This window comes from Pristis pectinata, chromosome 11 (assembly GCF_009764475.1).
Source record: "Pristis pectinata isolate sPriPec2 chromosome 11, sPriPec2.1.pri, whole genome shotgun sequence".
Taxonomy (NCBI): Eukaryota; Metazoa; Chordata; class Chondrichthyes; order Rhinopristiformes; family Pristidae; genus Pristis; species Pristis pectinata.
Window position 1 is genome coordinate 30,090,102 of NC_067415.1, and position 243,793 is coordinate 30,333,894.

Genomic DNA, 243,793 nt, shown 5'->3' on the forward strand with positions numbered 1-243,793 from the left:
GAGAGTGTTTCCTAAATGAGCCAAAGCTGAGTATGGCAATCAAACTAGCAGGACTAGAAATGTGAGTAATTAATGCTGGAAAGTGCTCTCTTCTCTCTTGAAATATAATTAATATGGAAAAAGATTTTTGCTTTGTGACAAAAAACACCATTTTGTTTCTCTTCTCCCAGTTCTTGCAGAATTGGGCTCCACAAAATACCAAGCAGAATTCATGACTGAGCGATTAAGGATATTGATTGGAAAAGCAAAGAGCTTTTCATACATAAGTTCATATATTGTGTACTTTACAGTGTAACTTATTTTATGATGGAGGAGACAGAACATGGACACAGTAGTCATTGCATTTCTGATACTTTAGAGATACTATTTTTGATTCAAATCAATACTGTAATTTTGACAGAGACTTAAAAAAATGGTTTAAAAAAATCCCAAATTGTATCAATCTTTTGCCTTAAATGAAGATTTCATAGAACAAAGCAGGTTGAGATGCTGCTTTGTAATTTTCTGCTACATTTTGGAACTTTTCTAGCATCATACATTGCCATATGCAGAATATTTGGCCTGGGTTTACTCTTTTATGGAGGGAAATGCAGGTGGGAGCCAATCAGCTCCCTGATTGACCATCCTATTGAAATCCATTATTTTCCTATACTCCCAAATTCCATCAGCAGCAGAATCAGAGGGCCCACAAAAATTTGGGACCATGAAATTGAGTCAAGGATCACTATTTGTAAAAGTTATCAAACAATCACATAACAATTTTCTCTCTGTACTACTTAATATATTTATCAGACATGTCGAAACCTACATGTCATGTAAGCTTTATCAGAATACAAAAACAGAGTGTTACAATCAAAGCCCATCTGAGTGTATAGTATATATACAGATTTACGCCTAGCACTGGAGGGTGCAGCTTTCGTAAATGTGATGACAGTTTAGCTGAACAATTACTTTTTCATGCACAGCTCTAAAGAACAAAGCTTTCATATTTGACAAGGTTGATATCAGTTCCATTTCTGTCTGATTATATCCTAGTGGTATTTGCACTCCAAGCTTCACAGCTGTCACCAGCCACAATCCTGCTATTCCTAGTAGTCATATTTACTCTGTCTCAACATGTCATTAGCAACAATTTTTTCCAGTCACTGGCACCTGCTTCTCTGCTGTCAATTTGCAATTGGGGTAGGGGCTACTTTTAATCAACCAAGCTGTCTTTTTAATATCCACAATCCAGAACCCATGCACCCCAGAAGTTTACACCATTTTACTGACAGTGTCCAAAATAAGCTGACCCAGGAAGCTCTGCACAAATAACTTCCTTGACCACCAGCAGACTCAGATCTTTCTCCAGTTATATTACAATGCAAGAAGTCTCTTTCATTCTTTTATTGAGAAACTTTCTTCCACTGCAAAAGCCCAGTGAAATAGATATACCTAATTAACAGGCTTTTTTGATTCATTACTTCTACAACAAGAGGCCTGATCTTGCTTGCACCCCAAACAAAATAGATTTAGGAGGTATGATTCCCCTTTAAAGCAAAATATGATTTTTATAATAACAACCATTAAACTTTATATACTATGTTAACAAAGTAAAATGTCTCAAGAAATTTCACATAAGCATTTACAGAGTAGGATTCATTATCAAATGTAAGTGTGGTTACAAAGCATTTTATATTCTTATTAATATAAATCTGAAAGCAGATTTTATTATTTTTCTTCAGGCGTACAAAACTGAATCTTCAATGCTGATTGATTCCGAACAATTTTTTAAAATACAAAAACTATTAAATTAATATAATTCATTCTGTATTTTTCAATGTTTGATGTAAAAGCAAAGAGATTTACCCCAAAAAATGTGGCATAATGTTATCTCAAGGAAAAACTCAAAGAAAAATAAAAGTAATGCAGAAATGTAGGATTGTGGTTTTTAACGACCATTCACCGATGTTTTCAAAGGATGGAACAAAGCCAATTCAAGGAAAATGAATGCAACTTTTCACTTCTAGCTGTTCTGCCCCAGGACCTCCTGACAGAATGTTCTGCGGTAGCAGGAAAGCTACAAGCTGGGGCAATGCCACGATAATCGTGCTGTTTTAGTCAACAGGTTATGAATAGTTTTTCTGTAAAACTGTTTTGATGCCCTTGTTTGGCAGTGAAAGATGAACAGTCAGCTAATCCTGTGATCTCTATGAGAGCATTGTTCCATCTGTAATAATACTCTACACCCAGAGTGTAGGTAAGTTTACATGGCAAAAATGTTTGACGTTCTAATTACTACCTTGGTGTTGTTTGAAATGGGAGTACACTGCCACTATCCACATTTTCTTACCTCACACTGATAAAACTGGAGTGTGCAACTGGAAGAATTTAAGTGCTTTTGTCAATACAGATATAGAAGAGAGAGTATGAATAATACATAAATGTCTTAACATAAAAATGAAGCATTGCAGAGGGAAAAATGAAAAAGTGCTGGAAACTTGGTGCAGAATTAATCCTTGTCTGTTTGACCTAATGCAGGTAGCATGTCACTGTAGTGTCCAGCAAACCATTATGTTTATTACCACAGTACCCATACATGAGGTGTAATTTTTGTATCGAGTTCAGTTGATGCTTGCAAGTATTGATAGAAGTCACAACTTCACCACTTAAAGAAGATAAGATGAAAATGCTGGAAATACTCCACAGGTCAGGCAGCATCCATGGTGAAACATAGAACTTCCATCACTTAAAGGGAAGGTGCTCACTGTGTCACAAACCAGCAACAAAAGAAACACACTGAGCATGATTCAGTGTTAAAAACTATTTTATTAATCACTACTTATGATAATACGTAAAATAAAAGTAAAAATGTTAGTATGTTAGAATTCAAGAATGTTAAACCTCGAACGTTAACCCCAAAACTAAACTCTTCGTGTGTGTGTGTGACAAAGTCCAAAACTTCCAGTTCCGGAATGGTTCTTAAAGTTCAGTTCCGCAAGCCATAAGGTGAAACATGAGCAAGGGCTTCTTCAACAACCACCGTTGTCTGAAGATAAGATGTAGATGTAGAAAAACATAGAGAGAGTACATACGAAATCCAAATGTTCCACGATGGAACCCAAACGACACTTCAGTGTTTACTCGGTAGTGACTTGCTCACCCTGAAAAGCATCCGAACCGTGGTCGTCCACACACAAATACCTGTTTCCTTCTACAGGTCAGCAACAAAGTGAACTCCACCGGATTACTTCCAACTTCCATACATGGATTTCAGTGGCAAACACAGTTATTGTTTCTCATCCATCGATAGAGAAAAACAAGCAGGCTGGTGTCTCTCTCCCTTCTCTCTCTCTCTTCTTCTTCTTCTTCAACAACGTCATTACGTCCTTTATCTTCTATTGACGTAAGCACGCCCCACACACACATACACACACACTCTCTATCTTAAAGGGACTTTCACTGAGTCCGTAACACCTCCCACCTAAAAAAAAAATTTTCCCAAGAAAATTTTAACCGCGCATAGTTAGTAATGTTAATAATTATCATGCTACACAACTACAGACTATCAGATTAGTACAGATACATGTTTCCCATTTAACATCGGGAAAGACAAGCAGCAATCACATTATCTTTGCCTTTAATGTGAGTTATCATGAGATCAAACTCTTGCAAAATTAAACTCCAGTTTAACAGCCTTCTGTTCTTGTTTTTGACTCGGCTCAGAAACACCAATGGGTTATGATCTGTATACACAGTCAATGGTTTCTGAGCGGTGCAAACATATACACTGAAATGTTGCAAGGCTAAAACAAGCGACAGTAATTCTTTCTCTATGGTGGAATAATTCTTTTGATGCTCATTAAATTTCTTTGAAAAGTAAGCTACAGGATGGTCAATATCATCAAGGTCACCCTTCTGCAACAACACAGCTCCTGCAGCTTCATCACTGGCATCTACTGCTAATGAAAATGGCTTTTCAAAGTCAGGTGTTCTGAGCACAGGATGGTAGCATAAAATGGCTTTCAGCTTCTCAAATGCTTCTTGACAAGAATCTGTCCAAACAAACTTTACTCCCTTCTTCTGAAGATTAGTTAGGGGAAGAGCAATATCAGCAAAATTTTTACAAAATTTTCGATAATATCCAACCATTCCCAAAAATCTTCTAACAGTCCTCGTACCTGTGGGAATAGGGAACTCAGATATTGCTTGAACTTTTGCCTGAACAGGAGCTTGCTTGCCTTGACCTACAACATAACCAAGATACGTCACAGTGGCATGGCCAAATTCACTTTTAGCCAAGTTAACTGTAAGGTTAGCCTTGGAAAGTCTTTCAAACAACCTTTCTAACGCAGAGATGTGATCTTCCCAAGTATCATTCCCAGTCACTAAGTCGTCAATGTAGGCATCTGTATGTTTTAACCCATGAATCACTGAATCACCCTATGTCCAAACACAAGCTCAAACGGACTAAATCCGATTGACTCCTGGATCGATTCTCTAACGGCAAACAAAAGTAAATGGATACCTTCGTCCCAATCCTTGGTGTTTTCAAAGCAATAAGTCTTCAGCATATTTTTGAGAGTAGAATGAAATCTCTCCAGAGCTCCTTGAGATTCTGGGTGATATGCAGATGATACAATCTGCTTTGCTCCCAGCTCATAGACTATTTGTTGAAAAATTTTTGACATAAAATTACTACCTTGATCAGATTGGATTTCTTTTGGCAAACCAAACAAGGTAAAAAATTTTACAAGAGCCTTTGACACCGTCTTGGCCTTAATATTTCTAAGGGGTATTGCCTCTGGAAATCTAGAAGTGGCACACATGATGGTTAACAAATACTGATTTCCAGTCTTAGACTTTGGTAAGGGGCCAACACAGTCCACAATCACCTTCGAAAAGGGTTCACCAAAAGCAGGAATTGGTTTCAAAGGAGCCACAGGGGGTTTTTGATTTGGTTTACCTACCATCTGACATTTTTAGCCAGGCACCATCGTTCAAAACATATTCTCTTTCCATTGGCAAATTCCATATAAGTCTGATCTGCAGATTTCCTCAAGTCTCTGAATTTTTGTCTATAAGCCTCAGGGACCAATTCATAGGCCTTCAAAATAGCTTGTTTTACCTTGGTATAATCAGCTGCATCCTCAACAGACAAAGCAGAATAAGCTTTTTGAGCTTTACCTTTAATCACACTCTGTACCATAAGAGCCCATCCTTTCCTTGGCCAGTTTGAACTCACAGCAACCTTTTCAAAATGTTGGAAATACTGATCAACCTGATCTTCTTCAAACGGAGGGACTAATCGAACCTCCCTGCTGGCTGAAAAACCATCATCAGAATCAGATTCCGAACTCCTACGCTTCATTTGTAACTCATGCTGCCTCTGTTTTTCCTTCTCCTCACTATCCAGCTCCATCCTCTTCAATTCCATCTGCTTCATTGCTAGATCAGCCTCTATCTTCATCTGAGTTAGCTTTTGTTCAGTCTCTAATTTCTTTTGTTCGGCCTCTAATCTCTTTTCCTCTCGTTCAGCTTCTATCTTTAACTGGGTTTGCTCGCGTTCAGCTTCTATCTTTAACTGGGTTTGTTCTCGTTCAGCCTCTATCTTTGCCAGCTGCACCTGTGCCTCAGAAATTGCTATTTCACTGCCAGGAAACTGTTTTAACACTTCCTTTTCAAACACCTTCTTTTCCACATAATGGCCAGCTATCAGTCTCTGAATATCTGCCTTTCTCATAGACTGCTTTACTTCTGTAAGGTTTAGCCTTGTAGCAATCTTTATCAGATCATCCTTTTTCGCCACCTCCAATCCCTTTTGGGTTGGTGACTCCAAAAATGCCTTAATATCCATTGCTGCTGGTTTCCACACACACAAGCCAATTAAAAAGAATTTATCAGACCTCCCTCAAAAATCTTTGGATTGAATCTCGAACAAATCTCGTCAATCTGGGGTACAATCCCAGACGACACTCGTTAACCTTGGAAAATATCCCGGACGAGCCCCCAATTTTGTCACAAACCAGCAACAAAAGAAACACACTGAGCATGATTCAGTGTTAAAAACTATTTTATTAATCACTACTTATGATAATACGTAAAATAAAAGTAAAAATGTTAGTATGTTAGAATTCAAGAATGTTAAACCTCGAACGTTAACCCCAAAACTAAACTCTTCGTGTGTGTGTGTGACAAAGTCCAAAACTTCCAGTTCCGGAATGGTTCTTAAAGTTCAGTTCCGCAAGCCATAAGGTGAAACATGAGCAAGGGCTTCTTCAACAACCACCGTTGTCTGAAGATAAGATGTAGATGTAGAAAAACATAGAGAGAGTACATACGAAATCCAAATGTTCCACGATGGAACCCAAACGACACTTCAGTGTTTACTCGGTAGTGACTTGCTCACCCTGAAAAGCATCCGAACCGTGGTCGTCCACACACAAATACCTGTTTCCTTCTACAGGTCAGCAACAAAGTGAACTCCACCGGATTACTTCCAACTTCCATACATGGATTTCAGTGGCAAACACAGTTATTGTTTCTCATCCATCGATAGAGAAAAACAAGCAGGCTGGTGTCTCTCTCCCTTCTCTCTCTCTCTTCTTCTTCTTCTTCAACAACGTCATTACGTCCTTTATCTTCTATTGACGTAAGCACGCCCCACACACACATACACACACACTCTCTATCTTAAAGGGACTTTCACTGAGTCCGTAACAACTGTCTGCAACCAGAGACAGAAATCATTTCAAATGTTTGGAAAGCTTACTGGAAGCCATGAGAAGAAACCATGAGAGAAAGTGTCTTCACCTACAAGGAGCCTGGAAGCCATCCAGGTCAATAAGCTGCCATGGAAAGAGACCGCAATTAAGGTCAATGTGAGAAATGAAGCAACCAGAACAGTAGGTCAGTACCACATAAAGTTCAGTGACCTTACATGTGTAACCATGGTCAGTTATGACATCAATAAACTTCGTCTCTCAAAACCTGTACCAATACCACTCTCACGTACTGCCCAGTGTAATATGTTTCGATCAGTCACAACTTATTCTTAACAATGATCGTATCTCATAGCTTGTACGCACCGCCAGCCCTTCATTCACATTGCCCAGAAATATGCTGGATACATTAACATATTCCTCTTCCTCTTTCAGAAGAAGGTGGTACACAGTTGACACTCTTGCTGTAGACTGACAGGGCGGTCATGGTGGTGTAACCCCCTATCTATTGGTTTAGTAATCTAAAGGAGAGAGTGCTGATGATTACTGCAGCAGCTCCCATAAAGTCGGTGGCCATAGACAGCACAGAACAATCGAAAATGATGATATGGTCATCTCTATGAGTGTGACTCTGTCGGACTCTTTTTTGACCAGTTGGAGGAACAGCGATCCCAATTTAGATACCAGCGTGTTTGTGAAGAAGACTTTGCAAAGTCATCTGGGCTGGGATCAGTCTTATCATGCCTGAATGTAATGCCTAGTCAATGCCAGCTGGTCAATTCAGTTTGTACTTACTATAATTTTTAAGATAATTTGGAGGATTCATGGTCATCATTACAAACACAACCTTTTTTCAAAATCATTATTTATTTAACTCAGCTTAAGTTTCAGAGCTGCATGGTGGATTTGAATTTATATCATACACCTAAGCCTCTGGATTATTATTCTAATAAATTAACCAATATGCCACTAATCTTCACAGGCAATAACTCTACAACTTTATCTGCTCAGATAGCCAATAACTCCCACCTGGCCGGGCTCAGTTGCTGAGCACTAGGAAAACAATGAAGGTGGGATCCAAACATTCAATAGAAACATAGAAAGATAAAGCACAGAAACAAGACCCTCAGCCCACCGACTCCACACTGACCTTTTTAAGCAGGAGAGTCGTGTGGTGCGTCTGCTTTGCAGCAATGTAAAAATTGTCACAGATACTCTTGAACATTCAGTCTGTAAAGTGAACCGAAGATGTCAAAATGCAAACAGTTTAAGTGTGTACCTTACTAATAACATTACTAACTCTTGTTCATACAGCTTCATTGCTCATTGCCAGAGATGAGGGAAGGCTGGCAAAACATCCGATCATGAAGTTGTAACCAAGTTGAATCTAGTGAAGGAACAAATCCCAGCATGTCTGACAAAGAAATAGAACCTTCTCTGAGTTCAAATCCAAAATTAACAGTCTGAAGATCAGGAAACTCTGAAAGCCAATTACGACACTAGATTTATGGATGTTGTTTATTAAGTACGTGTTGAAAAGTTGGTTGAACCTTACATTGCTTTAAAACATAAATCTTCAAGCATGGATATGCTGTTATGTCTGTATTTATGTGTGTCTTCATGCTTGATCCTGATTGGACAGGAAAATCATGTGATGATCTTACTTTGCTGCAATGTGGCACAGAATGGAGCAGTCTGCAATAGGAGCCTAAAGTCTAACATGGAAATAGTTTGAATGTGTAACCTTCCAAGTAAAACCCTACCCCTTTGGACGTACTATGTCAATAGCTTTGTGAAAGTGTTTCACCCGACGTTTTACAAAATCCTTCAGTAATTTATGAAAATTACCCTGTTTCTGGGTATTTGGTCACAGACACCAGGCCTACTGGTGTGCACCTGAATTATATGTCTACAATCTCAAGCCTTGCCTGCAGGCCCCATGAACACCTAATATCAGGAATATAAATGCACCAACTACAGTCTTTAATCTGAGCTGAAAGTTCTCATGGTGAGCACCCGGCAGTGTATTGAGAGGTGGCCTGTCTACAATTGTAGAGCAGGTGATGCTGCATTAAGTACATGAAAATCACTAAAAAATTGCAGATGCTGTGAATCTGAAATTAAAAACAGAAAATGCTGGAAACACTTAGCAATTCAGGAAGCTTTTGTGGGAAGAGTAACAGAATTAATGTTTCAAGTCAAAGACTCTTCATTAGAATGGCCTGCTGAGCATTTTCAGCATTTTTTTGGTTTTACTGCATTAAATAAATTCTAGGAAACACCGTAAGAACAAGTGCTAGTTCTTTTTTGAGAATGATAGCAACTAAGACGTGTTCTTAATCATATGTACCATTACACCATTATGTTACAATCACACATGACTCATTTACATATTTACAAGCAGATATACAACGCACACTTGAAATATTCGGAGGTGTGGTGGGCATGAGTGGCTCAGCTAGAATGTAAGAAAGCTAAGGTGTCACTCCCCAGGGGCAAGGTCCCACATGAACTTTGCAACAGAGGACACGGGGGTGGGGGGGGCGGGGTGGTTTGATGGGACAGCCTAGAGACAAGAATAATGAGCAAGCACCGATTTTTATTTACAGCGGTTTCACCACTCAGGGCCCTGCCGTTAAAAATTGGGACAGTAATTCACAAGGATGTTGACACCAGCAGATCTCAAAAAAGGCAAATTGAGAAATATATTACTGATGAGCAGTGAGTGCAAGGGAGCCAGCGATGGCAATGGTTCAAGATAAAAGTTCCCTGAGGATAATAATGAAAATACAGCAATATCAGCTTCCTCTAATCCCAGGAATCTTGGCTTGGATTTCCCAGAAAAATGTCAGCATTCACCCATGTAACTGTTGATAGTTTCCCTTGAGCTGTTGGCAACTTTGGGATTTCCATGCAAACATGGAAGTCCTGAAGTTGAGGTCAGCTACTTGGAGTTGTTTTTGCAAATTCTGTCCAATGCTGAACTTTCACGGAGCTATGGAAGAAACTGGAAACTGTAACATTACCCCAGCTCATAGTGCAGAATCACATGGACATCTGCAGCAGGTTGGACCAGCTGCAGGCACTGCTCCTTGATTGATTTCAATGGAGGAAACAACTGCAAGGGATTAAGGTATATATCAATTAATTGTTTTAATTATTTGAACATATTAAAATATTTACAAGTTTCTTTAAGTCTTTTAGTTTTTAATTTTTACAGAAATTCTTATTATTTAATAGTCTTTACTCAGTGAGATTGTTTCCATCAGAATCACTTTTGTGCCTTGACAGTGAGCTAAGCTTGGGGTTCATGGCTCAGCTGTCAGTCAAGATTTCTTCCAGCTACTTTGTGAGTAGAGCTTGCTCTCCTACCCTCAATGGATCCAGTCACATTGCAGAGGGCTCTGTTGACTCATGTGACTTTGCTGGGCAGGATTCAGGACCACAAATTCCTACAAGGGGACTGCATTTGGTGCCCAAATTTTGTTCAGAGCAGGGATCTCACTGTAATTTTGGGCCAATATTTACTGAAAATTGATCGTAGACCAGTCTTTATTTTTATGCACATCCTATATCCAATGTGTCTGCCAGGTTTGTTGCTAATGATTGGGATAATGAATTCTGGATAATTTTTCCCATTGCAGGAATACCAACACCAATTGTAGAACACCCACCATCCCTGCTAGAACACCAGTGACTGATTTGGACCTTCCTGTACTTAATGTTGAAAAGGTGCACCAAGTGCTTCATTTATTGGGAGGCAAGTGTATTGTGGAGGGTCGTGGCTGTCACGTGACAGCACTGCCCATTACCTGATTGAAAGATACACCACTGCCGATTGAGGTTTGGCTCCACCCCACCCATCAGCGCACACCTGACCATTGGTCCCTTTAAGCACTTTTGTACTTGGCCTTGGGCCATTGGCCTTCGTGATCGATTAGTCCTTGCTGGCACCGGGCCATTGGCCTTTGTAAATTACCTGGGCTGGACCCTCCAGCCTTCCAGCACTATAAAGAGTGCCACATGTGCTCAGCTCTTTCTCTTTGCGACCTTTGAGGGATCACCCTGTTTCACTCCAGGCTGAGGACTGTGGGACAGCGCTGGAGAAATCATTGGTGAGGTGTGCACTGTTAAAGGGTTAGAAGCATTTTAGTTAGTGTCCCTGGCAGCATAGAGCCGTGCCTGCACTGAGTCAAGGGGTGGCGGGTATCATATTGTTTTTCCTTAACTGTCTGTACCTAGTTCGTTGTGTGTGTATGTATTTTACCCCGTTGCAATTTTCCCATGCTCGCTATAAACTGTGCACGCGTGTGTTATCCCCGTTACCATTTTCCCACGTTCGTCTTTTGTAAATAAATCATTCATCTCCAGACTGTGTTCAGAGTCCTTGCCTTCTGAGACCCCGAATCTGTTTTGCAACAGCAAGTGATTATATATTATTAATATTTCTAATCCTCCAGTAACTCTGGTCATGGTTACAACATGAAAAAGAATCTCAAAACTCCACAAATGAGCAAAGACTTTGGATTCCTTTTATGTTTCACTGAAGTTTTAGCAAATAATAAAATAACAGAAATAAATGCTAATGGGTGTAAATAAAGTACAGCTCTTCATCTCAACATTCTGCAGCTGTAATTGCTCTTTTTGCTGAGAAACCCAGAATTAAAGTAAGACAAATTATGGACCTTAGTTCTGACGTTTATATCTATAAAAGTCCTTTGCAGTGTGATCCTGAAAATAAACTCCAAACACTTGGCAAGCAGGGTAAACTTTGAAGATTTCCTCTTCAACTCCTTTCTTGTACAAATCTTAAAATATTGGATCAACATCTTAAAGATATTTCAAGATATCCTCCTTACAGAAAACATATAAATCAGCTTCAGGTCAGATTCATTGCATGCAAGAGTCTAAACCACATGCAATAAGTGAAATTTTATTGAATTATGGTCAAAGAAATAAAGAAGCAGTAGAGTGTAAAGTGTTCACTCAAGATAGAACGGAAGTTATTTTAGCTTGAGGATATAAAGAGCCACCAAATAGGTATAACGCTAATAAAGTTTTCCTGCCTAGATTTAGGACACCGTTTTGGCCCAACTTGATATTAAACACACATCTGGAAAAGGGTAGAAAGATTAATTCTTCTGTGGAGAACTCCGCTAAGGAGCTTGATGGGAAATCCCACAGAAAATGGTTACTGGGTGTGCACAATGAAATGTTTAGTGCATCAACAGACCCACCAAAAAAACCTGACAGCAACTTCAAGGAGTATGAAAGTGTCCAGCACCAATTTTGCACAGGGCTTTGTGTAGAACTAGCAGCTCATTCTTTTCAGCATCCATTGGCAGGTGTGAAAGACTCCTTGGCAACTAAAGCCAAAGCTGTCCAACATCTGGGTGCTGCCTTTGAAGCTGCAGCCTTCCACTAACTATGGGACAACCTTGCACTAACCATGGCAAAATCTTCCTATAAATGTGGCTCAACCTTCCACTAACCATGCAATATCTTGCCAATAACCATGCCACAGCCTATCACTAACCAAGGCACAGCCTGCCACTAATCATGGTAGAGCCTACCATTAACCAACTTGCAAACAATGGGATAACGCTACAGAGGAGCACTAGGATGGACAAAGGCAGAATGAAGACAAACTCTAAGGTAATCTAAGAATTCAACAAAAAACATTCAGCATCCATAGAGGGAGAAACAAGGTTAATATTTCAAATCAATGAAACTTCAATAGAACTGGGAAGATTAGAAATAAACAGCCTTTAAGATAGAGAATTTTGGGAAACAGAAATGAACAAATGAGGAGGCCTGTGATAGGGTAGATTGCAGGAGAGACTAAGTAACATTAGGGATGATGGTGCTAGTGGCAAGAGAGTGGTAATGGGCCAAGTACATAAACCAAAGGTCACCCCAGAGTGCTGTTAATGCAGGAAGTGGAATCATTATCCAAAATTATGAAAAGAAGTTACTGCACTCCTGGAAACCTGAAGCAAAAACGGAATATGTTAGAAATGCTAGAAATCTGAAATTGTTGAACTCAGTGTTGACTTCAGAAGGCTGTACTGTAGCTGGTCAAAAAAACAGTGTTGGTAATTCAGCTGACCTTGAACTTCATTAGAAACAGTGAGAGGCTGAGGTCAGTGATCATATTGTAGTGGAATGGAGAATTAAAGTAATAGGAGAACTGGAGGCTCTGGGACATACTTGCTGTCTGAACAGGTGTGATCCACCATGTGTCACCCTGTCTATGTTTGGTTCTTCAATGTACAGGAGAAATCATTCTAAGCAATAGAGATAGTACATACTAATTTAGAAAAACATCAGTAAGTTGCAGTTTTACCAGTGGGGGCTATTTGGTGACCTGAACAGTGGGGAGAGAGGAGATAAAGGGCAGGTGAGTCATCTCTTGCAGTTGCACTGAAAGGTGCCTTTGGAAGGGGAATGGGTGTTAGTGATGATGAGGGGGTAAGCCAGAGTGTCCTAGGGGAAAATTGCCTGTGGAATATGGAAAGAGTATTTCATTGCAAATGTGTAGGTATGGCAGGTGCCGTCTTGGAACAAGTATAACAACCATATCACCCAAAATATCCTTGCTGCAGAGGTGAATGTTGTGATCCTGCTGTTTAGCATTCATGTGCTGATTGGACAATGTTCAAGTTGGTAGCTATGGGTTCTTTGTACTCTTACTGTGGGAGTTGAGTGCTGTAGTTGACACACAGAGGCAAGTTACAGAATGCCTCAAGACGCAAGGGAGAGACATATCTTCTCAGACATTGCACTGGAAATCCTGTGAAGGACAAAGACAGCACCGCATCCTCCCGCCCCACCTTTGTACCAACTATTGCTGCTCTCCCTGGCTTCACATCATCCCTTCATTTCTTGTAAAGGCCAACATAAGATGCCTATGACCACCCATTCTCTTTTGCCTGATTACTTTAGTTAGGTGGGGCAGCACAGAACTCATTTTCCAGACAGTCCTCAGAAAATTTTTGAAATGGATCTTACTTGAGCATAGCTGAAGCCTTGACAGTGTTGCAGAATGTCTCTCAATGTACTTCAGGCGTCCACTTCACAACAGCAGCACCAATGATCATGAAAAAGTGAGTATCCCTTTGAAAGGAGCACCCCTTTAAGGGATGGGTATGCCTTGAAATGGCAGTTGAACTTCATATCAACACTGTTTTTGCACCAATCAACTGACTGATGATTGGACGTGGAAGTGATCAAACGCCAGTCACCAAAAATGCCTATGAGTTCTTAAGTGTGCAGTAGCAGATATTTTAAGGGGAATGGGGTGGTGGTAAACTACTGGGCAGTCGTTCCCAGAGTTGGCTTCATTTCTTGATGTCATCTTCCATTACGTGCTATCCAAAGTGGACTTTCAGCCGAAGACCCTCACCTTGCCCATGTCATCATGTCTTTAATGCCTAAGATATTCACTAAAGTATATCATCTTAAGGTGCTAGCCCTTAGTGTGTATTGCTCCCTATTTTATTTCAGTGAATAAATTAAAGACATCTGCAATTTTTTCAGTAGCACTGACTTAAGAAGCATTTATAGCCCTACTTTGAAAGCTTAATATATATTGCTTCATAATTGCCTTATAATTATTTTGTCCCCCCAACGTATAGCTGGCAGCTGAATAAGTCAATGATAGCAAGATAGTTGATTTCTGCAGCAATCTGAGGGGCAGGCAGTTTGTGCAGAACTGTCAAAGAACTCCCTTGAGTTTAGCAGGCAAGTGGGGTGCAGAATTGATGTTACTGGAATAAAATTACTTTGACAAAAATAGTAACTTTGCATTTGTTAGATTTTTCATTTGGTTTCAGTTTCATTGATTGTAATGCAGGAGAGATTTAAAAAAAATGATTCCCCTGCAAAGACTGGCAAATCCATTCGATCACAACATCTCCGAATCTAAACCTGTTATCTGCCAGAGCTCCAATAGAAACATAATTTGCAATTTCTGAAGCATTTGTATCAAAACATGGTTCCTAAAAATTAATAAACCTCAGGTGAAAGGTAGAGCACAACTGATTCAATGTAAGGATCAAAATCCTGTGCATCTTCTTTTAAAATGTAGTTTAAATAATCGATCCAACTTTGTCGGAGAGCTGCATTTAATTAGTGTTTTTTGTCCTTCATATTCATGGGTGAGGGGATAATTTTGTCTTTCAACACTTGGTTATGAAGCTGTCAAAGATACAAAATCACCTTAGAAAAGCCCTGGTTATGATTTCCAGACAGGTATGAAATATGGGTCATGAAGGCCATGCAATGTGTAGACTATCTGCTCCACCAGTTTACCACTGAATTGTTGGCTGTAAGTTATTTCCAGGATCTTCAATGATTCATCATTATCAGGGACATGTTTTAACATCCTGGAGTTGTAATTGTTGATTGGCGTCTGTCCACTTGCTGCCAATCCTTCAGTTATCCTTGAGATGCTGGTGGTGATCCACTTGCTGTTATTCAGTAGAGAGATCAAGGGCTTAGGCCCAGTCAGGATGAAGAAAGGACACATTTCCAAGTCAGGATAACATGTGACATGGAGAAGTAATTGCAGTTTGTGGTGCCCCTATGCATCCGCTACCCTTGAACTTCAAGGTGGTAGAAGTCGTGGCTTTGCCAGATACTATCAAAGAAGCTTTAACACGATGCAGTTTATGGATTGTATACGTTGTAGCACAGTGCATCCTCATGGAGGTTATGAATATTTAAGGTTGATGTTTGGGTGCTAATCAAGTGGGATGCTTTGTTGTAGATAGAACTGAAGCTGTAGTCATCCAAGCAAATGGAGAATATACCATCTCATTCCTGACTTATGCCAGCTAATTGCCCTTTCACATACCTATCTATATCCCTTTGCAGACTCTTTGTGTCCTCCTCAGAACATATTAACCTACCTATCTTTGTAACTTCAGCAAATTAGTTCAAAGTACACTTGGTTCTTTCATCCAAGTTATCAATATAGATTATAAATAATTGCTTCCCCAACGCTGACCCCTGTGGCACCCCACTAGTTATTGATTGCCATTCAGTAATGATTCATTTTTCCGACTTTCTGATTTCTGTTCATTAGCCACTCCCCCCCCATGTCAATATATGACCCCTCTGAGGAGAAATGATTGTTTTCATTATTCCTAACTTGCCTAAGAAAAATTGATATTGCTTTTGTATTTGGAGATTCCACTGTTAGGTGAACAGTCCACTATGAAGACCATTAGCTTGTGAACACAAGAACTTAAGATTTATTAGAATTTAGTTTGACTGTCAGCTCTCGATTTATTAATTTTCTGGAATTTACATTAGGGGAAAAATTTGATTCACATGGAACAGCAGCTGAGAATTGCTAATAAATCTGACCACCAATGGATTACCATGGTGGACAACAGTGTTTTTTCCTTTATTTGATTTAGATTGTTGAGGTCAGAAATACTTGCGCTTATTTGGTGGCAGTTCACTGAGGGGGTAGGTTGGAGGGTGAGGCCATGCATGAGGACCAATCAACAATAAAGCCATTTAAAGGCAACTTACAGCTCTTAAAGGGAATGTTCATTTTGGCATGCCTTAAACTGAATTACTGTTGTACTATAAGATAAGACAAGATTTCTTTATTAGTCACATGTACATTGAAACACACAGTGGAAACGCATCTTTTGCATAGAGTGTTCTGGGGTCAGCCTGCAAGTGTCACCACACTTCCAGTGCCAACATGGCATGTCCACAACTTCCTAACCCATACGTCTTTGTAATGTGGGAAACTGGACCACCCGGAGGAAACCCACACAGACACAGGGAGAAGGTACAAACTCCTTACAGACAGCAGCCTGAATTGAACCCGGGTCACTGGCACTGTAATAGCGTTATGCTAACCACTACGCTACCATGCCGCACATCTTGTCTTATTTTATCTACTATGGCAGAAGTGACAGAGAAAGGTTTCCTTTCACTGCTCTGGATACCTTGCTGATGTGAGTGAGCAAGAGAAAGGAACTCCTGAGGGTAGAAAGATGTCCAGCAAACCAGGTAAATGTCCAACATGTGTCAGCTATCTTTAGTGACAAAAAAAGGCTTATTGATCTGACCAGAATTTCTATGGCAACACTCCCACTCATGTGTCTTCCTCTCGATCCCAGGACCAAAAGTTTTATGTACCCACTTCTCATCACTTCTCATTGAATCATAGCCACACTTTTCATTAAACCTCCCACTGCTGCTACTTACATTCTGAACAAATACCAATTTCCTCACAATTACTTTGTTCACTTCTTTATATTTCTGATACCAGCAACACTACTCTACCCTCAGACACACATTCATACCCATTCATAAGGTTATGTACTAACAAGAACCAAAGAAGGAAATTCACCTCTTCCCCCAACCCTCCCGAATGCACATTGCCAGTCAGCCTCAGATGTCTGTTGACGATAATCAAACCCAAGAAGGGGCACACCTCAAGACCGTTCTTCTGGTGAGTAGAAAGACTGAGTCCAATGGAAATCTCGGTAAGCGTAAGGCATTCATCTATTATTTGTTGTTGAAGACCTAAAGGTCTGGCAGCACTGCCGCCCCTTGCTCTTCCTCTTCATCCTCAGCATCCGACTCTTGTATCAGCACTTCCTCCTGCTCAGCCAAGTCACTAAGCCTTCCACTTTGTAGGACAACTTGTGACCAAATCATCTGGGACTGTACCGAAGAACACCTCCAGACACCCGCCCCTCAGCTCTGTTAATTGCTTAAAAAGGACAAACCAAACTTAATGTAAATACTGTTGAGGATCCCTTTCACTAAAAAAAAATCTGAATGCAGTTGGGGATCCCTTTAATCAGAGACTTAATATGAACGCAGTACTTCTGAGAGGGTCAGCCACAGAAAATCACAGCATTGATTTTACAACAAAATAGCAGGGAGTTATATTTGAATTTCACCCCTTTTGTAAATCCTTGTTTAAATATTTTAGTAAATGAAGATTGATAAGAAATAGAAAAGGGACATTTCAATGTCATAATAAAATAAATCCACATTTCACCTGCAAGATTAAGTGTCATCTAATCTTAGAAATGGCAAAAAAGAGAGCTAAGATTCGAAAGCAATCCTTTTTGTACGCTGTACAAGGAAATTGGCTGTGATTTATATTGATTCCCCTCAAGGGCAAATTGTAATTAAAATGCTGACTTTGCCAACATTGATGCATCTGGATAAAAGAGTCACAGAACCATTGAACTGAGAGCAGAGAATTCAAATTGCTTCCCAAGCACTGGTTTATAATAACTAATATTTTTTCTCTTACATTTGTTCTTGTGTTTTTTCCTTTTCACATTTGCCAGAATTTCACGATAGACAACAGATGTTGCTACTGCTAATAATTAGAAGCCTTTATGATTTATGTAGAATTCAGGGGCAGAACTGGACAATTGTTCACCACAAGAAGGCCCCCGACATGGGCTCAAAAGTATTTAAAACTGATCCTTAGGCAACAGAATTAATTCAGTTTCTCACAACACTGATGGTTTGTCATTAGCTACAGTGTACTCAGAGGTAATTGATGTCAGTCCCTTTACTAATAGGTGATCATTGAGCAGTCATGTCAATTTAATTCTTGATAGCTGAGCTAAGCCCCAGGGCAACTTCAGGACCAAGTCACTTAAGTGTTCATTTTTTTTTATATCTATCAGCTTTAATTTTACCAAGGTTAGTGGTCAGATGTAATAATCCAATCCACTCATTAAATACTTTTAACATGAGTCAACAGTCAGACAAATTTTTATACAGATTTTTAACAAATATCTTAATTGTTTTTGAAGTTTCGTATTAAAATATAGATATAAATTACATTTTCACGTAAGACTAATTTCATTTTAAAGCATTAAATAATTGCTAACTGAGAAATTGAATCAATAAGTTTGAAATGAATATTTGCCTCTGTGCACAAAATCCTAATTTTTCTCACACATACAATGATAACAACTCCATTTCACAACACTGAGTGACAATTTATTTCTGTATTCAATTATGTGCTTACTTATTTATCAATCTTAGATCAACTGCTATGGTATCAATGGTAAGCTAGCAAAAGGAATAAAGAATTTTTAAAAAAGTTGGAAACCCAACAAAATGGGGCTATATCAAAACAGCCTTGTTTCTGAGTGTTTAGCCTGAGTAAACAAGTACTAACACAAGCTATGGATGAGTAGGAGCTACAACATTCCTACAGTCATGTTAGAGAAAGAAAGCATAAGTTCCATGAAAATATAAAGAAGCAAATCTAAATGTTGAAGGTATAAAATCAATGACATATTTGTCAAGAAATAAGTATATCAAAACTAATGCATTATGATTAATTATCTGATTGATTTCTCATCTAACATAAAGGCCCTGAATCACCTTGAACTTCCTGCCATTGCACTATTGCATCTTTGGGTGGCAGAGGAACAAAGAGAAAATGGGCCTAGAAAAGTAAACAGCGAGTGACTTCAGCAAACGCTGATGGTCACTCAAATTTCTGGCTGTTCACACAAAATGCTGAGGATTGACTTGGATGGTATTGATCTGCAACTAGCCAGTAACCAGATCTTGTGGTAAAGAGAGAGGTTTGTCAGTTTACTCGAGCCCTGGAGCTCCTTGACAGCTGGTGAGTTTTAAATATATCAAAAGCGTCGTTGAGGTAACCACACTCTCAAGACATACAAATAACTTTCACTTAATTTGAATAGAGTGTAAAAATGGAGTTGAAAATATTTGGGGAAAAAAAAAGTAGCTGTTACAGTGAAGTAACTGTGCAACATCATATTCAAGGTTTGATACCAAATGGTACAGCTGGAGCTTACTTCAAGTACTCTTATCTGCAAACCTACACCCTGAACACTAATGTTGGTTATCTACTTTACTTCCTCATTACAATTCAGAGGAGGCCATTCAGCCCATCAAGACCATGCCAGCTCCCAGCAGAGAAATCCCATAAGTCTTATTCCCTCTTAATATTGCCCAGTAGACCTACACTTCTCGTTCACATGCCCATCAACTCTCCTTGGATTTTTTTTTTGCCATTTATCTATATTAAGGGGTAATTTACAGAAACCAATTAACCTACCAGCATATTTTTGGGATGTGGGAGGAAACCAGAGTACCAGTAGAAACCCACACAGTCACAGGAAAAATGGGCAAAACTCCACACAGACAGCACTCGAGGTCAGGATTGAACCTGGGTCACTTGAGCAGTGAAGCAGTAGCACTACTGAACCATCTGTGTCTGCTGGGCACTCCTCCTAACAGTGCCTTGTCCTCACCATTACCACACTTTTTTTATCACTGCAGAGTTACATGGAGGTTCCATCCACTCAACCAAATTTCCCCACTCCTCCACTACATGTCCCCCATACAAGAACATAAGGAGAGAAACCAAGGACTGCAGATGCTGGAATCTAGATGAAAAACACGATGACGCTGAGGAACTCAGCAGGCCAGGCAGCATCTGAGGAGAAAAGCAGGCAGTCAACATTTCAGGTCAGGATCCTTCTTCAGGACTGAAGAAGAACATAAGGAGTTTGATGCATACACATACTGATGCTCTTGCCTCATTATCGAAACTGCCTGAGATTCTGCATGGGAGATAGTGATGGGAAAATCTTTCTCCAACTTCTCATAGGACCCCCAGCAGGGCCAGACCACATCCTTGCCAGCCATGAAGTGGACGGCACCTTATTCCCAACAAGGGAATGATGCTCCAACCCAGTATTGATAGTTGGAGCAGATTTCTGCTTGCACAGGCAGAAGCCAGCCAATGTTTGTACACTTCAGTGGAATCTCAAACACTCCCGTCAGGTCTCTGCTTGCTATTGCTCAATAGCAGCCAACTGTTAACCAGGAACGGGTTGCTCCCTCCCACGAGCAGAGAACTGCCTTCCCAGAGCAGGCAGCCACCTTCAGAGGGTTGATCTTGTGTGGTAAAGTGGGTCTGGAGGCACACTGAGCAGCAGTGCAGTCTGTCTTTGACAGGATCATTCAGATGCACACTCACGTTTAGTGTTTGTGCTGCATAAAATGTAACTCCACAAGGACTTCTGTTATTGAGAGTAATATTCTAGTAGAATAGAGGATTGGTTAATAGATATTAAACAGAGCCAGTTTTGGTTTGGCAAGTATTAAGCATTGGGGTTCCACAGGGATCAGTGATAACCTCACATTTCTCACATTGTACATCTGTTATTTTGCCCACTCATTTAATTACCTACAGACTTTGTGTCTGCCTGACAACTTATTTTCCCACTTCTCAGTCGTGGGCTCTCAGTTATTTACAACTTATATTGATAGCTTAAGTGAAGGGACCAAGTATATTGTATAAAAACTTGCTGATCTTACACAATTAGGTGAGAGAAAAAATTGTTAAGTGGACACAAAAATTCTGCAAATATTTTAATCAGCAAAACAGCAGATGAAGAACAACAGATGACGTTTATTGTGAAATTATCACTTTGGCAGGAAGAATAGGAAAGAAATTGCGTGACACTAATGAAAACTGAGTTCAAGGGGATTTGGGTGTCCTCATACAATGAACACAAGCAATTATCATCCAGCTGTCAAGTAATTAGGGAAACAAATAGAATATTGCCTTTTATTGCCAGAGGATGGATAACAAAAGAAGGAATGTTTGGTTAAGCCTGAATAGTGTTTCGTGAGACACATCTGTAGCAGTACATTACACTTTGGTCTCTTTATTTAGGGAAGGATGTACTTGTCTATAAGGTGGTACAGAGGAAGTCCACAACATTGATTCCTGGAATGAGAAGATTAGCTTGAGAAGAAAGGTTGGGTAGATTGTGCCTTGGCTTTCTGGAATTTAGAAGAATAAGAAGAGATCTTACCAAAACATTTGATTCTAAAAGTGCATGACCAGGTAGATGCTGAATGTTTCCCTGCTGATGGAATGTAGAGTTAGGGACCATGATTTCAGGACTCTGTCTTGGGCTTAGTTGAGGAGGAATTTCTTCTCTCAGATGATTGTGGATCTTTGTAATTCTCTAGCCCAGAGAGCTGGATTGGTTGAGTCATTAAATATACTCAGAGTGGAGAGATATTTAGATTACAGGGAAATTCAAGGGTCGTGGAGATTGGAGCAACACACACATAATACTGGAGGAATTCAGCAGGTCAGGCAGCATCTATGGAGAGAAATAAACAGTCAATGTTTCGGGTCAAGACCCTTCATCAGGACTGGAAAGGAAGAGGGCAGGAGCCAGAATAGAAGGTGGGGAGGGGAAGGAGTACATGCAGGCAGGTGATAGGTGAGTTCAGGTGATAGGTGAGTCCAGGTGAGGGGGGGGGAGGTAGGAGAGTGGGAGCGGCACCCAGACTCACTTCCACAGCCACATATCCTTCCTGGACACTTGTCTCCCTGCCATCTTGTGACACATGGCTTCCTGCTCCGTTTCCAGGCTTCCCAGTTTGGCCCCAACATGGATCCCAGATACGTGCATTCCATTGACTGCTACTCCCTCTGCCTCCTCTACATCAGTGAGACCCGATGCAGATTGGGTGACCACTTCGTCGAGCACCTTCATTCCATCTGCCACAAAAGCAAGGATCTCCTGGTGGCCATCCACTTCAATTCCATATCCCACTCCCATACCGACTGCCTCCTCTACTGCCAAGTTGAGACCAGACTTAGGTGGAGGAACAGCACCTCATATTTTGCCTTTGTCTTTCCTCATCCTGAAGCCCTTTTCCCCCCTTCTTTTTCTCCTTCCTCCACCCTCATGACCTGCCTATTCCCCACCTCCTTCCTTTTATTCCACAGTCCTCTGCCCTCTCCTACTGGATTCCTTCTTCAGGCCTTTCCTTCTTCTATCACCTCTCAGCTTCTTAATTCTTCCCCTTGCCCCATCCCCACTCTCCTACCTTCCCCCTCTCACCTGAACTCGCCTATCACCTGCCTGCATTACTCCTCCCCCTCCCCCCACGTTCTTATTCTGGCTTCTGCCCTCTTCCTTCCCAGTCCTGATTAAGGATCTCGAACCAAAACGTCAACGGTTTATTTCTCTCCATAGATGCTGCCTGACCTACTGAGTTCCTCCAGCATTTGGTGTGTGTTGCTCCAGATTCCAGCATCTGCAGAATCTCTTGTGTTGTGGAGACTGGGCAGGAATGTGGAGTTATGCCCAATGATTGGTTCAGCTATGGTTTTATTGAATAGCCAGCTCAAAAAGCCAAATGCCATTCTACTGCTCCTACTTCTTATTTTCTTATGTTTCACAGAACCAGGGAAGGGATCAACAGAGATGGTGTTGAAGTAGAACAGACGACAGCAGACATTACTGGGATTCCTGGGGTTTTCAGCCACAATCCCTATCAGGGGACATTTTAGATAGCCACATGAATCATAGAGAAATGGAGGGCTATGTGGGAGGGAAGGGTTAGATAGATCTTAGAGCAGGATAAAATGTTGGTATAACATTGTGGACCAAAGGTCCTGTACTTTGCTGTAATGTTCTATGTTCTATAATTTATGAATATTACCTTTACACTGGGGTTTGTTGATGAATCTTCACTCTTCCTTGTCTTTTCTCATTTCACTACAGTTGCAGGCAGGAAGATCCCAGAGTGTTGGTGTGCTGCCTGCTGGGTAGTGCAAAAGGCGCCATGAATAAGTGTGGAGGAGGAGCTGAGGAGATCTCCTGCTCCCAAATCATTCTAACTCTTATAAGTCTTATATTTGGTACAATATTTAAGAATACTTAGGACAGAAAATGCATTGATTTTAATGGAACCAAATGTGCAAAGATGGGTACAACTGGTAACCAACATTGTCAAATGTCTGGCATTTGCAACCAAGTTCCTTGCCCATTAACTCTTGGCTGAAAAGTTTCCAACACAGCAGGGTTTATCATGAGAAAATGCAGAGGTCACCAGTTTTTGTGGTGATGGGTGAAATCAGAGGAAATTCAAACCTACTATTTGTGAGCTCTTTCAAGCCTCACCATAAGCATACCTGGGAAATCCCCAGATTTGCTCGAGTCACTCGAGATACAACATCAATCAACGTTTGCTGTTGTTGTTGTAGTTGATTGATTCAGGCTGATGGGTTACAGAGTCAGCTAAATGCAACAATTCCAGGAGATGGCTTCTAGAACCTGATTATTTTTGGATGATGTCATCAAGGAGTAACATGTAGATGAGAAAAAGGAGAAGTTCCAGAATAGATCCTTGGGGTTGACCAGAAAGTTCTGTGATAATTCATAAAAGCCATATCTCAAATTAAATTAAGTTTCATTGTTTGATTTGTTATGGATGTGAGCTCATACTGAAATCTATTGCACATTTTTTAAAAGGATCTCTGGTAAGTTGCATGAATAAGAGAAATCTGGATTCTGCATGGATGGTGGAAGTTCTGGTGAGTTTGAGTATTTTCAGTAAATGGCTCAGATGTTACTGCCTGCAGTGCTGAAGGTGATTCCTGTCCTCCTGAGCCAAATAGCCAGTGGAATAGTTATAATGTGGCTTATGTTACGATTGTTAATTCTTTCCTTTCATTTGTTAATGAATTACACTGGACAATGTAAACCATCTTTAAGCCACATTTTTCTTTGTTGGTGCACTGTTTCATTGTACTCAAACACACAAAAAAAAGTGAAATAAAACTTTAATTTCCTGGTCTAACATTGAATAACACAATCAAGAGTGATATCCTGGAATTTGGTTGTGCTTTAATTTTTTTTTACAAGATATGCAGAAATATTTTGGTAACTGATGGACCAAAAGCCTTGCTGAAATTGTCCACAACTTATAAATATTTAAAGGAGCCAATCCATATTTAGGGCAACCTTCCTTCAACTCTGCATAGATACTGTAGCATAACCAATTCTAAGACAACCCAGCCTATTGCAGCACTATAGTATTTCTGGTTATGATTTAAAGTTGAGATAACTCCAAGTGCCTTTGTGCATTGTATATTGGGAATTCTTTTTTGCTGGAAAACTAACAAATCAATAAATTGAGGAGATACCCATCTTTCTACACTTCTACAGGATTATTTTGTGTAAATTGGGATATGATGATACACTATTTATATAATTAACAAAACTGGACCAAGTTCTGGACACAATCATTTTCTAATTAAGAAATGTCTATCTCAAGCTAAAAGTGCCAGGATAGCTCACCAAAATCACAATAGGTTAAGAATGGAAAGTTATATTCTTTACAGGAAATGACAATTTGATAAAGTCTTCTGATATTTTTATTCTGGCAGAAACAAGCAAGAAAATTTAACAGAACAGGTGATTGCGGAGCCAATGTTTTTCAAAATAGCCTCATTTGTATGGATTCTTATTGCTTCCGTCTCTTGGCCAAAAGCCAGACGGGTGTCATCCACAGCACCTGAACACTGAGGAACTGCTCCAGATGCCTATGAGGGGAAACATAAACGACACTTGAAACTGCAAACCATTCTTATTCATGAGATTGCAGTTCCTTATGTATTAGGTTACCTACTCAGTGTCACTAAGGATTTTTACACTCCCATGTCCCGATTACTATGGTAGACAAAGACTGCCTCACTGATATTTACCATGAACCTCATCATCATACAACAATTATTTTCATTCAATCTGCCTTCTGCCATATTAAGGACCAGATCATCCGTGAATGGCCTCATCTGTGAATATTGCTGGTCATTAATTATTGATTCATTTAGCATTCTATTTGAAATCATCTTGTGACAGTGATGCATCTCTCATAACCAAAACAGTGGGAGCAGTTAACTGGAACGCAGTTAAGAGGGGTTTCATTATAAAGAACATTTGTTCAGGTTCTAGGGGAAAGAGTCCAGACGTGTCCTTTCTGATGGCTCTGGGGCCAAAGTAAACAACTAGTCATGGCCCTGAAGCACAGCAAGAGAGGAAGTTCCATGTTTGTAATGTGGCGATGCATTTGAAAATAAAGGTAGCAAGCACAGCAAAAATAAGGTTCAGACAACCTGAATCTGGAATAATCATGTAGAAAGAAAGCTTATTTTCTGCTTCTAACCTACAGAAGGAACATCCTTTCCACCTCCATGATTTTTAAACCTGTTGTGTTCCAGGATGTTGGTCCCAGTCAGTTTATTATTTTGCTTGCTATCACTTGGGGCAGTATTTCAAAGTTAATATTTCAATGCTTCAAAGAGACAATTTTCTGTCACCCTAACACTAAAATAAAACAGTTGCCAGACTATTTAATATTACCTACTCAGAGGTCTACTTGGATCTATAGCCATCTTTCAGTACACTGTTCATCTTCCAAACAATTCAAATAAACAATTTTTTTCATTCTTTCATACTCCCAGCTTGTTTAAATTGGTCAGGTTAAGAGAGGAATTGTATTTAACAATAGAACTTACCTATAACAAAATACCAATATCAAAATCACCCACTTCATATTTCTGCATATTGAGGCCTGATTGAACCGAATCTGCAAAGCAAGTATGAAACTATGCTTTCCCCATTGTGCAGACAAAGATTTATCATCTGTCTAAACATAAATTACATTCACAGATGAAACAAACCTAAAAATTCAAGTAACATTTTGCACCATCTTTATATGTGAAAAGGTTACAATTCTGAGTTTATTTATAGCCTGCTAACATTCAGGATTAAAGTTCTTTTGTTTTCCTATTGCCTTTTTGTTAATACTGGAAAATGTTAATTTCCTATGCATGACTTTGCTATGTCTACAATGTAGCCACAGAGTAGCCTGCCATCTCCTTCAGTGGAAGCTCACTCTGCTATTTAGTTTTTGTGATGATTTCTTTCACTGTGCAAAGGTAAAGCAAGAACTTGCCTCTGCATTGCATCTTTCAAAAGCTCCAAATATCCCAAGGTATTTCACAGACAATTAAGTAGTTAGGAAATGTAATCATTTTGCTACATTACAATCTGCCTTTTCTCAGGTCCCACAAGCAGCAAGGAGATTAATGTGATGAGAATTGTAGAGTTTTGATTTCTTGCTCCTTTATATGAACACCTAGTGCTCTGGTCAGCTCTGAAAAAAGGTAATAATACTAAAGGTATCCACCACTTTGCTCACACTCAAAGCTTTCTGTTTCACTTCTTGTTTTAACCAAAACTTGCTTCTACAGCCACATTCTTTCCATAGCAAGTGTCTCTAGCTCTAATTTACTCCTCAAGGAGTCATGCTGAATCACCCATGATCATAAGAATGTTCAAGCTATCCTACATTTCTTGAATCACTATTATCATTCAACCTGAGATCTAGGCTTAATCCATATGTCAGCACAAGCATCCTCATGACCTCTCTCTACAACAACACCGATTCACTCTATCTCAAAGTGGTCTGCAGTTCCACTTTATCCTTCACCACATTTGGTGCTGCAACAAAAGACTTTTTTTCCCCTCATTTCAGACATCAAAGTTCACAAACATCAACAGCTCTGACTGGAAGGCCACTTTCAGGTCAGAGCAGAAGGCCACAGACCACTGCTGGAGGCCTGAAGAAGAAACCCACCTGGTGGAAAGTAGACTCATCATACTTTCCAACAACAGTCAGGGTAAATTTGATTCCCTTTAGCTAATGTCAAGGTGAGCCTCAGCCCTCCAGGGAACCCAACAACACTCTTCAGTCAACCTCACAAATGAGGAACTTAATCTTTATGCTTCTTTCCTAAGCTGTTGAAAGGCAGTTAAGCAATTTCTAGCCCATCTGGAGTTTCCTTTCTTTGAAGTTAATGGAAAGAGAAATGACCCATACGGAAAGCAAAATAAAAGATCTCCTCCCCACTTTTACACTCCACTGAAGTTAAAAGTTCCATCTAATAAGTTTTGCAATTCACAAAAAAGAAATATCTAGCTCTATCAGTGGGTGCATACCAATGGATCAGGTCCATATGTCAGCATGTACACTGTCTCAATGTTGCATATTCATCACACTGTACTGTATATGATGAGGTGTATTGGTACACTGTGAACAGTCTCACTGTTTAGTGCACATAATGTTATGGATCAGTATATCAGTACACAGTCTCGAAGTTTCACATTCATATTTCAACAGATCATATACTTTGTTACAACATGCACGGTCTCAGTGTTTTTAAACACATATTGTAATTGATCAGTATGTGACAGCCTGCTCAATCTCAATGTTAGTAGGATGGTTTACCCATGGAAATTGATGTTAACCTGGAACTTGACAATTCCCGACAGGACCTGATTCAATTCAGTGCAGACCCCCAACACTCTGCTGTACAGGCAACCCCTGCATTATGGGATTGGGGCTGGGGGTTGGGTTCCTCGAAAATCTGTTTTCTGTAATCCAAAGCCACACCTTCAGTCCATTTGTTTCACATAAATTCTGTGAGAGCAAAGTTTATTCCATATCTCAAATTTTTGGGTGGCGTTTTGTGAATTTTGTTAGAGTGAATTTCTGTTACCCAAACAACCACAACATGGGGGGAGGGGGTGCCTGTACAGAAACCAGTGGAGGCTCATTCCCTATGGCAGTCACACACCAGCAAAACACACTGGTTCCCATGGAGGAGACAGAGGCTGCAGGAAAGAGGGAGATATTGCCCATATTCACTTAAAGGGACATGCAAATCCTAGACATCGGGAAATATTGGAAGTATCTCTCTTTCAAGAAATCCCTCACAGCCCTTCGTTTTCTGGTCAGTTGTGAGATGAAGCCATGGATGCCAAGCATGGACATTCCTGATGTCTCCTTCTACCTCCTGCTGCTCTTGCTCCTGTTGTTCTGCAGGCTCCACCTCACGGACCTCAGTCTTTGGGTCTCCTTATTGCTCTTCCTCGGGCACCAGCTGCTGACTTTGGTCCGCAAGACTCTGCAGCATGCAGCAGAAGATGATGAAGTCACATCAGCTTGGAGTCTACTGCAGGGGTCTCAAGGAATGATTCAATGAAATCTCATCCTAGGGAAACCAATGGCATTTCCACTACCATCCTGGAACTGGTACACAGTTTATATTCGTATTCCAGCAGATCATATGCTTGTATCTGCTCCCAGGTGCAGTGGTTGGAGATCACACAGGTGTGAGGAACAATGGAATTTGAGCATCACCCTTGACCCTCAGTATCCTTCCCTCAGTTGGTGCACATGCAGCATCTGTGGAGCGAAATGAACATTCAACATAAATAGGTCTGGGTTACAGGGTGGGGGGGAAAGGGGAGGGAGGTGGCCAGGGGCCAGGGTCACATGGGTGCAGTCAGTGGCTGTCTGCACTCATGAGAAGCCACAGTGCTCCAAGGTGATCCTGCAAATTTTCACCTATGAGAGAAAATCCAAGTCTATGTATATGTTGTTCATCGGAAAGGCCCAGTAGGATGTGTGTCTCTAAAGACTGTAGAAATGGGCTCGTCATTGTGTGACCTGCCAGAACTGTAACAATTCCTGCAGTAATGGAATGTGCCAGCGGTGTCACTGCTGAAGCACCGGTGGGCATCTCAGCTGGTAAGTGCTGGAAAAAATGCACCTTATTAGCTTAGGCACATTGTGTGGACTTTGGAAGAACTCTGAGCAGCCTGAAGTTAGGTCTGAAGCTACCCAGTCAGGTCAACCAATGTCAGCAGTGGCTCCCTTTAATAAAGCAAGAAAATCAGGAAACTATAATAATGTGCCAACAAACAAGATGCTGAAGGAACTCAACGGGTCAGGCAGCATTTGTGAAGGGAAATGGACAGTCGACGTTTCAGATCAAGACCCTCAACTGGACCAGATGAAGACCTGAAACATCAACTGTCCATTTCTCTCCACAGATGCTGCCTGAGCCGCTGAGTTTCTCCAGCATCTTGTTTATTGCTCTAGATTCCAGCAAGTACAGTGTCTTGTCTCTCTATAATAATGTGCCCTTAGTTTCAGTGAGACAGTTCTACAGCAGTTATAGTCTGGTGCTTTGAGCTCCAATTTATGTCAGTATTGTTGGAAATATGCAGTGCACAATTGGTGATGTCATTAGACATGGGCCTGATGCTTGGAAAATATCGAGCACGTTAATGTGGGTTTTGCGCAGAAGTAGCAGGACAATTACACTTAGTGCAATTTAACATGGAAATGATTGCTCACACAATCTACTGCAGTTGAAATCAAAATTTTGCACAGTTAAAGCCGAAAAAGCAGGTATTGCATGTCCAACTTATTGGCCAGGGTTTTAAATATGTATTACAATGGATCAGGTACATTGGTATACAGCACACAATCTCAAATTCCAATAGTTGCAATGCATCGATATGCTACACAATCTCTGTGTTTTATACGTTTATTTTAGTAATCATATGAAATCATACAATGTTCACAGTCTCAGTGTTTGATACATATTGTGATGCTTTGTTGATACATCATGCACTTTCTCAATGTTGTATACACATATTCCACTGGATCAGGTGCGTTAGTACACCATTCACAGCCTCAAGTTACTCACATATTGTAGTAATTCAGGTGCACTGATACACCGTGCATAGTCTCATTGTTTTATATCTGCTGAATCATTGGTGTTCATTCCTTACCTAACATTGCTTTGAAGGACTGAAACTGCACCAGGAGAATGTGCCTAGACAAGCAGAGGATTTAAATTTTCCCCAATGGCTCAGCAAATTTACATAGAGGCTGAATGGACACCTCCCACCTTTGATTCTGCACTGAGTTGTCTGTTCTCAAAAATAAATGCACTTGAATGCAAGAGTAGGACATTACATATCCCACCCGTTGACCCATAGCCACCATTTTGTCACTTATGACAGGTCAACCTTGCGAATCCTATTAACCTGTCTTTGCTTTTGAGGAGTGATTCTGCAGCCTGGCATTCCCAGTGGGAAGCACCATTTTCAGCAAGTGCATCTCGCAAAAGTCATTGAAGCACAGGCCGTGATTTTCCATCCATTAATTTTAATGAATGGAAAATCACTGTCTGCATCACTGCGATTTCTCAAGATGTGTTCTCAACAAGCCCTGCCTTCCAACTGCGAGTGCTGAATCACAAAATGAACCCTCAAATGTTTAAATAAACTCACTTCTTAATGAGTTTCCATGTCCCTTTGCATATCTAAAATTATTTTACATCCATGGGTTTCTAGGTTCACAAGGGAGGAGCCATGCCCTATTTTGTATGTAAAGTCCATTCATTATCGTAAACACCTCAACCAAATCATTCCTTAACCTCTGCCTCCAAGAAAAACAATCAAAATTTACCCACTCACTTTCAACTAAGTCTGTTCATTCCGAGAATCATCCCAGTTAATCACCAATACAATGCTCCTAAAGTAAGAATCTCCCAACTGAATATTTTATTCGAACTAATTCCATACAATCTCAGAACATCAGAAGTAGAGAATACTTGGGTGAGGCTCCTGATCACTCGCACTGAACTGAGAAAAAAGCCTAAATCTAGTGAACGTAGGCAAAAGCAAACAAAAGGGTCTGAAAAATATCACTATATACAGATCATTGTGATATTACCACTCATCATTCTCACCTCATCTGTAAATCTTGCCTTAATCTAGGAACAGATGTTGCTGACAGTTGGTTCCTGTGTCTGGCCAGTTGAATGAAGCCAATACCAGTGGTTTCAAGAAAATACTGACTTCATTCTGCCAAAATGTGTAAAAGACCTGACTCTAAATTCTGGACATGACTGGTTGGTATTCCACCTTGTGGATTAACTGGTATTACATTTTCACTAAATGACGCAACCAGAATATGCAGGCCAAGTCAATAGAACACCAAAAATATTCTAAAGTCACTGTCTAAGAAATTGTTACACATCAAACAAAGAACAATCCAAGTAAATTCAATAGTATTCTTCTTTTCAGGCATTCCCTCAGTCGAGGATGACTTGCTTTCACCCTGGTGCTTGTGGATTTGAGGAGGCTGATGAGGCCAATGTAGAACCCACAATCTATGCCATGGAAGGGGCAGGAGATGCTTGATGAGAGGGGCCGAGGGATAGGCTGGCAAGTGGTGTGATCCTTCCACCATTTACACTGGATTTTTGTGCTCCTGACACAAAGGTTTGAGGCTCTCAATACCACCTAAGATGCTTTTCTATTTTGAGTGGTCATGAACCAAGCATTCCCACACATCAGTGAAGATATTACATCTTTCCAAAGTTACTTTGAGAAAAACCCTGTTCTCCTGGTAATCTATTGTTGTGGCATAGCTCGGAGTAGAATGCTTATTTTAGAAATTAGGTAATCTGCTCATCCAAGTGGCTGAGAGTATTTGGAGTCACGATGGTGGGGATGTTGGGTGGGAAGAGAATTTGTTTATCCTACCAATGGATTTGGTGGATTTTGCAGGTGCAGCATTAGTGGCACCTCAGCTGTGCTTCGAGATGCCTATTGTAGGTAATCCACGTCTCCCAAGTATACAGAAGGTCTGTTGGTTTCCTCTTTAATGTGTTACTCATGCAACATAATTCTTCATTTTACTTTATAAACTGTAAATGTGTACAAATCAATGAGGAATCAAGTTTTCTTGGGTTCATTTGTTCCCTACTTGTTCTGATTCAGATTCCATCTCAGTTCATTGATCACGCTTCACTATCCATCTTTAAAATGGAATCTTTAGCTTTTATTCCTTCGTATTGTGACTGAAAATGCAGTTGTATTTTTGGTGAGATGATTAACAAACCTTTTGATTCCCATAAGAATATTCACCATCTGCAAGGCATACGTATGATTGAATACTCTTCAGTTAGCTGGGTAAGCACTACACAAGAAATCTCATGAGATGTGCATGCCGTTGGCAAGAACAGCATTTAGCACTTATCCATTAATTACCCTCGAGAAGATAGTGATGAACCAACTTCTTGACCCAAGTGCAGACACTGTATTGAAGCTACATTCACCATGCTGTTAGGTAAGGAGTTCCCAGATCGTGACCAGTGATGACAAATGTTCTATGATATATTTCCAAGTCAGGATGGTGGGCATGGAGGTAAACTTCCAGGTGGTGACATTCCCATATGCCTGTTCTTCCAACAGGGGCAGATCCCTAAGTCACCCTAGTGAGTTGCTGAGGTGTGTTTTGCAGAAGGTACATTCAACACTGCCATGCACAGGAATGGAGGGACTGAGTATTCAAGGTGGTGGTCGTTCAAGCTTTTTGAGTATTGTTAGGCCTGCAGTTCTCCAGCCAGGTGGAGAGTATTCTATTATAAAGGGTGTTTTTTAAGCCTTCCCTTTTCAGAAATGGTTATTGACTGGCCTTGATGTAGTTTACCCCTTATCAGCCCCAGTCTATAAGTAGCCTCAGTTCTACCACAGATGGTCACAAACCGTCCGATGAGTTGCATTTGTTACCAAAGTTCCCCATTTCTGACCTTCTGATGGAAGAAAGGTGGCTGGGTCTAGGTAAGTGCCACAAGGGGCCCCCATGGCAAAGCCTTTCACCACTCCCCAAGACTTCAGCTCTTTTGTCCATGTCTAACCAAGGCAGTAGTGAAATTTAAAGCTGAACGTGAACGTCAGTGAACAGATTATTGATGAGGAGGTGTCAGATTTTTGATGGTGGATCACTGATGGGACTTTAAGTGGGTGGATTCAATTTGTCCTAAGCGTTGTGGACAAGACATACCCAAACAATTTTCCACTTTTCCAGTTAGATGCCAAGTATTGTAGTTGTTCCAGAGGCACAGCTGGTTCTGAAACACAAGTCCACAGTATTATAGCTGGGATGTTATCTGTTCCCACTGCCTGTGCTATAACCAGTGCACTTAATAGTTCCTTAAAATCATGTGGAGCAAATCAAAATACCGAGAAACTGGCTTCTAAGATGGGTGGAACCTTATGAAAAGGCATAGATCGATCATCCATTTGGTATTTCTGCTGGAAAATGATTGAAAACACTTCATTCTTGCCTTTAGCACTCATGTTCCAGGCCACATCATGGATAAGGATGGAGATGTTTGTGGAACATCCTCTTACCATTAATTCCTTAATTACTCACCACCAGTCTTGACTGGACAGACAGACCTGCAGAGCTTTAATTAACTCTATTAGTTGAGAGATAAGTTTGCAATGTATACAACATGAAGCATTTGATGTTTGGCATATATGTGTTTTTTGTAGCTTCACAACCTTTTCTGATTACTTTTGGGTCTGGTAATGCCTTAACATGCACTCCCACTTCTCTCATTGAATCAGAATGGTCCTTGCCTTGATGGTAATGATGGAGTGAGGGATATGTGGGGCCATGAGACCTAATGATTGTGGTGGAATATCAGACTGAAGACCCAAAGCGCTGCATGGGTGCTCAGCTGTTCTGAATCCACTCCTTTTGGCACGGTGGCAATATCACAGCATAATGGAGCAGACCCCTTGTGTAAAGACAGCTTTGTCGTCACAAGCTCTATAGCATGAAAAACAACTTCCATGAGTCAGTTCAGTTACAGGAGGTATGCTTTCCCCAACTTGAGGTGAGTTCTCTTTTTCACTTTTCTCTTGATAGAACTTACCACCATCAAACAATGTCTGTTATTGTAAAACAATAATAGACACCTACCTCAAAGGTGTGAATTTTCCATTTCTCTCACAATCCACCTGGCAAACCACTGGAAATTCCATTAGGAACTCACTAAATGCAACATCTTTACAATCCAATGGATATTCTACATCTTATTTAGAATGCATACACGTGGTTCAGTTAAGGTTACTTTAGACTAAACCATCTCATTAGTTAAACAATTTTTGAAATTACTTACTAGTACTGTGCGCTAGAGGTAACCAATTCTTGGCATTGTGTGGACAGAGTTAGTATATTCACCTTCTGCTGTCAATTCCAGCAGGATCATACACTTTGAGATTGTTGGGATAATCCCGACTAATAAAGGAACACACATCTGTACTGTAAATTTGCCATGAGGGAATGCTACTTTGTTCTGCAGTATTCACATGCAGGCACTTGGGATTGCAATCAAATTTGGTTAGGAACTAACTGCTGTATTTAGCTTTCCAATGCCAAATTTGAAAGAAAATCTAATTTTCACTTTGAATAACAACCTGTAATGACTTCACCATGAGCCACCATAGGGGAATATAGTGCATTTTGGGGACCCAATCTGCTATTCAAGAGTCCCTACTGTGATCTAATTTGCTGATACTGTTCAACTGTAGAGTCAGTTCCTGGCCTGAGTCCTTGTAACATGATGGTTGGTGCATTTGTTTCCTACTAATCCAGTTCTTGCTTTCAGTCACTGCAATGGGTTTGACAGCCAGACATATAATGAATTCTGTCAGTTCCTCTGCAGGGATTCAGGAAAGATGTTTTGCAGAATCTTGTTCTGCATTTTAGAAGTTAATAACATTCAAAATCATTCAGGTTAAATGTAAGAAACAAATCCCAAGGGTTAATGTACATGTTATATATTTACACTAGACATGCATTTCTAAATCTGAATATAATTAAAGCTGGTGGGCTTCTCCATGGTGGTCTCCTCATATTCATTTCGTTCAGTGAATCAGTGGAGTGGACAAACTGGAATGACATCAACCAAGGGGAGAGCATCTGCTTCCTTGCATTGGCGTTGGTGTGTTCAGCATGTTCAGAGATTCTTTAACAAAAATAGCAATATTCTCCAGGGTTACTGCAACATTACTTCAATATGTATTGAGGCTTATGGAAGCAGAGAGCTCTTGGCTCAATGTGATAATGGTAGCAATGTGGGCTGTTAGCTCAGAATATCCTCAAACAGATGAATAAAGTGTCTTTAATAGCTTCAAGGCAAGTTGCTGAACAAATTGGCTCACTACTGCTACCTCAACTTAACTCCAGCTGGATGCTCTCCTTGACGCACCTCTGTGATGTAATTAGAGAAACTATGTGATGCATCTGGTAACAGATGACTTGGCAACAGGGGGAAAAAGGCAGGACTAATATAGTGTCACTGCAATTAAAGTGCCTAAAAGTCTCAAATTTCTACTTTTCCACATGAACACCTAATCCCTCATTTGATGTTGTCTTCAGTCATGAGTTAATTATTTCAGAAGATTGCATGACATCTGAGTTAATTCCTTTGAAAGTGTTATTATGTTCAAGTTTGTAAAGTAAATTATTGAAGCAGAAATTGCATAGTACCAGCCCGCCTTCACTAACTTCACAGCAGAAATCAGCCCCCAGACCAGAGGAAGATAGCTCAGGATACAATCCAAATGAGGCCTGAGCACACCTGTTAGCTTACTGACAAAATGGGCATCTTTGTCAAGATGCTTCTTTTGTCATTTTTTCACAGGATAGAGGCATTACAGTCAAGTCATGGCATTTATTGCCCATCAGTAATTGTTCCTGGATGGTTTGCTAAGACACTTCAGAGGACAGTTGGAGTGACACATAGATCAGACCTGAGTAAGGACAGCAAATTTCCTTCCCAGACTAGAAGCGGGCTCCAAGTCAGAGGGTTGGAGTGAGCCACAGGGGCAATAACTTGGCAATCACTCACCACCTCTTCTGCTCTTTTTTTGTACCAGCTGAAGTTCTCATTTCACCTTTTACTGGTGACCAGGAAGACCATTGAAAAATCCTGTGTGTGTGTGTGTGTGTGTGTGTGTGTGTGTATGTGTGTGTGTGTGCACGCGTGCGCGCACGCGCATATTTATTTGTGTGTGTGTGTATGTATGTATGTATATATATATATATATATATATATATATATATATATATATATATGTATATATGTATATATATATATATGTGTGTTCCACACCTGCTCCCTCACTGCAGAGTTTGGCCTTCAACAAGCGTCAGGCCCCCTAATTTACTTGAACAAATAGGCCCACAAATTTAACAGTGGGATCAAACCCTGGGAAGATTGGGACAGTTGTTCCACTTGTTTGAATTTACACCTGAAAAATGACACACCACCTTCTGTTTTATCTTTAATTTGGCTCACTAGCTCTTTACATCCCAACTACTTGTGTGGTAGAAATGGATAATATCCCATTTGATTATTGCAATCAAGAATTTGATATGAGCCTGTGAACAGAGAGCCTCTAGGAACCTTGCATTGGCACACATGCTTTGTCCCATTTCATTGACCACAGGGTAAGAGGCCAACATGGCAGCAACACCATGCAGTGCTTATATGTGGATAGGCCATGTGTCTGAAGAGAAAGTGAATGGCTTCCAGAATGCAGGATACTCTCCTTCTCACACCACCTTTCTTTCTCAGTGTGGCTCCATCCGGCTTGCACTGCAGTGCTGCTACGCTCTGCTTTAAGATACCATTGCAATTTTTAAAAATATGATTACATTCACCCTGCTACCTTCCTGAGTTTCCTGAAATCCCTTCCTTGCCTGCTCCAAGGAGCTGGCTGCTCTTGTATTACACTCCTCCCCAGCACTTCTTACAACAGAAACTCAAAACCCACACAACCTCCTTAAAAGCTGCTGGCAACAGATACCCTATCTATTTGCTTCAAGCACAGTACACTGGGTGGGTAGTGATATTGTGTGAAAGGAGCTGTGCTCACATTATAATTTGAGAGCAACTTGTACCACTACTGTTACATGCACTATCCATGGACCAGCCACAGTGTCAGAGCCACAGTATCTGTCCCCAATTAGTGTCAATGTGAGTTGGCTCTTTGGGAAAAGTCATCATAGCCTTTTTATGATTTTCCAGGCACAATGTGTCAAAGATCTTCTGATAATCAATATATGTTGGAGATTAGAACGTCAATTTATTTTGTGCAGAAGAAAAATGAAAATGAGAAAAAATATTCTTGGATGTTAACAATTCCTTTCCAGTGATGTAAGATCACAACACTGAAGTGGAGGAATATTTAGCACCTGGTTTCTTCATGTATATTGACAGCCAGTCTGACAGAAATTACCTGCACCGTAATTATTGGTCCAGATGGTCAGAGCGCCTATTCATGTTTTCTTGGACTGTTGCCGCACTATTGTGTGCATCTGGAGCCACAAGCTGTACAAGCTACTGAGTGTTGTAGCCCATCTGGGAATAAGCCTGATCTGCAAGTAACTGAAACTGTGGCAATGCAGTGCATTCAATCTAGGGGAGGAGGCAGCTGGAATATTATTACATTTTTCATCAAAATAAATAAGATTAATGTCTAAGTAAAGGATTGAACAAAATTTAACAAAAAGCAATAAAAGCATCAGCAACAATCTGCATTTAAATGGCATTGTCAGCATAGGAAAACATCACAAGGCACTTCACAGGAACCTTGCTAAACCAAGTCGAACTGGGCCATGTAAGGTAAGATACCTTTATTAGTCACATGTACAGTGAGATACATCTTTTACGTAGAGTGTTCTGGGGGCAGACTGAAAGTGTCGCCAAGCTTCCAGCGCTAACATAGCATGCCCTCAACTTCCTAACCCGTATGTCTTTGGAATGTGGGAGGAAACCCACGCAGACATGGGGAGAACATACAAACTCCTTACAGACAGTGGCCAGAATTGAACCCAGGTCGCTGGCGCTGTAATAGCGTTACACTAACTGCTACACCACTGTGCCGGTCCGGTGAGATATTGTAAGATATTAGGGGTAGATTCTGAGGAATGCATTAAAGGAGGAGAGAAAGGTAGAAAGGCAATGAGTTTTAAGGAGCTAATTCTAGAACTTAGAACATAGGCAGCTCAAAGTGCAGCCAGTAATGGTGGAGCGATGACCTGAGACACACAAGATGTCAGAATTGAAGAAAATCTGAATTTTGAAAGCTTCTAGGGATAGAAGGGGTGGCAAAGAAAGGAGGGGTGAGATTTGTAAACAAAGGCCTTAAAGTTGTGGTTTTGCTGGATCAAGGAGCACAGGTCTGAAGAGCGCAAGGTGAGCTTCAGGATGCAGACTGTTAAGTTTTGATCGAGTGCATTTTTATTGGTGGTGTAGGGCAAGAGGCCAGCTAAGGAATACTCAAAGCCAGAAACAACAAAGGCAAGGATGAAGGTTGCAGTTGTAGATAAGCTGAGGAAGGGGTAAAGATGGGCAATGTTATTCAGGTGAGCTGTCTCGTGATAGTGCAAATATGGGGTTGGATGTTTATCACAGGATAAAATAGTTCAGTTCACTAACCCTCCTGCTTTTTCAAGTTTCTAAGGTCAGTACACCACTCTGGAATCTAGCATCTGCGATGGTATTTATTCTGCAGTTATCAGCTGTGGTTCCAGCCAGACACCATCCTATTTTAAACAAAAAGCAAAACAAGCTTAAGGTCTGGAAACAAATCTGAAAATGGTGAGAAAGGCTCAGCATATCTTTCTGATACCTGCAGAAAGAACAATGAGGTTAACATTTTGTTAAAAACTGTCCTTGCTTATATTATTAACACCTGCCTGATGAGAATTCCAGCTGCATTGGTTGTGTGAGAGTTCTGCCTTTTCTGAATATACCTGGAGACTCTTGCAGTTAGCTACTCCTGAGAGCAATGGACTCTGACCAGATACAGATGGATTCAGGCTCTTATTGTATTTTTTGAACCTTATGGGAGGGAGAGGTAGTTTTGCAGGGCCACACCTATCTGGTAGATACCAGCAGTTCCCTGCAAAGCTACTGATATTTCCCCCAAGCAAGTTTCGGACTTTGACACATCTGGTGATAAATACAGAACCTACTGATAGATTGTAGCTGGTGAGACCATCAGCTCCGAGACCTGGGACTCAACACCTCGCCCTGCAACTGGATTCTTGACTTTCTGACCAACAGACCACAATCAGTGAGGATAGGCAGCAATACCTCCAGCACGATTATTCCCAACACTGGTGCCCCACAAGGCTGCATCCTCAGCCCCCTACTCTACTCCCTATATACTCATGACTGCATGGCCAGATTCTGCTCTAACTCTATCTACAAGTTTGCAGGTGACACCACCGTAGTGGGCCGTATCTCAAATAACAATGAGTCGGAGTACAGGAAGGAGATAGAGAGCTTAGTTACATGGTGTCATGACAACAACATTTCAGCAAAACAAAAGGGCTGATCATTGACTTCAGGAAAAGGAGTAGTGTACATGCACCTGTCTACATCAACAGTGCCGAGGTTGAGAGGGTTGAGAGCTTCAAGTTCCTAGGAGTGAACATCACCAATAGCCTGTCCTGGTCCAACCATGTGGACACCACGGCCAAGAAAGCTCACCAGGAGCTAAAGAAATTTGGCATGTCCCCTTTGACAGTCATCAACTTTTATCAATGCACGATGGAAAACATCCAATCTGGATGCATCATGAGTTGGTATGGCAACTGCTCTGCCCAGGACCGCAAGAAACTGCAGAGAGTTGTGGACACAGCCCAGCACATTATGGAAATCAGCCTCTACACCATGGACTCTCGTCTGTACCTCTCGCTGCCTTGGTGAAGCAGCCGGCATAATCAAAGACCCCACCCACCTGGGTCATTCTCTCTTCTCTCCTCTCCCATCAGGCAGAAGATACAGGAGCCTGAGGGCACATACCACCAGGCTCAAGGACAGCTTCTATTCCACTGTTATTGACTATTGAATGATTCCTTCATACAATGAGATGAACTCTTGACCTCAATCTACCTTGTTATGACCTTGCACCTTATTGCCTACCTACAATGCAGTTCCCTGTAGCTGTGACACTTTACTCTATACTCTGTTATTGTTTTTACCCTGTACTACCTCAATGCACTGTGTAATGAGTTGATCTGTACGAACAGCATGCAAGACAGGTTTTCACTGCACCTCAGTACAAGTGACAATAATAAACCAATATGAATATCAATTCACTCTACTATTGGGCTACACACTTACTGAAACTACCCATCATTTATCATAGATCCTGCACCAGGCTGGACCCAGCACAGGATCCTCAAACCCATTCACTTCAATGGAGATTTTTCAGCCATGAGGAGGTAGGGTAAAAATAAGGTAAGTTACAATCTTTAAATTATTTATGCTAACAGTAACAATTTTTAGTTATTTAAGAGTGTTTCCAAGTGCTCCTGGTTTTTTCCCTATTTTTAAAATTCTTTTAATAATTTTAAATTTTCTTTAATTGATAATTACATATTTGTTAGTTTTTGAATGCTTTGAATGTCAGAGATACACCAAACCATTCAAAGAGCTTGACAGCTTTGGCAGTCAGCAAAGCTGGGGGCCATAGTTTTGCTGACACAAAGGTCTCCTTAATAGTTTTGTGGCCTACCCACATGACCCAATTACTCGGCCCATGGCCCAGGCTTCAAGAAAGGCATCATCAGTGGGGTCCAAGGTACTTCCAGCCAGCAAGATCTGCCTTCTGGATTTAAACAGGTAAGTGTGGAGTCATGGGGAATCTGAGCAGCAAGTGCGGGCACCAGGACCCACTCAGCAACATCTGGCCACACAGCAACATCTGGGCCACAATAAACCTGTAATGCATTTGGATTTAATGTACTAACTTTATATAGTGAATAGTTCATTAATATAGTGTGTTTATATAGTGCCTTTAACAAAATAAAATATCCCAAAGCACTTTGTAGAAATGCTATGAAACAAATCTTCTGTCTCAGTTGAATGATCAGTGCTGCAAAAATGGCAGATTTTTAAAAAATCTTGAGTGCTCTCAAACAGGAGGTTCTAATTTTGTCCAAACCAGAAGCAGCTGCATAAAGTCAATTTCTGTAAAAGATACTATCCTTCTTGGTCACACTTGTGAGAGATGGGAAGAGGAATGGGGGAGGAATGAACAGAGGTATAACTCCTTATAAAGTTAGGTCCAGCTGCTGCTCATTATTTGCTGGAATACATTAATGATAAAGAAACTGTTGTTTCCACACCATACCTTTTAATATACAGGGGACTAAATTGGGTAGCACTGGTAAACAGGTGCTGGTCTTGCAATTAACCCGGGCTAGCCCAGGGCCCAAACAATTTATCCTGATATCTATTAACACAATCTCAATGACCAAACAGGAAAAAGAAAATAAAACCTGCAGATGCTGGAAATCAGAAATAAAAACAGAAGATGCCAGAAATGATCTGTCAGTCAGATAGCTTCTGTAGGGAGAGAAATAGAGATAACATTTCAGATTAATGAACTTTCATCAGACATAGGTTAATGCTAGAAAACATCCATGTATTAAGTTGTAGAGAAGGTTGGAGAGTATAAAGGCAAAGTCTGTGCAGACCAAGCCAAGAGAGACCATGTTGTAAATGATGGTGGTGCTGGGTGAGAGAGGGCAGTGAAGGCTTGTTAACTGCAAATGATCTGACCATAAGGCATAGGAGCAGAATTAGGCCATTCAGCCCATCGAGTCTGCTCCACCATTAGATCATGGCTGATTTATTTTTCCCTCTCAACCCCATTGTCCTGCCTTCTCCCCGTAACCTTTGATGCCCTTACTAATCAAGAACCTATCAACCTCCGCTTTAAATATACCCAATGACTTGGCCTCCACAGCCATCTGTGGCAATGAATTCCACAGATTCACCACCCACTGGCTAAAGAAATTCCTCCTCATCTCTGTTCTAAAAGGACGTCCTTCTATTCTGAGGCTGTGCCCTCTGGTCCAAGACTCTCCCACAACTGGAAACTTCCTCTCCAAGTCCACTTTATCCAAGTCTTTCAATATTCAATAAGTTTCAATGAGGTACCCCCCCCCATCCTGCTAAATTCCAGTGAGTACAGGCCCAGAACCATCAAAAGCTCCTCACGAGTTAACCCTTTCATTCCCAGGATCATTCTTGTAAACCTCCTCTGGACCCTTTCCAATGCCAGCACATCCTTCCTTAGATATGGGGCCCAAAACTGCTCACAATACTGCAAATGTGGTCTAACCAATGCCTTATAAAGCCTCAGCATTACATCCTTGCTTTTATATTCTAGTCCTCTCAAAATGAATGCTAACATTGCATTTGCCTTCCTTACCACCAACTCAACCTGCAAGTTAACCTTTAGGGAATCCTGCACTAGGACTCCCAAGTTCCTTTGCACCTCTGATTTCTGAATTCGCACCCCATTTAGAAAATAGTCTACACCTTTATCCCTGCTACCAAATTGCATGACCATGCAACTTCCTTACGCTGTATTCCAATTGCCACTTCTTTGCCCATTCTCCCAACCTGTCCAAGTCCTTCTGCAGATTCCCTGCTTCCTCAACACTACCTGCCCCTCCACCTATCTTTGTATCATCCATAAACTTGGCCACAAAGCCCTCAATTCCGTCATCTAGATCATTGACGTATAACGTGAAAAGTAGTGGACCCAACACCGACCCCTACGGAACACCTCTAGTCACCGGCAGCCAACAGAAAAGGACTGCAGGAGATGTAAGTGGCAGAAGGAGATATGAGGATGGGGAGAGAGGAAAAAAATGTTGGAATTGTGAAATGTAGAACGCAGCAGTTGCTGGAAATCTAAAATAAAAGAGAATATTGGAAATAGCCAGCAGGCCAACCAGCAAACCAAATGCAAATTGTGTGACTACTTTGCAGAACACCTCTATCAAATCTGCAAAGGTAACCTTGAGGTTCCAATTGCTGCTACATTAATTCTCCATCCCATTCCCACTCTGACCTCTCACACCCTCACATACTCTTTATTCCTGCAAGGCTCACAGTTTGCACACATTGCCAACTATTCAATGATGGCAGCCTCTTCACTACAGCACATTCTGCAGCACTCACAGGCACACTTGACAGGCAAGGTGGCACATAACTGCTAACAGTAACATTAGACAGACACAGAACAAGCTCGGTCAAACAGCTCACTGCCCTGGAGAACAGAGTATTAGCCATTATCTTACATCTACAACAACAAAAAGGCCATTCAGCCCATCAGAACCATGCCAGCTACCATTTCCCTATACACCTGCATCTTATTCTCTCATACATAGCCATCAATTCCCCTTTGTTTCTTTTTGCCATTAGCCTAATCTAAGGGTAACTTTACAGTAGCCACTTAGCCTACTATACTGTCCTTGGGATTATGGATATTGTCATCATAGAGTCTGTGGCCAGCATGGCACTCATTCCAAATTCTCTTCCAGTATACGAACTGCAGTTGGTGCAAGCAGGAAACTCTTATTTCCCTCCTTCTCTCCCCTCATTATAATTCGACTCATCAGACAAGCTGAGCAGCAGAAGAACAAAGCTCCCCACTACAGGAGACTCACAGCTCGCAACTCAGATGACAGTTTCTGATATGAAGTTCCAACCAAACAGCACCTAAACAATGGAGGCTACCAAGCTAATGTCACTGTCTTAATATCTTAAGATAATCCATGAGCACTTTGGTTAAAAGATTGCTGCCTGAGTTCACATGCTGGCCTGATTTGTAAAACCTGCATATTGTGTATCATTAGACCATCTGATACAGAAAGTCTTGGGTTCAATTCCTAGCCTTGCCAAGTTGGTTACATAAAGTAAGAACAATAGTATGGCCACTACAATTAACCAGGAAAGTAAAACAAAGCAAAGAGCCTTCCCACTTCTGATCACAATACTCTGTTCCTGTTTCATAGCACTACAAGTGGCCATTCATAATTTTTATTTGATTGGAAGAAAGCTTCATTTTCCATCCTAATGTTGCAATATTGTATGCTCTGACGTCATGAGTGGAGCAGATGGTAGGGGAGACGAAGGAAGGCACTTAGGGAAAAGGGGATAGAGGGAAAGACACTGAGGGAGAGTGGACTGAAGTAAGAAAGAGTTGTCTGGGGAAAGGGTAAGCAAGGGAGAGGGGCCAAGGAAGAGGGTTTGGGCCAGATCATGTGTGGTTGTGTCTTTGCGTATGTGTGAGTGCATCTGTGTGTGCTCAGTGTGTGTGTGTCTTTAGTGTGTGTGTATGTGTGTGTGTGAGTGGGTGTGTGTGAGTGTGTGTGTTGTGTGTTGTATGTGAGTGTGTTGTGTGTGTGTGTGTGTGTGTGTTGTGTGTGAGTGTATGAGTGCGAGTGTGTGTGTGTTTTGTGTGTGTGTAAGTGAGTGTGTGTGCGTGTGCGTGTATATGTGTGTGCGCGCGCAAATGCACGCGCGCACGAGCAACAAGCCGGATCTCCAATTGTCTCAGACATCCTGACCTCTGCACTGAAGTCTCGCTCTGTCAACTTCAGCTGGTGGCTGGAATGCAAAGGCCACCCCATGTTAAAGGCATTCATACACCGGCACCTTTCACTCCTCAGAACTCGAGTGGAAGTCAGTCACCATCGACCCTACGGGATACCCAAGAAGAGGACACACACTGGGACAGCACATTGTCTGTGATAATATGGAAAATCTGTACTATTTCCCTTTTTTTAACAGCCGAAATGGTAAACCATCTAAATTGAACCTTCTGAATATTTTAGTGCTTAAACAAGGATGCAGACGAAGGCCTTTATTGAAGCTTGGCGGTGACTGAAAACAACCACTCATTATCCTGCTTTGTCCACTTGAATCCCAATTCCTGCTTCCTGCATTCAGCGCAGCTCTCCAGGAGGTGCACCTTACCTCATCGTCTCAAACGGAGAAAAATGCCGGCCAGTTAGCTGCAAGAAAACACAGGAATGAAGGAAGACTTTTTTTTAATGCTTTATGCCAGTTGTTGCTTAAGGATGCACAGTTATGTCATTACAAAGTGGTGAGAGGAGGACAATGATACCTGTTCTTGAGCAGGATGCAGCATAATACATGAGAGTGGTCCAAAATAAAAAACTTTGATTTCACCCCTCCCTGTTCAGCAGGCCAATCATCCTTTCAGCAGTCCATTAGCAGCCCAACACAACCCTTGGGCAGTAAAACTTGTTCTGGTCTCTGTGAATTGAAATTGCAAATGCATTTAAAAAGAATAGACTGAGAATTCTTTAAGGTCAGAAAAGCTGTGCTAAAGTAGTGTTGCATTGAAGTCTATAGCGCATGCTTGATAGAACATGGCTTACAGAAGGACCACATACAAAGATCTTTCCTCTGTTAGCTCTGCCTGGAATCAGTTGGAAACATCAGAGGGAAGAGGCTTTGGGGCATGAGAAGCATCAAGGACTGGAGAAGCATCAGACCCCCTCAAAAGACAACTTAGACTCAGCTTCCCAGATCAGTTTGAATTAAAGGGTTCAAGGTGGAGAAGCAGATGTTCGCATGGTGACATCTGTTCTTAGATACCTTTAGTATGATCCTTTCAAATAGTATTTACATTATTTAGTTAATGTGATGCATTACTATGTGGTCTACAAGCCACAACTGCAGAGCTGGTGATGTTGAATTAAATAAACTCTAGGAGACACAAGGGGCTTCAGAGCACAGTAACATTTTATCGGATATTAATGTCAGTTATCATGTTTGCTTACATCACACATACACGTGATTCATTTACATATTTACAAACAGTGGTTGGTTCTATAAACAACTTCTGGAATAAGTTATACAACTAAATTTCCTCTACCCATATTAGAACAATTTGCTGCTACTTCTATATTCATCTCCACTGGCTGTTGATTTATCTGTACCTTGATCATGAAATTTTGTTGCTTCCTGCCATTTTTACTAGTTATGCTTGTTCTGAATCAACTTCAATGTTCTGCCTACTCTTTCTTTATGTTTACCTGCTGGACCAATTTCCCTCCTGTGAACAGGGTTACATTTCTAGCACCGCTCTATTTTGTTGTTTTGGTTTTGGATATACATGCTCTCACTTCTCACATATGTAACAAGTTGCTTCCTGTTGTGTGAAATGGTTCCTTACAGCTTTAAGGATGAAGGACTCTGGACACGAGCTTTGGATATCAAAGCTAGTTTAATCACAAAGGCAAATGCGGGGACAGAATGGATGGGAACAGATATGCACTCATACACATGCAGGAGACCGCAAACATGAGGGGGGATTGCAACTAGGATAAGATACACTCACACACACACACTGATACACAGAAGCACACAATAACAATGTACAACTTCAGGATATAATACTTCAATGCTTGACCCACACCAGCATTGGCCCTTAATGCTCCCTGAGTCTGAGTGAAATGCTCCCAAACCACATGGTGATGCAGTCTTACCAGTGATCTCTGCAGCGTTGTCTCACTACTCCTGGGGTCATCAAAAAGAGAGAGCTAGGGGATTGCAACCCTTTTTATGGTGCTAGGAGTCTGGGTGGAGCCTCATTGAGTGATTTAAATGGGCCAATGGTTTTGGGGTCAAGGACAAAGGTGCCTGCCACACCCAATGGTCAAGCAAGTTCAGAGACAAAAGGTACTCTCACACCTGAGGGATGAGTGGAGCTGCACCTTGATTGACAGTGGTATAACTGCCGATCCGAGGAGCAATGCTGTCCTCCAGTCAGCGGGGGTCAGTGTCGTTACTGTCACGTGACAGCCATGTGTTTTCTCACTACATTCCTTAAAGAAGAACACCTGCAAGGAATGGTTCCTAACTTTGGTTCAGGAACAGGATTTATGCTGCTGACTTTTGATTATAAGCCACCATCTCATATTTGTCCAGTGATGGAAGGGATTCCTTGGCATTTTTCACTTTAAAGTTGTATTATTACCAACCAGATCAAATATAAGACTCTGTACTTAATAATTCAGACTGAATCCACTCATCATTTAAGCCATACATTAATCTGTCCCATGGTGTACACTTGAAGAATTCACCTAAGTTGCAATGTCAGAATAAATCCATTAATACACTGACTGTTTTTAAGCTCTTATTTCCTTCTACCATCGTTGTAACTTTCTGTTATTTCAAATGACTGTGGATTGAAAGAATCCTTCAATGTTTGTACTGCTTCAGTGAATGAAACATCTTTGGTACTCTGTGGAGTAGCCAGATTAATGAGTTTGCAATAGGTCTCAGAGATCATTTCCATCAAAAAGATATTGTCCTTATGCTCCCTTAATGAAAATGCGCAGGCACAGAATATTGCCATACAATTCTCTATTTCCAGAACGTCATTCGCAATAAAAAGTCCTATTCTCTCCATATATCGTGTCAAATTTGTATGTAAATTAATCACATGTGCTGTGATGTATCCACATAATGGCAAGTGTGACAGAAACACATGTGATTGTTGTTCCCACACCTGGGAACATTTGAAGTGTGTAGGAGGCATAAGTGGCCAATAGCCAAGGCATCGTATGGTAGGAAACCACATGAACTCTATACAGCAGAGGACTCAGAGGAGGGTTTCAGTGGGGCAGCCTAGAGGTCGAGGATAATGAGCAAGTACAGCAAAATGTTAAGGACATCATCCCCAAGGAATATGGGGAGTCATGCTGCAACCTTGTATGGAGCTTGGGAGTTGCGGTTAACTCTATTCCAAAACCTGCAGACCCACACATTGTGCAGTAGCTGATGGCTGAGGTCTCAGCACCCACAGCAGCAACTAACAAAGGAGTATTCCAGTGAAGACCCTAATTTCTAGCATGCAAACTCTGCTTGTGCTCACATGAGCTCTCACTGCTGTCATCTGTCTTTGGATCAGTGACCAAAGTGGCTTTGAAGGAGTCACAGCACCCCTGTAATCCATCCTCCAACAGGTGACTAGAAATGGAAATGTGCTGCTCTAGGGTGTGGCTATGATTCTTTGGAACGTGTCCATTAGAAATATTTGGAATAGTTCGTTGATGTTGACAGGATAGACATATACAAATATATGACATTAGATTAAAAAAACTGCTGCCCTTGACCTTCATTTGTATTAATAGACTATCAAATCGAGATTATATTGGATCTCAAAGGGGTAATAACTATGCAATGAACTTGTGATCATGTAACAGAAAGAGAGTTTAAAAAGTGTAAGTGTGATTATGTCCTCCTTCCTGGAATGAAAGGGTTAAGTGCCTGGTTAAGTGGCTGAAGCTTCTTGCAAAGGACCTGCAGGAAAGTTATTGCATGACTAACAGTCATAGAGCTTTGTAAAAGGAATCTGGCATGCTTAATACAATTATGTAAAAGTGATGACTTAAACAGGGTGAGTGAAAATATAATTTGTATGATGTCAACCAAGAACATTGCACGCATAGAATTGTTTTTTCAGAAAGTCAAAAACAACTGGAAGCTGTTGCAGAAAAGCTTGGCACAGTTATTTGATTTAAGTCCAATGGATCTGGAAGGAAATTATTGGAGTTTATTACACATCAAGATAAATTAAAAATCCCAGTGTCTGCAGAGAATCCATATAGTAACTGACAGTAACTGTCACAGCACCATAAAACAAGGAAGATAGAAAGCATGACCTGATTGTTGACAGGGCAGAAGAGAGGAGTTATTTATTGAAAAGCAGCCTTGATCTGACAACCACAATGAGCGTAAGTGATTTTTCAAATATTTTCATATTTTTTCATTGTCTCATAAACTCTCCATAGCTTCAAATTCAACTTAATTACTCACCACTAGATTCCCTGGGAAAAATTAAGTGATATGCAAATCTGATCAATAAAAGGAGTCTGTCCAAATATTATTACTTTGTTTGTGCGACAGGAAAAGTAATGGAAACACGAGTGGAAACCTGGAAGCAGTGTTGAAATAGATGGCACCATGTTCATACAAGAGCTACAGTGAGTCCAATTCGCTCGGAGGTCAAGCACCTTGATGACACAGAGTTTAGGATATCTTAGGAGAAACAAAAAACAAAACAGAAAGACATTGTAAATAATGATCAGTGTAGATACAGTCAAACATTTTCCCACACTGCCCAGAAAGGAAAGCTCTGCCAATCCTATGGATTTGCAGGATATTCTGTGAACAACATATGGGCGCACCAGAACCCATTTTTATTATCTCTCACCATTTTCATGTAACACATGATCACCCACACTTGTTCCAGTGCTAATATATTCCCAATGATTTATTTTGTCCATGAGTGGCTGTTGCATTTGTTGACTGAACACAAGAAAGTCCAGCATGAACTCCTACTGTAATATAATCCTAGTGTGTCAGGCAAACTACTGACACACCAGGATTATATTAACGATATTCACTTCAACTTTAGGTTTATTTTTGGCAGAAATTTAGGACATGCAATTCTACACCTACTATCATATTGATGAAATGGAAAACAGAGAAAAGATTCTGTCTTGTTGAATGCCCATGGTGAGCAAGATAGAACTACTACTGCCACCCCAAACCACAACACCACCACCCCCCCCAAACCCAACCTCTTCAACTCCCAACCCTGTTGAGATAGGAGACCCTGGCTTTAGATAGGAGAACAATTTGGCTTTCCCAAGTATCATCTCTTTATGAGAGTTGGTGTATGTTCTGTCATAGATTCAGTAAAACATTAGAATGTCAAAGAGAAGAGGTAATCTCTCTTGAGGGATCTACTGGTTTTCAGAACAGCTCAATAAGCACTTAGGAACCATGAATGTGAGGCGACTCTGTTCTTGTAGAGCAATTTCTTAGGATACATTAGATGCGTGGGAATGGCAAGGGATCATCCCCTCATCTGAGTCACTGCCTCCAGTATGACCTGGTCCCTACGGCATTGCAGCCTTTTCTTTCAACCTGGTGGATTCCATCACATCGTGCTTGAACCAGCAGAGCAGAATTGTGGCCCTACAAGTCTGAACAGAGAGGAAGGGTTCACACATGACAAAATGCTCATTGAGTTTTCCAGTTTTAGGTAACCGTCCCCTCCAATCAGTTGTTACCCCCTTCCCCTTTCCTCCCCTCTCTGTGTCTCCTTCCGACCCTCCTCCAGCCCTTCCATTTTTGTCCCCTTTCCCTCAACACTCCCCTTTCCAGCCCCCCATCACCCCTCCTTGTCCCCCTCCCCCTCCTGGTTCCATCCACCCACTATACAAACAGTTCACACTCCCCCACCCCCATCTGGTGGTTCCATCTGCCATTCACCTCTCCCCAGTGGTTTCCATTCTCACCTCCTTTACTTATCAGAGTCCAGCACTGGTGGCCCTTTGTGTTCCTGCATATCTCCCCCTCCAGCAGCCATCTCTGCCCTTCACACTCCCCTCCCCCCACTTCGCTCCATCTGCCTCTCCATTTTTTTTCCCTCTCTCTCTCTTTGTCTGGCTCCATCTCTCATTCTCCTGCCACTGTCTCCCAACTCCAGCCCTGCTCCCCTGCCCTACCTGATGCAACCTGCCTGTCACCTTACAGCCCTCCTCAGTCCACCAATCACCTCGGGCTCCCGTCTCACCACTCCCCTCCTCCTCTCTATGCTGGCCATCTCCCCTCTCCACTCTCAGTCCTGAAGCAGATCTTTGACCCAAAACATTGACAATTCTTTTCCTCCCGCTGAGTTCCTCCAGCAGATTGTTTGTTGCTCCAGATTCCAGCATCTACAGCTTCTTGTGTCTCCATAGAAAAATGGCTAGCCTGTACTAGCCAAGCTTTCACTTTCAAGTGGGTACAGTAGAGATGCAATTAAATAATGAGACTAGTAGCCAGAGCTCTGGACCATCTGATGCAGAAACATGAGATCAAACCCCAACATGGTGATTAGAGGTATTTAAGTAATTAAATATGTTAACTAAAATCTGGAATTTAAAGGAAAAGTGTAATGGCTTTAAAGAACTGGACTGTTGTAAAACACATCCTTACCTGGTCAGACCTACATGGGACTCCAGACACCAATACAGGTGAGTTTTAACTACCACGTCAGTTCAGGACACGGGGATGGACAGAAAATTCTGCTATTGGCAGTGACAAATTAATTAAAAGAAGTAGGTTGACTGCCCACTTTATTTTTAAGTTAAGGCTTTGTGATGCCAAGATCTGGACAAGGAACAACCTATCTTCTTCACCTCCACCCCGAATTCTACCCCTTATGGATCTGTTAAACAGTTCCAATAATGTTTGGGTTCCAGTGGGTCCTATATCACCTTATATTCCTGGCAATGACCATCTAACTTCTTTGAACATTATCCTTGAGCCATGAACTATCTTGCATTGCCCTTTAGGTGAGGGTGTTGTGCAGAGTCCAAGCCAGAAATTCCCATTCTCTTGCAATGTGGTCAGTTGTTGCTTCAATGCACTCAGTTTGACAAATAAGAATCAATTTTACAACACTGTGAAACGTGCTGACCAGATACACCAGGGGTTTCCAATGGCTCATAATGTTCTCTGTACACGTCACATGAGTCTCTGCAATGCAGTCTCTCAGTGTCTAATATAGTATGGATACTGTTAGGCCTGAAATCTCTCCTGTACTAAAATCTTTCAGCCTTTCAAATTCCAGTAGCCACTTGCAACATAATTTTGACCTTTATATTTCCCCACCATTGAGGACATCTTCAAGAAGCGGTGCTTTAAGAAGGCGGCATCCATCACTAAGGACCCTCACCATCTGGGACATGCCCTCTTCTCGTTACTACCATTGAGGAGGAGGTACAGGAGCCTGAAGACCCACACTCAGTGATTTAGGAACAGCTTTTTCCCCTCTGCCATCAGATTTCTGAACAGTCCATGAACACTACTTCATCATTCCTATTTTTCAGCATTATTTATTTATTTATCTTGTAATTTATAGCAATTTTTATGTCTTGTACTGCACTGCTGCCACAAAACAAAAAATTTTACATCATATGTCAGTGATAATAAATCTGATTCTGATTTTTAGCTCAAACATATCATTCACTTTAGCACAATAACCCAATGGCCACAGGAAAATAAACCGAATCCTAAAACAATTAAAACACACCAAGCACTTAATGTTAGTCACATAATCTATTTCTTCTTTGCCTTAGGCAGGACCACAGTGCTGAGGATGATTTCCTTTCACTCGAGTTCTGTGGATTTTGAACTGCCCGAGGAGTCCTTTGTGGGATCCACAGACTCTGAAACAGGTGGGGAGATGGGTGGGTTGTTTGGGATGTTGTGCATTCCTTCTGCTGTTGTCATATGGCTTCTGCGTCCTTTCATTATACAGACGTAAGGTGTTCTAGGCTCTGCAAGGTGCTCCTCCTCCATTTTGAATGATCATAGACCTGGTACTACCATGAGTTGGAGGTGATGTTATATATTTTCGAGGAGGCTTTCTCTGTCCTCCTGAAGATCTCTTGCGATGAAAGAGCTCAGAATTGATTGTCTCTTTCAAGAGTCTGGTGCCAGGCATGTGGATCCACTGGAGACCAGAGCCTTGATTATAAGAGGCAAGATGGTCCTGATGTTGGTTCACCTATCTGGCTAATGATTTGGGAGGATTTTGCAGAGACAACATTGGTGACATTCTGAAATTTTATGAGGTGCCTACTGTGGTTGTCTATGTCTCTGAAGCATACAGAAGGGCAGGGATCACTACTGCAACCTTGCTGTTGTTTCAAAGACTCTTTTCTTCAGTCAGCCAAGGGCAGTGGTGGCCTCCTGGAGGTACTCATGTATTTCATCATCTTTGCCTGGCTGTTCCTGAGATATGGAAAGTGATCCATGTTTTCCAGAGTCTTTTCACGGATCTGATTTGTCAGATGGCAGCTTTGTGTGGCAGGAATGAAGGACTCTTGTCTTCCAAATGCTTAGTACAAGGCTTGTCCTCTCACAAGCATCAGTGAAGGAATGACCAATGATTTAAAGTTCCGCCTCCTAGTGTGCACATATGCAAGTGTCATTTGTGCATTATAAATCACTATGTGAGCTTTGGGGTGACCTAGTTTCTGGAGTGGAGGCGATGAAATTTGAACAATTTCTCATTAATTCTTTTTAATTCACTCCACTACAATGGGAAACTTGTTGGTGTTGTAGCAAAGAAGTTTGACCAAGGGATTGGTACAATAACACAGCCTTGTTTTAGGCCAGCCCACAGTGGCATTGGGTTTGTTGTGGACCCATTGCTTAGGATCACATATTGCATGTCACCTTTCTTGGTTAGTTGAAGCAAAAGCTTTAGTGAGGAGGTAAAAGCCCCTGGACTGTGGTTGCATTTGTTGTTCAGATGAGGATCTTGCCCATTGAACCCCTTGATGACTAGAAACCAAATTTTGACTCTGGGGTAAGTTCTTTTGCCACTGGGAGGAGATGATTGAGGAGGATCCTTGTGACAACTTTCTCTGTGGCAGACAGCATGGTTATCCCACTGTAATTACCACAATCAGACATTTCCTTTCTTGAATATGACCATGATTACAGAGACCCTATGATCCTCACTGTGACCTTCTTGCTGGGTAAGGGATCTTGGACTTTAAATACTCCTTTCCTTAATCAGCCCAAGGCTCTGCTCACACACTGGAGGGAATGATGACTTGCGTAACTGATGCTTGCCTTCACTGAGAGGTGGCTTCCAAGATAAAGAAAGTGATTCGTGCTTCCAAGGGTTCACCCAGGGATCTTTATTTTCAGGGGTCAGTTGTGTGCCATGAGGGAAGGTTAGTGGAGGACTTCTTTGATCAATTACTTGACCCATTAACCATTCTATTTGACCTGCTACTAACTCAAGCTAGACCTCAATTAAAACACCAAAATGTTAATAGCTGCTTGTTCTGAAACTTTGAAACAAGCACATTGAATTACATTTAAATTTAAATTGCCATAGAAATAAATAACTGAAAATGGCATTATTTATGCTCCAGTCACTTCCACTAAGCTTCTACTTCATGTTGTTCCTGACTTTCACACTCCAATGGTCTCTCACAGCTCAGCAAGTGATCTTATCAGAGCAGCTTTCCTGCTGAAACTGAGATGTAAACTGAGGATAAATTTTATGGATTAGCGCTTCACACGATGAAAATGTATAGTAGGATTTTATAGGTGGAGTTCAAGAGCCCTGGAATATTTCCCGTTCTGTGTTAGGAAAGCAAATTCATAAAATTCATCTGCAGACACAAGAGTAAAGCAGAATGAACACCGGAGGCATTAAGATCAGAAGGTTACCGCCTGGTTCTTGGCTCAGTAAACATCAGCAAAGAAGCTCAGCAGAATAAACAAGAGCAACACTATGGATTCTGGGCATGCAACCCCAAAAGAAAAATAGTGCAGAGATTTTGGAAACAGTAACATCGAATTTTGTGATTTTTTTTTCTAAAAATTACATTGTCAAAAGAACCTTAGTATTCACTCTCCATACATTTTGCCTGAAATGAGCTCACTGTAATTTCTTTTCCTTCTTACGCAGTCTCCCATGGTTGAGGATGACTTGTTTCCACTCCAGTTTTGTGGTTTCTGAGGTGGGTAAAGAAGCCAATGTGGGAACAATCTACTCTTCTACAGATGGGCCAGAAAGTGGCTGATGAATAAAGAGGATGGGTAGTGTGTGAGGTAGTGTTCTCCTTTTGCTGCTTATGCAGGGTGTGCTTCTGATGCATGATCTCAAAGTTTTCAACACCATCCTGAATGCTTCTTCTCCACCTTGAGCTATCATAAGCCAGAGATTCCCATGAGTCAGAGGAGATGATGCACTTATTCAAGGAAGCTTTGAGCATATCCTTGAATCTTTTTCTCTGCCTGCCTACTGATCTCACCTCACAACAGAGCTCAGAATGGAGTGCTTGTTCAGGCTATCTGGTATCGGACATGTGAACAACATGGCACGCCCAACATAACCAACTAACAATAACTAGGACATCGGTACTGGAGATGTTGGCTTGGGAGAGGATGTTTACATTATTTTGTTTATCCTTCCAGTGAATTTGCAGAGACGACATTGATGGCATGTTTCCAGTGCCTTGAGATACCCACTGTAGGCAGGCATCAGATTGTCCAAGTCCACATCTCAAATTTAATGGGTGGTTCACTCACACCCCAAGAGGAAACCTTCCTGCTTTCAGGGTTTTGTGCAAGCAACCAGAGGCAGTGGCCAACAAGCAGTCCAGGCCTGGGAAGACAGTTGCTGTGTGACCCCTTTCCACCCAACTTGGGGTCTACTGGCTGTAGATTCAGTGACCCACCTACAATATCTAAAAAGAAAGCATTCTTAGCTCTGACCTCATGAGATCTTTGGCCTAAAGCCTAGTACCAGCTTCTTCAGGTATGCTGCAGCTTCTGAGCCAAGTGATCACTCCAAGAATAAACTGCAGTGACAGATGTGGAAATGTCACTTTATTTCTCTGGTTACCCTGTTCTTTTGCTTTAGTTGATAATCGACGAGGACATAAGTAGCAGTTAGCATAACGCTATTACAGGGTTGATTTCTGGTCACTGTCTGTAAGGAGTTTGTACATTCTTTCCATGTCTGTGTGGGTTTCCTCCGGGTGCTCTGGTTTCCTTCCACATTACAAAGGCGTACGGGTTAGGAAGTTGTGGGCATGCTATGTTGACACTGGAAGCAAGGCAATACTTGGGGGCTGCCCCCAGAACACTCTCTGCAAAAGATGTATTTCACTGTGTTTTTCAATGTACATATAAAGATATCTTAACTTATCTCATCTTATCTTAAACCTACTTGGTTTGTAGACTGAATAAAAGATAATAGAACTTGAGAAATCAAAAAAAAGCAATGTTGCCAAAAATGATGCAGAATAGCAAAAATGAAAACTCAGCTCACTGTGCTCCAGGTGAAAGGTTGCTACACAGACACAAACTAGAGAGAGTGTCGTATCATGGACAGAGTCAGGAAAGACTCTGACCACACAGCAGCAAGCAGTAAAATCATCAATTACATTGCTACAGTTTTTGCCAAAGAAATAAATACATCAGAGGATGGAATTAGAATTGATAAAGCTACATTAAACAAACAAAATGAGGAGAAACAATAATAAATTGATCAAGCTCAAAGAGAACAAAATTTCTGGCCTGGATAGATTACATCCAGCATTTTAAATAAACTCAGGAAGAGTGGCCTAGGTTATATTACATGTATTTAAAACTCATCAGAAAAAAAGTGTAGTTCAGAGGACTGACAGATTGCTAAAGTAATTCCTGTTTTTAAAATAGGTGATGGAACACATCAGGCAAACTATAGAAAAGTCAGTTTAACATCTTTTGTAGGAAAAAAACACAGAATCCAGTTTAAATGAGAAAATAGATAAACATTTAGAAATAAAAAAGGCAATAATGCACAGTGAGGATAGATTTCAAAGGTGAAACTCTTGTTAGAATAGCCTTATGGAATTCTTTGAAGATAGAAGTAGAGTCCAGCATTTATATTAATTATTTAGATGTTGGATTAAAAACACAATTTTTAAATTTGTGGATGACACAAAGTTGGTAGAATGGTTAACCTTAATGAGATCTGCACCGAATTATAAGAATACATTAATAACCTTGCAGAATGGGAATACATTGGAAAATTAATTTCAGAAAAGTTAAGTGTGGGATATTACATTTTGGTCAGATGAATGGGGAGTACAAATGAATAAATAACTAACATTTGCAACACAGACATAAAAGCACAAATACTAAAGTTTATTCTAGAGGTATAGAACTGAACATTGAAGAAGTTATGTAAACATATCAAATCTCAGTCAGGAAACCATGAGAAATGTGAAGGAATGCCAGTTTGGAAAGGGTAAAGATGATATCCTTTCTAAACTTGTATACCCTAACAATTCTTACAGCATCCTGACTGAGATTTCATAAACATTTAATCATTGTGAAGCATTTTGATAGGGTAGGCACAGAGAGGAAGATTAAACTTTGAGACAAAAACCAAAGGGGATCAATTTAAGATGGTCATCAAGAAATTAGTGGGGAATTCAAAAGAAAATTCTTCACCCAAAGGGATGTGTGAATGTGGAACCCATTTGTTCAGATTGTTTTTGAAACAACTAGTTTTTAAGAGAAAGTGAGGTAAGTATCCAAGGGAGAAGGGGTGAGAGGGATAGGATAGTAGTTTGGGTGAAGAAATTGAATGCAATGTGCTTGAACTAAATAGGCTCTTTCTGGGGTGTAAGTGCTTTGCAAATATGATGCTGACACTGTACAGTTAGAGAATGGATAATGGAGAAATCTGTACATGGTGAGACTCTGGGCACAAGTGATCTGCTGTCAGCGCCAGCAAGGATTGCATCAGTATCAGTACACACAGGGTCTCCACGAGGCAGCAGCACACATTAATTCTACCACCAAATTCTCAGCTGAGAACTTTGATGGGTCAGCCTACAGAAGAAGGCGAATGAGCACAAACAACAAAATGTTTGATGCTAATTGATATATAAAACAAACTGCTGGTGTTAGAAATCTGAACTAAAATAAAAAAAATACTGGAAACGCTCAAGCAGGTCAGGCAGCTTGTGAGGAACGAGAATCAGAGTTAAAGTTTCAGCTTGAAGACACTTTGCCAAAATGGGTCAGTGGCCCGACCTGTCAAGTGTTTCCAGTATTTTGTTTTTATTTCAAAATGTTTGATGCAGCAGGTAGCCTGTCAGAAAGTGAAGGAGTGTGGAGGTGACCAGCACCAACAGGGTCCAGAGCTTGGAATCCAGTGTCAACAGAGTGACCAGTGCAGTTTGAGGACATGGACTGAATCCTGACGTCTGAGGGCTAGTATCAAACTTTCATTACAGGGCAGACAGGTGCCACCCAATACTTCAACCTGGAGTGGAAGCTTAGACTGTCCTCCAGCAAAGCTAGCTTGCTGCTGTGCATGTCTGGAGTGCTATCACTCTGGCTGTCAATTATAATGTTCAAAGAGATTTGCTAAGTGACGCCGTGGTTGAATAATCTGTGGTCTGTAACTACTGATGCCATCCGAGAGAGTGGCAGTGGGACAAACCTGTGCACACTCTCAAACTGACAGTCTTCATCCTCACAGTCTTGCTACATGTCAGCCAGACTGCTGCCATGCACATTAAAAGGTTCAGTCTGCAGCCCGGTCTCTATACCCAAAGACACTCAAGTCATCCAAGGACATCTGCAGTCTCCTTCAAATACAGTCAGCAGCCTTCCATAAGCCATACTGCAGCCAATAGAGTAGTACTGGCTGGTAACACTAGGATCAATGTAACATGAAAGACAGACACTAGGAGTATACACAAGTGTGATTAGTTGATTATCGTATACAAAATCGCAATACTTTGTTCATAAATTTAGATTGAGAAGTGTATTTTCTGGTGGGTTTTATTTTTGCATTTTGACTAAGGTGATATTGTGAAGGTCAGTGAAAATAGGAGAATGAGGTGTGGGACTGTTGATGAATGAGGAATTGGGTTTGTAGTTAGCACTACTGTACTAGAATGAGTTCCTCACACATAATACAAGCAAAAAAAAGGCTGTCAAAATTGCCTCCACCCTTTCTCCTCTCTTCTTCCCTCCTCCTCCTCATAGTCCAGCTCTACCTCCTCATTCTTCTTGTCCTCATCCTCCTGCTCCTCAGCTGATGGTCTGATAGCTGATGGCAAACCTTTCCACTGGTGAAACTGCAGAGCATGCAGCTGACCACCACAGATCCGGACAGAATTGTAGTGAGAAATGGAAAGGGATGGAAAGGATTCATGGCTGATCCTTAAGTCCACATTTCTGCCCACACCCCAGAAGTTCAGACTGTGCTTAAATTGTTATTCACTGAGCTTCATCTTGGTCCTTAATCAGCCAAGATGGATATTACCTCTTGCAATGAGCTCTTCCTTCTCCTCCTGCAGCATCTCTACTCTGAGTACTTTCTTCTCTTTTCTAGTAATGCTGTACTCCAAGGAGGTGGCCAACTGGTGTACTTACATCTGGTTTCTGCAGAAACCTTGAACCCTGTAGAAGTCCTCAGCCCCCGCCACCCGGTTCTCCATGGTATTTATAAAAATCATCAGATATACATTTTTATAGAATCAGGCTGACAACCAGAAGCAATCAACCAGCAACTAACTTGTGAATAGCTGATGATCCAACTAAATATTAGATATTTCATCAGAGGAGTATGCGATGGTGGTGGGGTAGTGAGTCCTTCCTGCTGCTTATTGAGTGTTCAGCCAAACAAGGAAGCGCATTGGCTGGCTCACTGAGCTCAAAGTATCAACAATGATGTCAAATCAAGAGCACATACTGTTTGTTCTGCACACTGAGGTACCACATTCTTAGTAACCTCACACCTGATGAAATTCAATGCAGAATTTACTACCTTCCAAACAATAGACATGACTGTCCATTTTTACACCCTATTTATGCTCTGTCACATTTGATGAGCTATTTAACAGCATCAGTGATAAGAAATTTGGTAATCCAACAAGCAATTCAAAAGTGGATTTGATTGCTAGAATTTATTGACCATACCATTAATTTCCACATGGATTAGATAAAATTGTAGAAGATAGGAACAGTAGAAAGCCATTCAGCACCCCCAGCCCCTGCCTACTCCACCAGTCAGTACGATTAAGACTTATCTGACCTTGACTTCAACTCTATTTTCCAGTCTACTCCCTATAACCCTTGATTTCCCAATGGAGCAAAAGCTTGTTTATCTTGACCTTGAATATATTAGATGACACAACCTCCACAACTATCTGAAGTAGAGAGTTCCAAAGATTCACAATGCTCTGAGAGGAGGAATTTCTTAAAAGAGCAACCCCTTATCTTGAAACTATATCCCCTCTGTATTCTGTTATTGTTTTTATCCTGTACTACCTCAATGCACTCTGCACTACATCAATGCGCTGGGTAATGAATTGATCTGTACAAATGGTATGCAAGACAAGTTTTTCACTGTACCTCGGTAGAAGTGACAATAGTAAACCAATACTAATACCAATACCTTGATCTAGATTCCCTCATGTGGCCAAATAGCTTCCAAGCATCTATCCTATCAAGCTCCCTCAGAACCTTTTAATAAATTCACCCAACAAGTATGAGTCCAAGCTGCTCAACCACTCCTCATTTGACAATGTCTTACTCCCAGGAACCAACACAGTAAGGCTTCTCTTATCATCATGGCGTCATGGAGAAAGAGAGAGGGTTTTTCAACAGGCTAGTAAAACTGCAAATAAATATTTTCAAGTAGTAAATTTCAAAGGAACAAAGGAATTGTTGGACAATGAAAAAGCATGGATCATTTCATTTGATTTCTCCCTTTCTGGTAGCCACATGTTACAACGATAATGGAGTCATTGGCTAATCTTAGCAGTCTATCTGTATTAATCAGTTTACATTACATGAGTAGGAAGATTACATAATTGCAAGAAATGGAAGAGTAATCAGGTTTAAATATAATTTTGAAAGTTCACACATTATAGAAGTGAATTCCCATAGGCTGGGTCATGATGGCTCTGATCTCCAACAGGGGTCTCCCAAACCCCTGCTGCAACTTCACAACACCTAGAGAAATGATATAATCAGCAACATTTAGTCACTTACATTGTTTCTCCAGGTTTCCACCAATTTCCCATTGAATTGCCCGCAAAATCATTCTGGGTATATATTTCTATTCCCCTTTTACTAGCACAAACAAAACTAGCAAATATGATACCAAGGGAAACCATGCAGCATGTAGTGGGATAGCCTAAAGTTTGTGAATTCATGGCAACTGAAAATTACAAAAATGGAAATGAATCAAATTCAGTTTAGATGGTTGCACTAACCAACAGTGATGCCATAGATTTGTATCACGTATTCTACATTTGATGCTACTGTTATATCATGTTTTTCATTCACGCTAAATTGCGACTATGAGCAAGATGTCTATGAGTATTGTCAAGTTATTCCAAACTTCGACTCAGCTTTGCACAGAGCCAGGCATTTATCCTGTCCAGCATGGAGGCAATTCCACGTCAATGCCTGTGGACCCAACCATGCTTCAATATCTTCGCTACCACTGCAATGAAGTCAGAAGCACCCAGCACCTGAGTGCTACAATGGAAGATCTGACTTGTGCCACGCAAGCTCTGATTGCTGCCATCATGGCTCTGGATTTCATTAGTGCTCAGATTTCTGAAGCATTCTTCCAATGGATTGTTGGCATCAATGCTCTCTAGTATATGTACAGTATCTGCCATCATCTCTCAGAGTGGCAGCTTTCATGCTCCCATCATTACCATGAGAACAGTGCATTTGCTGGTGCCAATAGTCAGTGAGCAGGTGCAGCCCAAGATCAAGTCACCTAGGCCCCAAAGCTGCTCAAACTTCACAACCATCTATCCCAACCACAGATAGATAGGAATGCAGAGCTAAGGTTACATTCAGATTAGCCATGATCTTATTAAATGGCAGGCCAAGTTGCCTACTCCTGCTCCTAACTTGTATGTTCATTTGTATCAGCAAATCAATTTCACAATTTCACGAGGAGCACCTATTTAACATAGGGAAACAAAGGACTGCAGATGCTGGAATATCTGGATGAAAAACACTATGATGCTGGAGAAATTCAGCAGGCCAGGCAGCATCTGTGGAGAAGTTCTTTATTACAGGGTCTTCAGGGTCCTGACCTGAAATGTTGACCACCTGCTTTTCTCCACGGATGCTGCCTGACCTGCTGAATTCCTCCAGCATCATAGTACCTATTTGACATGGTGCACAGACTGACATCACATGCATACCTTCCACATGCTTTGTGCATAGATGCATCACATTCACATATGTGTGCAAATCAAGGGTTCATGAGGCACTGTACACACTAGGAGTTCACTATTTTACATCTTAATTCTATCATGCACTGGGTGGTTAGTTTTTTAGGTTGATATATCCAGTTTAAAGCTGACCAATTCAGAAAAAAAAATCAAAGCTTTTGAATGATTACAAGAGATTTATTATAATGATATGAGGAAGGAGATGCTTTGATTATGAGGAAAACACAGAGAATCTACAACTTTTCTCAACAGAACAGATAAAGTTATGAGCAACTGTAGTAAAGAACAAATTTATTCAGAATTTTTGTCAGGTAAACAGGAACATCTATATACACTGGTTGGTGTACAATGGTAGCTATTGAATATGAATTTAATATTATTATCAAATTAATGTGTAGAAGATACTTTTCTACACAGTTGTTAGGACACGAAAATCCAAACTAATTGCTAATCCTTTTCTAATTCTTCTGATGCATGAAAATGGGAAGTGGACGGACATATATCCAGTTCCCTTTGGTTGTTTATCATGTTGCAAAACAGGTTGCAAATTGAGAGTTACAAGCACTGGCATAGCATTACTTACAAAAGGATTGGCTGAAATGCAGGAAGAAATGTAATGACCTCACCAGAATTATCAAGTTAAATTTCCTGTTATATGCCTCATCTTTTACCTAGGCCCAACTTGACCCTACTTCTGCACAATCTGTCTCTACTTCCATGGTAATACATTCTTTCAGCTATTCATTTTATCCATTCTTTCTGCTCACAACTTTAACTTTTCCCTTTTTTGCATACTTGTGCGCAAATTTAAGACTTTAACAGATCATTTTTGTTTTCATTTTATTTGCTCAATATAAGGTAATATAAACTCTGAGATCATTTGTACTTGGGACTACTTTGTCAATACCTTTTACTGGTCATTCCCATGTTTACAAACATATACATGTTTTTGTCAAAGTTAATGTGGAAAGGGAAATATTCCCCCCTTATGTTTCAGTTTATGTGAATTAATAGCCACAACCCATGCAAAATAAAACTACCCTGAGCAGATGACTGAGCTACATTAAGCAGCATACTTATTACAGTCCATCTTAATTTAAACCATGTTCAGTAAAAACAAAGGCATGGCAGGTATGCAACATAATGTACAACTTTGTGTCTGTTTTAGTTTAAAATGAATCCCTGGAGTGTGCAAAGTAACTTTCATAAACCTGAAAGAGAGTTTGCTGATTTATAGCCACCTGTTAGCATAGCACTAACATTGTTCATTCCTGTTTTGTAGATATTACACATGCAGTGCACATTTCATTAGAAGGTGGCTGGAGGGTAAGGCTGATCTGTAAACTACAGCTGTTTAATCATTTCTTAGTAGCAGACTTTCTCCATCTGCACTGTGATACTTTTTAATAAAAACTTACGCAACATAGTCTACTGTCATCATAGAGAGACACTTAAAAGAAGCAATTCGCAGGATTTGTAAAATTAGAGTAGCTTCCTTTTTTTATTGAATTGAGTTAACTGAATAGATCTGAACTTTGCCTGTACTGAGTGTATTAGCTGGAAGTCACTCATAAATAACTCAATCATCCAACCCTGAATTAGTGGCCTTGTAGAATGTATAATGAAAAGGAGCAGGAAACAAGGCAGGGGGCCAGGAATCCTCCCTCTTCCCTCATCTGCATGATTGTACCTGACTGATACCAATTGCCATGCTTTCAATACCTAGTTGCCTGTATCTCCAACGTGTATTGTAAGACAAAGCCAATGAGGTAAAATTCAACAGAAATACAAATCAACTGAAACTACAACAATTATTTTTTTTAACTAATTTAATTTAATTTTATTTTATTTTATTTACAGCATGGTAACAGGCCCTTCGGGCCCAACGAGTCTGCGCCGCCTGTTTTAAACCCAAATTAACCTACCCGTATGTCTTTGCAATGTGGGAGGAAACCGGAGCACCTGGAGGAAACCCACGCAGACACGGGAGAACGTACAAACTCCTTACAGACAGCGACAGGAATCGAACCCCGATCGCTGGCAGAGAAAGCCTTGCTATGTTTCAGAATTGTTTCTGATGCAACATAAAACAGATTTGCTCACAACAGTGATTTATAACCATGAAATATTTTTCACGTGCAATCGGTGCCTGTCAGAATTTAGAAAAAAAGAACAGTCATGTCTATAAATAACAATGTATTAAGATCGAATGCCGCAAAGAATTATTTAGTTGTGATACATGTGATAAGCTGAGATTTGTAGAACACTACTAATCAGGTACCCCAATCAGGGAACAGCATCTTTTCTTTTGACAAGGCACATTAAGCTTTTCAGACAACACTGAATTCAGTGATGTTAGATAATGACCCTGCTGTTGTCACTTTCACTTCCTCTGGTTCCACCTTTTGTTTCTATATTTCCCCCATTACCACCCACTTCATCGATTGATCTCATTTGATTTTTTTTTACCTTTACTTTATCATAGACCTTACTTTTTAGTTTTGCCTCCCACTCCCCCCAGACATAATCATATATTAAATCTGCATCTTAAAGCTTGTTTCATCCCTGCTATTTCCAGTCCTTATGAAAGAAGATTGACTTGAAAGCTTGACTTGAAATGTGAAGGAAGTGCTGGCAGTTCCCACTTGTACCAACTGGCACTTCTCCTCGGATGTGCCAGCAAGTTTGGGATAATGGCATGTCTCAACTGCCAGCTGCTGCACATCGGTGTTCCTTTGACTGTGCTGACATTAGCATGCAATGTCATGCAAGCCCAGCGTGGTAACGTGAAGTTGCAGAGGTTACCTATCACTTACTATCTGCACCAGCAGGAGTTCTTCTCCACTGATTTCGATGGAAAGGAATGGCTGCAAGTGACCAAAGTGATCTAATATTTGTAATGCTTTGTTTAATTGTTTTGTTCAATGTGATTATTCAAATTATTTGAAGTGTCTAACATTTTTAAAAATGTATATGTAGTAATACATATTGAATAACTTTTAATAATTTGTAAGTCTTTGAATGGCTTTCAGTGTCAGGTTCAGAAATATTCAAAACTTTTTCAGCTGTTTTTTGGACAGGGCTTATCCTTCCCCATCTCCCTCCACCCACCCATTGCAAATGCCTCCCCCCGCCCCACCCAATCCCACTCCCAGATGATGCCATTGACTTTGCAGAAGGCCTTACCACCTAAAAGTACCTGATCACCAAGCAGTGTGTCTATTTTCTTAAAATAGCTCCCACTACTTTTACTACACGACATAATTAAGAACGTAGGTCATTGGCTAGTGTGAGCAGATCATCATTGATAGTGAATTCTCGACCAATAACTCTGTTTCTTTTCTCTGCTTCACAGATGTTGTCTGACCTGCTGAGAACTTCCAGAATTTTGTATTTCTGATAGCACAATCAACATAAGCTTGATGCACTGGCTATTAATAAAACATTTCAATCTATCAGTTCTTCATAATTTCAGAGAAAGAAATGAAACACATGAATAAACTAATTCTGATCAAAGAGCAGAAATGCAGAACAGGTAATAAGTAGCTGGATTAGAAAGATAGGTGAGCATAACTCTCCAGCAGAACTTGTTACTGGTATCTATGATAATAAGATTCAGATGGGCTATGTTTACAATAATAAATCAGAATAATTGTGGTAGGTTTTACAAATTAGCACTTAAAGCAGAACTTTGTACAGTGGAAATGTGTATTGGAAACGTGAGGACAGAGATCAAAGTCTCCCATACATTTTTCCATTCATTAATTGTAACCATACCTCTAGGCCTGGAGCACTAAAATTCATAAAATCCAACTCTTACAGCATGCTCATTGGCCTTCTGCATACTTTGCAAATAATATAATGCAAATCTTTCAAAGTATGTACATAATCCTCGAAAAAGATACAAAATTTGATATTAAGGATCCAAAATTTATCTGTGCTGAATTCAAATACAGGCTTGAATATTAAAAGACCAGAGGGCAGGAATTGAATATCAGTGGAAAACATACACTTCAATTGAGATGGTGCAGGACACCACAAAAAATGTGTGCTTCCATTTCATGACTATGACTGTTGTGCCAAGCCAAAGACAGCCCTGCCACTCATTACACCAATGCTTACGCATGGGGTGCAAACTCATAAGTGGCTGGCACCAGCTGAAACTAGGTGGCACTGATTATAAACATTCCTACATCTGTTAAAGGTTGGGGTAGGCCCCAGCTTTAAAGCTGTTGAAAGCTTTAAGAAACTCGCTTTAATACATATTGAAGCAGGGCAGAGAGTGTGAACAATGATTTTCAGGCACAGCTCCTGACACTTTGGTCAACAAGGTACTGAGATGTTCTCTCCACCAAAGAGAGCTGGAAGCCCTCCAGCCATCCAGCCACTCCCCGCTGCTTAGGCATGGCATGGAAATGGCACCAAAAGCATTGTGACACACTCACTAACTCACCTCCCAAAATTCCTGCGGTAGAAGATAGTTCGTCATAGCTGCTGGCTGAATCAGACCGGCAGTGGTCAATACCATATCCTCAGCTCAGCAGTTGACAGGAGAGTGCTGGTCTTTACAGAAGTGGCCATCATTGTGTCTATAGCCAGCATTAGTTTGCCGAGGCCAAGAAGATAGAAATATATTGATACCTGATCAGGCTTGTCGTACCCTCTCCCTCATCCCACTAATTTTCTGATTTACAAACTTCATGTGGTTATAGAATCACCTTCTACTTTCCCCCTGCCAATGCCATCACCCATTCTTTGTGCATTATGATAGGCAAGAACTCCAAACAGCCCAGGGACAAACTGTTACAGAACAAGAAGCAAGAAAAAGACACTCCATCATTTGATCCTACTTTCACTCCCAATGGCTCTGTTATTGGTACTACATGTACTCTCAAGGAGAGCTTAGAAAAGAAATAAAGACTTGTTTTACTGTGGTCCCTTTCTCATTCCATCATGTCGCAAAGTACCTTCCAGCCAGTGAAGCATGCCTGAGCTGTAATCATTGTAACAATGTGGGAAGCATGGCAGACAAATTGTGATGGCAAGCCCACAAAATGTGAACATGAAAATGGCCAGACAAAGTGCTTTACAGAACTTGATTGAAGGACAAATGTAGGCCAGGACACTGGGGAAGTTGACCTACTCTTTTAAAGCAGTTGTCATAGGACCATTGCATCCACCTGAGGTCGCATTTGACTTCTGCTCCAGAGGACTCAGTTAACAACTCTGATAGGCAACAATAAATGACGGCTGACGGGAAGGCACGACTGAACACTTGTAGCCTGCCTGAAAGGACAGAGGTGGCGGCTAACTCCATTCTATCAACTGTGGATCCAACGATCACAGTTTCTGATGAGCGTGGGTTCTCCTTCCATTATAACGTAGGCAGAGCCACCCAGCATCCGGGTGCTGCAGCGGGAGCTCAGACATCTGCCAGATAAGCTCAGCTTGCTCTCTTGCAAACACAGACTCGAGGCTCAGGATGCCAGTGTTCAGCAGAGCTTTGAAGGTGTCACCACATTCAAGCAATGCACCCCCCATTGGATTACTAGAATTCCCGAGTCACTGGCCAAGAAAATGACAGTTATTCAGTGCAGCACAAGTCAGCTGTCCTCTACAGCATGACAATGTTCATAATCTTACCCTTACCATTGTGCTGACATCCCGTATCTTGCCAATCAGCAAGTTAGCCACTCAAGATGAGAGAGCATAGTCCCAAACTAAGCCATTTAAACAGAGTTCCTCAAGCCCATCCTTCAAGGTCATCTGCAGCTTTCTCTGTAGGCAGAACTTTCTGAAAGCTTAACATAAGAGACAGGAGCAGAAGTGGGTCAATCTGCTCAGAGCCTGGTTCACTATTCAATAAGATCATGGTTGATCCAGTGATACAGTCGTAGTTCCAAACAAAGCCATTTTCCTGCTTCCAACACCACTTTCCTGGTCTCTCCTTATATCCATTGATTCCCATTACTTTACAAGTCTGAAATAAATATTTACTTTTTTTTTAAAAAAGCTTGCCTGCAGCCATTGGGGAACACAACTTAGAAGCAATAGGGAAGGAAAAAGCACATGGGAGACAGATTCTAAAAGTATGTGGAGGGGTAATTATTTGGGGTTTAAATGGTATTGTCTTGATTTGATGCATAAAAATGGTTTGGAATGTTGATTTGGTTTGACCTAGTCCTCAAGAATTCTGATCAAATGGATACAGTGTTGATCAGCTCATAAGGGAAGGATAGATTGGCATTGTGAGGAAATAGCAGATATTGTTTTCCTATATATTTATTCACTCATAGGATAAGGTCAGCATTTATCACCCATCCCTAGTTGTCCTTGAGAATGCTTTCTTGAACTGCCGAAGTCCTTCTGAGGCCCAGACTCCCATAATATTTTCAGGGAGGTAGTTTGGGATTTTGACCCAGCCATGAGGGAGAATTGTCCAAGGTAAACGTTCTGCAGTTGAGAGCATGTAGTTGCTGTCCTTGCAAGTAGCAGTGGTTATGGGTTTAGGTGATGCTATCTAAAAAGGCTTGGTGAGCAACTCTGGTGTATGTTGTAGATAGTACACACCTCAGCCACAGTTTACCAATGTTAGATGGAGTGAATGTTCAAGATAGTAGATGGGAGTGTCAATAAATCAGGCTGCTATGTCCCGGATGATACCTAGCTTGATCAATGTTACCAGAGCTGCAGTCAACCACACAATTTCTTGTAACTCAATGGTTACAAGAACTTGTGTGGTTGACTGCAAAGAGCTAGACGGTATTAAATTCAACTCATGACTTGTGCCTTGTAGATGGTGGAAAGCACAGACAGGAACAAGTTGTTAGTTACACATTACAAACTACAGAGCCTTTGATGTGTTCTTGCAGGCATGGTAATTATATGGCTGCCGGGTAAGTTTCTGATCATTGGGGAATGCAGAATGTTGATGGTGAACCATTAGGCTGTTACTTGTCAAAGGGAAGTGGGCAGATTCTTTCCCGCAGATTGTCATTGTCTATCAAATGTTACTTATACTATTTGACAATCTAAGCCTGAGTGTTGTCCAGTCCTTGCTGCAAGTGAGCATGGACTGCATCATTCTAGAATCCTATTGTTGCTGCTCAGCTTTATCCCTTGAAGCAATAAGGATGATTATCTGAGCCATTGACAGCATATACAGAGAGGGCATCCCTATTATCTTCTACTTTGATCCTCCTCCTCCTCTGCTGTGTAGTCATTATCATCACATGTTTTGTCTTTGGGTCTCTATCTCATAATTATTCCACAGGTTCAAATGAAGAAGCATTGATCTGAAGCATTGGCCTTTTTTCTCTCTCCACAGATGCAACTTGGCCTTCTGAGTATTTATGTCATTTTCTGTTTTTTTTTCTGGGCAAAATCAGCACCAACCACTCATGGCGTTGAAGAAACACACAGCCAGAGCCCAAATTTTCAGTCCAATTTTCATTAGACCGTTGTCAAGGATTTATATGTCTTTAATAATCAGGCCAAGATGCATAGATGCACCAAGTCATTATTTTACCAAGATTCAAATGTATAATTGCTCTCTCTCAGATCCAAGGGAATATCAATGCTCACCAATAAACCAACAGACATTGTAAAAAAACAAGTATTTAAGGTAACATCACTTTGTAGCAAAAAACAAACTGCTGGAAAAACTCAGCAGGTCAGGCATCACCTGGAGGGGCAAAGGGATAGTCAATGTTTTGGGTCAAAACCCTGCATCAGAACTGAAAATGTAAAGGAGACATAGCCAGTATAAAGTGGTGTGGGGAGGGGTGAAAAGGAGCTGGCAAGTGCTAGATGGATCCAGGTGAGAAGGGGTGATGGGCAGATGAAGCCAGGTAGGAGAGGGAGGGGTAGAGATAGCAACCGAGGCTGGGAGGTGATTGGTGGAGACAATAAAGGGCTGCAGATGATGGAATCTGATACTAACATCACTTTGTCTTCTCTTAGTCACAACAATTCAATAAAAGCTGTCTTAATGTGACATAAAATGTGAGTTCTGCCACAAATGGAGAATTATATCTACTTCTAGTGCCACATTTTAGGGAAGATCCTAACAGGGGCTGCAGAGGAAATTTACTAAGATCTGTGGAAAAAGGTACTTAAGTAGGTTAAATGGAGCAGCTGGGATTTTTTTTTCTGAATAGGGAACGTTGCAAGGGGAGAGAGATATTTAACGTCATTAAGTGTACAGATGAATGGATGAAGAGAAACTGTTCCTATTGATGGAAGGGTCACAAACTAAGGGACATGGATGAAAGTGTGTGACGAAAGAACCCAAAGTGACAGGAAGAAAATCTTTTTTTACTCAGTGAGTGGCTGGGGTCTGGAACGCAGGGATAGTGGTGGAGGCAGTTGTGGTTCAAAAGGGATCTGGATAAATATCTGAAAGGAAAGAATGTGTAGGGCTTAGGGAGAGCATGGAATGAATTGGACTCATTGGATTGTTCCTACATACAGCCGGTATTGGTTCACTGGCTAAATGAATCTCCTGCTGCGCCATAACCATACTGTGATTCTGTGCTTCTATCATATCTAACAAAAAATGTTTTAATGTAACAGAAATGTATTTGGATCTGAATTGAGACACTTAAAGATAAAACATGTGTTTGAAAATTCAAAGGTATTAGGCAAGAAACTAGCATCATGATTAACCTATAATGGAAGTAACCATCTTCATTACCACTCACTTCAATGGTTTCCATGCCAGACAGGCAATGTACAAACCATCTTATGCCCAAATGACATTGAAAACCTACTCCATAGACTGGGCAACAATAGGTGATTGTTTTATATTCATAATTCATCCCTTACTTCAATTCTCCTCTCTCTTTTTCTCAGTTGATGGTGAGAGAAGACTGGTTGATTATCTATTTCAGCAGCTTTACTCATACTTTATATGATTGTCTGTGACTAACCAGTGATTTTCGTGTCAAAATTCTCAATGGGCCTGCACTACATTTTTTGTGTACTATTGTTAGACCTTTGGAGTAGAGTCTCTGCAAATGTAGGGCACAGAAGAAAATAGTAGAAGCAAGTGAATTTTGCCAGTGGGAAATACCTCTCTGAAGCTTGATGAACCCTATACCCAGCAATGCAAATGGCCAAGACATTGTTCCCAATAACAGTCTATATGATTGTGCTAGATATTAGAACAACTCAGGCCCATACTCCTGATTCTTTGCCTGGTTTTGCTCCTGATTCTTGCCTGTGTACAACAGATATCTAGAGTTGCAGAAGCCCTTTAAAAATTAAAAAGGCTGACCAGGGTGAGTGCAGTAAATCATGTGGGGATCAATACACTTTTCACTGGGTCTAACAGAGGCCAGATGCTTTTCCTTGCCCGCCAGAAGGAAGCTCATTAAACAGCTGCAGTCTGTAGACTCCTATAGCTCTGGTGATCTCCTGCCCCTCCCTTCCCAGCAGCATTCCTGGCACACACAGAAATCCTGCCAGCGTCTTGCCACAAATATTTTAGCAAGATTGAGAAATCTTTTGCCAATTGCCTTCATTTCATGTCCCATGGTTCTTGACTCAGACAATTGCTCAGGGTTATTGGATCAACTGTCGGGGCAACTCTTAGCAGAGCAAGGTGGTAACTTGGCAGAGCTGCTGTCCAAAAGCCTAGTTCAGGGGGCCAACTCTATAGTTTTGACTCTGTGATCAACTCCCCTGTTAATGCTGTTTGACAAACTCCTCCCCAACCCCCCAACCCAAGTCATACTGACTGGTAAGATTTGCTGCTGATTGAGCTGTAGCTGCTGGCAACTTGTGACGAAAGCATGGGTTCAATCCTATCTGTTGGCTCCAGAGGAAATGTGGGACTCAATCAGATGGGCAATCCTGCAAAGGGCTGTGATCCCAGCCAGGAAGAAGACACATTGGGAGCCAAGATCTGATGGAGTGGAACTTCTGGAGTGGGGAAGCATTTCCTTCTCCACAAGGTGTCCATATCTATCTACCACCCACAGATTCCCTGAGACTTGGCAAACACCAATAGCCATGATTAAACAGAGGTTACAAACCTCATTAAAATATTTTATTGGCCAACCCACCACCTGGCAATAAAATGACACCTAATCCACTTGCCCCGCCTCCGTGATACTGAGAAAAGGGCAGGTTGGAGGTGATATATGGTTAGGTTTGTAAGCTTTAACATTAGACCCATTTGCTTCAAGTGCAAGTTTCCGCCCTCGAGTTTGTCTCAGTTTGTCTTGATTGTCTTTAGTTTAGTAAGACATGACTTGGTTTTTCTCCTTTTGGAAGGATTACTTGTATTTGTGAACCTTCCTCAGTAATTTTCTGTGTTAGCAACCATCTACAGTAGACTTCAATTACATGAAACACAAGAAGGAGAGCACTTCATGGGAGGACAGACCCTACCCAAATCCATGTAATTAAACAGACTCTCTTCACTCAAAATTACTGTTCTTCATATTAGCAGTATTAATTAAGCAGTGTTATTCCAGAAGAAAATGTTGCTGTTGGTGAACGTTATACTCCTAAGATAAAGCATATCAGCAGAAGGAATTAGAACTTCCCCATTTTTGGAAACCAGTATCACCATCCAATATTCCATAATCATGTATAAAAGGATTAGATACAGAGTAAATCTCCCTCCATTCTGCCTAATAATGGGCCTCAACTCCAATCTCAGAAGAGCATGCCCAGCTGGATCTATTTCCCACACCTGCGATCTTGTGGCCTCTCTTGAGTGAAGCAGCCAAATGATGCCAAATTAGAGCCTGTGTCATTGGGAACTAGACTCGGGCTGTCTGAGCTCATTTCACTTAAAGCTCTTGCAAGGAGCAGCTGGAGGAGATTTTCATCCCATCAGGAATTATATGCAGATCCCATAGGTCAAAGGCTGGCATCTACCTCTCTATAACACCCAGAGCCTCCCACCCACCCTATGATTTATTGGTTGTTGTTTTAAATCCAAGGTTTCAGGAGCTGGGACCCACTAATACACATGCAGCCTGTTAATAATTTAAGTAGATGTAGACACCACAATTTGTTTGAGCTGTTATGCACTTGTACTTATTTTAACATTTTATACCAAGGAAACATCTGGACCTCATTTTCTCTGTCATCCTATCAAATGCGACACATAGCTCTAATCTAACCAATCTCTGGATTGTTGGCTGGATTTCACAAAATCCCATTATAATAACGTTACTTTGTACTTTAAAATCTAAGGAAATCTAACTTTCTGTTTGATTTGGAATGGAACCTTGGTGCTATTTATACAAAGCTCTTAAATAAACATCTGTGAAAATTATTTCAACAAAGGTGGCACCGAGTATTTGTGCATTATTGTCGAGGGCTACAGAAATTAGTTTGTGCCTGCAGGTCTCATTTCATGGTTTTCTGACCTCTGTCAGGTTTGCTGCATCACGTTGATATAATATAGGTTTTTGTGCTCAGGTCTTCACTTGGTCAATACCTGATTTCAGCCAGATTGCCCAAAGGAAACATTTCATTGAAAAAAATTCAGGGGGAAACCAATCTAATCACATATTACCTATTTCTTAGTTTATACATGATCAAGGGGAAAACTGGACAGCTGGAATTTCTGGAGTGCCCATATCTCTAATCTCTATCAATAATCAGTGCTGTGTTGAAGAAGACATAATAAGTGGCAAAGCTACATGCAAATTCTATTAACACAATAAGCATACACTTATACACTTAGTTGTGTTGATAGCTCTTTATTATAGTAAAACAAGCTTATAGAACTTTATTTTATCCTAATTGATCACTAATGGTATGTTAGAGAGTCATAGAGTTGTACAGCACAGAAATGGGTCCTTCCACCCACCATGTCTCTTAAAGATAATGATTGTATCTGACTCCAGCATCCCTTCTGGAAGTGCATTTCAGATAGCAACCATTCTCTGTATAAACAAACTTTCCTCTTAGATCCCCTGTAAAACTCCTTCCTCTCACCTTAAACCTACGAACTCTTGTCTTTGATACGCCTACCAAAGGAAAAAGATTCTGACTATCTACCCTGTCTATGCCTCACATAGTTTTGTCTACCTCTATCAAGTCACCCCTCAGCTTCCTTTGCTCCATGGAAAACAAGCCCAGCATTTCCATCTGCTGACGTTCTGCCCAACTTTCCGTCAGATCTATATCCTGCCTTAGATAACCTTCCTCACTATCTACACCACCAACAACTTTTGTGTCATCCGCAAACTTACTAACCACACCTCCTGCATTCACATCCAAGTTGCTAATACGTATCACAAATGACAAAGGTCCCACTATCAATTCCTGCAGTACACCAGTGGTCACAGAGTTCCAACCAGAAAAGCATCCTTCCACCACCAGCTTCTGCCTCAATTCTGAATCCAATTAGCCAGCTCACCTTGAATCCCATTTACCTTGACCTTCTAGACCAGCCTACCATGCAGGCCTTATTAAAGTCCATACAGGCAATGTCTACCACCTAGCCTTCATCAATCTCTTTGGTTATCTCCTCAAAAAACTTAATCAAATTAGTGAGACAGGATTTCCCTCACACAAAGCCATGCTGACTATCTCTAATCAGTCCCTGTCTTTCCAAAAGTACATCACATAAATCCCATCCCTTAGAGTTTTCTCTGACATTGGGCTCACTAACCTGTAGTTACTAGCTTATCTCTCTGCCCTTTATTTAAAAAGGACAACAACATTAGCTGTCCTCCAGTCTTCTGGTACCTCACCTGTGGGTAACAAAGATGCAAAAATTATTTAACAAAGATAGCCCCAGCTATCTCTTCCCTTGGTTCACATAGTATACTGAGATCGATCTCACCCAGTCCTCAGAACTGATCCATTCTCATGTATTCCAAGGTATCTTAAAGTTAAACCTTCTTAATACTGACCTGCTCCAGATTATCAACACACCCCTCCCTGAACTCAATATCTTCCATGTCCTTTTCCTTGATGAATACAAATGAGAAGTATTCATTTATGCCCTCGCCCACATGCCCTGGTTCCACACATAGATTACCCCTTAAACTATTAAGGGTACCCACACTTTCTGTTTTGGCTACCCTCTTTCTCCTAATGTACTTATAGAATGTGTTGGGATTCCTCTTAATCTTACCTGCCAAGGATATTGGGTAGCTCATTCATAATTCAACTTCTCATCAAGATACAAATTTCCTTCAGCTTTTAACTTCACCAAAGGCAAAATAAAAATAACAGTTGCATTAAAATGAGTGAAGCTGATAATTATCTCACCCCACTCTAGGTCTCTCACCAGGTGACTCTAATTCTAACTGTTGGTCTCTGCAGAGCTTGCACTCTATCCCAAAGCTCTTTTGTGATCATTATTGAGAAACACTCATAATCCCTTCTCAGTGTCACTTTGTTCTCTGCCTCTCAGATGACCCACACAATGGCAAAGTACCGTCTAAGACTATTGCCAAGTAATTGGACTGTCATCATTAAATTCATAATTCTGGTCAGCATACTCTGTGGACAAATGTTAGATTAGTCCCACTTTCTGCCAGGACCCCTGTCTGCCCACATCTAAAAAAGGTACTTGAGTCAGAGTGAGACAGAGAGTTCCCACTGAAAGGAAGGAGAGGAATGTCCATGTTGGAGGAAGTCTGAAACTGGGGTGTTAGGATGAGCAAACTCCGATTCTCCTGAATCAAGCAGGAACATAAACGTCTTACCATAGGGTCATAAGAAGAAATAACAATAGTCCTTGCAAATATTCAAAAGTATTTTCAGTAAAGCATTTTATAAATGTTATAGTCTTCAGGGAATTTAAGTTCTCAAAGTAGTTGGGTTCATTTTAAAACACTGAACCCAGTGTGCCAGCAGCTGTAAGTGAGGAACGCTGACATAAAACTAGTTAAAGTACCTTTTAATGCTGTTAACTACAGTAGGCGGAGGCTGGAGGGCAGTCGTTTTTAATAAGCTCCATTTGAAAACCTAGCTTGGTGTGTTTGTCACGACAGTTGTCTTCCTGGTTGAGTTTGTATTGCTAACAGATGGGAATCTGGCAGCATTTGTTTTAATTTATGCAGATGTGCTATAAAATGAGCAACTGCAGAAAGTGATTATAATGTTTGTCTGACATGACCTTCTCACCATTGTGACAGTAAGTGTAACAAGGTTATAACTGGTCATTTTCTTCAGAAGTTCATTCTTATGTACAAAATTTTAAAAAAACATTTTGCTTCCTCTTCCTTTTACCTTTATCTGCACCTCAGGTTAAAGTTGAAAATTTTTGCCTGACAGGAAATAAATAGTCAAAGTCAATGCTCAACCTAAACCGGCAGAGATTGCAATGTCAGACAAAAGTGGAGCATGACCTGTTTACGTCAGGTCTCCAGACCCTGTGAGGAATACTGGGAATTATTGGTGAACTGGAGTTAGGTGGTTCTTCAATCTGTTCCACTTTCAGATCAGAATCATACAAGAAGCAGATCAGATGAGATGACACCAGCTTGGAACGGAGTTGATGACATAATATTGCTCTGTTTCTATTGAGAAATTTTAGTCCAGTTTTTTTTTCTGTTTTTTGTTTCTTTTGAATTTTTTTTCTTTAGCTTAGTTTGGTTTGATATATTGTTTATAATTTTTCTTATTGTTTTGGGTTTTTTTTCTTTTTTTATATTTTATAATAAATCTTTTTCTTTTATATTATATTCATTCAATAACAGATCATTGGATCTACAGTTTTTTTATACTCTATTGTTCTTTATGATTATCTATGTCATGATTGTTCTCTTGATCTCTTTGTATTACACGTATAAACATTAATATATTAATCTGTACTAATTTGAAAACTAATAAAAAGATTGAAAAAGAAAAGAAGGAGATGACACCAGCCTAACAATTTCCTGTTAGCTCCACCTTCGCTAGTCCAAAAAGAATTCAAACACTTTAAAGCAGGTCAGCAGTGGGACCTACTAGATTGCTAAAGGCAGGATCCATCACAAGGAAAGCAGCCTTAATGAGAAAGAGGACATTTTTCACAAATGATTCTGCCTTGGCTGGATTTGCTGTCATCAGCTTCCTGCAGCTGGACAAAGCCACAGTTTCCATTGCCTATCCCTTCCCATGGGCACCCTATTTTTGCATGGATACAGCTACTGTGTGTAAATTTTTCAGTAGGGTTAGTCACAAAATGTTGCATATCATCATGGATGCACAGTATTTTGGGCATCAATAAACTTTAATTTCTATTTTTCCAAATAATATCAAATAATATAACAATTGCCCATTTTATGTTGCATTCCACACCTTTTTAGCAAAGTTGCATCAATGAATGTTTTTGAAAAGGATGAAAAATTGGGTCATCTTCTTCACACCACTGAGTTCTTACCCAGGACTAAGGAGGAAATTTTATCCCAGTGAGCCAACCCTCTGGGTGATGTAATCAGGAGTAGCACCAAGCACAGGCAAGCCAACAAGAGCAGAGAAAGCCAGCTGGAGTTTAATGCTGACTCTGGAAATGTCCATAGCTACCCATTGATCCAGTTGCTGAAATTCTAGCTTAATAGCCCTGAGAAGATGGGAAAGGAATAAATCTGACCATGTAGAATAAACGTACTTCAAACATTTCCAGGGCTATAAGGTAAATGCAAGGAAGTAGAACTACTTGAATATACCTTTCAAAGAGTTGGTGGAGGTACATTTGGTGGATAGGTTTCCTTCTATAACACAAGGAGAAATAAGATCAGAGCAGTAGGTCGGCAAGTGGAGGGATTGAAAGGAAGATAGAGGTTATGTCAAGTAAGGTTGAAGGGAAGGGCAGGCAACGTCAAGTTAATGAACATGGTGGGACTGATGGGCTGAAGTCCAATTAGTTTAATGCAAGGACTATTACGGGTAAGGCAGATGAATTTAGGACCTGGATTAGTTCATGGAATTATATTGTTGTAGCTATTACAGAGACTCATTTGAAAGAAGGGCAGGACTGGCAGCTCAAAGTTTCAGCATTCAGATGTTTCAATGAGTACTTCACATCAACATTCACCGTGGTGAAGAACATGGAGGATAGCGAGATCAGGAGGAGATATGCTGATACTCTAGCCATCTTGATATTAAGAACGAGGAGGTGTTGGCTCTCTTGAAGAGCATTAAGGTGAATAAGTTCTCAGGGACCTATCCCAGGTTGTTGAGAGAGGCAAATGAGGAGATTGTTGGGCCTTTGACAGAGATCTTTGCATCCTCTTTAGCCACAGGTGAGGCCCCAGGGGACTGAGAATAGTCAATGTTGTTCCTCTTTTTAAGAAGAACAATAGAGACAAACCAGGAAATGACAGGCTGGTCAGCCTTACATCAGTGGTAGGGAAATTATTGGAGAAGATCCTTAGGGGTAGGATGTACTAATATCTGGAAAAGCACAGACTTATAAGGCATAATCAGCCTGCCATTGTGCAAGAGAGATTATTTCTTATAAACTTGTTTTTTTTTGAGGAGGTGACAAAGATGAATGTTCAGTGTAGGGTAGTGGATGTTGTACACATGGACTTTATAAAGTTTTCAACAAGGTGCCTCATGGTAGGCTGATCCAGAAGATTAAGGCACACAGATCCATGGAGACTTGGTAGATTGGATTCAAAATTAGCTTGGCCAGGGAAGTCAGAGGGTAGTGGTGGAGAGGGATGATTCTGACTCAAAGTCTGTGACCAGTGATGTTCCACAAGGATCAGTGCTGGGATCTCTAATGTTTGTGATATATATAAATGATTTGAATAAAAATGTAGGTGAGCTATTAGCAAGTTTGCAGTTGAAAGAAAAATCGTCAGAGCTGTGGATAATGTGGAATGTTGTCAAAGGATTCAGCGGAGTATAGACCAGTTGGAAATGTGGGCAGAGAAATGGTAGATGGAGCTTAATCCAGACAAGTGAGGGGTTGCACTTTGGGAGGTCAAATGCAAGAGGAAAGTTTACAGTAAATGGCAGGACCCTTAGTACCATTGATGTACAGAAGGACCTTGAGCGGTAATTCCATAGATACATGAAAGTGGCAACACGAGGAGACAGAGTTGTAAAGTAAGCATACAGCATACTTGCCTTCATGGTTCAGGGTGCTGAGTATAAAAGTTGGGAAGTCATGTTGCATCTGTATAAAACTTTGCTTAGGCCTCAAATGGGGTATTGTGGCCATTTCTGGTCCTGCAAGTGGAAGTTTGGGAGAGGATGTTGCCTGTAAGGAGAGGTTGGACAACTTTGGATTGTTTTCTCTGGAGCATCAGAGGCTGAGGGGCGACCTGATAAGAGTATATAAAATTATAAAAGCACAGACAGGGTAGATAGTCAGAGTCTGTTTCCTGGAAATGTCAAATGCTAGAGGGCATAGCTTTAAGTTTAGGGGGGATGTTTAAAGGAGATTTACGAGGCAAGATTTTTAGACAGAGAGTGGTAGGTGCCTGGAATGCGCTGCCAGGGAAGTGGTGAATACAGACACAACAGCAACATTTCAGAGGCATTTAGATGAGCTCATGAACAGGCAGAGAATGGAGGGATAGAGACCATATGTAGGCAGATGGGATTAGTTTCAATTGGCATTATAGTCGGCACAGACAGTGTGGCAGAAGGGCCTGTTCCTGTGCTGTACTGTTTGATTTCTGTGTTCTAAGACCAGACAGAAGTATAAAAGTGGGCCGAGGTGCCAAGAAGAGTTCCTGCTCTTCTTTGAAAATAACCATTGGACCCACCTAAACACCTAGAGACAGAAAGACTTGATAAACATCTCATCCAAAAGATGGTGCCTCCAGCAAAGCACTAACCCTTTGGTACAGCGCTGATAAATCACTGCAGATTATGTATTCAAGTCCTGAACCAAGCTTCTATTTCAGGCAAAAGAAAATTGCTCAGAGCTGAACTGGCACACAAGATGAAATAGAAATCATGTAACAACAGCTTTTAAATGCCTTTAATCTAGAAGAACATCCCAAGGCACTTCCAAGATATAAGAAAAATAAATACTGAGCCAACCTATTAGAGATTAGAGGCTTGACAAGAGCTTTATTCAAATAGGTTGTTTTTAAGGAGGGTCTTATGGAAAGGGAGATGAAGAGAAGTTCAGACAAAAGGTTTGAGAGAATGGAACTTGGAAGCTGGAGCAGAGACACCAATGGTAAGGTGAAGGGAGAGAGAGGTTTGTGAGTGGGTGTAGTAAATGGAATGGATCTGAACAGGGCTGAAATGGATGGTGTAGGGAGAGATCACTGAAGAATTTGAACATAGGGCTAGGAAATTAAGGGGGTTTGGTGTGCCCTGGTAGTCAGTAAGGACACGTGAAGTGAGCAAACAATGTGTGAAACACATCGCAGTTTTTTGTCTAGGCTACTTCAACATCATTATCCAAATCTGCAATCTCCACCACAAAGATGGGAACCCCTCCACCTGCAGCTTCCCTTTCAAGTCACATACTATCCTAACTTGGAATATGTTGCCAGCCCCTCAGCATCACTGTGCCTAATCCCATATTTCCCAACCCAACAGCACAGCACCTTCAGCAGAAGGAGGGCAGTAGTTCAGGATAGCAACTCATGAGCCCTACCACTTTCTCAAGGGTAATTAGAATTGGGAAATAAGTGGTGGCCTTACCAGTGATGGCCAGATCCAATAAATGAATCAATGGACTAGATTCCAACCATCAGATGGGCAATAGTGCTAACAGCAAGCCCATTTACATTGAGGGGAGCATGGTTCTTTGAGCACCCCTGTGGCAAGCATTGCATCTGGACCTTGACAATACTGAATAGATCAGTGGACAGTAAGAAGTTGCTGGCAGAGAACATCTATCAGCCGATAACCAGGGCCCAATATGACAACAGCCCAGATAATTTTGGTTCAACCCAATGGAGATATTTTGTCTGTACTGGCCCTACTTTATCTGCCACCATAAGAATTTTTAAAAACTATCTCTGGTCTCCTCTTTGGATGGACTGTCTAAAAGTGACTGTCTTATTTGTGGCATTGGACTGCAATTTGAATATTGAAAGGTGTTACTGTCTGAAAAAAGGTGTGGCATTCAGTGCCTAACAGTTGGTCTCCTTGCAGGTAGCATTAGGCAGAGTTTCATCATTAATGGAATAATAAGCTATTTTCAAGCCCAGATTAACAATCCAGTGATGTAAATTCAAATCCCATCACAGCTACCATGAAAAATTAAATTGTTAATTAATTTATCCAGAATTTAAAAGAAAAGCCTCAATAATGTGATGATAAAGTGTGCGACACTTAAAGGGGCATAAAGCTCTCAAAAATTTCCCTCCTGAATTTATGTAGGGAAACTGCTAATCACTATATTAATAACTCATATTGATGAGTGACTTTAGTAAGCATACCTGAGTCAAATAAGCACAGCTGAGTTATTCTTAAACAAAGAAAATACATCTTTTATCTGACTGGCCCTATCAGGGAGTTATTTTTTTGTTTAGGCCTTTTAAAAATGCAACAAAATTGGCCTCAGTAAAAAAAAAGTGTAATATTAGGGAAATTAATGGGACTGAAAAGCAATGAAATCCTAAGACCTAGTGACCTTCATACCAACATCTCGAGAAAGCTGGCAATAGTGATAGATGATGCATTAATTGTAATCTTCCAAAATTCCATAGATTCTAGAACCGTTCCCATAGATTGGAAGGTAGCAAATCTAACCCCACTGTTTCTAAAAGGACAACAGAAAACTGTCACCAAAGGGAGCGAAAATACTAGTATCTATTTTAAGTATGTGACAACAGGCACTTAATAACAATAGAAATGGGCAGAGTCAGCATAGATCTAGGAAAGAGAAATCATGTCTGACAAACCTCTTGGAAATTTTTGTAACTGTAACTCAGAATACAGGTAAGGGCAAACCAGTCGGTGTGCATATTTGGACTTTCAGGCTGTCAATAAGGTGCTACACAAAAGGTTATTAAATTAGAGGACATGGTTTGGTGAACAATATACAGTAACTGGCTGGGAATTGAGAAAATCTAAGAATAATAGATAGAAAATCTCAACATAAAAGGTCAAGCCATTCAGGACAGAAATGATAAGAAATTTCTTTACCCAGAGATTAGTGAATCTTTGGAATTCTTTACCAGAGGTATGTGGCAACTGGGTTGTCGATTATACTCGTCAAAGCTGGGTAATGTTCTAGTTATTAAGGGAATCAAGGGATATGGTGTTAGTGCAAGAAAGTAACACTGAGGTAAAAGATCAGCAATGATCTTATTTGATGGGAGAGCTGACATGAAGTATACTCCTGCTCTGTTTCTTATGCAACAGACTATTATTTGCCATTTCTTTATCATCTTCACTTCTTTAATTTATAGGAAATAGGGTGGTGCAGGCAGTATTTTAAATTTTGTATGACATAACACAAGAACTTGTTTCAACATTTTGACTGTTTTTCAAAATAAACATGCCTTTCTGGGTGAATTTATTTGTTCATAAAGATGTGTGAGAGAGTGGATGGAGCTCAGCTTCACACTTGTTCAGCCACTGTTTGCAGCAAACATTGACAAGTCATAGGATGGTCAAGGCCCTTGTCTACCCCAATGTACCTCCACACTTAAATGTCTACTCAAATACTCTGCAGCATTATAAATGTTTCCAATCCCATTCCAATTATCCTTGTGAAGTTTCTCTAGGATGCTGACAATTTCATGCAGATTTATGCTAAATTATGTGTTTTCATACTGTACACTGCTTCCAAAAGGAAACAGACTTAAGCTGCCCAAAATCACCTCATATACAGCCAGACACATACATCCATCATAGAAAAAGGTTAGTATGACAGTGCATTCAAGCCTCAAGGAGAGGAAGGTTTACTGACACACCTAGCCATCCAATCCTAAGATTAAATTCTTTGTGCAAGTCTCTAGAGTGGTTCAAGGAGGAACAGAAACATTTGTTTAATTAAATTGTGGGAAGAGAACATGACCAAAGACATCTTTAATACCCTTTTTAAATCTAAACAATTCTTCAAACCAAAGAAGATGTCTTGAAGCAGAGCACTGCTAAAATTCACAGACATTATACATACTATTCTTCAATAAACAAAGCCACTATAACTCTAGCCATGCCTTGCCATATGCATTCAAGTCCTTACCATTAATACTTTTTCACCTGTGTGAAAACTCTGAATATTCCTTATTCAAAGTATTTGCTCATCATGTTAAGAAAAGTAAAACAAATAATATTATTTAGAAAAATAAACCCTGGACTACATTACAAAGAAGGGAATAACATAAGCCATGTTGAGGTTCATGAAGTAATTCAATCTCTGAATTATGTTGACATTGATAAACTGCTTCAGCTTCCCTTTCATGGTTTGTAATATTAACAGAGCTGCTCAGTGCCAACCATCTATTCTCATTTACTTATTGTTCACTTTCCTCTAGTTATTTAATACCTTAAGGTCAAAATGGCAATTTTGTAAAGGCGATTCTTTTATATTTTTCAAATGTCAAATAACAGACAAAATAAAAGTTCCCTAAGAAAAGCTTTTCTAGTGCTAATTTTCCATAAATATTTTGCTATCCTGACACACAGAATTGAGTGCATATGTTGGGCCAATATAATCTGGATTTGCCCTTCTAACCCCACCCAGTCTCATCACCATAGCCCCTGCCTGCCTACTAGAGGAGCTCATTCTACACTCCAGATAGGCATATAGCAAGACTTAGCAAGGACTTAGAGGTGAGTAAGTTTCAGGTAGGATACTAGTGTGATCCAACCCCTTGAACGCACTGACAGCTTTAAACAAGAGGTAAGGCTGGGGACAAAATGTTGTCCCCTTACAAAGCTGAGAGGCATTTGTAACAATCTTTAAATGTTTTGACATCCAGAGACATTGAAATACTATTAAAATTGCTGTAAATAATTTTAAAAGGTAATTTTTTTATAGAATAAGGGGAAAATACATTGAAATACTAAGAAATGACAAAAAAAAGAAACAAAATAATTAAAAAGTACACAACTTACCTTTATCTTATTAATTTTCATGTTGGGAATTTTAATTCAAATAAATAGGCATTCCAATTCTACAGCAGTTCCAATTCCACACCAGGTTGAAGGTGGATTCCCCAGTGTAATGCTGGAAAATCCCAACATGTTTGAACTCCACCACTGGATTCCATGGGGGACGGCACTGGCAGCTCCTCCTGTACTCATAGCATGCCTGCATATGCCCTGGACATACTTAACTGGGAACGCCAAATGCCAGCAGAACAGACCGCCACAGCAACGTGTCTTGGCCTATGAAATATGATATACATTCACTTTTCAAACAATAGAGGCTGATTATTCCAAGAGCTGTGTAATAAGCAGAGCTTTTGATGGTATGTAAGAATACTCATACGATTCTTATGCTCTATATTCCCAGCTAATTCACCTCATTGTAACATCTGTCCAACATTCCTCTTTTAACTAGGAACTGCACATGATGAACTCTGATATTAACTAAATGACATCAATGTTACAGAATCTATTGATTTGTGAAAAGAAAGGTTACATTAATTTCAAACCTGTGTATAATCCTTGAACACTTTGTAATCCTTAAATACTTCAATAAACAGTTAACACAAGTAATAATATTTGGACTTTTCAAGTATTCACAAGGCACATAATTACTATAAATATCAAAAAGTCCAATAATTCAGCAGTGATGGAAATGTCTAACTAGCGGAACAGTATATTTAATACCCAAACTCTGGTAAACCCTGCAATGGCGCAATCACTTAGGTGACAAAGAGCACCAACCATGCAAAGGAATAGTAGCAGAAGCTGTTACATCTTAAAGGATTTGACAGGAGATCCAGAAAATCCAGAAAAGGGGTACATGATTTAAGCAAGCACACAGAAGGAAGCAAGTAAATATTGTTACTATCAGCAGTCGAAGTATAAGATGTCTAAGAAAAGTAGATTTCATGAAAGATAAGATTAAAACTATTATATGGACCTTAAATGTTAGCAAGAATATCGAAAAGAAGATATGAGAAATTAAACTAATAGGATTATGTGCTTTACATTTTACATGTCATGATCAGAGACGATAAGAGGCAATTTCATCCGATTTTAAATCACACATTTCTTTTTAATGGCAGCACCAACACGTAAGACTGTGTATTCCTTCCTACTGCATACTGACCCTGACCAACTTCATTTAACGCCCAGTGCATTTTGCTAAAACTATGGGAGTACTTGTGGTCATTATCCAGGAATTTGCTCAGTACCAGCACATAATTAAATATGAAATACTAAAGAAAGAAAGCCTTTTTATATGATTACTTGTACTTTCATAGGACATTTCAAAGCACTTCATTGTCAATGACTTACTTTGAAATACATTGAGTCGTGTAATGTGGGAAAGACTCCAACTGATTTTCACCTTACAAAAGCTTGGAAGCAGGAATGAAATTCAAGGCCAGCTATCTGGTTTGATGGTGTCAATTGAGGGATTTGCCAGGATTCCAAGAGAACTTCCTTACTCTTCTTCCAATACGATCACTGAATTATTCATATACGTATCTACCTGAGCACAGCAAACACATTTAACTCAATGGACAGCATCTTCTTAGCATTTTCTTAGAGATTCACTGAAACATGATTCTTGAGGATGAGCTCATCTCTGTGTAGACCTCAAATTTGCAGATTTATAGATGAGTTCAAGGTTTACACAAAGACAAGCTCATAATCAAGAATTACCCAGCACTGATCAGTTGTCTTAAGAAAACTGGACTGAAGCAGACCTCTTGCTACTGAATGATGAAGATATTTTATGATTTTTTTGGCAAATATTTCACATTTTTTATTTACCTAAACCAATCTTAAATCAGAGAGTTTCATTTAAAAATAACATTGGATTTGCTGTGAAGTTGGTTACATGCTGGGAGGATAAGGTAATGCGAAGGACTAAAATATTAATGTTTGGCAACATTGGTTATACCCCTCCAGTCCCTTCTCCTTTAAGTATGCATAAGCTTCATCTTTATATTGGCTCTCTCTAATTCAATCATTGATTCTCACTCTCTTTGTACAGAATTGCTTTAATGGCCTATTTAATGTATGCACCTCTATGTTCTGGTCTTGCACATGTGGAAAGAGTTTCACAGCACAAACCCAACAATAGTTTTAAAGATTTCTATTGAATCTTCTCGTTCTTCTTTTCAGAAAAATGAGCCCCGGGCTATTCATTCTTTCCCAATAAGTGCTATTATCCTGTCCTGGTAAATCTTTTCTGCATTTTCTCTAGTGCTTCAAAATCCTTTGTGGTGTAGAGAATGAAACAAAATTCCAAAAATGGCTTAAAAATTGTAATAATAGTTCCCATTATCAGTTCCTCTACAAATGAACTCTGATACTTTACACACTGAAAAATCAATTTGTGGTGTTATTTTAATGTTTTATTTATCTGTTTTCTTATACTGTTCCTCTATCCACTTCTGAGGAGCAGATGCTCTCCTTGTTCTACAGAAAAATGTAGAACATGTTTCTATATTGAATTTCATTTGACCATTTATTCACCCAATCTTCAAGCCTCTTTAAGTCCTTGTGGGGTTTTTTTTGGTGCAGTTTTCTATCTGCACGGTTATGCTGTCAATTGTGGTGTCACTTAAAATTTTGAAACCTTTCTTCCAATGTCTGACCCCAAGACAAGTGCATGTAGACTGAACCACAATGATCTGAGAAAACAAATCCCTGCAAGACATTACTTCCCATTTTCTGCCAGTCTGAGTATCTTCCCTGAACTCTATTCCTCGGTTTCTGTTTTATACCCATTTTTAACTATTTGGTCTGGATAGGAAAAGTCAGAGGAGCTGACTTTGTGACTTCACAAGGAAAAGCAAGAAATATGAAATGTTGTGTGTCCACAGGGAATCAGAGTGAGAGTCAGGTTACATGGAGTGAAAACAGAAGCTTAAAAGTGAGACACTTAAGAATCAAGCAAAGAAGAGATTTTTGCAATTGGGTTTATGGTATCAGTAAATAAATGTATAAGTTTAACTATTATGGTAGTTAATAAAGTTAATAGTCTCTGTGTTAGGTTTATGTGAACAGTATGGTGTCTACAAGTGACATCAGGAAAATGTGCTACATTATTTAATCAGTACCCCTATCCATTTGGTATCATCTCCTATTAATCTCTCTTCCTCATCTCTCAGTGGACCTATCCCTATTTTAATTTTCCTTTTGAATTTGTGTGTCTTTGAGTACTTCACCATTTCACTTCATTTTTTTTTTGTTTTCCTAGTTGTTCTTAACCTCTATCCAAGATGATCATATTCCCTTTCCTCATCCATATCTTCATTATTTTATGTATTTAACATAGTATCTTTCTTTTGACTTACTTAATCCTCAAAAATAATTACTCAATACTTTTTCTCATTTTCTGTGGCATATGCTTTCCCTGAACTTTAGTGATTATCTCTTTATTCCCCCACTGTGATTCTACTTCCAATTATATGGATTTATTGTCTTTAGCAAGATACTCACTCAACTCCTTATTTCTAATCTATTGTTTTGGTCTTTGTACTTTTCAACCAATCACTACCTTAATCTTATTTTGTTGTGATCACTGCAGTAAATTCCGATAGTCCTTTATACAACTATTTGGAAATCCTGATGGTTTGGCATCTGGCTCACTGGTGATGGTTCTTGCCAGGGCCCCCTAACCCATACTCCTTTTAAACGCACCAGGAATCCAGAACCCACGCCCCCTTTAAACTCCCTGGGAGCCCGTTTCCCACACTCCCTTTAAATTCACCAAGGTCCTATTTCCCACACTCCCTTTAAACTCACCACTTTCCACACTCCCTTTAAATTCACCAGGGCCTTGCTGCCCCGGCTCCCTTTAAACTCATTGGGTTCACTGGGAAAGTTATTATAATACTGTGTAACATCCAAAAAGAGTGAAATAAAGTGTTTATTAATAGGAATAACAACCAATATTCTAGAAAGTGTGCCAGTCCGACACCACCAAAATCCTGAGCACGTCTGATTAATGGAGTTTTACTGTAATTCTTAAATGTTTCTTGTATTTATCTTCAGTTCATTTCCCTTTAATACCCTTAGATATGTTTCTTGTTGTACTTCTAACATTAGATGAGAAAGGAATCTTATACACAGTGTTTAATAAATCAAAGTCTTTAAAAATTGCTGATGCTGGAAAACTGAAATAAAAATAGAAAATTCTGGAAAACCTCAGCAGGTCAGGCAGTATCTATGGAAAGAGAAACAGTTAACATTTCTGGTCATTTGAAATCCCCCACGTTTATGATTTTGTGTTTTGTATTCATTCATAAATTCAGTGTTCATTTCTTCCTTTATTTCTTTCCATCAAAACATGATTGGAGTGGAATTCCTCACTCCATCTGACACACAGTCACCAGCTCAGAGACTGGCAGCACAAGTATTTTGAACCCAGAGAAAGAGAAGGACTCTGCACCTGGTGAGTCATCACTTGGACAGAAGCAAGGTTCGGGGGATGTGGATAGCATAGATATCAACTTACTGTAGGACACAATAACATAGTAGAGTTGCTACAGTGGTCTTCACTATAACCCTGTGACTGATACTTTCTTATCATTACCTTAAGCCATTGTACTCTGACCTCTTAGCTGCCAATGTCCTTCATTTTCATTGTCAATACTTTCTTACCCCATTATCCTTCTTTCTACCTTACCTGTTCTAGTATTTTAAATTATTTCCTGACATTCATCAATGAATTTGTCTACGAAGCAAGGTTAAAAGAGCCTCACCGGATCAGAGATCTTCATCAAAATAACAAAAAACAAGGCTCTAGAGGATCTGATAATCCTTCTGGGGCCATAAACACCAAATTTTATTCTGAATTATTTTGTGAATTTTTATTATAGCATCTAAAAGTAACAACATTGAACTGATAGTGTACTGAAAGATCAAGACTTACGCTTACTTAACTCACTGAGGGAACAACGGGCTAACTTCCAAAATGGGCATTGCACAATGCAACTACTGCACAGTTATTTATCGTATTGGAGGCAGTGTGGCAAATTCCTGCTGCCCACAGACTGACATGATTTCTGTATAAATTCAACGCTCCCCCACTATTCAACGGCTGAACATATTAGCAGGGGATCAATAGTGTTGGTGTTTGGCACTACTTAAAAGCAGACAGAACCTTTTAAATGGGAGGTGCATTGTGGTTTCAAGGAGTGATGAGAGCCATTTGAAAACTACATCTGTTCAGTGATACTTCGAGCAATGATTTTAATATGTGTGATCGATCTTTAGTTGGTGAGTGAGAACTATGATAATAAATCCATAGGGTGGCAACATCAGCAGTGTTTTGTACGACCTTCAGGTTACAGAGGGGAGAATGAGGTAAGCTGTCCAGGGGTGCAATGGAAGAGTCAGACCTAGAGTTCACATGGATGTGATTTTCAGCAGAAGATCAGTAGGGCCAAGCTGGACAATATTGTTATCATTGCATTTCCCCCCTTTCCAATCCATTACCATTCAGCCAATATTTTTTCACAAATCCACATTGACTTTGACCAGTCCACTCTTCTCCAAATGCTCTGCTGTCACATATTTAAGAATGGACTCTAGCAGTTTTCCCACCAGCAACGTCAGGCTAACCAGTCTGTAATTCCATTTTCTCTCTCTCTCCTTTTTTAAAATATTGGGGCTACGTTAGCTAACATTGAACCGTTCCAGACTCTCATGAATGTTGGAAAATGGCCCCCAATGCAATCACTATTTTGAGGGCCATTTCCTTAAATGGATGAGATGCAGACCATCAAGTCTTTAGGTTTTATCGGTCTTTATTCCCTTCAATTTCCCTAATACCATTTCTCCACATTTCATTTAGTTTCTTACTCTCCCTCATTTCCGACTGTACAGAACTCTGGAGCCCCCCACTACCACCCCCCTCACCCCACCCCTTACACCCTTAGTGATGACTCAGATATAACTTCACCCAGGTCCATGCAACACCAAGATTACAATTTTACTTCTATTTTAGACAGCTTCCAGGGAAAGGGATGGAACCAGTCTCTAGGGAACTAGGTTTGAAATAAAGTCCAAAGACAATGACTTCAGTGTTGCCAATAATTAACTGGAGGGAGCTTCTGTTCATCCAGTACTTGAAGTGTAAAAGCAGTCCTGACAATGTAGGGAAAGTTCTTTAGTCTACTTATGGAGACTAACAATATGTTTGCAAATGATGCTGCTAAGGAAGAGGGTGAAATTAGAAGAACAAGTACAGAAAAAATAGGCAAGGACAGGTGTAGGACCTTGCTATAACCTCTATAAATCAAAGTATCAATGTGGTCCATCAATTTCAACTTCACTACATCAACAGGGCTGCTGCAGGATTACTCAGGCTTGGAGCACAAGCCTTTCCTTTTTCGGGCTGACAGCATTTGTGCTTTCACCTTGTGACAGAAACCTTGGTGTTGTCCGCGAGTAAAATCATGTTGCCAAATATAATGTCTTACGTGCAAAATACTGTCATAATGTGACTCACATATCTGTGCATGTGGACAGGTTCTGAAATACATTACATATTTAATGCTGGCTGCATTAGCACTCTCTCCTCTGGGAGACATGCTGCTCTTTGTAATGCTACTGTTCTTTTTGCTGACAGAGATATAAAAATAATGAATTGTTGCTTTTACCATTTTCAATTCATGAGCCAAAATGGGCCAATTAAGGTGAAATTAATTCAGTAGGATGTACTGTTCCTGAAGAAGTTATACAAGTGAAGCAAATTGCTTTTTAACACATGCTTTAACTGAATTTCCCATTCAGTTCATGAACATTTGCATCTGATTAATGTTGCAATAAGATAATGTGGCAATAACATAATGTTGCAATAACATAATAAAGTCCACTACTAAATAGTGACAGGGGAAGAGTTAATCGTTATGCTCTTTTGGATAAAACTACTTGAACATCAACTTGAATAACATGAAGGATTTGCAACAGTCTAACTTAATTGCTGTTTACAGGTTGGATGGAGCACAAAGCTTTGCTCAGACTGCAAGCTTCACTGTGATGCTGGTTGTCATTGACTGCCTACTTACAGCCTTATATACTCCTCATGTGAAGTCAGCCATTTTCATCAGCTGGAAAGGATTTCATTCCTTCAGTGTGCAGCTGGTGTACCGCCTCAGTCAACACATCATGCAGATTATGTGCTGGCCGCTTTAGCCCTCTCTCCTCTAGAAAAGATGCTGCTCAATGTATATGCTACTGTTCTGTTCGCCTGTACAATAAAACTATTTATGAGAAAATCAAGTAATTAATTAGTCCTCCACCCCCCAACTCTCATCTCATCTCCCCTCACTGCCCCACACCCCCAACCAATTCCCCACCAGTTTCACTCTACCGTTTTCTCTAAGACAAACCCTTCATGACAATATAAATTAAACCATTAGAAAATGCATATTTTAATCCAACTTTATAAAATCTCTCCTTAAATAAAGCAAAAAAGGTTAAACTTATGTGAATTCGTTCAGCATTGTCCTCTTTGTTGCCACTGCAAGATGCTTTCTCCGTGACTGTAGTGTGGATGGTGATTGGTTTTTATAAGATAAGATATCTTTATTAGTCACATATACATCAACACACACAGTGAAATACATATTTTGCGTAGTGTTCTGGGGGGCAGCCCACAAGTGTCACCACGTTTCCGGCGCCAACATAGCATGCCCACAACTTCCTAACCTGAATGTCTTTGGAATGTGGGAGGAAACCGGAGCACCCGGAGGAAACCCACACAGACAAGGGGAGAACATACAAACTCCTTACAAACAGTGGCCGGAATTGAACCCAGGTTGCTTCTCCTGGAGGGGGGGGGGGGTGGGGCGGGTGTATTAAAGGCAATGTCAAGGACATGGGGAGGTAACTATGAGCCATTGATTCATGACTTCAAATAGCACTATTTTGACATGGGTAGCAGTTAACAGTAACATCAGTGTGGGTTAGATGGGAGCAGGAATTGTGAATCTGGGCCACAATGTGTTCCTGACAGTTCTGGAAGTCCTTTTCAACTTATGTATCCAGAGCCATGATTTGAACAAATGGTGCTTGCAAGGCAGCAGCTTGAGCTCCCTTTGCAGCGCTCAGGGCTTTGATAGAGGCTGCTAGAATCTGCTGGTCTGCATATGCTGGAGCATGGTGGGTTTTACTGATGTAGCAGTGTAAGAAGTGAGTGTTGGAAGTACAGCCAGGGAAGCAGTGACAGTTCCATACCAAGCTTAGCAATCCATTTCATGACCACTCATGAGACAGTGCGAATGCATACAAAATCAGCAGAAATAGATCTCTCAGATCAGCAGTTCAGTGTGTGGACAATGGTCTGACTAGAGTGGCCACATGACAAATTTGGATTATTCCCTATATTTTGCTCCCAGTCCTTGAGGAATTGAGAGTTGTCTAGATTTTCCCTGGAGGATTAAAGCTTGGGACATCATCACAGAAGAGTATTGCCAGAGTGCATTTGGTGATGTTGCCTGTGGTCATAAAGGGATATTGGACAGGCTGGGTTTATTCTCACTAGAACATGTAGAGGGCTGAGGGGTGACCTTACAGAGGATTATAAAATTACGGGGCATAGATCGGATAGATAGGGTCTTTTTCTACATGGCTTCTTAGAGATGGATATCTATCATGTTTATGTGGACAGCTCCCGAGTCAAGTTGATCCTCTGCACTCTTGTATTCAGTAAACCAGAGCAGTGAAGCTGTACACAGCATGTTGGCTCTGTTGCCCCAGGTGATAAATCCCAGTCTCTGTCTGAAATTCAGTTTTGTCTTGACCTTAGCTCCAATGTTCTGGAGATGCTGTAGTAAGTCACTGTCTGGTCAAGAGTGACTTTTTGATGTTGGATCATGGGTAAGTGGCTAGCCACTGAACTGGACATGAAGGTCTTCCTGGTGGTGAGATGCAAGACTGAAGCAACAGACTTGGCAGCGTTTGGTCAAGGTATGAAGACTGAAGTCACATACCTTAGTAACTTGTGTCTGATAGTTAAACAGTTTCCCACACTGCATCCATTCCCTTGAACTTCTGTTACTATTTCTTCCCATCGCCTCCTGAGCTCCTGCTATGCTGTGGATACAAGATCTCTTCTTTTCATACCTTGAATCAGGGTAGCACCATGGTGCAGCTGGTAGAGCTGCTGCCTCACAGCTCCAGTGGCCCAGGTTCAATCCTGACCTCCTGTGCTGTCTGCGTGGATTTTGCTCGTTCTTCCTGTGACTGTGTGGGTTTCTTCCAGGTGCTTCTGTTTCCTCCTAAAGACATGTGGGTTGGTAGGTTAATTGGCTACCATAAGTTGCTCCCAGTGTGTAGGTGAGTGATAGAATCTATTGGCATTGATGGGAATGTGGGAAGAATAAGTTTAGGATTGGCACAAATGGGTGCTTGATGGTCATCATGGACTTGGTGCGCTGAAGGCCCTGTTTCCATTCTGTGTGACTCTATGACAAGGCTTCTTAGTGTATTATTGGAAAACCTTGATGCATGCTTTCTTGGAGAGAAAAGCAGACTTTTCATCGTCAACCCAACATATTAATTCTATTTCTCTCACCAGAGATGCTGTTCAGCTTTTATACCGAATTTCCAGCACCTGCAGTATTTTGCTTTTGTGTACTCCCTTGTTTGTTCAGTACTTCTGTAAATGTTTCAAAGCACAGATTCACTTCACAGAAGCTCCCATCATATTTTCCAGGCGTATCATGCTTTCCTTTAAGAAATGCAGACAACCTTTAAGTTGTTCTGACCACTTACAACGTCAGTCCTTTGCTGACACAGCAGCCAATGAATAGCACAAGCAGCAGTGGCAGCGCTGAGTGAATGGTACAGATTTAAAATGCTGCTGCAGTGCAGTGAATCAGTTCCTGCCACAACCTCCACGCTATTTTGGCAAATTTTTTGAACTTAACCCCAAAACTTTGCACCATTATACTTTTAGTAGTGACCCGGACACAATTCAAACCTGGAAGAAAAGCTCACAACGTAACTAAGAATATTTAAGGATGAACATAAAGGCATTTAATGCACAATATGCTTTACTGGGGGGGGATCAACTTATTCATTTTTAAATTTGAGATAACAATGAAATGAAATATTGTGTATCCAATCCATAGTTCTTCAATCCTCAAAGCCCAGATGAATTGTTAAACTGTGGCCTGATGTACCCTTAAAGATTCTAGAGTGAAATTTTGAAAAAGGAGGAGATCAGGTGCCTTGGTCAAATATTTATGCTTCAGACAGCATCATCAAAACTGCTCATAATTGCTTATTATCATATTGCTCTATATGATGTTGTGTTACATAAATTAATCATCGTATTACAGCAGAGACTGTGATCTTAAGTCACTAAAGCACTTTGGGGCATGCAATAAAATGTCTTATTCAATTAATCTCCAGAAGCCTGGATGGGAGACCTCAATGGTGGATGCATCCAAATTCTGTCAGTCTGATAGTACATGCAATACAAGACACATGCATATTGATTGGAACTTCATTTCAGTTTCATACAAAGCCCAGTAGGCTTCTTGGCATGTTTCACATGGTCCAGAGAAAGAAGTAGTGCTGGACGGTCCACCAGAGAAGGCTTTCAGCAGCACTTTTTAACCTCCTTGGTATCATTTCTGAAGTTCTGAACCCATGTTACCCCATAAGCAGATCAAAGCCAAATGTTCAGTTCAAAATTTTAGCAATGACATTTCCTAAAGTAAAAATACACTATCTTTTTGATTAAGTACCTTCCAAAATACAATAAAGCTTCTCAATGTGGATAACCTGTTCACAATTCTTATGATGAACACAAATTAAATCCTCATGCTTTATTTGTCATGTGAAACAACTTAGGTTATCTCTAAAGTCTGTGCCATAAACCTTATTCAAGTAACTGAACATTTAATAGTTAGAATTTATCATTTTATGAAATTCCTTGGCTGTGAAACCTCAAACAGATTAGATATTCACAATAACCTGACTTACAAAGATTGCAAAACACTCAGATGACTATTTGCACCATAACTTTATCTCATTACATGAAGCACAAATTCTGTAAAACCCATAGCTGCGCAGTGTACCTGTGAAATTTACACCAATTCAATATCTCTCTCTTTAGTACATAGAACATAGAAAAACTACAGCACAATTCAGGCCCTTCAGCCCACAAAGTTGTGCCAAACATGTTCCTACCCTAGAAATTACTAGGCTTACCCATAGCCCTCTAATTTACTCAGCTCCATGTACCTATCCAACAGTCTCTTGAAAGACCCTATCGTATCCGCCTCCACCACCGTTCCGGCAGCCCATTCCATGCACTCACCACTCTCTGAGTAAAAAACTTACCCCTGACATCTCCTCTATATCTACTCCCCAGCACCTTAAACCTATGTCCTCTTGTGGCCACCAATTCAGCCCTGGGGAAAAGCCTCTGACTATCTACCCTATCAATATCTCTCATCATCTTATAACACCTCTTTCAGGTCCCCCCTCATCCTCTTCATCCTCTGTCTCTCCAAGGAGAAAAGGCCAAGTTCCATTAACCTGTTTTCATAAGGCATGCTCTGCATTCCAGGCAGCATCCTTGTAAATCTCCTCTGCACCCTCTCTATGGCTTCCGCAATCTTTCCTGTAGTGAGGCACCAGAACTGATCACAGTACTCCAAGTGGGGTCTGAGCAGGGACCTATATAGCTGCAACAATATCTCACAGCTCCTAATTCAATTCCCCCGACTGATAAAGGACAATGCACCATATGCCTTCTTAACCACAGAGTCAACCTGCGCAGCTGCTTTGAGCGTCCTATGGACTCGGACCCCAAGATCTGCAACTAAATCACTTCAGGAGCAGTATGTAAATAATGTTGCCAGAATAGAGTTCAGAACCTTGACTGCTTGTAACCTAATGAGCATTTCCTACAAATTATTAATTACACAATTGTCTAATAACAATGAGTTCTGCACAAATTATTTTCAGCAACGTCAAATTTATGAAGTAAATAAAATCAAACTCATTGTCGAGAAATTTCAATTTGTGTGAAAAGGAGGTAAAAAGGTTCTGTGCTGGTGTTATGCACCCAGTGCCACTGTGGAATATTTTTACCAGCATGTTAAAAGCATTCTTCATGATGGTTTGCACATTTGGGTAGATTGACCCCACAGACTTTCAGGAGATAAATGCAAACGGTAAATGAATTTGCACCACATGTCATCAGCAACCTCACGTGGTCCCTTCACACTGATGCGATGATCAAGAAAGCACATCAGGGTATTTAATTTCTTAGGTGTCTGAGAAGATCTGGCATGTCTACGAGGATACTCTCGAACTTCTACAGATGTGCTATATCCTGCCGGGTTGCATCTCAGCCTGGTATGGCAACTGCTCTACTCTTGACCGATGGAACCTGCAGAGAGTGGTAAACACAGCCCAGTCCATCACAGGCTCGTCACTTCCTTCCACCCAGTCTATCTACATGGTGCATTGCTTCAGGAAGGCTAGTATTATAGTCAAGGATGCCTGACACCTTGGCCATTCCCTTTTCTCTCTTCTACCCTCTAGGAGAAGATACAGGAGCTTGAAAGCCCAGATGTCCAGACTTAAGAACATCTTCTTCCTCACTGCTACCAGACTTCTGAAACAATGACCTTTTTCACACACCCCTTCCCAGAAGTGCTGTCACATTCCCATACTGTTAACTCTGCCTCTCTCAGTTATTCTGTTATCATCAGTTCAGCATTTCTTTTTGCACTACTTCAGATTACACTATAACCTTTGCCCCTTTCTGCTGTTATTCTATTTATTGGTTATATTTATTGTTACCATATATACTGTTTTACTATGTGATTTTCATGCAAACAAGGAATTTCATTGCATCCTGGTGTATATGACAATAAATTAATCTAACTATCTATCTCTCTAGCAATGTCATAGCAGAGATACCCAGACGCAACATTGCTGCTGGAAGGAGTGGGACATCCTGGACAAGTGACCCACTCCTCTGTCTAGCAATTATGGTGACTGAATTGGGCAACTTCAACAAGGATTAGAGAGCTCAGGGATACCCCCTAAAATATATAGGAGGTGCCACCTGAATAATAATCAGAAATCTAGTTATTTTTGCAGATGAGCTGGCCCTTTCAATGTCTTCTGTAAGCGGATCCCTAACATGGATGCAGGTAACTGTACATTACACAGGCTGACGTGCTTGCTTCTGTTAGAACCTGCTCTCCTGTTCATAGTGCAAACTGCTTCTTTGCAGCATATGAGCAGTCCAATGCGGCAGCAACAACATCAAAAGCATGTGTTGCCCAGCAACTGACACTACTGCTGTGTACCCAGTGTTCTTTGTGCATATGCATGAAAATATGCGATCTAATGTTTTGCAATGCACTATGTGTTCTATTACATATCAAACACATTTCGCAAACAATGTTATACTGAAATTCAATCATAATGTGGCAAAAATCATTCAATACGTCATTGAATTTCTAGGTAAAATCAGACCCATTCTTTCCCATGTATAACCTAACACAAATTCTGTATACAAAATCAAACTCACTCACTCCCACATAAAGTCAAATTCACACTCTCACCAATGTGTGCCTAGGATTTTCTGTGATTCAGACTTAACACTTTGTGTTCCAAACCTTGAAAAGTACAGTATCTAAAGAGAGGCAAAGATTGCTACATGATGAGGTAAGGTCTTTCCCAGTGCAGTTTGTGGGCCAGAATGAGCAGGAATGCTTCATTCCAGCCCACCAAACAAAGCCGTTAACATCCCGGCGTCTTGCCCACCAACACTATCGTCATTCTCAGGATTATCAACATATCACCAGTCACTGACTATGATCATTGCCTTCATAATCCCCTTCACACTCTGCCATCACACAAAGTGATCACCATCCCCACTTCTCATCACCAACTGCACATAATCACTGAACCCACAGGATCACCAATCACCTCACCCACTCGATCAGTGCCCTACCCACCAAATATCACTACTAAACTGCTCTCTATCACCAGTCCCACAAAAATTACTTCCCTCACAATTACTCGCTCTTTTTTCCATGATCACCACTCCTTCATGATCCCTGATTCTCCCCATGATGACTGACACTGAGAACCTTCACATTCACTGACCTATCTTTGTTCACTGACTACTCCCCTCATGGTCACCTAACCTTCATAATTACCACGCCCAGCCAATGAACAACATCCTGTGATAACCTAGCCTCCCCCACTTGACTACTGACCCTCTCCCCCAACGTTGAAACAACTCCCAATCAATGACCACACCACAATTGGTGATCAGTTCTTTGTGATCACTGTGAAGGTTCAAGTGCAGCACTGGACAAATGGCATTCATCGGGCGTCACCGACATGGATGTTAAGCTCAGGACAGCAGAGACCTTCATCACCACAGTTCAGACATGGCCCTATGATTGGACCCGTGACTGCAGCATGTGATGGATTTCAGTAACCACTCTGTCAGACAGATAAGAGCATTGCTCTCAGATTTGTGAGCCTAGATCTTCTCCCCTTTCTCCCCCAGCACCCACCAGTGAGGAGATCTTGCCAATGGGACTTCTCCTTTTCGTCCCGGACATGCTGCAGGACCACAACCCAAAACAAGGCTTCCCCAGAAATTGATACAAACTTGCTCACAATTCTTCAACCCATCTCAGTCCCCCAACAAACATGACAATAAATAAAGATTCCTTTGATTAAGTTCAGGGTAGTATGGGAACTGGTTCTTCCCATTGCTCATGTGACCTACAGTTCTTGGTTCACATAATGCATTAGGTGGATTTATGCAGCCCAGTATAGTTGGGCTAGTGTCGACTGTCTACTGGTGTTCATATTAACCATGTGATTCAACTTTTGTCACTGCAATTCACGGTCATAACACTGACTGAATCAGATCCAGAGACACCAAAGAAAATGGACACACGGGAGTTAATTTCTAGGCCTCTTTCTCAAGCAAAGTTAACTCCTCTCTCTCACACATGTTCCTATATTCCAAATGCAGTTCACACTGTCTCTCAAATCAGATTCACTGTGTGCAACTTGCAACTGAATCCTAAACATTCAGATAAGGGAGCAGCAGAAAAGGTATAAAATTATCATGTCTAATTGAATTTGAAGAAAGCAAATGATACAAAAGAGAGTAGCAAATATAAATGAAATGCTAGAAATTCAAAACAAAAACAAGAGAAGTTTGAAGCATCAGCAGGTTACAGTATTTGCCAGCTCTCAAGAGGAGATCAGGTCTGAAGAACCAACATTTTTTCTTTCCACAGATAGACCTGCAGGGAATATTTCCTGATTTTTCATTTTTATTTAACACTAATTCATTTCATTTTACTAAGACTGGCTGAATCCAGCATAAAGTTTGAGAAGAGCAATGAGCTGAGTGTAGAAATGCATCTTTGACTGCAACCAATAAACTGGTGCATTAGTCTTAGCCCCTTGCTGTATCCCTTATCAATGTTTAGTTCTATTGACTTCAGAAGGACTGAATTTCAGGAGGGGATGTAACAGCCAATACTTTTTTGCCTATTCAGTGCTTGTAGCCAAGGACAATGAGCCAAGGACTCATTGATGTTTTACAGCACCAAGGTAATTCATTTTTCTCAGGATAATTTGCTTGCTTTTTGTTTAAACGTTCTTTGTTTGAATTAATTCCTCCTTCTTGTAAACAGTTGTTTGAGTATTTAAAAGGCTGGGACGTTTTCAGTCAACAAAAATAATCACACACCACACATTTTTCCCAAAATTACAGACCACTATTAATAGTTGACTGAATGGCAGTCATTGTACTTTGAGGATCGGTATTTACTGACTGATATAATTTCACAGCCATCTCAGTGTAATCGTAACCATTTCGAAATCTGAGTGTTTACTTACCCCTCTATGTTTCTACTCTTAATACAAGGGAAAATTTTAAACAGATTTTAATTTGCTGTGAAAGTACAGTAACACCATCTGGCTACAAACATAGCCAGCAGAACCTCATCGCACATAACTCAGTGCCAGAACACTTGGTGAAAGCATTGTTTGGTCCAATTTAATCATCCTTACATTTGTATGGGCATACCATAACTATTCAAATGAAATTACACACTCAGAAACAGGTCCCTAGTCTGTAAGCCACTAACTCCGAAATCATGTTTGGGACAGAAGAACCCTCTATCCTGTTGGGCACATTAGTTTCAAGTCCATGGCCTCTGTTGCAAGACCACATAAACAACATGTAGCTTGTGCATATCAGAATGATCCTGTGTTTGGATCTTGAAGGCATGTTGCATCTGGCATTGAAACATAATCAAACAAAACTCAGCTTTTATGAGGCTGCAAACTGCACAATCCAAACCAAAAGAACAGAAAATGCTGGAAATACTCATCAGGGCAGGCAGCAATTGGGGAAAGAGGATTAGAACTGATGTTTCAAGTTGATGACCTTTCATCAGACTTAATAAACTGTGTAGTGTGAAACTTAACAGAAGCTGTCTACCTCTGTGGAAGAAAGCCAAAGGAAGAAAATGCCGTCCAGGTACTGTAAGTTTAATGGAGACACAAGAGACTGCAGATGCTGGAACCTGGAGCAAAAAGCAAACTGCTGGAGGAACTCAGCCGGTCAGGCAGCATCTGTGGAGGGAAATGGATAGTCAATGTTTCTGGTCGAGACCCACAATCTGGACTGTAAAAATAGAGGGGAGATAGCCAGTATAAAGAGGTGAGGGGAATGGGTGGAGCAAGAGTTGGCAAGTGATAGGTGGATTCGGGTGAGGAAGGGTGTTAGGCAGATGGAGGAGGGAAGAGTGGAAGTAGCAACTGAGGCTGAAAGGTGATGAGTGAAGGTAACAAAGGGCTGTAGATGATGGAAAAGGAAGGTGGGACGTGGAACCAAGTAAGGGTTCCATGTGTTCCAAGGGTTCCATCTCCCTTATTTAACAGATAAAGATGCCTGAGCTGCTGGATTTCTAAGCAAATAACTTGTCTAATGAACTGCTTACACTCCATATTGAGGTTAACATGACAGATAAATCAGAGCAGATGAAAGTGAAGATCATTGGTCACCAGGGAAGAAAAATGTAACATGACATAATGCACTCAAATGAACCAACTTTGGACAATGCATTAGAAGAATTACAAGTACATAGATATAAAACAGTTCATCATTCCCAATCATCTACTCACTACTAGGAACAGGGAGAATCCTTTGATACATTTTTAACAGAGCTAGAATTGTTAACAAATAATTTCAGTTTCTCGGATTTGAAAAACTGACTCACTCATGGGTATGGCATATTGGTTAAGTTACCCAACTAGTAATCCAGAAACTTGGACTAACAATCCAGTGGTTTTAGTTCAAACCCCATCATGGCAGCTGTGAAATTTAAATTTGTCTAGTAATCTGAATTTACAACTAGTTTTAGAAATAACGAGCACAAAAGCTACCAGATTATTTTTAAGTTCTTTTTAGATTAATTCTCTGCCAAATCTGTTACTAAAATCTGCTATTTTTAGCTGTTCTATGACTCCAGACCCATCCCCATGTGATGGACTCTTAAAAATGACTAGCAAGCCATTCAATTGTCACTGCCTTTTCAAGAGGCATTTCGGGAATCACCATAAATATTGGCCTAGCCATTGATGCCAGGATCCTGAAAACTAAATTTAAAAATCTCATCAGATATCAAATTATATTTGGAATCCATGTGTGCAGCCTGAGGGGAGAGCTAAAACAAGAGAGAGAGCTAACAGTAGAAAAGTGCACAGTTGTTGACCTACCTAAAGCCGAGCTAAAAGTGTTGGATGGAAAAAATTGTGCACAATGTGGATTAGAAAATAATTTCTACAAGCAGTGCATGATGACAACATTGAAAGTCCATGGAAGGAATGAGTTCTGCAGGATTAGGTTCAATGCCCTTGGCGCCAAACAAAATCAATTTATAGAAGGAACATCCACTAGATGTCTCTACGCCAAGATGTTGGTGCAAGGACAACTAGTTACATTTCAACCTGAGTCAGAAATAATATTTAACATACCTCCAAAGCAACGCATCAATGTTGAGGCAATGCACTTAAAAACAATGAGTATGTGCAGCAAGACTCCATTGGGCCTTAACGAATATGCTCTTTGAAGGTAGTGAACCCAAAGAATCAAAAGGGATATGCTGCAGGTTTCATCTCAGTATACTAAAAATATATCACACCTCAATTTGGAAGTGGTACAGACTGATAAAGCTATATAATGACAGGATCATGAAGTCTTTCAATGCGAGCAATCACTATAGTTGTGCAACTCCCAGATGAATATGCAGACAGGTTTCATGGAACATGGAAACAGAAGTTCATGGAAGTATAGAAATGCAGCTAGAGGTAGTCAAAAGAAAACAGGGGTAGTCAAAAACAGGGGTGCCAAACAACTGCCATCATTAAGAATGAGGATGAAACCCATATAAGCCAATGTACATGACAGAAGGCAGTGGTGACTCAACAGTACAACAGCCCAGACTAAATGATGCCATGGTAGAGCAGTGCGTCCTACATCACAGGAACAGACATTATATCAGGAAGGCCATCAAAGAACTGGACCGTGTACTATTGCACCATGGAGTGGGAACATTACAGCTTGATGACAAGTCTCAGGAAAACTGCAACCAGTGATGACTAGATCTTGAAGAACAGTCCATTGATCCAAGTATCTGAAAGACTGGGCAAAATTAAAGCACATAGACATTGAACAGTTATTCTGAAATTTTTAATCTTTGTTTTTCATTATTAAAAGAAGGAAGTGAGATATGTTATTGAAAAGCAAAGAACTGCAGATACCGGAAATCTGAAATCTGAAATAAGGTAGAAAATGCTAGGAACCTTCTTTATCAGTAGATGGAGAAGTAGAGACAGCATTTCAAGTTGAAACAAACAAGAAAGATCATGGAATATTAACTCTGTCTCAAAGTCCTTAGATGCTGCCTTATCTGCTGAGTATTTCCAGAATGTTATGTTTTGATTTCTGTCATATGTATTATTGGTTGCTTGCATTCATTGCTGTTTTAAGCTGTACCTCTTTAAGGATTGTGTTGTCTGACTGATTATTCTCAAGACTGCAATATTGTTTAGAGTGTGAAATTTGCTGAAGCGAAAGGTCTCTGTGAAAGAAAGCCTCAGTGAGGAATGCTGTCCTGACACTGTAAACTTCTCTTTTATTTAAAAATGTGCCCTTTTTGTTGGTTTGAATTACTGTCTGCTTTTCCAGTGTCTTAGAGAGAGAGATGGACATTCTTGGTCAGTAACTGATCTGAATTTTTGATTTCTGTCTGTCCCTGTCTTTCCCTCCATTCCTTTTGTTTTACTTGGGTATGTTATGGGTGATTCTGTGTCAGTCCTATTAATGCAGCTCCTCCAAGCTGCCTGTTGCTACACCCACACTTTGCCAACCTAGGTACTTGGCATCTCAAGCACTTCAGCCTGTAGCAGCAGCACATTTCACTCTGACCCCGAAATTCAATTCCACTGAAGTCAATCAAACAATTTCTGATTCCCTGCTAGTACCAGTAGCACATTTATCACTAGCTACCAGGAATGATTTTCTAGGTATTTGTGTTTTCATTTTACACTTTTTGCACTTGCATGTCATTTTTATAGCCTCAACTATTACTTTGAATATTGTTGGCATATTCTTTGTATATGGTCCTTTAATGAACCAGATTTTCTTTTAAATTCGATGTTATGTTCGTGTACTGCACATTGAAGTGCACGGACCTGCCTCACTGGCTAAAAAATTAATACTAATGGGATGCGTCACATATAGTCCTTATTGAACTGGGACCCAGGTCAGAAAGCTATAATCAAACTGAAAGTGATGCGTTACGAAACTTACAAAACAGCCTTTTCCAAAATGACAGTGGTTCTGTTCAACTTGACATCAGGACCATGTTGTGTTGTCATGCTTTACTGGCAATATTCACTCAGCTACCAGATGCTAGCACGGCAGAATGTTCTCACTTAGTTATTAGATCCTTGCCAATACGGATATTGTTAGCTTTACACCCACTGAGTGCCAAATGGAATCCCCTCAAACAATTTAAAGTGCTGTAAGGAGAAGCATTCATACAATAGATTAATCCAAGCAGACACTATATCAGAGGAAACATTCTGTACTTCACAACAAAGATCTTTACAGATTCCATAAGGGTCTTTAACAGATTTAATTTTCTAATTCCAATAAAACAGGAAAAAGCAGGGGAGGATGGACTGGATTAATCTTCTGAATCGGGTCCCTCTCTTTAAATTCAGTAAGCCACCTGTGAACAGAAAGCATATGCCTGCCTATTAGAGAATTCAGGCAACCAGCAATTCATGAAAGGGCTGTAACATCCTTAAAGAAGAAATGAGCAGAGCAATCGATTGCAATCCGAATATCACCATCAATATGCTTACAGTGACATTAGTGGGGAAGCTCCCAGCATTTATTGTGCCTTTGAGAAAATGCAGCAAAGGAAGGTTCCCAGAGGGAAGATCACCTTCCCGTGAGAGCAAAGGTAGAAAACTCAGTAGAAATAATTTACCAGATCTGTGCAAATGGATGTTAATTTCTGACTATCCTTCAAATTGCATTTGCTCTTTATCAGTCTATGGGCTGGAAATTGTTCAGCCTCTGGAAACATGCATTAAAGTTGCACTCTGCAGAGGGCTCACTTCACTCCAGTTTTTTACAATACTCTAGGTGAGGGATATTTTTAGGTGCAAGAAGACAAGTGCTTACATGATGTGAATCCTGACCTTCAATGAGGTTATGTACAGTAACAATTCATGTGCAACACTTAATAACTTACCTGTGCAATCTCCCATCAGATGGGGTTCTTAAAATTCTCAATAGGATATCTCCTTCAAATAATGGAGCTGAGTCTGTTGACGTAACCTAAGTGGTAGAATGGACACAGGAATGGACATCTTGCTTTCCTAGCAGATAACTGAGGATCAGAGTGTCAGAGATGGACACCCAGGAGCATGAGTTGAGGCTGGGCATGAGCCTAAAAAGAAAGTAGAAAGCCTCACCTGGAACGTGAGAGGATAACCTGCTTGACTGAGAAGGGTAAAGTGTCAACCTTAGTGATTGATTCCCTAACAGTGGATCAGGCGGGGACTTCCATTTTAACTCATGCTCAAAGAGGTTTGCTTTTTTTAAGTCAAAAACCTTGCTCTCGGCATGTATCCACCCGTTCTAATGTTGCATATGAGATGTGCATAGCATGATGACAGAATTCTCTGCTGCCTATCTTGACAAACTCATGGAAGCCTGTAATTCAATTGTGCACTACATACTAATGGATATGCCTCTGATATTTTGGGATTACTTTTGCACTTTCATTCAGCATATTAAAAACATGAAACATGCAATTTAATTTCTGGGCCAATCTTTCCGTTCTCATGGAGATGAAATGCATTGAACATTTTACCTCTTTGTGCAATACTCATTCATACAATATAAGGTGGCAGTCACGTGAGTGGAATAAGATAGTGATATCATACAGAGAACATTTTAAAGTTCAGAGAATGAATACAGTCAATAGCAGCACCATGCTTAGTCACTTGCAAAGTATTATTCCTAAATGGCATGTTACTGGGACAAGGTTTAAAAGTCCAAATATACATAATTACCTTGATATGTTTCTCTCACAAACCAAGCAGCACAGAAGGACATTTCCAAAATTTGCTACACCAAAACCAAATGGCAGCAGTTTCCCTCTTCAGCCACAAAGCTGCGGAAGGAACTGGTGACAATGTTACAACATGGTGCCACCACTTAACAAGTATCCTTCATCCATTGTTATTCATTCCACATTCACATCTACTTGAACTGTATTTATTAAGCAGATACATTATGATCTAACGTAACATGATCTTGTCTCCCTTTGCACTGTAACTCTCCCATTTCTCTTCCTAAGGAAGTCTTCTTGAGATGGGATGAGAGCCATTGATGCTGCAGAACAGAATATAATTGTAAGTCATATGTCAAACACCGCTCCTACTAACAGCATAGAATAGGTTGCCAAATAAACTACAAGTGACATGTGAGGTGTAACAAGTGGAAATAGCAGGAAGGTAAACAGAAATATTTGGGCAGGCAGCAGAATCACACCACAAAGGCTGCATATCATTCAGGCCCAGTTGCCTCCACACAACAAGCTGTATTTGTATGAAAACACTATAATGCTGGAGGAACTCAGCAGGCCAGGCAGTATCCGTGGAGAAAAGCAGGTGGTCCATGTTTTGGGTCAGGACCCTTCTTCAGGACTGAAGATAGGAAAAGGGGAAGCCCAATATATAGGAGGGAAAAGCAGAGCAGTGATAGGTGGACAAAAGATGGGAGGCAGGGTAGGCACAGGGAGGTGTTCAACCACAGTAGGGGGAAGCCCCGGTTAGAAAAGAAGTTGAACACCTCGGATGTCCTAGAGTGGAAAGCCTCATCATGGGAGCAGTTGACTGCCTGCTTTTCTCCACGGATGCTGCCTGGCCTGCTGAGTTCCTCCAGCATCATAGTGTTTTTCTTCTAGATTCCAGCATCTGCAGTCCTTTGTTTCTCCTGTATTTGTATGGTATACTTCATGTAGAAATAAAACATCCCAGGATCCTGAGGTACAAATAAAACATGGAAAATATATGACTCTTAAGCTTACTTAAGAGGTAGTTTTTAAGGGAAAGTATGGAAATTAACGAACTGCAAGACATTAGGAAGGGAATTCCAGATGAGAGAAGCATGGTTGTTACTAATGGTGCCTTAAACAATGTGATGCACAAGAGGCCAGAATCTCACCAAGAGCATGCATCAAGTGAAATCAAACTACTTCTACTGAAAACTATTACTTACATCACAACTTCTGTAAAAGCAGTCCTTTCTAACAATGAGTTGTTAGTAGGCATTACCGTGACAAGGAGAAAGAGGAGAGAATGTGCAATGCACGATAACATGCTGGAAGATGGAGAAGGGGAGAAGGTTCTCCACAGGAGCCCATATCTGCCCCGGGTGCTCAGGGACTAAATTTTGAACCTTAACCTTGCCAAGCAATTGCTGCGTAAGAGATGTTCAATTCAATGTGGACTTCCTTGCTAAAACTTGGCAGATGCCGCAGCTTCGAATACCATCATACGTCCAATGTGGGTCAATGGCAAGGGAATGAATTGCACCTGGGGTGTTGGGAACATTTCTAACTTCTTCCAGGATTGACCTGCAGATAATTGCAGTGTGCAAATACTCAAAGAAAGATGACCACATTTTATTCCCTTCTGCCAGACACCAGCAGGCAGAAGGTGTGTTTGACTTGCAAGGATTGCAACTTCCCATGGTCCAGGTTCCCACAACACTTTGGAGACAATGCATTTCAGCTCTCTCATGTACCGCAACCAAGAATGACTCTGTTCTCACAATATCCAATAGGTACGTGGCCATGGACAGTAAAACATGTGGGTCAATGACCAATATCCAGGTAGCATTAATGTTGCCTTAATGCAGTGGCAGTCTACTGTGCCAGCTTCTGTTGATCCCCATAGTGCCCACTGGGCAATAGGAACTTTCCTCTGATGATATAGCCGATGATTCTGATACCTCGTTCATGCACACAAGTAATAGCTCTTTTGCCTAAACAGCTCTAGTGAAGCCCTACCAAACTCAGCATAGCAGCTGTTTAGAGTGTTAAGTACATTGAGAAATCTTTCCATCATGACACCAGCTGTACCAAAGACAGTTGGAGAGCAGGAGCAAGAGTGGGAGAGGGATGAGAAGAAAGTGGAGAAGGGGAAATGGAGGAGACGTCTTTTCTGCCTGAACTGTTGGTGAAGGAACTCATCAACGTGCAATTTTTGTAAGCTCGATACTAATCCCACATTCAGCAACAGTCTCTTGTCTCACCTTCACTCTGTCACTGACTAATGTAGCATTCACTTGGAAACAAAGCAAACAAAAACACCACAAAATGTTCATTCTGACCCAAATTTATAAATTTAGCCCTGGTTCATTTCATAGAAAAATCATCTAATCACCCTTATCATTAATCCTTTAATGCATGTCTACTGATTTCCTCTTCCTAACCTCTTACTCAGACACAGAGCCACACCAGTACTGGCTGTTGAAGGTTGCTTGGATGATGAGGCTGCTGTGGTTGAATAGCTGCCATTATTTACAAGCCATGAGCAGTAGATGGAGGGTTTACAATAGTGCTAACTGTGTAAGAATGAGGTAATGCATTGGAACTGTGGAATTGTATAATAACATTTGTTGCTAATTGGGTCATAGGTGTATAATGAATAGAGTAGTGGGTGAGACTAGTGAGACAATTGTTGCTGGATCTATATCCTGGAACTTCCTCCCTAACAGCACTGTGGGAGTACCTTTACCAGAAGGTCTGCAGTGGTTCAAGAAGATGGCCTCCCACCATCTTTTCAAGGACAGTTAGGAATGGGCAACAAATTACACCTACATCTCTATAAATGAACAACAAGAAAGAACATATAAGAACTTAAGAAGTAGGAGCAGGAGTAGGCCATCTGGCCCGTTGAGCCTGCTCTGCCATTCAGTAAAATCATGGCTAATCTGGCTGTGGACTCAGATCCACCTACCTGCCTTTTCCCCATAACCCTTAATTCCCCTACTCTGCAAAAATCTATCTAACTGTATCTTAAATATATTTAGTGAGGGAGCCTCTACTGCTTCCCTGGGCAGAGGATTTCTCAGATTCACTACTCTCTGGGAAAAGCAGTTTCTCCTTATCTCTGTCCTAAATCTACTCCCCCGAATCTTGAGACTATGTCCCCTAGTTCTAGTGGATGAATTCTTCTTTTTTGAAATTTTGAAATTTTTTCAATATTTTGAAAAAAAATGATAAGCTGTGCCACTTGAAGAGGAATTTACACAGCTTGATAACTCAGCTGAGAGCAGTAAACATTCTCATGCAATGTAACCATGTTCCTGAAGAACCACTCCTGGCAACAACCACAATTTGTACCCACTGCTTCCACAGCAGTGCCCAGAAAGTGTACTGGTCCCCTGCAGTCTGCAGGCGGAGAACGTATCTCCCCACTGCACTTCTTCCACTAAGGTCTCCGTGCAGTGTCAGAAAATTTCTGTGCCCAGTCTCTCTCTTGGCCAGTCATTGCTCAAGCTATCACAGCACAAGGCCAGTTTTCAGATGTCTACTTGCCATAGTGCTCATCCAATTCTAAGATTGCTAGCCATTCACAATAACAGATCTTTGATGCTGTCGACGGCATGAGAGCACTGGATGCAAACTGTGAAGGTCACGGGGCTACCTACAATGCAATAACAGGGACTGCTTATCACATACCCTGATCCCATGCTCATTCCCAGTGGTTAATGAATTTCCCTCAATGTTTCTTCTCAATTCATAGCATCCAAGTCTTTAGGGATTGATTCCTGGCATTAACAACCAATACTACAAAATTCCACTGCCTCTGAGGATGTTATGACTTATAGAAAAGCATTTCACCACCTTTCCACCTCTTTACTTAAGCATCCACTGCAAACTTTGAAAACCATGCTGCCCACTGCTCCTTTCACATTTTACCAGCTCAGCTTTCGTTATGGAACACCTGCCACACTACACCTTTCCTTTAAGAAGTGCACACAGGTTTCAAGCAGTGTAGGCTAGCTTTAACAAGTGATAGTCACTTATGAAACTGACTTCCATCTAACACTTCCTGTCTATTAACAACAAAGTTAATGATGGTTAGATGCTTTGGTCATAGAAACAAGCAGGCTGGGAACATGTTATCACACTCAGCAAACCTTGCACCAGTTGTCAAGAGCTATAAAGCTTAGCCACTTGCATATTTTAAATATTTCTTTACAAATTTGACACCTGTTATTTGTGAACATTATTATCAGCTCCCTCCCCTCCTCACCAACTTAGGTTGAACCCTTCACCTGACATGGTTATTTGCCTGCTAATGACAGGGCTGCAGCATTTTCTGACGATGCTTTAGAGGAACTAATAAGATTTTGGTTGGTTTGTTAACCACATTCCTTGAAAGTGAGAAGCTCTGACAGCTTTTTTTCTAAACTTCAAGCTGAAATGTATATCTATTCCTTTATTAGTGGTGATTACTATATGCCGGAAACACTCCTTCATGTCTTGGCTTCAAAGCTTGTACAGGAAGGAACACCTGTGTTCTGTAACATCCAATTGTCAGCTAACAGGCTTGCTTTGATGTGTCAGGTCCCATATACCCTTCATTGTGATCATGAATCATGTGTCTGTTAAATGCTCAAATTAATACTTTGATCGGGATTTGATTCCCAGTTTTATTATTAAGCAGCAACATGATGTTTCCTGATAAAAAATGTTTGGTTTCAGATGGAAAGTGCATGAACAAGCAGCATTTCTGCTGATTTTCACTATAATAGAACCATTCATTGTTAGCTTTCCTTAAACATTCCTAATGGCTGCCTTACAATGTTAAACGACTTGCTTGTTTTGATGATTTGGTTTAAAGATTATTGGAATAATACAATTAGATTATGGCCCCAATTCGGGCCCCAATTCAAGATCATATGTATGCACGTGAGTCATTGTCCCCCAAGTGTACACACACTCTCCTTAGCCACACACCAGTGAACAGAGCTGTATATAGGATAATGTGTTACTTGTGTGGTACTTGGAATTTTATGGACCAGGGCTGCAATACACAAAAATAAGTTTTAAGCAGCTGTAAGATAATTTAGGGTGAGCTGGCAAAGCATTCCCTTCAATAATTTACTTCATTAGTGTGTGGCTCTGCACTGGACTTGCACTGCGCCAGTTTGTTCTTCCAGTTAAAACTAATTAGAACATGAAAAAGAAATAGAAGGTAAAATAACTCCCCAAACTAATAGCAGTCATTTTAAAAGCTCACAGCTAATAAAAGAAACAGTTCACATTCATAGAGCACCTTTCACAGGCTCAGAGTGTCCCACAGCACTTCACAGCCAATGAAGTCTTTGCTGGTGTATTTACTGTTGTAAAGTAGGAAATGCTGCAGCCAATTTGTGCACAGCAAGCTCCCAGAGGTGGAAATGAGAACCGTGACCAGGTATTTTTCCTTGGAGTGAACGTTGATTAAAGAGTACACATTGCCCAATACCATAGGGAGAGCACCCCTGCCTTTCTTCAAAATAGTGCTACAGGAGCCTTCACATTGACCTCAGATGAGAGGCTGAGCCTCCTGGCATAACATTTCAAACTAAAGGACATCAGTGTGGCACAGCCTTGAACAACCTGCCAAGATCAGTGGTACGAACATGCATGTAACAACAATTTATTCTGTGTCCAAAATCCAAAACATTGGTAATTCAAATTTAATAATGTATTTAAGTAATTTAGGCCAGTGGTAAGAGAATCAAACTATTTTGAAGAGAATCAAACTATTCCAGACTGTCTTCTAGTCTTTTGCTTTTTTTCAGTTCATGTGTGCACTGGTTCTGAATCAGAAGCTGTGGTTTGGGTTCCAGCCAGGCAGAACCTACCTTACATTTCTTGGTTCCTGTCTGGCTGGAATGTTAATTGTCCTGTTTCGGGACAAGCTTGGTACACGCATGAGCAGAGATCTCTCCCAGCAACTGGCATCTTAAACAGAGATGGGGAGGGGTGAATCTCTCCTTAATATATGTTCAAATTAAGGACAGGTTGATTTACAAAGTGCTCATTGCAGCCAACTGCCCTTGAGCTCTGTATAGACCAGTTACATTTACACTCCATTTCATGTTAATTGTATGAAACTGAGGTTTAAATGCACCTGACCCCTTTTCGATAGAGCCAGGGCAGGTCTTCCACCTACCCTCTGACTCTGCCAAGACCTCAGTTAGGGCCAGTCAGCCAATAGCTGCTGATGCTTAACTCCACCATGTACTTTCAGTCATTCCTTATTTGCTTTAATATTCCATATCGTACAATTTGGGCAAGAGGTATGGCCTGTCAGGATACAGTTTGTGAGGTCTATGACTGGGGTCACCTCAGTAGCAGTGAAGGCCTCTGAGAGATCCAGGCAATACCTCACCAATTAGCAACAGCAGAACAGGTAGAAGTGGATAAGAGATAAAAGCTGCAGCAGATTATGATTTCTAATTGTCTTATCAAGTTTGTGTAGTAGCTGGTGTGCAATGGCCTCCCCATGTCAAAAGAACTCCCAGCCAGTCTTCTTCCACAATCATCAAATGGATGCAAGTCATCCTTGATCTTGAGAGACTACCAACGAGGATAATATTCCTCTTCTGTCATAGCCCTTGCAACTTTCCTTAGAAATACAGAAGGCCACACCACAAAATGAAGCCATTCCTTCAACAATGTTTTCTGGCAAACAAGATTGCATTCTAATGGCTATTTGTGCTAAGAATTTTCTTCCATCCTTCCCTTTAATTCTTTCAATAACTATGTTAACTTTGTGACCTTTTGTTATCACTTTTCCAGGAGGAAGAACATAATTACTCACTCTTCCACAGCTTTTAGACCAATGAACATTTTATCAAGAAATAACTTTTGCACCTGTTTCCCATCTCAACTGGTTGAAACTTGTGATGTGGAACACCAACAAATGAAGGGATATATTAAGCTGCCTCTTAAAGAGACCATGGGAGCTATCCCAAAAGGTGACTTCCTAAAACAACCTTTTTCCTGAATCCACTATGCTTCCTGCTGGCTTCCCATTATCCCCTTCCCAATTTCCCTCCTGCCCACAATTTACCTGAGAGCCTCACTGGTAATCAGATTGCCTAGCACTCAAAGATATAAGCTAATGGCAGCTGGAGATGAATTTAGGATGATCCTAGGTCAACTACATTCCAGAACATTGCCACTATTGTCACAGGACTGATCTCAATTTCAGCCAACGTCCAACCTCTACCCTTGGTGCAAAACCAAGAATTCAAATTACTCATCTGGTTATGCAGCCATCCTTAAAAGCCTGTGTACTTGCAAACTCAGACCACTCTGCTCCACTACTCCTTTCTATTTTATACCATTTAAAAACCTATAATAGTTAACAAAAATTGAAGAAACTGCTGTTGATGTAAATCTATAATAAAAACTGGAAAATCTCAGCAAGTCAGCCAGCAAATGTGGAAAGAGAAACAGTCAATGTTTCAGATCTGTATCTGTTCATCAGAATTGGTGGAGAATGAAGTATTGAGGACCACAACAGCTTTGAGATGAAGTGATCCTGTGTTGCTACAGAGAGACAAAATAAAAGTTAACAATTTTCAACATCAAACCACATCTACCAACTTTATAACCTTCTTGTTATCATATCCACAAACTCCAAAGTCATTTACATAGCTCCTCACAATGCACCACTAAAAGTGCAATCCTTCCTCTTCTTCTTGGGCACCTCTCAGTTTTCAAGATAGCTTCTTAGACCTAGAGTGGAAGGTGCCTCTACGCAAATTCTTGTAACATAGGGTGGCTGTTGCACAAGCCATCATGTGGACTTGACAGAGGAGATTCTTGTCGAATGGAAAACAGGCTCCACTGCACAGACACGGCACACACATGTATGTGGACACACACTTATGGGGTATCTGTCTTCCATGCTACCTTTAAACTCACAGGGCCTATGTCTCCTGCACAGCCTTTAAACTCACAAGACCTGTCTTTATTTCAAAAATAAATTCTATTGATAAATAGTATATACAGGAAATACAAAACAGTACATAACTTTCTTTACATTTGTAGCGTTATCAACTCAATATATTCTGTGGACAAAGCACCAATGCCACTCGTGTGACCTCCTTGAACAATGTGTTTGAGGGGCTGGTACGCTGGACTCAGCCGTTCAGTTCGAGTAGCAACAGGACTTTAGACTGCAGTCCTTCCCAACAAAGCCTTTGTGTTGGCTGCATCAAGATCCAGTACCTCCCTTAGGACTCCTGCAGTGCCAGTTGGTAGCATTAATTTATGGACATCTTGTTGTACTGGAAGACAAACAAGTTTCGGGGAAACCAAAGCGCATCTTTCACTGAGTTGAAAATCTTCCAGCAACACCTGAAGTTTGTCTTGGTATGCGTCCCTTGGAACAGCCCAAAGATCAGAGAGACCTCTGTTACACAGCTACTCAGGACAAACCTCGACAAGGACCCGTGCATCCTTTTCCAGCCCTTCTTTGCAAACAGAGAGTCCACAAAGAGGTGGATGATCAATTCATCCTCATTGCAGCTGTCTTGATGGCAGCGTGCATTAGGAGTGAGATTCTGAGCGTACAGGAAGGATTTGACAGGGAGGTCCCCTTTCTGTAGCCAAGTGAGGTCTTGGTGCTTATGGGCAAGTTCTGGCAATGACACATTCTGCCAAATGGTTTTGACTAGAGAAAAAAAGGACTGTAGATGCTGGAATCCAAATGAAAAACACTATGATGCTGGGGGAACTCAGCAGGCCAGGCAGCATCTGTGGAGAAAAGCAGGTGGTCAACGTTTTGGGTCAGGACCCTTCAAGTTTGAAGATAGGAAAAGGGGAAGCCCAGTATCTTGGAAGGAAAAGCAGAGCAGAGATAGGTGGACAAAAGAGGGGAGGTGGGGTGGGCACAGGGTGGAGATAGGTAGACGTAGGTAAGAGATAGTGATAGGCACGTGCGGGGGAGGAGGGGAGAGCAGACCCCCATGGGATGGGTAAAGGGTAAGAAGAGAGAGGAAAAAGAGGAGGCTAAGAAAGGGAAGAAGAGAAGGAGCATGGTGGGGGAGGGGTTGGGAAAAGTTTGGGGGGGGGGGGAGATTACCTAAAGTGGGACAATTCAATATTCATGCCGTTAGGCTGCAAGGTTCCAAGATGTAAACTGAGGTGCTGTTCCTCCAGTTTGTGCTTGGAATTCTTCTGGCAGTGGAATGATTCTCCATCCGAGATGTCCAACTTCTTTTCTAACCGGCTTCCCCCCCCTACTGTGGTTGAGATCACTCATACCCGCATCTCTGCCATTTCCCACACCTGCTCTCACCCTCACCCCTCCCAGACCCAACAAGGATAGCGTCCCCCTTGTCCTCACATTTCATCTCACCAGCCTATGTATCCAACACATCATTCGCCACCACTTCCGCCATCTCCAACAGGACCCCACCACCAAGCATATCTTCCCCTCCCCACCCCTTTCTGCCTTTCACAGGGACCGCTCTCTCCACGACTCCCTAGTTCTTTCCTCCCTCCCCCGCCATCCCGCTCCCACCCCGGGAATTTTCCACTTCCCCCGCCATAGATGCAACACCTGCCTGTTATGAGAAAGATTCTATTGGTATTTTAAAGATAAAGGTATCTGGACACACAGTCTTTGTACTTTAAAAGGAGGATTTTATTCACAAAGACCAAGGCGGGAACAGAATGTGAAGGAACAAATGCACCCTCACACACTCGCACTAGGGTGATCGCAAAATGTGGGGAGAGTCGCAACAGGGGTGAAGTGCACACACGCGTGCGCGCGCGCACACACACACATACACACACACACACACACACACACACACACACACACGAAACAAACTAGTACAAACAATCAGGGATCGAACAAATACGTTGTCTGGACCCCCTGAATCGGGACAAATAACGGCTCTACGCTACTGGGAATCTACCCAGGATGCTCCTAGACCCCTGTGGAAGTGCTCCCTCTCACCTGTGGTCTCGACCCCAGCAGCAATTGGAAAAGAGAAAGAGAGCCCACGTGTACCATCTTTTATAGGGCTGTAGCGGGGTGGAGCCCGCTAAGGTGAAACAAGCCTATGATTCAAGGTCAAGAACAAAGGTGGGTTACGAGCCAATCCTCAGGTGTGTTCTTTAATGGGTGGGGCAGAGCCGGACCCTTGATTGACAATGGTGTAGCTTCCGACCTGATAGGCAATGCTATCATCCGACCATGGGGGTCAGTAATGTTGTCACTGTCATCTGACCCTTGGCCTTTGATACTACACTGCCCCTACACCACTTCCATCCAGGGACCCAAACAGTTCTTTCAGGTGAGATAGAGATTCATCTGCACCTCCCTTAATATCATCTACTGCATTTGGTACTCCAGCTGTGGCCTCCCCTACATTGGTGAAACCAAACACAGACTAGGTGACCGTTTCGCAGAACACCTGCGCTCTGTCCGTAACTGGGATCTGCATCTCCCCGTTGCCAGTCACTTCAACTCCCCCTCCCACACTATCACAGACATGTCAGTCCTCAGCCTCCTCCACTGCCAGGAAAATTCCAAACGCAAACTGGAGGAACAGCACCTCAGTTTCCATCTAGAACCTTGTAGCCTAACAGCATGAATATTGAATTCTCCCACTTTAGGTAATCCCCACCCCCCACTATGTTCCTTCTCTTCTTCCCCTTCCTAGCCTCCTTTTATTTTCACTCTCTTCTCACATTTTACCCATCCCACGGGGGATCTGCTGTCCTCTCCTCCCCCACACCTGCCTATCACTATCTCTTACCTGCATCTACCTATCACCATCTTGTGCCCACCCCGCCTCCCCTCTTTTGTCCACTTATCACTGCTCTGCCTTTCCCTCCTTTATATTGGGCTTCCCCTTTTCCTATCTTCAGTCCTGAAGAAGGGTCCTGACCCAAAACATTGACTGCCTGCTTTTCTCCATGGATGCTGCCTGGCCTGCTGAGTTCCTCCAGCATCATCATGTTTTTCAAATGGTTTTCACTGTTTGTCTGGGAAACTCTCCAAGTGGGGATCCGTCGTGTCCTTCTCCCACAAGGCCCGCAGGATGTTCCATGCTGGTCACTGCCTGATGGACTCGTGGTTAAATGTGTTTTCTGCAGAAACCTATCTATGAAGAACAGGTCATGTGGCAAAGTCCACCTTAATGGAGCATTGTGATCAATAAGCCAGGCCCATCTTGCACAATAGCACCTTGTATTTGCGTACTTCAGTTTTACGCACAGCTTGATGCTGTCTCTATCTCCCACATTAGCTTTAAATTTGCAGGGCTTCTGTCTCCTGCTCTACCTTTAATCTCATGGGGCTTCTGTCTCCTGTGCTATCCCCAAATCCACAGGGTCTATCATTCGCATTATTGCAGTTTAAACTTTTAAGAGCTTTAGGTGCTTGATATCTTTTACCCTTCACTGACAGTGAACTGCAGCAAAACAGGCTGGGGGCTTGCTATGCATAAATAATGAGGCTGGTCCTGGAAAATCCCATGAGATCGGCCTGTCGGTGAGATCAGAAAATCAACCCTGTTAATACATATCCTACAAAGCCTGAAGCACAAAAATCTGCAACAGTGAGTACAGTTATAGAAGCAGGTTTTAAGATAATCTTTTCTTAAAAGTCAGGTTAGCCAAGAGGATTCAATTTGAAACCTAGTAAATGGATACTTCAACGGAATGCTTCACCTAAAGCAATATTATTAAATATTAATTAAAGATAAAGTCAATGTGCCCTTGCTAAGGTTAACATTTTGATAATGCAAAAGATTTTTACTTGCTTTTTATGTTTTTTTTCTGTGAATCTATGTGCAATTTAAACATAAGGATAGTAACATGGGTCTCACAATATATTCTATAGTAAAATCTATCTTTAGCACAGATAAGTGGATGTGGGCTTTACAAAACTAGGTTTCTGACTACAGTAATAAAACTACCATGGTCGCATTAAAATTTGTTAATCCTCATAAATGAGGGTGTTGCTCTCCAGGTTTGCACATTCAACTTTTATTTTTGGAATATTGTTGAAACTGGCACAAACTGACAAGATAAATGTCTCCAAACTCTCAGTTAGCTCTTAGGACCAGAAATGTAAAAAAATTGGAGAGCCTTATAATCTACATTTATATCTATTCCTATTGGTTATGCTGAATAACACAAAATGCATGCCTGACATGGGATTACTGAAGAGGTAGAAATTATTCCCAGTGTATCTGATGACCATATAATTGTGACCCTCATCTGACAGGCTATTTCCTGTTGTTCTGCAAACCTAAAAGAGTCTAACCACCAACCCATGACATTCAACATCATTACCACCTCTGTGTCCAATATCATCAATATCTTGGCCAGGAATTTAACCCAATAAATACCATAGTCACAGAGTCATAGTGTTATATAGCAATCGAAACAGGCCCTTCAGCCCACATAGTCCACACCATTCAAGGTGCCTAACTGAACTAGTCCCATTTTCTTGCATTTGGCCCGTATCCCTCTAAACCTTTCTTATCTATATATTTATCCAATTGTCTTTTAAACACAATTGTAACCACCTCTACAACTTCTTCTAGCAGCTCATTCTAAGTTACAAAAGCAGGTCAAAGCTGGATATCCTGATTCTCCAAACTTTTCCAGCATTTACAAGGCACTAGCCAGGAGTCTGACGGAATACTTTCTATATGCCTGGATAAGTGCAGATACTCAAAAAGTTTAATATTATTTAAGCATTCCATTTGATTCATAACCCATCCACCACCCCAAAGATTCATTTCCTTCCGCCACTGACACACAATGTTTACAGTGTATACTAGCTACAAAGTACACTGTATTTGTTCACTTAAGCTACTCCAACAGCACCTTGTAAACCCTCAATCTCTGCCGTCAAGAAGGGCAAGGACTGCACATGGAAACATCTTCATCAATTTGTTTCCCTCTAAATTACCACACCATCTTTACTTTGAAAGATACCTCTACTTCTTTATTACTGGGTCTAACTCCTGGAACTCCCTCCCCAACAACACTATGGGAGTACTTCTACCAGAAGGCAGATCACCACCACCTTCTCAAGGACAATAAATGCTGGTCTTGCCAGTGAAAGTAATATCCAGTAAATGACTTTTGCACTCCAGAACACCCAATGGTGAAGCAATAGGAATTATTCTCCAGTCATTCCTGGGGATTTGTTATCCATTCATTGCAACTTTGAATAAAGTTAAGATGGATCAAATAGCAACGGGGAAAATGCTTTTCTTCCTTGCATTCTGCCAGTCCTCTCTACCAACCGTTGTCACATATTCAGAAAAAGTAATCTGAATCACATCTAGAAAAAGTATTGCAATCTTATTCAGACTGCTCATCGGCATTTAAATGAAAATTTATTTGAGAATGTAATGGAAGATATTTGGTGGAACAGATTCTTCTGACAAGAAGATTGAAAAACAAAATAAGTGAGGTGCAGCAGGAATGAATGGGCCCACCTTCAATACCATCCAGCAACACACAAATATGCCAATGGCAAGAAAGGGGAAAGGGGAAAGGATAAATTCACAGAAAATTCAAAAGGTGCTGAGTCAAAGGTCCCAGAGACTTACACTAATTCACAAATCATCTCTGCTTGACAAAAAGACTGTTTTCATTTGTGTGGGTAGGAAAAATATTTCAACCATATGTGAAAAGGATTGATTTAAATTCACTCATAAACCATAAAGAAATACAACCACTGATAAATATATAACAGTTCGAATGCTGGTCTAACTACAAGAATGTGGTTTTTAAATTCAGTACAGGAAAGGTAGATGGATTATCTTGGAAACTTGAGCCTTCATTTTCATAGATCAACGACATTGAGGCTACACTTGTCTGCAGTGTATGCATGTCTGTGCCTGGTTTGCTTTGTTGAATTTAGGAGTAGATTCCCTGGACAAATAGTTAGGGAGATAACAGTTGCAAAATCTGGTGAGCAAATAGTTCTTAAACTATTGATGTGAATCTTTCAAAAGGAGGTAATTCGTGGCTTTGCTAGCATTCAGCTTGCTATATCAGCAATGTGGGCAAAATTACCCCCGTCACATAATGCCTCAGTGCAGGAACTGTGGCAAAGAAAGGAGCTATTTTGTGGAGTGGATGGCTGGGTTGCAAGGTGTGCAAAGGAGATTACAAAGGTAGTAAATGTGGTCTTGCAGAGATCATTAAAGCTAAGACAAAATAGGAAACAGGTTTCCAGTATGTGGAAAAGCACCAAGGAATTCTATCCTCCCTTGCACACATGCTTGTTTTTCAGCCATAAAAGGCATGTCGCAGTATGATTTTGCTGCGTGTTCAATGAGGGAGCATGCTTAGAACGTTTACCCCTTTTCACTGCACTATCTTATATAATTGAGGCCTGGAACCTCATATCTCCGCACAGTTTCAATCGGTGTTCATACAATGCGGCACCTAACGAAAATCTTGCTGGATCATTTGCAAAGACTTGACCATAAAAAACTAGGTGGCCAGTTTTCCTATCACCTTCTGTACTGTTGGATACCTATAGAGAGAGATGAAGGATTTACAGAAGCTGAGCCACTGTGGTGATGTGTTACTTCTCCACCTTGCAATTGTTAAGAGTTCTCAAGCAATGGCAGCCTTTGCCCCTCTAGGTAGTGGATGTCTGTGTGCTGGCAAAGAAAGCACCTTTGTCATCTATTTTGTATAGATCACAAATTTCAGACATTGAATCAAAGCTGGACAGAACTGCATGTTCAGGGTGGTCGATGGCACATTACACTCCGTAAATGTAGTGCCTCTGAATGGCAGACAGAAGCGATTAAACTTCCTTGTTAGAGACCTCCGGGTGGTGGAAACACAAACTGCCTGCTGCTTTCTACTGAAGGGTAAGTGAGAAGAAAGTAAATCCCACCCCCCTCCTTGAGTAAAGAACCTTTATGAGGTAATGAATACAATGGTGAGCTCCAAGGTGTGTTCAAAGTCAAATCCGATTTTCTGTGTAGGGCCCACACTGGTACTGGCTGTGAAAATGCACCTGATTTGACACATATTTTATATATGATTTAGAGTCTCCCTTGAGTGTATCCTGTGGTTTGAATGTACCAGCCTTGCTGTTATTTGAGAGTTGACTCTCTTCAGTATAATGCCATCTCTGTGAATTGTCTTGTAAGTAGAAACTACAGCAGTGGCAACAAGGGTGGGGTGTTGCTATTTGAGGGATTAGCAAGGGAAGAGCAATTAAGTGCAAGGTTCCAACAGAGAATAGAGTTCTAGGGTAGGTCAATAATAATACCAGGCCTTGGATGTAGTATATATGTTGATGAGATGTGGCTAAGTTTAAAGTCAAATCTGATTTTCTGTTTATGGCCCACACTGGTTCTAGCTGTAAAAATGCACTGGATTTGACACATGTTTTATATATAATTCTGAGTCTACCTTTGAGATATTCATTGCTTTAGCCATTTGCCTTGTATATGAAATGAATGGGAATGTGGAAATGTTCCTGAGGGCAAATAATGTCATCAGCACGCTTGGGACTTTGGCAGTGCCAAACTAACAGATTTTCCAGATTATCGAACAATATTCCAATTTACACACCAATACACTTTTCATTCACTTTTTTAAGATGTTCCACAGTAATATGATAAGCTTTCCAGCAAGCTCAGTATGTTTAAAGGGACCACAGGAAACAAGCCCCAGTGAGTTTCAAGGGAGCAGAGGAAGTAGAGACTTGGTGCATTAACAAGGAGTGTGGGAACCAGGGCCTTGGTGTGTATAAGGGAACGCGAGAACCACAACCCTCTGTGTATAATAGAACGCGAGAAACAGGGGCCCTGTGCATATAAGGGAATGTGTGAACCAGGGCCCCTGCCTGTTTAAAGAAACGTGTGAACCAGGGCCCCAGTGCGTATAAGGGAACACAAGAACCAGTGCCCCAATGTGTATAAAGGACTGCAAGGGCCTCAGTCTTTACAAGGGAACGTGAGAACCAGGGCCCATGTGCGTACAAAGAAGCATGAGAACGGGGGTACCAGTGAGTACAGGTCCTCCCCATCTTACAAATGCCCAACTTATGTACATCCTGTACAAACAAACAACCACTTGAGAGACCAGCTGGATGATTTGCTGGCTGCTGTGTGGCTGCGTGCATCTTCTGTCATTTGGGAACCCATCACGGCCACATTTCTGACTTGTGTACCGTCCAGGTTTTGAACAGTTCACAGAAGGAAACCCTGCCATCAGCTGGGGAGGACCTGTATGAAGGAACACAAGAACCAGGACCCTGGTGTGTATAAGAGAATGTGAGAACCAGGGCCCAGGTGTGTTAAAGGGAACATGGGAACCAGGGTCTCAGTGTGGGAACCGGCTCCACAGTGTTAAAGGGACTGCAGGGATCAGAACCCAGTGACTCAGATGCCAAACCATCAGGATTTCTGAACTGTTAGATAGCAGATTATTGGAGTTTTACTGCACCAACTATAAATTATATTGTATATTAGGCACAATTAGGATTCACAGCACATATAAAACAATATGATTGAATTTGTCTCCCTTGATAGCAATACCCAGCTTGTATTTTCCAATTTAAAAAGATTCTCTAGTATAGATATACAATTCAGCAATAAAATATCCTCATCTCTCTTTTATGAGGTTGTTATGAGAAAGTATTGCAAATCTTTGTTTCTATTTCTACAGATTGCTTCCAAATGTAATGTAATTAATGTGACTCAGTAAACCATGGTATACCTCAGCAACAGCACAAACTAATTGCATGGAATGTTTCCAGCGACTTTCAGAAGAGCATTAAGTGAATCATAATCCAAAGTGAGTTAAAGTGTATAGAGGCATTGATGGCTCCTTCTGTCTCTTCCTCACTCACTTTTTGTGAACTCTCATCCTCTCGTTCTCATTGCACTGCTCTTTAAACCACATCATGTTACTACATTAATATTGTAAAACATGCACAAACAGTAAGGAATTTAAATGATTAGTCTGAAGCAGGAGCAGAATAAATAAAATGGATTATTCCAAGTTATGACATTTATAAACAAGCAACCTTTTGAAAGTCCGCAAGAAACATGGGACAATGGGACATTATTTCCTTTTAGTTTGCCACCTTCTGTTCCTGCATTCTGTAGGTGGCGTACAGTGTGCTGAATGCATCCATTACCTGATACCTGGGGAGGGAACCATGAAGTATCAAATTCAGCAAATGCCTTTACATACAGCTCTGTGTTCCTTTCACTGTTCATTCAATAGATCACGATCATCCTTCCCGTAGAAACTGTTTCATGCTTCCCAGTTGGGTTTCATCTCAGCCTGATGAAGCTAAGTATTTGAAATTAATTTTGAAGTTTGCTAAAAGCCAAAACTAATATTTGTCCCAATAAGTGGATATTTATTTTCATGTGTTCACAGCCCTTTAGTTTGTTTTTTTCTGGTGGAATCCCACTATAGGCCTGTTCTGAAGTGAAAGCTGTGACTAATTGTTTCAATAAGTTGAAGCAGAAAATCCAGGCCAGCAAGTTGACTGCTCCATTGGCACTCAATGATTCAAAAATCTCATTTGCACTCAATAACTTCTGCCCTCGTGTTTGAATACTACTATGGAGTTTCTGGTGCTTGGAAAGATCACTTGCAATTTATGTGATACCTGAGCATATTTTCCAAAGACAAGCTATTTGTCCTTCGCTGCCTTTGTTTCACTTTCACTACCCCTGAAATCCACACCCTGGCCTTCCACATCTTCAGCTTTGTTTTCCTAAATGTTCTCCTTGGCAGTATCCCTGCACAAACTTCGAGCAGCCTGTAACTCTGCTGCATGCCTCCTATCATACGCAAAGCTACTGCACATCCACCCCCCTTTCTTAGCCAAGCTCTAGTCATTCCCTGCTCTCCAACGAGAACGCCTTCCTTCCACGTAGTCAACAGAACTATTTGGCCCAAGCGATAAATTGTGCTGGGTCTGGACACTGTTAAGCATTAGAATTGATTAAGTAAGTAATTCCTAAAGTAATCATTTGATAATATATTAGTTGTTAATTTGAATTTCAATCAAAGTACAGGGAAAAGATACCAAATCTGACAACGTTGAAGAAAGCAATGTATTAATTAAGCAAATAATTAAATAATCAAATAATTAAAATGGGAAGTCAGGCATTGTTAAATAGTTATAAATGTACATTGCAAATATTTTTTCTCCATTCCACTCTACCAGAAGAAGCTTTAAACTGTAATAACCTCTCCTGAGATATGTGGGGCAGATTTTCCTGTAAATTGCAAGGGTAGTTGAAGATTGCTGAGGGAATTTCCATCACATCAAGCCTATGTCCTTGTGCCAGGGTCACAATGGTGTGGATAGCTCTGTCCAGCTCTGGCATCTGGTGTGGATGGGGGAATGATGGGGTAAACGGCTACAGGGGTGCTGCAATTATCATAGCTGGTGCACCAGCAGAAACACTGAATTTTCTTGTAAATATAAACATCATCAAATACAGTAATATAAAAATTCTTTGAATGATGTACTTCTGTTATTTCCATCTAATTACAATGAATTTGTTAAGGGCAGATTGTGTCCAATTTTTGAGGAAGTAACAATGAGTGTTGATGATGTAGGATTTTAGCAATGCATTTGACAAATTTCCTCAGGACAGATTATTCAAGAAAGTAAATCCCCATTGGATCCAAGTGACAGTGGCAAATTGGATTAAAAATTGTCTCAGTGGGAGGAAGTAAAAGGCAATGGTCAGCAGGAGTTTTAGTAACAGGGGAGTTGAGAGGAGTGGGGTTCCAAAAGGCTCAGTACTTGGCTCCTATGTAAATGATTTGGACCTAAATATGGGAGTTTCAATTTAGGCGTTTGGCAATGACATCAAAGTTGGTAATGCAGTTGATAGTGAGAAAGAAAGTTCTAGATTTCAGAAAGATAACAATGGATTGATTAGGAGGGCACAAAAATGGCAAATAGAGTTCATAAATGTGAGTACAGTTGTCAATAAAAAAAACATACCAATGCTTCTCTTATTCGCTATCTAGCCCAAGAAAACAAAACCATTGTTCTTATTGCAGAAAAAAAATTAGATACCCTGGAGTGATTTCAAACCAATAATCTCACCTTGGGGGGTTCGGCTAACTATTAGAAAATACTTAAGTTTTGCCCTTGTAATTTATAGTGTCACATGTGTTCCTCAATCATATTACTATATCGTAATCAGTCCCAGGTGTCTATTATTCTCTATTTGTTTTATGCTTCTAAATATTTTATATTGATATGTAGTCTGCACAGCCACATAGCTTCCTCTCTTCACACAGCACTTTACATATTCTGCCTGCCAGCAGTTCATCAGCAGAGACAGGCAAGCAAAGCATAGGATGCAGGATTTATTTCAGTTATAATGCTTCTAAGTAAGGAACAACTGCTTATCATAGTCTGTTGATTTATTCAAAAAAAGTTTGCCATTTAAATTGGAATTGTCCTTATTAGAAATAGTAAAATTTCACTCTGATAGTAAGTAGTAATAAAGTCAAACCAATTTTTAATTTCAAAGTTTGAGAATCTAACCCTATATAAAGATATTTTCTTTTATTCACATGATCATATGCTTTTCTTTACATGGCTTATAACATTAAACCAGCACAATTAATCCACTCTCTATTGACTATATTTTTCTTGGTTCTTTGTTAAAGAGCTGAACAAAAAGGATATCTTTCCTTAAAGCACTGCCACACATTCAGCACAGCCATCCATGGCATACACTAAGGCGGTCAATTTTGAAGTTATCGTAGAGGCACAGAACCTTGCCCTCCATCCCACATTGTCCATGTCAACATTTATGCCCTTCTACACTAATCCCATTTGCTGGCATTAGGTCCATATCCTTCTATGTCTTGCCTATCCATGTGCCTTTTGAATTGTCTCTTAAACATAGTGATTGTATCTGATTTCACCACCTCCTCTGACAGTAAGTTTCAACCGATCTGTGTAAAACAACTTTTCTCTCAGATCCCCTGTAAAACCTCTTTCTCTCACCTTAAACTTATGCCCTTTTTTGATACCCCTACCATGGCAAAAATATTCTGGCCATCTACCTTCTCTATGCCTCCTATAATTTTATGTACCTCTATCAGGTCACCCCTCTGCCTCCTTCATTTCGGGAAAAACAAGCCTAACTTGTGTTTGTCCTCATCTTGTAATGTACTGTGCTGCTCCTGCAAAAAGCTAATTTTCATGGCATTTATACTCTGTGTATGTATGCCTATGACAACAAGCATGCCATATGCCTCCTTCACCACCCTATTTACCTGTGTTGCCACTTTCAGGGACCTGTGGACTTGAACCCCAAGGTCCCTCTGTTCATCAACATTCCTTAGCATCCTATCATTTACTGCATACTGTATGTCCTACCCTTATTTGACATCCCAAACTGCATCACCTCACACTTGTAGGGACTAAATTCCATCTGTTCCACCCAATTTTCCATCTGATCTATATCCTGCTTAGCCCTAGAGAACCTTCCTCACTACCTACAGCAGCACTAACTTTTGTGTCATCCAGAGACTTACTAATCATGCCTCCTACATTCACATCAAAGTCATTAATATATATCACAAACAATAATGGTCCCAACACCAATCACCGCCGTGTCCCCGTGGTCACAGAGTTCCAATCAGAAAAGCATCCTTCTACCATTACCATCTGCTTCTTATCACCAAGCCAAATTTGGAACCAATTAGCCAACTCACCTTAGATCACATGTACCTTAATCATCTGGGCCAGCCTACCATGCAGGACCTTGTCAAATGTCTTACTAATGTCTATATAGACAACATTTACCACCCTGTCTTCATCAATCTTTTTTAGTTACATCCTCAAAAAACTCAGTCAAATTAATGAGACAGGATTTTCCCTGCACAAAGTCTTGCTGACTATCCATGATCGGCCCCTCCCTTTCCAAATGTACATAAATACTGACCTTTAGGACTTTCTCCAATAATTTTCCTACCACTGACATAAAGCTCACTGACCTGTATTTACCTGGTTTATCCCTGCTGCCCTTCTTAAATGATGGAACAACATTAGCTGTCCTCCAGTCTTCTGGCACCTCGCCTGTGGCTAACAAAGACACAAACATCTCCAACAGAACCCCAGCTATCTCCTCCCTTGCTTTCCATAGCAACCTGGGTTAGATCTCATTGGCCCCGGGGATATATCAACCCTTGACATCTAACACCTTATCCTCCTTAGTACTGATCTGCTCCAGATTACTCTCATACCCCTCCCTGAACTCACTATCTTTCACGTCCTTCCCACTGATGGATGCAGACAAAAAGTATTCATTTAAGACATTGCCCACAATGCCTGGCTCCATACAGAGATTATCATTAGGCCCCTAAGGGGACGTACTCTTTTCCTGGCTACCCTCTTGCTCCTGATATACATATAGAATGTCTTAAGATTCTCTTTAATTTTACTTGCTAAGGATATATCATGAGCCTTTTTGTTTTCCCCGCTTCTTTCTCAAGTTCTCTGCTACAAATGCTATGTTCCTCAAGAGACTTCCTCAATTCCAGTTACCTTTTCCTGCCATTCCTTCCTTTGTTTTTCCTGATCAAACCTTCAATATCCTTTGTCATCAAAAGTTCCTTAACCTTGCCATCTTTGCCTTTCACCCTTACCAGAACATGCTGGTCCTGAACTCTTCTAAAAGGGTCCCTCTTGTCAGCTGTTGTTTCACCCGCAAGCAGCTGCTCTCAGTCTACTTTCACCATGTCCTCTCCTACGCTATTAAAATCAGCCTTCCACCACCAACATTTCCACTACCTGCCCGGTTTCATTTCCTAAGGTCAAGTGCTGTCCCACTTCTAGGAGGAATAGGGAGTACTTGACTCAAATGACCTCCTTGAACGCACTCAACCAGTTCCATCCCACCAGCCCCTTGCACTAAGGTAATCCCAGTCGATATTGGGAAAGTTAAGATCCCCCACTTCTATAACCCTATGGCTCTTACACCTTTCTGCAACTTGCTTACATATCTATTTCTCTCATTCCTGCTAACTATTGGGAGGCCTATTGAATGACCCCAGCAAAGTGTGTTATTCCTAAATTCTACCCATATGGCCTCATTGGCTGATTCCTCCAGGATATTCTCTCTAAGTACTGCCATTATGTTCTCCCTAATCAGTATTGTGACTCTCTCTCCTCTTTTACATTTCCCTCTGACTTCCCTGAAACTTCTATATCCCAGAACATTAAGCTGCCAGGTCTGCCCTTCCCTCAGCTGCCAGTATGCAGAAAATTAAAATCAAATGTATAATTAGAACAATATGTCCAGTAAACTATATACCATCTCCAACAGCCAGTTTGTTAATGCCTACTGTATTAGAAGAAGCATTAAAAATTAAGTAACATCTGCTAAAAATAACCTGCGCAAAGATCATTCTTTTTGGCAGTAGGCCCATCAGTTCCATGCTAACCTAGTGTGAAGAGGAACCTGTCTATATATTATTTACAAAGCAATCTATGTCAAGCTGATTACTGTTCCAGGCATCAAAAACTACTGCAATGAGTAATCCTCATATTCTTTAGAATTTCTTAAAGAATTTCATTGTAAACTTCAACCCTCCCTAACTGTTCAGGTGCACCAGGAGGTATTCGTATTTCTCAAAGAAAGGAATAATAGTACTAATCTTCATCAGAGATAAGTTTGATGAAGAGGCTACTGACATTGAAAACTGGGATTGCTTTACTCAGGAATACTTCCAAATGTCATACTCATTTTGTTACCTCACATAAGATTTACCTAAGAAACAATGTTTCAAACTTAAAAATACTATAATTATATCTTATGTGATCTTTTCAAGGTGTTTTCAAGGGGCAAGTGTTGTCCACTTCATTTCTTTGCACTCTTCCTCAGGAGCAGTGGAAAGAAAATCAACACTGTGACATGCCACAACATAAACACTCTGACACGGCCACAGGCAACATTATACCACACGAGATCCAAACTCCGTTTAATGGTACTATCTTGAGTCAAGCTTCTCTAGCCCATTGAAGACTATATGAAATGTTCCTCCCTCCTTAAACTAGTTTTAATCTATTTATATGTCAATCACAATGCAATTGCCTGCTTTGTTTCCCTACCTCTTCTAACATCTGACACTCATCCACTTGCACCTTGACCTCACCTACGGAACTGAAGTGGTTTTAACACATTATCATTACAGACAGCTCAGTGTTCGTTTTTCATTTGCCATAGTTTCCCATTATTCTTGTGGCTGTTTACATAATTAATACTATCCAAAGTAACTTGTTGATTATGAGGTAGTTCGGGCATGATGATACAGTGCGCAGAAATTGTAATCTTTTTCTTCCCTGATTGAAATAAAAGATGCATCTGCATTACATCAAAAGGAGTGATTAATCTTATTTTGTGATTCATGTGATGCTGAAAACCACAACAGCAAAGCTAAGATCAGCTAAACATTTTATCTGAGACTGAAGATATGAATACATTTTGTGTTATGTTTCATTATTTGTTGCAATCTCTGATGAATAGTTTTCAGACTGAATCAAGCTTCAGTCTTCTGATTAGCACTTACAATGTATAATATAATTTACATTTTATTGTAACTTTTTTTCAAATACCATGCATTAAAAGATTAAGAGAGCCATAACTGCAAAGCATGATGTTGCCAGTCCTGTTCTACTGCAAGCATACAGTATCAGAACTCTGGGCTCTTCTTCAAATTGTGCAAGTGAAAGGTGTATCATGGCCTTGGTTGACAGTCATCCCATTTATTTGCTGGTCTTTCCAAGAGAATCAGAAAGTGTGATGTTCCTGAAGTATTCAGCATTGTCTCCATGAAGGTACAATAAGAAATATTTTCACCACACGCCTGAAAGACCTACCATCTCAAACAAAGAAATAAGAGAATTGTGAAGTTACTGTTCATTTTCTTTATAGTACTTTGTCTTTTCATCATATTATTTTAATAGTCCATAGATTTTTTTAAATTAAGATACTAATTACTGCAATGTTATGTCTGTTCCACCATCCGTCTTTAATTTTCTTAAATAAACACAGGTTAGAAGGAGCAGATCATTTGCCATTAGATCAACAGATGTTCAAACAGCTTTTATATAACACATTCCTTTTTGATGTAGGAAATAATTGTATATGGTCAACACCCCAATTAAGATTCTCGATGACCCATACCTTGTATCAAAACCGGAAATGAAAATTTAATATTACACTAATATAATCAAACATAAGTCTGAGACGACAGTATTATTTTCCTTGTCAACCACCTCATTTTAACTCATGCTAACCTCAAAAAACAAAGCCTTGGGCTGAAATTTAATTCAAGCTTGATTTTTTTTGTCACTTATGTCAATGTATTTCAGCAGGCTCATTTTCTGCAATGGGCTGTATCGACACATTTAGTCTCACTCAGTACCCTGGCCTGCCAATGTTCCATAAGACTATGAATATCTAAGCACTTGAAAACTTGAAACACCATGGCACAGAAGGCAACGGGCCGAGTGCTATAAAATGGGATTAGTACAGGTAGCTACTTTATAGCTGGCTCAGGCACAGTGATTCAAAGGGACTGTTTGTGTGCTGTATTGCTCTATGATTCTATGACACTATGACACTGAGTATAAACTACCAGCTGGGATGCCCTTCCCCCACCCACACAATTGCTTGGAACAGTGATGATTTTCATACCTCAGAAAGGAATTTGGAGCCTGGGATACCATATAACGGGTTAATAGTTTTTGCAAGCTGCACACATATTTTATTGATCAATTTTGCTAATGAGATGCAAAACTGGTCCATGTATTAGGGGTTAGAAGTTCAGACACGCCTATATTTCTACATGTAGGGAATGCAGGGTGCAGCTCCTATGCCTGAATAATGAGGCCTGGGGCATTCATTATTCACCCTCATCTTCATTAAGCAGGCGACATGTAAAGATTAAGAAACAGCTGGTGAGGTAAATCGTCACTAAAGGTCTAGCTTCTGTGAGACTTGTAGGAGCCCTCAGGTAATTGGAAAAAAGGTGAAAATGGGAGTGGGTGGCTAAAATAGAGCTGAATGTCCTAAAATAGGACATCAGCTATGTAGCTCCAGAGGATGATCTGCATATAAATTGGATGGAACCAATGGTATGGGGATTGGTGGACTAGAAGCAGCAGTCTGCATTTCTGAATGCGGGTTTGAAAGGGTTCCATCTGATCTCCCTGCTCCATCTGTAGACAAGTATAGAGCACCTAGCCAGCTAGTCATGCTATGCCAGTCAAGTGCGACCCATATCGAGTGAAGTGCTGGGACAATTGATAATCTGTAAAGAGTGCAGAAGGAATTTATGGACATAGATCAAATTTCACATTCAACATCACTTTCCCAACATTGTGGACTGAGTCCTTCCAGCCATATCACAGGCTTAATTGATTACAGAGTCATAGAGTCGTACAGTTGTTGGGCCACCATGTCCATGTCGCCCATCGTACCTATCCACACAGATCCTATTTACCTGCATTACATGTGTAACCTTCTATGCCTTGGCGATTGAAGTACTTGTCTAGTTACTTCTTAAATATATCTGCTTCCACCACCTCTTCAGGCAGCATATTCCAGATTCTAACCACCCTCCATGTGAAAAAAATCACCCTCATATCCCCTCTAAACTTTTCTACCTCTCACCTTAAACCTATACCGTATTGTCTTTGACACTCCCACCATGGCTAAAGATTTTTACCATCGACCCTAACTATCCTCCTCATAATTTTATAAACCTCTATCAGGTTCCTCCCCCTCAGCTTCCTCCACTCCAGGAAAAACAAACCCTATCCAGTCTCTCCTTATAACCTAAATACTGCAGTTCAGGCAACATTCTGGTGACAGAGGTCAAATAATTGGCAGTGCATGATTGAATTTATACACACTAAAGTTGTGTACACACATTTGTATTACAAATTATTCTTTCAATCTAAAATGTATCTACTTTTCTACAGTACATAGTATGCCTCCAGCTTTTGTTTCTATCAGCACACTTGCTTAATTCCACAAGTCATTCAATTAGTTTGGTTTGAAGTGACTTATCCTTCACAGGGTGGTCCTCTAATGAGTCAAAACTCTTCTCTGTTTCAATAACATCCTCACAATGGTTTATTTTTGCTGTTAAGAGCTGCTCACCACCAATCAACTATACATATAAAAAATATTTAAATCATTCACACTTGTTTAGAGTTGCCACTATACAAGTGAAAGGAATCAGTGTAAAATGATCTGAAACAAGCAGGATTAGGATGAAACAAGGAAGTCAACACAAATGAATGTGAGTTCTGAGATAACACCGACTCACATGGATGTTTCAGCTATCCTAATGTTATATGTGGCTGATTCTTATATACTCTCTGAATTGGATAGCAACTCACTCAGTCATGGGTACAATTAAACATGGACAATGAATGCTGGCCATGCTAATGCTGTCCATATTCCATGAGCAAATGAAAGAAATCACAAGGTTAAAAGCACAAAGTGAATATGACAAAATTCTGTTAAGGTATGAAATTTGCTTTCTGAATGATTTTACACTTAGATTTATTGCAATACAAGCCAGGTTATTGAATTTTACAATGCCTGCTCATAATCAGCCTATTATTTAGGTGAAATGTTTGAAATTGACTTTTGCATTAAATGCAGAAATTAAGATTGGAACATAAAGTGGATGCCTTGGTGCATTCATTTACATTTTATGGTGTGCCAAAAGAATTCACTTTGAACTCAGCATAAAACTTGTACACTGCTGCTACCAGTTTAGGAACATTTCACAATTGCTATCACTTATTAAATGGATATATTTACAAATACATGAAAATCATAACGTATCCTAGGCTTTCCAATACTTACTTGAGACATTCTCTCGGCTCTTTTTCTAAAACCAATGGTGTTTTACATTAAGTTTTAAATATGAGCTGTGCATGTGAAACCAGGGCCATTTCAAAGATACACTGTTTTAGAAGTGAAGGTTAAAAGGAAGATAAGAGGATAAACATTGAATATGGAAGCTGATGGGGTCAAACACAAGGAAAGTGAAAACATATCCTGTTGGATATGTTGTCTGGCTGGAAGGAGAGGGATTGTGAGCAGACATTTCAGACAGAACAGAACTCTGGGTAGCCATGGTGAAGGAAAAAGAAAGACACATAAGAGACATTAATACAGAAACCATCATCAAGAGAACCGATACAACAGAGATGGAAAAATTTGGAGATTGAAATGGCATCTTTTTTGAAGCAATATGTCTACATGTCATCAAAGATTCCACATTTAGAAGTGAAATCAAGGAACATTTTTACTCATAAATGGCAATGAAAGCTGTTGGAACTGTGAAATTTTCAATACAGAGATAAGAAGTTTTTGTTAGATAGGGGTGTTAAGGGACATGGAATAGTGCCAGATAAAATGTTGATGTTGATATTCAATGTTGATGATCAAACTGAATGGCGGAGTAAGCTTGAGGGTTCAATCTTCCTTTGTTTTTCTGAAACTTGCCAATCAATAAGCAGTTGCTACTGCTTTGCCCTGAAATGTATTTCATTTGCACAACAGTGATGATCCATGAAGCATGAAATGGAAGACTTCAGGAATCAACTCTGAATCTAACCTCCCTTAATATTCCATTGTGTTTCAAAATGAGCCTCTTTTGAGCTCCCTGTCTAGTTTGGCAGAATTGTGAAAGCACTGGGCCGAATTAGAAGAGTATGTCTCTATTCTTGCCAATGCAAATCCTCAAAATCTTGCCAAAAATCCTGCTAATCCTATATCTTATCCACAGTGTAGTTTGCCAGACTTCACAATAATATTCACGTAACTACAGAAATAGGGAGATCAGCAACTCCAGATCAAAATGTTTTAACCTTGCCAAGATGCTAGTCAAGAAGTGCAAGCATCTTTCATTCTACAAGCCAATTCATAGCACCAACTGTGAGCTTCTTGACTGAAAACAGAACTAAAGTATCAGAGGTTTGTACAATGTGGCTGGAATATATGGATGAATTCTTTTACATGAGGTGCAATAGAATATTCATTTTCTGTGAGCTATTACCATGAATCAGTGCTCATAAATTGCTGGTGTGCTCCATTCATTAGATTTTCTCTTGTACTCCTCAACTGAGATGTAATTTGCGACATAAACTTCTGCTGATAACAGGAGTCACAAGAATACATTTGACACCTTGTTGAACAGCACCAAGCATATATTTCCTTAAGCAATAGGATTTAAGGTTCAAAAAAACAAAGGATTGAAGAGACAGAGGGTGACGGAGTTAAGTTCATGACTGGAAATGTGGGCTGGGGTGTTAATATGGAAGCCGAAATTATGAGAGGTTGGGAGGGCAGTGAAAGCTGAGGACAGAGGGAAGGTGAATTCAGACAGGGATTTACATCACTGGAACTGGTAGGTCACACACAGACAGATAGGAAAGCAATGAAGGGATCTTGAAAATACTTATGCATCATAGAGCAATGATGTTAAATGAGGGGAAGCGAATTGGAAAAGGTGAGGTCCTCAATAAAGGGAAAAGTGTCACAGAAAATTTAGACCAAGCTGTGAAATGGTGGTGAGAACCAACTTGTTCCAGTGCCAAGAGGATGCGATTTTCATTCAAGTTCTTCATGCAAAGACCTGTGTGCTTGAGCATATAAAAGATAAGGAACTTCAGGCATCACGCACACAGATATGTGTGCAGGGAAGAAGGAAGAGGCTTGACAAGCAGGGACACAGGTCTCCTCAATAATTATTAAGCATGTTAGGATAGCACAAATACATATTCAATGTCTTTGCTGTTGCTTGAGGCCAGTCAGCACAGACTTGACCCACTCATGCCAAGCTTTTGCCTTCTAGACCTGGAACTGCTCAAGGTACACCAGAAGTGACAGAAGTACATGAAAAATATGCCGAGGGAATGCACTAAGATGATTGGTTGACATCTCTATGTTGCATGGAATACCATGATTTGGGGGCGTAGCAGACAGCGAGGAAGGCTATCAAAGCTTGCAGCGTGATCTTGACCAGCTAGGAAAATGGGTTGAAAAATGGCTGATAGAATTTAATGCAGACAAGTGTGAGATGTTGAACTTTGAGAGGACAAACCAGGGTAGGACTTACATAGTGACTGGTAGGGCTCTGAAGTGTGCAGTAGAACAGAGGGACCTGGGAATACAGGTCCATAGTTCCTTGAAAGTAGCATCACAGGTAGATAGGATTGTAAAGAGAGCTTTTGGCACTTTGGTCTTCATAATCAGGGCATTGAGTACAGGAGTTGGGATGTTATGTTGAAGTTGTACAAAACCTTGGTGAGGCTGAATATAGAGTATTGTGTGCATTTCTGGTCACCTACCAACAGGAAAGATATCAATAAGCTTGAAAGAGTGCAGAGAAAATTTACAAGTATGTTGATGGAACTTGAGGACCTAAGGTACAGGAATAGGTTGAATAGGTTAGGACTTTATTCCCTGGACACAGGAGAATGATGGAGACCTTATAGAGATATATAAAATTATGAGGGGTATAGATAGGGTGAATGCATGCAGGCTTTTTTTCCTAAGGTTTGGTGAGACTAGAACTAGAGGACATAGGTTTAGGATAAAAGGTAGAATATTTAAGGGGAATCTGAGAGGAAACTTCTTCACGCAGAGGCTGGTGCTGTTACATTAATGGCCAAACGATCCATTTTGCTTAAATGGAAGGATCCAATACCCCCTACTACTTTTCAATGGTTCTCTCAAACTATATCATGTTTAAACTTGGAAAAAATTAGGAGTGGTACTGTTGATCCTTCGCTTAAATTTCAGCAAGTTTGGAGTCCATTTATTCAATATTTTCACATGATATAGATCCCCTTATAATAACCTTTCAATTTAGAGGAACGGAGTTGACGACATAATATTGCTCTGTTTCTATTGAGAAATTTTAGTCCAGTTTTTTTTTCTGTTTTTTTTTGAACTTTTTTTTCTTTAGCTTAGTTTGGTTTGATATATTGTTTATAATATTTCTTATTGTTTTGGGGATTTTTTTTCTTTTTTTTATATTTTATAATAAATCTTTTTCTTTTATATTATATTCATTCACTAACAGATCATTGGATCTACAGATTTTTTTATACTTTATTGTTCTTTATAATTATCCATGTCATGATTGTTCTCCTGATCTCTTTGTATTACATGTATAAACATTGATATATTAATCTTTATTAATTTGAAAACTAATAAAAAGATTGACAAAGAAAGAAAGAGGCTGGTGCGAGGGTGGAATGAGCTGCCAACAGAAGTGGTAGATGCAGGTTCAATTGTAACATTTAAGAGAAGTTTGGATAGGTACATGGATGGGAGGGGTTTAGGGGGATATGGTCCGGGTGCAGGTAGATGGGACTATGCAGAAATCAGGTCGGCATGGACTAGATGGGCCAAAGGGCCCGTTTCTGTGCTGTAGTGCTCTATGACACTGTGACGCTATTTATAAATTTGGTTTGCAATGTTTACGTATTGCCAGCTTTTACTTTTGTGTTGTTGCCAAATAGAAACGATGGTGGTGTATAAAAGAGAGAAAGGTAAAGTGTGAGATTGTTAATGAATGGGAAATTGGGGTTTAGTTTACTGGCATCACATTCAAACAAGGAAGAAATTGTCAGGATTGCTTTAGACCTGCCCCTTCATCTTCCCCTCACTTCCTTCTTCTTGCTGTATAACTGGTGGCACAGATTGTTCTCATTGTTGCAAGATGGTGCAGCATACAGAAGACCACCACCCATCTTGTTACCCATTCTGTCAAACATTGCAAGGTTCCTTCAGGCAATGCAACTGTGGATTCGGCAAGCTGCAGCATGCATTCCCAGATTTCATGTGGCAGTGTGGCTCTTTTGCTCACATCCCTGTGGAGTCATGAATCCATATTGCCCCACAGCCTCCAATTTAAGAACATATGGATTGAGAGCATCATGAAGACATTCCATGTGCCTGGAACACGGTGCCAGGGGAAGTGGTAGAAGCAGATACAATGGCAATGTTTAAGAAGCATTTAGACAGACAGATGAACAGGCAGGGAATAGAGGGCTGTAGACTTTGTGCAGGCAGAGGGAATAAGTTTAGAATGGCATCATGGTCGGCACAGACATCGTAGCTGAAGGGCCTGTTCCTGTGCTGTACGTTCTGTGTTCATTTGATCCTTTGTGGCTGCTTCACCTTTCACCAAGATCATGGTCAATTTTGAGCACAATGTGGCTCAAGTGTAGGTTGTCAAGCAAACTGCCGCGGCATGAAAAATTCATGACTATGGCCAGGATATCAGGCACTGATAGACATAATTTACTGTTGGCCTACTACAGCTGGACATTGAAGGACTGGAACTCTTTCTAGTTACAGTATATCTCAGAGATAACATACTGCACACTCAAAGCAATATGCATGAAATTAATAACATTGCAGGACAAGGAAACAAGCATGATTAAAATTGTCAGTGCAACAGTGAACACCGAACACCCTTATGCAACAGTGAACAGTGAACACCCTTATGCAACAGTGAACACCGAATTGCAAAATGTTGCAAATATCTCCAACTTCAGCCTGGAACAAACTTGACACATAAAATTGCATGCATTGGTGACCTTGACAGCCAGCCACAATCTGGTGCTTAACCTGCTCCGAGATCTGGCTGCAGCAAATGGCTAAGTTCACTGTAGATGTCCTTGCCGAAGCACTTTTGTCTAAAGTATTGCTTCTCATTAAGTTTCAGGCAACAGAATCATTCCTTGAATGGTTTGACTGTCTTAGTCCTCTGCTGGGAGTCCTTTCTTCACCCTCCTCCTCTCTCTCTTTGTTTCCTGCTCTGCTCTGTGCTGCTTCTGCTTCTTCCCCCAGGCAGTCTACCCCAAAGAGAATATCTACTAATGAATTACTTGGAAGTTAGAAGGTCTGAATTCGGGAGAAGATGCTTTAGCACCTGCAACAGAGCTTCCCGTGCACTTCAGCAACTTCTTAAAAACTCAAGAAAGCACTAAGCATTTGAACAATTGGGGCACCAGCCTGTAGAAATTAATCAGCTACTATGTAGAGAATTGAAGATCAGAATGAGCTAGGTGTCTTTCCATCTGCTGCATTCAAGTTCAGCATCACGTGAGAAAGAGAGGACTTTCTTTGCAGATTGAACTTCAAAACAACATCACCAGTCTCAAGCCAGTGTTGTGGTCTGTTGGCATCACAACATGGGTTCAGTGCCATATCGCCTATTGATGTGTTGCAAATTCTTATTTTTCTCCGTATGTATACATCAGGTATAATAATTCATTGTAGATACCCACAATAAGTGTATGCCACATTGCAAGCAATATTCCTTCAGCTACTGGGGAGTATTGCTACTGAAGGAATGGATACTGTAATGACGTGAATACGGAGGGAGAGGGGACAGATTAGTAATGAAGAGAGCATGTTATTATGCATGGGGGTGATTAACATCCTCCAAAGCTGAACCCTGGTCTTCGTTTTTGGAAGTAACCAGGGTGGTCTCTGTAAGGATATAAATGACTGCACTTTGGGGTGCATGCAATGCGTGCACCTCTGGGCTGAAGCAAATATAGGTGAAGTCTCTTTTCCTTGAGGATGACCTCCCCAATACACCAATGAGGACCAAAACTGTGCTGTAGTGTTCTATGTTCTATGTGGCAGAGATCACCTGGGGGTGATCCTGAGGCTAAGAAGCTGAGAATAATTGTGACCCCAGACTCCACAGGCAGAGCAGAGCAGTTAGATCACACATTTAAGCTTATATTTGAAGTTGTAGGAAGTAACAGATCTTAGTGAAGGCAAAGTTTGCAGTTTGAGCATCAGCCCTTTAAATAGCACTGTTTCAGGCAAAACGGGGAGGTAAAAGCTGGTTGTTCTGTGAGAAAATAGAAACTGTCATTTGTTGTTCTATTGAGCTTGAAATCTCACTACAAATTCTGTGTGTGTTGCACTAGTGTTGAAATCATTTGGGAATGACTTATGGTGGGAAGAGAGAATGAAGGACCTGCTGAAACATGAGGCATCCACAAATTGTGCAAACTAGTTCTACTCTAAGTTAATTTGACTTCAACAGCATGGCAAAGTTTTTTTGGAGTCATAATTACAAATGTCTAATGCACAGTATCAAGCTACTTCTCTTGCAGAAGTAAAGTTGAACAGTAATGGCACTCTCAATCACTAGTACAATTTATAAAACCCTAATTTTGCTTTCAGATGGAGTAGCAAGTTATTTATTTCTTTAACGAAGCAAAGAGCTACTGAGGATATGGAATCCTTGTACACATTCATAAACCATTCTGCCATCTTGTATTTAAAGGGAGCAGATATTTTGCAAAACTCAAAAAAGCAATCGTCAAGATTTTCTTGGAATATGGGAACATTTTTGTTAGCGTTTTGTGTGGCTGAAGATTGTCACCTGTCTAATTGACAAGATGAAGCCTACAAAAGAAAAAATGGAAATCTAAGGAAGGTTGGCATTTGCATTCACACACAGATTAACTGTACTGAAAAAACATTTACTTGCTGGTGGGTCAGCACTTACATTTGCATTTAGTGGCCAGTTGTCATTTTGACAGTTTTCTTTTTTGTTTGTCATTGTATGTGAACTATTGCTGCTTGCTTTGACTTTCATGGAAACAAAAGCAAACCTTAACACTTTGAAAAGTATTTGTGGAATGTGTAACTGAGATGAGCACCTCAATAATGTGTGCTTCAGTTATTCTGTATACATGTCCATTCTATTAAAGTTGCACAAACTGCTGCTGTAGTCATTAAGTAACATATTGTCAGCATACAATAACAACTTGAATTACCTAGTCAAATCCCTCTTCAAGTAACATTCTTTTTAAATCATTTTAAAATTTTATTGTATACAAAGCATCTAAGCAAGCATTCAGTGGCTCAAAGCAACAAATATACTCAACTCAATTGCAAAATGTACCAGCTAGTGTTGTAGTGTGCCAAATCCTCAGCGGATATATGTGTAGAATTCTTAGTAATCAGAATGAATATCAAAGCAGAAAATTCTGCTTAATAATGTTGTAGCGACACAAATCCTCAATGATAAATATATCAAATGTTGCTGTTGGATTCAAAATACCATCCAGTATGGCAGTGAGCCAAAAACTAAGTTCTGGTGGAATGCTGAGCCATAATTCACTCATCTATCATTGTAGTATATTGTATTTTCAATGCATAAATACATCACCAGGCATTGTAGTGAGCTCTGCACTCAGTGGATAACCGCACAACATGGAAGTACTAAGCAATACACTCACCCCTTGGTCTGTGCCGAGCTAAAAGTTGCAGTGTTTAAGTTGCCACTATTTCCTCACTGCCACAGTTTAAATAGGAAAAAGAATGGTTCAGGTTTCCCCTCTAGTGCCTAGGGAAAACTCAGACTTTGTGGAATTGCACTAAAAACACCCCAGGTGACCTCCATCACTAACTCCATTAGAATCTGCAAGATTACAGGAAGTCATCACATTTTAGATTACATTGGGGGGTGGGGAGGATGAAGAATGGACCTTAATCACACACTGGATAAGAAGGGATCAGCCAGCTGCATTAAAACTGTTACCAACAACTGTAATAATGAAACCAAACTATCCTTCGACTTGGGTAACAGATTGGGATATAACAAAGGAACATCCTGCCAGTCAACTCTACAAATTCCTCCACATTAACATCTGGAGACATGCATAATTAGGGCAGCCTTAAAGTATCACAGAGACCTGAATTGCCACCCATCCAATAAACAAGTGATCATTAAGCTTGCCTGTTCTGTATAGCACCTTTAAGTGTAAAAGATCCCAAAGCACTTCTCAAGAACTCTTGAAATCTGGTTTGATTACCAGCCAGATTAGAAGATACGAGGAATGGTAATGACCAGAAGTTGGTCAAAGAGAAAGGTCTTAAGAAGTATCTGAAAAGGGGGAGAGAGGGACAGAGGAGGAGGGTTTTAGGAAGAAAATGTTGACCTTACACCACAGGCGTTTGAAGGAATGGCCACAATGGTGGAGCGATTACAATCAAGAGGAGAAATGCAGAGATCTTGGAGGGTTTTTCAGCTGGAAGAGATACAGAAAAAGAAACAAAGGCTGAGATTTTGTCTTGGAAATGCTAGCATACAACAACATCATCATCACACTTTGAAACTGACAACAAACTCATATTTCTGCACATGTAGATTAATATGGAAATATCAATCTTGGTGTCAGGGTTTTACCATTTTTGGACAGGTTCAGATTTCACAAAGGCAATCATTGGAATTTAATAAATTATTGAAAATTTGAGGTATTTGCAAATTATTCTATCTGTAAAATTGTTTGAAACTGTGGTGCTTTGTTGCACAAGCTTTTAAAGCCATACAATGCCATAATTTTATAAATCAGGGTTATAATTCCTTCTAATAATTATCTGAAAAATACAATAGATTTTAAATCAATAAAATATTTTTGATGTTCGTGTATGAGCTTTGAGTTTTGAATTTGGTGAAATATTTCAAATATTGCCTAAAAATTGAGCTTTTCTCTGAAACTTTGCTTTCTTGAAGAATGCTTCATAGTGATTGGCTGCAAAGGTAGCGTGATGCCATCACTATTGTCGGGTGTCAAGGATCCCTTGAATGCCTGATAGCACACAACATCAGAAAAGAGTAATTTCCAAGCCACAGAGTTTGCTGAATCTTTTTGGACAGATTTCTTCAAAGTTTGTGATGAATGCCACTGTCTTTTTGCTGATCTCAAAATCTAAGCCAATACAAATAATTAGAAAATTATTTATGTCAGCACAAATTTCACGTAATGCCAGTGACCACATGAACAAGACTCGCCCTTCCCCATATGCAAGTATTTGGATCCAATTGAGTTTCCATGCCCTCATGCTTTAATCTGTTACATCATCAAAAAATAGCACTAGCTTTGAAAATATGAGACAGTTCTGCCCACCTTTAATATAGATTGAGATGACAAACATAGAAGAAGAACAAGGTGGTGCTAAGACTTGGAGACTGCTTCAAGGGGAAAATTAGTAGCAATTAATGTTGTCTTCAACGTGGAGAAACAGCAACAATTCTAACCAATGCAAATAAAAATATTGAAGGAATGATGAGCAACTATGACGAAAGTGTCCTTCAGATGTTAAATGATTAAGCAACTTAAGAAAACTCATTACAACAGTAGTATTCATCTTGGCTTAGTCCTTCAGTGCAGAAATAAAAACAAGCCAAATCTTAATGTGTCCAATCCACATATTTTTCTAAGTATCATCAATGCAGATAAGCACTCTGAGGGATTTAATGGTTACGTTGGATATGACTTAATTTCCTTGCTCTACTCACAGACATTGGTGATATAGACCAATAACATTACAATATGATTATCTGTTTCCTTCAAAAAATTTAACAGCCATATGAACAGAATAGGCCATTGTTCACAGAAGCAATACCCACTGGACTCACAGTCTGAGTTTTAAATAACTAAAGCAGGTGTATTTTTCCTTGGCTAAACCCAGACGATCTTGTAGTCAGCCTTAACTCACTTCAAATCCCATATCATTTGGTTGTGGTGAGGAAGTATTGAACACAGTTTGAAATTATAGATCACAATTTGAAGTATATTTAATAGTTAAAACATGAACTTTCAGGAGTACCTTCATTTACAAGAGATTCTTTTTTTCTTCTTCAAACACACAGATCTAGAAATTCAAATACTCCTTAATAGGAGCCCTGGATTGAGTGCATACCTTCATCTCCCCATTTAGTGCATGTTACATGATGATTAGTGGCTCAGTACTCACCAGCCAGCCATTTATTGCCTGAGTCACATCTGGAATCCAGGCCTAAAGGGTCATCTGTTCACCAAACAGCAGCACTCTGGGAAGTGCATGTGCTGTACAGCACTGGTACAGCTGCAAAGGACAGAATGTAGATGAGGAAGCATGCCTTCCAGATCACTGACATACAGACAAGGTGAAGAGAAGGGGCTATGTTCTCAGTGCCACAAGGGTACCTAGATCAAAGATGAAAAAATGGTAGCAGCAGGTGGCCAGTGAAATTACCAAATGAGGTGACCATCCACCTTTGGAAGCTGTATAGGAAGAAATTCCATGACCACGTTCACTTTGTCAAGATTAGTGCTCTAATGTTAGAGATATGAACAAAAGAACAAAAGAAATAGAAACAGGAAAAGCTTTGTGTGGCTGTCCTGTTATTCAATGAGATCATGGCTGATCTTTTACCTCAGCACCATTTTCCTGCGCTAACATAACCTCTCTCAATTCCCTTAATATTTGAAAATCTATCAATTTCTGTTTTGAATATACTGAACAATGGAGCCTCCACAAGCTTCTCAGTGGAGAATTTCAAAGGTTCACTGTCCTCTGGGTGAAGAATTTTCTTCTCAACTCCATCTTGAATGGCCAACATCTTAATTTGATATGGTGATACCTGATTCAGGATACCCCACCCGGGGGAAACATCCACTCCACATCTACCTGTCAAACTACCTAAGAATTTTGTATGTTTTAATGAGATTACTTTTATTCTTCTAAACTTAGTAGACTACAGGCTCAGTCTGCTTATTCTCTCCTCATACAACAAGTCTGCAGCCCTGAATTGCAAGTATCTCCTTCCTTATGTAGGGAGGCAAAACTGCACATAATATTCCAGAAGCAATCTCACAAGAGCCCTACGTACTTAGATTCTAATCTTCTAGCAATAAAGGCCAACGTAGCCAATTGTTTGCTATATCTGCATGTTAACTTTCAGTGATGGCATGTGCAGGAAACCCAGTTCCTTATCAACACAATTGCCTTTAAATCTCTCACCATTTAAAAAAGTACTCTATCTTTATTTTCCTCTGTAAGACTTCTCTTTCATTATATTTCATCTGCCAAATCCTTGCCATTTCACATTCAATCAACTTGACAGCTCCTCTCTCTCTCTCTCTCTCTCTCTCTCTCTCTCTCTCTCTCACACACACACACACACACACACACACACACACACACACACACACCACACACACACACACACACACACACACACACACACACACACAGATGCAGAACTATCCCACCAAGTCTGCCATGTTCCTTGGTACCTACTGTCCTGCAGCCACTAAATTTCTCTCAATTTGCATTCTGGACCCTCCTCCAAACATCACCATTACTATTTCCTTCTTTTGCAAGTGGTAGAATCTGGGGAGAGTTGACAAGAATGTAGGGAGAATTTAAAAAATGGAATTAATGTAGGATTAGCATAAATGGATGGTGAATGGGTTGGCATGAACTTGGTGAGCCAAAGGACCTGCTTCTATATGTATCCCCTTGTTTTCAATAGCAGCTGCAGTTGAGAATGGCTGCTTTAAACCTTCATCCATAAGGAGATATGGCACGTGTTCACAGTTCACAATTCCTGGCAATTCCTAACAGTAAACATAATGTACGCAAATGTGCAAGGGACTGTGAAACTTGAGCTTACATGTTTGAAGTTTTCAACAGCATTGCTTGTATGAAAATTATTCCTCAACAGCACCCAACCATTGGTATAAACACCTAGCACAACACATTGACATAAACATTAATTTCTAGGACATTGTGTATTTTGCTTTATCAGGGTAATTTTACACTCAAGAATAACGTAGAATCATCACTGTGGTTTCTTTTAATCATAGAAATGTCTTAAGTGAATGTAACTTTTCTGTGTATTTTAGAGTTCAGCTCTTTATTTATTGTCCTTTAAGACACTGGGGAAGAACCACCGAGCCCTGCTCCAGTCCCTCCTTTCTCTACAAGATTGATAATTTAGGCTTTACTGAGAAAAATTCATAAAAACTATGTGTTCTAACATAAATGTTGACCTTGTCCATTGCCAATAACTTCAGAATATTTCACTGTAAATTTATTCTCAGCAACATTTAAATTTAAGATATTTCATTTGAATATCTTAAATTAATTTTACATCTGGAAGAAAATGCAAATTGTTAGAGTCATAGAGCAATATAGCACAGATACAGGCCCTTTGGCCCAACCAGTCCATGCCAACCACGGTGCCCACCCAGCAGGTCCCAATTTCCTTCGTTCAGATATCCCTCTAAGCCCCGCCCCTCCATGTACCAATCCTAGTGCTGCTTGAATGATACTATTGTACCTGCCTCAACCACTTCCTCTGGCAGCTCGTTCCACATACTCACCAGCCTCTGCTTGAAAAAGTTACCCCTCAGGTCACTTTTAAATCTTTCCCCTCTCACCCTAAATCTCTGCCCCCTAGTTTTGGACTCCCCTACCCTGGGGAAAAGACTGTTACTATCCACCTTATCTATGCCTCTCATAATTTTAAACATTTCCATAAGGTCTTCCCTCATTTTCCTACGTTCCAAGGAATAAAGACCCAGCCTGGCCAACCGCTCCCTGTAACTCAGGCCCTCTAGTCCTGGCAACATCTTCATAAATCTTTTCTACACTCTTTTCCAGTTTAGCCATGTCTTTCCTATAACAGGGTGACCAGAACTGTACATAGTGCTCCAAGTGCAGTCTCACAAATGATTTATATGACTGCAACATAATATCCCAACTCCTATACTCAGTGTCCTGACTGATAAAGGCCAATGTGCTAAACACCTTTTTCACCACTCTGTCTACCTGTGATGCTGCTTTCAACGAACTATGCACTTGTTCTCCTAGGTCCTGCTGTCCACTACACTCCCCAGTGCCCTACCATTCATATACACTGGTTTGACTTTCCAAAATGCATCACTTCACACGTATCTGCATTGAAATTCACTTCCCCAACTGATCAAGAGCCCCCTGTAGTATACGATAACCTTCTTCACTATCAACAGCACCTCTTAATTTTGTGTCATCTGCAAACTTATTGATCAAACCTTCAAATCATTTCACATTCAAATAATTTATATAAATAATGAATAACAAGGGTTCCCAACACCGACCCCTGAAGGACACCACCAGTCACCGGCCTCCATTCCGAGAAACAACCTTCAACCACCACCCTCTGCTTCCTACCTCCAAGCCAATTTTGAATCCACCTAACTGGGTCTCCCTGGATTCCATGGGACCTAACCTTCCAGACCAGCCTACCCTGAGGCCTCTTCAAAAAAACTCTAAAAGGTTCGTCAAGCACGTCTTTCCACGCACAAAGCCATGCTGACTCTTCTTGATCAGACTCTGTCCATCCAAATGCTAGTAGATCCTGTCCCTCAGAATTCCCTCCAGTAACTTCCCCGCTACTGATGTCAGGCTGACCGGCCTGTAGTTCTCTGTCTTGTCCTTTGTTGTGAAGTTGTGAAAAAAATATTACCAAGCATATTTGACAGGAGTTACTCCACTATCCATTTCTTCAGCAAATCTTGCAAGTACAACAGAAAGTTTTTTTTAGTTACAAAGATGTCAAAGGATTTCAAACCACATCAAGGTGTTAATGATCATGCTTTGCAGGCCCCTGCCTGCTTAAAGAAAGCACAATGAGAGGACAAGAATCTTTAGGACAGCTGGGTTTGCTAAACACCTGAAATAGGACTCTAATATAATATAAACAACCTGGAGGAAAATATTTGTGCCTTAGACAGCTTTTCTTTCTCACTGTGAAATGTATTTTCAGTTAAATAATTGAATTTGTTTCCCATGGCAGGTGAAAAAAAAGAACGTGGGATGAAATGATCAAGTTTCATCAAGCAAGTAGATGGGCCATTAAAGCAGCCATTAAAATTAATCCTTTTGTTCAGACAAGCAGAGCTCAAAGTCAGCAGGTGGTAGGAGAGTCAGAGAGGCTGAAGAATTCAATCGATATTTTTCCATCTGTTTATAGAACCAACATATAATCTGACATATCCTTCTCATTTTTTTCCTACTTTTGAGTTTAGCTCACATTTGACTGCTTCCTAAAGATAGCAAATGCAGCAGAAAAATCAAGATAGAAGCACTGTTTTTATTTCCATCTCTCAATCAAACACCTCTTCCTACATCCTTATATTTATTTCAGTACTTAACAAGAAGGGCAGCATTGCTAAGAATGGAATGTTGTCCACCGTGCACATGGCGATGCCTGAAATGTTTTTGGGTCTTTTCTACCTGGGTAACTATATGACATTTTAGCTCTTGTATCTCCAAAAGGGATGTTCAAACTATTTGTATCTTTGCATTTGTCTAACTTAAACTTGAGATTGGGATATGCTTCAGTAGATCACATAGTATTTTTGAAGGGTATGTTTACAGAATACAAATAATTTGCAACTAAAGGCAACACATGGTAAAGATACCCAGCTTAACTATCCACTATTCCCTCGACCCTGTCACTGCCTTACACTTTTCTCAGACCACTTGCTGAACATCCATTTGTGAATATTCCACATTTTTCAGCTTCTGCTGAAGGTGGGTACCAATATACGTTGTTGAGCTACCTGGAACTAAGGTAATACATCCTGAGAAAACAACACTGAGGGAAATCCAGTGCTGGTACTCCACCAGGGTGTAAAGAATACATTGAGAAAATATAAGGGAGCTTTGATAAGTTTGTAAAAACTGGCTCATAATGACAGGGAATGCAAAATTATATTTTTATTTATGCTTCCAGACTTTGGAAAAGGAAAGGACTACAACAGAAGAACTGAAGGGAGAGACAAACATTTATCTGTTTGATTTGAGAACATCAATGCTAACTTCATAAATAACAGGAAAATCAGAATAAAAGGACTTAGATGAGAAAGACAGGGTATTAAGAACAATGGCAAAAGAAAACCTTACAGATAGTAAGAAGTCAAAAAGTAGGCAGTATTTATAAAAGTAGAGTGGACAAAATAGCTGAAAATGACAGCACCGGGCCAGCTGGCTATTTTACACCTAGCTAACGTTCCTTTGACCTGTTGATTAGGTCAATTTAACTGGCAAAAACATTTTAAAATCGACCTCAAGATAGAATAACCCAATATGTCAGAGGTAGTTGATCCTTGGAGGGATAGGGGAAGCTACAGTATGTACTATGCTAGATAGACATCTTTAACATTAAAAAAAAGAGCCAAGACTAATTGCACGCTATAAACCACTTGGTGGCTATATTAAGTTGAAAGCTACAAAGGTAAATATCTCTATTGCAAAAGTTAGCACTAGGGACATGCAGTAGTGAACCAATGAATTAAAGGAGGAGTTACATTAGAATGGGAACATTTCAGTGGAAGACATAAGCAACCTTATGTAAACTGGGGAAAAACATGTGATTTCAATTCAGAGATGATATGTGTAGTGCATGATTTCTTCCTGGCCCAATGGATCAAGAAAGACACAGAGTTAGTGCACACCTTGGAGTAATATTTATTATAGTTCACAGTGGCACAGAATGATAACAGTTAACACATAAAGAGAGTTGTTGCAAGAGGTCCCAAAGTATGTGAAAGCCAATTCTTAATGAATTATTCTCATCTCCGATTACAAACCATCAGTCCTCAGCAATTCCACCCTTTATGAAGTGTTCTCTTGTCATGGACAGAAACATGACACCAATGTGCAAAAAGCAAAGCCCAAAAAGGCAATGAGATAAATTACCAGAAATCTGCATTTTAGTGATGTTGGATTTGAGGAGAGCAGCATTTATCCTGAGTGGCTGGCCAACCTTTGGGATAAATGCTGCTGTCCATCAAATAGTGCCAGAGGACATTTTGCATCAACTTTTCATATCATTCAGGGCCACAGTTTGACTTTTTAATTCAAAAAACATCTCTACTAAAACAGCAAGAATTTTAACACTCTGCCAGAAAGCTAAAGAGGTTCATTTGACTGCTCTATTACCCACACTATCTATATTTACAACAATAGTGTATACTTTTGCAATTTTGTAGAACAGTCTTGCACCACAGTTTCTTAATTGCTAGCAACTTGATTAGGGCAGGTGAAATTCAGATATATTAGGACCCTCATTTAGAAATGACAGTTGTGACAATGAAAATGCTGAAGTATTTTTAAAAAATCTTTTCTGCCATCGATGGCAACACAAGTTTTGCAAAATACCAACCTACCTTTCCCATGGATAAATCTTCAAAAAATCTAGTTTCTCCTAATTCATACTGAATGTGAGAACACCTAAAAAACATCACACTATCCAGAATAATGCTGTGTTGGTGTCTGCACCTTAGTTGTTCTTTTCAAAGTGGCAGGTCTATTGGGACAAAATAGAGAAACCAGAGATTTGGCTTAGCACCAAAATGGTGACAATTTGTGCTTGAAATTAGTTCTCAATTACTAAGATTGCTCTTGAGCTTTTATCATTAGGAAATTTATTAATGGAGTTATTCTGTAAATTGCACAAGATACCTAGAAGCTGCTGTATGAAGGATTTGAAGAGCTTTGTTTATAGTTCAGTGGGTAATGGTGACGTGTAAACAAAGAATGGTCCCAGGTTTTTACTCCCAGGTCAGTGCTGGGTAGTTGACCTCTAGCTGGGCTTGCTCTGTAACTGGCCTCATTGCCAAAAGGTTTCAGCACAGGAAATTCAACTCGATTTCTTGTCCCCATTGCAATGGATCTTAAAGGGGAGGGTGTCAAATGATTTCCTGCTTTTCATTATCAGCAAATGGAAAATGAGAGCTGGAGTAGTCCGTGCACCCGCTCCCCATCCCCAAGCCTCGTCCACCACTATATAGGATCATTGTTGACCTGATCACAGCCTCAGCTTGTTTCCTGCCTGTTCTCCACAGCCCTCGACTCTCATTAGACTAAAAATCTGTCTGTCAAAGCCTTGAATCCGTTCAATGATTCAGATACTAGTGTGGCGAATGGCAAAGATTCAAGACCTTCTCAAAGAAGAAATTTTTCATCTCCATTTTAAATGGCAGACCTTTTATTCTGAAGCTGCGCCTTCTAGTTCTAGATTTTCCCAGGAGGGAAAACCTCCTCTCACCAGTTACGTTGTCAAGCCTGTATGTTTTAATAAGTTCACCTCGTATTCCCCTACACTTTCTTGATAAAACAACACCTTCATCCCAGGAATCAATCTAGTGCACCTTCTTTGAACTGCATTCAATGCAAGTACATGCCTCTCTACAAAAAAAAACAAAATTGCATGCTTTACACCAGATATGGTCCTACAAATGCCCTGTACAGTTTTAGCATGATTCCTCTATTCTTATACTCTATTCCCTTTGTTTAGAAGTCCCACATTCCATTGGCCTTCCCAATCACTTGCCAGACCTGCATCTTAAATTTCCATGCTTCATGAACATGAATACCAATATCCCTCAATACACAGCAATCTATAAGCTCTCTTTATTTAAACAATATTCTATCTTTCTAATGCTCCTAGTGCAAGTGGAATCTCCCCACATTTTCCAACATTACACTCTTCCTGTTAATTTTTTGCCCATTTGATAATTTAATTATATTCCTTTGCAAATTCTTTGCATCTTTCTCAGTATGTGCTTACCAATCCATTTTGTATCATCAACAAACTAGTATCAAGCATATTATAGCCGTCATTAATATAGATTGTAAGTAGTTGAAGCCAGAGCATTCATCCCCAGCAGTTACACCTTGCCAACCTGAAAATGACTCTTTCATCCCAACTCTGTTTTCAGTTAGTCAGTCCTCTATCTGTACTAATGTATTATGCCAACTGTCATGAGTGCTTACTGACTGCAGTTAACTTTTAAGTGGCAACTTATCAAATTTATCCCAGAAGTCCAAATATTCTGCACCTATTGCTCCATATACGCTCAAAGAATTTTAATAGATTTGTCAAACATGATCTGCCTTTCATAAAACCATGAATCCCCTACAGTCTAAAAATCTATCTCAGTCTTGATCACATTCAGTGACCACACCTCCACAACCCTCTGAAGGATTCAAAAGATTAACAACCCTCTGAAAAAATAACGTCCTCCTCCCCTATGCTCTAAGTGAACTATGCCCTAGTTTTAGATTCCCTCATGTGGAAAAACATCCTCTCAACCTATCAATCCCCCCCACAATCTTACACATTTCAATAAGATCATCCCTCATTCTTCCAAACTCCAAAGAATTATAACTGTTAATGCATAAAAAGTCAAATTGAAACAATGTCATAGAGTCACAGAGTGGTACAGCACAGAAACAGGCCCTTTGCCCACCATTTCCTTGTCAACCTTTTTGCCCATCTACACTAATCCCATTTGCCCACATTACAAACTTCTATGCATTTTCTATTTAAGTGTTTGCCTTTACAGAGGTGACAACATCTAAAATGCCCCATCTATATCATAAAACTAAAAGTAACACGGGTTTAATTTGAATATTATATGTATTAGACACTTCTACTTCCTAAACTAATCATAGAGTGTAAACTGAAATATTGTATTATGGCATTTATTGAAAGATCCATTACCATTTAATGTGATGAGAACATTTACTGATGAAATATGCTTTACAAGTTTTACTGCATTTGTGAGATACTTTCAGCATGTTTCACCTACTCCTAATATATCGAGTTGCCTAATTAAACTCAATACAAGAGAAATTGGATTTTAGCTTTTTTATTCTACCTATTTGTACATATTTCCATCTTTGTATTTTTCTTACTGAGCTTCAGGCAAACAGCATTAAAGAGGGGTGATTTTTGTTTCTTAAGGTGTTTTGCTTTTAACCTTTTAAGTACTAGTATCATAGTCCATTCTCTAATCTACAGGGTAGGCCAATAAACTTGTAACTTAAACACTAGAGGCTTGAACTCAAGGCTTCGACTAATAAAAGCAAACATGCCATATGCCTTCTTTACCACCCTATCAACTTGTGCGGCCACTTTCAGGGAGCTATGGACTTCGACCCCAAAATCCCTGTGTATGTCAATGGTGTTAGCAGTGCTGTCATTAACCCGGTAATTCCCCTTTACGTTTGATCTCCCAAGTGCAACACCTTACACTTGCCCGGATAAAGCTCCATCTGCCATTTCTCTACCCATATCTGCAACTGATCTATATCCCACTGTATCCTTTGGCAACCTCTACATTATTCACAATGCCACCAATCTTTGTGTCATCTGCAAACCTACTAACCCATCCATCCATATTTTCATCCAAGTCACTTATCACAAACAGCTGAGGTCCCAGTGTGGATCCCTGCGGGACACCACAACAGGTCTACAGCAGATACAATCTCACTGGCTCTCCACTCTGCTTTGGAGCATCTAGACAACTGCAACACATATGGCAGGCTGCTGTTTATCAATTACAGCTCGGCACTCAACACCATTATCCCCTCGGTACTAATCCCCAAGTTTCAAAACCTGGGCCTCCGTACCTGGATCCTTGACTTCCTTATCGAGAGACTGGAGTCAGTGCAGATCGGTAATAACATCTCCTCCTCACTGACAATCAACATAGGTGCACCTCAAGGATGTATGATTAGTCCACTGCTCTACTCTGTCTACACTCATGACTGTGTGGCCAAGCACAGCTCAAATGCCATCTGTAAATTGGCTGATGACACCACTGTTGTTGGCAGAGTCTCAGATGTGATGAGGAGGTGTACAGGAGTGAAATAGATTGGCTAGTTGAGTGATGTCGCAACAACAACCTCGCACTCAACGTCAGCAAGACTAAGGAATTGATTGTGGACTTCAGGAAGGGGACTTCGAGAGAACACACACCAGTCATCACTGAAGGGTCATCAGTGGAAAGGGTGAGCAGGTTCAAGTTCCTGGCCATCAACGTCTCAGAGGACCTATCCTGGGCCCAACACATTGATGCAGTCATGAAGAAGGCACACCAACGGCTCTGCTGCGTTAGGAGTTTGAGGAGATTTAGCATGTCACCAAAGACTCTTACAAATTTCTATAAATGTACGGTGGAGAGCATTCTGACTGGTTGCATCACAGCCTGGTATGGAGGCTCCAATGCACGGGATCAAAAGAGGCTGCAGAGGGGTGTAGACTCAGCCAGCTCCATCACAGGCACAACCCTCCCCACCATCAAGGACATCTTCAAGAGGTGGTGCCTCAAGAAGGTGGCAGCCATCACTAAGGACCCTCGTTATCCAGAACATGCCCCCTTCTCGTTACTACCATCAGGGAGGAGGTACAGGAGCCTGAAGACCCACACTCAATGATTCAGAACCAGCTTCTTCACCTCCACCATCAGATTTCTGAATGGTCCATGAACCGATAAACACTATCTCGTTATTCTTTTTTTGCACTATTTATTTACTTTTGTAATTTATAATAATTTTTATGTCTTTGCACTGTACTGCTGCCACAAAACAATAAATTTCACCTCAAATAAGTCAGTAATAATAAATCTGATTCTGATTCTGACCACTACCCTTTTGTCTTCAATAGGCAAGTCAGCTCTGAGTCCAAATGGCCAAGTCACTATGAATCCCATGCATCTTAATCTTCCAGATGACCCTACCATGACGAACCTTGTCAAATGCCTTACTAAATTCCATGTAGACAACATTCAGTGCTCTACCTTAATCGATCACTTTCGACATCTCCTTGGAAAGCTCAATCAAGTTAGTAAGACATGACTTGCCCCGCACAAAGTCATGCTGACTGTCCCTCATTAGGTCATGTTTTTCCAAATGCTCATAAATTCTATCCCTAAGAATCCTCTCCAATAGCTTGCCTACCACTGACATGAGACTCATTCGGTCTTTAGTTCTCAGGATTATCCCTATTTCCCTTCTTGAACAACAGAATAACATCAGCTACTCACCACTCCTCCAGGACCTTGCCTGTGATTGGAGAGGACACAAAGATCTTGGTCAAGGCCTCAACAATCTCATCTCTTGTCTTTCTCAATAACCTGGGGTATATCACAGCAGCCTCTGGGGACATCCACCTTAACGTTCTTCAAGAGACCCAACACCACTTCTTTCTTTATCTCAAAATGCCCTGGCACATTAGTATGCTCCACGCTGATCTTACCATCCTCCATGTCCTTCTCCTTGGTGAATATTGACACAAAGTACTCATTTAGGACCTTGCCCACACCCTCCACATCCAAGAGGAGGGTGTGTTCTCTCCTTTATCTTTGAGTGTTCCTACTCTCTCCCTGGTTATCCTCTTGGTCTTGGTTATGTATGTATGGAATCCTACTTGCCAAGGACTTTTCAGGACCCTCCTGGCTCTCTTAATTTCCTTCGAGTTCTTTTCTGGCTTCTTTATATTCCTCATGGGCCCTGTCTGATTTTAGCTTCCTAAACCTTACACATGCTTCCTTTTGCTTCTTGACTAAATTCACGACCTCTCTCATCATCCAAGGGTCCCTTTCCATCTTTATCCTTCCTTCTTACTGGAACATACTGTCCCGTACTCTGTGCAGTTGGTCTTTAAACAACCTCCACATGTCAGATGTAGAATTGCCCAAACACAGCTGTTTCAAATTAACTCTCCCTAACTCCTGCTTAATACTCTCATAATTTGCCCTCCCACCCCCCCCCCCCAATTTAATACTTTCCTGCAAAGTCCAGACCTATCCTTATTCATAGCCATCTTAAAACTTAAGGAGTTGTGATCACGTTTTCCTAAATGTTCCCCCACTGAAAGGTCAGTCACCTGGCCAGGCTCATTTCCCAATACAAAGTCCAGTATGGACTCTCCTCTATCCACATACTGTTTTAAGAAACATTCTTGGATGCACCTAACAAATTCTACCCTTCTAACCCTCTTGCACTAAGGAAGTCCCAGTCTATACTGGGGAAGTTGAAGTCACCACTACAACAACCCTTTTGTTTTTGCACCTTTCCCTAATCTGCCTGCATATCCATTTCTCAATGTCCCAGTGATTAGTGGGGGGATCTATAGTATAATCCCATCAGAGTGATTGCTCCTTTCTTACTTTTGAGTTCTACCCATATAGACTCAGTGGATGAACACTCTGTTATGATCCCTCTGAGTGCAGCTGTGATATTGCCCCTGATTAGTAGTGCAACTCCCCTCCCCCCCACCCTTTCTTTTACCTCCCTCACTATCTCTTCTGAAGCATCAAAACCCTGGAACGTTAAGCAGCCAGTGCTGTCCCTCTCTCAACAAGTCTCTCTAATGGCCACAGCATCATAGTTCCATGTACTGATCTGTGTTTTAAGTTCACCTCCCTTACCCTTAATACTCATTGCATTAAAATCAACATATTTCAGCCCTTCCGTTCCATTATGTATATAATATTGTTCCTGCCTGTCCTCCCAAACTTCCTGCTAACTATTAGAGTGTACATCGAGGGCTTAAGCCATTGCTGCCAGGTTTACATCTCATCAAAGTTGAAAATTACCAGCCCCGATTTACTTTTCAATTTGTAGTTGTGAGTCACTTGGCAAAGGAAGCCAAACATGAATGGAAAGCATCGTAAATAACATCACCGCTGTCAGGACCTGAAATGATCCTTAATAGAATACCTGAAGAAAAAGTTGCTGTCAAAAGCTCAGACAGGTAAAAAAATAATTCTCGTCTTGTGTTTTGTTCTATCCATAGGCTTCTGTATTTTTGAATTTTCTTGTTTAAACATTCACTGCTTATGGATACAGACTAGGAAGAGTAAAAGAACACTACAATGTAAATAAAACAAAGAAGATGGCACTGAAGAAGTCTTAGACTAAGCTCTCTCTGCCTACTAGGAACATGGAAATGCAGGTAGCCTGAATGCCTCAGACTTGTTCCATCAATCTCTCCTTGTCTGCACTTGATTCAGGTGACTACGAGAATCTGAAAATTTGGGCAAAATATTAAAAAAACATGTGCCTAGAAATTCATCTTTGATCACTAGCAGTAAATGTGCAAATAAATAGCAATGGTATTCAGTTACATTAAAGTTCAACACTCTGTCACTACTATATTGTGCACTTAGTAGTACCAGCCAGGGATAAATTTCCCACCCCCCTTCCAACCGGATAAATTGGAAGCTAAATTTAACCTAAACGCAAGGCTAAGACATTGGCCAGTTTTGTCTCCAGAAATTTGATTAGACTTACTGTTTCATAGATGAATGTAAAAGATTGAGAATTGAGGATACCTGGAGGCATTGAATTTTTGTATGTAATTCACTTAGGCACAAAATTCCATGATCTTGTCAGCCATGTAATTAATTTGCACCAGATAGCATGTCAATAGAAATGGGGAAGAAACTCAAAGCCTGGAATCAGTGGCTGGGGACATTTCAACTTATGTCACTTTTTTTTACATTGAAAACCGTTAACTACATGTCTTAACCTTTCCTAATTCACATCTTAGCTTTCAGACCCCAAAGATATAACCAGTTTGCTGCAATCCAATTTTGCCAATGTGTTTTTGAAAATGTGCCATTTATTTTATATACACGAAAGCCCAGTTACCCTTTATTGATAGCACCTGTTCATTTAGTTCCTTGTCAGTAAAGATCAAGGTTTAACATGTTTTTCATTTCAAACAGCAGTACTGTAACTGACCTCCTGTTACATTTTCATCTTTTACATAACATCTGTTTTGCTGTACTTTTCCACTGAGTTGTTTATGGGATTCTGAAAATGCGAGCTATCGTTTTCCAGCTGCACAATCCTTTTTAAGTTGATTTACTGAGGCAGTTACTTTTTTTTAAGAAAATAGAATATGCTAAAAACTGAAAGATACATTGAAACTTTTCTTTACTATATATCATTTCTTGAATGGAAGACAGGCCTAATTGACAGCTGAAAGCCATTCTAATCATTTTCTGCACTACCTTAATCTCCTTCAAACTTAATGATTTAACTGACTACATTTCCTTATGTAGCCAATCACTACTAAGAACTTGGTTGAAGGAAAACTACCTTGTTTTCCATTGTTTACATTACTGAGATCCCATTACCAACCTCAATCTTTCATTATACCTTGTATGCTTTCAGAAACTTCCAGGCCACAAAGATGGGCTCTGCAGCATCTGTTGCTTCAGTGCAGACACTGGCAATTTGCTTCCAGTTTCCTGCATTAATTACGAACACAACCTCTGGCAAACTGGTTAGGGCAGTAATGTGTGCATTGGTCATGCAGATGCAGGGTTGGCAGATTATTGTGTGAATCCTTGTGCAACTCAGGATTGTCAGTATCACTGCCTAGTTGATGGATACAACCACACTTATAGCAAACAGACATGGGGACTCTCAGCATTTAGTGGCAGGAATAATACATGACTGCATAGGTGCTATTTGAAGGTTCCTTGCAGGATTGTTCGTGGTGATTGGAAAGAGAGTGTTGGGCACATTTGCAAGAATTTCATTGATGAACACGATCAGAGTTTGAGAAATCTTAAAAGATTCATGTGGCTAAAGGTGAAGTTTCAATCAAGCCTACACCAGTTCCTTTCACATATGAAGACATGTTGGTCACACCTCTTGGCCTCACAGGAAAAAGGAGGAGAGGGCTCACATGTGGGCGAGGAGGAGAGGGAGAAAGACTTTGATCTGGAGACCTTGTCCACAGTGAGTTTTCCAGAAATGCTTCTGCATTCATTTGACAAAATAGCAGTGGTTGAGGTCACTACTTCTCCAATGAGGTCTTCATGGAGATTAGTCGTAGACTACAGTTACACTGCCCCTCTGATTGTGGTAAAGAAATTAACAGTCACACTAAAATCCACCTCTCCAATTATTAGGTAGTTCTGGAGATTTAGAATGCCTTTCACAATTTGCATTGCTTCTCTATAATGTAGGAAGGTAGAAGAGTCTAATGTTAAAGGGAATGGGTTTAAAGTGAGAGGGGAAAGATTTAAAAGGGGAAGCTTTTTCACACAGAGGGTGGTGGGTATATGGAACGAGCTGCCAGAGGAAGTACAATTACAATGATTAAAAGGCATTTAGACAGATACATAGATAGGAAAGGTTTAGAGGGATATGAGACAAACACAGGCAAATGGGAAAAGCTCAGGTAGATAGCTTGGTCATCATGGACGAGTTGGGCTGAAGAGCCCATTTCCATGCTATATAACTCTATGACTCTACTCAGCAGGTCTGCAGAGAAAGAAACACAGTTAACATATCAGAAACTTTCATCAGAACTGGAAAAAGTGAGAAAATTAGCATATTTAAGTTCCAAAGGTGAGGGGGTGGAAAGAACATAGGAACGTCTGTGATAGGGTGGAGACCAAGAGGGACTGAATGACACAAAAGGTAGTGGTCTCGCCTGAGAGAAGTTGGCATGGGCCGACTGATCACACCTGACCTGTCTGCAGGAAATATAAATGAAGGGAGGTGAATGGAAACAGAAGAAAAAACATTGCTGAAGCTGTGAGATGCAGAACTCAACAGCTGATGGAAATTTGAAATAAAAGAGATTGTTGGAAATACTCAGCAGAACTGGATTGTTCTGATACAAAATAGAAAGTCTGGTTATCTGAAATTGTTGAATTCAGCATTGAGTCCTAAGGGCTGCAATGCGGTTTGATGAAGGGTCATGATCTGAAACATTAACTTTGTTTTTCTCTCCATTTATGCTGCCTGGCCTTCTGAGTATTTGCAGATTTTTGAAATTTTATTTCAGACACAATCACTGTGGCTACAAGAACATGTCAGAGGTTGGGTATCCTGGAGCAAGTGATATAATCTTTGACTCTGCTAAGTCTTTTCACCAGTTTCAAAGCACCAATCGATAGTGTGAGGGAATTCTCACACTTGCCTGAATGATTGCAGCTCCAACAACATTTAAGAAGTTTGAAATTGTCCAGGACGAAACAGACAGCTTGTTTGGAACTCTATTTTCCATCCAAACTATTTTCCCCCTCCATTACCAGCTAGTTTGTAAGGTATACCACCTACAAAATGCATAGTAGCAACTCACAAAGACTTCTTTGAAAGAAGCTCCCACATCTGCAATCGTTTCCACCTAATAGGACAAAAGCAGTAAGCACATATAAACATAGCCAATGCAAGCTTCCCTCCAAGAGGAACATGCCGTCCTGATTTGGAAGTTTATTCACACTTCTCTACTATCACTTGATCCAAATCCCAGAACTCTTTTCTTAACAGCACAAAAGGTGTACCTTCACCACGTGGACTCCGCAGCTCAAGGAGGTAGCATCTAACCACATACTCAAGTGAAATCAGAGATGATCATTAAATGCTGGTTTTGCCAGCAATGTTCAAATACTATGAATGAATAAAAACAACATTGCTAGCTTGTGCATTCAGAAATTGCTGCAGCTTGTGGCCCTGTTGGTGGGATATGATGTTGAAAGATTCATTCATTGACTTTGACTTTGTGCAAGTTACTTGAGTTTCCTTTGATGCTCCAACTAGGTCCTCAGGGTCTGACTCCTGGAACTGGCTGCCTTGTTTATCTGGACTCAATGTTTTCTATGGTCTCGGCTCAAGAGCTCCTGGCCACTTTTGTACATAGTGTTTCTCTCCTTCTTTTCTTCAGTTCCATCAAGACCTCCAGCACAGCAGAGCCCACTGTCCTTGCATGCTGTGCCATTATTTTCTAAGTTGGAATGAATTCTAGTCCAAGCTGTAGCCACATTTCTCCTCTTTGAGATGCCAGCTGGCTTTAAGTAATACTAGGCATTTTGGCACAGAACCTGTGAGTAATGATTGATTGCACCCATGTTCACTGACTATTCAATTTATACTCACAGAATCATACAATAAAGAAACAGGCTCTCCAGCCAATCAAGTCCATGTTAACTATCAAGCACCTATCCATACTAATCCCATTTACCAGCAGTTGGTCCACAGTTTTCTGTGCCTTTGTGATTCAAGTGCTATGTTTTAAATGTGAGAATATCTGCCTTCATTTCCTTCTCAAGTAGTGCACTCCAGATTGCAGCCACCCTCTGGATCAATTTTTTTCCCCTCAGAAACCCTCTAACCTTCTTACTCCTCACCTTAAACCTATGCTCCCTCTATCCCAAAATTTTCAAGGACAAAATTGCATCCAGAACAAATTCCTGGCAGACACAACCTCCAACACTTCTTTAGTCTGAGCAATTCCTTCTTATGCCAACTGTACACCCACCTCTGGCTGGATTGTTCAGTACTGGACAGTGACAGCATTTGCTTGAGTCCAAACTGGATTTTGATTCATTGATTCTCAATCCTTAGCTTCTACTTCGGTAATGTCCATGAAGAGAGAAGTGGAAGAAAGGATAGGAATTAAGCTTCTGAGAGCAGGTGTGGCATGAGGGTTTCACAATGTCAATTGCAAGAGATAATAGGAGGGTTGAATTGAACAGAAGGAAGAAAAGCAGCTGACAAATACCTTCCTCAACAACTTCTCACCCAGGATTACAAAGAACATCTGCCCGTAGGGAGGAAGTAAAGCAAAAAGTGAAAATTATTTTTAAAGTCTTTGAAGTCCAGGTGTCCGCATTGTTGGCAGACAGACTGTGCAACTAATGAAGTTACTGTGTGCAGATTGTGAGGAAGGTAACAGTTCCAAGTAAAGGCAAGATTACAAATGGTAGCATAGTTCCTCCTGAGCAATTTTGCTAAGTAATTCATTTACCTTAGCACAGAGTAGGATGAGGTGAGATGGGAAGGGTGAAATGTTACAGTAACTAGCTAGTTATGTGCAGATTTACAAGGACTTTGTTGACTCCACATGCATGGCTGAATTACACTGGGTCAGCAAGCAGAGTCTAATTGTATTGCCAATCATTTCCCATATGCCTCTCAACACTGCTGCTATGAAAACTGCATCACTCTGATCCAAACAGTTCAATAAGCATCTGCCTCATCTAATGAACCACTTTGGTAAACCATAGACCCCATGTGCTTCTGAATACATTGTTCATATTCTTCAGAAAAAATAATACTGCTTTCTTTGTGGCAACAAAGAATTTTACTATATTGACCTCCTTAAGGCACTGCAGGTCTCTAAATGCTGCATGGAACCAGCTTCAACTCAATGGAGTTATTCATGATGGATTGATAGCTGTGAATCAAACTAATTCACCTCTTCCAGAAAGTAAAGATGCCAATTAATGTACACCAGAAGAAGATGAATGCTAAATGAAGCCAAACCATTAACATGCCTTTCTAAATGAGCTCTTAACAGTTGATGACTTTTGAGCTCTCTAGGGAAACATTGTTAGCACTGAAGAGCAGGACAGCCTCGGATTCATATGTGAAGTGCTGCCTCACCTGGAAAGACTATCTAGGGCCCTGAATGGTGGTGAGGGAGGAGGTGTAGGGGCAGGTGTAGCACTTTGCACGGTGGCAGGGATAAGTGCCGGGAGGGTCAACGGTGGGGAGCGAAGAGTGGACAAGGGAGTCACAGAGACAGCAATCCCTGCACATCTATTCAAAGAGTTCTTAAAAGCGAAATGCCCCTGTTCTTAAAGTGAACAAAATAACATAACAATACAATAACAACAGCATATTCAGCAGGAGTGAGTGAATAGGTAGTGATTCCCATGGATTTCCTGCAATCCCTTATTGTCTTAAATAAAAGTAGGTCAACAGCTACAGTCTGTTTTACCCTTCAGTTATAGAACACAAAACATATTAGGGCAGAGCTCCACTATTTGCCTTGGCTTTTTCACTTTTAATGTCATTGCATGATAAAAGTCAACCCCCATTTTGAAATTTTCAATTGACTTAGCCTCAGCTTTTGGGGGACAAAGTTCTGAATTTCCCATAAATGTTTGCATGAAGAAGTGCTTCTTGAGATCACCTTGATATCAGACCCTAAAGTGACAGAGTAGATATGGTTTCTAATGGAAGAGTCACGAATAAGGGGACATAGATACAAAATAAGGGGTCAGTTATCTAAAATTGAAGTGCACAGAAATTTCTTCTGTCAGAGGGTAATGAATCTTTGGAATTCTCTGTCCCTGAGGGGGTGGAGGTCAAATAATTAGTTGTTTTTAAGGTGGAGTTAGATAAATATTTGAAACATTGAGGAACTGAGGGTTATGGAGAACTGGCACAGAAGAGGAGTGTGGAGGCCAGCGGAGATCATCCATGATCATGTTGAATGGTGGTCTCTTCCTGCTCCTATTTTCTTGTGTTCTTGTGTAACAGAAAAGTGTCGCTTGAAAAATGCAGCTGCAGTCGGTTAAAAGCACATGTTTGTGTGTGTACACTTGCATTGATATGGGCATGGAGACAAGATACATGTGTGTAGATCCAGATGCAGTGCCCAACATTTCTCCAGATTAAAGGGATCTCCTCATCACCGTTGTAGGTGTTTAGTCAGTTAGTTGGAATCTATAACCCACCCCACCTAAAGGAACAATTTCTTTTCCAACTACCCCAAGAAAAATCTCTTAATTGGCTTAAAAAAACATTATTTAGTTACCTCTTAACCTTCTCAATACCATGGAGAATAGTTCTAATCTTTCCAACCTCTGCTTATCAATCATGCAGCACTTTAATCACCTTACCTCTGGTAAAACTCCTCTGTACTCTAACCCTATAGATCTTTCCTTCAGCTTGTTACTCAGTATTGCCCACTAGCACAATCTCTTTGCTTTTGTATTCTATTTATAAATCCAAATTATCTTTATGTTTTTTAGAATAATCTTATCAATTTACCCTGCTGCTCTTAAGGATTTGTGTATATAAAAAATGAGGTCTCTCTGCTTTTTACATTTTCAGTAATTTGTCCTTCTATAATAGTCCTGTCAAAGTGGATTATTTTTCACTATTCTGCACTGACCTCCATCTGCCACACATCAGTTCATTTCACCATCCTGTCCATCATCCCAAATTCTACAACTATTCTCATCACTACATTGCACTGCCAGGTTTTGTTTGAATACAAACATTTAATGCTACTCCTTACACCCCAGTTTGGCCCATTTAATAAAAGAAATTAATGATAATGGGAACCCAAAATTGATCCTAGGGAAATAACACTCGTCTGAGACACACTAGTCCGCCACACAGTCTGAGAAACATCTATTCAGCAGCACCTTCAGCTTCTTGCCACTAAACCAGCACCACTTCCTTGTTAATTTCATTGGTTTCCATCTTCTCCACAAACATTTCCACAAGCTTACACCATGTGGACGTAGATATGCTCCACATATCTAATCATAGAAGGAAATCTTTGTAAAGATTATCTAAATAAAAGCTGCAAGAATCAATTATAGTTGGCCCTCTGTAAATGTAGAACTATAATAAAAGCTTTTGTATTTACTTGATAGAACAGGAAGTGGATTTTAGTATAATCATCAGTTCATCAAATATTCTGTTTAGTAAACATGAATCTTATTTTTTTCCCTGCTCCTTGTCCATACTCTTGCTCTATTAATTCTAGTTAATCACAATGTGACACAGAAAATTTGTTACTATTTAACATAAGCAACCCAGGAACTGAATTTAGAAGCAAGACATTGGACAGAAAAGATACATTTTAGTTTCAGGAAAGCAACAGCTATTCAGAACATATATTTGATCTAGTCTTTTTGGCTTCATTAAAATGTCCATTTATCCATTGCACTTATCAATAGACATTGATTAGGACCCATGCTCCTAAATGGAAGAACTGTTTTCTAAATTTGAGGCACAAATAAAGAGCCGAATAAGTTATTGAGAAGGTAACTATTCCGAAAACTTTATTTATGCCAACTCCTCCAACCTGCAGATGGTGAAAAGGTGTCTTATCTTGCTCATAGAGTTCCTGCCGACAGTATACCTGGCTGCACTCTTTTTCATGGTGAGTAATGAGGTGTTACTCTAGCTCATTCAACTGAACAATTAAAGTGGAACTCCAGATCCCAAAAACTTATCTAATGCACTGAGCCATTCTGCCAATATCTAATTCCTAACACAGATATATTTTTGTAGCATTTCATCTGCACAGTAAAAGCAATATTCAAATGGAATATTCTCCACATGTTGAGAGGTCAACTGCTACTTTAGGAAGAAATGTCTACCGCCTTTTTTCACCAGATGAGAACATGCATGTTGTAACTGCTTAAATGCAACAATAAAAGGCAAATTACAACACTGGGAGAACCAGGTAAAATTAGATTTGCTTATGTAAAAAAAACAGAATTCAATTGAGAGACTGAACAAATCCTTATTGTGAAAAACCAAGCCTCAGGATCTTTATCCAAGGAGGTAAAGAAAGCAACAGTGAACTGTATTTTCACCTCTAGATGCACTGACCCCTGCTGGGTTTAGTTTGACAACGCTCTGGTGAAGCGCCTTAAAAGCATCATAAAAATAAAAGTCAATATTGTTGGTGGTGTTAATTGTAACGATGAACAGATGAAAATCAACTGTAATGAAGTGCCAGGTGGTCCATTGAAACATACGACGACTATTTCACTGTACTGCTGGGAATGTGCTAGGGGTCAGATGTGCAGGGGTGGATCAAGAGATTAGATGTGCACACATCTGACCTTTTGCTCCATCCCTGGACTCACCATTGAATCCAGAGGTGTTCCATTAGTTGCTAAGCCAAGGGTTGGATATACTTTGAATCAGACTTCACAGCTTTATGCCAGCTGTAGCTGGCACATCCAGTACACCTCATTTACTTGGGGTCATTAATCATTTAAAAACATAATTTAGATGATATGTTTTATTTATTTTTCATTACTTAAATGAATATTCATGTTTTAATTTACTTGTATTTGTTTCATGTGTTTTTAAATAACTTTTTAAATAATTTTATTTATTTTTCCCCCAACTGTTTCTGAATATCTCTGAACATTTGGAAATTGTGACAAGATCTGACAGCCCAAACTATCAAAGGACCATTGGGATGGTCTGTGGTCAAGATCTTGGTTCCTGCCACATGTGGGCTTGGTATTGGTCCTGGCCACTGCACCTCGTGGAACTGCAGTGCCAGCAATTTAGGAGATAATGACTGCAAAAACAGTGATACAGCCAAATGGATAGCACAGGCAGCAACTGCAGAGTGCAGGCCAGGAACAGCATTATCCATCCCATTGCCAAGAACTTCATCTGAAGAATTCTTTTTTTCAGACTTTTCTTTTGTCTTCTGAAACAAATGAGAATTAAATTGGGCCTTGTTGCAGTCACTTTCCTGAATGAAATTTAAGAGATCAACTTGCATGTCGAAGAGGTGTTGAAAAGGTGGCCAAAGCCAAGTTATTTTGACAACAGCAGCAGCTCCCCTAACCAGTTGTTCATCATCTTGAGTATGCTAATAAGGCAGCTGGTTATTGGCAAAAATGCAAAGAGGTTCATCCTTAATGGAGCAGGTAGCAGGTGTGCTGTGCCCATGCTATACAGGAAGTCTCCAGGTTACGAACGGGTTCTGTTTTTGAGACTGCTCGTAACCCGATTTTGTGTGTAACTCGGAACAGTGTCTGCGCATGCGCACTTGGCCCGGGGATCACGGCCGCGCATGTGCACTTGGCCCAGCGATCGTGGCCGCACGTGGCCCCGGCCGCACATGCACACTTGGCCCGGGGACCACGAAGGTCAGTTCGTAAGTACGGACATTCGTAAGTAGGGCGTTCGTAAGTCGGGGACTTCCAGTATATAGCATCATTGTCTTTCCTCAAAAGGGATTACTGATAGCTACCACCTTAAAGAAAATTACCATAGTATGGAGCTGCACTCTTCCTCTTCTTGACCTTGAAATAGTTGCAGGAGTCCCACCTAGTACCCATGATGATAGGTAGTCAATCCAAAAAGTGTTCCATAATTACTGAAAACCAAGGATCAAGAGGTTACTCTTGTGATCAAAGAGAATGGATAAAGTTTCCCAAGAACCAGGAGGGAATTGGGAAGTTTCCTGATCTCAAGATCAGCACAGTGGGAATTCCCTCGAGATAGGGAATTAGACAAGGGTTCCCTCAAGAGCAATGATAGAATGTAGAACATAGAACATTACAGCAAGGTACAGGCCCTTCAGCCCACGATGTTGTCGACGATAGTGTTCTCAAGATCAAGCGAGATTATTCCCTCAAGACTGGTGGAGTGTAATGCATGCACAATTGGTCAGTACCAGTTTAAGCTTTATAGCTTGTAACCTGCATGTTGCAACAATATTTCAGTGCAGAAGCTTCCAAAGTCTCCCTGTCAATTGAGAATACCACTGCTGAATTGCTGCTTTGCACAATTCAAGTTAATTTTATAAATAAATACCTCGCTTGTTGGTATAGATTACCGATAATCTTCTTGCATCTTAGAGAATGAGTGAGAAAACCTAAGCAGTTGGACAGTTCCCTCAAAATCGAAAAATTGGATAGAAGATGTTACCTTGAGACCAGGAAATGCCCTCAAGGTTAGGGATGAAGGAGTGTTTTCTCACTACTGGAAATGGTAGGAAGTTCCATCAGAATCAGGATTAGGGATCATCAGGCATGATGGATGGTGGGGGGGGGGGGGGGGGGAAGATATTCACTTGATTAAGTATTTGGGGGAGGGGTTCACAGGACTGAGGTTAATGGCAGTGTTTTCACAAGATTGCAGATCAGGGAAAGTTCCCTCAAGTTTGGGAACTGGGAACATTCCCTTAATATTTGGGATTATGGGTAATTGTGCATGTTCTCTTTTGATAGTAGATTTCCTTGAGACTTGGCTTCAATAAATTCACTGGAGATTGGAAATAGTGGAATATTTTCTCAGAATTCCAGATCAGGGGGCATTCCTTTAAGACTGGAAATTAGTGGATACCCTTGAGGCTGGAGGTCTAAAGTTATTCTCCAAAGATTGGAAATTAGCTAACTTTTCTTCAAGACCAAAGATTCATTTTGAGGATTGAGGAGCATTTCCCTCAAAAATTGGTTAGAGGCTGGAGCCTTGGAGGCCTAAGCATACCTTTTGCAACCTCAGGGGGCGCTTCTGCTCCTTCTCACCCACAAAAAGGTCAAAGAAAAGGAAATTTCTTAAACTTCCCTTTGCCTCCTTTATCTTGTTGTCTCCTCTCATTGTGGGTTTGTTGTCAGGATGCAGCCAGCAGAGAGCTCCTTATGACTTTTTGTTAATATAACAACGTGGCATTACAACATCTGTATGCTGGACTGGCTCTAGTGCATCGCTGCATTTGGTTTTAGAGCAGTTGGGGGGAGTGGGTGGGTGAATTGGACTGGAATAATAGGTATAAAGGGAGACAAGCAAGTATTGATCTGCACACTTGCACTGTCAGTATGGGTCACACAACTGCAAGTTTAAAAGAGAATCATTTTTATTGAAATACCTGAATTAGTGCTGGCTTTTACAGGAATGATTAAAAGGCTATTTTGGCTTTTTTTTAAAAAATCAGACACTGAAACAGGTCACACATCAGAAGAGTGGACTTTAACCCATGAGCTCAACTTGCTCAAACTAGAAGGTTTTGGCTCAGGCTTCTGCTATGTGTTTGCCACTTTACATTAGGAAATCTTTACTATGAAATAGCCCAAATCACATTCTGTTGATCACTGCACACACTTGCATTTCCTATCTATCACTTCGCTCTAACTATTTATCCTTCATGTTGTTAAATCAGGATTTGTATGATTTACCTCTCACAGCATAGAAAGAGCATCAATCAGAGAAAAATTGTCATGGATCCAAACAGATCTTGAGCTTTCATGAAGGTTGGCTAAACTGTATATAAAAAAAAACAAAACTTTTAAGCTACGTCTACATGGGTGGCCAACTCAGATAGACAGGGGTCATGACAGTTGCAAATATCATTATGATATACTATTTATTTGTCACACTGTGTGAGCCCTCTGCCATAGCCGTTACTTTTGCCTTAATTAGAATAGTATTAGTTAACAGACGTTTAAACGTCTGGCATTCAGAATGCTATCACAATGATAGCCAAATGCTAAACAATGTGATGGTATTGAGGGAAAAGACATATTAACGTTTGCAAACAAGCAGCCATGGACCTTATTTAGAAAAGTGTCATCATATGTTTTGATGGAAATTATGGAATACTTCCAGATGTCTCCTGTAATGATGTCAACCTTGCGGAAATAAGTAACTTCTAGCCTATAATTAACCCTGACACAAATTGTGCTGGAAGGAATCGTTTAAGCTCCCTACCCTGGGCCCCATTTTTCAAAAAAAAGAGATTATTAAAGATTTGTTTCCAGTGGTTCAATACCCATCTGTGTGATTAGACACATTGTTGAATACCCACTTTCTAGATTATATATAATTTTTGCACAATAAACATTAATTGGAGGGAAAATCCACGTATTACAATCTGTCAAAAACAATTTATTGTAACTGCAGTGTAATTGAAGTTAATATTATCTTTTTATACCCACCAGCCGAAAATGTAATTTACAGTAACTACATTTATATTTACCTCTGGGACATGAGTTTTAATCCAAGTTGGACAATGGGATGAAAGCCCCTTTCTCTTAATGTTGCACATGGAGTGAGTGGCCAGACCTCAGTCAGGTCCAAGCCAACGCTTCTCTACAGCAATGTGTTTTCAAAGTTAATGGGTAATACAAAATGGCCACATTCAGAACTATTTGTAATTTTTTGCACTGAGCTACTGTATTTGAAATGTATATGATGCCTTTAAGTCATCAGGACGGGCAAAGTGGTTTAAATGCAATGAGTTACTTTGAAAGAAAAATCACTGTTCTAATATTCACAATTATTTCAACTAATTTACCCTCAAGATCTTATAATCAACAATAAACTAAATAGTCAAATAATCTGTTTTGACTGAGTAAGAGATGTCAGCTAAGGTGTACAAATGCTCCCCTACTCTCCTTCAAATGCTAGCATTAGATCTTCAATGTCCTTCTGAAAGGGAAAACAGATATCGAAGGAAAGAGAGAGACTTTGTTTAATAGCTCATCCAAAACACAGCACCTCCTGACAGTGTAGCGCTCTCTGAGAACAATACTGAAGTGTCACCCTGCATTATATGCTTAAATCTCTGGAGTCTGGTTAGAATCTACAAGTATCTACCACAGAGAAAAGAGTGCTACCATTTAGTTAAAGGTAAGGCAGATTAGGAAATTAAGAGAAAAGGCTTAAAATTGTACACCATCAATGCAAGTATACAAATGTAATACCTTGCTAATTCTCCCATTTCGGTGAACTTAAAGCACCCATTTAGCTAGTTGGAGATCCAATTATCTTCAATAACAATCTTTAAAATTGGATTGTTATTATAACAGGTAGATGATGCTCCCTCTGGCTGCCCATCTGCTGACAAAGCCAATCCCTCATCATTGCTCTGGGAGTGTGGAATCGCCAATTATTACTACATACCTTGTCTATATTTCAGATATACTTGTTTCCAGTGTGGCATTCAGAACAGGTCCTTTACATAACCTTATCAATATACTGCACTTGCTTGGAATCCTACTGGAGGTCAGAATTTTGCAAGTATAAACCGTATTCCAAACACTATTCCTGAGTACTCATTAGAGCCATCAGCATGGATTCCATGCAAGTCCTTCCAAGATAATTGACGGACATTATATTTTGTGATTGTGATGGTGAATTCCAAATTGTCATCATCCTTTATCTAAGGAAAGTTTTAAAATAATTTCCATTTAATTCTTCTCATGATTATCTAGCATTACTCTTCCTTTATTTTTGTGCTAAACAGTGGAATCAATCTGTTATATTTGCCCAATTGCAGTTCTTCTTAACCTTGAAACCCAGGGTTTGGTAAACACATGCTTCTCAGCTTTATTGAGAAAAAGAACACCAACTCCTTTGATCTCCAGTCATAATTGTAAGGCAAATGTTTCATTTATTGTTATACCTTTTCCTATAATAGGGGAGATGAAGCTGCATAACTGGGGTTTATATTCTATGCTTCTAGGACTCCAACTTGCATCACTTCTGAATGCCACTTTTACGTCAATGCACACACCTTTAAAATCTAATCTTTTAATATGCAGTGCCATCCCTATTCTAGTTTTCAAAATTAGTTTCTATATTGAATCATTCTTATCAATTAGTGCATGATGATCATGAGTTTTATTCTTCCGGTGCCCCACTCACCCTAATGTCTGGTCTCAATTCTGCCCGCATTAAACAGCAGTGTCCTGGCCATCGATCCCACAGCTGTCAAGTTCTGTGTCATAAGCAGTAGCCCTTTCACGATAGATTCGGTAGCTTGTGAATGTGGCTGAGAAATGTCCATGACTGCACAAGTACTGAAAGAAGTTCTGCTCCTGTGGTTGGTTACTACCTGTATAAGGCAGGGTACACATGGGGCAGATAGAGCGAGGTTCAGATGTTTGGTTGGACCTCATAGTCCCAATGATACAGCCAAAGTATGTTGAATGTTGAACTTGCAAACACCAACCGACACAAGGACGATTTTTAATAGTTCTTCTGGTTACATACAGTATGTAAATAAACCCAGCTTTGAATCTACCACAGGCTGAACATCTAGGACCATGGCATAAATGCAAACCCAAGTGTAGACAGGGTGTGAGGTAAATTTCTGAGCTATATTAAGGCAGTAAATGGAATTGCTGCATTCACTGTCTTTAACTTGATATGCATTGATCACTGTATCCCATCCCAAAATTGGAATATGACCTTCTACCTTTGTGGTTGTGACTATTTGACCACAAAAGTAAGTTAAAACAATATGCTAGAGTGCATACAATATTAGGCAGATTTTCCCTCTCTCAGACTTCCCTATTATATACAATGAGAAAAGCCTGGGCTCACTGATTGATGGTTTCTCTGAAGGTCACAGTTGAGGTCAAAAGTTTATTTGATGAGACATTATAAACAGAAAAGCAAGCAGTGGATTGAGAGAAGTCAGAAGGGGAATCCAATGCCATTCAGGTCATTTACCTGAATTTCTGTCTATTTAAGTGGACATGGATGGGCTTCACTGGGTGTGTTCGGTCAGGAGATCCAATATGATGAGTGCAGGACTTGTCTTGAAAGAGCTGTTTTTATTGGAGCATCTTTTGGGCTGGTGTCATCAGCGAGTGTGAAGATTAGCTACAAGACCTCCCCTACAGGGGGATGAGAGCAGCTCATTGTTTTAGAGCTTTGGCAAGGTCCTGGACCGCTCAAGGCAGTCATTACTGTTCAGTGAGAGATCAGCGAATGACAGGTTAGATATTCTGTCCAATAGAACAAAAGATTGTTATTATGTTCATTCCGCATGTTTATGCATCCATTGTTTTACGTCGTTCAGTGTGCAATGAAATGTAGGCAAATAAAGTTTATAAATGAAATAAGGAAAGTCCATTCATTTCATCAAACTGGTTACTGCAGTTGGCCCCGCAAATGTTTTGTGTACAATCTATTTTAGCAACAGTCAACTTAATTACTTTATTGAATAAATGTAATGTTTAAACATTCTTTGATCCTCTAAGTGAAACTCCTGAGCACTCAGGCAAACCTACATTGTCCATTATTCAGTATTAGCCTCTAACCTTTCACAGGGTACACTCCTGTTCTCAACCCAGCCCTAGCAACACAGTAACTACTAAACCATGTGGAATATTTGATCAGTCCAATCTACATACCTAAGCAATAGCTTTGAGCCCTATTCTGAGCAGCATAGTCTTCTCTCTGTAGTTTAATCATATGGCATCAGCTAGTTGTGCTGGATCCTGCTCAGCGGAAAGTAATTCAGGGCTCGAAAATAATTCTGATCCAATGTTGCTTAAGGATGCTTCATTTGGAAATCAAGTTTGGTACACAATTCAACACTGGTAATTTGTGTTGAACTGTGTACCAAACTTGATTTCAAAATGATCTGTCCTTAAAGTAACATTGGACCAGAAACATTATTTTCCACTGAGCCCTGATTTACTTTCCACTGAGCAGCATCCAGCACAAGTAGCTGATGCTTTGCATTGCTCCTAATTTTTATTTCCACTCACCTCAACCTGATTTATTGACCAAATTTGAGAGAGGTATAAAATCTGCCAGCGATTTGCTAGCATCCATTTTGCATCACTGCACAAAATGAAAGAGGCCCCACAGTTTACTTTAACCTGGGGGCTCTCCACATAACTCCCCACCCTAAATTTGGACTGTGGGAGTACCTTTACCAAAAGGACTGGAGCAGTCACAGGAGGTAGCTCACCTCTACCTTCACCACCAATGGCCATGTTCAGCAAATGAATTTGGAAAATAATATTAATTCATCATTCTAACTGCATCATTAAAAGTTAATATGTAAATGGACAGAATTTGTTTTCTGTTGCATTTGCCATGAATCAAAATAATTATGTGATCATTTATAACTGGGCGTAACAGACCTATAACAGAAGATTCCAGTAATTTGTCCCTTCAGAACAGCAAACATGCAACATGCACCACACCCACCTATCAACTATCAATGTTAGAAGAAAGGCCCTCAGCAAATCTCTAACAGACTCCAACCCTCAAGTGAGAATGGAGATCAGATAATATCATGCTCCTATAAACAGCAACAAGTGCTTTTACTTCTGGCCGCAGCCTAGTATAAAGTCCTCTTTTTCCCACCCCCTGTCCATACCACCCGTAACCCTTGAACTGGAAACTAAACCATCAGACTGGTTGCAAGAAAGGGAACTGTCAAACCAAAACTGTGCATGTTGTAGGGTCAAATCACCACAGCATAAAGAAAACTTAACAAACTTTTGCTCAATAATTCTCCACATTACAGGGATGATATAAAAGTAAGCTCTTTTTGCTGTTCTTATTTCTGAAGTGAATTATTAGAAATTCAGAAAGTGGCAGCATCTAGAACAGAACAATTGGGGCAAAATCTCCAGAAAGTGGCCCCTAATTAAAGAGAACCCTATGTATCCTTTTTTTTGTTTTAATTATGCTGAATACTACAAAAATTAAAACAAGTTTTAAGTAAAAGGCAGTTGGCTGAGAAAACTAAATGGAAATCTATCCAACACCTTAAGCTTTCTAAAATAATGAAAATAGTTAAGCACCTTCTCCTTCCCCCATCCCTTCTCCTGGAGGATTTTATTTAACCAAGTCCTATGATTAATATGGAGCTGATTTATGTGGAGCTAAAGAGGTTGAAGTCCAACTTGGAGCTTGACCACTGTATCAATGGATCCTAACTCGGGTAATGCATAGAGATAACCTATCCAAAATAATTCATACATCTTGTGGACCTGTCTATATTCTTAAATAATCACTTTCAGCCCTGTTCTGAACAGCACAAGCTTCTTTCTGAAGAAGCTCATTGACATGGTATCAGCTACTTATGTTAGATACCTACTTGAGATCCAATAATAATTTACTTAATTATCGGTTTAAATTTTCTTTTGTGAGATAATGTTTGGCTTAATTGATTGGTACCAAGAAAGGATCTTCATTGAATAGTAAATTCCAACTTGCAGATACATTTATAGAGAAAAATTGAAAAATCATGCAAGAATGTACATGCTCATTTATCACCACACAACCTCTGTTTTACATGTAACTAAAATCCAGGAAAACAATAGCACCTCGTGTACCAAGCAACGCAAGTGTTAACTTGAAATACTAGAACAAGAACAGTTGCCAGTGATGCATGATCTCAAACCTAATGTAGCCTTTCAGTTCTGAATTACGTGTGATTTTTTTTGCAGTTCAACCAATTTTATTCTCCCTTTTGTCATTATTCAGCACATGATATAAAGCCCATGATAAGAAGAAGGGGTGGTGATAACTTGATCATCTTCAGAATTGGTTTTGTACAAATACAAGCCCAAATATTATACCTTTGTTCGTATGATTTTGGTGACAAATAACAGTTCCACGGCAAAGGTAAGGAAACTGATGACATGTTTTATAAATTGGCTGCACGCAGAGCACAGGAACGCTTTATGCTTCTGCACATGTTTGATCTTTCTTTCCAAAGGACAGGGTTCAGCAGATCTGAAATGGTCTGAACTAGCCAAAATTCAGACGTCTGCAAAAGAATCCAAAATATTCCATTAAGAGCACTTTGGGACTTATTCTTAAAATAAAGTCTTCATAATGTATGTGTTTATTTATGGATATAGCAAAGTCCACACACCTGAAAAAGATATAGATAAATGTTTTGGATATACTTGCCCATTTTTCTAATGAAACTAGTATCTTTAATCTCAATGTAAAGATTAGTTTTGCATTACAGATCGACTATCCCAGTTCACTGTGAAAACAATCCTTGTCTACTGACAGCTGAAAAAACTATTAGCTCAAAATATTTTGCATGGTTTCTCATATTAGAATGGTGTGTATTTAAAGTGTATGAAGTTTTGTTCTCTGACTCATTCCTGAATGAAATGGGGGGTTTTCTTAACCCACAGGTTGCTTCATTTCCATTATGTGTTGTGTTTTTAAAGCCTGCTAGCAGGTGTTCTTTGAAGTGAACATTGATCTGATGAGAAAGTTAAACATATTGGAGGATCTCAAGGTGACAAGGAATCAGAGCAACTTCCAGAGTACTACTCTAACTTCCTATGCAAGCCCCAAAGATCTTACATAAGCTACCATTTTGAAAATGGAACAACTCAAATTTGTTTCATAGTATTTCTTTATTGTTGGGTTTCATTTTTGCATTTTAGTCAAAGGATTGATATGATGGTCATCGCAAGAGGTTCTTGGAGAATGGGTTTTTGAGAACTGCATTCAGTAGAATTGCATTCAGGTACATATTTGATTATATTTGAGGTATTGTATTCACAGGCAGCCTGGCCACACTGTAACTTCCCTAGATTGAGTCCTCCTCTTCCCTTTTCTTTGCTTTTTCTCCTTTCCATGCTCCACGCTCGTTCATTATGTAGATGATGGTAACAGGGCTGTGAATACTGTGCACCACTATAACTTTTTTTTATCCACACTGCTGAGTAAGGCTGAGCTTCTCCAGAATGCTGCAGGCAGAGGATTTGTTATTTTGGCTCCCAACAGCCTACTCTATTGTATTTTGTATGTGTGAGGGGTGTGTGGCTTGTGTACCAAAGTCATGAGCCATGTCATTAGCAGATGGCAATTGCCACACAGGGCCTAACCTTTGGATTGTCAGAGTAGCTCAAATGAACATTAAGGATGCTATGAATTCTGATGAAACGCTATCAACCTGAAACATGAACCCTCTTTTTCTCTCAGCCCAGATGTTGCCTGACCTGCTGAATGTTTTAGCCATTTTCTGTTTTTATTTCAGATTTTCAGCATCTGTAGTATTTTGATTTTCTGCCTACTGATGCACTGTATCCACACGCTAGTCAGATGTTAAGGGAGTAGCATCCAGTGTAGTTGCAGTGTAGCCCAAAGTTGTTGCCACACCTGCAAAGCAACATACTTACCGGTCAATGACATCCTGCTCCTTCCACAAGCATACAGTCATGCATACCTGAATGCTTAGTTCACCAGCACTTCTGTGACAAGAGCTATAGACAGTTTGTTTTGAATGGAAAGAGTCAGTAACCTCTCTTAGGCAACCCCTCTTAAGCAAGTCGATGTCAACTGTGAGACTTGGCCAGAGACATAAAATGGGATTAAATTCCATCTGCCTGTTATAAATTGCATTCAAATTTTACTTCTATTGAATAAGACTCATTAAAATATCAGGACAATCTGAAACAGTCATCAACTCAACATCACTAATTTTATGCTATGGTCCAAAATGCATTTTTACCCTTAAAGCTTTATTCTAATTCAGGTATCTGGAAAACAACTAAAATTCTACATGTTAATATTTTCTGCTTCCTACTCAACTTTATATTCATTTTCAAATAGGCTTCTTTTTCTTTATAAGTATTTTGTTCTCCATTGCTTCACTCTTCTAGATCTTGCAGAACTAATAGTTTAGGGAAAACAATTCTGGACATTTTCAGTTTTGTTGGTTGATGATATAACTCCAATGGCTTCTCCATACCAAACTTTATAATATGTAACTTTGTCCCCAAATTCTCTTCCTGCTTTCCATAAATATTTGGACACAGTTAATTTCTTCTTTGTTTTTTTTAGTATAGTCTTCCAGGATCATTTTATATATGGCATACCCGATATAAACCTTTGTGTGATGTGAAGGTAGATTAGGAATTTCAGCATGGAGGCTACATATCCTGATCACAGCCAACATGATATTCTGATCATTGAAAGTAATCCACGAAGCATCATGGAGGCCATGAATCAAATATTTTGGCCTCTGAATTCCCAATATGCAATTCTGTTGCATAAAACTCTTTGCCAGCAGTGCTAAATATTAAAATTTATACCATATGATTGAAGATTACTCGCAGCAGCAAAATTATATTTTATCTTACTGCATAATTCATGAGCCTAGGTGCTCTCCTGCGTCATTCAGTGCAGTATGCTGAAGGTCAGCTCTTTGTGGTAAGTTAGCTGATCTCACCTGGGAGAACAACACAACCACCACATTTGGTCATAACATATCCAACTCAGGAAGGAAGGGAAATATTAGCTGGGTTTCCAGTTCTAATTATATATAGTGACCCCTGTTGGAAAGTGTGATTGTGTGGACACATGCTGAGGTGGGGAATAGACTCAGTTGCTGAGTCCCAGCTGACTGAATTACCTGCTCATGCTTACTGGCTTGGCTTATAGAGGAGAAATAACTATTTCAGTGAAATGTGTCCATTGAAATCTGGAATCCTGACTCAGGTGCAGACAACAAAGATGACAGAAAAGGAACAAAAGTTCCAGTCTATTTGTTTCAGAGTTCCACTATATAATGTTGACCTGACTTAATTTCAACACACTTACTGGCATTATATAATAAGGTCACTTTAAGATATTGTATTTGCTTCAGACATAACACTGCATGATGCTCAGTGGTGGACGTGCACCAGCTGGTAGTTGAGGGAATTCAATCCCTTTTGGTTCCAGTATAGGACACAGAGGTGGCAATAAAGCGATGTACATGCAGTCAATGTTAACTAGCACCATGAGGAAGCATGCATTCCTCACAAAAGTGATAACGCACCCCTACTGCTGGTTGCTGGCCAGAGGGAATGAATGTGGTGAGTTGTCATTAAATAGTAGAAATTGTGAAAAGAGGCAGAAAAATGTTAGATGTTTCAAATATCTTCCAACAACATCTTAGAAGGAAACAGTGTCATAAAGATTTATAGCCTTGGTCAAGTTGACAACCATTGGCTTTGAGGTCCTTGCCCAGCTCTGAAATTGTTTTGTGGTTCCAATGAGTGGCATATTTCTGATGAATGTTCTTATGAAAGTGTAGGTGCCTCACACAATTCCTTGCTGAAATATAATTATGAGAATTACTTACAGAGCACTGAGGGAAGAAACGTGCTCCTACTAAGAGTCTCCCTCCATCGCACTCCCCTTCCTTTCCCCTACTTCAGCAGCTTGCACTGCTCCATGTGCTCTGTTCATTCATCCATTCATGTGGTGCTGCAAGAGGAATGCCTATCAATAATCCAGGTTTGAGAGTTTGTGCAGAAGCCAAGGCAGAATAAGGTCTTCCAGCAATTCCCTGTAGAATTTTGCCTTTGAATCAAATCTTGAAAGAACCTTCTAAAATCACAAGAAGAGCAAGAAGAAATCATTCAGCTGCTAAACTGTTGATGAGACTTTTAATTGGAAAGTTGGGATTTATTCTTGCTGCTGAACATGTGTGAATTTAATTAAGGATGTTAGTTGAAGCACCAATCTTCAAAATGACGGCACTGGTATCACATCAGCCTTCTGGTGATTGATTTCATGAGCTTCATCCTTCCTGAGAATGTTCAGTGCATACACACTAGTCCTTTGCTACTCAGAGCACATACAGTGGCGCCATTTTGTAATTATATTTGTTATATTGAGTATCTGCAGTAACTTCAATTCTACTTTCTATTTATCTAGCCTATTGCAAAATAACCAGTACATCATAACCCTTTCCAACTTGGATTTTCCACAATGAGCATATGTATGCAAATGTAATATCCTTAAAGATGAGTTAAATATAAATTCTGTACAAAGCACATGCCAAAATGTATGTGACACAATTTTAAATGAGGCACAAGCAACCAATGCTTCCTTGATGAAGTAACTGCAAAAGGACATTGCAAGGTGGGGCAAGTGAGGGGGCACATCCCCACTCATCCCAATAATCATCCAAACAAAATGTATAACTTGAGGTTATGTATAGCACACCCACACATTCACCCCTTACATTAAGGACATGTGCCCTTCCAAAAGATGGGATATTTAGATACAGTAGCTATCCAGTATGTTCAAATACCCAGTTTGTACCATCCACTATTCAAGGACCAACAAACCAACCAACTCATTCAAATCAGGTTTATCTTTTTCAAATATTTTCAGACCCCTTTTTCCTTCCTCAACCTATTCACATCAACAAAATATCTTCTGAAACAAATACATTAAAGTGTTCACTATTTGGAAAATAAATCACAACCTAAAAATGAGCCATGATAGAAGGAATTCCTTGTGCCCTCTGTGAAAGGATTTAAAGTTTATGTTCTGTGTCAGTTACACGCTTTAAAGTTCACCAAGGCCTGGAATGCCAAGAAATTTCAGCTCTTGTTGTATATGTAGGTGAGAAAGCAGAGCAAAAACCTGTTACATCTAGCAGAATGGGAAGCTTTGAGGAGAAAGAACAAAGTTACATGCAACTTAAGCATGTTTTTGAAAATGGCCAATAAATGACATGAGATGGCCAATAAATGACATGAGATACAGGCCTTTGTCTTTCAGATTCAATGTTTTCAGAACATGTTCATGTGAGATAAATATAAAATACTTTGCATATTGTGAATCTGAAGAATAACAAAAGATGTGGAAATGCTTGGCAGGACAGGCCAGCATTAGAGTGTGAAATAAAGTTTCAGCTCAAAACAATGTCCAGGAGCAGCAGATGAGAATTTAAATTCAAGTAATTAAGTAAACCTAAAATAAACACAAGTGTCAAGGGTTTTCCAAAAAAACCACTGGATTGTCATAAAAACATATCTGATTTTACAGGGAAGAAATCTGATGTCCTTACCATGTCTGCCCTAGTTGTGGATTTTATTTGCTCTCTGGAATTGACTGTCAGAAGCCAACAAGGGATGTGCAATAAATGAGGCTTACCAATAACATCCACACTCTATGAATAAATAAAAATGAAATATATGCTGAACTGGAAAAATGTTAGAGATGTAATTGGTTTTAAGCAAGTACAGAGCAAAGTAGATGAGGGGTAAAAATGAGGAAAGTTTTGACCAGGATATATAAATGGGAATAACACGAATCATTACCAACAACTGCCATCTGGAAAAAAATGGATCTAAAATTTTATAGTGTTGTGTCTGGAAGATTGGAAAGTGTCTAATCATAAGATGATGCTGTGGTCCTCAAACAGGTTGAGTTTTCTTGGATAACTTCAGAGGCCAAACACAGCATTGTAGTGAGTTAACATGACCCATAACTGAAGCCAGGGGTCATGCTTGCAACTATACAGAGATGTTCATCACAGTGATCACTCAATCTGTGTCTGGTCTCGCTGGTCTCTATATTCATGTGCAATGAATATAGAAAATGAATTGAAAGGAGTGATTCATGCCCTGGACCATGAGAAGGGGGGAAGTTAAAGGTGTTGGATGTTGCAGAAGTAACAACCCTTTGGGAATGATGCAAGGGAATAGTGCTTGGTGGTAACAGCATGCTGTCGGTAATGGAAATGGCAGAGGGTGATCCACTGAATGCAAAGCTGGCGAATGGAGGGTGAGCACAAATGGAATGTTTCAATGGTTTTGGGAGTAAGAGGTTGCAAACAAGTGAGAGCAAAAGTGCCAGAAATGAGATGGACAAAATACAGAGCCCAATCAACCATGGGGAGGAAGAAGAAGAGGACATGGCAGTCAGAAGAACGATTGGAAGGTGGTGTTGTCAAAACAGACCTTGCGGGAGACAAAGGAACTGGGCAAGTGAAATAGGGAGCGGGGCAAAATGTAGTCAAGAGTGTTAGTGGGAGTCTGTGGGCTTATATTGGATATTGGTTGACAGCTTATCCTCAGAAACACAGGTGAAAAAAAATCAGGGAGAAGGCAAGGGTCAGACAAAGACCGTATGAAGGAATGACAAAAGTGGAAATTGGAAAGAATGTGATTTTTTTCAATTTGAGCAAGAGCAGGGAACAGCAGAGGTGCAGCCAAAAATGCACTAGGACAGGTTGAGGGAGGCAACTAGAATGGGACTGGAATAAAGAATATTGCATATATCCTACAAAAAGTAAGCATAGCCAAGACTCATTCCAACACCTTTTATTTGGTCAAAATGAATAAAGTCAAGGGAAAGTTCAATATCAGTACAAGTTCAGCCTGATGCAGGAGATTGCAGGTGGGTGGGTGCCCATTCAAAGAAAAGAAACATTGTCTTGGGTCTCAACCCAAAATGTCAACTTGTACATTTTGCCTTTACAGGTGCTGATTGACCCACTGAGTCCTTCCAGCATTCTGCTTCTTTTTATCCTCATGGGAGGTTGGACATCCAAGGTGAAAAAGGAAATGGCTGACGCCAGGAATATGAAACTGCTAACGTATGGAATGACATGGGAAGATTCATGAAGCTAAATGTGAAAGAGCTGAGAGAAGTTTTGCTGGGCAAAAACAGGTTGAATGATGTTGAATTCTGAAGCAAGGAGGCAGAATCTGAATGAAGATTCCTGCCCAAAGGAGCAGCAACAAAAGTCATGCTGAATTCAAATTTCATTGAGACATAAATGAAGCAGAGGCTTTTGCTGAGAACTGATCTTTTGATACATAGAAACAGTGAAAGCTTTAACTAGTACCTTCCAAGCAGGTATGAGTGATTTCTTAAGTGACTTCTGTGATGTAAAACTTGTGCGATATATTGCTTGGTCACATTTGCTTCATTTCAGTGATGGGTGAACCACCCTTAGTGCAGTGGAATAATGGGAAAGTTAGGAGTTTCTATTACCTGCCAGATCTGTTTCATGTCATTTATATTGTTAACAACAACAAACAGCTGTTAATCTTTCCCAAAATGTCTCATATCTCATACACTGTTCAGAGAAGCCACCAAACTATTGACTAGATTAAATCAATCACTTGTAGTGTTGCTCCTTTGCATTCTAGTGCCTAGAACGTGGCTGTAATCTTTAGCTGTTAAGACTGACTTGCATTTGGACAGCTATTCCCTTTAGGCTGCTACACAAATAAAAAGCAGTTTAAAAGGTTTAAGAAATGGAAAAATTATGTTTCCCCTTGAACTCATTGCACATGATTAAAGCAATTCCATATTATAGGTTTATTTCTAAACTATAGGGTTGAAGTACCCATTTTAGCACAAAGTATGAATTTGTACTCAAATCTGCGTTTTTGTTGAAACTGTACCACAAAATTTAGTGCTCAGGCCCTGATTAGATCAAATGAACTTTACTACCAAATGAAAAGGATCAAAAATTCTAAACAAGACTCTTTCAATTCCCTACCATTACTATCTGGCAGATGATAGCGCTAGAAGACAGCAGAGGGAATTTGCCAAGAAACACTTAAAATAAGAAGGATGAAAAAATTCATATTACAATAACACTACAGAGGGAACATTTGCTATGTACACAAGGCACTGCAACCTGGGAACAATCGAAATCTGAGTAGTTCTATACTTTATTGACTAGTCTGACAGTTTTAAAGCATAAAAAAACCACATCTCTGGAATTTGTGAACAAAAATCTAACTGAAAATTACACTGAAAGAAGTTGTGATGCATCAAGTTTGTATGGTGAAACCTCCAGAGGTTTAAAATACCACTTGCATGCACGTTTTTATTAAACAGCTTGAAAAGTTATGCATTTTTCAGTGTTGAATATACACTGCAAAAATCTGTCACTCCTTTGAAATAAACCAAAACTGCCTTTTCCAGATGATTTCAAATGAGGCAAAGAATATGACCCTTTGGTTGATGTGGACCTCCTGTTCTAATAAACTGTTCATTTTGTCCAACTAAACCATGATTAGAGTTTTGTGTTCCAGCACTGTTAAGATAAAAAGAATAACAAAACCCTTCTTTATAATGGGCAGAATAGCTAATCCCACTGAATTATATGAAAGGAATTTTGACCTGTTATCCTAAACTGCACAGTTGTAATTATTTTGGCATTCCCAGGAAACGACAAGTGACATCAAAATTTCCCAGATGCTTTTTAACACACAAAGCGCAAAAATTGCATTTTTTTTTATCAACGGCCTGTGATGAAGAACAAAACAAGTGAGGGGAGCTCTCGCTCCCACAGAACAATAACTAACAAGATCCATTTTGCTTTTCCTACAAATTTGCAGTAATGAGATCGGACGGCACTTTCATTATTTCTAAATCATGGACTGTCCGTTAAGCTTTTTCCAGAGCAGCACTTCTACCATTGTTAATCTAATTCCATTTGACATATTTTTGATTGTATTCTATGTCATTTTGCAATGGCAGATTGCACAGCTTAGTTTTTGCCAGTTCTACAAAAAACTCAATCTATTCAATTTGTTAATTTTAACAAAGCTATAAATTAATGCTTCGAGATGGCAATGACAAGGTGGAGCTTCTGAGCTGCATAAGGAATCATTGAAAATTCTCCATAAAAATGGCATTGCATAGTATTTAGCCTGATGTGTGAATATGTAAGCCCTCTATTGTAGTATTATGACAGTGGTGCCCCATCATTATTTCCACATTAACAGCAAAAATATAACAATGAACACGAGAATTTCGAGAATTATATTTTTTCAATTTATTTCATTGTAAGTGCATGTGGGTACAGTTGAACATACACTCATTATAAATGTGTTGTGTATGTGTCCGCAGACACACACACATGCCCTTTGGAGGCTGTGAGGTGGTCAGGCTTCCCCAGTACTTTGGAATTAGCACAGAGATGTCACCAAGCTGGAAGCAAGTGAAGCTAGCTTGCAATAAAAGTAATAGGAAATTTACATATTTAGTTTGTGGCTCACTAAACCAAATTAAAACACTTGTTTGAATATATTTTGCAAACTATGGCAGATTGGATCTCTATTAGCATCAAACATCAACAACTTATTTTGTGATATTTTTTGTAATAAATAATGTTTTTATTTGTTTATATTAACATGATGCATCAGATCAACACAAGCAACCAGTTATATTTTGCATGGAGCAGTAAGGATGGATTTATAACCTTGCTGGAGGTAGCAAAGAAACAATCATCAACATCATCATATGATCCCAAAAGGCAATATTTCCTCATTCCAAATTGCAGGCATTTCTTCATTACAACATCCAGTTAGAAATGCTGAGAGTGCAAAGATGCATAGAATATTAAGGTGTCCTCAAACGGGTGGGGAATTTAACTAAAGATAATAAGTATTAAGGGAAGCAAGACAAACACCTCCGGCCAGAACATATTCTGGCCTGAAACTGCTTGGCTTTTCACTGATTGCAACAGAAAACCAATAATTAGGAATACTTTGAAAAGTACTGTATTGTGATTTCCTTCACAAGCTGGGTTCATATGATGAATCCTATAAAGGCCATTTGATCTCATGCTTCCAGAATAACAACCCTGCCATCTCTTCATCACAGCTTATCATTATCTCTTAAATAAGGCCAGTGTCCTGGCTTCCACCACACTTCCAGACAACTTTTGCAGCTGTTGATCATCTTCTGTGAAAGAAATGCCTCCTGATGCCTGAACCTGTGCCCCCTTGTCCTGCTGTCCTGGACTATCTGGAAATATTGTTCTGAGTAAAGCTTATTTTTTTGTTCTCTTTTAAATATCTTTTATATCAAGTCCTTTCTGGAGCTTTGTAAGCTTCTGTGAACCCATAGTAGATGGCTAAGTAGTTTTGACTAACTGAAGCTTTTACATAAGTTAATAAGTAATTTCTCTCTGCACACAATGGCCTTTTCTGTGGATAGCAATTATGTTACCAGTGCTTCACTGGTTGCATTTTTAAAAATAGATCTGGCCAAGTAACAAAAGAATATTTCATCATGAAATTGTAATGGTTAATTCATTAATTATTTGTCAAAACTGAAGCCCAGAAAAAGCTGACCACACATAAAAATTATGTTGAAAATAATCAAATCAGAAACAGTCAAATCAAATTATATGGTATTTACATGCACTTAATTACCGGTTGGTCTCTTCTGTCCAATTTTATAATGGAATAATTTCACAATTTTAATGACAAATTCCTGGATTCAATTTAAATCAACAAATGAAGTTAAATCTTATTTTTAAAAAATCTAATATACAGTTTAGTGTACTAAAATAGAATTCTTTGTGGCGTTTAATGCCATAGGAGGGAACACATTCAACAATTGATACATTCTCATTAATCGGAAAATTGTAAAAGGACATGTAGGAGGCAAAGTCAGTCTCAGAAAATTATGCTTGGCTTACAATCTTAGAAGCATAATAACTAGAGCCAAAGGTAATTTCTACCTCATGCCGCTCTCTGATATTGTGTCATTTTTATACTCCCATCTGATGTGCAGTAGACTCAAAATATGTGTGATCTTTATTTTTCTCTAATAATTAATTCCCATCAGAATAATAACTTACAATGAATAGCTCCAAGGAAAATGGAATATCTGTGACTGTAGCATTGAGACCAAGATTGGCAGCTTTCAGGTAGACAATTTCACACCACATATATTATAAAGAATCCTCTTAGGGATGATATCAAATGAAAGGATTCAGAGATCAGGTCCAAAGCTGTACATCACGGATTGACAGCAGGCTGAATTCTCCATGTGATAAAAGTCTGAAGGTTAAGATGCACACATTCAGTCAATACAGAGCTTTCCTTTACAAGAGCTGCATTATTCATTTGCACAGTTTGCTAACTCACCTCACTTTATCAGTCACAAACAGAAACTAGCGGTAGCACCTGATCTCATTTTTTATCTTTCTTTTAGAAGCTTGACAGCAGAAGTCAACCCAGTCCAGTCGAGACTATGGATTGGCACTTCAGGTCTCCCTTGTGGAATCCCTCTTTTCATAAGCTTCTCACATCTGATGCTGTTGAGTTGGGGGAACTGAGCCCTGGGGAGCTGCTGACTGCTTCACGGTTCTGCCAACCATCTCATCAGATTATGTGTCAATGCAAAGGTCTTTAAAGGTCATCAGAATCCTCCAACTCCAGACCTTACAACCCTAGCCAGAAGCCTCACTTTAATTCTTGCCTCTGTGGGGGAGCTGCCTGTCCAGTCCAGCTGAGAAATAACACATATGACAAATGTGATGAGATGGTTGTAGTCTTGACCTGCAATGAGGCACAGACCATTTGGCGATGATTCATATGTGTGTATTATTGCCTTTATTTTCACTGGGATGACTTATTATGGTTGACGACTGTGAAATTATCCATCTGTCCATAAAAAAACTGCTGCTTTTGAGCTCCAGCCCATTTTAATCAATGTTTTGCTCATAAAATTCAGAGGAAAATGTTAAAGCATGTCATTTCTGCCTAGTTAGATGAACACCATAGATGTTAACTTGTGAGAATCCAAACAGTGAACCCAATCACTCACAACTCACATACATGTAAATGCTGCAGAAAGAACACATTATTTGACCAATGCTTTAAAGTGATTTTCACATCTATTTGTCTACTTGACATGTACATTGATTGTAATATAAACATCATGTGTTTTTATTGAAATTGTGTATCCTCTTTGTTACTAACACTGGGGAATATTTTTTATCAAGACATTAGATGCTTAGAAGTGGCAGAGAAATGATCAATCATCAAGACAACACTTTAAAGCACAACTTGATCAGCCATCTTGTGCTGGAAAGATTGGAAAAGATTGAGTATACATAATGTGCTTCCCAATTATTGTTTTCTGTATTTGCCAGAATTAACTTATAACGTTCATGTACTTAAATCAGAATGGTGAGAATGTTGAAATGTTGACCTTTGACAGAGTTAACAATAATGCATTACAGCTTTGCCCAAGTTGTGTTTTAGGAATGCAAACTGATCCTTAAACCATTGGTCTGGCTGGGACACCACCTCAAAATTGTAAGGAGCTCTGCCTTTTCATGCTATTATTCTGTGACCACTCAGACTATTGTGTCAACGTGGATCTGTAATCACACCAATACTTCAAAAACATTTTAGAATAGCCTCCAGTTTTATATACAATAGTGTGTACTGGTGAAATTACATTATTTAAACTCTTGAGATGCAAACTTCATTAGTGTTTGTTGATGCCATTTTGAAATGCAAAGCTTCCCTAATGTTGAATTACAGGATATAATGTAAACTTCAGTTCAGCATAAGTGTCCACTGATATGCCAATTGAGCTGGTGAAACTAACACATAACCTTAATGTTTTCAGTATAAGTATACTTTGTGGTCTTCAAAATACAATTTAGACAAATTCCATCATTTGCTTCCTACAGCTCTCAAATTGGAGCTAGTGATTAGGGTGTTACTGCTAAACATTCCAGTTTTGGCCTTGATAAAAACATGTTACAGCATATTGTGCACTAAATAGGTGGCTGCTGAACACCGCACGATAGAAGTGATAGCTGTTCAGTTGATCCCAGCAACATTACATCAAAGTGTGCATTGCAGATTCTGGCTGAAGATTCTAATTTATGACTCTGGTGTGCCAATGTGTTATAGAACTATGACATGAATGTTGTTTTCCCTAGCAGATGATTGCTTTATTTTCAAGCAGTTGTTTTCCAGCAGTCATTGCAGTACTCTGCAGCATCTGTGAAATGAATGTAAAAGTATGTCGGTCATGCTGTGAACACAAGCAATTAAGGCTTAGATCTAGAAACTGCTGTAAATACTAGACCTCTGGTTTCTGTATTCATTAAAGGGACAGTAATCCTGTTGACATGTTTACACTACTTGTCAACGAGGAAGAAAAAAATGTGAAGGTTTTGGTGAAAATCAGCATAGATTAATTGGTAATTTATTTCATTGCTATTTAAGAGATTGTGCTATATGCAAAGTAATGTGCAAAAGGGTGAGGCATTTGCCCACAGTTGCTAGATGCAAGATACTCATCAGACTCAGGTAAAAGCCCATGTATTGAAACACCACACCAAAAACTTAGTCTAGACTTGCACTTCAATGCCCATTTTTTGAGATGCCATCTTTCCTATCTGCCCCTTTAAGGGAAATGGAAAAGATCCTACACATTATTAAAATAGTGGAATCTTCTTGTGTCCCAGCCAATATTTACACCTCAGTCAACACCAACCCAGCAGACTAACTGGTCATTAACTCTTTGAATTGTGCAATGTGGTGCTGTGTTTACCTGCAATACAAATGCACTTTAAAAGGTATTTCACTGCTTTTGAGATGCTTTGGAACATTCAAGCACATGAAGGACTATGTGCAAAAGCCAATGTTTCCTTTTATATTACAATGCACTTGTATCACTTTAAAATGTTTCTGAGAAATGAGATAAGGAGACATAAAAAAGCAAATATTTCTTTTGATATCCCTTGAAATGCTTTTTCTTTCAAAAAAAAGGTCATCACGTATAAGCACGGAGACACATGGAACAATAAAATCTTAGATTACATCACTAGTCTGCATAGATTGCACAACCTTTGACAGGCTGAAGTGGGGCATTATAATTATCCCGAGTGTGTCAGGGAAGCCAAGTGTTGTGCCAACACTCACCATCTGGGCAATGTGTGAAGAAGACCCACTTGAACAAGGTACTTGTGCAAAGTTGCTGTTGCAAAGGCAAAATACTGCAGATGTTGAAAATCTGAAATAAAAACAGAAAATGCTGCTCAGCAGGTCAGGCAGCATCAAAGGAGAGAGAAACAGAGTCAATGAATTAAGTTGATATCTTTCATTGGAGCTCAAAAAATTCAAGATATTGGTGCCAAGAAATTCAATCACATTGCACTATTTTTTTTCCTCAAGGGTTATGGAATTGAAAATCCTTTCTTTAAGAGTGAAACCTAATAATGACTAGTCCTAAGTCATCTCATTTCACTCCAGAGATTTGTCCAGGCATTCACAAGGAGTGAGTCACTATTGACCACTGCTGCTGCCATTGTTCCTTTCTGAGGATTGAAGGAGAACTTGGACCACATTGTCTCAGCAGATCCTATTGTTGGGTAACTACTCCTTCCAACACTACCCTTTCTGTGCACTGCCTGCACTATACTAACCCAGCCCATTACCCTTCTAACATCACTCTGCAATCCCTCAAGGCCCAAGCCCTCGATCGCCCAACCCTGCTGATCCTGCAATCTTCCTGACATCACGTTCCTGAGTCCTCAATAGCTGAGGCCTCCTGATGCCCCCATCACCTCCACAAGCCCTTTTATTTAACTGGGCCCAATCTTCAGCCATTCCTTCTTCTGACCATCCACCCCCCCCCCCAACCCCCCAATTCATAGGCTGGCCTCAAATCCCTTTCTCTCCCTTCCACAGCAGCACAAGCTCTTATTCTGCACCAGCCCCACAGCTGTAGAAGGGTTTGCTGGCCTAACCAGTTAGGCTCACACCCCCAAATAAATGAATAAAATTATTGCACTTCATTCAGCTAAATACATACATATTCACAGCTCATGATACAAACTACAGTACACTATGGAGATTAAACGCAGGCTGGGTAACTTCTTTGCATGATACCTATATTCAAATTGCAAGCTTGTCACTATGCTTGTGATGGCCTGCCACTTTAATTCCCAATCTGTCCTCTTTGCCCTCTTCCAATGAGACTCAACATAAGCACAAAGAAGTGTGCCAATTTTCAGTTAGGCATTTTGTAGCCTTCTTCAACACTAAGTTCAGTTAATGGTCACATTATTCACATTTATATCCCCTCCAGGGACCTTTTTTTTTGTTTTTTTGACCCATTACCACTTGTTTTGCTTTTCAATATTTTGTCATTTAGTCTTTCCTGATTTCCAGTCTATCACAGAGTATCTGCTTAGATTCTTTCTTTCTCTTTTTGTCTTTCCCGATTTCTGTTTTTGCTGAAAACTTGTGATATCTCTAAACATTTTAAATGAAAAGTCATTGATCTGAAACTTTACTTCTGCCTCTACAGATGCTGCTGGATCTGTTGAGAGCCTATTTTAAGATAAGTTTTGTTGTTAATCCATTCACAATATGTGGACATCCCTGGCAATGCCAGCATTTGCTGCCCATGCCTCATCAGCACTGAATTGAAGAGGCAGGTAACAGTCAACAAGACCGGTGGGTCTGGAGTCAATGTAGGTGGGTCTGGATAAAGTCACCAGATTTCCTTTCCTGAGTGGCATCCGCAAACCAGATGAGGTTTTTTTTTTACAATCCAGTAGTTTCATGGTTACTATTATTGAGACTAGATTGTTATTTACACATTCCAAGTTTTTTAATTTCTCAAATTTAAATACCCCTGTTGTCTGCCAACTCATGTCTCCAGAACTCTTACTGCTGACTCGGTAACTCAACCGTTATACAACCGTACATCAGGTCTGCTGTTACCTTTGGATTTGTATAAATAGCATTTTCCTCCAGTTGAATGTTGGGAAGAACAAAGCCACTGTCTTTGGCTCTTATTACTAATTGTAAACTGTCAGTTCCAGAACCCATCCCACCTTCACTACATACCTAGCCAACCACTGTCCCAACCTCACCTTCCTGACCTGAGCTGCTTCTTCCATAATCTGTCCTTCGGGTTGACCAGGTGCAACTTCACCCAGTTCTGTCAAAACTTTCAGCCATGCTCCACCACCTCCCAACTTGCATAATTCAATATACCTCTGCTTGGTGTCTATCCTTCAGCTCATCCAAAACTATGTTGCGCATATCCTATATTTGGAGAGCTCCCTCTCACCTATTATATCTCTTCTCACTGATCTGCTTCATCTCTCAGTTCCCTAATGCTTCAAAGTTAAAATATTCAGCCCATGGCTTCACCCTCCCGTTATCTTCTCTTAATTTCTTTCTCCAATTCTCCTTTCCTCTGACAAGGCCTTTGCAAGAGATTCATTTGAAATACCTGTTCTTTTCTCCCTCAGCTGGACAAAGCTAATGGCAAGAAATATTCTTGATTCACAATATCCAAAGATGCAAGAAAATGGGCTGTTAAGATTTGTTTTAAAAATGATTCAGAAAAATAAGCATTCCAATGGCTTTACATATTGGTTTATTAATGCACTGTTGCCACTGTTCACTAGGATACATATTTGTGGTTTCCTACATGGCTTAGAGTCTACTGTGGTAGGTGTAAGGCACCAAGCAGGACAATTGGTTTTCCCACAGGAAATAAAGAGTATTGGTAGGGCCACCAACAGATTATAATTTCATTGGTTGTGAACATGAAATCACTATAGAGAGGCAGAGTTGAATATTGCCAGCAAATAAAGCCCTAAGTACATTTTAATTATTGAGTTTGAATAACGCAATGAAGTGTTGAAAAGAGACTTTAACATTTGGGTATGTACATCTCAGTATTTTTTTGACCAAGTTCATATAAGTTTCCTTTAAAATCAGAGGTCCAGTAGGGAAAAAGAATGTTGCATAACTATAGCTGGTTGTGAGAAAACCCAGCCAATTACAAAAGTAGTAACAATCTTGACTCCTCTCCATACAGATGAACATTGCCAAGTCTCAATGGCTTCAATCCACCTGCTTTGGTCAGTTGAGTTCTCAGCGGAGGGACTAGTTGGAGGTCAATGCTAAAAGTAAATGCAAAACCCGCAGCACTCCTTGAATCCCACTTCATAAGTCATTCTTGGATAACGTTAAAAGATGGCACAAAGGAATGTAAAGTCTGGTAACTTGTACGGTGTATGAAAATAAGTAAATATTTTAAAGATGGAAATGAGGAGATAAAAACTGGATTTAAACAAAAATGCAGTTTCATTTTGAATCCACTACAAAGCACATTCTGTTCAAGTAAGTGCATTTGAAAAGTGGGGTTTATGGCAAGCTAAACAAGTTGTCTGAAATAACTCACCCTCACCTATGTACTTAAACATTTTCATTAATCTGATATACTTTGATAGTCCAATATTAATTTATTAATTAAATTACATATTTAATTAGGTGTGCTGTGTTATGCAATAATACACACCTACCAGCCAATCACATTTCAGGAAATCAAACCATGGCATTATATAATGAATGCTTAGATATGGCAGATACATCGACAAAGTTCAGAATAAAATATATTTGTTATACATCACTATTATCTGTTACAACTCTTAGTTCATCAAGCTTGTATCACTACTTTAGCCCCAAAGGGAAAAGAACATTTGCATTCCTCAGTGAACCTCCCACTACTCAGCATAGCCTGCTATAAAAGAGTTTTTCAGGACAATACTCATTTAAGCGCCTTCAAGTGGTCAAATTAACAAGACTTGCATTAACCCTGCTGTGTCCTCATGTGTTGCAGATAGACCTGAAGCATACAGATTGTAATTGTAGTGCATTAGTGTCGGAAAACCATTCCAATTGATGGTCAGCTGGATGTGTGACTTGCCTGCTGTTTGTCCCCCCTCTTGTTATATTTAATTGGAAATGGCTGAAAGAGTTGGAATCCATCATATGTTGGAGCATTGCCAACTTAAAGCCAACATGATGTGGAATATGGACTTTACTTGCAAATTCATTGATCAGATCCTTGAGGTTAGGGACCAGTTGCTCTCGCAATTTGTAAAAGCTGCAGCACAAAAGGAAAAAGTTTCCATGGATTGGGTAACAATCATATGAGATGCTCATTGCAAAACAGTGTCTAGACATATGTGAAGTGAAATGAAAAGAAAAAAAAAATTCAATACATTGTGCTACTGGTGCACATTATAAAATATGTAATCCTATTCTTCAACTACCTCAGTCCCAACCAATGGAATTCCCTCCCTAAACCTTTCTGCCTCTCTATTTTCTCTGTTGAGATGCTCCTTAAAACCTCTCTCTTTGATTACATTTCTAATCATATTCATTATCCCTTTAAGTAGCTCAGCATCAAATTTTGTTGATAACATTCCCCAAGATACAGCTTGGGACAAATTACTAAGAAAAAGCCATTGCATAAATATAAAGTGTTCTAATGGGAAATCAAAGGGGCAATGCCAGTACCTATAGCTAAACAAACACAAAAACCAAAGACACCTGAAAGGTAAACATTCCTGAAGCCATGCTCATGAATGGTCTATCATGCTCAATCTTATATTCCTTGGACTGTACCACTGTGGAATGCTTTAACATTTAGATAATTTTAAAAGATGTACAGGCATTCAATGGACAAGGATCCATTAGAAAATTACCTCAGGGACTTCAATGCTTTCTCTTGACAAATTTCCAAAACAGTTTCAGCATGGTCAATAGTTATAACGTCTGTGTTGTAACTCTGGTTATAAGTATATCCTTTAAAGAAAGTGAGGGGTGCAATCTAAGTGCAGAGGCGCTATCGAAGTCTGGAAAGTAATATTTTCAAAGATGCTGTTGCATTTTAATCTTAAACTCTTTAGATTAAATTATTCGATTGAAAGTACTTTTCTAATAAATTTCATTTATGTAACCAGAAAGAAGTCATTACCAGTTTCATTTTGGCATACTGAGGCAAAGCCTAGGGGCCCTGTATTGCCAGCAAGTCCTTCCAGGTATCACTGAAAATGTCATTGTCTGCACCCCTTAAATGTTACTTTTAACATAGTTACCACAGTAGAAATGGATTCTCGAAGAAGTCAAGCTAATGCATCGCTGAGTTGCAGTTGGTCTGAGCCAATATTCAGAAAGGCTGTTAAATATGTTTTTGCACAAAGACCTAGAAAACCACAAGAATCTTCAGCATTCCTTCTCAGGCTATGGAAAAGTTCACACATTTCTTAGTCCAAAAGAAGACCTTTTTGAGTAAAACTATGTTAAGAATGATTTTGTAATATTCATTATGAAACAGGATTTCTTTTCTTTAAACTTTTTGTCCATTACTCAGCTTTTTGTTTAAGGAGTTTTCCAATTTCTTGGTAAATGTAATACTTAAAAGGAACACTGGTCCTGAGAACACTTGACTGTGAATACAGACTGGGATATTTTACTACCAAAATCTGCTATAAAACTGCAGGCTTTTGGTAATAAATCATACAACAGCAACAGTTAAAGTTGTCTTACTTTTGAGATGCAGAATAAGCCCAGAACTGTGAAACTGCATCTGACAGAATTGGATATAAAAGAGACAAAGGAGAACTGAAGACCCAACTTTAACTTTAATCGACGAGGAGGAAAGGGCAGAGAACAGGGAGACAGTCAGGAAACAAGCAGTCAAAAAAATGATCCTCAATATAATGAGTGCTGTTCATAGTGTTACAATAGTCTGGGCACAAATGAGATTGTCACTTTCAGAACAGAGGGGTTACTTGAATCCTTTTATATCCATGCACCTTTACATTAACTCACATGAACTTACCACAGGTTCATAGTGGCCACTGGCATTTTTACACTTACAAAGCCTAAAGCTTCCGAAATGCCTATCTGGCCTGTACATATTTCATTAAAAATAAACTCTATATAATAAATAAATATATAAAATAAATATAATGTTGCCTTTGGAATTTCTATAAATAAATTTAACTTTTTTGTTTTCTTTACTAAGAGGTCTTTGCTTAAAGCCCTAAGGGATAGTACCATTGAGCTGGTAGATGAATTGTCTGTTTTTCTTTTTTTAAATCATTTTTACGTACGATTGCGTCCTCCATGCCATTATTAATGCAGTGTGGGCTTGAGCATTGTCACCAGCCCATATCCTGATGAATCAAAGTATGGCAGCTATGCTGATACACAACAAAATAGAACTGATCAAAAAAATTTAAAGCGTGTCCCATCCTGGAGCATGCATCAGGCCATCTTTCTCCTTGGCAATTCACTATATTCCTCCCTCTTACACATTTTTTTCAACCAAGCAAGTGGGCACAGGCTCACCTCTGAGAGGACAAACTGTAAGTGCAGAACAAAATCAGCGTGTCCCATCCAAGCCTCCATACACAATGCATGCGACAAAGTTTGGCAACAGTAGAGCTGATGTGATGACACAGCTAATCGTTTAGAACCCACCACATGAACCCATTATAGTGGTTGCTTTTCAGTGGTCCAAACTAAAGGATTGTCTTCATCAACTTTGGCTTAAAACATCCTTGTATAATTCAGGTACTTTGTCAGGGTCCACCGGTCTAGGTAAAAAATGAGTGAATTTTTGATGCCTTTTAGTCCTAGTCCCTTCCCTTGGGGTTCCATCTTTATTTAATGCAACAAAGTACCGTCTTCCAGTGTCCGCATGCTTATAAAGATTCGATGAGTAGGTATTATACCAGTTTTCCTCAAACTGCTCCCGGAAAACACACTCTGCCGTCAATTTCTCCTGCAAAATAATGGAAATTAATAAAAAATTAAAACCAAGGAAAAAAATATTACATCAAATTTACCAAATGATCAGTACTCATTAACTAAGTTTGCATTCAGTTATCTTCCCAGGATAGTGACTTGGTGGAGCAGATTGTCTGCTCATTGTAAATATCATCAGATTTTCATTTCTTTGAAATTATTGTGATAGAAATCTGGTGGATCCTCTATTAAGACTGTAGCCTCTTGAAAATGATTCCCACAATTTGTAAGGATATAAAAAATCCATCAAACATTCTTTTGCTGGAAACAAATAACATATTTTCATTAAAATATTTCCTAAATTGCCAAACAATTTCAGACGACAGCAGCAATCTGAAGAAGCTCTATGCTTTATATTGTTTTCATTTATTAACTGGTTGTAGGATCCAGCTGCTCCTGCCTCTCTCTAGAGGCATTCACGGAGGAAGGGGGAGGGTTGCCAGCAGGGGCACTAGCCCCACCATAATCATTTAGCACACTATGGACCAGCGCATTTGAATGTATGTGTACAGTATGTGCCTGTTAACATGTCTCTCCAAAAGCAGTCAAGTTTAAATTCCTCTGCACATCCCTGCCTCTCTTCATGCAATGTGTTGTGACAGATTCCAGAGTAAGCCTGTTATATCTTTCTCTATCTCTCTCATGTGGGCAGCCTAAGCAGTAGGGTCATGTCTGAATAAGTAAGAACAAGAATTTACAAATTATGAAATTATTCAGCATGGCTAAAATGAAAATTGAACACAAGATAAATTGCTGGGTTATAACATTCCCAGTGATGTTAATTAATGAATTATAATCAATTTTTCTCAAAGAGGGTGAACAATTGAATAAAATAATCTAAATTTCAAGTTCAATTAAGAAAACTAACGATATTGCTGAACCATGCCCATCACTTTACTCAACAGAATTGTCTTTCTCAGACATAAAATGCAATTTGTAATTTAAACAGTCATTCTGAGGCCAAACACTGCTATAGAAATTGATCATTGTTGCAACTATATTCTGGCAAAAACATACACATTGAAAATATCTAGTGCTACACTGGCCTCAGACAATGTTCAGGCATCTGTGGCAGTTGTCTAAAACAGGTTTTAGGCTCCTTCCTTATGTCAATGTGAAGTCTGATGTCTGTTTTAAGATCCCTTTGGGAAATTGGGATGCTCTGAATTGAGCTAGAGTCATTTACGTTTTGTTGTCTGGATGGAGTTTACTAGGTGACTCCACAAAAATAGTAAGTAAAGATGTTTTAAAAAATTAAGATCAGGAAAGCATTAGGTTGTAACCACCTTTCCATTGTAAACAATTTTGAAACATAAATGAATTGAATTGTAATGGATGATTAGTAGAAACAAGATTTTATTTTAAACTGTTTTATAACAGGATTGTTTCCTCTAAATCCGGACTATCAAAAATTAATGTTTTGATTTAATAAGCAGTTTAAAATGCTGCATCTACTTTAGAATCAGAGCTGAAAGAATTACAAGGTGGAATAAAATCCCATTACAAAATCTTCATCTGTGATTTCTTATTTAGTACAGTTTTTACAAAAAAGAGGTCTTTAGTTATAGAGTCATAGAATAATAAAGCACGAAAACAGGCCCTTTACCCAACTTGTCCATGTGACCATGGTGCCCACCAAGTTAGTCCCATTGGCTCACGTTTGGCCCACATCCCTCTAAACCCCTCCATATAAAAAGTTCCATATCAAAAACCTGGCTATTTTTGTACATTAATTGCTTTTATTTATTTTATACCAGAAATATGTTTACCAAAATATTTCAAGATTTTTAATTGGAACATCTTAGATTTCATGAAATGCCCTACAAGGTTAAATGTTTCTGAGTCATGATATCTTCAATGCTGGAATCTTGCTGATCAAAAAAACCAAACTAGGTACTAAAATTATGCATCTGGAATTGTGTAAATAATCAGATGCAGATTGTGCTGTTGTCCAGTTGTTATTATTAGCATTACTTCCAGAACAACTAGAGAGTCCCTGTATTTAGAACTCCTAGGATTTTAAAATGTGTCGATATAATGAAGCTAGAATTAATCAAAATCTAAAGCGATATTTTTAATAAAATCAGACTAATTTTGCTTTCATGTTTTTGGATTGTTAATAAATACTGACAAAACCAACAGATAAACTGGATTTATTAAGTTGCTAAACAAAACCAGAGAGGTGAATGAACAGACACAGCCCCAAGAGAAAGATCTGCTAAATTCTGAAATGCTATATTAATGCAGGATAAGATATCTCTGCCCTGCGTTTGAGCTTAGTAATAACTGTTGCCATCAGTTCTCCAATTTGAATAAAGATGTTGAAGAAGCTGACAAAAAGTAATGCAAAAGAAAATCTTGATTCTAGTTAATGGCTTTTGGAAAGGGCTTCTACTATATGGTTTTGTAAGCTGAAGGTTAGAGTTGCAGAGAGCTATGTAGAGGAAAAGCCGGATCAGGATGTGCCCCATCAATAATTTTCCAAATCAAGCCATGCCATCTTATTCAGTCCCACTATTTGAGTGGAGGCTAGGCCTTTCCCCATTGGAAAGGCAGGAAAATCAGAAGAAAAGTCATTCCTGATTACTCTTAACACAGCTCCTAGCACCCACAGAGAGAAATTTTGGCTGAGGACTAGAAACAGGTTATCTGGCCATCTTCTCAATCATTTATGGTGTGAAAACTGGGAATACTTGGAGACAGGAAAGAAAATGAATACTTTACCAAATTAACATATGTAAAAATTGATAGATTTTGTATCTTGGTGATTAATTTATTGAAGTCCTATACTTACCACTTTGATCATATAATAAGTTCAGGCACCAGCTTTCAGGTTATCAGTTATCAAAGGTAATTCTGTACAGAATGACAGTTGCACCTTAACAAGTACTTCCATGGTGGATGGGACATTGTAGTACTATCAATCTGTCCTCTGACCCAACAGCAAGTCACCCATATTTTCACAGCTCTCACAGGCTGCAATTAATTCTGTAAAACAGGAGCTCTATTTTCTAACTTTCAACATTGAGATCATGGGTTAGCAGCTTTCTAAATAATGGACTAGCACCAAGAGAAATAAATGTGGAATAGGGGTGCTTGGAGCTCATGTGTGTCCATTTCATGCCTGCTACTTGTTTTTCTTAATTTTATTTATTGATGGTAAGAAATTTTACTTATGGGTTACAATTAGTGTTTGATTTCAGATGAGATCTATATGAACATCTTACATATTGTGCAATAAATTTCAACCAATAAAGAAGGTCAACAGATACTTCAGCCTTTTTAAACTGTATGAATAATCACCTGATTTACTGCGAGGAACTTAATAAGAATCAGAATATGTTTTACAGCTGCACTTTTTTTCAAACTACAGTCATGAATAAAGTTTTCCATGGTGTTCAATTCTTTTGAAATATATATGTGCTTTGTTTCAAAAGATTTATAGCCACTAAATATTTTTTGCAAACCGATTACTTCAGGGCTGGCGTCTTTGATGGGAATGTCATCTTTGTAGCTCATGCAAATATGACAATCTGTTGCTAAGCCTTAGTTGCTGGCCTTAATATTCCCCTAAAGTAAACCCACAGGGCTCATTGAAAGCTGCTGCTCAGTGTTAGAATAGCATGTTTCCACTCCCAACCCAGCTACAGTTGAAATGGTCAAATAACCAATTCTGCTATTGGATATTTGTGGAGAAAATAAAACTTGTGGCTCTGCCATAACTCCAAAGGTTCAGCTGGTAAATTCAATGGCCAGTGTTCAGATTCTGGATTCATTTCTTTGATCTTGGCCAAGGAAACTTTGCCACAGATGTTCATTGGTCATGAAGTGGTGGGGTGATGGAAGGGTGAGGTGGAATCAGCTTGAGTTTGCATTCATGCAAGTTTTGCACATGGTCTTGATTCTGTCTGAAGGTTCCTCTACCCTTATGTTTTACTGGGACACTGGCACCAGAGAGAGGTAGAGGAACCTTCAGACAATCTCCCATATTCTCATTATGGAAATGCAGCCACACAGGTTGGCTATTAATGGCAATAGTATCTTTGCTTGGAAATTCAGCCTTCCCTTTGTCTTTTTACTAGCATTTATAATATATGTTGAACTGTAGCACCAGAGTGACTTAATGTTTTCAAGAATAAAGTACTAAAAATTGGGCAAAAACACTTTGAGCCTCAGCCTGGAATGTTCTTCTAGATCTTCTGAGATAGACTTGGTTTTATGCTTGGCTTTAGACCTAACTTCTGTAGGTTCAATGTTTGTAGGTTTAATGCTGCAACCAGAACAGACTGAGCTTTGTTGAGCCTAAATTACAAAATATACCTGGAAGCCACGAAACTAGTCAGAGGACTGAAATAGAACTAACAAATGGGACTTGTTCTGTAGGTGTAATGTGGTATTAAAATAAAAAGGTTACATTTATTCCTCACAATGAGTGATTGATACTTGGAACAAATTTCATGGAGGCAATAATGGAGGGAAAATTCAGGAAGCATTTCATAGAATCATAAGAATTTACATCACTGAAGGAGGCCATTTGGCCCATTATGCCCATACTAATCAAAAATATACTTTAGGTTAACCCTATTTATCAGCTCTTGGCTATGGCTCTTCAAGTGCTCATCTGGGATTTGTTAAATATGGTGAGGGTTTCTGTCTGCTCCCACTGCCCTTTCAGGCAATGAGTTCTTGATCTCTCCCATTTGTTGACTAAAATAATTTTCCTTCAACTTCTTTCTAATTCAGCTACCAATTAATAATTCTATAAGCCTAGTTACTCACCTCTCTGCACATGTTTACATGTTAGGCTTCTCATTTTATGCACATCTTTTAAATCTCCTCTAAGCCTCCTCTGTTCCAAAGAAAGCAACATCAGACTAAACTGTCTTACCTCATAACAATAATTCACCAGCCCTGGCAACATCGTCAAATCTCCTCAGCACTTTCTCCAGCAGTATCAAATCCTTCCTGTTGTACAGTAATCTCAACTGGACGCACTACTCTGTCTGAAGCCCAATTAAAGATTTAAGTAGTTCTACCATGATCTCCCTCTACTTGTATTCTGTGTTTCGGCCAATAAAAACAAGTATCCCAAATGTCTTCTTAACAACCTTGTCCACCTTCAGAGATCTGAGATGTGCATTCCACGATCCCTCCTTTTTATCTACACTTTTCAGTACTACCATTTACTGTGTATAACCTTGACTTGTTTGCCTTCCCAAATTGCATTACTTTCATTTCTCTGGGTTGAATTACATTAACCACCTCACCCAGTCCACAGATACCTTCCTGTAGCCTAGAACTTTTTCCCTCACTATCAACCACACTGCTAATTTGAGTATCATCAGCACACTTCTTAATTGTGGCCCCTACATTTGACCAAATCATTTATATATACCACAGAGATCAAAGGCCTGCTATTAAGCCCTATGGAATCCATTACACTCAGCCCTCCTTTCACTAAAACCCCCACCAACCATTGCACTTGGTTTTCTACCACTGAACCAATTCGGAATTTAACTTGATGTTTGACTTTGGATCCCAACTTTTTCTTAACCAACCTGCCATATTTGTCAGAAGCCTTGCTAAAATCTATGCATACTATATCAAGTGCTCTACCTCATCGACACTATTGCCTCTTCAGAAAAACTCAAGTTATGTTAATCAGACATGAAATTATTTAACAAATCAGTGTTGATTGTCCTTAATTAACCTGTGCTTCCTTAAATGTTAATTTGTGTCATCCTTCAGGTTTTTTTCCAACAATTTGGTCACTACCAATTCCAGACTGACTGTAGTTACTCAGTCTGTCACTTCCTTCTATTTCAAACAATGGTACCACATCAACAACAGTCCAGGCCTCTTGGCATCATGACTGTAGCCAAACAGAATTGGAAAATTATAGTCAGATCATAAGCTATTTCATCCTTTCCTCCCTTGCTTCTTGTATTTATGCTTTTCTCTGATTTTCATTTAACCTGTCAATGTCTTCCTAATCTTTTTAGATTTATCCTGCCCTTCTGTTCCCCTCCAACCTTTTTGCTGTGTTAAGCTGTGAGTATATGTCAGTATCTCTTTTTTGATTTGTCCTATATGATGAGATGGACTATGACCTCACGATCTACCTTGTTGTGACCTTGCACCTTATTGCACTGCACTTTCTCTGTAGCTGTGACACTTTACTCTGTACTGTTATTGTTTTTACCTGTACTACATCAATGCACTCTGTACTAACACAATGTAACTGCACTGTGTAATGAATTGACCTGTACGATCGGTATGTAAGACAAGTCTTTCACTGTACCTCATGCAAGTGACAATAATAAACCAATACCAATACATCCAGGAGGTATAGCATTGGGAATTCCCCTTCCTTTACTAGATATTTATTCTGATCTATCACTCTTCTCCTCCTTGAATGTTTCTCACTTCCCAGACACTGAATCACCTTCAAGTAGCTCTTTCCTGTCCACTTTTACTAAATCATATCTCAGCCTTGCAAAATTGGCCTTGCCCCAGTTGGAAGTTATAATAATTTAATGCAGGTGTATAGTTTGACATGTGCAGGAATTTTATAGGTGGAGGAAATAAATTGAATGAATTTCCTCTATGTACATGCCTATCAAGACACTTTTAAGGTGACACATGAAATGCATCTGTACAGCCCCTGTAACCAGTATATATGTCATTCCAAGAAATAACCAAAGCTATACCTTGCTTTTTTATTAAGAGAAGGAAAATATCCAGTTAGCCCAGTTAAATTGTGAAATGTGTAGATTTTTGCTAACATTATTCATTCATTCGCTATCCCAGCATATCCCTGGAGAGAGTTGTTCCTGATTAACCGATTCTCTTTTAACTTCAATTGTAAAACATAGGTCAAGTGCTGTGTGCTTGCTCACAGGTCCACAGGAAACATGAAACAAATTTAAATCAGTTTCTGTACCCTCTGCAGGGAACAAAATCACATGAATAGTGACAAAGAAAAAATTCTCATTGGAAATATACGTCAGTGTTTATGAAAACACAATCTGCTACATTCCTGTATTGGAAGTAAACTTTTTCAGGTAGGCATCAGATTTCATGCAGTTATGTACAAGTCCACCTAACCTGCTGCAAACAAAGTGTTCACAAATGAAAATGGAAACAAGAAATTCATGTTGTAATTGCCTTATTATAACTGAAAGGTAATCACTAAAGTGGGGAACCTACAGGATATCTGATAGTAATAGGTCATTTAATTAGTTTCTATGGTGCTTTCCTGTGGAGAAGTTAATTCACAACCTGATACCTGGACAAAGTAGAAAAATTGATTTTAACATTTTTTCGCTCCATAATGCCAATTATGTCAAAAACAATATCCTTTGTTTTAAGACACTGCCCGGGATCTGTCTATTTGTGACACGTTTTAAGAGTGCTGGCCGTCATTCACGGTCTTAATCAAATAGCTACTCTTCATGTGTGAGCTCCAACCTGAAAGGCTGCCTCAGTGGGTTATTCATCCACAAAATACCAGTGAACAGACAATGCATTACAGTAATGCACACTGATCAAACACAGCATTACACAGTAGAAGACTGGATAAAAACATCTCTAACATTCATTCATGTATACTTTCTACAACTGTGCAACAATCAGGAACTCCAGTGTATTTTATTGATTATCACGATGTTAATTTCAGCAACAAGAAGTTATCACTGTTGAGCTTAGGTAACAGAATGAGGGATTAATGTTGGGATAACCTTGGTCCATATAGCTCAATAGCACAGCGTACAGCACAACAAAAATACTTCTACAGGCTATATCACTTTCATTATATTAAATGTTTTCTTTGTTTCAAAGTAGGCTGGTGTTCTGTTGTTATGTTATCTATATGCTTGTGGATTTATGCTGCAATAATTGTGTGTTATTTCCAAAACTCAATTCAAGCAAGGTTATTACTTTATTAGAAAGAAACATTTTACTCCAGTTTATTTATGTGCTACAGGGACTAGATCACTATCAAAGGTATTAGCGTGTATTCATTCAGCAAAATGTGTCAGCTGATGTTAGCCTGTGTAAGTAACACTTTCTGCATTGGTAATCTACTTAGCTATCTATTACAAAAACACTTATTCTGTTATATAAGATAGCACACCTGAGCAGGAGCTAATTTTATCTTATTCGTAAGTTATGTCTTTGGTGCAATGTTTTAAGGATCCAGAAGGTGGCATTTATTTAGTGAGGTTTCAAGATGTGATATATTTGAACAGACAATGCATTACAGTAATGCACACAGATCAGACACAGCATTACACAGTAGAAGACTCTGAATAAAAACATTCTGAGGCAACCAAAGTGCTGTATTCAGCCAGCTACTCTCATAAAATAAACCCCACTTAAAATATGTGTACTGATCCAGAGTAAAAATAACCTGTATTAGAAGTATGCATGAACAAAAACTATTAACCCAGTTCCAACAGCAGGGGTTACTTTCGGGAATGAAGTTACATTATGCAATTGCACAGGAATTCTCTGGATTCTTCAAACACTTGTAACAGCTAAGCATTTTAGATTAAATTAATTTGCATTTTATCTGCTTATAAAACTTAGGCAATCACTACAAAATGTTCTTGAAAATGAAAAGTAAATAATGCCCAAAGTTACATTTTTTAATCAAATAATAAACTCCACATAAGCAGAGAGCCTTATTATACATGGAGAGTGTATATGAAGGGAATTTGGACAACGCATCCAGTGGGTGTACAGACATTTTCCCTCAATCTGTCACTTCTTTAATGCTACAGTTCACTATCCTACTCACCACTTTAACTCCTGTATGCCTCCCTTTCCAATACACCCACATGTTCAGAGCTACTACAGGGATTTAACACTTCTGTTTCCTGCTTGTGATCATAACTAAGTACAGATAACAGGAAAGCATCTCACTTCAATTTTTTAGAAATCTGCTAATCTTGAAGTATTTTTATAGTCTTACGCAAAGAATCACTACAAATAAAATTGTAAAATAGTTTCCTGTAAATCACTCTAAATCATAGGAGAGTGTTCTGATCTGAGTAATTCCAATATCTATACTAAATAGTATGCAATATTGTAAACAGTCTGTAACCCATTTATTTCTACAGATATTATGTATTAAGCACTAAAGTCGGTCTTAATTGAACTAAATGGCTTGAAGCATTTTCCCATTTTTCACTTATTTGTTTTTTTTAAAAAGGATTCTGAGAGGACCTGCAGAATTAAATTGATTTTTTTTTCTTGTCAGGAAATAATTACATTTTCAGTCAGAAACTGGAAAAACAATGCTTGAAGAAGTTCAGTGTGTTTTAGAAGAACCTTCTTAAATCTGATCATTCACTTTCAATGAATAATCTCGCAGAGGCAATTTTCAAGGTCTTTAATTTTAACTGTCTTTCAGTAACTATTTCTTTTGTCTGTGTTTATTCTCCAGCAATTTTGAAGTTCTCACTTTCTTCTGACAGTTTTTTTATCTCTCTATACACATATATATACGTTTCTCTGTTTCTCTCTTAATAATGAGAAAATGTTTCAGGGCCATGACATTTTATCAGAAAGGTCATCAACCTGAAACATTATTTCTTTCTCCATAGATGCTACCAGACCTGCTGAGTATTTCCAGTATTTTCTCTTTTTATAGATTTCCAGTATCTGCAGTTTATTTGTCCTTCCCAGCCATCTTTAGCTGCTTCATCAATAGCCTTCCATCCACTGTAAGGACATCAGTAGGAATGTTCACTGTGCAGATATCAATGACCAGTTCAATTTGCAATTTGCAAAATCTATGCAATGAAACAGTCCATTGACTACTTAGAGGAAGATGTACAAGTTAACACTCAAGCTGCACAACTGCCAACCATGAACCATTTATGACAGAGAAAGATCTTACCAGGGCATTTGTCCCCAGTCAACACATTTTTGGGTGTCACCAGTGAACTGGACCAGCCACAGAAATAGTGCTGCAGGTCAAAAGCTGGGTTTGCTGTGGCAAGTGACTCATCTTCTCACTGCACAAAGGCTTTCGATCACTTAATGGCACAAATTAGGAGTGTGATAGAGTACTATCCACATGCCAGGACAAGAAACCAGTCAAGGAACAACACCTTCCAGGACAAAGCGGCCCACTTGTTTGATATCCTAATGTCTACCCTAAGTACTCAATCGCTCCACCCCCAGTAAATTGTTGTTCCAGAGTGTACCATCTGTAAAATGCACTGCAGCTAAGGCTGTGCCAACAGTACTTTCTAAACCCATGCCCTCTCCCACCAAAGATGAGAGCAGCAGACTTATGGGAACATCATGACTTGCAGGTTCCTTTACAAGTTGAATATCCTGGTTTTGAAATGTAATACCATTCCTTCATCAGTGCTGAAGCTAGACCCCTACCCAAAGATACCAGGAGTTGCTTCACCACACAGTGCAGCAGTTTAAGAAGGCAACTTAATACCACCTTAAGAAAATTTAGGAATGAGTAATAAATACCAGTGACAACCATCAGAGTAAATGACTAAAAGTATACACAAATATTTGACAGCTTTCTTTATGCTGAGGTAGTTTATAAGGTCACCAGGAAGAGGCTGTGTAATTGCTACTGCAACGTGGGTAAGTGGAAATAATAGAACCGGACTGTCAGAAAAAAATGTGTTTGGTGTGGGTGTGGTCTTGGCTCGTCAGACAAGTTGAGGGATTGTAGTGAGGTAAGGACAGGGGGTGGTGGGAAACCATACCTGGGCTGGAGCAGGTGTAAATGCAGCCTGAGACTAATATGGTCTGGAAGACTTTTATTTAGGATTTTGTGAAACTCAGTGGGGTTACACCATGAGACCATTTTGACAGAGATACATGGGGTTGAGACAATTTAGGTGGTGAGGGGTTGTGGGTGAGGCTGGGGTGGGGGCTGTGGGTGTTTGGCAGTGAGTGTTGGAAGACTCAGGACTCAGTTCTTAATATGGGCAGAATTATTAGAAACTATTCAAGAATGTGACAGGTTGGAGTCGGGACTGAAAGGAGTGGAAGGAACAAGGGAGGCTAGAAACACTTAAGGGAGGCCAAAACACACAACATCCTGTCACTAAGTGCCAAGAGAGAAAATGCTGTTTCTCTCTCTCTCTCTCTCTCTCTCTCTCTCTCCCTCTCTCTCTCTCTCTCTCTCTCTCTCTCTCTCTCTCTGCCATTCTTTCCACCACCACTCCTACCCAGTCTCCTTCACGAGCAGTTAAATGAGTAAAAGCAGCAGGAGGATCCTTTGTCAGAAAAGAAAGAAATAAAACTGGGATGAAATCCCAAATAAGTGCAGATAATACAAATCTGGTGCCACAGACCAGAAATAGCACAAGTGCACCATTATCAATTAAGGTTCCCTTGTTGGAAAGGTTATTAAAATACCATAAAAGTTTTTGTCAAAGTAATAAAGTAAAATTTGTGAAGTATGCTGAAGAAGGCCAAAAATTGGAAAAGATATTAACTAGATTGCATATGCAAAAAATAACCAGTTATAGTCCTTATGAAGGGTCTCGACCCAAAACGTTGACTGTTCATTTCCCTCCATAGGTGCTGCCTGACCAGCTGAGTTCCTCCAGCATTTTGTATGTGTTGTACTGAGTTAGAGAACCAATATCTTGCTTCATTGATAGGTCAACAGGAAGATAGATGGTCAGAAGCCTACAGCAGGTTATACAGTATTCATGGAGAGAGAAACTAGAGTCAATATTTCAGGTCAATGATCCCATCAGTAGAAATGGAAAAATGAGAAGACGACTGTTTCTCTCTCCACAGATGTTGACTGACCTGTTGAATGCTTCCAGCATTTTCTGGTTTTGTTTTAGATTTCCAGAACTGCTATAGGGCCATAAGGGGCAGCCAGTGTGGTTTTAGAAGCAATATGTCATGCCTCACAAATCCACTGGAATTCTTTGAGGAGGTAACTAAATTGGTAGACAAAGGCTATTCCAAAAGTATAATTACTTGGATTTTCAAAAAAATAAAGTTTCAAGTCTAAGGTTTATACAAGTATGTGGAATTAATAGAAAATTAGTAACCTTGCTTGAAAATTTACTTGATAATAAAAAACAAAAGGGAATGATAAATAGATCAGGCTGTGTCTGGCAACTTTTCAAAACTGGGGTTTAGGAACTGTTTAACAGTGTTCAAAAGGGTTTAGTCAAATTTGTTTATGTAGGCTAAGTGTCTGTATTAGTATGTACAGTGAAATCAGGAACAAGAAAATCTTACACGTGGCATAAATAGCCATTGACAAAGGAAAGAAAAGAGGGTTGGTTTTTGTTCTATCCTGAAAATTTCCATTCATTTGGAGGTTGTAAGGCTAATTGGGTATTGGGTGCACCTTGTTAACATGGTGAACTCGTGTTTGTTTAATACAGTATAATTCATTGCAGACAGCATTCCAAGTTTATTAATCAGTTAAGGTTGAATAATGCTTAATAGAGCTATTGCTTGACTGCCTTTGGAGTCACAAAGTGATTTAAATTTGGCATCATCTTGAAAGTTTCACCTATAGTAAGTTATTTGGGTGTCAGTGTAGATTAAGTAAATGGGAAGATTCCATAAGAGGTCAGATTATTCATGGTGATAGGATGGCTGCTCAAATGGCATTTTCTTGTACCATTCTGTTCTGGCATCTGTATGTTTATGAAAGTGTGTCAACAATTGTACTAAACACTGAGCTGTTTAGAAATGGTAAAAACACAAATTGTAACCAGAGAAGTAAGTAAAACAGAAATAATACATCAAGAGCAAAGGAAAGAAAAGAACAGCAATGAGAAAGAAATGTACTTTTGATTTAAAGTCACAGTCTGTAGGTCAACACAATGAGACACTGGAGCTTTTGTTGGCCCACAAAGGTTGGCATAATAGGACACATGAGCAACACTCTGGATCACTTTGAAATAGAGCCCAGATAGACTCATGAAAAAAGATACAGTGTCTACAGTGTGACAATGTAGCCTTGAAACTGTTTGCATTACATGTGGTTTTGGTAAAAAGAGCTTTAATTTTTGTTCTCTTTGTGATTCTTTGTCCATTATTTGAAATTAAACACTTCTCAATTTCTTTACAATTGGTTACTTATATTAATGAACAGTTCAATTCTCTTTCTTCGTATCAACCTTAACCTATCACTATCAAAAACACAAATGTGTACTTACCGATCCATATAGCTCTCCCTTCTCATTCATTCCGAGGTAGAGTCCACTGTCTACGCCACGAATGCTGACCAGGCCCACTGCTATACTAATGAACTCCAGAATACCTAATGATGGCAACGACAATAATCATAAATGCTCACATATAAAAAATAGATCCATTTAAAAAATGTGAAAATGCTCAAAATAATTAACATAATTCTAAATGTCTAAAATGTGTATAATCTTTCAAGTGGTAGCATTACCATTTGATTTTGTTGGTTATAAAACAATGCCTCTCCAAAGTTTTCAAAAGACCTCATTAAGTTCATTAGATTTCTACAAGGGACATCCTGCAGAATGTTTTGTAAATAAGTAAATATCTTAAGAAATTTTAAAAAGGGGAGTTCCAAAAGAAAACTCAGAGTACTGGAAAGATGTGTGCTGAGAGACCATGGCCCAGAAACTTCTGAATGCACTGTACTGCCGCCACAAAACAAGTTTCACTTCATTTAAGTCAATGATAATAAATCTGATTCTGAATCGATTATGAACTTCATCAATTCTTTGAACTTACTGGGGAATCAAAAAAGCTAGTAGGGATAGTCCAGGGAATTACAGACCAGTGAGCCTTATGTCTGTGGTGGGCAAGCTGTTGGAAAGGATTCTAAGAGATAGGATCTATGAGCATTTAGAGAGTCATGGACTGATTAGGGACAGCCAGCATGGCTTTGTGAGGTTAAGATCATGTCTCACAAGCCTGATAGGGTTCTTTGAGGAGGTGACCAGGAAGATTGATGAGGGTAGTGCAGTAGGTGTGGTCTACATGGATTTTAGTAAGGCATTTGACAAGGTTCCACATGGGAGGCTTCTTCAGAAGGTCAGAGGGCATGGGATCCAGTGAGGCTTGGCCGTGTGGATTCAGAGTTGGCTTGCCTGTAGAAAGCAGAGGGTTGTGGTGGAGGGAGTGCATTCAGATTGGAGGGCTGTGACTAGTGGTGTCCCACAAGGATCGGTTCTGGGACCTCTACTTTTCGTGACATTTATTAATGACTTGGATGAGGGGGTAGAAGGGTGGGTTGGCAAGTTTACAGACGACACAAAGGTCGGTGGTGTTGTGGACAGTGTGGAGGGCTGTCGAAGCTTACAGAGGGATATTGATAGGATGCAGAGCTGGGCTGACAAGTGGCAGATGGAGTTCAATCCAGAGAAGTGTGCAGTGGTACACTTTGGAAGGACAAACTCCAAGGTGGAGTACAAGGTTAATGGCAGGATTCTAGGCAGTGTAGAGGAGCAGAGGGATCTGGGGGTTCATATCCACAGATCACTGAAAGTTGCCTCACAGGTAGATAGGGTAGTTAAGGAAGCTTATGGGATTTTAGATTTCATAAATCATGGGATCGAGTTTAAGAGCCACGAGGTAATGATGTGGCTCTACAAAACTCTGGTTAGACCACACTTGGAGTACTGTGTCCAGTTCTGGTCGCCTCATTATAGGAAGGATGTGGAAGCATTGGAAAAGGTGCAGAGGAGATTTACCAGGATGCCGCCTGGATTGGAGAGTATGGATTATGAGGAGAGACTAAGGGAGCTGGGGCTTTACTCTTTGGAGAGGACGAGGATGAGGGGAGACATGATAGAGGTATACAAAATATTAAGAGGAATAGATAGAGCGGACAGCCAGCGCCTCTTTCCCAGGGCACCAATGCTCAATACAAGAGGGCATTGCTTTAAAGTAAGGGGTAGGAAGTTCAAGGGAGATATCAAAGGGAGGTTTTTCACCCAGAGAGTGGTTGGTGCATGGAATGCGCTGCCTGGGGTGGTGGTGGAGGCTGATACATTGGTCAAGTTCAAGAGATTGTTAGATAAGCATATGGAGGAATTTAAAATAGAGGGATATGTGGGAGGAAGGGGTTAGATAGTCTTAGGTGTGGTTTAAAGGTCGGCACAACATGGTGGGCTGAAGGGCCTGTATTGTGCTGTATTGTTCTATGGTTCTATGGAATGTATCTTAGGGTTTGTGTGAGGGTTTCCCAACCTGTCCAGTAAAGGTGAAATTGACAAAATAAAAGATTGCAAATAGAGTGTAGCGGTTAGCGTAACACTCTACAGCACCAGTGACCTGGGTTCAAATCCGGCTGCTGTCTGCAAGGAGTTTGTATGTTCTCCCCGTGTCTGCGAGGGTTTCCTCCGGGTGCTCCAGTTTCCTCCCACATTCCAAAGATGTACGGGTTAGGAAGTTGTGGGCATGCTATGTTGGAACCGGAAGCGTGGCAACGCTTATGGGCTGCCCCCCAGAACACTGTATGCAAAAGATATATTTCACTGTGTGTTTTGATGTACATGTGACTAATAAAGATATCTTAAATCTTAAATTAACCTTGAATAAAGAAATTAGACAAATGTGGCATTTATTGACACATTTGTTGATATTAATGGTAATGTAGCTGTGAAGGACAGGTGGAGGAAATCTCTGCAGGCCAAAACGTGGAGGTGGATGAATGAATGTTTGCCTGAGGAAGTGACATTAGAACCCCTTTTTTTGGAATGATGTGTTGCTGAAACAATTATGAGGAAAGATGCAAGAGATTGTGGCCCCCTAGATTGTGCAGCTTGTGGGACATTTCAGAGGACAATCAGTTGTATCATAACTGTTGATTTAAAACAGAATAAGGATAAAACCCTTGCATTGAATTTGAACACAGTAGCATCACTTTAAGTCCAGTGACCATTGCAAAGTCCTTGGCAGACATGTGTCCAAATTGGGAGAGCTGTCCCTCAGACTAATCAAACACAGACTGACATTGTCATGCTGACAAAATCAGACCTAACAGACAACCTCCATTACACGCCCGGATGCACCCTGTCCACTGGAGGTGGAGGTACAGTGAGAAACAGATAGAAGGCAGTAGCCCTGGAAGTCCTTAACGTTTGCCTGGATACCCCGTGAGGTCTTATGACATGAACAAAGAAACCTCCTCTTGATTAGAACCATAGAACAATACAGCACAATACAGGCCCTTCGGCCCACCATGTTGTGCCAACCTTCAAACCACTCCTAAGACTATCTAACCCCTTCCTCCCACATATCCCTCTATCTTAAATTCCTCCATATGCTTATCTAACAATCTCTTGAACTTGACCAACGTATCAGCCCCCATCACCACCCCAAGCAGCGCATTCCACGCACCAACCACTCTCTGGGTGAAAAACCTCCCTCTGACGTCTCCCTTGAACTTCCCCCCCCCCCCCCATTACCTTAAAGCCATGCCCTCTTGTATTGACCATTGGTGCCCTGGGAAAGAGGCGCTGGCTGTCCACTCTATCTATTCCTCTTAATACTTTGTATACCTCTATTATGTCTCCTCTCATCCTCCTTCTCTCCAATGAGTAAAGCCCTAGCTCCTTTAGTCTCTCCTCATAATCCATACTCTCCAATCCAGGCAGCATCCTGGTAAATCTCCTCTGCACCTTTTCCAACGCCTCCATATCCTTCCTATAATGAGACGACCAGAACTGGACACAGTACTCCAAGTGTGGTCTAACCAGAGTTTTGTAAAGCTGCATCATTACTTTGCGGCTCTTAAACTCGATCCCACGACTTATGAAAGCTAACATCCCATAAGCTTTCTTAACTACCCTATCTACCTGTGAGGCAACTTTCAGTGATCTGTGGATATGAACCCCCAGATCCCTCTGCTCCTCTACACTGCCCAGAATCCTGCCATTAACCTTGTACTCCACCTTGGAGTCTGGCCTTCCAAAGTGTACCACTTCACACTTCTCTGGATTGAACTCCATCTACCACTTGTCAGCCCAGCTTTGCATCCTATCAATATCCCTCTGTAAGCTCTGTAAGGTAATTAGACCAAATGTCCTCCCTCAGCTGACGCATCGGTGCCTCTCCATATTGAACACTTGGAAGAAGCACTGAAAGCAGCAACAGCACAGAATGTGCTCTGGGTGGGAGACTTCAACATCCACTACCAAAACTGGCTTGGTAGCACCATCACAGACCAAGCAGGCTGAGTCCTTAAGGACGCAGCTGCCAGACTAAGTCTGCAGTAGGTCATGAGTGAACCAACATGAGGTATAAACCACGAGCTCATCCTTGACAGTCTATCTGTGGCAGATGCCTCTGTCCACAAGCACACAAGAAGTGCCCTCCACATAATCTTTGTGGAGGTAAAGACCCTCCTTCACACCAGGGACTCCTTCTATTATGTTGTGCACCATAAGGATTGTGTTAAATAGATTCATGATAGATCTGACACATTAAAATTGAGTATATAAAATATGCTGTGGATCATCATCATCAGCAGAAATGTACTCCAACATAATGTGGAATCTCATGCATATCCCTCACTCTACTGCAAATTGGTAAATTGATTATTATCACATGTACCGAGGTACGGTGAAAAACTTCTTTTGCATGCCATCCATACAGATCATTTCATTACAACAATGCATTCAATACAAGAGAAAACAATAACAAAATGCAGAATAAAGAGTTGTAGCACAGAGAAAGTGCAATGCAGGCAGACAATAAGGTGCAAGGCCATAACAAGATAGATTGTGAGGTCAAGAGTCCATCCTATTGTACTAGGGGACCATTCAATGGTCTTATAACAGCAGATAGAAGCTGTCCTTGAGCCTGTTGGTACATGCTTTCAGGCTTTTGTATCCTGCTCGATGGGAGAGGGGAGAAGAGAGAATGTCCAGGGTGGGTGGAGTCTTTGATTATGTTGGCTACTTGAAGTGTAGACAGAGTCCATGAGGGGAGGCTGGTTTCCATGATGCGCTGGGCTGTGCCCACAACTCTGCAGTTTCTTGGGGTCATGGCAGAACAGTTGCCATACCAAGCCATGATGCATCCAGATAAGATGCTTTCTATGGTACATTGATAAAAATTGGTGAGGGCCAAAGAGGACATGCCAAATTTCTTTAGACTCCTGAGGAAGTAGAGGCCCTGGTGAGCTTTCTTGGCCATGCCGTCTACATGGTAGGACCAGGACAGCCTATTGGTGATGCTCACTCCTAGGAACTTTCAACCCTCTCAACCTCAGCACCGCTGATGTAGACAGCAGCACGTGCTCTGCCCTCCCTTTCGTTTTGCTGATATTGAGGGAAAGGTTATTGTCATGACACCATGTCATTAGTCATTAAAGCCAGGGAATCAACCCTGATTCAATGAGGAACACAGAAGGCCATTCTAGGAGCAGTGAAGTTGCAACACATGTTTGTCAAAAGCTTGCAATTTCACAATTAACAGATCAAAGTTCTGCAGGTCTTGAACGTTGGTGGACAATAAACAGCTAATGGGAAGAGGAGATGATGGCGGGGCTAAAAATAAGAGTAAAGCATTTGTAACCAAGTTCAGCCAGAAGTCCTCAGCAGATGATCCATTTTGGCTTTCTCCTGAGATGCCCACCATTACAGAGACCAGTCTGCAGCCAGTTTGATTCAGTCCAGCTGGTATCAAGAAATGGTTGACAGCATTGGATAAAATGAAGACTGTCAGAGACATGTTAAAACAATTCAAATAGCTTCAAATAACTTGTTAGAAATTGAAGTTAAGTGTAAAAGTACCATTGGATATTAATTAAAAAATAAAGTTAATAGCAAAATAAGGAAAGATAAACAAGTTTTAAAATCTCTTTATGTCTTTCAGAAGCTGTGACTTGCATGTCAGTAGTTGGAATGACATTATTATCCCAAGTGAAGTATTGATGGGTCAGGGCCTACAATGGAAATGGTGAAAAGGGCGACACCACAGTGCCAAGCAGAAGGAAGAGGAAAATGTGAAGCAAATTTGTGTATGAAGAATGGTGGTCGAGGAAGAGGAGAAAGAAAGTGGTTTAACCAAGGCTCCACAATGGAGCAGGTTCATGTTTAGAGGGTGGGTCCATTTGTGGTCTGTGGTGGAGAAATTGTTTAGTGTGTCAGGGCAGGGCCAAGCAAAGGTTGGGGGAATAGAATAGGGGGTTAATGTGCTTAAAGGTCCCCTCAGCTTCCCCAAATAAGCTGTACTGAGGAATAAAACAGGGAAGACCTAGTGCTAACGCACTATTTAAAAGCACATGTTCTTCATTAATAAGAGTTTTTTTTGTTCAGGCACATCCAAATAAAGACATAGCTGGACAAAGCCAAACAGTTTCTATACTTATAAACTGAACCTTTGGAAATAGTCAGGGCTGCAGCACAAGTGTAATTATCTTTGCTTCTCCATATTCATATACAGTCTGCTCTAGCACCAGAAACCATAGATGGAATTCAGAAACCATGCTCTTCAGAAGCAGAGCACAGGCAAAGGGAAAACGCTTGACATTTTCTGTGTGCAGCAGCTGTTTTAGATGGATGAGAGTTCGCCATCATCAGTCATGGAAATAAACTATTCTTGTTGACTCATTATTTTGACTTTATACTAGTTGATCTTCAGTGGTTTTGCTCACAGGTGATCCAAGGTTCAGTTAACAGGATGGGAAGTGTAACATGGTGGCAGGTACTGGAATGTAACAGGAAGAAGACCAGAGGAACCGGATGAAGAATTTTCAAACAACAAGTATTGAACCTTGAGATAAATGCCATTATCACTATTCAATCAAACTGCTACTGCAACAAACTTTGATAACAACAAACAGTGTTCTGATGTTGGCCCAGCATTTGTGGTCAGCTGCAGAACACAACACTCACCTCTGACCTTGAATAAACATCCCCACAAAGGCCTGGCCAGCCTTACACCGAGAGGATCATTCTTCTGATACCTGCTGTCAGGCATTAGTTCATCAAGATCTCTGGTGAGCAGCAGCTGTTTTGACATCAAGTTGTCTGAGCAGCCAATTGCATTGAAAAATTCTCAGCCACAGCATGCACAATTTTTAATAAACATTTTAAACGTCATGTAGAGTCCCAAATAAAGAAGATAGAAGACAAAATAAGTTTTTAAATGTAAAACCCCCAACTGAAATATGAGCAGATTACAATACACATAAAATTTGGTCATTTGCTAAGGACCATTTACAGCATGTATGCTTTTAAAAACTTAAAATGTTGCATGATGCCCGAGTAAGATTTTCGAAATACTTTGCACAGATTCCTGCCAGTCCAATTCAGACCTCTTGATAGCGATGTAAATGGCTGTAAAGTCTATAAAGGTCAGCTGAATCGCTGACCGTAACTTCAGGTCTTTGTCAACTCTGTATGGGTGAAAATCCCAAGCAGACTAATATTGTAAATATTAATAGTTTCATTATCATTACTTCATAAATCTTTCCCCTGCATATAATTGATGTCAATGGAATAAGTTGCATAAGTTACTACCAATCGGGGTGAATTTGTGGGTTTATGTATGAGTCCAATATATGGCAGTAGTGTAGCAGTTAGCGTAACACTATTACAGCGCCAGCAACCAAGGTTCAATTCCGGCCACTGTAAGGAGTTTGCATGTTTTCCCCGTGTCTGCGTGGGTTTCCTCTGGGTGCTCCGGTTTCCTCCCACATTCCAAAGACGTAAAGGTTAGGAAGTTGTGGGCATGCTATGTCGGCGCTGGAAGTGTGGTGACACTTGTGGGCTGCCCCCAGAACACTCTATGCAAAAAGATGCACTTCACTGTGTGTTTCGATGTACATGTGACAAATAAAGATATCTTATCTTATGTTCCAACATTCACATGCTATAGTGAGGAGCCTGTCTAAAACTGGGGATGGTCTGGGGATCCTTCTCAAGCTCCCACTACATTTCACCCCCCCCAACCCCTCCCCCTCATTCAACACCCCCTCCCCCCACCCCCATGTTGCTGAGCAGAATGGCATTTGGAATGGGCCAGAAAGTTTGACACTGCAATTTTTCAAAGGACCACTGCAACATTGCAATCTGGCGGATGCAGGCTGTTAGTAGAATTATTTAATTATAGCAATTGAAAATGAAAACAGAATCATACTTATGCAATCTTGGGATTTTCATCACATAACTTGGTAACAGTTTCACATCACAAGGAGCTATACACTTCTGTATAAGCCACCATCAGTGAATGCCACTCGACTGGGGAACTGGATTGCTGTTCCCATTGGCAGGTGGTTCAAGAACAAAGTGACACAGATTTACATTGAAAGTTAGAAGATACAGGAGGGGGGTTACGAGAATTAACTTTTTTTATGCAGAGGGCAGTGATGATCCAGAACTCATGGCCTGGTGGGAACAGAAATACAAAGAGTCAGAGTCCATCTGAGGTTTCAAAAGGGAATTGGAAAAGGCTTTGAGAGAAAGGTCTAAGTGCAGGGTAAATCACGCCTTACAAACTTGATTGAGTTTTTTGAGATGACTGATGAGGGTTGGGCAGTGGATGTTGTACACATGGACTTCAGTAAAGCATTTGACATGGTACTTCATAGTAGTCTGATCCAAAAGATTAAGGCACATAGGATTCACAGAGACTTGATTGGCTTGGCCATAAAAGTCAGTGGGCAGTGATGGAACAGTGTTATTCTCACTGGACGTCTGTGAGCAGTGGTGTTCTGCGGGGATTAATGCTAGGACCTCTGTTGTTTGTGATATATAGAAATGATATGGACAAAAATATAGGTGGGCTGATTAGTAAGTTTGCAGATGGCACAAAAATTGGCAAAGTTGTGGATAGCAAGGAAGGTTGTCAAAGAATTCAGCAAGGTATAAGCCAGTTGGAAATATGGGTGGAGGTATGGCAGATGGAATTTAATCCAGACAAGTGTGAGGTGGTGCATATTGGAGGTCAAATGTAAGAGGAAAGCACACAGTAAATGGCAGGACCCTTAGGAGTACTGATGTACAGAGTCCATAGCTTCCTGAAAGTGGCAACACAAGTAGACAAGGTGCTAAAGAAGGTGTGTGGATAAAAGTAGGGAAGTCATGTTGCAACTGTATAAAATTTTGGTTCGGCCATGTTTGCAGTATTGTGTACAGTTCTGGCCACTGCATTACATGAAGGATGTGAAGGCTTTGGAGAGGATGAAGAAGAGTTTCCTCAGGATGTTACCTGGATTAGAGAGTATTTGCTATAAGGAGATTTTACACAAACTTGGATTGTTTATTCAGGAGCATTGGAAGCTGAGGGGCGACCTGATAGAAGTACATAAAATTATGAGAGGTACAGACAGGGTAGGTGGTCAGAGTCTTTTTCCCAGGGTGGAAGTGTCCAATACGAAGGAATATAGATTTAAGATGGGGGGGGAACGTTCAAAGGAGATTTGTGAGGCAAAATTTTTACACGGAGGGTGGTAAGCACCTGGAACTCGCTGTCATGGGAGGTGGTGGAAGCAGATACAGTAGTGACATTTAAGAGGCATTTGGGCAGGTACGTGAACAGGCAGGGGTTGCAGGGATATGGACTACGTCCAGGCAAATGGGATTAGTTTAAATTGGCATCATGGTCAGTACAGACATCATGGACCTAAAGGCCTGTTCCTGTGCTGTACTGTTCTGTGTTCTATGCAGCGGGAATGGGATTGAATAGATTGCTATATAGGGCACCAATGTTGACTTTGTGGGGTGAATGACCTTCTGTGCTGTAACAATTCTGTGAAATTCTTCAACACTCTGTCTCCTTCTGAAACAAAGTGTGAGACAGCTGTTGATTCAAACATCAACTTCAAGCCTAGCCTTTCAGACAGCCACAGTCTTCGTGTTAGTGAAATCACTCAATAACCAAAAGAGTTCTCCACAGGTAACTTTATCTTTGTGGTGTTCCGATACTGCTTGAAGCCTTATTTTTGACCCACAGTCACTATCCTGAAGTTTTAAGATTGACTAAATCAAACTGAAATAATGTTTAAATTGATTTAATTGATTATCTTTTCTATTAATGTTTTTGTAATTCGGTTTGTTTCTTTCCTAAACCCTTAGCACTCTAGTTCTGTAGCAGCTCACCACACTTTCTGATTTCTTCAGTTCTAATCTGAGTAGATGCAAAATTAGATGGAAATAATGAATGGTAAGTCAAGTGGATCTTGCTTGCAGCACTCACAATTCGTAGGAACACAGGAGTAATGTTGTTTATCACAGAGAATCTAATTCACGCTGGAATGGAATTGACTGAATTGAGATAAATTTGACTCACCACCTGTGGTCCTGCCACCAGTACTTACCTGGCTTTGACATGGGTCACCAATCAAGCTGACCCTCCACAGTCAGGAAGTGCCAGTGAGGTACACTGAGGCCTCACCAGTAAGTATATCCCAGGTGGTCTCAAAACAAGGAAGGTTTTATTTTTATAGTTTTTAAATGTTTTTGATTTTCAGAAATATTTGAAAATACTATTAAAATAAGTTTAAAGAAAATAAGTAACTCCTTGTGTCCAGATCTGGAATCCCTACTCAGGTACAACTGGCATACAATGCTGGGAAAGCCCAATGAGACAGGACTCCATCACATGGGGTCCAGTGATGGAGCAGAACAACAGATGCCTTGGCATCTGCCACTCAGCACGTCCTGGACTTACAGTGGGTCCATGTAATTCTGGGACCTGATTACCTGGGAACAGCTGAATGCGGGCACTTCCTATTGGATAATATAGTTCAACCCATTAAATCAAACTGGATTTTTATTTGCAGAAGGAGGATTTCTTAAACTTGATTTTTCTGGGTTCTGCTGCAGTGCTGGGCTGGCATGGATCCAAAAATCTAGCTCTTGCCTTGTGCACCTAGTTCACATCACAACTGATTTTTGAAATTCTTCTTCACAAGCCATCCCTCAGAATGATCATCAAAGATGATTTGCCTCCACTCCAGTTTTGTGGATTGGGGTGGGGTGGATGAGCAAAGCATCACCAATGTCCTCTTCCAGGTCAACATTGCCAGTACTGAGGCCCTAACTACACCCGGTCTTCTACCTCAGGCAGGCTAACGTCATTTACATTCCCGCACCAAACTCCTGAAACAGATGCTCTACTCTGAGCTCTGTCACAGAAAGAGAATACAAGACAGACAGAGGGGGAGAAAAATCAAGAATTTGCCCAAAGCCTCCTTGAAGAAATGCAAAACCCCGACTGACTCCTGGGAATCTCTGGCCTATGACAGCTCAATGTGGAGAGGGGACATTCAGGATGGTATTAAGAACCTCAACTCCATGCACTGGCAACATACAAAAGCCCTGCAGAAGGGACACACTATCTCTCAAACTAACCACCTGCCTACCTCATCAGGCAATTACTGTGCCATTTGTGGTATCGACAAGGTTGCAACATAGGTATAAAGAGCTCTTTTCAGTATGTAAATTATTTAATGTAACTCCAACACCAAGTCATCCTAATTTGAGTGTGGGATCACCCATAGAGTGCATATCATCTGTCAAATAATTGCATGAGAGTTCTGGGAACTAGGTCCTTGATGTTCAATGGTTCTTTCATGTTAGTTTTTCCCACATTCTTAGTTTTGCGTGGCTCCTGTGTTAATTGATTTGGCTCGGTAATCAATTACTCTGGAGGTTTTCTTGCCATTACTGGGTGTTCATTATTCTTGACTATTGCTTATATTGCATCAATGTGGTGAGGATGTAGATTTGGATCCAAACACCTGACATGGATAAGAATCATTCACAGGAAGCAACAATTGTAGCACGACCAAAGGAGATTTGCTACACACCTGTCACTAAATTGATATAAGCATTTATAGAATCCTTCATGCAAACATACCTCTTTGTTCACCTTCAGTTCACATCGTCTTGCTTTAATGGTTGATTAAGTTCCTTTCAGTATGGGCTGTTGTATGTGGCAATTGGGGAAGGGCTCAATTCTCTCCCTCAGTACTATATTCTACATGAAAAGTTTACATTCAAATTACTATTCATGTGTAATCCAACCACAAAACAGCTTCATCTATGTTAATGGTCTCCATCCAGCAAGTGGCCATGAGCAAAAAACAAACTGCTGGAGGAACTCAGCAGGTCGAGCAGCATCTATGCAAGGAAAGGAATTGTCAACGTTTCGGGCTGAGACCCTGCATCAGGACTGGGAGTGGAGAAGGAAGATTGCCAGTTTAAAGACGAGAGGAGGAAGGGTGAGACAGAGGTTGGTGGGTGATAGGTAGACTGAGGAGGGGTGAAGCATCCTTGGAGCATGGGCAGAAGGAGCCAGATGGGGGAAGAGGGGTGGAGTTAGGAGACAGAGGCAGGTAAGTGATAGGTGGAAGCAGAGAAGGAAAAAAGAGACAGGTGAGGCCAGGTTTGGGGGGAGGGAGTGTGGAGGGAGGGTGGAGGTGGAGACAGAGGCTGGATGGTGATAAATGGGGACACAAAGGCTACAAGTGCTGGAATCTGCTGAGTAAGAAAGGTGATCATGGGAATCATTAAGAGACAGATGAAGAGCAGATGGAATCAGATGGGGGAGGAGATATGGTGGGCAAAGTGTATGATTTGTCATTTGAATTCTTGCATCTCTCTTCACTAACTATTCAGCACCTTTGACTTTATTCAGTGTTTGAGTGCCTAGAGCAAGTTAGTGTTTATTTTTAAATTCCACATAAGAAAATCTAAAATATAAATACTGCAGATTTTAATGACAGAGAAAATTATGTGACTAAACTAGAGAACTGAGAAGTTTGTGAAACTGATGAAAGATCCTTGACCTGGATTGTTAACTCAAGTTCTCTCTCCACAGTTGCTGCCTGATCTGCTGAACAGTTCAGGCATTTTCTTTTTTTTACTGGAAATTATTCACTTGGCTAGAAAATCAGTTAAATGGCCAAGGACAGATTAAGGATATTATGCGAGTACTCAAATTGGCAGCGTGTGACTGGTGGTGTCCTGCAAAGATCTGTATCAAGACCACCATATTTATAAAATATTTTGATGGGGCAGAAAGCCATGTATCCAAGTACCAATGACACAGGTTAGATATTCTAACCAATATAAATGAATACAAATTTACAAATAAATCATGGATTAAGCAAAATGTGTAAAATTCTAGCAAACAGATGTAGCCATAAGGAAGATCACCCAATTCAGATGTGAAAATGATAGAACGAAGAGCTTTCTGAGTCTAAAAAGCCAGAAGCAGTGAAGATCCAAAGAGGTTTTGGGATCAATGTACATCATTAAAATGTTATGAACAAGTACAAAAAAAGAGTTGAAAAAACTAATGCAATGCTAACCATAGAACAGGACAGCATAATACAGGCCCTTCAGCCCACCATGTTGTGCTGACCTTTAAACCACGCCTAAGACTATCTAACCCCTTCCTCCCACATATCCCTCTATTTTAAATCCCTCCATATGCTTATCTAACAGTCTCTTGAATTTCACCAACGTACCTGCCTCCACCACTGCCCCAGGCAGCACATTCCATGCCCCAACCACTCTCTGGGTAAAAAACCTCCCTCTGATATCTCCCTTGAAGTTCCCACCCATTACCTTAAAGCCATACCCTCTTGTATTGAGCATTGGTGCCCTGGGAAAGAGGCACTTACTGTCTATTCTATCTATTCCTCTTAATATTTTGTATACCTCTATCATGTCTGCCCTCATCCTCCTTCTCTCCAAATAGTAAAGCCCCAGCTCCCTGAGTCTCTCCTCATAATCCATACTCTCCAAGCCAGGCAGTTTATATCTAATGAATTTGTCTACAAAGGGGTGGAGATTATGCTGCAACTTGGCAAGGTTCCGGTGAAACCAAATTTGGAATACCGTACTGAAAACAGTTCTGAGCACCACACCTAAGGCACAGTACATTATCCTTGGAGTACAACATAGAATTTTGCAGTATGATATTTGAACTAAATGATGTGATTTCAGAAGCTAGGATCAAATTCTCTGGAATACATATGGTTAATGAGTGCTTTGACATTTCAATTCATTAAGAGGAAGAAACTACTAACACTGGTTGGGGAGTCACTGGTTGGTAGGTATAAAAATGAGAGGCAGGCCATCCATCAGAACTTCTGCCACCTTCAATGGAGTTCTACCCCAGTCACATCTACTATCTTCTCCCTGTTCAGCTTTCAGAAAGGACCATTTCCTTCACAATTCCCTGATTTGCTTTTCCAATTCCATCAATCAGTCCCTTCTGAAAGCACTCTTCCATGCAACCAAGGGACATGCAACACCTGTCTCTCCCTATCCACCATCCAGGAACCCAAGAAATGCTCCCAAGTGAAGCAGCAATTTATTTGTACTTCTTCCATTTGGTGCTTACGATGTGATCTCACTACATTGGAGAAACCAAACACAGAATGGATGACCACTTAGCATAGCACTTCCGTTCAGTCCAAAGGTGCGATCCTGAACATCCAGTCACCTGTCACTTTAAGTTCTCTATCCCAATCCCAGTCTGACTTCTCTGACTTTGGTCTCCTGCACTAATGTTCAACATAAGCTGTAAGAACAGCATCTCAACCTCTGTCTGAGCACACTGCAGCTCTCAGGACTCAACATTAAATTCAAATTTCAGGTAACCAACCTTTTTCCTCTCTCTACAGATATTGCTGGATATTTCAATTTCAATTTGCTTCTTGGTTTCTTTTCTCTTCTGCTTCTAATGGATGGGATTTAAAGCAATGGTTAAATTGATGACTGTGGTCTGCACCCTATCGTAAACATTCCCTCTGCCTTCTCCACGCCAATCCCTTCTGCAATGTAAAACACTCTTGCTTTCTCCTTCTTCAGTTTTGCCTTCCTTACTAAGTGTTTCCAGCATTTTCTGCTTGTCTTTCAGGAGTGAAGTTGGGAGACATGCAGAGGATAGTAAAAACCTGGAACTCTTTTCTGCAAATAGCAAATGATGACAGGTTAACTGTCAATATTAAGCATGATACTGCTAGATTTTCGATAACCAGGAATATGTAGAGATATGGGGGGCAAAGAGGGGAGGGAGGCAGGTATGTGGAATTATCAGCCGTAACCTCACTGATTGACAGAACTGGCTGGGGACTGAATAGCTTTCCTTTGCTTCTTTGTTGCAAACTCCAACCATCTTTTTAAGCCCCTCTGCCACTGTGTGTCTGTATTTTGTTTGTAATTTTAAGTGACCACCTTTCAGTGGCGTTCACTATAGAAGGTGAGGTAACATTCCCGATAAATAGATAACAGGGATAATGATGAAATGGAAGCTGTCAAAGTGAAAGTGTATATCTCGGATTAAAGATTGAGCCATTGCACCTGACAAAATCTGCCTAAGAATATTGAAAGAAATGGAGTCTGCTCTTTGCAAGCTGCTCAATTTATGAACTCCAAACAACAATGAATCAGAAACTGGAAATTACAGTCTCAGTTACAAAATTTCAATTGCAGCAAGTTTCTAGATGTTTAGGGGTACTGTACATTGTGCAACAATTTTTAAGGAAACTGAGATATTAGAAAATTTCATCAGCTTCTGATAAAGATTGTATTGTCTCGCCAACACCTTCAGCTTTCTAGGCACGTAACTAGATCGGTCAAGTTGGTTATCATGATGTAACTAGACTTTCAAAGATGCTTAGACAACATGGCACACAACTATCAGCAAAATAAAACTGACGTGCAGGTCTAGCAGAAGGTTTAGAGTTGTGTAAGGAATTGGTTGTATTTGTGTAGATGGATGCCTGAGGTCTTCATACTTTTTAGGTGATCTGGATGAAAGTGTTGCAAAACCTGTTAAGTCTTCATCTTCTGGGTAGTCCCGGGGGGGTTAGGAATGACTTGACGCCACTCCAGTTCTGTGCGTTTTGAGGAGACTGATAAGGCTGATATGGGACTCATGGACTCTGTCAAAGGTGGGTAAGGACGTGTTGGACTGCAAGAGTGGGTAGTTTGAAAAGCAGTGCACTCGTTCTACCATCATTGCTGGGCTTCTGTGTGCTCCTAATGAAAGACTCGAGGTTCTCAATACCAACACAGATGCTCCATTTTGAGTGATCATGGCCTAGGGGATTCCCATGAGTTGTTGAGGATACTACGCTTTTTCAAGGAGAATTCAAGAGCATCCTCTAATTGTTTCGTCTGTCCTCAATATCACAGAAGTTACAAAGATACACGCAAGGTAAAATGCTCTAAGCTACTAAGTAGGAGAAGGACCTGGGTGCTGCAGTGCATGTATATTTGAAGGCTCACAATCATTATCTTAGGGCCATTGGCAAAGCAAGTATAATGTTATGATACATTGGCAGGATATATGTTTAACTACATAACTAGAAACACTGTCTTCATTTAAAGGCCTTGGTTAGGACATCGTGTCCAGTTTTTATCTCTTCACACAGACAGTATAGAGCTAATGAAAAACATTCTGAGCGGGGCTATTAAATTGACATCTAGCTTAAGGAGCTCAATGATTAGGTTGTATGAGCCATTAACTGTATGTGCATCTATTTTCTGTAAGCATTCACTCTGGAAAGAGAATCTCGATTAAATTCCATTGAAAATTGTGAAAGAATTCAACTCCATCTGTGTGAACAGACAATGAGATTGGCTACAGATGACTGGGAATATGGGTTTAAGTTATATAAACATTAGACCTAAAATTTAAAAGCAGGAGAGAAGTAGATGTAGTGACTCTGTTCCACCATTGAATGGCTGATCTCAGTTAGGTCAAAACTAGATTAGATGAAGAGTCCTTTTACAAAGTTATTTTGCTATCCAGTATATACAATGAGTATGGGCTAATTGCAAACACTTAAGGAATCTCTGGGTAACATAACACCAAAGAAATATTTGAGAATAGGGGTACATGTCACCCAAACACTAGCATTTCCTAGAATTTGTATGAACTTATTTGAGGATTATAGAGGAAAATTTAAATAAGTTAAAAGCTTTTTAAATAAGTTTAAATAAATTTAAATAAGAAAAGCTTTTTTATAATTTGGCCTAAGGTTCTTTCTCTGTTTTGAGGCTTTCCCAAGAGATTATTCAGCTGGTTGGCAAAGAATGGTCTGATAGGGTGATAGTATGCAGAATTTATATCATGTGAGTATTTAATTTGTACAGTGGACCAGACGGAGACACAAAAGATTCTGCAGATGCTGCAATCTGAAGCAACACACACAAAATGCTGGAGGAATTCAGTGTCCTGATGAAGGGTTTCGACCCGAAACGTCAACTGTTTATCTCCCTCCATAGATGCTACCTGACCTGCTGAGTTCCTCCAGCATTTTGTGTGTATTGTCAGTGGACCAGATGGCCTTTCCTAGTTCTTCAGTTTGGTATGTCCACACATTTGCACTTATTGACAAGGTGGGCACCATACATTCAGCCCTCTCTGCCTCTTCCTCTATCTTTTTCTTCAAACCTCTGCCAGCATCTCCATCCATTTTACTGGATGATAATTTTCCAAATTACCATCCTTCAGTTTCTGACCCATCTCATCAGTGAGACCTACCTCTTGCTTTTGATTTCCATTTGCAATAAATTCATGATGATCCAACTTCTCTTCCTTGCCCCCATGCAAGATAAATTATGATAACCTAATATTCAACCACCTTTTATAACTTCCATCATCAAATTCTCCTGCTTATAAAGCACCCTCAAGCTCTCTACCTTGCTAATAACTTACCACATTTCCAATTTTTCTTCTCAAGTCTTTGAATCTCAGATCCATTGTCATTTTCTCCTCAAATCCTTTCAAACATGTTTCCACTCCTGATAGAATAAACCAACTTTAACACCAGTCTGCACATTATTCTCTATTGACTGGCAACTTGGAGATGTCCTCCTTATATGTCTTCCTATCCAACAGGCGCCACAGAGAAAACACTTCATGTCCTCTCTGTTAAAAAAAAATTCTTCACTGGTGGGTAGCAGAATCCAAAGTCTTTACAGACGTGATAATTGAAAAAAAAATTAGTGAATAATTAGTGAATAATCATTCCTGAAAATGGCAGAGGTGCTTTTCTAAAACACTTAGGCTCTGTCATCTGCAGGAGGATAAGTCGAGTTGCAATAAGGTAATCTAGAAGAACTGATTTTCCTCAGATCCAGCCAAATTTAACAGCAGGACCAGATATTCTTCTTGGACACATTTCCTGGCTGCAGCCAGCCAGATTGAGAAGTTGGCAGGCTGAAGAGTATGTCTGTAGCACCAGGCTACAGCTGATAAGAAGAGGAAGGGAGAGAGTAGTCGAAGGAAGCATTCGCTGTTGGTGGACAGGGGGTGAGGTTAGGGAGAAGGAGAGAGGATCATGACGGGTGAAGAAGACGTAAGGCTTGGCATTGCTGAGAAGATAAACAGTTTACACTGATATGCTCCCATGCTTTTTTATCCATAAGTATTGCTGTAAATGCATCTGCCTGTTCAACCTGGTCTTATCCTTTCTCCATTGAGCTTAAGTATTTTCCAATGACTGAAAGGTGTGGGCAGCCAGTGTTAAAGTGGGAATGGTCACAAAGTCTCAATGAAATACGTAAACGTGAAACTCAGGTTACCTGCCTCTGTAACCATTCTGCTAAATCTGGTTGTGAATAGATTAGGCTCACATTAAGGATTTTTAACTAAATTTTTATTTCTAATACAATCCAAATGCAACAACTCCAGGGAGTTAAAGTTGCTCTATCAACCACAATCCAGCAGCATTGCCTTTGCTATTATGGGCCAGTAAGATAGCAATGTAAATGCTTCACTCTTTCTATACATCAACTTCAAGTCAAATATTTTCCTACCTTGGTTGCACTTGAGTATTCCATTACTTTCAATCTCTGCTGCTTGCTTTCATTAATAATGCACAGCACTGCAATGATTGCTTCAGCCCCCAATCCATGTAAACACGGATGAATATATTTGCCAGTATTAGCTTTTACATTCCTGGTAATATTATGCTTTAGTTTGATTCATTTAAATTAATGCTGTCTCATAAAGCACTTCAGATGAGTCCAAACTGTATTTGTCCTATGATTTATTAAAATAAATAATGTTTCTGAGTTGAAGGGGGGAGGGAAGCTTCCAGTGAAGGCCGTGGTATTCTTCCAACAGGGTTGAAGAGGGCAAACCCAGAGGGGAGAGTCGCAGATACCGTTGACAGGTATGGATCAAGGGGAAAAATGCAAATCAAGAAAAATCTACTTCTGTTAAGGGGAAAAAAACAGTTTTGACTTTTCATCAAAATAAATTTAAAGTGGCGGAGATCTTCCACCACTTTTATTCATTTCCTCAGTATTTGATCAAATTTATTCAATTACTGTAAGTGTATTTTTTAAATCACTTTAAAACTAAATTGACCAGCTATCATTCTATCAAATTCCTCCCCAACATCAGTAAGATGATGGAAATAGACATCATTAGCAGCATCAAGTGGCACCCAATGAACTGCTTCCCAATGCTCAGTTTAAGTCCATCAAAGTTTAGATCCAAGCATTAGCACAAGAGCTGAATGCTAGAGGAGAGGTGAAAGAAGCCACAACGTCAAAGCTGTATTTAACTAGGTTTGGTATAACTGTATTCAATGGTGGAGAGCCCTTCCTTGGTTAGTTATAACAACAGAAGCCAAACTTGATCTTAAATAGGATTTCTACTATGGCAAGATGTCCCAAGGTGCATCTCAGAAGTACTAACAAATAAAACTTGATGCCAAACCACTAAAGGAGGTATTAGCGCAGATGACTAAAAGCCTAATTAGAGGTAGGTTTTAAGACCACCTTAATGGGGGAAAGAGGGGTAGTGAGGCAGAGATTAAGGGGAAACTCGGGAAGGTTTGGGGAAATATCCTTACTGTCTTCATTTGTTCCATAAATAACCTTCCCAACTGTTGGCTAATGATTCCATGTGATTCTGACCCAGTCAACTTTTACAATAATGAAGTAATCCAAAGGAGGATATGGTGACAGCTCACAAAACTGGAGGGGGTACCTTTGTGATATGTAATGTCCATTAAATATCACCTTGAACAAGAAAGGCACACTGTGGTCTCAATATCACCACCCTGACCAGTCCTGTATCTTCAGATCCAGGGGAGCTACCCCTAACAAGCATAATTGGACCAACCTTATCAATATAAGCAGGCCATGAACTATGTACTCAGCAACTGTTGAAACAAATTAAAAAGGAAGTATTGAAGGAGAACAAGAATGAAAGGGGACATTTATTTGAACTGATTAGCAAAGTGTATCAATTAAATATGTCAAATTAAATAATGTACAATGGTAAACAACTCAAACTGCAGACTAGAAATTCTAAGGAAACTCCTCTATTTAAAAAGTGTACAGAGGGTGAACAAAGAACATATAGAGCACAGAAAACTACACCACAGGAACAAGCCCTTTGGCCCACAATGTCTGTGCCAACCATGCCGATCTAACTAATCTCATCTGCCTGCACAAGGTCTGTATCCCTCTATTCCCTGCTGTTCATGTGCCTCTCCAAATGCCTCTTAAATGTTACTATCATATTTGCTTCCATCACCTCCAGGCACCTACCACTCTGTGTAAAAAAAAATGCCTCTCAAATCTCTATTAAACTTTTTCCCTCTCACCTTGAAGCTATGCCCTCTAATATTTGACAGTTCCACCCTGGGAAAAAGACTCTGACTTTCTACCTTATCTATGCCTCCCATAATTTTATATACTTCTATCAGATCAGCCCTCATCCTCTGACACTCCAAAGAAAACATTCCAAATTTGTCCAACCTCTCCTTATAGCTCATACTCTCTCAACATCTTGGTGAACCTCTTCTGCACCCTCTCCAAAGCCTCCATATCCTTTCAGTGATGTGACCAGAACTGCACACAAACTCCAAATGTGGCCTAACCAATATTTTATATAGCTGCAACATGACTTTCTGACTTTTATACTGAACACCCCAACTGATAAAGACAAGCATGCCATATGCCTTCTTTACCATCTTATTTACCTGTGTGCAGCCCCTCACAGTTGTCCAGATTAAACTCCATCTGCCATTTCTCTGCCCACATTTCCAACTGGACTATATCCCGCTGAATCCTTTGACAACCTTCCTCACTATCCACAATTCCACCAGTTTTTGTGTTATCTGCAAACTTACTGATCGGCCCATCTTCATTTTCATAACAAACAACAAAGTTCCCAGCACTGATCCTTGTGGAACACCACTGGTCACGGACCTCCAGTCAGAATAACACCCCTCCACCACTACCCTCTGTCTTCTATGACCAAGCTAATTTTGAAACCAATCTACCAAGTCTCCATGGATCCCACCTACCTTAACCTTCTGGATCAGCCTACTATGAGGTATCTTGTTGAAAGGTTTGCAAAAGTCCATGTACAGAGCATCCACTCTCCTATCCTCATCAATCATCTTCAACACCTCCTCAAAAAATTCAATTGTAAGACATGACCTCCGCCACACAAAGCCATGCTGACTATCCCTAATAACTCTATGCATTTCCAGATGCGTGTAAATCCTTTCCCTAATTATTTCCAATAACTTCCCTACCACAGAGGTAAGGCTCACCAGCCTATAATTTTCTGGTTTGTCTCTATTGCCCTTCATAAACAGAGGAACAACATTAGCTATTCTCCAATCCTCTGGGACCTCAAGAGGATACAAAAATCTCTGTCAAGGCCCCAGCAATTTCCTCTCTTGCCTCTCTCAATAACCTGGGATAGATCCCATCAGGTTCTGGGGACGTATCCATCTTAATGTTTTTCAAGAGCCCCAACATCTCCTTCTTCTTGATATCAATGTGCCCAAGAATATCAGCATAACCCCTCCCTGATCTCACCATCTTCCATGTCCTTCTCCTTGGTGAAATATAAATGAAAACAGCCATATAAGATGCAAATCCAAAATGGAAATTTTGGAGTGTGCGCTGTACTGGGCATGATGTTCATAAATGGGACAGACAGTGGAGGACAAGAAGCAAAAATGGGATGAAAATCAGTAAGTTCAAAGTAAATGTTATGCCTGTAGAAAACAAGGACATGCTGGGACAGACAAGCAAGGGAACTTTTACAGTAAGTAGGTAATATAAGATTTTCAACAAAGTGACATGACCTCATAAGTGAGGATTCAAAGACTGGAAGAGGAGATCAGTATAATTAGAAGCAGAGAACAATTGCTGAAAGAAGCCAAGGTGTTGGAAAAACTGTAAAGATTAGGGTTGACAAAGAAAGCAAAAAATATTGGATACCGATGAAGCTATCCAGGAGGATCATTCAGCAAATAAATATCAGACACTGTCTAAATGGACATAACTTCCCAGAAATAAAGGTTCAAAAGTAAGAGACAATAGCTTGAATAAAAGTGTGGGTTTACCATAGAGAGCTTGTAGTCATTGATTCTTTTCTCTAACAAGGAGTCAGACAAACATGCTTGTCATAATTGACTTTCTTGAAGGCATTCATCTGATCTAACTGGAGCTACAATGGGTACATCTTGAGAAAAGATTGGAAGGTATAAAGAAGCACACAGAGACAGAGTAAACAGGATGCAGTAATATTGTGGCTTGAAGCCCCATATATGAGAAATGACTCAAAATTCTAAGGTAGAAGACACAAAGTAGGTTCTGTGGCGTTTTCCGAATTTTTGGGAATGGAAAGGAATTTTCCAAAGTAATTTTGGGGATAAACGAGTGCCTTTCACCTTGGTATAAGAACAACAATATTACCTGCATTATTAATGGGCAATTCTCCACAATAAAGAGAAGAGATACACTGGAGATCAGCTACGCTTAAACAATGTGAGCTTGAATGAAAGTGTGAGGATAAAGACACTTGCCAAGAATATTGAGAGAACAACAACAAAAAATCATTTATGATAGAGAGAGAGAGGAAGAGGTTAGAAATAAGATCCCAGACAAGTCAAATCTTTTGGAGGAGGGCAATCAATGACACAATACAGCCTGAATAAGAAAACCGGAACACATATATGCTGAGAAATGGAGAGGTTGAAAATCTTTGAGAAGCAGCAGAAATAAAAAAAACAGAAGCTAGTGGCTGTTGAGGAAAAAGACAACCGTGATGTTTTAGGAATATCAGAAATCTGACAATCCAGATAAAAGGAATGAACATGGTGTTCAGGGATGCATTTTATGTAGGAAACTGAAATGTGGGCAAAAAAAATCAGTTGTGTCACAGAAACTAGAAGAGAAACTAGATCAAGTTTATCCTAAGGATGGGGGTTGGGAAGCTCCAGAGCTACAACTAACTATGGAAGTACACAATATAGCAGCTGAAGAGGATACAAATTAGGACAATTTTAGTCTCTGAAGAGAAAGGAATGTGATAACAAAGAAGTTATTTACATGGAAGATTCACTTGCACTTCTTCTATTCCAGTGTACTGCATTCGGTGCTCACAATGTGGCCTCCTCTACATACAATCAAATACTGATTGGGTAATTGCTTTATGGAGCACTTGCACTCAGTCCACAGAAGTGACCCTGAGCTTCTGGTTGCCTGTTACTTTAATCATCATTCCACTCCCCCTCTGGCTTTTACGTCTGTGACCTTCCGCGCTGTTACAATTAGTCCCAATACCAGCTCCAGGAACAACACCTCATCTTCCATCTGTTAAACCCTCCTAGGTTCAATATCAAATTCTTTCTTTCTGTTTGCATGAGAACTGGCCATATTTATCTGCCATCCTTTTTTTACTTTTTCTTTTATAAGTATAGATTAGCCTGCTGGGCATGTCCCAATAGGCCAGACTATACAATATTACAGAGTCTGTACAACTTTAGCAACCATTGCCCCCTCCCACTTCTTTGCCACCTAGACTAATTTATTTTTCTCATTCTCAGTTCTGATGGAAAGTCCGACCTGAAAGGGTAACTGTTTCTCTTTCCACAGAATAAGAAAGTTTTTCCAGCATTTTCTGTATTTATTTAGGCAGAAGCCTTCAAACAATAGAAACTCAGATGGCATATGTAATCTGTGACTACCTTTTAGCATGATACACTGACTTTTGAACTGTGGGGTGAGCTGCACTAGGGATGGGGTGTGGTAGCCTGATAATTTTGGAAGAGGGGGTGCCAGGTGAGATTAAGAATTAATTATTACCTATAATTAGTGTAGAGAATAGGACAGTAAGGTGCAGAAAGAAATCTCTCCATGTGCCACAATCCATCAAGAAATAATCAGAGAACCACAGACATGTAGGCATGCAAGGAGGCGGTGTCTCTTGTCCATGTTCGCAGTTGAAATGTTCTCCAGTCTAATTCCTGCACATAAAGTTGTTAAAATGCAATCTGGGTTACTCTCTCTTCAGTTCCTTCAGAGCTTCACCACACTATGTGTGAAGGAATTTTCTGCTTCTCCCCTCTACAGATTATTTTAAATCTCCTTTCCTGATTACTAACCTCTGTTGAAGAAAATAGGTCCTTACTATCCATTCTATTTAGGTTCCTTAAATTTACATGTTTAAAATTTCCAACATCATGGTGGGCCGAAGGGCCTGTTTTGTGCTGTATGGTTTGGTTCTATGGTTTTTTTCTGTTCCAAACATAAACACAGATAATCCAATCTTTCCCTATATTTCCAGCTTTAACAACATTAAAGATATAAACATTAAACATGTAAATTTCCCCTCTACTTTCTTTCACATAATCATATCCTTCATGTAAAGTACTGACCCAGATTGTGATTTTACTAGCATTTTACCCATTTCTAGCGTTATATCCCTGCTCTTTTATACTGTAATACAGTATAACAAGAGGCTCATTTTGATCTATTTTATTAAAGACCAGATACTTTAAATCCTTGAGAGATGACGACTATGGAATGATAAAGTTTCTCATGACCTGAAAGCTATAAATAGCTAAAATCAGAAGCCAGGTGCATAATTTGAAAAAGACTGAACAATTAAAGCAAACAGTGTGGAGGCGGTTCAACAGTACAAGATAAATGTAACTGAGAGATAAAATGCTGAGCAGGCAGAATAATTCCATTTCTGAAACCAACAAATATATTCAGAATGCAAGGAACTAGAAAAAAGACAAGGAAATGTATCATAATGATGAGAAGATGGTGAATAAGCTAGGTCAGAAATTAGGTAATCTTGAAATATCCTACACTGCATCATTTAACTATACTTCATTAAGTTCTCAATTGGTTAAGAAGTTGTTTGAAACATTCTGATCTCCTGAAAGATGCTATGCAAATTTAAGTACTGTGCTTCTAATATGCTGCAAAGACAATTCAAATGTTACATTTTTTCAGCAAATGTTTTGACAGACTATGGCAACATCTCTGGAGAAGGGACATAGGCTAATGTGAAAAATCACTTAAAGTTAGTATCCAAATGAATACAAAATATGTCAAATATCAGAACTTTAAGCTGACATCAGCATCTGCAGTGTTGTGTCAGCATGTTAGTATTTGCTGACATAAATCAATACATCCTGTGCTGCCAGGACAGTCATCTGAGGTGCTCTAAATGTCTTACAATTTTCAGGATATTGCCTCTAAAGCAGAGGATCTAATTACAGGAACTAGACATAGAAAATATGTCAGAAGGATCTACTAAACTCATACTGTTTGGCACAGAGAAAAAGACTGGAGAGAGGGAGATTGACAGAGGCTAATCTGTAATGCAAGAATGGTACAGATTGACCTGCAATTCAGACACTAACCAATCCAAAGACTGGCACAGATGACTAGCCTTTAACCTTGGAACAGTGTATTATGGATTGAATGTAATTAGTTTCTGTCATTCTGGGAAGTGGGGGCAAAGATGCAATTGTGCAAAAAAAATTACATTGTTTAAAGAGGGGAATAGTATATTTTATGATTTTTTTATCTGGTTGGCAAGCATTTTTTAATTAAACATATTTCATCTATCTGTAATTAATGGTGGGGAGTGTGTAAGAAAGCTCTTCAAACATCCATTGGTCACAATTTATTTACAATTTATAGTGTTAACCTGTAAACTCATGATACTCTTATTTTTGTAGATTACAGCTTTCAAGTGCCCATAATAATGCACCATTTAATAGCAGCTTACTTCTCGACACTTAGAAAGATAGTTCTGCTAACATTTAAGTCAGTTATGAATTCCCAGTTTTCTCATGATTGTACCATTTATCATGACTTAAACTCGGTACATTGGTGTCATTTTTGTGTGGTGCTGTGTGCTCAAACATTAAGGTTTTAATGAAGGTTCATCAGAGAAGATTGGATTTGGATGTCCTTTGGGTGTATAGTGTAAAGAAAATAGGGATACCTTTTGAGAGGACAGAGTGATAATGCTAAAAGAGAAGTGACCACTTGGAGGAACAGAGTAATATGATTTTATTGAGGAATCCAAAATTGGCATGTAGATGAAGACTGCCATCTTTAGAAAATGATCAAAGTCCTGGATGGGAGAGATCACATGGCAAACAGCAGTTGAGATGATGGGACAATATACAAGAAACTCAAATGAAAAAAAAACAATTGACATGCAACTGCAAGGGATAACAGAGGTACAGCATCTTAGTGGTTGGTGTCTTATGGTGCCCGCAATGATCCAGGTTATAACAAAAGACCAATTAAATGAGAACACAAAAGAAAACACTGCAGATGCTAGAAATCTGAAAGAAAATGCTGGACATATTCAGCAGGTCAGGAAACAGAGTCAAAATTTCAGGTCAATGTCCTTTCATCAATGACCTTTCACTGACTAAAACATTAACTCTGTTTCTTTCTCCAAAGATGCTGCATTTCCTGACCTTGTAACCGAGAATTTAGTTCAATGGCTTTTGCTGTTAATGAGGAGCCAGATGACAGAATTTTGTGACTAACATCTTTGTTAACTTTATGTCATTTGCAATCTGACAGTATCAGACCTTCAATAAAAATCTAGAGTACGTTTGCTCAGTGAAAAATATAAAAAGTTACATTTTTATCTATGTTAGTACTTGATATATAATCTCTTGACAACTTTAGACCTACTGAACGTTCAACAATATTCATTGAATTTGTGTTGATAAAAGCATAATAAGCACTTGCGTAGAGATGTGCCAGCTAACTGCAGTACAGGGGACAGCACATTCCTGACCTTCACGCCTGTTCATTACAATGCAGGAGCTGGGAATGAATTTAAAATCATGCGCCAATGCAAACTACCTCTGGCTCCTCCACTGGACTCAGCTGTGTCCAGCGGGCTGACCCAAAGGCCAGCAGGCATATGTAGTGCAAGCCCATTCATTTGAATGGTGTTGTGGCCTTGATTGAAAGCTGCTTTTCATTTCTTCCATTTACATTATTTTGATGTCAAAGAACATAAGAAAATGGAAGCAGGAATAGTCATTTGGCCCCTCAAGCTTACCTGACCATTCAATATGATCTGCCCCAGGCATCAATTCCTCCTCTGTGCCAGATCCCATTGCCCCGGGTTCACCGATCATTCAAACATTTATCTGCCTCCGATCTGAATACCTCCAATGATCTTGCCTTCACAGCCCACAAAGGTAGGGAATTCTAGAGATTCACCACCCTCTTCTTGCAGAACATGGTGAGCCTCTGGAATTCATTAATTAATTTCTAGCACTTAAAAGTGTTTTATGTAAATGTATTAGTTTTAATTGTACAAATTTTCCTCAATAATTTTAAGTATTTCTGACTGAAAGCAAGCTGTCAAATGGCAATCAGGATGTCCTAGAGACAGGGCCTCATGGTCCATTACAATTAAGACCATAATGTTTTGAGGACTAAACAGAAATCTGATATATAGGCACAGCTGCTTCAAAACAATTAACAAAGAAATTCTAATGAAGCAAAACCTCCCAATGCCATAAATTTCCCATTATGTACAAGATCTGCTGCTTATAACAAAGTTCATCCAGTGAAGGAATAGAGGACTGAAGAACCAACCACATCACAACGGGAGAACTCGAAGGATGGAAATCTACTTAGGAAGTCATCTGTAGGCAGCTTTCCTGTAACTCCTACAAGAAAGCTATACAAGAGCACTGCCTACTGCTTGCAGTCATTGCCAACTCCTAAGCACAAATATTTTGGCACAAAATCAATGGGATAAAGAGAAGAAATAAGCTCTGAAAAAGTGAATGATTTAAAGACAATTTATTCCACTTCAATGTAGCCCAAAATACTTAGCGTAAGCCCTAGATATAGTTCTGTCAGGGAATTGAACAAAAGTGGCTCATGTACACCACCAACTCTTTATCCCCTGCCTGAAATGTTATTTTTTTCTGCTACTTATTAATAATTTGCATGCCTGGATTAGATACAGCATTTATAATTACACCAGACAGGAAAAATTCTAGAATACATGGTAATTAGAACAGGCAATGAGTACAAATGTAATGGTAAAGTAGTGCAACAAATAAACTAGCCATTTCCATTGTAATATCTATATTTTGGTCATTCCATCTCCTACTGAGATGGGTTTATTTTGTGCTGTCACCATTGTATAACTCACAGCCAGTGCTGTTACATTTTTCAAGCCAGTGCAAAATGTAAACAGTTCACTATGAATTCCAATTTTGAGAACATAAGGTGACATTGTATTATTTTCTCTTGCATAGCTTACATTAGTAATCACTAGTAATAACTAGCCTATTGCTTCAAAATAAAAATTTCCAAATGTGTTAATAGCCTAGTCATATGGCAGTTTATTTGAAAAGTACATGCCATCATAGTCATGGTGAGGAAATTGTCAGTCAGCTGCTGAAACAAAGATTTGGATTTGTTTTACTGTATATTGTGCTACTACACAATGTCTTGGAGGTTACTCTAAATCATGTGGCTAAGAAGTAACTCAACTCCACAAATAAAGTGTTGGATCAAATAGCAGCAAATGCCATCAAGGTAAATTCCAGACAACAACAACTTCAGCCTTAGAGCAAGACCTCTGGCATAATTTGAGTGCCCTATTGTTGTTATGGTAAAATTATACAGATTAAAGGATTTTAAAATACATTATTTATATAAAATAATGAAAAGGCACTGATAAAATTCTATTTGGAATTTTCAGAGCAGTATCTTTTTTTTAAATCAGCAGCACTTCATTTCCTCCCAAAAGTTATTACTAGGCCCACTCGGTCATTTATGTACATTTGAAAGTTTAATGGTGATTAATCATGGTAAATGGCTTTAACACTTAGTCTTGCAATGCGCAAACATCACAATTTATAGGTTGGTCTTTCAACAATGCAAAAATGGCAAAAATGGTTATTGTACTAAGTTCCGTTCATATAAGCTGTTTTGGTATTTCAAATGAAATGATTTTAACTTATGATATAAGCAGAAACTACATATTTGGAAAATATTATTTGACTTTGACAGTAATCAGATATGCAATCTTAACACTCTAAACTAAGAAATGCCAAATAATGAAATATAAAATGTACAGGCTATATCATATCTTCATGGAAGCTATCACATGATGCATTCATGGGAAAACAGCTGTTCTGAATTCTGTGAAAGGTGACACATAAATCTTTGCAGAATTTCAGGTTTCAAGGTCATGTGAAGGTCAATTAGATGACAATGTACGAGAAATAAGTTGAAAGACTGCACAGTGGTGATGATTTTGTTTTGTGCTGTAAACTAAAACTTTTATTTAGAACCTTTCAAGGATTGGACAATATGCTAAAAGAACTAAGCCAAAGCCCAGAATTTTCCAAGTTTGACCACCAGCCTGTGCTGAGTTAACTGCCCTTAGCAATGGGGCTACTTTATCCAAACTACCCTCTCAGGCAAGGATGAAAAAAATTACCACAGTTCCTGTTCTTAATCAGAATTCAAGAAGCTACATTTGATAAGTATAGAAGAGGCTGAAATGTTTTGCAGTTCCTTCCCTCCAATCTCACCAGAGCTCCATATTCAGTCAAACTGCAGAATTATCAATTGGCACAATACCAGAGGGTTCCTAGTAACATGAAGCTGCATAGGTTGGTGCATGGAGATTAAAAATGGAGAATTACAGCAGGAAACATATGCATTGGTACAGTATATCAGAGATATGCTGGAAATACTCTGCAATTCAAGCAGCTTCTGTGGAGAAAGGCAGTTGATGATTTTCCATTAAAAACTTCCTGCACCTTTAATCCAAAACATTAACCGTTTAGCTCTCCACAGATGCTACCTGATACGTTGAATATTTCCATTATTTTCTATTTTTATATCAGAGTTCCAACATCCAAAACATTTTGCTTTCATTATCCTGATTTTACTCAGTTGCTTCTTTTGACCATACTCATAACTCGGCCAAGGGTCAGATAATCTAACTTGCAAATCACTATCAGAACAGATCCATATTTGAAAACCATGAGATGCCTGAACTTGACCTAGTGACCAGGGTGATTATTTTCTTGTTTCCAGCCTTACAACGATTTCTACACTCCAAAAGTACTTCAACAGCTGTAAGACCCTTTGGGATGTTCTAATTAATGAAAGGTTTGTTGGCTTTTGCCACAGAAAGCTAAGACCATGAAACATTAGTACTGCTCTCACTATAAAGTGTGTTTTTAATTGTGGACTTTCCTGAAGGTGCAATTGGAAATTGTAATGCATGGTACACTACCAAGCTAGTAATGTCTGGGATTGTCCATTTTCAACTGAATGCCCTAGGCTTCAGTGTCTTCCAAAGAAAATCTTAGTCTTGTAAATCCATAGCTCTGTGAAGATAGCAAAATAAGTAGATAGGGTGGTAAAGAAAGCTTATGGCCTACTTTTCTTTATTAGTCAGGGCACTGAGTATAAAAGTTAGGAAGTCATGTTGCAGCTATATAAAACTTTGATTAGGCCACATTATTCTGTGCAGTTCTGGTCATGTATTACAGGAAGGATGTGAAGGCTTTGGAGAGGGTGCAGAAGAGGTTCACCAGGGTGTTACCTGGATTAGAGAGTATTACCTATAAAGAGAGGTTAGAGAAACTTGGATTGTTTTCACTGGAGCATCAGAGTGACCTGATAGAAGTATATACAATTATGAGAGGCATAGACAGGGTAGATAGTCAGAGTCATTTTCCCGGGATGAAAATGCCAAATACTAGAGAGCATAGACTAAAGGTGAGAGGGGGAAAGTTTAAAGGAGATTTGTGAGGCAAGTTTTTTTTTACACAGTGAGTGGTTGATGCCTTGAACACACTGTCAGGGAAGATGGTGGAAACAGATGATAGCAATGTTTAAGAGGCCTTTAGACAGCCACATGAACAGGCAGGGGAGAGAGGGATATGGGCCATGTGCAGACAGATGGGATTCATTTAAATTGACATCATGGTCAGCACAGACATCGTGGGCCGAAGGGCCTGTCCTTTGCCATTCTCTTCTATATTCTATGTTCTAGTCGCATTCCCATCTCAAAGAAATACTTAATATTTCAATGCATCCAATGAAAAACAAAATTCATTAAACATGCGTGAAGCTACTTGAAAGTAAAATTATCCTCACAAATTTATATTGCAAAATAGATGATATATTTTGTACAGATGGAAAATAATCCTGTAGAGCACCAAATGCAGTGGTACAACTCAGAATTCCTAATCTAAGAAGTAAAGCAAAGAAAGGCCAACTCTTTGAAACAGTGAGGGAAAAACAGGAATATTTCTGGGTTCATGATAGCTCTGGGTAAATGTCATTAACTGTGGCTGTGAAACAGACTTCCCTCTGGTGACAGATGCATTACCTCAGCACTGAGGAAAGCATAGAAGCTTGTCTATCGGTCAGTTTGTACCACCCAAAAGAATACAACTAAAGTGTTAATCAATCTCCCACACAGAATACTTATTATTATATAAAAAAAGCAACCACTTTAGTGATATCTTGTTTGCCTTTAGAAATGAGGTTTGTGATAGGTCATTTGAGACAACAAAGAAAGTTTTCAGTTGTTTGCACCCGTTTGCATTCCCCAGCAGTAAACTTCTTAATACAATAGAAAGTGAATACAAAGGTTTAAAACGTGAAAGCCCAAAGGCTAAACAAGGCCTGCTCCTCAATTTCATCCGGAAAACAAGGCATTTCTCCAAGTAGTGAAAGAGCTTGCATTGTAAGTGTAATTGTCTCTTTTCCTTAAAGTATTTGTGGTGTTCAGGAGATGATTGACATGCCAACTGGAGGGCCTGGCTTTGAGCACTTCTGGGTGATATTTTTTCAGCTGACACCTTGAGCTATTTGGTGTTCGGTTCCTTCAGAAGTTACAATACAACCAAGCTCTCTCCGCACACTGTTCCAGCATGCCATGGATTTCTGTCCCGACACTGTGTATTTAGAACAGATAACAGAGACTTCTGTGTGGAAATATCAATGCCACACCCAATATATTAACAGTAAGCACAGAATACGTGACTTAAAAAATGGAGTGAGCTCACAAAACGCCTGCGTCGTTTACCTTCAGTTATTGCATAAATGATGAACGACTTGGGGCGCGTCTAGGCTTTTTGTTCCCATTGTTATACCATTGCTAGGACTAAATGATATACTCAAAATGTAATTAAGTGTCTCCAAAAGAGGATAAATCTGGTTAATTGAAAGGATACGGTCGAATGATTAACGGGTATGGAGGAAAACAACATGCAATGCATATATTAGTACAAAGGTATTAAACCTGGAACGCCCCTATAATAAACCGATGTCTCCCTCGAGGTCCTAGCGCCTGCAATCTTTTCCGAAATCTTGTACTGAACCCCGCAGCAAATACTAATGGAAGAGGAAATGCAATATTTTATCCAATTTCAATTAGCTGTATATCCAAGGTTGGTTATATGTATATTAATATATTGCTTTAGAAGCTAAGGTTAGAACTTCATAGTCGTTCAATGAAAATGTGTCTTAATTTTAATTAAAGAGATGGCATTTATTCCGAACACGTCCATCTGCTGAAACAGCTTTTGTACGCTGTAGTTTTGCTGACACGAAAGCCACGCCCACATTTTCCAGTTATTGAATTTCCCAATGGAGTTCAATCTGGAAAGTGCCTTCAATCGAAGAACAAACGTTACATTAAACATTCAGCCTTAGACCTCTGAATAGCTTGCAATCGTAGCTCACAGTACAAACTCAATACTCATACGAGGCAGCAAAGGATACGCTGCGGCTACTGATGCATATCGAGCGAATGAGACCTTGCAGAGAAAATGCTGCACATTGCCAAATCGTAGCGGCCAACACCACCCCCCCCCCCCCCCCCCCCCCCCCCCCGCATGTGTCTTTTAGAATATATTCAGCAACCGCAAAACTGCACGCTTAAAAGAGCAGTTCATTCTAGAGTTTGTAGGTAAACTGAGAAATAATTTTTTTGTGGAATACGATTGTATTGCTAGTTAAATATTAAACCAGTACCAAATGCAATAAGCATCAAACATGATCGGTACTGACAGTTAACTGTTTAATTCGAGGAGGAAAGTTGGTTAAAGTGCGTTGCAAAGAAAATACTGGCCATGGTGACTGCACCATGTAAACAGACAATTAACTAACATGATGTAAAATTGAGCTGTTCGCCTGCTATTTCCACTTGGAAGCTTTGAAATGGAGGATCACTGTGTCGATTTTAATTTGGTTAGGAAGGCCACGCCACACATTTTAATTGTGAAGTGCTTGACTGAATTTATGGGTACATCATGAAACAGCAAACGGGAGGGCAACGTAATCGCACTCTCACCTGCCGCTTCCACGAGAGAGTTCAAGATAACAACTCCCTTCTCCAGTGTCTTCCAGCACTTCAACATTCACATCTATGCTTTTTTTTGTTGACAACAACCTTCGCGCACTCCCTGGCCGATTGAAATGCAATCGATATAAATACAAGTACTCGAGCGACTTGTCACGCAAAGATCACTGCAGTGCTCTGTCATCGGCTGCTGGCAACCGTGACCTTCAGGTGCAGGCTGCGAAGTAAAAGTTGATTGTGATGCCCAATACTTAATTACAAAAGGGACACAGTGGAGGTGTTTAAAACATTGGTCGAGATAAAAATGGGGTGATTTTAAATCCGCCACTTATGAAATGGAGCAGGTGCCTGCCACCCAATGCAGAGGTGGGTGAAAGCAGGAGTTACTGCAGCAAGAAACACCACCTGCGTTAGCCCAGGCAGTGCCAGGCCACGGTACACAGAGGGGGCGCTTCATGTGGGCACAGGCACGACGAGGAACAAAGAATCTAGGTTTTCACCAAAGGGGGAACGGGCAGGGGATTATCCCCAGAAAACTACCGGAGTGAGATTTAAAAAATGGTGTGCGAACACGTTTGGCCCGGAAAGGCATACAATCGGTGCAAAAGATAAAGGTTCCTGAGGTGTAGCCGACCCCAGGAATCTGGGGGGAGTTGGACTGTCGCGCTAGCGCAGGTAGCAAACTTCCCACATTGGGATTCCAATGTAACCCATGTCCTCACCCCTCGCCTCCCACTCCCGTCCATCCCCAAAACAGAATGGCTGAAATAGACCGTTGAGCCAAATGTCGCTTGCTTACGGAAAACGTTTTAAATGTTCTGTTTCTATTTAGTCTCCCCGTGCTCAAATATTTTCTGTTAAATAATCTTATGTTAATATTTTGCAAGGGTTCGGGTGGAGATGATCATCATTGCACCACTTCTGCTCTTGACTCCACCCCCACCCCACACACGTACTTTCTGTTCGACTATCTGGTTTTGCCAACATGTTTTATCCAGCAGGATAGATCTTACTGCATTTAAGAAGAAACCTCTCCTGCAATACTGAATTTGGCCCCCGAATCCGAAAGTGGCAGCGTGCGTTAGGACCCGGGGGATATCTCTCGCTCTGGAAATGTAGCAGTGCGGCCGCCGTACAGACACCTGCTGGAGGCGTGAACCCAGGGCTGGAGGCTTGGCCATAACCCTCGGGGAAAAACTATACATTTATCCCCGGAATTTATGCTTTTGATCCTTAAAATATACACCATTTAACCAACAAAAAGAAAAAAATCCTCGCGAGGTCGCCGCACACACGTGGCCCAATTTACTCTTGCGCATTTCGACATTGAACAATCTATCGAGGAAACACTGATTAATAATGCATGGCGATGGGTTAAATAAGTCTTTGCTCTGATCTCCCCAACAATTTCCTCCACCAGTGAGTCATATGATTGCACCAATCCACTGCGTTTGCAATCTGTATCCAACTTTGACTGCAAAAAAACACCGATTATTATTCTACAGCTTATTTGCACATTCACAATTGCACAAATAAAGCAGCCCAATATAACAATACATTTTATAAGTTAGTTTCTTGTCTGACGACCTAGTAAATGACATTTACATCAGATCGCACGCATAAGGTCGTAAGGACAGGTAGATGGGGGGCCGCGGATACATATTCCAAAGCAAACGCATCTTGGTCATTATCCAATAGCTATGCACCTAAGTTAATGCTACAGCGTGGCTGTATCATTGCACCATTAGTCAGAATCTATTTTTCTATACACATGCAAGTACGGGACCTATGTCCTACAACTTGACCATTTTTCGCAGCCTGTCGTTTTGAAAAGTTATTTCTTTATTCCTTAGCCAAGCGAAATTTACGTAGGATCATCGCGTGAACAGATAGACACAGAGGCAGATATATTGATACGTTTAAAATTAATTGCCATTATGAGGGGCTGTAGGCCTAAATGAATGTGATGATCCTATCATTTAGTCATGTCTGATATTCTTAGATCACGTTATAGGAATCAAAATACGTTCCGACTGCTGTCCGCTCGCATCGTAGAGCGGTGCAGCAATAAACTCTGCCATCTGGCATCATCATGTAAAGGAGTAAAAAAATCATAAGATGCTTCATTTATGACCTACTTAAGTGCTTTGTGTCTCTGCTACTCACCAAATCGGCTGTGATCTTGTCTGGTTCCCTGGATAGTTCCATTAGGAAAAATCTCTAAGTGAAAGCCAGTCCTGCAGTAGAGCTGTCTCCGCCTGAGGATCCCCTTTAAGTGGGACAGGTCCGTGACTGAGCCCCTGCTCAAACCCCCCTCGGACTGGCCGAGATGATCACTCAGGAGAACCGGGTTATCCACCGGTAAAACGGGCACATTCCCAAAAGGTATTGCATCCTGGGCACCAAGATAGTTCCCAACTTCACCTAACGGAGCCATCAGTCGCCGCCGGCGATTCTGCTTCTGATAATAACACAAAAAAAACACAAGAATAATAATATAGGTGTCAGCCCAAATTGCTCTCGTGTGTTTTTTTAGAATGAATTGTTTTGACTGCAATCCATTAAAACATACATAAAAGTAATATGCTGTTTTGGTTTGGGGCAGGTTCAAGGTCAATCACTGTAGTCTATGAAACCACCACTTTATACTCACACATTAACATATTGTTTTTAAATAATCCCAGGTCTAGCAGGCTGTTTGATCTTCAGGCGATCCAGCTGCATTGAGAATAAAAATTCGTAGTTTCTCCATTGGAAGAAGATAACGATGGTCATAGCAACTTAAAACCCGGCGTTATTGGTTTTTTTTAGATGAACAAGGCTACGTCAGAATTTATGGATCTGACTCCAGAAAGGCATGCGCTGTTTTTACTCTATAAAAGACTGCATACATCAGCATGAATCCTTGAGAAAATATAGATCGCACGTTGCTCGCTGGGGCAATCCAAAAACTTTGATCTTATTTTTTTCCCAAACGTCACCTTTTTATTATCCAAAGACTCGAGGGAGATCAGGAGAGTGTCTGAAGCTTCAGGCGCTCGCCTTCATCAGCAGAAAGATCTGCAAGTCCAATGCTGGGTTGCTGGCTGCCTTGGAACAGGTGTTCTTTACGCAGACCCCACTGTGAAATGTGTGTACTATCTGCGTCTGAACTATACTCTCCATAAAGCACGCAGAGTGGCGCAGAAAAGCAGGCATGGGTTGGGTTTAAGGTAGTCTTACCAACGACATATAGGCTCCTTCTCGGTCCTAGTGCCCATGGGTTACTTGAGAAATCAAACTACTTGAAGAAACATATCGAGCCCTTTTTAACTATGTTGGATGTATATTTTCTTCAATTTAAACTTTTCAGATGGTCTCAGCTTTGCACCACTAAATAAAAATATTTTATGGATTAAGATTTATTTATTTTATTTATTAGGGGCAATAATAATACTGTATATTAA

At 40.0% G+C, this 243,793-nt stretch overlaps 1 protein-coding gene across 5 annotated transcripts; it reads right to left on the reverse strand.

Moving 5' to 3' along the window:
• Positions 1–44,951: 44,951 nt before the first annotated feature.
• LOC127576244 (fibroblast growth factor 9) lies at positions 44,952–243,487 on the reverse strand. Of its 5 annotated transcripts, none has more exons than XR_007957196.1 (5): positions 243,001–243,487; positions 242,514–242,808; positions 206,924–207,027; positions 193,287–193,722; positions 44,952–45,122 (listed from the first exon to the last, which is right to left on the reverse strand). XR_007957196.1 is itself a non-coding variant. In XM_052026693.1 (5 exons), the coding sequence occupies exons 2-5, from the start codon at positions 242,782–242,784 to the stop codon at positions 140,717–140,719; spliced, it is 429 nt and encodes a 142-aa protein (XP_051882653.1). In that variant the 5' UTR covers positions 242,785–242,808; positions 243,001–243,487; the 3' UTR covers positions 140,648–140,716. The 5 variants fall into 5 exon arrangements, 3 of the variants coding, with proteins under 3 accessions (XP_051882653.1, XP_051882652.1, XP_051882651.1); XM_052026693.1 differs by lacking the exon at positions 44,952–45,122 and adding an exon at positions 140,648–140,720 and having other exon boundaries at positions 193,673–193,722; XR_007957195.1 differs by lacking the exon at positions 44,952–45,122 and adding an exon at positions 187,048–187,131.
• Between the last annotated feature and the right edge of the window lie 306 nt (positions 243,488–243,793).

Bases quoted from the DNA above. Each gene is read 5' to 3' on its own strand.
- LOC127576244 (XM_052026692.1), bottom strand. From the start codon at position 242,784: ATGGCTCCGTTAGGTGAAGTTGGGAACTATCTTGGTGCCCAGGATGCA. The intron at 207,028-242,513 runs GTGAGTAGCAGA...TGCCATCATTAG, and splicing joins ACAAGATCACAGCCGATTTG to GTATTCTGGAGTTCATTAGT. The intron at 193,723-206,923 runs GTAAGTACACAT...ATTATTTTGCAG, and splicing joins AGGGAGAGCTATATGGATCG to GAGAAATTGACGGCAGAGTG.